Source organism: Megascapheus bottae, chromosome 26 (genome assembly GCF_031878675.1).
Source record: "Megascapheus bottae isolate mThoBot1 chromosome 26, mThoBot2.hap1, whole genome shotgun sequence".
In the NCBI taxonomy this organism is placed as follows: Eukaryota; Metazoa; Chordata; class Mammalia; order Rodentia; family Geomyidae; genus Megascapheus; species Megascapheus bottae.
In genome coordinates, this window is record NC_143534.1 from 18648721 (window position 1) to 18937078 (window position 288358).

Consider the following 288358-nt stretch of genomic DNA (forward strand, 5'->3'; position numbering starts at 1 on the left):
TGATTTTCGCTTTTCTATTTCAAAGTTGTTTTTAAGTTTGTACCTACATTTGGAAAAAAATTTCATGTTCCTACCTTCTACCATGGTATGAAATGAATATTGATTATACAGATATTTTCTATTCATATACTTTTTTATTGTATTTTATTATCGGGATAATGTATAGAGGGGTTACAGTTACATTTGTCAGTAGTGGGTACATTACTTCTTGAACATTGATACCCCTTCTCATGTTTTTATCCCCCATTCCCTCCCTCCCACGCCCTCTATTCATATTCTTTAAGCCTGGGCCTAAATGTTGAGATGAAATGGGATATAGGCTAATTGAAAGTATGGCTCCGGGAGGCAGAGAGGCTTCTACTGGTATCATCAGTATGTACACTAGCATGAACACACACATAGCCTCTCTATTTTTATTTTTGTGAGAAAATAATTCTGATAAAGGGATCAAAACACCTCTGAATGGCACATATATAAACAGCATGACATTGGTTCTATAATTATTGATGCTATGTGACTTGAGGGGACAGTGGGAAGGATCCACACTTGTTTTTCATTGTAACCTTCTGATCAGACCTGAATTCCCTTATCAGTCCTTGATCCATGCGTCAAACACTGTCCTCTGAGTTTTAGTGAGTATAGCGTGGATACCTCTGGAGAAGGGTTGCTTATTATTTCCTAGTTTGTTGACTGAATAACTGTCCTAAGTGACAGAAGAAATAAGGCAACTTGTTGAAAATGGGCACCGAAAGTGCACAGGATTGGACCTATCATTCTTATTGGAGGTAGTCAGTCCTGCCAGTCTCCAACGCCTGTGCCATGTACGTGAGGTGAGGCATCGGGAAGACGTCTAGAGAGTGAACTACAGAAAGGAAGAAACAATTTATGTCTATTATATCCAGTGGTTAAAAAAGACACAGCTGATAAAATTATAATATTATTGGAATATATATATATATACACACTGGAATTAGAAGTGGAACAAATAATAAAAAGCACAGCTGAACTCAGTAAACATGCAAACTCTATTTTCATCCAACAAGTATTTGTTGTACCACTAGTGGTAGGAACTCTGTTGGATTGTGGGCACGTGAGTGACTGTGACTGATAAGGTTCCTGCTCCGAAGGGAGAGGAAAACAACAGCCAGTACAAGAGACATGATGAGAAAGGCACAAGGATTGGTGGGAGTACAGAACAAAGGCATCTCAACTCAGACATCCCTGAAGTGACCTGAAGGGTAAGTAACCACGGACCTGGCTGTGTGGGGGAGATAAAGGTTCCAGGAAGAAAGAATGACTCTACAGAGGACTTCAGCTGTCAACTTTGACCTCCTCAGGAACACGAGGCCATGAGAAAATTCCTAATTTAGTGGTGACCATCTGAAACATTCAGCATTACCCAAACGCAACTCAAGATACATCAAGTGCAAGATGGCAATATAGTATTCCATTTCACAGAGTTTTCCAAAGAAAACCTTGATAATGATGAAAAGAATGACAGTAGGTCAGGCTTGTTGATGCATTTTATTGTGAGATGGGGGAGTCTGATAAAAAACTAGAAAATGACCATGGTGTAACAAGGAACTTAAAAATGAAGAGTCGGATTGGTAACTTACATACATGAATACAGGAACAAATTGGCACAAAATGTTAAACATTGTTCCCAACACTGTTTATATAAGGTAATCCTAATTTGGCTTGCTAAAGAAATGAGTTTTATGGTTAGACTAATCTCTTAATAAAACTGCAGAGCATCATGCTATTAGTCACACAGTGAATTTCAAAATTTAAGAGTTTTATATTAAAAACGGGGTAAAGGTAAAATGACTTGATTGTTGTTGTAAAACTAATACATTCCCATTTAAATTCTGTTCTACAGTCCAAGGCAAGTATAAATGTTAACATAACACTGTTAAATCAAATCTCAATGCAAGAGAACCAATTGCATCTCTACTTTAAATCTTATCAACTTTCCAAATTTTCATACTAAAATATATTATTGTATTAATACAAACTACAGTATTATACACTACACTGTGTAATAAATAAAGAAATATAAAAATAAGACACATAAATATAAAAGTTTTCTAAAACTAAAAGTACATATGTCAGTAAGAAGGGTATTAATACTGCCAGGTTTGAAGACATACAGTACAAAAATGTCGCACAGATCTATAAACTAAAAGAAACAAAATAATACTGATAGGTAAAAATCAGCTAATGTTGTTAATAAATTGGGTCCATAATAACTAACATTTGGAAACAGTTATGAGCCAAATAATGATGGATGTCCATGTCTGAAGTGCAAGTACATGGATAAAGCAGATGAGATCATTTCCCTTTAGTTTCTGTAGAGAAATTCTGAATGTCAATTAACAGAAAACGAATACTGTGGAACTAAAGGATGAAATATCCCAGTGTTTCAGTTTCTCTGACAGAGTCAGTGGTTTTTAAGTTTTACTTGGGAATTTGATACAATGAATAAATCAACAAATGCTAGTTATTGTAGGCCACACACTGAATGAAGGCGGGTTAAAGCCTTGAAAATACTGAGAAATGGCACTTACAGCACATGAGTCTTGCTTAAGGCCAAAGGAGATACAAACCTTCATATCACATCCTTCATATTTGCTACCACATACTCAAATACAATCATGAACACTGATTCTGACACCTCTGTTTGTCTTTGCCAGTATCAACACTGTTAGACCCTGCAGTCAGAACTCAATGACCATCTTCTGAACTCCATTAAAATCGCATGAGTAAAAGGAACTTCAGTTCTTCTATCGGCTGCTTTCTTAAGGCTGACAATATGCTCCACTATGAAATGACTACCTTCTAAACTGAATTTATAAAAGGTAGTTCTCATGGTTTGGAACTGCATTATAGATCTCTGTGAAGGGAATTTTGTACTGCAGAAGTCCTCACATTTTAGAAACATAATAAAATACTGAAGCGGATTGAGCATATGTTTACCAATGAAATTATAAAATTTCTCCCAATTGTACAGCTTAAGAATGAACCAACATAAGAGAAATAATACTGATAAAATGAAACAATGCTAGATGCTTATCTAGTAATCATTTTCCTTTAACCTGTTCCATCTTTGCTTTCTGAGTCATCAAAGTTTCTAATCTGCTTCATATTACAAACTTCTTCCTAACTTTGAAAACTGCATGAAAAATTACTAGGTCTGAGGTTCAGGCACACCCGGATTTTTTTTTTTTGTATTTTGTGTTTTTTTCAGTTCTGACTTTACACAGTAGTGATAGGAATCACAGCATAGGGCACTGTGCTTCCATAAAAAGCATGGATAATATAGAAGAGACTTCATTACCAAGTAGAATTTATTTTCCTCCTAGAAAACTATTAGGCTTCATTTGTCTTCTCTTCAGACACCTGCTCAGTACTCGCGCTCACTTTCTGTTCTAAGCTGCCGGCCTGGCTGACAGCCCCACCATCCTTCATTGGCCCTTGAGTGTTCGCTTCTTTTCTTTCATCCTCTGCCTCTTCTACTTCTTCTTCTTCCATGTCTTCCTCCTCCTCCTCCTCCTCTTCCTCATCTCCTTGTGGTTTTCCACGTTCCTTTTCTTCCTGCAATTCTTCTATTTCTTTCTCCTCCTCCTCTTCTTCCTCCTTTTCACTGTCTTCGTCCTCTTCTCTTGTCAAGCTTTCTCTCTCATCGGAGTCACCCTGTGAGGGAGATGCCCTGGCAGCGGCATGCTCATTCATCAGGACTTCCGGCCCAGCCTCTTCCTGCTCTGTGCTGTCGCGTTCTTCTGCTTCTCTCTTGCAATAGGAGTAGCGGTGATTCATATGCTGAGAATAAGATCCCGAGTGTGAGAAGCGCTTTCCACACTTGTCACATTGATAGGGCTTTTCTCCTGAATGTAATCGCATGTGTTCAATCAAGTGATGCTTGTGTTTAAATGCCTTTTTACAGATTCCACACTCATGAGGTCTTTTACCTGAAACGTAAGAACAGCTATGAAGCAAAAGTGCTGCTAGGCAAATACAGTCCTTCTATGTGTCAGGAATAATTTAGGTTGGGGAAAGGGTGGAGTTACAATTCCATGTTTAAAATACTTCCAGATCTTCAATTCTGTTTTGTTAATGTAATAATATGATCTCTTGTTTATATAAAAAATTCAGTGTTACATACTTTGTAGATGAAAAAGCCAGTGGGAATTACATAAGATAGGAATGTTAAAAATAGTAGCATCATGACTCTGATGAGAGCTGACAGTGGGTTCAGAGACAGCAAGAAGGGATAGAGGTGTTTCTCAACTTAAAACACATTTCAGGATCCTTTAAAGTCCAAAGTTACCATCAATGTACTGAGGTTCTTAAGAAATTGTAATATCTAAAGGTTTACAAAATGTTTTACTCAAAAGCCAACGAACAAGCTTTCCTCTTGAAGAAAATCTTGCCCCACTGAGAATGCATAAGCTTGAGAACTGCAGCTTCTCTTCAGCACTGACAACAGTGGGGTCATCATCAGGGGCAGTTTTAATTTCAATGTGACCAAACAGCTAACACTGAAGACACAGCAATGTTTTTTTGAAAAGCTTTCTTTGAAAGACAGGATGTTTATGTATGTATTTTTAATTCTGGTATTTGCTAACATTTAATTCTTGTGAGAAAAACAAATTTTTGGTGAAAACAACTAGAGAAATATGTTTGGAGAGACATGACCCTCTCTCACGAATATGTCCTTTGGAAGGTGGTACTAGCATTTGAACTCTGGCCTTATGCTTGCAAGGCCAAGTGCTCTACCACTTGGGCTGTGTTGCCAGATATTTTTGCTTTAGCTATTTTAGAACAGGCTCTTGTGTTTTTACCCAGACAGGTAGCAATTCTCCTACTGATGCCTCCTACATTACTAGGCATGAAACACTAGTGCCAAGCTTGCTGTGTTTTTGCAGTGGAGGGGGGGGTCCCCTAGGTTGACCTCAAATCACAATTCTCCCAACAACCACCTCTTAAAGTAGCTGAAATTGCATGCATGACCACCAATCCTGGTCTATAATACCACCAGTCCTGGCCTTGAGCTCAGGGCCTGAGCACTGTCCTTGGGCTTTCTCAAGGCTAGAGCTCTACCACTTGAGCCTCAGCACCACTTCTGGCTTTTTTCTATGTATGTGGTACCCAGGAATTGAACCTCTTCGTGTATGCTAGGCAAGCACCCTACCACTAGGCCAAACTGCTGGCCCCTATAATACCACTTTTTAACTATAAGAACTACTCATGTGTTAGTGTGAAGTATCTCTGAACCTGTAGATCATAAAAGGGGAAACATTTCTCTATGCTATGTCTCTTCTCATACGAGTAAATGTTTTAAGATAGATGATAAGGATGTAAAATATATATGAATATTGTGGCCAAAATTCTGGTAAAAGTGATGGAAGAAGGGGTAAGAGGTTGAAGAGCTTATGATAAAATCAGACATTTGTACAGCAAACCTGTGTTAGAGAGACAAGGTACATGGCAGCCTGTTTTCATTAGCTAGAAGGAGTCTACTGTTCAATTATCAGAAATTCTGTGGGGTGAATGGAAGCTGACTCAACTTTGAAATAAACCATGCTGGAAGTATTTAGGCCACAGAAATCTGCAAATACTACTTTTGTATCAGGGCTTCCCCACTCTTCAGAGAACCAGTTATTAAAATTTACTAGCACTCTGCTGGGTAGTTGGAATCTGCCCAGGAGTTGTCACATGTTTTCAGTAAAAGCCAGTAGTAAATATTTTAGGCTTTACTGGCCAAATGGTCCCTGGCTGTAGACACTCCAATCTTTCATTTTAGCAGGAAAGTAGCTATGGATGATAGACAAACAAATAGATGCAGCTGTGACCCACTGAACCTTTATAGGGATTTGGAAATTTGATTCTTAAATAATTTTACATCATAATTACTCTTTATATCTTTTTTCCATTATTAAAAATCCAAAAAATTCTTAAATTGGGGATTTGGTGGCTCATACCTGTCATCCTAATTATTCAGAAAGCTGAGATCTAGAGGATTGAAGTTCAAAGCCAGCCAGGTTGTAGGCATGGTTCAAATGGCAGAGTGCCAGCCAAGCAAGCCAAGCAAGCAGAAAGCCATAAGTTCAAAGCCAGGTACCAGCAAAAACAGAAACAAAAAACCCCAACAAAACAAAAATAACTCCAGCCATTCTTAGCTCATAATCCATATCAAAACAGGTCTAGCCCCATATTTGGCCCGTGAGCCAAACTCTTCCAATTCCTTAAGGAGTGTATATTTTGTTGAAGATTATACAGAGCTACCTTAGAATCATTCAGTTTAACCTCGAAGGCAGAAATTCTTTACAAAACATAAAATACCTTTCTGAGACCGTTGAGTGACAAGGATCCAAGGCTTGCCAGTAAAACAAGCAAATCTTGCATGCCTATGCATCCTCAGATGCAGACGTTTTCCTCTCCCTCTAACTTTATCTTTTTGGGCTCCTATTTTATAGATGTGTACTATGTGTGATCATTATAGCATAAACTTGCATTCAATGAATGTGGACAGAATAAATGCCATGTCAGCCATTACTGGAATAAATCAAAACAAAACAAAAACAAAAACAAAAAAGGAACACAGTTTAAATACTAGGTCCACAAAGAGGACTGGTAAGAGCATCAGGATTTGAGATGTGGAAAACAATATCAGTGATAATCTGGCATTTTTTCAGTATGTCATATAATAAGCAATTTTATAGGCAACATTGTGTTTACTGACATACCTGTGTGTTCATATTTGTGTCTCAATAATGAGCTACTCTTTTGGAATATTTTATCACACAAGTCACATGCATACATTCCATTTTCTGTCTTCCTCATTTTCTTTTTGGGAGGTGTAGAATCAGAGTCATTTTGATCTTCCACATTTGATACTCCTTCTGAGCTAGTGTCTTGCCTTTCATCCTAAGAGGAAAAACAGATGATTTAATTTCAAATTAAAAGATAAACCAGAGAGGCAAATAAGGCATGGGTTTCCACACTATGTCGATGTGAGCTCTGGAACAGTCAGCAAGCCTGTGCTCAGCTTTGCGGAGGGGCATGCCTGAGACACCCTCTGGTTCTAGAACTCTGGATTCTGAAGCACTCTCTGGTCCCCAGGACAAGAAAGAGGTGGTCTAACACTTTCTAATGAGGAATCTTGGAAGAGCACAAAAGGATTGGTATTTTTAAGGAATAGAAGTTGGTGGCTCACATCTGTAATTCTAGCTACTCAGGAGGCTGAGATCTGAGGATCAAGGTTCAAAGTCAGCCTGGGCACAAAGGACCGGAGAGTCTTATCTCCAATTAACCTCTAGAAAATGGGAAGTGGGGCTTGGCTCATTGGCTCAAGGGTAGGGTGGTAGCCTTGTGCTGAAGAGCTCAGGGACAGCGCCCAGGCCGAGTTCAAGCCCCATGACCCATGCCCCATCAAAAAAAAAAAAAAAAAAGGAATCTTTAGAATTGTAGTAGAATAAAAATATTCAAGCAGTCTGAGGAAGAAAATATGGGCAGAGTAGAAGACCCTCTTGGAGTAGAATACTCTTGGAGAGAGACTGTTACAAAGTGAGATCAGGTAAGATTGTTCTAGTCTGACATAAGAAGGGATATCAATATATGAGCAGTAATGCACTCACTATGTTCTGGGGAATGTAACTATAACCCCTCTATACATTACCTTGATAATTAAAAATAAAATGAAAAAAAAAACTGTTCTAGTCTGTTGCCTGTACCTATATACTTCCTGAAAGTACAAAGCTTTCCACATTGCTTGTGCCTTCTTAAGGTAAAAGAAACACAGGAATTTGTCTGGATCACTGTCAGCTACTCATAAATACCAAAATAACCACTGCTATTTGATCTAGTTATAGGGCTATGTGAAAATTTAAAAGCAGCCCATTTTTGTATTCAAAGGTGTACAAGCTGTTTCATATACAAAAAATATAGCTACTCAGTAGGTTGAAATCTGAGGATAGACATTCAAAGCCAAATGGGCATGAGAGTCCATGAGACTCTTATCTCCATTTAGCCACAAGAAAACTGGAAGTGGTGCTGTGGCTCAAAGTGGTAAAGCGCTGTCCGTGAGCTGAAGAGCTTAGGGACAGTGCCAGGCCCAGAATTCAAGCCCCATGACTGGCAAAAAATAAATAAAAAATAAAAATAAATAAATTCACTAGACCTGTGAAATATTTTTCAAGAGTGATTACAATTTCAGGAAACTCAGTAACAATAACAATATTTAAGGGAAACATCGAAGCAGCAAATACATATTTAATGATATTAAATTTATTAGACTACCAACTTACAGCTGATATTTGAATTAAAGATCAAATAGTCATCTCTGGTATCCACTTGATTTAAAAAATAGGAATTTTAGGGACATGTAAAAATCTTGAACAAGGATGTAAACAACAGTCACATAACACAGCTGTATTCAAAATTGTCATGGAGTTTTTTTTTTTTTTTGCCAGACTTGGGGCTTGAACTCAGGGTCTGAGCATTGTCCTTGGGCTTTCTCAAGGCTAGAACTCTACCACTTGAGGCACAGCACCACTTCCAGCTTTTTCTCTGTATGTGGTACCAAGGAATTGAACCCAGGTCTTCATGCATGCTAGGCAAGCAGTCTACCACTAGGCCAAACTCCTGGACCCTGTATAGCAAGAGAAAATGCATAGAGATTCATGATCACAATTCCTCATATATAATCATCTGCCTTCTTATAATCACTGCTCATAAACTATTAGGCAATTTACTAGATGATTTACCTGTATACTTCCTGTTTAATTATAATGAAAGATGTTGTTAAAAGGTATAGATAAATATGTCTAATGTGAACTTGTGAACATAATTACTGATAATGACAATGAAGGAGAAATTATTAATCATTTTGGGGGTTTATATAAAGAAAATTAGGAGTATTAAAAATTTTCTGTTTATAACTTTAAGTAGGTTTCCAGCTGAGACACAGATGTCATTTCTCATATAGAGTAATACTTTAAATTTAATTGAGATGATTACTTTGGATTAGTAAGAAAGTGAAGACATGCCACAAAAGTTGAAGCAAACATTGATCAATTTTTATGTGTGCTAGCACTGGGCCTTGCTCTCTCAATCAGCATTTTATGATGGAGCTTTAACACCTGAATCATATCTCTAGCCCCAGCTTTTTACTAGTTAAGTGGAGAGAAAGAGACCCATGGATTTGTCTGCCCAAGCTGGCTTCAAAGTGGATCCTTAGATCTCAGCCTCCCAAGTAGCTAGAATTATGAAGGTATGAGATGCTAATTCCTGGCCCGATCCATTCATTCTTTGTTAGTATCACGCTAGGCATATGCCCTTTGTCCTTTGGTCATCTTTGAGATGAGTCTCTCTTTTTGTCTGGGCTGGGTTGGACTATGATCTTTTTAGTCTCAGCTTCCAGAACAGGGAGGACTCCAGATACAACTGAAGCCCAGCTCTTTGTTTTAATTTTTATTTGCCAGTTCTAGTGCTTGAACTTAAGATGCAGGTGATGTCCCTGAACCTCTTTTTGTTCTATCACTTGAGCCACAGTACCACTACTGGCTTTTCCTGAGTAGTTTATTGGAGATAAACATGGCTGTTTTTGAACTGCAATCCTTAGATCTCAGCCTTCTGAGTAGCTATGATTACAAGTGTAAGCCACTTGCACCGATATCATATATATATATATATATATATATATATATATGTTTGGAACAACCAAATTGACACTGCAGTGAATGTACATTTTTTAAACCTAGCACTGAACTAACCAGGTTTTCGGGGGTGTGTGTATTTTACCTGATTTCCATTTGGCTGGATCACTTTTAGGGGTGGTTCCTGGATCGCAGGGCTGACTGTAGTTGAGTATGTGTACGCAACCTGTGGAATCAGAATAGTCTGCTTATTGGCAGCAAGTGCTCGTAAGCATGGAACACTGTTCTGGTCAGTAATGGCCACAATTGTGGGTAACTGGGCAGTGACTGTAGGTATAGCAATATTTATGGGGTTGGCACTTGGGATTACATTTACAACTGGTTCTGAGTCTGTAACACAATTGTCCTTTTGTGGCTCCTTTTTTGCACAAGACAAGTTCAAGGGTTCTTCTTGGACAGAATAAACACTGTTCTGGTAAACACTAGTGATAGTTGACCTTTCCAATAACTCTCCCTGCTGCTTTGGTAGTGAAAGATCAAGAGGTTCTACTTGTGGCTCTTCCTGTGCACCATCTGCTGGGTACGAGTAACCCTGTGTGTTTCTGGCTGAGGAGAGGTTTAAAGGTGATGGGGATGGTGTACTACTTCTGGAACCATTGACTGTTGATCCTACTGGTAAACCCGGAGAATCTGACATCTTCAGAGGACTTTGCAGACTTGAGCTATCCTGGGGTTCATCTGCATTTGTAGATTGGGGCTGTTCATCATTTTTTGCAGGTACATTTACTTTGCCTGGTTCAGGAGAAGATGGTTCAGAAGATTGTACTGAGATCTGTCCAGCTTGCATCTTTTCAAACCACTTTTTTACTGCGTCCAGTGGTAGGTTTACAGAATCGGCGATTTTTGAGAGCTCCTCTGCACTGGGTTGCGCATTCAGGGCATAGTAGGCCTTTAGGAGAGACAAGAGATTCTTTAAAGGAGGCTGACCGGGAGACAAATTGCCATCTCCAGTAACTGCTGAAACAGAGGACTCGGGCTTCTCAACTTCTGGGGCTGGGAGTGGAGGAGGCTGAGCAGCAGGCTGCTTTAGGTCATAGTGCTTTAATTCTGGAAGTGCATTAAGGTCACCTGGACAATCGTCACATAGAAGGCAAGTGCTATCATTTACTCCCCCGTCAAAGCTTTTGTCTTTCTCAGTTTTAACAGTAAGATCTTCTGGTAACTTTTCACTTTTGCAGCTGTTTGTAGGAACTGGATTTTCTTTTTTTAAGTTTTGGGGAACAACTTGAAGTTGGCTAGGCTGCTCAAGACTGTAGTTGATGATAATTTTGGTTGTTCCATCTTGATCAACTAAAGGAAGACTGATGGCTGAAATAACAGAATGGCCACCTGGTTGTATGGATGAAGTATTGATTGTGTCTTGTTCTTTGGATGCAAGATTGGCTTGATTATTCTCCAAAACTTGCCTTATTACATTACCATCTACTGCCACTTTCAATACATTCTGGATATCACTTAAATTGATACTTATGGGAGATACCAAGCCAACTGTTGGCAGAACAACAGCTTGCACCACACCCTGAGGAGAGCTGGTTGCCTGCAATGGGCCACCACCACTAAAAACCCCATTTTGTATAGGGGTTGAACAGTTGATTCCTGAAGCAACCACGATGGGTTTGAATTCATAATCCACAGGCTCAGTTTTAATTTGGTTTACAGAGAGTTGTTCTTGAAGGGGTTTATTCTCTATCTTTTGCCGTATCTGTGGTCGTGTGGGACTGCCTGGTGATGCCGAGAGAGATGGCGAGGAACACTGGGATGTCTTGAGTCCTGTTCTTGGTCGCCCATTCACAGGCATCAAGCTGATACATTTTTTACTGCTTATATGTGAACTATAAGAACCAGAATGGGAAAAACGTTTCTTGCAGTTTGGGCATTCATATGGCTTCTCTCCTAAATAAAAAAAATTACAGTCACTAAATTATTAGGCATAAACTTTTATGCATCCACATTTTCTCCAAATATAAACAGTATCAATTTTAAAAAGCAAGATTAACAAATATACTGTGACAAATCTTTATTTGTAATCTTTTTTTTTACCAGTTGTGGGGCTTAAACTCAGGGCCTGAGCACTATCCTTGGACTTTTCTCAAGGCTGGAGCTTTACCACTTGAGTCACAGCACCACTTCCGGCTTTTTTCTATGTATGTCTTCATGCATGCTAGGCAAGCACTCTATCATCTACCACTAGGCCAAACTCCTGGCCCTATCTTTTTTTTTTAAGTTAAAAAGCCACATACATTTTATGAAAATCTTAGCCTGAACTAATCAATCAGCATGCTGATCAATCAGGGAATCTTCTCAGGATATGTGAAAATCTTATCTGCTAATCTTTGTAACATTAGCTAATTTTTCTCAAATACAAAAATAATCCAACTCTTTCAATTAGTTTTTCTTACCCTGTTTTACAGATCTATATCATTTACATATTTTCTCTATTCAATCTACTTCAGAAAAAAAAGCTATCTAAGAAGAAAGGAATAAAAGATCTCTCTTAATGGAAGGCAATCCTTAATATAAGGCATTGCTGTAATCACTGATTTATTAATTTGGAATGTATATTATTCCTAAGGATATAAGTTCTCTTAGGTTTGCAAATCATCTTGAAGATTTTATTTTTATATTAAAACAGATTATCTTCTTGATACAGTATTTGTGTGAACTGGCAGGAGATACACGTAAGGGATTATGGAAGCCTCCTTTAAGTTGTTTTTCTAAACTTCCTGAGGAACACAAAGCTTTTATTCCCATCAGCCATGGAGAGACATTGATAGAAAAAAACTGGAGAAGAATGAAGCTGAATGGAATATTGTCTAATTTTTGGTTCTAATTTATAGCTAGATTTCCTGACTTTATACTCAATAGGTTATAAACCATTAGCTCCAGTAAGGTGTGAACCCCAGGGTCCTGTTGGTCATTTAGCTCATGTATTGGTCACACCGCAGGTTTTAAAGATATCTTTGAACTTTTATTAGATGAATGATGGCTAATCATGAAATATGATAATACTGATCTGTTTACTCAGCAGTACAATAAATCTCTTTTTTTGCCTTTATTTTCTGTAAACAAAAATGAAAGCAGTGAGAAAGTCAGTGTAGGTTTTGCTAATAATACAAGATCAATACTGCAAAGTTAAAAAAAACTTGAATAATTTCTTCTTTGAGATACAGTTACAGATTATATTTTATCTTTATAAACAAGTAGATTATAAAGACCAGTGGCTATGAAGTCAAGATGATACCAGAAACAGTTTAGTGACTTTGGACAAGTGAGCCTCCATATTCTACCTTTGCTGAGGTCTCTAAAAGTAAAGTAAATGTATATTAAAACTAGTAAGTGTTTATATATAGTCAAGTTTTCAATGCATACTAATTAGTTTACACTTCTTGCTCAAAATCATCTTGATATTTGTCACTCTGAGAAAGAAAGTCTACAGAATAATTACTATATTGGAATCCTGTAGTTTCTGACATCATAGCTTTATGGTGCATTTCTTAATTAAGCACATCATTGCATTTACCTCTGCTAAGGTTATTACTAGTTACGCTGGTAAGCTTCACTACTCAGTTAAATGTACTATGAATACTGGATTTTTTCCCCTAACAGTAGAAGTGAATATTTGCTTAATGTGAAAATTTTCAGGCTAAAACCACTAAAGCCACGATTTACATGACATTATTCTCTGGGGAAGGGCTGTGCAGGTGTTCTGTACAAGTGTTTTGTCCTATCCCTAGAGCAGATTTGGGGGCATAACTCACCTTACCATAGCTTAGCTTCTATACAGAGTAAAAATGCCTGTTAATGAACACAATTCTGCATAGGGTTCATCATTAAAATTTATATCTTAGTAACATACAATTATTTTTATATTATAAAAGCATAATAGAGAAACAATTCAGTCAATTTTAGGAAACAAAATTCTGGTTCCTGATTTTCAAATCCTTTTAAAAATCCATCTGAGAAAAAAACTATAGAAGTTGACAGAAGGATATATAGTTCATTCCTTTCCTAGTGTGAAAAGCACGAGCCAGATATTAGATAACATTGCAGGAAAATTTGCAATTACATTTAAAATTCTTGTTTCTAGACCCATCTAGTCTGCTTTCCAACTTTCTCATAAAACAGATAAATCTTCCCATACAACTATGTCGATCCTCCTCTAAGCATTCCTTCCCTTTTTCCTATACTAATTTAAAAACCTGTTGAATTTGAATCATATTCAGTATGAAAGTACATTATTTCCAGGATTGGTGATACATGCCTGTAATCCCAGCTACCTAGGGATTAGAGTCAGGAGGACTGAAAGGTCCAGGCCAGTCAAAGCAAAGGTAGTTGGGAGACACTGTCTCAAGACAGAAGGCCTGGGAATACAGCTCAAGAGGTAAAGTGACTGCATGGAGTTGTCCCTAGCCCTGCCTTCCCCTCAAAAGCAGGTCACTGAAACTATGCTATTATTGATGTACATTGCTCCACAGTAAGCAAGGTAGGAAACAGTGTGCTATGGGAAGCTGTAAAAGCTAATCTCTGCTTTTCAGAAACATTGATCAAAAGTGTGAATATAAATATGGTTTTCCAAAAGAATCTTGGTGCAAACATCTGCAAATGACAATGAGAGTGATATTGAACCCAGAGATGTAACTTCAGTGATCAATACAGCAAAACTCCACACTATGTCACAAATATCACCAATAATCACCCTCACGGACACTCAACTGTAGTTTTCTATAGGAAGATGTTTGTGAAATGTAAATGTTAATGCATATCTTTCACAAAGCACACGATGTGAAACATCCATGTTTTCCCACTAGTGGCTAACAGATTTTTCATTTAAATTATTTAAATAAAAGTAACATATCAAAATACGAAGAGATTTCATAGTGTAATGGGGAATGCCAAAATTTCTTGTAGTTTATTGCTTTTGTTTAGGTAGAATCTGAAAAGACATGAAAATACAAGCTCTCGGTGTAAATCGTGAATACCTTTTTTAAATCAAATATGATTCACTATGTAAGTAATGGTGTAGGTGGAGGAAAAGGTGAGGATGATGGGGAATACTCTTCTGCACAGTTCTTGCTCCTCTGGTGCCCTCATTAATGGCTACATAGTACCTCTCTGTGACTTTTTCACTGAGGTTCTGTTTCCACTTTCTCATGTAAAGGCTATATCCATCTTCTTATCTCCTTTTGCAAATTCCATCTCCACCCAAAGAAATTAACATTCAGCAGAATGCTTAAGTGGTTTTGGGACATATTTGTTAAAACAGGCTTTATTATCTTCTGGTTAAGAAATGTGGAGTCTGTTATTATATAAATTCATATACTTTAAAGGTAAAGATGTTATTACAATATCATTTATAGACTCCATAGTAGTCTTTATTCTCAAAGTAAAGCAAGTAATTATTAATCATATTTATGCCTCATGTTATGACAAATTTATTAACTCAGATGCTATGACATGCAGGATGCAGAAACAAGGCAAATATTTACCACTGTGAATTCTTAAGTGCTCTTTTAGGTGGTGTTTGTATTTGAAAGCTTTTCCACATTCAGTGCACTTGAATTTACGATTACCCCCAGACTGCGTCACATGTCTCTGTAAGAAAGAATTGGTGTTTTATTTGTAAAGTAAAAGAACTTTAGATATACAGAACATCCAATGTGCTAACAATACTGCTTTGGTAAGTTTGATAATTATTTCATTTCTTAAAGACCTGAAATTGTAGCAGTTATAAAAATACAACTCTTAAAATTACCAAATAGGATGTTGATTGTGGAAATAGAATTTTGACTTAAAAGAAAAAAATCCCAACTTTATTTCAGGTATTAGAGCTATGCTTTATTGATCATTTATTAAGCAATACAGTATTTACTAAGTATTAAAATAATACAGAATTTGCTAGGCATTAACTAGAGATTCTTATTTCTGGTCTCTAATTTACAGACAGTCCAAGAATATTTAATGATCTTTCTAAAGCCCAGTAACTCAATTGAATAATAAGGTCATAAAAAGAGAAAAGGACCACTGCTTTTCCATTGTTGTCTCTTTTGATCTATTCTCTACCCAATAATTCTCTCAAAAATAATTTTAAAGCCCACTGTTCTTGTTTTTTTCATCACAAACTACAGAATACAGAATACAGTCTTTATCTTGCCCTACATCATCTGACCCTCCAGTACTGCAGTCATCCATCTCCCTCCCATTTGTTCTAGCTGGCCGTTTTCCTGTTTCTTGGACAGCATCCATAAGTCCATCCCTCCAAGCTTTCCATCAGAGATAAGGGAAGCCTCGATATTCCAAGACTGGCTCTTTCATGTTATTTAGGGCTCAGTACAGAGGTATCATTCTCACTTCTTCCTACCCTATGTTAGCAGCCTCCATCACTTCTCTTCTTACCTTGCTATATTTTAATTTATACTAAGCTCTGTTTGCTTTATGTGTGTAACCTTCTACTAGGATTTTTCTTGTCTTTTTCACTTTTATCTCCTTACCTAGAATAAGACCTGGTATGTAACAGAAACCCAAATGTTTATCAAATCAATCCAATGGCAAGACAAAGAAATGCTATCTTTTAGTCATAGCATACTCTCCAACAGTATAAAGAGGGAATAGTGGCAGCAGTGGTGGGATGGGGTTACTGTGAAATGTCTTATTAACAGACTCTTCCCCCAAGTCTTATCCACTCTGTGGCTACATCAGAAAAGCATTATACGGTACTACCTATGGTACCACACTCAACAGAACAACAAGTAGGTAGTATTTGCCCCAACAGTACCTTCTCTGTATCCATTTCCTCCTTCTCTTCTCTTCATACTCCTTTCCATTTCATAAGTTCCTTCAGGGACTTTATCATTAGTTCACTATTGGAAATTCTGGTACTATTCTCCAGAATACTTTACTACTACTCTCACTTCTGTATTCTTGTTATTTCCTAAGTCTTGTTTGCTGAAGTCCTGAAGAAACAAAGTTGACTTTTCTCCTTTTTTTTTTGTTATGCTACTTCTATTTGGTTAGCCATAGTGCTAGCAGCATCTAACTTAACTTATTCTCTGTAGGATCTACATTGGGTGTACTGACAAGGGTTCCCCAAAATTTAGAATGTAGATATTCAGAATCCTCTGGTAAGCTGTCAAGATTACTTGCACTTAAGGGTCTTTCATCTTTCTACATAAAGTTTAGGATTAGTTTTCTATTTTTGGAAAGAAAGACATTTCGGCGGGCTTTTAGTGAAGCTATAGATTGGATTTGGTATTATAGCCATTTGCATAGCATAATTTAGCCAGTCCAAGAACATGGCAGCTTTTTCCATATTTTTATATCTTCTTTAATTTCTTCCTTTGAGGTTTTGTAGCTTTCAGTGTACAGATCTTTAGCATCCTTTATTTAAAATAATTCCTAGGATTTTTTTGGGGGGGAGGGGACTAAAGTGTATGGAGTTGTACTTTTGTTCATGGACTTGTTTCTCTGATTTCACTGTGTAATACAGAAATAAGTTACTGTTGGTTTAAAAACCCTTCCATGATACTGAAAATGCTTTCAAACCCTGGGTTTTTTTTTTCTCTTGTCTTATTGCTCTGGCAAGGAATTCCAGTACTACAATAAGTAGAGAGAGGGGTCACAGTTGACTAACTTTTCATTTTAGAGAACATAACAGTTGATTAACTTTTCATTTTAGAGAACATAATCTCAAACATCATTTCATGGATGAAAAGGTGGTTTAAGCCAGGTGTGGTGGCTCACGCCTGTAAATCTTAGCTACTCAGAAAGCTGAGATCTGAGGATCAAGGTTCAAAGCCAGCCCGGGCACAAAAGGACCTGAGACTCTTATCTCCAATTAACCTCTAGAAAATGAGAAGTGGGGCTTGGCTCAAGAGCAGGGTGGTAGCCTTGAGCTGAGGAGCTCAGGGACAGTGCCCAGGCTAAGTTCAAGCCCCATGACCCACAAAAAAAAAGAAAAGAGAAGAAAAGAAAAGAAAGGAAAAGGTGGTTCAATATTTGTAAATCAATGAATGTAATACAGCTCATAAACATTCATGAACAAAAATTGTATGATTATCTCAATTAACATAGTAGCATTTGACAAAATTCTGCAACCTTCAATGATAAAATCTCTAAAGAACAAATGTGTTGCCTATCAAAGGGACTAGAATTCTTATGTAATACTGTAGGGAATTAAGAAAAAAGTATTTGTTGTATGGCAATTAATGTTTGGGGGTGAAATAAAGAGGGTATAAGAAAAAAATAAGGATATTAGAAGATTCAGTCAGGAGGGTGAAGTATGTGGGATGAAGGTAAAATACCTGCGTGTAGGAACGCAGGCAGTTCAATGGTTATGGGTGGGAGGCTATAGTCACAAACTGAAGTAGGATAGAGGAATTAAGAGTAATAAACACAGGTTGATAAACCATCAGTAGATTAATTTGTAAAAGTGAAATTAACACAATGATAAAAATTTAAAAATGGAAGATGAAACATAACAAAAGTTTTAATTTTCATTGAGAAGTTTGGATACTGGCTGAATTCTGTCCAACTGTCCAATATTTTCCTCCAGTGTTCTGTCTGCCGATGTCCATTCATGCCTAATTAAATGTGGTTATTTCTGAGTGGTAACTTGAAATAATTTGTCTCATGCAGCAGCTCACAGGGTGGGTTGCAGCGGGAGCAGTTAGTAGCAGGTGACAGGGCAACAGCTTCAGAGAGGTATCATTTCTAAGGGGCAGAAGGTCCTAGCTTTCCTGTTGGGAGAGGTACTTTGGCTATTCTATTGTAACAAGTTTGCCAGGCTGGTTCTCTTAACAAAGCAGCTTTTCCAACAGGTGGAGGTTCCTGTGGACAGGCAGGGCCGTTTTGAGATCCCGCAGACTCAGCAGAGAGGAACAGGCAAGACTTCCTATTGGGAAATCTAGAGATCTGAGCCAGTGGACTGCTTTTTCCATGAGTGGAACTGCCTTAGCAAGGGACACCTCCTGTCACATAGGTAACACCCTTTGCCTATTTCCTGCTGTGAGAAATTTATCCTCTTTCCAAGTTTGTTAAATGAGTCTTTTAGTCATGCACAGCATATAACTCTTATCCTTCAATCATGTAATTCAGTATCAATGAAGAATCTAAACACTTGTTGCTATTGCCCCAGTGGGTCTTAATTTATCTCTGTCTCATCAACACCCCATGCTGGACTTGAGGCTAGCAGGAGGTATGGGCCTACTCTGCAACTAGTAAGGCAGACTTGTCTCCAGGGCCCTGTGCCTCTGTGGTCATGACTTCATTCCTCCTCCCTCTCCTGAGGGGTATCAGGCAAGGGCTTGGAGCTCAGTACTTTTCTTTTTTCTCTGATGCCTATGATTCTCCTTGTTTTCTGCTGTCTAGATGCTTCCTTCTGAATCCCATGGTCTCTCTCCCTTTCTCTCTTCAAATAGTGATTTTGCTTAGTTCCATGATTTTTTTTTTCATCCAAGGAATCAAAGTGGTATATACTTTTAGTCCTCCATCTGGCTCTAAATTGAGAATCTTTTGATATTTAAAGTTAGAGTTTAATGTTTATTATTTTAAGTGCTGATAGATGATGGTCATTAAGACCTTGTACCAAAAAGGACAACTGGTAAAGCTCCTTGATTTTAAAGCTAGATAAAAGGGCTAATAGTTTAAACTTACAAACTTATTAATGGTGTATAGTTACAGAGCACCATTTCTGGCTTGTACTTCTAGAAAGATGAGGCACAGTATATTTTTTGAGTGGAAATTTAAAACTTTAGATACTTAAAAGTATGCAGCTTTCTTTCACAGGAAAAAAACTCCAGATTTTTAATCCTGAGAATAAATAATCATTGGTTTCAAGAAATATTTAAAATTTTTCAATTTAAGTCATGTAGTAGCCAGTATTTACTTTCTTACATTTTGGTGGACTATACTATGAAATATTTCAAATTTGGAGGAATATTTGTTATGGGATTTACAAAATAATTAAGAATATAAAGAATCACAATCTGAAAATTAAAAAAATTCTTTACAGCTAACTACTTCCAATTTTAGAAGACTGCAGATCAAACAGTGATATGACAAAATGTTTGCCTTTCACTCAAGGTTGAGGTCACAAAGTTTGGCGAGGCAGTGAAATGTCATTTCGCTTACCTGATCTCTTCCTGACTTATGTGATGTCATGTGACGTTCAAGTTGGGTTCTGTATGCAAAGGTGTAACTGCACAGGGAGCAACTGAAGTTATCTTCATTCTTTTCATGGCGATATTTAATGTGTTCTTTCAAAGAGGTAAAGCGTTTATAACCTCTATCACAATATGGGCAGGTGAGTAATTGGGAAAATGCATCTGGTGTTCCTATAAGAGAGAGTTTATATTTTAAACTTACAAAATTCAGAAAATATTACCAAAGATACCACAGAGTCCTGATGCTATGTGCCAGATATTGTACTACTTACTTCATAGTTCATCCTCAAAACAACACAAAACATAGCCATCTTTTGTTTGTATATGTATCTTTTCAGTTTGAACTCAGGGCATAATAGTTTTTTTAGGAAGGAGCTCTATCTGATGAACCATGCTCCAACACCACATCTTTGTTTTATAAAGGAGAAGATATGATGTTCAGATGCAGAAAACTGAAGCATCACATAAGCCAGTAAATAAGCCAGTATTCAAGAGTAGGATTTGTCAGTCCCGCTATGTTTCTCATTAACACACAATTCTTCTTTTCTATGTTAACTACACAAAACAAAAATGAAGACATAGGCTTCTGGATGTATATATGTACTAAAGGGGAACCTCTTTCCAGTGATAACAATTGTTACCCTTTATTTAATGTTTATTCTTTTGGATTTGAAAATGACACTACAAGGTTGTCTTAAAGAGTAGTGAACAAAATACATTTCCAAGAACTTTTTGTGGTTATGTGTCTCCACATGATGGAATTCAGACCAAGAAGAATGTGCATGTGAAAGAGGAGTGATGGGGACAGATGCAGATCGGGACTTCCTACGTGTGACCCTTAATGTTCATTATACTGAAATCCAAGGACAAGTTAATTAAGAGTCGCATTCCACATTTATTTATTCAAAGAAATCAGATAAGTGGTATCATTTAAAAATACCATTATCTATTTTCTTCGAAATTCCTTATGGGAAAACACAACAAAAAGTAATTTTGTAACTATCTCCAAATACTTCATAATTTCATATATTCACTAGAGTTCAAGTCAGCAAATTACATATTAAGGATGTGAACTCAAAGTATCTAGTCAAACATGTTAAACTAGATATCAAACTTATTAAAATATCAAATAGCCAGAGCACCAAGCTTTAAGATGGTTTACTTTTGATACTAACTTGCAAAGCAACTTGAGTAACATAATATTTTATTGGGAATAATTCTAATATGATCCTCTTCTTTGTGGAGGAAATCATGTTATATTTGTTCTAGTACAAACTTCCTATTTGTACAGGCCAGCAAGAAACCTATACTTGCAACCTTCTTGTCAGAATGCATAGGCGGTTATGAAGGCAAGAGTCAAAGTCTATCATCCTGGGTATTTCTTTTTTTTTGATATTTTTTAATTGTAATTAATAAAAGGGTTATATGATGTTTGCCAGATACGAAGGTGCCTTAATTCACATACACTGATTGGGTATTTCATTTCTACAAGTATAATGTCATGTAATTCCACTAATCAAGCTGCCCTACTTGAGGATCATGGACTTGTCTACTTTCTAGTCTTAGGGACTTTCCTGCTCTGGCTGGCTTCAAACTGTGATCTTCAAATCACAACCTCTTGAGCAGTTATGGATTTCAGGCATGAGCCACTAGCACCCAACAATCTGACCATTTTTGAAATGTAAAATTCGTTTATCTATCTGTGACCTTGCATGTATTTATTTTTCAAAACAAAATTCTTTAATTTTAATGTTTTACGTTTTCTTTGATAGATACCATAGCATTTTGGTTGGCAGTGATATATAAAACCTTTCAAACATCCCCTGAATTTTTTCCCACTGACTCAAAATGTGTAACTATTAATTACTGGGGTAAATTTAACCATTCATAACTTTCAAGGAAGGAGCAGAAAGCATGTTTAATCTACTGGAATAAAAAAAGTTTCTGAGGATAATAATGTTTTCAATGTAAATAAATAGATGGTGCTGGCATGACAATTATATGCTCTGGAATATTTTATGAGCACTTAATTAAATAATAAACATGAAAACATTATAAACATGAAACTAGTGAACAGAAAACTAAAACATTCTATAATTCATGTGTTTTTACTAATTTATAACAGTTGGCTCTCTAGTGTTCAGTGGATTTTATTGGATTAATTTACAATGACATGTTTGTAACGTTTACTGGTTCTAGGTAATAAGAAATATTTTTTGCTTTCATTTACCAAAGCTTTTGGAAAGTTTTTTTAATCACATAAAGGTTTTACATATATACATATACTAAAATTTTTTGATATCCTTTTTATTGTTTATAATTTGATGCTTCTTAGATGAAATGGTACCATGTTTTACCAGGATAGTAAAAAACCCCAACTATCAAGAAATGAAAGAAGAAATGGTAGAGCATCATAATGGTGGTAACGATAAACTGTGACCTCTGCAAACGTGTAACTAGCTGAACAGAATAGTAATGACTTAGTTGAGATGGGGTGATCCCATAACCAGTAGCCTTCATTCTTCACAAGTACATCTGTTTGGTACACCGGTGGAAACAGCTCTACAGTGCTCTCCTATTTTTCTTTGTTACAGATATGGTTACCTAAAATTTGACCTGTTACTGAATAACACATTTTAACTTTTTCTTTTTTTAAAAAATCATCTGGCTAGAGTATTTTCTTTATTTTATTTTATTGTATTTTTCTTTTTCCTTTTTTTTTTTAAGATAGGGTTTCATTATGTAATGCGGGTTCACCACACATGTGTAATCATCTTGCCTCAGCTTTCCAAGGGCTGAGATTAGAACCATGCTCCACCACATCGGGCTTCAGTTTTTGTTCTTTTTTTATAGTTGATTCCCTATTTAAGAAAGATGGATCCTGTGCCATGGGATCTATTTTCATTTTTCACACCAGCTTTCCCAGTTTCCTGGAGAAATTCAAAGTTGATTACTAGAATACTGAGGTAAACTTATTCCTCTGATGGGAACTCTGGAAAGTTGAACTTAAAGCCCAATTTAGGATTCTTTTCTCTATACCACACTCTCTATTACCTTTCTGTTTCATTTGTTTTTCAGGTAGGATCTCACTTTGCTAGGGCTGTCATGGGATCAGACTTCATCTAGATCCGATACTTCTTGAGTAGATGGTATTAAAGTAGGCTATGGTGACCCTCCTTGCTTTTTGAGACTGAGCCTTGCTAAGTTTTGCCTGAGGTAACGTCCAACCGTGGTCCTCCTGTGTCGACCTCCCAAGTAGCTGGGGTTGTTGGACCAGAGGACTACCCCTAGTTTCAAATTGACACTATTAATATTTCAACAATCCTTACACATTTTTAAGCATTTTCTTACTCTTGCTACAGTTATTGCATGAAACTTTTTTCGAAGGGTTGGTCAGTCCTGGGGCTTAAAATCAGGGCCTGAGCACTTTATCAAGGCTAGAACTCTACCCCTTGAGCCCAGCACCACTTGCTTTTTCTATGTTTGTAGTACCTAGGAATTGAACGCTGGTCTTAGTGCCTGCTAGGCAAGCACTACATAAAACTTTTTTTTTTTTTTGCCTTGAGCCTGTAGTTGCTGCAGGAAAAGTGTTCTGGTGCTGCAGTAGTCAGGATTATGGCAAAGGTTCACAAGTGTTTTCAGGAGTGTTTCCAAACTGACTTTAGGATGTTCCTTGTGTAAATCAGAGGAAATGGAGGAGGAGAGCATGAGGATCCACTGCTCCCAAACATTAACTCAAAAGTTACTTTGCAATAAAAGTTAGACTAAGGATTTCTTTTGGATAGTGGCTGTAATGAAAGAGAATGGAGATGGCAAGGCAGAAGGACCAAAAACCCGCAACTGCCCCCACTGACCTGTGGCACAACATGCCAGCCCTATCTGCAGGGCTGGAGTTCAGAAGAGGCACATCCCAGAGGAGGACTTCTGCAAGGTGCCTTTCTCTCCTAGTATTTTTTAATATAATTATTTTTATTGTGATTAATAGAAGGGTTACATTATATTCACCAGCTAGAAGGTGCATAACTTCACAAACATTGATACCCTTTTCTCATGACATGGTCCCCATTTCCCTCCCACCCTCCCCCCGCTTATCTTGATTTCCCCCCTTCCCTATTCAATTTCAAATAACCAATTAAGCACATATAAAATATATCAGAAAACAAGGTGAAATATTGTAACAATATGAGATAACCAAGGGATAGCAGAAGAGATGAGAGATAACATAGTACGTTAAGGACAACAGTCACTCAGTATATGGCTTTTGTTTCCTTATCCTGGAGGTCCTTACATTTAGTGTCATACTATTTGGCCTAATGTCTCTAGATTTTGTTCTATTGTAAATCTCTGCTAGGAGAGCCCAAGGTATCTACTGATTACGACAAATGAGGGAGACTATTGGGCCCATGTTCCTTTGAATGTGGCTTACTTCACTTAATATGATTTTTTTTCTAAGTCTTTCCATTTCCTTACAAATGGGGCAATGTCGTTCTTTCTGACAGCAGCATAGAATTTCATTGTGTATAAATACCACATCTTGTTGATCCACTCATCAACTGAGGGACATCTGGGTTGGTTCCATATCTTTGCTATGGTAAATAGTGCTGCAATGAACATCATTGTTTCTGGACAATTGGGTAAATGCTAAGTAGTGGAATTGCTGGGTCATAGGGGAGCTCTATGTTTAGTCTTTTGAGGAACTGCCATACTGCTTTCCATAATGGTTGAATGAGTTTGCACTCCCACCAAAAGTGTACTAGTGATCCCTCCTGGCTACATCCCCTCCAGCATCTGTTGTTATTGGTTTTCTTGATCCTGGTCATTCTAACTGGAGTGAGGTGGAATCTTAGAGTTGTTTTGATTTGCATTTCTTTTATGACCAGAGATGTTGAGCATTTCTTCATGTGTCTATAGGCCATTTTTGTTTCTTCTTCAGAGAAGACTCTCTTTAAGTCTTTGGCCCATCTTTTAATAGGATGGTTGTTACTTTGGAGATTAGTTTTGGGGTGATTCAATTTTTTGAGCTGTTGATTACATGAAACTTCTTATGGAAGCATTTGCATATGGTTTCATCTCTAGTGTTTGCAAGAGTAGGACAGCTTATTCCTTTTCAGTCATGCTTAGCAACTTTTTAATGCATTTTGATTATTCTTTGTAAACTGAGGGTTCATATCAGAACAGACTAAAGCAAATACAGAAAGGGTTATCACTCATTTAGTATGCTTCGAACTGGACTACTATGCTTTGCTTGCTGAAAAATAATGATCCACTAGCCAAATTAGTTTTTCTACTGCCTGCTTCTATTTGAATAAATGGAAACTGATGACTAGATACTACTGTTCTAAGCATTTTACATGCAATAGTGTTAACTACATACATGAGCTACCAATTTAATATAATGCTATGATCATGGACAAGGTCCCATTAACTGCTAGACTACTCTCTCGAGGAGCACCCATAATACATAAACATGTTCCCTTTAGTAGACTAGGTTCCCACAGTAGAGTAATAGAAACAGTGGTCCTTTAAAGTAAGAAGGAACATGAGTGTTTGCCTTCACTTACCATTTTCATCATGACCACTGGCTTCTGGCGTTCCCTGCCGCTGGTCGTCTTCAGGTGCCTCCGGGTAAATTACAGCAGTGTCTTGTTGTTGCAGAAACTCTTCAACATTAGGATCATGATTTTGTTCATTTTCTGCATCTGAGTCACACTCATCATCTTTTACTAAAAGAAATACATTTTTTAAATGAAAGGCAATTTTACTTCTAAGTTGTTACAAAGTATTTTTTTTTAAATAAAAATTCTAAGCCGGGTGCCAGGGGCTCATGCCTGTAATCCTAGCTACCTCAGGATGCTGAGCTCTGAGGATCATGGTTCAAAGCCATCCAGGGCATAAATGTCCGTGAGATTCTAATGTCCAGTTGACCACCACAAAACTCAATTTTTTAAAGTTTTTCTTTCCTTCTTTTTTATACGGGGACTCAAATCAAGGCCTTTATTTAGCTTGCTATTTAGGTGTTCTACCACTCGAGCCTTGTCCCATAGCCTTTGGTGTTTTTGTCTTCCTTTGTGTGTGTTGTTTTGCTTTAATTTTGGGAGGGAAGCATAGTGTGTCACATTTTTTTGGTTTTTAATTTTATTTTCGGGTGATGTATAGAGTGGTTACAGTTACATCATTACTTCTTGAACACTGTTAATTCCCTAACCCCATCCTCCAAGTTGTAAAGTTCATTTCAACATACTGGACGACTGTTTTTGAAATTGTAGGAGATGCTTAGTAAGAATTACACACGAATTCTATTTTTTGTAATGTATTGAAAAGTTTTCTCATTTTACACATAAACTGGCTCAGTAGCCTACAGATATAATCTCAGTATTTAAGAGGAGTTGTCAGAAGGATCGCAACTTGAGGCTAGCCTGGGCTAGACAATAGGTTCTAGGCTAGTATAGGCTACATAAACTCTATAATGTCATAAATATCCAAAAGTCTCACCATATCTACTTTTAAGCTTTAGTCATACTTCTAATTCATCTTAATAAACAAAACTCAGAGAAAACAATATAGAAGACTTAACAATAAAACAAAGAAAAATTTTTCTCAAAGGCCACTTTCTTTGCTCACAACTATCATAATACTTAAAATTATACACTGAATATGAATCCTTCCCATATAAAGCATTCTTTTGGTGATCTGGCTTTTTAATAAATAGCCTTACTACTTATCTGTAGTCAGATTGGATTAGATTGGTATACTATGGGGTCATTGAAAGCGTATCATATAAATAGAGATTGCTTTTCATCTCCTTTAGGATTCCTATGTAAACAAAGCTATTCTTTCTCTGTTTCTGCCAGAGTGCTATGGCAGAAACATATTTTATTTATTCCTTTTTCTTTTAAGCTAAGAAAGCTGAAGAGAGTAGAAGGAGTTCGCATTGAGAAGGCAGCTCAGGGTGTTGCCTTGCTGGGCCGTGGTTCTCCACCTTCTCCTGCACTGGCTCCAGGGGGCCCTTGAGTAATGAGGGTGTGGGTGCTGACAAGATTCCCAAGTACCTCACAGATGATGCTTTTATAGATGCCAGACGAAACTGTCGATCGAAATTTGGAAAAAGGGCACTTCCTGGTGTACTGAAATGGGGACAAACTAAAATGGCAGTGTACAGGTATCTTCACTCGGCTTCTAGCATCTTGAAGATTTTTACCTTCCACCCTTGCCCAAATCCTTCATTCTTACTTTCTTAATAGAAAAAAAAATGAGAAAAGGGCAATTCCTCCTTTCCTTCATTATATTAATACAGTAGGTTGTTTTGTAGTCAATGGCGCCTGGGGACACCTCCACTAAAGAGGCTGACAGAAGTAACAGAAACCAAGAAGACCTGTAAATCTTCCACTCTTTCCTCTGAAATTTACTTCTGTTAGCATGGGTATTGAATAGGGGTGGTTGCGGAATCAATATATAATCATACAATCAGAGAAGAGAAGAAAATTTTCCTTTAATGATTTCATATGTCACACCCCTATTATTAAATAATAGGTCATTGTGCTTCAGAAAACGGATGAAAGCAAATCAAAGTGCATTCTCAAATACTATTTCTACAACCTGTCCTTAGCTAGAAAAATGAGCACTGACATCAAGTCCTTTAAATGCAACTTAAAAACTTCAAATTAAACTTAATTAACATTCATGAAGTTCATATTTTATGTGATTTCTTACAAATTCTATATAAATTTGACATGCTAGTTAATAAGCATTTTTTAAATCAAATTTGTTATGAACCTGGGTATAGTAACACAAGTCTGTAATCTCAGCTACTTGGGAGGTGAGAGGCAGGAGAACTTCCAAGTCACAGCCATTCTAGCAAAGTTAGCAAGATCTTATCTCAAAAACAAATGAAGGGAGGCTGGCAGGGCAAAGCCAAGTGGTGGAACAACCCACAGCCAGCGATGGTGAGGGCTTGGCTTCAATCCCCAGTGTTACCAAAAACCTGTTAGGATACTTTTATTCAATTTAGGAGCATTACTTGACACATAACATGTTGATATTTTCTATATCCTTTATTCAATTTAGAATTATTTGTCATATAAAATGTTAATGTTTTCTATATCCTTACAACAAAACCATACACACACAAACTAACTATTGGAATTGTGAGTTTTTAAATAGCATATACTTTCAGAATTTCAATCTATTTTATATATGCAACTTTGTCAGTAAGATATATAAGCTTATCTGTACTTGTTTTAATTTGGAGGAAAAGATTATATAAATTATAAAAATTAGATTAGACTTATGCCATCTTAATCTTGGCTCCAATATTGGGTATTATAAAAACAGATTACACAGGCAGGCTATGCAATTATTGATACATAATCTAATTCATAAGATGCATTTGTTCACATATACATATTCTTATTTATTTAAAATTTCTATATTCCTCATATATTTTCTTGCTGAATAAGTTAAAAAATTTTTTACAATATATTGACAACTTATTTTAATTTTAATTGTGATAATGAAGGTATATATGTTTTTCTTCTTATAAAAGTTAGAAAAGGATTTAACTGACTTGAATTCTAGTACTGTCTTTGCTAAATTAGGTTATTAAGTAAAACTATCCAGAAAAATTGGATTAAGTAAGTTATTGGTTAGTAGTGCATGTAACAAGACAGATTTTTTTTTACAAATTTAAAAACATATTAACAAAAAGTCCTGAAATAAAATTGTGAATAATTCTAATGGCTAGAAACCAAATTATGTGAATATTAAATAGCTTTGAATTTTTGGTTTCAACAAAACTAAATAAGTACTTAACTGAATTGTTACTTACAGGATACTAAAAATATTTTACTGACCAACAAACACAACTTTTGACACACAAGTATGAAGATGTAAAAGGAATTAAATAGCTTAGTTATATTAAATTTTTATAATTTCCTTTTCTTATTTGAGAATAAGGGTTATCTCAGGGCTAACTGAAACAAAACAACAAAACCCAAGATAACCTTAATGTCAAACACTTTTTGCTTTAAAAATAAGTAACATTGTGCCAGGTGAAGTGGTGCATGCGAAGGCAAGGAGAGCTTGAGTTTAAGGCCAACACAAAAAAGTAACATTGAGCTATTACATGGATCAAGTGAAGAATATCTTATTCTCAATATCATTCTTCAACAATTATTTATTAAAATGTGTCATGCATTTATGTGTGACTGACTTCAAATACTAATAATGTAATAAGACATTATTTAATTTTATATGTTAAGAAGCTTGAAATCCCTAGAAATTAAAGAAAAAATTTAATTTCAATTTATGTATCTATTTTTTCTTATAAATAACAGTTGATCAAATATATACTCAAAAAGGAAATCTGTATTGTTAACATAACATTTTACTGACTTCCCAAACACAGTTGTTCAATCCTGTTATCCTAGCTACTTGGTAGGAGATTGGGATATTGTGTCTCAAGGCATGCCTGGGCATAAAATTCAGGAAACTTAATCAATGGTTGGACCTCATGACATGTACCTGGTACCCCAGCACCAGGGGAAGCACAGTGGCTAGGTGCAGTGCCATGTTGGTTATTGCAGCTATAGGGAAAGTCCAGTGCCTAGGTGTAGGCATGCTCTTGTCATCCTAGCTACAGGGTAAGCCTGATGACTGGGTGAATGGTATGCGCTTGTTATACCTATAGATTTATGGAAGCACTAGAGGGGAAACTGATTAGCTAGGGCAAAAAATGAAACTCTATCTTGAAAATAATGCAAAAAGTATCTGGAGGTGTGGGTTTAAATGGTAAAGTGCCTAGCAAGAGAAGCCCTCAGTTTTAATTCCCAGTATTGCCACCAAAATACACACACACACACACACACACACACACACACACACACACACACACATACAATAAGTCTATATGGCATATAGAAGGCAAATATAAGAAAGGAGAAAACATGAAAAAATTTCTGACTTGTAAGGAGTTTACTGATAATTTTACAAAATTGAGTGACAGTAGTATTAAATTGCATATTACATGTAATAATGATGTCAATTTTTAAATATGCTACAAGTTGTTTCCATTTACTACAAAATGTAGAAAAATGCACATCAATACATTTGCAAGACAATATTTAATCAGCTTACATACTATAAAATTTGGATAATGCAGTAACTCTAAGGATTGTTAGGAGGATTAAATTAACTTACAGTGCTCACTGTATGCTGTATCTGGCTTGCAGTAAGTGCTATCTAATGGTTTTCTTCCAAGCATTTCTGCCAGGTGAGCATCATGATTTCACAATTAAAATGCTCGTTGATAAAAATTGGGAATAGAAAAGTTTTCACACTTTTTCTAAGCTCATGTAGAAAAAAATATATCACAATTAGAGAGACAACTCGGATATCTGATACTCCAATTCTAGGTCCTTTCCATTAAACTACATTGTGTTCATTAACCAAATCTAATTTCAAGCTGAATCCAGAAGTTTTATTACATATAAAATTTAAAAACAACTTGAAAATAACATAAAAATACATAAACTTTGAGAAGTACACATCATGTAAAGGTCATTGAGCTTCCTTAAAAACGATAAAATTATATATTTAAGTATTAGAATGGGTAAACACATGGATAGACATAATGATAATTTAGTGTTAAGAATAAAACTCAGAGTTCTGTCAAAGAACAAAAATCTCCCATCACAAATTAAAGAGTGTAAATATGTAACAGAAAGACTAAATTTCTTTTTTTTAGTTGTGGGGCTCAAACTTTGAGCTTGGGCATTGTCCTTGAGCTTGATGATGGTAAGAACTTAAAAAACTGTATCACGCCTTTGTTTGGTTACTTCCTTGGCTTCTAATATTGTACAAAGTCACTCTCCTTAGTTCACAGCTCTGCCAGATCTTGCCTATAGCTGACTTCCTTCTGCAGTTCATGCAATTAAGGGAACTTTAGGCTGAGTATATTATACTGTTCAGGGAGTGAAATATTCACTGAAACCATCCTTTTGAGCATTCCTTTTTTATGTAGGTAGTAGTTTTATAGACTTTTTGTTTTCTAGTTCTGAGGCTTGAACTCAGGGCCTGGATGCTGTCCCCTCAGCTTTTTTTGTTGTTTGTTTTTTTGGCTCAAGGCAAGCATTCTACCATTTGAGCCACAGCTCCGTTTTTGGCTTCTTTGCTGCATAATTGACTAGCCTCCAACTGCTATTCTCTGATCTCAACCTCTTGAGTAGCTAGGGTTACAGATGTGAGCTACCAGCACTCGGAAATTTTATAGACTTTTAAGGATTAGAAAAAGCCCAGGATACCTTTCGATCCATGAGAAAAACTATATAGTAAGAGCTAAATAAAAACTGTAGTCTTGCTGAGCGCTGGTAGCTCACACCTGTAATCCTAGCTACTCAGGAGGCTGAGATCTGAGGATCACAGTTCAAAGCCAGCCTGGGCATGAAAGTCCATAAGACTGTTATCTCCAATTAACCACCTGAAAACCAGAAGTGACGCTGTGGTTCAAGTGGTAGAGCTCTAGCCTTGAGCGTAGGTAGTATTGTCATTGAAGTTTAACATTAGGTAAAAGAATATTAAGCATTATCCCTTTGTATTTTCTACCATTACTCTTTTACTAATAACAAATACCTCGTTAAAATATTTATATAACACTGTATTACTAAAAACCTCTTATATGACAAATATTTGATACTTCTCACAGGTGAACAGATTATTCATGTTAGTTACACATGATCAAGACAAAGGAAGAATATAAAGTTTAGGCTATAGATGCCATAGATAATCAGGTACTCTATTATTGATTAATCATTCTGAAATTTACCTTTACTTAATAACACAAAGAGTTATCCTTGTTTTATGTAACTGACAAGTATGGGAGTGCTAATGCTTTTGTCATAGATGAATACCTCTTCTGACACTAATCATGAACCACACACATGGTGGAAGATAGTTAAAAGGGACTAGAGAATATCTCCAAATGCATTTCACAGTAAAAGAATCCTTATGAAACCATAAAAGAGAAAGAAAAAAAGTTAAGAACTATATAAAAGAAATAATATGTAGTGGAGTAAATAAAATACAATTATATTTTTACAAGTATGTAATTTAAGGAAATATTTTTAATAATTTGGAATTCATTTTCCAAATTTACATTATAATATATGGACTTGGTTTACATTTTTTATTTAACTCTTTTGATTCTTAAATCTGATCTCAATCAATCACAGAGGAATAACCTAAAGTCTCAGGTATTATGTACTTTCAGTCACTTGGAAGCAAGTTTTCTTCCTTACTAAAATTTGAATTCATTTGAGCCATTTCAGTCACAGAAACTACAAGACAAAAAATGATTCTTGTATTTGCTGTAACATCTTCCCTCAACTTATTGGTATTCATGATTCACCTCTGGTTTATAGATAACTCATGATATTTTCTCTCTTCTGCTTTCGGTCTGATGGGTAATTCAAAGCAGATTCCATTAACTAATAGTGAAACTATTATGACTATTATGACTATAAAAAACTGATATACATTTAAATTTTCAATGACTTATTTTTATATTGCCTATAAATTATAATTCTTCTATTGTAAAATAGAAAAATGTTATATTAATTCTATAGGTCTGTATTTAAATATTAAACTTTCATTTTTAATAGTGAATATGCCTACGGGTTTAAACATTTAAGTAGGTATGATGAAGGAAGAGATGGACTAAACTTAGGGCTTACTAATGCAAATAGGCAGTGTCCCAAATGGCTTCCTTCAAATGTTGTGGAAGAAAATGGCAAGAGTACCTGTGCATCCTGCGTCACCTGCCTGAGCTTCAGGCCCCAGGATTCCTTGCCCTTCCTTTCCTGGTGAAATGGAAGAACAGGGATTAAATAGATACAGGTGTCACAAACATTTTAATTTCTAGATATGTGAAAAGGAAACTCATAGTTAAGATTATATTTCATCTGGATTTTTAAACTTTTATAATATGATAATGTACCCTTGAAAAGTAAAAGTTTTAAAACTATTTTAAGCTGATAGTTTTATTAAAATTACAAAGACATCTTAAGGAAACCACAATCAGTACAAATTTAAATGTAAATCTATAATTATATGTACTTTTGAATTATAGGGTGACTATCCTTTATTTGTATTGTCTGGGATTTTGGACTACTAGCCTGTATAAATGTATTATAGGACAGATTCAAGTCCAGATGTGAAATTTATTAATGTTACATATAAATATAGTCCAAATACAATTGGATATAGTATTTTTAGAGTCCCTAGGTTTGCATGTGAGCTGCTATAGGAAGCTGAGTATGCAATTTTCTACTAGTTGTGTCTTGTTTTACTCAACAAGTCTCAAATTTTGGATATACAGATTTTCAACCTGTATAAGCATACTGGATATTGTTAGTATATTAGGAGAAGAACCTTACTTACCTGGAATTGGGTCTCTTTCTCCATATGACTGTAATACACAAATTTCCATGTTCTAGGTACTATGCTATGTATGGTAGAAACGTAATCCTTAATAACAATCCATCTTATAAGTTAATGGAGCAAAACATAACTTGAGCTTTGAAGAAACTAAATAACTTTCCCATAGACACACAGGTATTAGGTGTGAAAAGTGGAATCTGAGTTTGAATCAGAATGAATATCAAGTCCACTTTTTGCTACACCGTTGTTTTTTTTTAACTTCAGAATCAGGAAATAAGAAAAACAAGCCCATTGTCACAGTGCCCAGAGCAAACACTCAAAGCATTATGATATGTACACTATCTATTATTTATCTATTGATCTACATATCTGGGGTTTGAATCCAGAGCCTTTTGCTAGCTAGCTGGGTGCTCTATTACATGATACATGTCCTAGTCCTACCCTGCTTTAGTTATTTTTCAGATAGGATCTGACATTTCACCTACTGCTGGCTTCAGATAGGAGTTTTCCTACCTTTACCTACAGTATCGCTGGTATTAAAAAAAAAAGATACCACCACTTCTGGCTTATTTGTTGAGCTGGAATCTCATTAACGTTTTGCTGTGGCTGGCCCTCAATCACAATCATTTTGGTCTTGGCCTCCCAAGTAGCTGTGATTACAGCTGGAGCCACAACACTAGCCATTATAGAGGTACTAAGGGATATTTTTAGGTGCTTGTTTGTCATTTGATGTTGCCATCTAAATCTATAGCGAAATAATTATGTGGAATAGATTCAAAGTAAATACGTTATAAATAAATACATAGTTTTTGGCAAGCAAAAATTACATTTATATCTTCATATACATTCTATCTATTCACCTATCTATCCATCCATCTTTCTATTTTTTTACCTTTTTCTCATTTTATTTCTCTGTAGTTGCTCTTATATCTCCTCCTGATTTCCATCGTCTGAGTCTTTGTCATTCTAACCATAGGTTTGGTTTTGTTAGTCTAAACTTCAAATGTTGGAAGTGGCATTGCGGCTCAGAATGGTAGAATAGTAACTTGAGTGAAAAAGTCCTGGGACAGTGCCCAGGTCCTGCGTAGTGAAAAAGTCCTGGGACAGTGCCCAGATCCTGAGTTTAAGACCCCATGATGGACCAAAAAAAAAAAAAAAGTAAACATCAACTATTGACTTTGGTTATTTTGTTGCTTCTCCATGCTGCTCTCATCTGTAATAGTTCTTCCATGCAGCTGGCTTTGGACTGTTCTTTAAGGTATGAATGTAAATTGATGAGATCTTTGACTGTGTTTACAGCAACTCCCTTTGACCATTGCTTTCAATACATTCCCTTATGTTTTCAGTTATCACTAGATTCTTTTTGGTTTCCCTTGTGACCACTTCTCTAAGCCACTGGCCAGGAGTGTATTAATTTCCAAAAAATTAGGAATTTTTCACTTTCTACTATTTATTTCAATCCATTGTGACCAAAAATTTCATTATTTCAGTCTTCTGAAATGTATTAAGACTCTTTTGTGGGTCATAGGGCTTGAACTTTGTTTGGGTGCTGTCCCTGAGCTCTTTATCTCAAGGCTACCACCTACTCCTGGGCCTGGGCATTGTCCCTGAGCTCTTCAGCTCAAGGCTACACTACCACCCTACTCTTGACCCAAGCCCCACTTCCCATTTTTTCTAGAGGTTAGTTGGAGGTAAGAGTCTCAGGTCCTTTTGTGCCTGTGCTAGCTGTGAACCTTGATCCTTAGATCTCAGCCTCCTGAGTAGCTAGGATTACAGGCGTGTGAGCCACCACATCCGGCTTTTAAAAATCTATACATTTTTAAATATGCACATGTATAAAAACATGAATGAGTTCAAACTGCATTTTAATTATCATAGAATGCATAATTATGTTCAGAGAATTTATAGTCATTCTAAAACAATATATTTGTACACTCCTATTAAGAGCCACTGAAACGTCAGTTAAAACCCCAAGTCAGATCTTTCCTAAATTTGACTGCTGAAATAAAGTAGGATTTTAGCATGCTATTAAATCATATATTTAAGTGCCTTGAATTATCCGTAGTTTTATTCAGAAGGCTTTGTTTACTTATTAACTTTTATATAAAAATGGTTACTAAGCAGGATGAAATGGTTCATGCCTTTAATCCTAGCTACTCAAGAAGCTGAGATCTGAGGATCGTGGTTCAAAGTCAGCCTGGGCACTAAAAAGTCTGTGAGACTGCGGATGAGTTCCCTGCCTGGCTTGTATCTGCAATAAACTTTGCTTTTGCATTTTGAAAAAAAAAAAAAAGTCTGTGAGACTCTTATCTCCAATTAACCACCAGAAAACTGGAAGTGGTGCTATGGCCCAAGGGGTAGGGTGGTAGTCTTGAGCTAAAGAGCTCAGGGACAGCATCCAGGCCCCATGACCTACCAAAAACAACAACAACAAAAAAGTTACTATATGAGAAAGTTTAAGTACATACACAACTTTTCAGTTTAATATAAAAACATGGAAGTAGGTAATAATGATGGTATTAGCTGCTTTTCTTTTTTTATTGGTATTGCAAAAGTGATATACAAAGGAGGTTATTGTTACTTAAGTCAGGTAATGAGTATATTTCTTTTTGAACAGTGAATGTCACCTGCTTCCCCTTGTTCTTTCAGTTTTTCTCTCTTGCCCCCGTCCTCACAATTTGAATAGGCATTTTCAACAATGTCTACTATCACTCTTGTATTTGTACCCCTTTCTCTGACCATTTCTGTATTCCCATTGCCCTTCTTCAAACAGATAAAGACAAAAGGTATAGAAATTAAAAAGTGACAAAGGAGAGAAAATTAACATAAAATCTGGTTTCCATTTCATAGAGCTCATTTTGATAAACTTTACTTCATATGATCATATGCCCCTAGCTACTGAACGTTTGTGATCCCCAATAAGATTAGCTCTTGAGGAATTCTCTTTCATACTTCCCACATGACAATGACAAAAAATTCATGCAAAGTGTTACTAAAGGACAGCATAAACCCAGAGCTGGAAAAGTTTTAGAAATCTCTAACACTTTCCCCTACTCTTTCTCTTCTCCAAGGCTTCTACTTAAACCGAAATAAATAACATGCTAATTGAGAAAAATCATAGGATGGCAATACAGTTACTTATTATTGTATTTTCATCAAATGAAAATCAAGAGTTATTACTTGTTCAGATAGATAAAAAACAAAGTCATTTTGAATATTGCTAAAACTTCAAACAGTACTTGTTAAAGCTACTTTAAGATATATCTGAAATTCAATTAAATGATTTCTTTCTCTCTACTTGGGATTAAAAATCTAGCTTCTTTAGTATTTAACAATTCTTCCTCCTCTGCATCCTCTTCTCCTTCTTTTTCTAGAATCTACAAGTCTGCACTCTTTCCTTTAATGATTAGCACTGGAGTTTGGTTGGAGGGTGAACCCTGTCACTTGCACAGCAGGGCATGCCCCAATGTGAGCTTGTGGCACAAACATGCTCCTCTCACTGCAGAAAGTGCTGCCCAAGACAGCCTCCCTCACAAGGGCAAGCATGAAGCTGCTAGAAGAAGACGCTCTATGCCTTTTTATGCATAACTGGTCCTCCTCTGCTCTTATCTTACTTTTAGTTCAGGAAATGTGAGAGAAAAGTAATTGACTCTATTTTTATTTCTATGAGAAAGTATGTCAACATCTGATGATTGGATGACTTAAGTGCAGCTTACAAGAAACATAAAGTGTTCTAATTTAATCTAATTGAAAGCAAATAAAAAATGAGAAAAACTTCTGAGTAACAGGACTATGTTTCTTCACATAATGATGAAATGAAGCCTGAAAAATAGTGGTCCATTATTACTCAGTAATTAAAAAGAATGATCTATCGATACATGCAGCAATTCACAGATTGAAAAAGCCGATACAAGATTAAACTGTACGTGAGTTCACTTATATGACCTTCTTTTTTTTTTTTTTTGCCAGTCCTGGGCTTGAGCTCAGGGCCTGAGCCCTGTCCTTGGACTTTCTCAAGGCTAGAGCTCTACCACTTGAGCCTCAGCACCACTTCCGGCTTTTTTCTATGTATGTGGTACCAAGGAATCGAACCCCGGTCTTCCTGCATGCTAGGCAAGCACTCTACCACTAGGCCAAACTCCCGGCCCTTATATGACCTTCTTGATGTCATGATTGTCAGGGATTATCAAGAGGTGTGTGTGTGTGTGTGTGTGTGTGTGTGTGTTATAATTGCAATTCTAATTTTGTAAAATGTTAGCAGTGTGAAAAACTGGTAAAGAATTTAGAGGGTCACTCTGTATTACTTGTGAATTAATAACTCCATGAATTGTCTCTATAATTACAATCTGTCATTAATTATAAAATTTAATTAAAATAAGTTTAAAGGAAAATGGCAGACATTTAGATGGAAGAGATAGTCCTTGCTTTATTCTAGTAATTAGATAAAATACCTAGTTAAAAACAAAGACAGAAAATGCAATTCATTTTAATTAAAAATGCAGAAGATATAGGGCTGGGAGTTTTGCCTAGTAGTAGAGTGCTTGCCTAGCATGCACAAAGACCCAGATTTAATTCATTGGTACCACAAACATAGAAAATGCTGGAAGTGGTCCTGTGGCTCAAGTGGTAGAGCTCTAGCCTTGAGAAAGCCCAAGGACAGTGCTCAGGCCCTAAGTTAAAGCCCCAGGTCTGGCCAAAAAAGTACAGATTTACTATCAATTTAAGCGTAGAATCATTCAAAGGAATGGACTGAGTATTACTATATGCTAAAAATTTAAGAGCTCCATTTTTTACATCTGGTAGCCAAAAATCCTGGTTTAGATTTCTCCTCAGTTTGAGGAGAAACAGAATATCAGTTAACAACTTTGTAACAATAAATGTGTTCATGGGAATTTTTGTGTCACCTTAGAAGCGCAGTGTCAGGCTAGGTGAATAAGCTTCCCCATTCTGAAGTCTTCTGAGCCTCCCCTATCATTCCACGCTACTGTCCCTATGAAGGGACACCTGCTGATAAAAGCCAGTAGACTCCTCTATTCTAACTTGGAAATGCAGAAATTTTAATCAGGAGTGATATATTTCACTGTGTGCTTTTGAGAAAGTATGTTCTCTATCTCATTTTTCAGTTTCCAATGATATGTAAATATGTAGTAGCCCAAATCAGAAAATTCAAATTTAAATTTTAGATTTTAAACATTTGGAATTTCAGAATTTTCAATCAAAGCTGTTCAGCCACTCAAGCCTATGTAAATCTTTAAGACTTTTTTTTTTTTTTTTTTTTTTTTTTTGCCAGTCTTGGGCTCAGGGCCTGAGCGCTGTCCTTGGACGTTCTCAAGGCTAGAGCTCTACCACTTGAGCCTCAGCACCACTTCCAGCTTTTTTCTATGTATGTGGTACTGAGGAATCAAACCTGGGTCTTCGTGCATGCTAGGCAAGCACTCTACCACTAGGCCAAACTCCCGGCCCCTTTAAGAAGTTTTTCAGTGTTTAACTCCAAAATCTGAACTTCTTCTAATCTCCAGGATTTCAGGTAAATGGATATTCAGCCTATTAATCATTCAGGAAAATCACAGTAAGTCTGAGCTGGGTGTTCACGCCTGTAATCCTAGCCACTCAGGAGGCTGAGATCTGAACATCGAGATTCAAAGACAGCCTGGGCACTAAAGTCCATGGGAGTCTTATCTCCAACTAACCACCAGAAAACCAGAAGTGGTGGTGTGGCTCAAGGGTAGGGCAGTAGCCTTGAGCTGAAAAGCTCAGACAGAACCCAGGCCCAGAATTTCAAGCCCCATGACCACCACCACCAACAACATAAAAATCATAGTAAGTGTGGTTCACAATATCCACAAAGACATGTTAAGGCAGGTAAAGACAGAAGAATATACCCAGAGAAAGCAAAAATCGCCAGGTTGACACACAGAAGTCATGCTGCTATCTATCAGCAACAAACAGCTGTAAACTACAGTACCTCCAGCCATCCAGAACAGAAATGGGTGTGTTCAATCGAAACCTTTTTGTACAGCTATATAAAGATAATAAAAAAGGGAAAGAACTCCTACTTCTATTGTCACAGAAACATAAAGAGAAATATATATTTGTAAATGTCACAAAATATGTACACAATTTATATTCTGAAATTATTAGACACTGGTATTAGAAATCAAAGACCTATATAAACAAAGACAAACCAGGTTCATGAATTTTAAGAGTCTTCAACATAAAAAAGTGAGTTTTCCAAGCTGATCTACAGAGTTAACACAGCTGAAATCAAAATTCCAGAATGAGTAAATTTATTTTTAGGGCTATTATTCTCAAATTTACAAGGAAGGTCAACACAATCATTGTAAAAATGATTTTGGAAAAAATTAAGCTAGAGAGATCACATTTCCAAAATTCAAGATTTCCTCTAAAGCTCTAGTAATAAACAACTCAGAGAGCACACAGAAAATATTAATAGATGCTTCACTGAAGAGAATATATAGATGGCAAGTAAATACTTCAAATTACATTCAGCTTCCCTAGGCACTAAGGAAATGCAAATTAACACAGCAGCCATTATACCTAACAGGAACCTAATAGGTTAGCTAAAGAAAAATGTTGATTCAGTCAAATGCTTGTGAGGATGTAGAGAAACTGGATATATAAGAGTTGCAATGTTTCAAACACTGCGGTAAACAGTTTGCCAGTTTCTTGAAACAATAAATAAATATCTATGACATACCCTAGAAGAGTGAAAACTTATATTCACAAATCCTCTTAAAAATCTGCATACTGTTGACATACAAGAAGGAAACACAATTATATAGACATAAAAATTTATGACTCTATAAGCATATTTTATTACATAATTGATATGTATATATGACATATAAACCCTCAGCCTAATTTTAATTATGTTCTAAAATCTAAGTGCCAGTGATTGTATATAGAGATTCCCTTCTTGAATACTTGTTTGTTAAACACGTCATTTGAAATATGATGTAAAAATCAATGTTAATAAATTCATTAAATAAAAAAACCAAAAAACTGCATACGAATATTTATACTGTCTTCGTTCATTTTCTCTATAAACTGGAAACAATCCAAACATACTTTAATAGATGAATGGATAAATTTTGGCCCATCCACATACTGAACTGGCACTCATCAATACGAAATATTCAAGTATTGATAATACTGATGCATGCAATGGTTTGAATGACTTTTTAGGGGCATGCTGAGTAGAATAAATGGCTACAAAGTGTTTTGCACTAGTTGACAATCCCAAAAAGAAAATAACTACAGTATCAGACTCGATCACCAATGCCAGAGTTTGCAGTAGAAGGAAGAAGTGACTAGAACGGGAGTCACACTTGAGGTTTTGGCAGATTCAACTATTTCCCCCAAGTGTGATGGCTGCCATAAGAAAGTAGGTGTGTGTTTATGTGTGTGGATGTATGTGCACACTGAAGCTGAAAAAATTACACAGTAACAAAAATGAGTTCCCTATTGTATGTTAATTTCAAAAGAGATTACCAGGTTCTTAACATTTAGAAAAAGAAAAAAAATTCTAGTAAAGAAGCCATACCTTCCATCAGCTCTTCCACTCAAAAACTGAACTGGAAATAATAAGTTGTTTTTGTGATACTATATGGACCATGTGTGCAGTGGAAGACTTTAAGGGAGCAGTGGAGAAAAGGTGCATAGTAGTAAAATCTGTCTCAACACCTTTTATCTCCAAGTTCCTGAAATATTCAGAGAACATGAAAGGACACACATTTGGGCTACATTTTCTTTGTGTATGAGTACAAGTCTTGAACTTGGAGAGTGGGCACTGTCCTTAAGTACTTCGGCTCAAGGCTAAAAGCTCTACCACTTGAGCCAGAGCTCCACTTCTGGTTTCTTTCCTGAGTAAATAAAGACCAGAGTCCTAAGCATTTGGTTTGGGATGAGTAATCCCCAAATGACTTCAGTGCTCACTTTATATTTAATTAATCACTGGTGATGAGTCACTTGTGATTCACTCATAGCCCATTCTGTTGTTACGCTGAGTGAGTTATAATGAAACATCAGTATGCACGAAAAATAAAGAAAAGGAAAAAAATCCTATTTCTAACATCAGGCACTATCTAATGCTGTAAAAGAATCTAAGAGGATGAGTGTATTTGTAGATTTTTAGAACTGTTTGACACTTTACTTTCAGTGACTAGAGAATCCAGTTGGTAACAATATCCAGTAGTGGATTTTTATTCAACCAGTCCATAAAGTAAGGGGAAGTTAAACCTCAACATTTTGCTTGTCCTTTTAGGAAACTAGGAGATAGTAGATAAGAACAAAGACTTTAGAGTCCGCATAACCCAGGTCCTGGGTCTGTGGTCCTGAGTTAGGAGACTTTATAAAATTAAGAAATCACCTAGTACCACTGTTGTGAAGATTGAATGAAAATTCATATAACAATAATAGTTTGATGCCTAGCACTGCAGTAAATGTTCGGTAAGCTCTCTCTCCCTCCCTCCCCCCCCCCTCTCTCTCTGTCTCTCTCTCTCTCTTTCTCTCTCTCTCCCTCTACCTACCTACCTACCTACCTACCTACCTACCTACCTACCTACCTACCTACCTATCATTATAATAGGCTACATACCACATGCTCTGGTAAAGGGCTAAAGAACTTGACAAAGGTCACAGATTTGAAAAAGACTCTCCAAATAGACATTTTTGTAAGTTGAATTATGATGTTTCACTATTTTCCTTCTATTGCTGTTCATGAAAAATACTTTTTATATTCTAAAATTTTTTCAGATATAGCAACAGAATATATAATAGAATATGGGAAGAGAGGTTTATATTTCCTTTCGATAAGGACTTTAGAAGGCTTTTAATTTGAAAAACTTAGATTTATAAATAAATTATAGTAATTTTTAGGGGCTGGGAGTTTGGCAGGGTGGCAGAGTGCTTGCACAAAGACCTGGGTTCGATTCCTTGGTACCACATATATAGAAAAGCCAGAAGTGGTGCTATGGCTCAAGTGGTGGATCTCTAGCCCTGAGAAGCCCAAGGGCAGTGCTCAGACCCTGAGTTCAAACCCTAGGACCGGCAAAAAAAATATATAATACATAATATTATTATCGTATGTAATACATAATATTATAATGCATAATAACCAATTATTATGTATTATCATTATCTAATGCTATCGTTATTTTATTTTCTACAAATATTGCTCTAGATTCTGTTGTTGGGAGCTCATTTACATTGGATTTCATGTTCTTTGATATTACTTCCATAATTTATCATTTCATTTCACTCTTTCATTCATTTATCCACACACAATATCTAACACTCATTTTGTATTTTTTCACATCCAGTTCCAGAATAATTTCTGAGTAGCCTTGGTGCCTTTTTTTGGAGAATGATCATTAAATCCCAGATCTGGGCAGTAGACTACTAGTTTCTAGTCAGTGCAACGCTCCAAGTCTTCTTAGAAGACAGAAGCTGGGCGTGGTGGCTCATGCCTGGAATCCTAGCTACTCAGGAGGCTGAGATCTGAGGATTGAGGTTCAAAGACAGCACTATCAAGCTGTGAGGCTCTTATCTCCAATTCATCTCTAGAAAATGGGAAGTGGGGATGTGGCTCAAGGGCCAGAGTGGCAGCCTTGAGCTGAAGAGATCAGGGACAGCACCCAGGCCCAGAGTTCAATCTCCACTGGAAAATATATAGAGTATGTATAATAAAATTTGAAAATATATACAGAGTAAGTATAGTAACATACATCTGATCTGTTTTCCTGCATGCACTTTAATATAAAGAAGTATGAATTCATATTGATATTCCCAATTTCAACTAAACACCACAGTTTTGTTTTTTCTTCACTTGATTTATAACTGCTGAGAAATGTGGGTCACATTATCCTTCATTAAGGATCTATGCTACTATTATTTTCTAAGGGTATATTTAGTTATGTTCAATTCCACTATACAAAAAATAGTTTCAGAAGAACCCAAGTCTCTATCATTTGAAATGCATTCACTAACTACAGGGAAAATAAGAATGAATGAGGTAGGGCACTGGAGGAGCACTAATATTTTTGAGTATATCTTTGTGTTTACCTATATAAGCATGAAAATATTCATATCCACAAAAATTTAACTTACACAGCAATAAAGAACAATGAAATACCAGCAGTAATAAATGTATCTCTTATGAATAAGATATGCAAAAAGAAACACTCTGTGTAACAATATTTTGTCTATATACTCTAATGGCCAAAGAGAGTACAGTGTAAAACTGGGGTTTAGCCTTGTGGGGAGCTCAGATTTCTTGATCAATGTCACCTTCAAACACTGAAATATTCAGAAGTTTGTAACCATTAGTATTGCATATGATTACAAATGGCACTTTTATAATCAGAGTTGAAAAAAACTCTTGGTGTTATCAAATCTTGTCTTTTCATTTTACAGATGGAAAAGCGGATTTGAGGACAGTAATTCAGTGAACTAGAAAATGTGTTAAGATTTTTTTTTCCTGTAGCACACCCCATCTACGGCTGAAAGAATTCTAAAGAGTAAGTTGAACATATCTTTCAGAATAAGTACAACCTTGCCCAAAGCTTACTTAAATGGTGACTTACATATTTGCATTCTTTAAAAATTTTTTTATTGTTGGGGTAATGTACAGAGGGGTTACAGTAATATTCATCAGGTAGTGGGTACATTACTTCTTGAACACTGTTATCCCTTCCCATGTTTTCTCTCACTTTCCCCCTCACTCCCTTCCACTCATCTTGTCATATTTGCATTCTTATCATAACTTGTGGCTAAGAAATCTTTACTATTATGGACTATAAGACCAGTCTTAAATATTTTTCATGGGATAAATAAGTTTTCACCACATTGGAATTTTAGTGAACATTTCTACAGAGTTTTAATTTTCTCTTATTACAAAATGTCCTTGTCACTTTTGGAGGTGTTTTTTTTTTTTTTTTTGCCAGTCCTGGGCTTAAGCTCAGGGCCTGAGCACTGTCCTTGGATTTTTCTCAAGGCTAGAACTCTACCACTTGAGCCTCAGCATTACTTCTGGCTTTTTCTAAGTATGTGGTACCAAGGAATCAAACCCGGGTCTTCGTGCATGCTAGGCAAGCACTCTAACACTAGGCCAAACTCCCGGCCCCAACTTGTGGAGTTTTTTAAATTCAATAATACAAAAAAACTATTTCGTAATAGCTAACATATTATACATTTCTAATAATCAGGTTGGTTTTATATATATGATCTTAAACTGAAGGTATGAGGAATCCTTAAAACAAGTGCCTCAAAAGCTCAAGGTATAAATAGTTGAAATAGTTAAACTGAAATGATACAAATTTAGGCTCAACCGCAGCATCTCTTTTTTAGTGTGTGCCAGTCCTGGGGTTTGAACTTAGGACCTGGGCACTGTCCTTGAGCTTTCTTGCTAAAGGCTAGTGCTCTGCCACTTGGGCTACACCTCCACACCTATACTTACAGCCTTTTTTTTTGGTAATTAATTGGAGATAAGAATCTCAGGGACTTTTCTGTGCTGGCTATTTGTCAACTACAATACTCAGATCTTCGCCTCCTTAATAGCTAGGATTATAGGGCTGAACCACTGGCTACCAGATAAGCCACAATATGTTATAAAATTAATATTGCCAAATCATACCCCATCTTTCACAAAGTAAATTAAAAGTTGATAGTATTTTAAGATAATAATACTTCATTATGGAAACAGGAGGTTTCTCTTTGTAACTGTTGTTCTTAATGTGAAGGTATTTCTTTTCTCCTTTTTTCCATTTATGGTTTATTTCATGTGGTTACTATATCTGACTTTGTTATCTAGTATATTGTACATACATTTATTTGTTTATTTGAAATAGGGAAGGGAAAGGGGAAAACAAGATGATTGAGTGAGGGTGGGAGGAGGGGAATGGGGACAAAAACATGAGAGGGGTTATCAAGGTTCGAGAAGTAATGTACCCATTACTGGGCAAATGTAACTGTAACCCCTTTATCATTATCCTGCCAATAAAATACAATGAAAAAATAATACCTCATGATCCCAGAATTTTTTTGTCTTTGGTAAAGAATATGCCCTAATTTGCTATTACAAAAATAATGTTTCTTCCTGGTAATCCTTTTGAGGACTTTGTAATTTGAGATTTTAGTAAAATAAGAACAGATTTTCCAGGATATTTATTATATACTTAAAATTATAGTAGAATGTGATATTTTCCAATGAACTTTAGACCCCTGATCTGTATTATGCTATCAATATGTGAACATTGTTTCATGTGCAAGTGTCTAATGCAGAATACCATTCACCACTCTATGCTTCCCCTTTTGCTTATAAATCTGGTTGTTTTCTTTGAACTAGAGTACTGGAATTTTGACAAGACTTCAGGGCTCACACCTTAGAGGAAGTTTTGTGTGTGACTACAAAAATGAATGCTCTGTCAGAGAACCAGAGGTAGAAGGTAATATTTGGCCATTTTGTTCATATTACTCTCTCCTATTTACTCCTCCTGAGATTTATGGGATTTCTTGAGATAATAATCTTGTGTGTCATTTCTTTTAATCTGTTTTTCTTATTTTTATCTGAGCTCCACTTTGTGTAATTTTTTTATCTTTTAATTTATTAATTCTTTAACTGTTTAATATTCATCTAAATTTTGAATTCCTATTATTCCACATAATATTAGGTACTTTTTATTGGTTATAGTTTGTTCTATCATGGCAGCTAATATCAACATTTTTTTCTTTAAACGTAACTTTAATAGTTAAAAGTTTCTATGGCAGAATTTCTGCTTCTTTTTTACATTCAAGTTGCCTACTAAATTATTTTATTGCAATGATTGTATTTAGTTCTTCTTAGTGCCTGTGAGTGTGTTAGCAGTTCTAAACTCAAGTACAAATGGAGATTCATCATGCTATGCAGAATGTGAACTGGGAGTTAAAATCAGTGCAAGACAGCTTGTGGTTGTTACTTCTCAGAAAGATAATTTTCCACTTTCCCAACATGTAGCTGAGGTGACTTTGCTTGCTGCCTTCTGAAGATGAAAGGACGAAAGGACAGTAGGCGGTTTGCCTTTGGTTCATTCATTTTTTTTTTTTTTGCCTTTAGTTCATTCTTACAGTCAAGATGGAATCAATACTACAGAAAGATCTACTACTAAACTCTTTGGTGATTCTAGGCTTTATGTTCTGTCAGAGACCTGAAAAAACATCATCTATAATCCTGACTAAGTTAAGTCTTTGGAGGCAAATAGTCTTCTATGAATTTACTCTTGTTAGGTTTTGACATTTTAATGCTTCATTATCTACTTATCACTTTTAAACTGTGATGAATTTTTTTTCTTACAATTACATCTAGCACATTAGTTGTTTTCATGGGAGGTGTGGTACAAAAAATGTATCCCAACATACTTTCAAATCAGAACCACTTCATTGAGTTTTAATCTTTCTCCTTTCAAGCGAGTCAATTTCTTTTTCTCTCACTCTTCCAGACAGATACTTCCCTCTTAAGATTTTGTCAATTTGGGCCACAGATAGAAAATATAGGAAGGATCATTCTTCTAAAATGGTTTGCACTGAATATTAAAATTTAACAGGTGAACAGCTCCAGCATTCCAGAAGCCTAGGAGTTATTCCAGTGTCCCTCTGTTACCATCTTATAGAATCAACTGATTCTTACAGTCTACCTTTTTTTCACACACACACACACAAACAAAATTGTTCAATTCTCAACCCAAGATTAATTGCTTTGGTTAAACACTCAAAAACACGGCCCAAACTACTGTAGCATCTTCACTGAAGCCCTCTAAAATGCTTTCTCTGTATTGTTGCAGATTTATTATTATGTTTCATATCAGTTGAGTTATCCTTGTAGCTCTTAGGATATAAAGTTTAAATTCCTTAACTTAGTAAACAAATTACTTTATAGTTTTCCCTTGTTTACTTCCCTGATTGTCTCTTCTATGACTATTGTTTTGACTCCTCCATGGTTTCAAGCATGATGCTCATTTAACTCTATGGCTTCTTTAGATATCCTTGTGGTACCGAGGAATCGAACCTGGGTCTTCATGCATGCTAGGCAAGCACTCTACCACTAGGCCAAACTCCCAGCCTGCATATATAATCTTATATAAGAAAGTTTTATTTATGTTGAGCCTATATATGAATGAACAAATGTATACTATGAAAGTGTTGATTATATTATTTCAAAATTATTAAATTTTAAGATCTAGCATATTACAGATATTTTAACTTCTATTCTGTGCTTATCATTCAGACTTTTACTGAATTTCCATTTATTATTATCCAGATTCTCTGATCTGTCTATTTTAATTTATTTCTCCATGTTTTATAACATTAATTTGATACGTTGTATAGATGTCTTTCTTGAACTTGACTTGCTGGAATAGCTTTATTGTGACTAATTTTGGATTTGGTCTCTCACATGTTTTTATTTTGCTGATACCTTTGTCAGAGATCTACAACTTCTGTAGTTCATAGTATCTGCCACTTTCTTATCTCTTCCCTCACCCCACACCGTTTTAAACTCCATTGGTGCTTGAATCTTGGTAAGATAAACTAAAAAATCTGTATGAATGAAAGTAAAAATTCTTTAATAAAAAGGAAAGCTGGTAAAAATACCATATTACACGCAGAAGACTGTCATGCAGAAAGGCTTACAGACACTAAATCACTAACGGTTTTCTGTGTTTAAGATTATGGCACACTGAATTAATCTTTCACTATGCCTAAAATACTATTATAGTTTATCGAGAGGGTCACAATGTAAAATTAAAGGTAGATTTGGTTACACTAACAACATATGGAAAGCTTAAAGCTTGATTACAGTCAGAAATATCAAATATAATTTAATATATTGTGGGCACTACACAAATTATCGAAGCAACTTTATTATTCTGCTTCATAACCTACTTTTCATAAGTTAAATAGGACTCCAAATATTGATAAATATACAAGTAATATACATTACAAACCTTTCATCAAATTTATCCTTGCAGTTAAAACATTTTAAAGGAGAATTATGAGCATAGAATTATGTAAAAATTAAACTTACCATCATTTTCCCAGCAATTCTTGGCACTCCCTTCTTGCTCACTGCTTCCTGGTAACACTGTCTGGTCTGTGGGCAGGTCATCTTCGGGCACCCCTCCTTCACAATCACCTGCATCAGTAACACTTTCTTCTTCCACAATATGGAGTTTGTCTTCATCATCTGAGTCTGAATTTGTTTCTACCACAGTATTATAATTTGTAACTGTAATAAAAACAAGAAATAGTCAACCTAGTATAAAATCAATTTTTGTGTTTTAGTAAATAAAAATGACAAGTAACATTGAAAACTGTCATGTAATCTTTAGTTTCCTTTTAAATCAATAACATGATTAACTTATTTGACAATACAAATGTTATTACTTACTAGATACTAGGTAACCAAAATAATGCTAGCCATATTTATTAAACACTAATTATATGCACAAATACTTTATAAATACTAAATTGCTTATTTCTAGCAACTTTAAAATAACCTTAAAAGCATAGTCATACTACCTATTACGTGTACTTGTATTTTACATGGATGTGAATGAACAGCAATTTATCCAAAATGATATAGCTAGGAAGTCCCTGACCCAACAGGTTCCTTTCTCTTACTCCAAAACTATAGTATATATCTTCTCCAACAATACTCAACTTAATCTATTCCATACTTGTTTGTACAATTGAGGCTTCATATACGTAAAGCATTATAACTTATGAAAAATGATCACCTTTCCTAATAAGATGAAATTACACCAAAATTATAATTAGCCCCACATATTACATATAAATCTCACAATGATTTCAGAATCAACCAAGATAGTCAAATTTCTATGTTACAGTCTATAGTGCAGAAAAAGAAACATTCTGAAGTTTTCAAACAAGCAACTTTCCATAATTTTAAAGCAATTTAACACATGTATCATAAAGATGTAATTATCCAAATGATTTTTATAATTTACAAAACACATGAAAGTATTTGAGAATGAAAAATTTTAAACATATACACTAGCATAAGCAATGCTTTCCTTAAGAATCCTCAAAATCATTCTACTAGGATATTTCTCAGTTAAAGAAGTATGGTCATGGGAATGTTTCAATTATTTCATTAGTGATTCTTTTCGCTAAGATCAAGAGAAAGACAAAAGGAAGCTTTGCCTTCTCTGGGTAATTAAGCAATAATTACTTCCAGTTATTCTTTGCCTTGCTTCCTTAAACTGTCCAATAATTCTTGAAAGAAAATAACTGCTAAATGATTGATATGCACATGTATCCTTTACACACACACACACACACCCCACACTCCCCCACACACCCTAAGACATGAAAGAAACAATATAATTTAAAAGCAAGTATACATGTAAATGTGACAAGTAGTGAAAACCTTCAAAATTTTGCTTTTATCTATTGTAGGAAGTCCCTCCCCTGACAATGTCAAAAAGATTATGTGACTGCTCAGTACACATTAGGAATTCTTCAGTTTCTTAGGTAAAGAAAAATATTTTATAGCATGAATGTACATCTTTTCCTGAGAGGGAATGGCTCTCTCTTTTATTTGTGATAATACCAAACATGGAAAATAAGTAAAAGCTTTCATAATTTTCCTCCTCAACTACTGTATCAAGTTAAAAATAACAAAACATCTTGCTCAATATATTAGGCAGACATGATACTAATCACAACCACATCACATACTATTTACTTGTAATACAAACTTCACACCTTATATAAATCCTGCTCATAGCTTAGTGTGCATACTCAAAAATGCATGTAGCATCACATTATGCCTTTATAATCATTCTGCTTTTGCCACTATAAAACATATCTTGGGAATATTCTTTTTATCAATATATAAGAAATTTTCTTTTCTTCTGGAGGATGGATTGTACATCATTCCCTGTACAGTTATTATTTTTTGCCAGTCCTGGGTCTTGAACTCAGGGCCTGGGCATTGTCATTGGACACTTTTTGTTCAAGGGTAGTACCCTGCCACTTGAGCCAGAGCACCACTTCTGGCTTTTTCTGAGTATGTGGTACCAAGGAATGGAACCTACAGCTTTGTGCATGCTAGGTGGACACTCTACCACTAGGCTATGCTCCTGGCCTCTGTACAGATATTATTTGACCAATCATCTGTTCATAGAATTTAGTTTGGTTTTTATTAGTAGGTGTTAGCAATTATGTAATAATATTCATTTTTGCAACTATGTCTATCATTGTCCTTTAAATATGTTAATTAAACAAGTAAGTAGTGGTGGAATTGTCACCTCAATGGGAAAATTTCAACTTTTCTCTCCCACAACTAAAAAATGTTTTTAGACATTACTTGAGAAAGTATGTTCAGTATCTCCATATAATAAAGAAAAATGTTCCCTTTAATAAAGAATGAGATAGGGCCGGGAGTTTGGCCTAGTGGTTAAAGTGCTTGCCTAGCATGCATGAAGACCCGGGTTCGATTCCTCAGTACCACATGCATAGAAAAAAGCCAGAAGTGGTGCTGAGGCTCAAGTGGTAGAGCTCTAGCCTTGAGAAAGTCCAAGGACAGTGCTCAGGCCCTGAGCCCAAGCCCAGGACTGGCAAAAAAAAAAAAAAAAATGAGATAGAAAAATGGAAGAATTTCTTAAAGTCCAAGGAAACAATGGCTGAGCCAAGTGAATTGTGTATGAGCATACGGAAAGTAATTCTCAAAAGTTAGTGCACAGCCTGACTCCTGGGGTTTCCTGACAGGCCTTTAACAGATGCAGTGTACCATGTGTGCATGCACACAGACTTAGAATGAGGACTCATACTGGCAAATGATATTCAGTGCTATTCACTTTCATTTTTAGTTAAGGATTCCTTACTGGTAACCTACTAGATGGCATGTGAAACTGCCATTTACATACTGTAAACTAAAATAAAAATGTGGCTAGTTTTGACGAAAGGTCAATGCTCAACTCCAGTAAGCTCTGGCTTTCATGTAGAAGTCTGGCTCACTGAAAAGTTCTACTTGTTGCCTGAAGATGATAAGACAACATACACGCACACTTGAAATTCCTATTTTATGATGGGAAGCACCAGTACAAATTTGGTATTGTGAATTGACCATAGCTTATATTTAACAAATTCACATCCAGAGCAATTTAAAGTTGAAAAATTTCCCTCAGACAGGCTTTAGGGCATATATACTTTGTACTTAAAATTCTTGTTTGCATGTTTTTTTACTTTTTTCACTGGGTTCTTTTTAACCTTGCTTCAGGGTAATTATTCTGACTGAGTCACTACAGTTCAGAGTGCTCTTAAAGACCACCTATCACTTTCTAGGCCCAGTATCTGCTGCCACTGTGAAGTGGGAGCATGGCTGATCATCAAAAATACAGAAACTGGCCGGGAGTTTTGCCTAGTGGTTAAAGTGCTTGCCTAGCATGCACGAAGACCCGGGTTCGATTCCTTGGTACCACATACATAGAAAAAAGCCAGAAGTGGTGCTGAGGCTCAAGTGGTAGAGCTCTAGCCTTGAGAAAGTCCAAGGACAGTGCTCAAGCCCTGAGCTCAAGCCCAGGACTGGCAAAAAAATACAGAAACTACCAACATTTTACTTATCCCAGAGCATGTTTTGACATATGGCACACAAAAGGCATGATTTTTAAAAAGCAATACATTTATCTACAAAAAACAAGAAGACCAGTAAATATTCCCAAAGGTCTCATTGTCTTTCATTTTGGTCACTTAACTAAGAAAAACGTAAAAATTGTTCATATTGATTATTGTTACTGAGACAGCAAGCAGCTTCTCTGTGCTTCTGGATCCATCCTTTTGCTTGTCTATCTTTGGAGCTGATTTTAAAAAGCACCACCATCAAAAGCATAGAGTAATAGAAATCCTGTGTGAATTCTAGTAGCCAATGAATGTGTCAGTTACCTCAATTTTCTATTTAACCTTCCTCCATACTTCTATTTTGTTTTCCTATGACTAAAAATATACTTTGTCTGGAGCTATGCTATATTATTAATGGGAAAATATTCATATTTACAGGGTACAGTACTATAATAATTCAATATATATGCAAAGAATAAGAATATATGTACAAGATTAGTAATGATTCCATCATAAGTAGTATTTACATATTCTCACATCGCTTCTGTGTAGCATTTTCTGTGTTGAAAGCCTTTTAACTCTTCCCATATAGATATTTTAGTGGTATTTAAATATTTAGAGAGTGTTTATATTAGATAGTATTATATTAGATATTTATATTAGTGATATAAAACAACAAAACACTAGATTTATCCCCCCCAAAATATTTGGTACCCATTTTTCAAACTAAAGGTGGTACATCTGTAACCAGCACAGATGATCATACTAATCCTGAGTTTCAGTTAAAACAGCAAATATCATGAAAGCAAAGATAAAAGTAAACCATTAAGGAAAACAAAGTTTTCAAATCTTTAAATGTAACTTACAATATATAGCATGACATCAAAGAGAATATGGTAAAATTTTCTTATTGTCACCAGATGTTGCAGTGACACATAGATTTCTTTTTTGTCATTCTTATTATTAGCCAGTACTTAGTGTCAGATGGAATAGCACCAACTACATAAAAGTTAGTAAAGATACAATGATTTCAAAACACAGTGTGTTTATCTAAGTGTCTGGTATGTGATAAAGATTATAGAAGTGTGTACTATTGCTGCTGCCACCACCATCATCACCATCATCACCATCACCATCATCATCATCAACATCAACAACCTTATCATCCCATCACCTCACCACAGCTTTAGAGCAAGTCCCCAAAAGTATGTACTACATTGTATTTCTTTTTCTCCATAAAGAAGTAAAATGGTGTAATTCCTTAGAAAAACCAACTCACAGTCCCACAAAATAGACACTAGGAAATGAGTGCTTGAAAGCAGTGGTGGAGATCAACAGCAGAGAACAGAGTGGGGGAAGAATGCAGTCATACAATTCAATGCATTTTCTATAAAATTAAAAAAAATGAGGGAAGAGGTGAGTTTGCGAGGATGGGGGCAAATGACAAAATGAGTGGTATTGATGAAGATGCACTGGATTCATAAACAGCATTTTTGAGTGGCAACTCCTTTGTACAATTACTTAAAAATAAACAACAATCCCACCAGCAGTGCAGTAGGGTTCCTTTTTCTCCACAACCCGCCAGCATCTGTCATTGTCTGAGTTCAAAGTCTTGGCCATTCTAATTGGGGTAAGGTGGTATCTTAGGGTTGTTTCTATTTGCATTTCCTTTATGACCATGGATGATGAACATTTTCTCATATGCTTTTCTACCATTTTAACCTTTTCTTTTTGATAAGTCTCTCTGTAGTTCCCTTGCCCATTTAGTGATTGGTTTGTTGGGTTTGGGGCAGGGGTTGTTTCTTGAGTTCCCTGTAGATACTGGATATTAAGCATTTGTCTGATGTATTATTGGTAAATACCTTTTCCCAGTTGGTTGGTTGTCTTTCTACTTTAGTAGCTATGCTTTTATCTGTGCAGAAACTTTTCATTTTTAGGTAGTTCCACTTATCGAGTCTCTCTCCAATCTGTTGTGACCCTGGGATTCTGTTCAGGAAGTAGCCTGTGCCTATGAGTTCCAGTGTCTCTCTAACTCTGTTGTGTAGCAGTTTCAAGGTTTACAGTCTGATACTGAGTCTTGGATCCATTTTGAGTTAATGCTTGTGCATGGTGAAAGGTTAGGGTCAATTTTTTAGTTTTTGCATGTGGCTGCCCAGTTAAGTTCAGGCACTCTGGGAAGCAGTGTGGAGGTTTCTTAAAGAACTGAAAATAGACCTTCCCCTATGATCCCGCCATGTCACTCCTGGGCATCTATCCTGAATATCATAACCCAGGATATGATAAGGACACCTGCTCAGCTATGTTCATCTATGCACTATTCACAATAGCCAAGTGATGGAAACAACCCAGATGCCCTAACTGCAGATGAATGGATACAAAAAATGTGATATATATATATATATATATATACATACAATGGAATTCTACATAGTCAACAGACAAGATAAAATTATGGCATTTGCTGGGAAGTAAATGAATCTAGAGCGAATCCTGTTGAGTGAGATAAGTCAAGACCAAAGGAACAAAAGGCACAAGTATTCTTAATATGTGGATATTAGATCCAAACAGTAGAAGAGTGAGGACTCAATATTTGCATATCCAATGCTATGGACATGGCAAATATAAACATGGACATTGGAAATATAAACACAACTATATAGACACAAAAATGTATGACTCTATAGACATAATGTTTTATTATACAGATTAATATGTATCTATGACATACGAACCCTTAGCCTAATTTTAATTATGTTGTAAAATCTAAGTGCCAGTGATTGTATATAGAGATTTCCTTCTTGAATACTTGTTTGTTAAACACGTCATTTGAAATATGATATAAAATCAATGTTAATAAATTCTTTAATAAAGAAGAAAAAAATAGGGCCGGGAGTTTGGCTAGTGGTAGAGTGCTTGCCTAGCATGCACGAAGACCCGTGTTCGATTCCTTGGTACCACATACTTAGAAAAAGCCAGAGTGGTGCTGAGGCTCAAGTGGTAGAGCTCTAGCCTTGAGAAAAATCCAAGGACAGTTCTCAGGCCCTCAGCTCAAGCTCAGGACTGGCAAAAAAAAAAAAAAAAAGAAAAAAGAAAAAAAAGGAAAAAAATAAGCCACAAAAAAGAAATAAGCACTGTTGTACTGATAATTTAGGAAAACAAAATTGCACTCCACTAGACAAGATAAATAAACAGAAGGAAAGGAGGGGTCATCTGATAATTCACAGGGTTAGAATAAATCTCTGCATATAGCATTATTGCTGGAAAGAGCAGCTCATGTCCATAAACACTGCACTCAAACCAAACTGTAAATATTTGTAAATATCTTATAGATAGCATTATTTTACAGTATAATGCAGCGCATGTTATAGTAACATATATTAATTTTATTTAACAAATCAGTGATAAAACAATATATATCTCCTAAGGCCTTGAAAACAGACATCTGAAAGAATTTAGAATGCTCTAAGAATTAATGGAAAAAAAATACAGTGGTATTAGGGATTGAATTCAAGGCTTACAGTGCTTTACCATTTGAGACACAGCTTTAATCCTCCTTGATTTTTAGTTTGTTTCTCAAACAGGGTATTGTACTGAGGCTGCCCAGGCTACTTTCAGAGTTGCAACCGTCCTACCTCTGTTTCCAAAGCAGCAAGGATTAAAGGCATGTACAACCAACCTTAGCTTTGTTTTCAGGTCGAGTTTTACTAAATTTTTTTGTCTTGCCTATTTTAATTAAGCTGTGATCTTCTTGATTTCTGTCCCTTAGTAGCTGGGATCACAGATGTATGCCCCACCATTCCCAGCTCACACAAGGTTTTTAGTAAATAGTAATGGTCCAGCAAGTTTTTAGAGAAGTTGATTTTAAAACAATATCTATCTCGATAACATCTTTCTCACTCAAGTAAAGTCATAGAATATTTTATTTTCAAAATTCCATTAAACATTTAAGTTCAATAAAGGTAATCATGAACTTTATTGCTGCAAAATTTTAGTGATTTTTTACTATTGCCATATATAAATGATTAACAGAATGAAAAGATGTTAGGCAAAGGTAGGAAAAGGGTTGTCATCGCAGAATACTAGCTCTCATACTAGTACTACATAAAAATTGATACAAATTCACAAGATTTGATTTTAGTATTTTCTTTGTGGGTTTTTTGTTTGTTTGGTGTTGGGGCTTGAAATTAGAGCTTGGATGTTGTCCCTGAGCTTTTTCACGCAAGGCTAGAGCTCTACAACTTTGAGTAACAGCACTACTTTGGTTTTCTGGTAGTTAATTGAAGATAAAAGTCTCCCAAACTTTCCTGCTGGGCTGGCTTCAAACTGTATCCCTCAGATCTCATTTTCCTGAGTAGCAGGAAAATTACAGGTTGTGAGCCATTGGTTCCTGGCTATCTCTCTATTCTTATTCTACCTTTCTCCCATCTTCCACAGGTCTTCTATCTATTTACCTCTAACAAGAGATAACCCAAGGCCACCATTACTTCTTTTTCTGCCTTCCCCAAACTTCTACTCAGTAAGCTAATTTCAGTTAATATAAGTTCAACTCACAAACAGATAGATGAAACAGAGAGCCCAGTCTTCAATAGAGTAAACAAAATTCAGTCCCAGTCAAAAGGACTATTTTTATGCAAGGAAAGTATTTGTACTAACTAGTTAATAACCAGTATTTCCATCACAGGTAGATATACCTTTAAAAATAATCTTTTAATTTTATGAAATTTTAATTATCTAATATATATACTATGACAAGAACCAAGAACCAAGTAAGAAAATGTGAAGACAATAAAAAATAAAGATGAAATCATTATTTAATCAAAACATAGAGGCCATACAATGGATAAGTCAGTTTAACAGCCCAGTCTTAAACACACACACACACACACACACACACACACACACACACACACACACACACACACGCACATGCACTAAACTAGATGAACCATAAACATACTAGATTGTAAAGGAAAACTCAGAAGTACAACTGTTAAGTATTAAAATGAAAATGAGTCTGAATGCCAGAACACTTGCCTAGCATGAATGAGGCCTTGGGCTTCAGCTACAGTACTACACACAAAAACAAACAAATGAAATAGACAAGCAACAAAGAAAATAGAGTTAAAGTAGCTATGAATATAAAGGAATTTAAGACATTTTGTATATGAATTTTTCACAAATATAAGTAGACTTGAAAATGCAAATGATAATTATTTCTAATATGTTATAAATTATTATAGTTATTTTAGAACTTATAAAATCATGAGAGATAGCACAGGTAGACAGATATAAAGAAAAAAACTCAGGAAAGTTATCAAATAGTTAACTAGCAAGATATTTTTCTAGTGACTTTCTTCAGATCTTGCAACAACTGACAATTTTGCTTCTTTCTAAAGAGAAAAAATAGCAATTACATACACTATAAACAAATGCTAGCATGAATGTGGCCAAAGGGAATTTTATTAAACTGCAAGTAGGAATGTAAGCTCGTTCAACCACTCTGAAACACAGTATGGAGGCTCCTCAAAACACTAAACACAGAGCTTCCCCTATGACCCAGCAATTCCACTACTGGGCATTTATCCAAGAGAGCACAAACAAGGTTACACTAAAGCTACCAGCCCAACCATGTGCATTGTAGCATTATTTATCATAGCCAAGACATGGAATCAGCCAAGATGTCCCTCAATGGATGAATGGATCAGGAAACTGGTATATATACAAAATGGAATTTTACTCATCCATCATTTGTAAGGAAATGTAAAGACCTGGGAAAAATTATATTAAGCAAAGTAAGCCAGGCCCAGAGAAACATAGATTGTGTGGTTTCCCTCATTGTGGTAGATAAATGTTCCTAGAAAACTACAAATAAACATACTGAGTGGTAAGCAAAGGGTTACAGATGAATTAATTGAAGAGTAATAGATTCTGTGGAGAGCCCATATGGTAAAATTCTTAAAAAAGGCTAAGTCAAACCCCCAGGAAATGGGACTTTCAAGAGGGGAGGGCGGGGCCAAGGGGAGGTGGGTAGAAGAATGGATGGGGAGAACAGGGGAGTATGCAGGCAAGAATTCATTGTTATGTGTACATACCACAAAATTGAGAAATATCAGTGAAGGCATGGGTCAAAGGGGGTGTGAAGATTTTGAAATGATGACAAAGATGATGCATTATATACATAAACTGTTTTTTAAGTGGCAAAACATGCAATATGTAACCTAAAATTAAGATAATTAAGGGAGTGGCTGGTAGTGTGGCCTAGTGATACAGTGTTTGCCTAGCATGCACGAAGTCCTGGGTTTGAATTTTTAGTACCACATATACAGAAAAAGCCAGGAGTGGTGCTGTGGCTCAAGTGGAGAGGGCTAGCCTTGAGCAAAAGTGAGTTTAAGCTCCAGGACTGGTAAACAACAACAACAACAAAACCAAGTAATTAAGGGAAGGAGTGGGTTAGGCGAGGTGGATGAGAATGAGGGCATATCAAGATGCACTGTATTCATAAACTGCTTTGGAGAATGGCAACTCCTTGTACAACTACTTAAATATAATAAAAGAAAGCGTTTAAGTTCTTTTTTTCTATAGAGTCAGTATGATAGTAAACTAAACTCAGAAAGGTATTTACACATACACTCACATGTACAAACACACATGGAACTCAGTCTTTCTTGTAATGAGTGATGCAAAATTGCTAATCAAAGACAAATCAATTTACAAAAAACTAATAAAACATTTAGCCTTAGAAAACATATTTACTGTATTAATGTAATTCAAGAAGAGACAATAACTTCTGTAGGCACCAAAAGATAGTTGAACAATGTTACCATCTGTTGCTGAAAAACACATTTTCTTTTTTTTTCCTCTTAGGAAAAAATATATTTCAATTGTATAAGTACATTTCATTTTCTTACAGTTAATGATTTCTAGAAATGTTTCAGTCACTACATTAGAAATTCTCCTCCTTCTACGTATATGAATATTGAGTTAGTGAATCAACTTACTGAAAACATTACATAAGGAAAAACACATTTTCATAAAACAAAATTGAAACCAGAATCACAACAAATATTTATGTATTAAAGGCACTAACAGTATAAAATGTGTATCCTAATTATTATTTCGAATGTTCTAGAAGAACAAGGTAATTTTTAAAAGAACAATAGAGGAAGTATATTAGGAAAGGGAAATCAAAATTATTTGAAGATGGCATGATAACAATTTTAGCAAACTGAAAAATAACTAGTAGCAGTCAGAAAATGTGGTAAATGAGTATGAATTTAACAGAAAAAAAATATAGACCGAGAGTTTGTCCTACTGGTAGAGTGCTTGCCTAGCATGCACGAAGACCCGGGTTTGATTCCTTGGTACCACGTACATAGAAAAAACGGGAAGTGGTGCTGTGGCTCAAGTGGCAGAGTGCTAGCCTTGAGAAAAGCCCAAGGACAGTGCTCAGGCCCTGAGTTCAAGCCCCAAGACTAGCAAAAAAAAAAAAAAAAAAAAAAAAAAACCCTAAAAATAAAATGTAAGACAAATTCTATTAATAAAGGCCACAAAAGTTAACATACCAATCTGACTTTGGTACCTGGTATATTGTATATATGTTAATTTGTTTATTTGGAATAGGGAAGGAAGAGAAAAAACAAGATAAATGGAAGTGGTGGGGAGAGGAAAAGTGGGAGAAAAACATGGGAAGGGGTATCAATGTTCAAGAAGTAATGTACCCACTATCTGACGAATATTAACTGTAACCCCTTCTACCATCACCCTTACAATAAAATAGGATAAAAAGTTCACATATGAAGGAAAAACTTTAAAGAAAACATGAAGTTTCTATATGAATAAGCCCTTAGCACTTTAGCAAAGGTCTTTAATCACAACAATCTCTTCTCTTGACTCATTTTCCTCTTATCTCACTGACAACTTGGTTTCCATTGCTTTCTTCCATGTCCTGAGTCTATTTTATAACCTCTATCTAGTACCATTTGTTTACTCCTAGCTTTATTTCCAAGCCCAAACTTCTATAAATCTCCAACTCATTCCAAATGTCTACTTAACACTTCCATGTAGATGTCCAACAGAAAACTTGAGACCTAAAGTCCAACTTATGATCATTTACAGTCTTGTCCATTTTATTAAGAGGATTCAAAACTGGCATCAATTTTCCTGATGTGAATAGCTTTTAGCTTTTCCATTCATGGCTACATCCAGCTTGAAGTTCCATAAAACAGAAGGAGGGTAACACTTGCAAAAAAGACCAGAGCCATTGACTTCTTCCTGCTGTGCTGTCCTGTACCACACTGTTGCCTGGGAGAAATAAATACAGGAGAGAAGATGCTTTCTAGTGTGAAAGGCAATTAATATCCCACATATAGGTAACAGCAAGAATCACATTACCCCCAGACACGAACAATGGTTAAAGCAGACTCTTCCATAGGCGTTGGCATGATTCGACTTTTCTCATAAAAAAGGAAGACAAACATTTTCTGTCACCAATCCTCAGAGAGTGAATTTTCTCCAATCAGTTTAAAGACTCACGGTAAGTAGCTGAACAGGGTGTAAAAAATAAGAAAAAGAACAAAGTTCTACTATAATTAATTAATTTCATTGGTTCTTTCATGTTTCTTTAAACTATCAACACACTTCATGTGATTTAAAGTTTTTGAAGGAAAAGGGAAAAGGTCATGAACTCCAAGGATGTACTCTGAACATTGATCATTTCCTGTTTCCAACAGCAAATTCTATTCTCAGACTTAATGATCCCAAACTAGAGAGCCTTCTTTTCAGAATCTCTCTCAAGGACCAAAGGAAGAAGGGAAAGGAGAGAGAGAGGGAGAGAGGGAGGGAGATAGGGAGAGAGAGAGGGAAGGAGGGCGGGAGAGAAAGAAGGAAAGGATGGAAAGGAGGGAGGGAAGAAAAGATCAATAGAAGAAAAAGAATCAATAGAATCAAAGGAATTAAAGAATCAAATGAAAAGAATCAATACATTTTAAAGTAAAACATACATAAAAATGATCTGGGCACCGGTGGCTCACACCTATAATCCTAGCTACTCAGGAGACTGAGATCAAAGGACCCAGATTCAAAGCCTGTCTGAGCAGGAAACTGATTCTTTTCTCCAATTAACAACCAAAAAGTCAAAGTGGAGCTGCGGCTTAAGTGGTAGAGCTCTTACCTTGAGCAGAAAAAGCTTAGGAATAGCACCTAGGCTTTGTGTTCAAGCTTCAGGACCAGCACACAAAAAATAAATGTCTTTATGATTTAATAATTGTTTTATAGCTTCCTAGTAAAATGAAGAGTGTTTTTGATAATTTGTCCACTTAAGAGTACCATATGTAAAGTATGTTAAAATAATGAATTTTAAAAATTGAAGGGATGTGAAGGTGTCTTAAATTTTACATTTGAAAAAAAAGTGTAAATAGTTAATGTGTCCTGCTGCACAAACAACTGGGAGCTTCACACAAAATCCAGTAGGCTTTCTACAGAATCTACTTGCTCAGATTGCCATGAGGATGAAGTTGGTGCATTTAAAAGCACATAAACACAATGCTCTACATACATCAAGTGCTGTATGCTGAGGGCTATAGATGCTCTGATTGCTATGATCATCCTAAGTGTTCTACACAAGAGTATATTGTATATAGTGTATATAATATATTGTAGACTATGATAGCAGAGAATCCCACTCCTCTACAAGAAAAAACAACTCATGCAACGTATATACCAAAAACTGTTGAATCATGAATAATTTCAAAAGTAACATGGTTAAATAAATTTGACCATGAGAATTGCTTTTCTACCTATTTTCCTTCTTACAGGAAAAAAAGGTAATGGAACCTCCCCTAACTAAAACTAATTTTGTTTCTCTTTACTGTCGGTACTATGAAGGTGAAAACGATTTTTTATAACAAGAAAATATTGTTTTTGCTTTTTACTCATGACACTTGCACTAACAATACAAAGGCACTGGTGGCTAAAACTGCTGATGATTTAGCATGGATTAAATCACTAGCAGTCAGCCATGTTCTGGCTAACCTCATTACCACTCACTGTCAGAAAGAAATTATATATATCCAACTGTTTAAAGAATGTGCTTGATGAAGTAGTAAAATAAGTTTATGAAAGAGAAAATTCCCTTTGAACCCATTAGGCAAGAGAAAGGGAGGTAACATACAAGATATTTTTACTAGATATCAGAATGTGACAGTTGCCTTATGCAAAAACCCCCTCAATTATTCAAGCCACCAAAGGAATTTTTTATATATTGCACCAATTTAACTTGAAAATACAACCAACTGACAAAGTATAGTTATTCAAACTAAAGCATTTGGCAGATATTTTTCTTAAGATTTACCAAGAAATATGGTCACCCTCAGAAAAAAATGGTTAAATTTGTTGATCATGCTAAAAATTGAGCTTTCAGATGCAAATTTTAATTTTGGAAATCTGTTAAATGCCATCATGAAGGCCATTCTGAAGTGACCGAGGCTACTCTTAAATCTGGTGAAATGAAATGCGCCAACATTTGGAAGATATGCACGATTTAGTAATCTGTTTGTTGGCAATGCATAGCAAATGCAGAAGTTTACAAAGCAATTAATAAAATGTTAAAGCAAAGTTCAAGGTGAACCAATAGACTTTAATACACTACATACTACCAAAGCCCACTGATAAGGTTATACTGTTACATTCTAAATTTTAAGAACCTACTACCTCATGAGTTTTGATGTAGTAATCAAAGAATAGCCAAATATATCCAAAAGGCTATCTTCAGCTACATGCCTATTGAGACTAGGTCTTAATATGTTTTCAACCATAACAGCACATAGATGGTCTTCGTTTTACTTTTCATAGTTTCAGCTACCCACAGTCAATCTTGATCCAAGTTAAAAAACTGAAAATTATAGAATACATAATTTATAAATTTTAAACTTACTTGCCTTTCTGAGTAGCATGATGAAATATTATGCACAATTCCAGTCAGTCTCACCTGGAATGTCAATCATCCCTTCATCCTGTCTGTGCTACATGCCCATGAGTCACTGATTGTTGCCCTATCTTATCTGGGTGCTCTTATTCAGCTCTTCATAATGGCCTCAAAGCACAATAGTGAGGCTGGCAATTTTGTAACATGAAAGAGAAGCTAAAGAGTACTTCCTTTGAGTGAAATGTTAAAGGTATTAATAAATAAGGAAAGTTGAAAGAGGAGATCTACAGTAAGTATGAACAAGGAAAACAAGTGTTTACAGGATTTGGTTCTTTCTGAGGCTTTAAACTGGTAAGACTTTTCATCACATTAGCAAGTTTCTGAGAAAGAGGGAGGAAAGACTTATGTTGGCTTAAAGTTTCAGAGGTTTCAGTGCATTGTGGTGGGGAAGGTATGGCAGAATGGAGGAGTTAAGGGAAGGCAGAAAGCAGAGAGAGTTTACCTATGTGAGTGGGATTCTTCCAGCTTCCCTCCCTAACTCCCTGTCCCCCGCTTTTATTTTCTATTTGAGACCCCAGCCAGCGATGGAATGGTGCTAACTACAACCAGGATAGGTCCTCTCCCTTTAGGTAATTTTCTCTGGAAATGTTCTCATAGATACAAATAAGAGGTATACTTTACTAATCTCCCAAGTACTTCTCAATCCAATCAAAGTGACACTCAAGACTATCATGCATCCTTCTACTGGAAGACAAGGAACACACTGCTCACAGGTAATGTAACAACTATTGTGCTACAATAGACTGAATGCATTGTTTTTATTATGCCATGAATTACGATGAATTTTTGAAAAAGTTATTTCTAATGAAATATTAATATGGAGTGACTTTAATATTAATCAATAAATACTGAAAAGTTTTCTCAGTTTTAATTTGAATATAGTTAATATCAATAAATATAACCAACATAATGAAAATTACTCTGGGCTATAAATCATTTTAAAACAAAAAGATTTTTAGAAAAATAATTTCTGGGGACTGTACCATTTAAGGGGGAAGCTACTAGTTTTTACATATCTATTTAAAGTTAATTCAAAATATAAATAAAACACAAAATGAAGTTATTTACTCCTATCAGATACATTTCAAGTATTTAATTGAATGTAACTAGCAGCTTATTATGTGTCTAGTACTTAATCTTATTTAATTGATACAAAACATTTCTATCATCACAGAAAGTTCTAAGAGACAGAACTGTTGAGTATTTATTTTAGGGGCAGCTAATTAGCATCTTGCTAAAGATCGTTATAATTCTTTCAGTACTTTATAACTGTGATAGTATCTTTAAAAGGATATATTTCTTTTTTTTTTTTTGCCAGTCCTGGGCTTGAGCTCAGGGCCTGAGCACTGTCCTTCGACTTTCTCAAGGCTACAGCTCTACCACTTGAACCTCAGCACCAATTCTGGCTTTTTTCTATGTACGTGGTACCAAGGAATCGAACCTGGGTCTTTGTGCATGCTAGGCAAGCACTCTACTACTAGGCCAAACTCCCAGCCCAAAAGGATGTATGTCTTTTGAGAACAGATTAAAATAGTGAAATGTATATGTCATTATTGTGATTTTACATTATTATACATATGATCCTGTATCTCGTAGATATCTTGTATTTATATTCTCTCAGTATGAATATTTGGATAAGACACCTGTAGAGCTCAATATTTTACTCCATAAATATTTATTGAGTTTTATATAAACTATGCACTATCTGCATTTCAAAATTATTGTCTAAACTTACATACACTGGTTCTCTGCTTTTTCTTTTTATATTTATAGTAAACTTCGTCAGCGATTTAGTGTTATTTTGTTTCAGTTCATATTTCCATAATTAAGTATATAAGTCTTACAGCTTATAATTATAGAATATTAACTATGACTCTCATGCTTTCAAAGCAATTCTGTTGAAAGTGATGTTCCAGACTAGCATTATTGTGAATGCCTATAATTTCAGCTACCTTTGAGGCAGAGGCAGGAGGCTTGTGAGTTTGAGACCAGCAGTTAGCAAAGCCCTATCTCAAAAGTAAAGTAAGAACATGAGAGGTATGGGTATTATGAGCATATAAAGTAATATTTATTGAAAGGAACTCCAAGAAATGAAAACAAGAGTTTTTAAAAAAAATTTGTTGCTGTTTCCTTTCTTTTTTTTTAAATTGTATTTTATTGTCAGAATGATGTATAGAGGGGTCATAGTTACATTCATCAGGTAGTAGGTACATTACTTCTTGAATATTTGATACCCTTTCTCATGATTTTCTCCCACTTCTCCCCTTCTCCCTCCCAATCATCTTGTTTTTCTCCTTTCCTTCCCTATTTCAAATAAACAGATAAATGTACATACAATATACCAGGTATCAAAGTCAAATACAGCAACAATGGGATAAACCATAAGGGGGAAAAAAGAGAAAATAAATAACTTCACCTAGTACATTGTCCTTTGTCTTGTTTGAATGTTTGTCTTTGGGAGGATGGGAAGGCACAGAGGAGTGGGACAAAGGATGAACAAATGCAGCAGTAATACTTGCTAGACGCTGTGTTGAAAATGAACTGTACAACTTTGTAACTTGTGGATGAGGATGTGAGGGGAAAACTGACAGAGATCGAGGGAAAGGGTGATACTGTTCAAAAAGAAATGGACTCATTACCTGGACTTAAGTTATGGTAACTCCTCTGTGCATCATTTTTACAATAACAATTATATGTATAACTATATATATATTTAAAAAGAGGTATGGGTGTGACTCAAAGGGTACAATACTTAATTAACCTGTGAGAAACCCTGGCTTTAATCCCTAATACACACAAAAAGACAAACTGATGTTGTTAATAAATCACTGCATTAATTTCATGATTAAGTTTGCTTTGATTAAATCCTCACTACAGTTCATTTAATTTATTGTGTAGTTTTAGTATCTTTCAGACAATACTTATTCACAAAAAGTAGTGAGTAGAATTCCTAAAAGTTTATAAAAACTGAAGTTTAAAATGAATTTAGTTGAAGTACACTTGTGAGATTTTTCTATACCAAGATCATTACAAAGTATTCTGGGTGCCAGAATATTAAGGTGGGCTGCAGGAATCTATCACTTTAGTGGTCTTCTATTACTCATATTAGTTCAGTGATTTACAGTGCAATCAATACTGCTCTTTACTACCAGTCTCATCCAGGCAAGAACACATTCATTAGGAGGAAGAGTAATAGGTGAAATATAGGGTTTTCTGGCCAGTTGCATTTTCCTGGCTAACAACTAAGATATGTATTTGGAACTAGGTTAGGAATCAGCTGCCTCAATACACACATACTTTTAGCAAAAAGGTTGTATATCTAAGTTGAATTCGGAAGTTATTTCTCCAATAAAAGCAAATAAAAATAATTTATATTTAAATACAGTGATTTTATAAACTAAAAAAACGTTGCAGCATATTAATTTCTAAAGCCTGCTTTCATTTTTCTCTTGCCATGTAAGTTCAAGGTGGAATAGTATTAAAGAGTGACTCTGGAGACAAAATTAGGGATCTAACTTATTACATAAACTTGTCTTTTGGAGTGGAGACTCACATATGAGACCTATCTGTTTAGATGGGAAGTAAATCAAGGCCAACTTCAGATTTCTGTTGTAGAAGGTACTATACAATCTGGTACTAAAATATCTAGGCCACCATCCAATTACTCACAAACAGGATATGGGTGGGATTAGTCTGTGCACTAGGAACAGTTAGCTCACAGGATGTCCCCAATTGGAAAACTTAAACAAGAGAGATCTGTGCACTACTGTAGGGTTATAAAGTTAGACTAACTGTATAGCCAGAATGTCCTACGAATCTACAGACACACATAAATCTGTCTTCTCGAAAAGTGTCTTTACAAAGCCAAAATGAGCCAGAAGTCAATGAATCCACAGGGAGCCCCTCAAACTGTTCTGTTTTCCCCAAGTATCTCTTAACTAAGTACAGCTGCCAACTTAAGCCACAGGGATGGAGGGAGGTTGGGGTAAAGGCATGCTTTTTTAGGCCATATATTTTGGGTTCAATTTGCAACTTGAATCTTCAGGTTAACAATGAGTACAACATCACTGAATCATTCAACTGCTTTGTCATTTACAAGCTGAATGTTCTCTGAACACTATAAAATTGGTGAAATGATTGTTCTTTGTAAAGAAAAAGACACAGGAGGTTAAACAAATTATTCAAATTAACAAAGAGATTCTTTAGAAAGAAAAGATTAAATACATGTCCATAGAGTTCTCACTATAGTACATAGGTATAAATAAAATACTCTTGGCTAGATTTAACATCACATTTTCACAAAATCTTTTAACTGCTTATATGTATGCATATGAATTCTATTTTTCTACCTCCAAAAATCCTACTTTGATAAATATTTGTATTCCAATTTCTCAAATGGAGAGGGCTGGTATAGACAAATAGGTCTTAAACATACTATCAAAATAAAGACTGTTGACATTTTTTCAGGCTTAATAAAAATAAAATGAGGAAAAATAAGTGAAAATAGGCTTCAAGTCAGATAGTTTATTTAAAATCTTAAAATAAAAACACCTATATAATTCAAAACTTGTTGCTAGATGTGTGGGAGATGCCTCCTGCCTGCTTATTAGCAAGTCTGATTTCAAATCCAAGTTCTCCAAAACAAAAAAGCTGCAATGACTAATGCTACAGATTACAGCCAAGCAAAGTGGGTTGAGTGAGGAGTTACATAGACAGGACTTTGCCATGCCAAGATATGTAGCCTATATTGCATTTCTCTAAACATTAAGAATTTTCTCATATTTATTGTAGAATATTTCCATAGCAATTCTCTATCATTATTTCTGTAAGCTTTATCTTTCCTGAAGGTTAACTTTCTCAGGAATAGTTTTGTGTCACATTCTTTTTAGAAACACATCTTCTTGGCTGAGTTGTAATTATAAAATGAATTTTAGTCAACTCTGAGCATACTTGAGTATTACTAAATGACAAAATACTTTGAATCTTGAAAACGAATGATGAAAAATCATTATGTTAGCTTACTTAAAATTTATAGAATCAATATGCATCACATCCCTAAACTGACATGTTAATTTGAAACGCCTTTGTGTAAGTATTGAAATAAAAATATTATTCAAAATTTTAAAATGCTCCCCCAGAGTTTCTTTCATAATAAAAGCATTATCTAATTCAAATTTATGTTTTTCATGTCTTTCTATTGAAAATACACAAGAATTTATTGAAAAATCAAGTGAATATCTCTTTTTATATATAATGGTATCCAAAATTTCCTCAGTGGTATTAACAGTCTTCACGAAATAACAACTGCTTTCAAATTTTGTGTAAGAAAAGGAGCCTTTTTCCATTAAAAACATGAAATGTCAATGGCATTTATCTCAGAAAAGCTTTAGACAGAAAGTTATCCTCCACTTAAGAACAAATATTCTATATTGTTTGAATGCTTGAAAATCTATAATAACCACAGTTACTAAATACAATCTGTCAATTAATTTGCCTGAAGGCTTAAATCTCTTATATCTTAAATCACAAAATAAAACAATAAAACACTAAGATGGGTAAACCATTTTAATGAAGACAAATGCACTGTATCATACCCAAATCCACGTCAAAATAGAAATTCCCATATTACAAAAATAAGATACATCTGAACATCATAAATGTTCTAATACAAGTTTTAGCCAACGAGGATCTCTCTGGTTCTAATCACCTATTAGTCACACCTCTTTAATCACTGCCAGAGTCTATTATAAATAGCCTCATACATTTTTAAGTAAGGTCGTTCTGAAATCAAAAAAAGAAGGAAGTACTCTTACAGGGATTCAAATCCTAATATGCAATATATTGCTTAAATGCCTAATATAAATAAAGCTAACAAAAATATTTTTTAACTATGTCAAGCATGCACTCTTTGTGAAACTAAATTGTAGTAACACTTAAACACAGAGGCTTGGAAGAAATACAATCCCCTCAAAATTTCACTCCTATTTCTGAGCCCTTAGGCATTGTTTATGATCTAGTAAGATGTAATAATAAATTTGTTGATCTAACTGAATCAATTGCTATACAATGTCATGTTGAAAAGAATGGACTATGAGAAAAATTTAGTCTTGACACTGATGTCTTCGTTATGAATAACTAGACTGCTGATAATATAAATGTATTTCTTAAACACATTATATAAACACATGATACAGAAGAAAATGAAAAATGTCTTAATACCATGGTTAATATGTTTCTGGGAAAAACTGATTTATTAAAATTGAGTAAAAGGGGTCAAAGTATCACATGGTAGGCAAAGATCTAATACAATGAGCTGCAATCAACCAAGCAAAAGAAAAGAAAAAGTACAGGGATAGCAAAAGGATAGTGCTTTACTACTTTGAGCCACAGCTCTCCTTCCATTTTCTCTTTTTTTTTTTGGCGGTAAATTGGAGATAAGTGGGAAGGGGAAAAGGGGAGGGAAAGCGGGAGAAAAACATGGGAAGGGGTAACAACATTCAAGAAGTAATGCACCCACTACCTGATGAATGTAACTGCAATCCCTCTGTACATCACTCCAACAATAAAATACAATATGTTTTTAAAGTCTTGTAGACTTTCCTACCTGGACTGACTTGAAATGTGATCCTCAGATCTCAGTAGCCAGGATTACAGACAGGAGCCACCAGCCCCAGTTCATACATGGTACTTTACTTTTTATTTTTTTTAAATTTTTTATTGTAATTAATAAAAGGGTTACATGATATTTGCCAGATAGAAGGTGCATTAATTCACATACATTGATACCCTTTCACATGTCTTGGTACCCATTACCTTCCCCCTCACCCCCCTGGTTTTCCCCCCTTCCCTATCAAATTTCAAATATCCAAATACAAATAAATTCAATATATCAGATAACAAAGTGAGATACTGTAACAATATGAGATACCCAAGGGACAGCAAAGGAGATGAGAGACAACATAGTACATTAAGGACAACAATCATTCATTATATGGCTTTTGTTTCAATATCCTGGAGGTCCTTTCAATTAGCTTCATACTATATGGCCTTATTTTGCTCTATTGCAGATCTCTGCTAGTAGAGCCCAAGGTTTCTACTGATTATGACAAATGAGGGAAACCATTAAGCCTAAGTTCCTTTGAGTCTGGCTTACTTCACTTAATATGATTTTTTCTAAGTCTTTCCATTTCCTATCAAATGGGGCGATGTCATTCTTTCTGACAGCAGCATAGAATTCTATTGTGTACAAATACCACAACTTGTTGATCCACTCATCAACTGAGGGACATCTAGGTTGGTTCCATATCTTTGCTATGGTGAATAGTGCTGCAATGAACATTGTTGTGCTAGTGGATTTAGTATGCCCTTGTTTCTGGATGGTTGGGTAAATGCCAAGTAGTGGAATTGCTGGGTCACAGGGGAGCTCTATGTTTAGCCTTTTGAGGCACTGCCACACTGCTTTCCATAGTGGTTGAATGAGTTTGCACTCCCACCAACAGTGTAGTAGTGATCCCTCCTGATCACATCCCCTCCAGCTTTTTATTTTTATGGTAAAGGTGCTATACAGAGGAGTGACAGTTATTTAAGTCAGGTAATGAGTACATTTCTTTTTTTTTTTTGCATTTTTAAATTGTAATTAGTAAAAGGGTTACATGATATTTGCCAGATAGAAGGTGCATTAATTCACGTACATTGATACCCTTTCACATGTCTTGGTACCCATTTCCCTCCCCCCCCACCCCACCCGTCTTGGCTTTCCCCCCTTCCCTATCAAATTTCAAATAACCAAATACAAATAAATTCAATATATCAGATAACAAAGTGAGATACTATAACAATATGAGATAACCAAGGGACAGCAAAGGAGATGAGAGACAACATAGTACCTTAAGGACAACAATCATTCATTATATGGCTTTTGTTTCGATATCCTAGAGGTCCTTTCAATTAGCTTCATACTATATGGCCTTATGTATCAAGAGCCAGACTCTTAGGCTCAATGGTTTCCCTCATTCGTCATAATCAGTAGAAACCTTGGGCTCTACTAGCAGAGATCTGCAATAGAGTACATTTCTTTTTGAACAAGGTCCCTTCTTCCCTCATTTTCTCTCAGTTTTTCCCTTTTGACCTGCCACCCACAAGTTGCGCAATTCTTTTAAATTATAGTGTCTAGTGAGTGTCACTGCTGCATTTGTTCACCATGTCTACACTCCCTCTTCCCCGCCCCCAACAGATAAATTTACATACAAGACTAAAGGTCAATATCTATGTGCACATAATCATATGAAATGATAAATTCCAAGAAATGGAAACAAGGTTTTTGTTGTTTTGCATTTTGGGATTTTTGTTTGTCCTTTGTTGGTTTTCATTTCTGTACCTTTTGTCTTGTATGTAATTGGTACTTTTAAAACAAAAACGAATTATAGTAACACATCATCTTTAATGCTCTTCAAAAGTAAAAATTTAAAAGGATCTTCAGTAGAGATGAAAATCTCAAGATACTATGTCTGACTTAGCTCTGTACATATAAAAATAAACCCATTTTCTTTACTAGCTCAAATATCAATAACCTTAAAATTATTGTGTACATTCCTTAAACATAAACTGTATATTTAAAAAATGTGAGAATCGTTTTTGGTCTCCTTCTGCAAATTAAAGTTTCTGATATCACGGTTCCTAACTTTTCTAGTTCTTAGATTTACGACGTCATCTAAATGTGCACAAGTACAATTAAGCCCCTGTGTGATTGCTGTTCCTAGTGTCAAGCACTTAGCTTTTCCCATACTCCCTGGAGTGACTTGCAGGGCTTCAAAATAAAAAGGCTTTGTCTCTGCTATAACATCTGTTTGGAAGAGGGGTCTTATGACTAAAATGTGCTGGTCAGTAGGAAGAAATAAAAGCAGAGAATTCTAGACCTAATTAACTACCTAAATAACCACTTTACCAAGTAAATATAGGTTTTGATAGGGTCAACGTCTGTTTCTAAAGGAATCAGTTCTGTTTTACTTGAAGTCAGATAAGTGGAAATACAGTGAGTTCGGTTGGTGGAATGATTAATTCATTGATCTAAGTCATTCACAGAGGATTTATCATTATGGAAGTCACTAATAGTTAGAAAAATGAGTAAGCCTGTTTCTATCCCCAAGGATTTCAATAGTAAGGGAGACAGATGTAAAAACAAAATTCTAATATATTGTGGTGGGTAACTGACAGAAATACCTACAGCTTCAGGTAGAGAACAAAGAGAGAAAAAAAAGGATTAAGGATGAACACTGGGGAAGGCTTCTAGAAATGGAAAGGCTTTAGGGAGGGTAATATCTAAGCCTATTTACCTAAGCTAGGTTAATGGATAAAACAATCATATAAAAAAGAGTGATGGTCACTATAAATGAAGGAAAAATTTCCCTTCAAACAAATGCCGTCAATCTATCCTTAAATGATACTTGAAATTGTATGCAGGATACTGAATTTTGTTAGAAAGTAGAAGGTTGAATTCAGGTAGAAATGCTTTAATCTATAAAAAAAAGCATTTATTTTCAGATTTGAAATCATTGGCGTATTCATACCACAGGGCTCTCTCAACTTACTAGTCACAACTACATTTTTATTCCTAACACAATAGGACAGTACTCCCTCCTGCCACTGAAGCTCCACCTCCTAGACCTCTGTGGCCTAGTGCCTGTTCTCAACTCTGGTAAGATTTTCCAACACCTCTTAGAGGTTCTCCACCCTTCAAGCATAGTACACTTACTTTGAACACAGGTGCTATGGTAAGATTTGGCCTGCCAGGCTTCTCCCAAATGTATCAGAGCCCTACAACATAGCCTTAAGGGCCATTTTCATTATCTAATAAGTATGTGCTCTTCTGCAATTAGTTGAGGGAAAACATACCTTCTCTTACTTTTAGACAAGTAAATTTGCCCTTATCCAGTAGAAAACAATCACCACAGACATAAGAAATAGACTAAACCGTTGTGGATGATTTTGGGAAGCCACAACATCTATGAAATGAAGGAAGAGAATGGTGAAGAGTCATCAGAGTCCCTTCATAGAGACTAAGGTGAGCATGATTTCAGAGACAGTGGTAATTTCAACAGAAGCAGGCAACATTCTGAGAAGGCTGACCCCCAGTGATGCATGGCCTTACAGTCACTTCGAGTTGAGTGTGAATAGGACCTGAAAATAAAAAGTACACCACCGCACTAAGTTACCAAAAAAATGCGACAGTATTGAGGTAATATGCAGTTAAGGCACATAACCAGTTGACTGTGCTTATCAAAGTAGACTATCCTGGGTGGGCCTGGGCTTTTCCATTCCACTGCTCTTGCAAAAGCAAGAGCATACAGAAAGAACCTCCATTTTTTTTTCTTTTTTGGGCAGTACTGAAGTTTTGAACTCAAGAGTTTTGCGTAGTTCTTAGTTGGTGCTCTGCCACTTGAAACATACCTTCGTCTCTGTTTTTTAAAATTGGTTATTATTATTATTTTTCTTTTGAGTCGCAGTCTCCTGGTGTTAGGTCTAGCTTTGAACAGAGAGCCTCTGAATCTGTCTCCTGAATATCTAGAATTATAGGTGTGAGCCACTAGGACCCATTCAGCAAGGAACATCCTTCTAAGAAAGTGAATTCTTTCAGTAACCTAGATGAGCTTACAAGCAGGCGCTGAGCTACAACTCAACTTGGTTGACATCCTCACTGTCATGCTGAGCAGAAGACCCAGCCGAATTTCCAACTCATAGAAACTGAAATAAGAAGTATATCTAGGTCTTACCATTAGATTTATGGTAATGCTTTATGAAGTAATAGAATGTTAATCCATGACATCAGTACCCAAATTTCCTAAGAATTAAGGTAAACTGGGATTCAATCTTTGAAGTTGCCAGGTTGTGTCACATGTGTTTGGACTCTTGTGTGTGTGCGTGGGGCGGGAGGGATTTATTTCAGCTAAGATCTCAAACAGAAATATGATAGGCTAAGTTAAACCAAGAAGATGTAGGTAAAAGATGTGTTTAAATTGGTAAGACGGTATAAATCGGATATGGTTGGGTGTGTTCATGTGTTGGAAGCTGAGTCCATAGTGTGATAGAATTGAGGTGACAGAACTTTAAAGAGGTACTGTCTAGTGCAAGGTAATTAGGACTTGCAGGCACAACCCTTGGAAATAATTAAGGTTTTTCTTATGTGGTAAGTTAGTCCCTATGATATAGGCTTTATAAACTAAGTCCATCCCACACATTTGGCTCCCTTTTGTACATCGCCAGGGCTCATTCTTCTGTCATGTTGTTATGTAGCCATTGGGGCACTCAGAGGCTGAGCAGATGGGCCTACTTTATGTTGGACTTTATGTTTTGATTCCTGCAAAACCATGAGCTAAAAAATATCTTTTATTTCTAAAATATCTAGCATCAGATATTCTGTCCTAACAACAAAAACAGACTAAAGCAGGTTCTCTCATGTATCTAGGACAACTCAAATACCAAGGTTAAGATGCAGTCTAGATTCCATCATAGACCAATACACTGTATGCTTTATTCTATCCTGGAAAACCATGTTACAAGTTTATTGATGGCTGATACAGTGGCTATCTTATAAATCCTTTATCCTCATCTTTTAGCCAATATATAACACATGAATGACATCACCCCATTTGTAATAATTAGTACACATCTAGGATTCTCCTAGAAGAGGATCTTAATAGCTCAAAAACTATATACATAAGGTCATATAGGATGAGGCTAAGCAAAATGAACTCCAGGATATGGAAACAAGAAGGTTATCTTTGCGATTGTTGTTTTTAATGAACTATGTGAAATTATTTCTTTTCTCTCTTTTTCCCTTATCGTTCATCTCATGTTGTTACTGTATCTGACTTTGGTACCTGGCATATTATATATACATTTATTTGTTTATTTGAAATAAGGAAGGAAAGGGAAAAAAACACGATGTCTAGGAGGGGATGAGGGGAAGGAAATTTGGAGAAAGACATGGGAAGGGGTATCAATGTTCAAGCAATGTACCCACTACCTGACAAATGTCACTGTAACCCCACTATACATCACCCTGACAATAAAAAAATTCTGCTAAAGCAAATGTCTTAATTTCATACTAGGTAAGATGAATAAAAAGTTAATAAGTATCTGAAACTTTACAAGAAAATAATAGAATTAGCACCCTTTTAAAAAAATTCCTTGAAAATATTTAATATATTTTACTCATGGTTAATTTGAGATATTACGAGAGAAAGATGATGAAACAGTCATTATTTAGCTTGTACAAAAATCTCTTCTGAGTGTCTACTGTGTCAGGTGCTACAATACTTTTATTAGCCTATTTAGTAATGTTCCTGTATTAATTCCAGCTGTTTTCTTAGCCAATCTCCAATTAGCCAGTGTAACCTCTTAGTAAGAAGAATTATCTTATATTTCAACCTCGCTAAAAAGTTTTAATGGTTTTTGCTGAACCAAGGATTAATTCCAAAGTCTTTTACTTAGCTAGCTTGCAGTTTGTATCCTATTTCTTCTGCATACATTATTAAATGTATTTACACAATGTACCATAGGATTCTGCCAGTTTTGCTCAGAAATGTATTATTGGTACACATACAACATATAGATTTGTTTTTCGGTGTTGGTACTGAAGCTTAATTCACAGCCTCACACATTTTTTTCACTCGAGGTTGGTGCTTTATCACTTGAGTCACAACTTCAAGTTTGGATTTTTACCGAAGGAGTCTCAGGAATTTTTTCTGCCCTCGTATATTTTGCAGCGTGATCATCAGATCTCAGTTCCCTGAGTGTCAGGGATTATAGGGATGAGCCATTGTTTCCAGGCCAATATATAGATGTTCATCACATAAAAGTAAAGGCCCAGGGCCAAGAGCCTGGTCTAGTGGTAGAGTGCTCACCTAGCATGCACAAAGTCCTGGGTTTGATTACCCGGAACATACACAGAAAAGGCTGGAAGTGGAACTATGGCTCAAGTGGCAGAGTGCTAGCCTTGGCCAAAAAGTGTCCAAGGACAGTGCTCAGGCCCTGATTTCAAGACCCAGGGCTGGCAAAAAGTAAATATATAAAGGCATATAACACTATCCAAACACAAATGATAAAAGCTGTTCTTACTACCAGTTAGAACCACAGAGTCCTATTTAGTATTATAATGCATCTGCCCTGCTACAAACATAATTCCTAACATCAGTGGAGCAGAGAAACCAATGAAGGCATCTTATCTAGATAGACAAATATATACAGTTTGCATGCTGAAGACTTCTACTGCTAGAACCACTAGAAATTTTTTATTGCCTAGCATTCTTACAATTTAAGTTTCTAAGAACTATCAATAAGCATTGAATACACTGCAATATATTCTCTTATCATGAAAATATTACTGAATAAAGAGTGCTAGTAACATGGTTAAGAATAATGTATGATAATGTGAGATAAACCACAAATTAACTAGGATATTCAATTTCCTGATAGTGCTTTTAAGATACAGACTAAAAGAATGACTCAGGTCAGATGAATAAGCAAATCAAAACCTCAAACTTCACAAATGCATATCGTGAACAGTTTAAGTGAAGAGTTAGATCTTAGAGAGGAAAGACAATATGCTAAGACAAAATATGGGAAGACAGACATACTATGATAAGAGAAATGTTACTGAGAGGATAATGTGTTGAAGAGTTAAGAATAACAGACTGATGTGCCAGTGACTGCATATAGAGATTCCCTTCTTGAATTCTTGTTTGTTAAACATGACGTTTGTTAAACATGACATTTGAAATATGATGTAAAAATCAGTTAATAAAATTTTTCAAAAAAAGAATAACAGACAGCTGGAAAGTTAAATTCTAGGCTGAGTTTCGTTTTGGTAGCAAACAGAGGAGAATAATTCTTAACTTGGAAAATATAGAAATATTGCTGAAACATGATGTGTCCTCAATTATATACATAAATACAAATTCATGATTAAATGTATTTACACAATGCAAAACTGGGATATGTCCTGAGACAGATGTAGAAAATGAGAACCTAGACTACAGTAAAAGCTCATGGGAATTAATGACTTTGTAAATATTCTAAAAGCCAAGGTGTTTACACTGCAATGGACTTCATTAATCAGAATAATGTCACAAGTACAGACTTTTGTTATGGTACATTCAAGTGCAAGTATGTTTGCTAGAAGTTCACCTGTTAAATGTATCTATGCTAATGAGATACTTGATGAAATATATATATATATATATGTGCAACTTCATTCTTCTTGTTCTATTGCTTTCTCTGGTGTTCTAAAAACAAGACTTGTGTACACATGAAACATCTCCTCACTTATAAATAGCTTAGAAATCTTTGGAGAAATACTCATTTTTTTTGCCAGTCCTGGGGCTTGAACTCAGGGCCTGGGCACTGTCCGTGGACATGTTTTGCTCAAGGCTAGTACTCTGCCACTTGAGCCATGGCACCATTTTCGATTTTTTCTGAGTATGTGATACCAAGGCATTGAACCCAGGGCTTTGTGCATGCTAAGTGAGAACTCTACGAGGAGTCTACACCCCTAGCTTGAGATATGCTTCAATGGTTTATAAGGAAAATTTGAGCAGGTCAAGACCATTACACTGAACACTTATCAACACACCATCAACAAAGAGTAAGAATGAATTTAATGTTTTATTTGACTTTGCAGTACATTAGAATATAAAATGAATATGCTGAACAATTATACCAACTTTGGCTTAGAAGTCTATAGTAAAAAAAGATAAGTTATAATTGGATAGGGAAGGGGGGGAAACAAGATAAGTGGTTGGGGGGAGGGAAATGGGGATCAAGACATGTGAAAGGGTATCAATGTATGTGAATTAATCCACCTTCTATCTGGCAAATATCATGTAACCCTTTTATTATTTACAATAAAATATATGAAAAAAGTTTACAACTAAATGTGAGATAATAAATACTAAATAATAACAGAATATTTCAGCCAAGACATTATTTATGACTAATGTTAATAGCAAACAGTACTTCACATTTAAAAATCTGACAGTGATCATTTTTCAGACAGGCACAATTCTGCACAGGGCATACACTATAACTCACGAACTAATTGTAAGGAGTTTAACGAATTTTATGCACAGAGATAAGAAACAGATGGGAAACAAGATCTTACCATTTACATCTAAGATCATCACAAATAGTTGCAGCCCCATTTAATAATTATATATCTCATATCCCCTCTTAAATTTCTGGGTAATGCTCTGCTTTGGGCGGCTCTAAAAGAACAGAGGATATTCTGAGTAACAATTTTGTTACTGTTAACATTGGAAGATAAAATTTATTGCTAAGAATCATCTATAAAGGATGTCAAACAATCAGTATTCGTGCCTTTCAATTCGTCTTTACAAGGAAAAATGCAGCAAAATATAGGTTTATATTAAAATAAAATTTTGGTATGACATATTTAGAACAAACCCCGTAAGTTGTATATATAAAACAGATAATAGTATGTTAAAATACTGAGCATATAGCAATATTTATCAATCTTAGAATTAATTAAATGAAAAAATCTGGGGGCTGGAAATGTAGCTAAATGATAGAGGCTTACCTACCATGCATGAAACCCTGGGTTCCATTCCTCAGTACCACATACACAGAAAAGGCTGGAAATGGCACTGTGGCTAAAGTGGTAGAGTGCTAGCTTTGAGCAAAATGAATCTCAGGACACTGCCCAGTCCCTGAGTTCATCAAGCCTCAGGATTGGCAATTAAAACAAAACAAAAACAATGAAAAAATCTGACAATTCACTTTTATATTGCAAATTTTAAAAACAGCAGATGATAATTTTTCATTTGAAAAAAATTACAAAATAAAAGCAAGAGGCTTTATAAGAGAAGTAATTCCATCATTTGTATGTAATGTCTTATGTAACAGTAGTAATAAGCCATAGTAGCATTTCATGGGGAGGGGGTTGTGAGGGATGGACTTCAGCATATGACATTTCACCATCAGCAATGACAAAATCAAAATTTTTATAATGCAAGGATGAAGAAGGATAGGAGGCAAAGAAGACAGTAAAATGATTTCAAATAAGAAACAATGTACAAATAATAAAACTAGATTAAACTAAATCTACTATTTTTCGTTCTCAATAACCATGTCTGGATGCAGCTAATTCTTTTATGACGTTTCAGTTATAATCTGTTCTTAGTGGTTAAGCCTCACAAGTATGATGATGCTTTTATCATTTTTGAGATCTGTGCGTCTTAATATATCAAAGAATCTACTTAACAATGATGTTATTTATAACCAAGTGAGGGCTGAATTTTACTTTGTGTGTGATCTTGAATGACAGTAGAGGGACAGTCAATGATAGGTAAAGACTTTCACAGAAATATTAATATCCAATATGACACAACATGAACCAGAGTGATGGATTATAGGAAGAAAAGTGAATGTATTAAAATACTAATTAATGACCTTTTCTAAAAGCATTGCCATTGATGGTGATACAGAGAATGAAGGAGGTTTTTGTTTTTAATCATGATACTGGGATAGAACTAGGCAAGCTCTATCACCGAATTACATCTTCAGCCCCAGAATTTGATGCAATTAGATGAGATGCAAATACTTTCATAACTAAAAGTCAGCACTAAGTATAATCAAATCTAACTTTAACTTTAAGGTATTTATGCTATGATAATTCCATGGAGGACGGTAATACTATAGTTTATAATATATCGAACAAATTATTACAATAAGCGAACAACTGGGGAAAAGAGAAAACATGTCAAATGGACAAATGTAAACTAAAATTTTGGCAACCATCATGATTTTCTACATTATTACATGAGAAGAGAGGAGAAACAAAATCACAGTGTCAAAGTATAGTTTAACTATGTACTATATGCTATATTATGTGCTTCCAAATAACAGTTCAGTTCTGAAAATGGCAATATTAGCTTTCAATGACCTCATGTTACATATGAAAAAATTGAGATTAAGCAATTTGTAAATGCCCATATATTTAACTAGAAAGGTAGAAGAAAGAAAATTTACCTATTTTTTGAAGAGAAAAGAAAAGTGGAAGAAAATGGAACTTTGTACAGCTGCAGAGAAAAGTGTGGCAGGTAATACCAGACAACTGAGTTGATTAGGCTCACTTGAAAACAGATGGTGAACAAGACATTTTTATGTTTATTAATCCCAAGTTTTAAAAATCTATAAAAAGCCAGTCCTGGGCTTGAGTCCAGGGCCTGAGCACTGTCCTTGGGCTTTCTCAAGGCTAGAGCTCTACCACTTGAGCCTCAACACCACTTGCAGCTTTTTTCTATGTATGTGGTACCAAGGAATTGAACCTGGGTCTTCATGAATGCTAGGCAAGCATTCTACCACTACGTCAAACTCCTGGCTCCAATAATGTCTATATTTTAGTGCTAGGAACTGAACCCAAAATCTCATCCAGAATAAAAATGTGGATACTTACCTTGAGTTATACCACAGCTATAATTAATAAACTGTAGAAAGGTAACTGGCTTTCTTGTTTCTTACAAAAAAATCTACATTAAAAATTTGCATTTAGTGTCCAAGCTCCCTAAAAGTATACTTGTAGTGTATTCTGACTGTGGTATAAATCTAGCATAAGTATGTGTAAGTGCAGCAGAAGCTACCATTTATGTTGTAGAAACATCCCATTAAAAAGAATCATTATTCCACCTCAGATGTAACTCTGTAGAAACTTTACGGCAAATGATTTAAAAAGAATTCCTTAATCAAATCATTGAAAGTATTAAAATATTGACTATTATAAATCTCATAGTCACAGTACAAAAATGTATGCATTATAGGAAAGGAATGTAGAATAAGAGTTTCATAGGGTAATATTTTAAAAGTATTCATTAGTACAATTTTAAACGTATTTGTTTGTACTACAAAAACAACTCTTACCTGATAGGTGATAAATGCTACTGTTTAGTGACTATTAGGGTTACGTACTTAGTTCTTTTAAAATAATTTATTATAAGGGTGATATACAGAGGAGCAAGGTAATGAGTACATTTCTTCTTGAACAGTGTTACTCCCTCCCTCTTTTTCTCCTGTTCCCCCCCACAACCCTCCCCCTCCGAGTTGTAAAGTTCATTTCCAACGAGTGTTTAGTGAGTATCACTGTTGCACTGGTTCACTCTTTGTCTCTCCATTTCTGTTATTTCCCCTACTCTTCCCTCAATCAGATAAACTTACATATGACAAAGGGTACAGAAATAAAAACCAGTGACAACAGATAATATACCAAAGGGGGAGGGAGGAGAAAGAAAAAGAAATAAATACAAACACTACAGGGAAAAGACCTCATTTCCATTTCTTGCAGTTCATTTCAATTATATGTAGTTAGTTCTTTACATTCTCTCTGAGATTCTCACAACAATATTCCAATGTATTACTTTCCAAAAGACAGGCTATTCAGCAAATGGAGTAATAAAACTAATACTTAGAACTCAGGCTATCTAATTCTAATGTCTGCACTTTTCTTTCTAGTGTCTCTCTTAGATAACATTATGTATGTGTGTACATGTATCTTATATAACATTTTACTTTTTACTACATTACTTAAACATCTAATTTTCCTTGGTCGAAATTTTGATATGTTTCTCTAGCTCAGACAATGAAGAGAACTGGCAGATCTGGCATTTTCTGTGAAAAGTTAAGCATTTCAGAAAGTTTAATTTCCACTAGATTCAGTCTAGTACATTTTACTATAAGCCAGTCTTTATAAAAGGAAGGGGGGAAAACAAGATGAGGGAAATGGGGACCAAAACATGAGAAAGGGTATCAATGTTTGTGAAGTAATGCACCTTCTATTTGGTGAATATAATGTAACCCTTCTATTAATTACAATAAAAATATATGGGAAAAAAGAAATAGGAAAGGGAAGGAGGAAAACAAGATGACCGGGAAGGGTTCGGGGAGTGAAATGGGGATATTAACGTGGGAGAAGTAAGGCATCCACTACCTGGTGAATGTAACTGTAACCCCTCCCTACATCACCTCAATAATAAAAAATAAATGAAAAAAGAGTCTCCAGAAAACAAGTCATGAACAGGAGTAGTGAAGCAAAGAGCCATTGTTCCAAAGCTAGAATAAACTGTACAATTATCTACCAGCTCAATACTTTTACAGATGAGAAAACTGACAGCTAGAGAAGTAGATGGCTTTTCAGGGTTGCACATTGGCTAATCAAAAGTTTCCTAACGCTTACCCTGGGGCACTGTTTATTCTATAAGGCTTCCTTTCATTTCAAGAATATTCTCCCCTCCAGCTCCTTTTCATATTTTTACTATTTAGCTATTTAAGGAAATGTTTTGGAACAATGTTGAATACTAATTTTACACTTTTTTCTTCCTGCATATTACTAGAATGCAAATCCAGTTGCTCATAAAACTTTTCTTACAAAACTTTCTCTTGTGTTATTATTGTATCCACACAGGATGGCAATTTTGCCATGTCTGACACACTTTTTCTATATCAAAACCTTGACTTATGATTATCTCCTGAAAGCTTAAACTCTAATCTGATTTCAAGGAGCTTTCCAATTTGGGGAAGAGTGTAAAGTTTCTTTTACTATTACCTCTAACTTCAATTTTGGCTACAGTTTTCTCATGTATAATAACTTTGTGACTGTTTTAGGACAGCATCCTGAATGCCTATTATCATTACAGTTAAGTCTTCATAAAGGCCACCAACCTAAAGACATCAGATTCAAAATATTTTAGAAAAAAATCACTTCCAGGAGGCCTTACAAAGGAAGCACAGTATTAAAAATGAGTTGAAATTGGTGTGATACCAAATTATTGTTTGTTTTGCAACAGTACTTAACAATGCAAAATTTTGTTTTAGTGCAACTGAAAGCAATGTGGATTTCATGTTTGTTTATACATGAAAACACACCCAGCTAAGCCAAGTCACTTAAGAGTGTACACATGAACAAATCTCCAAAGTTACCAGATACCTTAGTGCATTGTGCCTGTGTCAGGAGGCAGCCACATCCATGCACACCCAACATTTCAACTTTCTCTAACTTCAAATATTCTTTCTTCTACCAGTTCACAATAATATATATGGTACAACCCATACTCACTTCCATAGGCAAACTTCAGAGCCATATTATTAGCATTAGGCACTTAACCATTTCCCCTTGATTCAACATTTGTAAATTGTACTATCAGTTGATATAGTTGGTTTTAGGTTTCTATATTATTTCAACTTGTCACTGGCGAATTTTATTGGATGTGTGCCCCAAGTTCATTCCCTGTTAGTCCATGTGACTTTTGTTGCCCAATTTTATATAGTGACTTTAAAGATGTACCTATCATTACTTATATAATCCTTAAGCAGGAATGTTGTATCTCTTGACCCATAAATATATTCCCCTATTATTAGTCACAATGAAACAAAAGAAGTAACTTTCAGACTTACCAAAAGAAGAGAATAGTTTATCAACAATGATAGCATCAAGATGGTCTATTATCAATAATTTAAAAACTTATGATTGAGGACTATGATGAAACATGGAGAAAAACATGCCACAGTTTAGAAATAAATACAATCTGTTGTTGGGGGCCGAGTAACGCCATGTCTAATAACTTTCTGCTGAGGCTTGTAGTAGGGATAAAACACGTGAATCTCTTTGTCCTGTCCATCTTGTATACCGATAGGCTCCCTCACCCAATGTAAGGAGGAGGGATTTAGGGAATACAGAGAGAGAGAGATCTTCCTGCCTTGATGAAGCTGCATGGCGTCTCTATTCGTGCTCCAGGGTAAGAAGGTCGGGTGCGGGAGGACATTGGGCCCCTTCCTCTCGCGGCTTGGCCTGGTCGGGGTGTGTTTTTCCCCATCCCCCTATTAGTAGAGAGGGACCGGGGACGAAGGACCCCGACAATCTGTTATGACTATAATTACTTGAAATAGTCTGCATAAGCAGTCAAGACAAAAATAGTGAACATTTAAAATTAAAATTATTGGTTTCATGTGGACATTTAAATATTATTTTAAGAAGTAATCACCTTAACAGAACTATGTCCAGATACTGAAAAGTATCTGAAGCACAGGGTTACACTGCCTGTTCCAGGAACAGTAATGAAGATAGTATGCGAATATACAACATACTAGATCACAATAACAGGAGAAGTCCAGGATTAATAGGCCTGAACGAAGTCCAGGCTTTAGAGACTGTTTTAAGGACTATGGTTTTTAACTCTGGTTGAGATGAGAATCAATGGAGATTTTCATTCAATGAGTGAAATAATATGGCATACCTTTTAAAATAGTTACTTTACCAGTCACATACCACTCAATAACATTTTAATCAACAATGTACTTAACTGATAATAGTCCCATAAGATTGTATTTTCCAGTGATGCTATTGACAACTTTGTTTGTGAAAGTACACTTTTGTTTCTACAAACAGAACTATGAACTCTTTTAATGACATCTTTTTTAGAATATATCCCCACGGAAAAGTGACACAACTAAATAAAAAATGGGATGAATTAAACGAAGATCAGAGATAGGAAGGCCAATTGTAGGAAGCTTTTGGAGGAATATGAAGATGATTATAGAGGGTATAGATAGTGAATAATGAATGAATATTAGATATATTTTAAGGGTGGAAACGAGAATATTTGTTTACAGAGACATTAAAAAAACTATATATGGACTAACAAAAAAAGACTGGCATCAAGAATTACATCAGAGCTGATCAGAGCTGAGAAAGGAAAACGTAGTCAGATTAGGTTTTGGTTGGAGAAGGTAAATAATTCAGTTTGCTAAATTCCATTCTAAAAAGATTTTCAGGGGCAGGAAGTTTGGCCTAGTGGTAGAGTGCTTGCCCAGCATGCACAAAGACTCAGGCTGGATTCCTTGGTACCACATATATAGAAAAAGCTTGAAGTGGTGCTGTGACTCAAATGGTAGAGCTCTAGCCTTAAGAAAGCCCAAGAATAGTGCTCAAGCCCTGAGTTCAAGCCCTAGGACTGGCAAAAAAAATTAAAAGAAAAAGATTTTTATTAGCAAGTGGGCACTTATCTAAAGCCACATTACTAGATGAGATCATTAAATGCTACAGTTTAGATGTGAACCATCGATGCAAAAACTAATGGTGGGGACTTCCTCAATGGCTGAGCATCAGAAAGTGGGCCCCTGGAGGTTATTAGGTAACAGGGGTACTGTTGTTGTTGTTTTAAATAAAATAAAATGTATTTCCCCTGAGACTGCATTAGGTCTCTGGAGATACGGGAATGAGTTGGTTCTCTGAAACGCTCTTTTAACCCTTATAATGTACCCAACCTTCGATTATTTTTACAGGAACGCAAAAAGGGATGAGACACTAATTCACTAAATATGAACTAAAAATAGTCCAAATCCAAATATTGGAGCATCTTACCAATAGAAAGGTAGAAAAGACAGAAGGAATCGTTAACAGAATGAAAAATTTGCAACTAGAAAAATGGAGGGAAAAGTCAGGAGACTAAACAAAGTATTAAATGCTGCTGTCATGATAACAGGAAGATTGAAAAACACTGACTTACTACCATGTAAGTCTCTAACAAGAACAGTCTGATTAGAGTGGCAGTAGTTATAGAAACTGAATTCAGAAAATACAATTATTTCAAAGAGACAGCTGGAGATGGAAAGAAATACATAGGGAGGTAACTGTAAGGAGAACTGGCCATGGACTTTTTTTTTAAAGATGGGAGAAAAATAGCTATATGTGTATGTTGGTACAAAGAGATCCAGTAGCAAAGAAAATACAATAATACATAAAAGGATAAGACTAGATTCGTTGATACTCACTATAATGACTCCACTAAAATTCATTCTTATAATTTATCCAAAACTTATAGTATTTCATGTAACAATAATTGAAAATTATAATATATACATCATACTCCTAGAAATAAATGAAAAATATCGAATAAACCAATGAATAACATACTTTTTAGCAACTTCCCTGTGCAGCACCATTATCAGTTTCATATACGTATTATTTGAATTTGCCTTTTTATAATCAGATTCTATTTTTCAATTGATCAGAACTATGGCTGTTGTAGAATACATTCACAGTGTTGAGAATTTATGCTCATATTCACAGTTTTCAAAGGAGATCACCTTTGCACCTAAACTTTCAACTCTAAGCTTTAGGACCTGAATTATGAGTAGAATATTCAATAGAGAAAACAAACAAATTACCTTATGTAACCTTGCTAGCATCACACAATATATACCTAAGATCAAAAATACTGACTACCCACAATTAATGTGTTTACTTATAGAATGGCAGGTGTGTTAGGGAGAGCTTCAAGACTGAACTCTGGGAAGGTGAGGTGATACCCAGGGAAAGGGCCTTGTATACTTGCTCAGCTTTTTGCTTATGGATGGCATTCTGTCACTTGAGCCATGTATCAGTCTGGATTTTGCTGGTAAATTGGAGCTGGAATCTTGAGGACTTTTTTGATCAGGCTAGCTTCAAGCCTTGATCCTTCAGATCTTGGCATCCTGACTGAGTAGCCAAGATTTTAGGATGAGCCATCAATGCTCATACAGACTGAACTATTTTAAACCAATGATTGACACAAAAACTAAAGCAAAAAATCAGTAAACCAATTCACAAGCAAAACAGTAAATATACTGGGCTTTGAAGACAATACGTCTTTTTTTGGTTCTTTAAAAATAATGCTATTGCCTTGTAATCCTTCTTTTTAGAAACCATTTTAAAATGTAAATACAAAGACAGGCTGAGAGATTTGGCTGGCATGGACTAAAGTTCATTGGATCTTGCTTCAAATGGTTATACAAAAGATTAAACATGATGTAAATGAGTCAGATTTTTGGATAAAAGCTAGACCATTTGGGCCAGGAGTTGGGCCTAGTGGTAGAGCACTTGCCTAGCATGCACAAAGCCCTGGGTTCGATTCCTCAGTACCACATACACAGTGGTGCTGTGGCTTAAGGCCAGGACTAGAAAAAAAAAAGTTACACAATTTAAATGATATATATGTTGTAAAAAAATGATGGATAAAAGTTTATTTTACTCACAAATGTTTAATGGAAATCCCTTTGTGCCACTACTTAAAGATCCTGAAAATAAACAAAAAGAAACAGATCTACAATATGTATGATCAAAAACAGAAAATTTCTACTTGGAATAGCATATTTAATAGGTCTGTATCTGGCTACTAATGTGGCTCAGTTGTACTTGTCTAGTATTTGCAAGGTCCTAGGTTCAATCTCCAGCACAGAGAGAAAGAAAACATACATATCTTAAAAAACAAGACCTAAGGAACAAAGGGCGCATGGTATCCTTAATATGTGGCTACTAGATCCAAAGAGTACAGGAGCGAGGACTCAATATTTGCATACCCAATGCTATGGACATGGTAATAGAAATATAAACATAACTATATAGACATAAAAACTATGACTCTATAGACATAATGTTTTATTTCATAAATTAATATGTATCTATGACATACAAACCCTTAGCCCAATTTTGATTAAGTTCTAAAAACTAAGTGTCAGTGATTATATATAGAGATTCCCTTCTTGAACACTTGTTTGTTAAACTTGTCATTTGAAATATGATGTAAAAATCAATGTTAATAAATTCTTTAATAAAAAATAAAAATATATAAAAATAAATAAAAAACAAACTAATTTTCCTTTTACTGATAGAATTGATGAAATAAGTCACTATTTCTAGTTGCAAAATCAACTAGATTATATCTTAACTTTTATACCAATAAATAAAGGAAAAAACTAATGAAAGTAAATATTTCTTTTACTGTCCATATAATAATTCTCTGCATTAAACACCCTACGGGAGTTTGTAAAATAGATTTTTTACAAACTTCCTTTTGATTGTTAGATCCTTTGTGACTTCGCCAGAAAAAGATACCTACCAAATTAAAAATATACCCATACAAGCCATTTTAGACAGATTTTCTAATGAATAATCATGGTTATTTCACTCCAGGTAATTTCACATAGAGTTTCTAAAAACCTCAAAATCTATGTTATTATCAGTATGCATGAGCCGCAAAGTTCAACACCCAGCACCAAAACATAAAATTAAATGTAACAATTTGTCAATTTCTAAATAATTCTAGGCTTCTTAGAACTTGAGTGAACCTCAATAGCATTTCTCTCCTCAAATTAGCTTGTGATTTATTAAATCAGTTGGCCGGTTGATTACTTTGCATAAAATATGTCATGATTTTTTCTGTGCTTATTTTCATAAGATTTTGCATTGGCTTTTGTGTCTCATATTACCTATCCATGAAGATCAAAATTAAATTCAATCATTTTTATTATTCCTATTGTTAGTATTACAGTCCAGAATGTATTTCACTGGAAGTTATTAGTTTTTAGCACTGTTTTCAAACACTTAACTATGTAATATTTTATACTATCATATTGTTTTTAAGGCCTAATCTTAGATCTCAAGTCATAGCAGTATTCTAAATATGATGTGCATTAAAGAAGTAATTGTTAAGTGTATTTACTTCAGTAGCCCCTGAAAACAATGGTTTGGCTGTTTAATTGAAATCTAAATTACAGGCATAGATTTTAAAGCAAATCCAACTCGTTCAAATTGAACTGAGAAATTAATTTTAGAAAATGCACCTTTTAAGAAGTGAGGGAATTCCACTACTTGGCATTTACCCAATCATCCAGAAACAAGGACATACTAAATCCACTAGCAAAACAGTGCTCATTGCAGCACTATTTACCATAGCAAAGATATGGAACCAACCTAGATGTCCCGCAGTTGATGAATGGATCAACAAGATGTGGTATTTGTAGCACAATCACCTATTTACATTAGCACTAGTTCACTCCAAGGAGAAAGTATTTTAAAAGAGAAAAAAAGTTAAATTGCTATAAACTACTCACTTTCTCTTTAACTCATCTTTAAGTTGAGTCATATTATTTTGTAAATAACTAAGAAAAATTCCAATTAAAGGGCAATACAGAAAAACTATTTGCAAATTTACTGCTTCCATTTATACTCATGTATTCAGGCTTTATTAATTTGAAGTTTTTCTTAATGATATAGCTTTTAAAGATACACACTTTAATTTTCACAAGTACTAAATAGCAAAGAGATGAGGCAAGTTACTCAAAATCTTTGAATCTCATTTTCCTTTTGAGGAAAACAATGCTGTTAGAATACATCATTAGTGACTGAAATGGGCAAATCCTAGCTACTCAGGAGACTGAAAGATTAGGATCATGGTTCAAAGCTAGCCGGGGCAGGAAAGTCTGTGAGACTCTTATCTCCAATTAGGCCTCCCCCTCCCCGAAAAAATACCTTGTTGTGGAGCTGTGGTAATAGTGTAACCTTGAGCACCAAACCTCAGAGACAGTGCTCAAAGCCTGAGTTCAAGCCCCACTCTGCCCCCCAGGACTGGAACTGAAAAAAAATATTCCAAGATTTGATAAAAGCATATTTCATCAAATATGACTATAATATGATTATAATACAGTATGAAGACCCTTATAAAGTTCATTCAAGGAACCCTGGGTAAAAAGGGAACTACATGAAATTCAGTAATTTTTGTAATTAAAGTATAGTTTTCATGAGTAAAGTTAAACATTTAAACAAAGGGAAGCCAGTCTTTAGAATAAAATGGAAAATCCAAACACAACTTTGAAATTTACTCGCTGTTTTTTTTAAGACATTAACTAGGAAAGACTGAACACTTTATTTATAAATAGATTTAGGTGTTAATCTGACAAAATAAGCATGCCTTAGATATTAGAAGTTAGGCCAAGTAAGGTTCTTGTAGAAGCTAGGGCATTCTTGGACAGAGAATGTAGACACTTGTAGCTTTAGAGTGAAACAAGCAGCCCAATCCCAGGCTCTCTACCACCATTAACACTGCCAGCTTCAACCCCTTCTCAAGAGGAGGAAGAAAACATTATATAATGCAACAATCATCCAGGTCTTTTAGGTTTGTGGGGAAATGAAATACTTTTAGATCCAGACATTTCTTATTTTTTTAATAATTGCTTACCCTCCCAAACCTCACTTACCTCCCATTCTTGTTCTCTGAAGGAAATGCAGTACTTATAAATGCACCCACACTCTTAGGTGCATTCTCCTAAATATGAATGGGTTTGGAATGCACCATAGCTTGAGCTCTGAACTGCTAAACTGTTGTACTCACTGGCAGCTAGAGAACTTCTTGCCAGTCTGGGAATGATGAGAGTTGACACCTAGAGTCTTTCACTTTGTGAAGGTGTTTCCCCTTGAGAAGAAATACCAGGACAACTGTCCTTAGAAAACATGAATGGTCTTTCTGTAGATCCTAATGAGCACAGATCCATAAGGAGTACTAGAGAGGTTGCTAAACACTTGGAACATGATACTGATACCAATGCATTAACAAAAATGTAAAAAGTAGGGCTGGGAGTTTGGCCTAGGGACAGAGTGCTTGCCTAGCATGCACAAAGATCTGGGTTCGATTCCTAGATAACACATACATAGAAAAAAGCTAGAAGTGGTGCTGTGGCTCAAGTGGTAGAGCTCTAGCCTTAAGAAAACTCCAGGGACAGTGCTCAAGCCCTGACTTCAAGCCCCACAACTGGCAAAAAATGTAATTGGATAGGGAACGGGGAAAAACAAGATGAGGGGTGGGGGTGGGCGGGAGGGAAATGGGGACTAAGACATGTGAAAGGGTATCAATGTATGGGAATTAATGTACCATCTATCTGGAAAATATCATGTAATCCTATTAATTACAATAAAAATATATGAAAAAATAAAAATAGTTAAACTGTCAAAAAATAAAAAAAATGTAAAAAGTAAAACTGAAAAAGAACTGATTGTTGTTGTCTGGGTCAAGATCCAATGGCGCTTTGGTTAATCTCATACTGTTACTGTATCTGTGTTACGTGATATATTGTATACATATTTGATTATTTAAAATAGGAAAGGGAAGAGGGAAACCAAGATGATTGGGAGGGGGTGGGAGGAGGGAAAGGGAAAAAAACATGAGAAGGGGTATCAATGTGTGAGAAGTAATGCACCTACTATCTGGCGAATGTAAAGATCCAATGGTCAATACCAGAGTAAAGAATGACAGGTAGTTAAACACTTGTGATAAATCATACTCAATATTTTTGGTTAATACTTGCTGACTTAAGAGTCAAGCGACAGCTGTAACAGTAAACAATGCTGGGAAAATACCCTGAAAACTAACGAGATTTTTGTAAAGGGTTAATGTTTTCCATAGATAAAGTCCTAGCAATGCTCTATTAGACAATTTACATTTTATAAACTCAAGTAAGCAATCATATAATTTATAAAATTTCACAAGCCACATGCCTTAACCACTTAGTTTTAAATGTTTAAACATGTAAAAACTTAAGTCCCTGGTAAAAAAGCCTTTCTTTTTGTCTTAAAACATCCTTGGCAGTCAAAAAAAAGCTACAAATACTCAATAGCTTTCCTATTGTTTTTAAAAGATTATCGAAATCTTCTGTGGAGACTCACTATTCTCCAGTTCTTCAAGTTTCTAGACAGTGTGATAATGCATTTCTATTTCACTAAGGCTAAATGATAGAATTACTAGGTTTAGTACAGAAGGCTCAGTTAAATTTAGATAAATGTAGCATATGATAAAGCATTAGATAATAATTATTTGTTTATCTGAAATTCAAATTAGACTGAGTACAATGTGTTTTTTTTTCCTTTTGCTTTCTGTTAAATTTAAAAGCCCTAAAACAGGTGACCTCAAAATACTATCCAAGGGCTGGAGCTAAGTAAAATGGAAGCTCCAGTGTTTTTTGTATTTTTTTATTAAAGAATTTATTAACATTGATTTTTACATCATATTTCAATTGACATATTTAACAAACAAATATTCAAGAAGGGAATCTCTATATACAATCACTGGAAGCTCCATTCTTGATCGAGGGTTATACTTTCAAGTATGGTAGTTCCTAGCTGCATTTAACTTACAGAACACTTTAATTTTGGTTACTGTAACATAAAATGTTCTATGAATATTAAAGACATACCGAGTTTTGAATATTTAGTATAAAAGTATAAAGTATCTAAGAATTTTATACTGTTTAGCTATTGGAATATTATTTTGCATATGCTGGGTGAAATAAAAGATAATTAAAGTTAATTTTGCCTTTAAAATTTTTTAATGTGGTAACTTGAAAACTTAATTACATATATCTTTATATTTGTGGCTTCAATTATTTTCTTTTTGTTGTTTCTTACCAGACAGTGGTAGTTCTAGATGCCTCCAAAGAGAGAGTAACTTAGGTTTGTCCTTGTCTTATTTCCAAAGTATGATTGGTAAACTTTGAGAGCTATCTTTTTCATTTCTAGTTATGACAGTAGGTAAAGGAATAAGATCATACTTAGGAAACTAAATTCCTACTTAGGATTGTTTACATGGATTGGTATAATCATTTAAAAAATAATGGAAATGGCACTATGGCACAAGTGGTAGAGCGATAGCCCTGAGATGAAGATCTCAGGGACAGCGCCCAGGCCCAGAGTTAAAATCCCACAACCAACCCCCCCCCCAGAAAAGTTAAAAAATAACGTAGCATTTATGAAAAATATGAGAAACAATTTTCTTAAGGTGTTAAAGACTGAAACCAGGGCCTTGCACATGCTATATAAGCATTCTACCACTAAACTACATCCCATCCTAGAAATTCATACATAATTCAAAAAAAAGTGCTTGGATGTATAAGTATGTGTACATAAAAATGTTACACACAGCATACAATATACCGGTTTCTGTACCTATAGGTTGGGTTTTCATTTTTACATATTAATGATCAAACTTATAGAACAATAGTTTATGTGTTTCCTATTTATGTGGCATAAGTTCTAATTGTAAATTACTGAAACAAGATGTTAATTTTGCTATTCTAGATAGTAAAGTCAAATTCTTAATGGTTCCATTTAATATATACATGCTATATAACTGATCTGAAATTAGAAGTTTATAATTATGAAATAAATTTTTCATTTAAAAATACACTGCCAATATAATATTCGCATTGGAAATCCCAATATTAAATATATAGCTCAAATGAAATATAGCTCAATTTATTAAAAGTATGCATGTGGGATATTGTTTAGATTAAAATAATTTTGGTTATAACGAAGCTTTAGTTTAGGGAAAAAAATAATTGTATTTTATCTGACCTTACAATTTCAGACTTTACGTTTGAGTGAGTTTGTGTGTGTGTATGCGTGCGTGCGTGCACGCCAGTCCTAAGGTTTGAATTCAGGCCTGGGCACTGTCCCGGTCAATGCTAGTGCTCTGTAGAGTCTTGAGCCAGAGCTGTACTTCATGCTTTTTGGCAGTTAATTGGAGAATTTCCTGCACAGGATGGCTGCAAACCATGATCCTCAGATCTTAGCCTTCTAAGTAGGAAGAGTTACAGATGTGATCCACCAGAATCCAGCCAGGTCTAGGTTTTAATTACAAGGTGTTTTTTGTTTTTTTTTTGGTCAAACAGGTAAGAGTAAAATACATGTAACAAGTTCTCACAAAAAATAAACCATGTATGTTTATAAGTAGTGTCTAAATTCTCAATAATATATATATTTTTCTAATACAGCCTGTATTGTATCCACTTCGAAGATTTAAATATTTTGTTACAGTAAGACTAATTGTAACTATTTACATACAAAAAGTAAGTTGGTTTCCAATGTATTTCCAAAATATTTTCCTAATATCTATGTTTTTTTCTTCTGGCACCCAAAACAAAGTACTATTTACAGCTTGATGTCTTTAATTAAGTAGGTATCTGAAGAATGGTATTTTATTGAAAGGTAATACAAAGTATCATATAGTTGAGGTAGGGCTGCCAGTTAAAATCAAATTTCTCTACAGATTTGATAGTCCATAAGAAAGGCTCACTTCTTATACAAATAGTTTTCACTTTAAGTAACGATAAATAAAACGAACTGAATAGATTTAATTTCTGTCTGTATTTAACTCCTCACAATCAAAAGTATTGTGGGAATAGCAATCATATACACTTCGTTAGAAATTTAGTTTCTTGTTGGCAGCTCTTCGTGATCTACTTCTAATACAGATGTTTTTCTGAATGCTGTCTTTCTATTTTATCCAGGCTAATAAGGGACACCCCAGTGTCATCCTATTTAGGATTGATCATTTTAATAGGTGTCAATAAATGAATGAGAATGAAGAGGTTTTTTGATGTTCAGCATTATGAAGTAATGTCAAGATATTTTCTGTTATATAAGGTTTCCCTGTTAGAATCAATGTACTTACTATTTATTTTCTGAAGATGAGAAAAAGTTGTAAGATGGGAAAAAAACTATTGACTTTAACTTTTACAAACCTAGGATTTTAGCCAGACTTCAGTGGCTCATGCCTATAACCCTTGAAAATTAGGATGCTAAGATATGAGGATTAGGTTCAAAGTCAGCCTGGGCAGGAAAGTCCAGGAAGACACTTATCTCCAGTTAATCACTAAAAGCTGGAAGTGGAGCTGTGGCTCAAGTGGCAGCACACTAGACTTGAGCAAAAATGCTCAGGAACATGTCCTGAGTTCAAGCCCCAAGACCAGCTACACACACACACACACACACACACACACTCTCTCTCTCTCTCTCTCTCTCTCTCTCTCTCTCTCTCTCTCTCTCTCTCTCTCTCTCTCTCTCTCCTCTCTCTCTCTCTCTCTCTCTCCCTCTCTCTCTCTCTCTCTCTCCCTCTCTCTTTCTCTCTCTCTCTCTCAAATTAACAATTTAATCTTATGATGATGTTTTTTGGGGGTTTTTTTTTGCTAGTCTTGGGCCTGAGCTCAGGGCCTGAGCACTGTCGTTGGATTTTCTCAAGGCTAGAGCTCTTGAGCCTCAGCACCACTTCCGGCTTTTTGCTACGTATGTGGGGTACTGAGGATTGAACCCGGGTCTTTGTGCATGCGAGGCAAGTACTCTACCAGTAGGCCAAACTCCTGGCCCCCATGATGATGTATTTAAAAAAAATAACAAAAGCCTGGTTTCTATCCTTTCTGATGTTTACTCTAGCTTACTGCAATGCAAAAATGATTTGAGGGACTTTTTTTCCTGAAGTGAAAGCAATACATAGCTTCAAAAAAATCACGTGATGTCATCAAACTGCTTAAATGCTATTTCAAAATTCTATTTTTTGGTGGGGAGGGGAAGTACTAGAATTTGAATGCCTGATAGAGAGGTACTCTACTATTTAAGCCATGCCCCAATCTTTTTTGTGTAACTTAATTTTATGGATGGAGTTTGTGTTTTCTACCACATTTCTTATGAATTTTATGATGATAAGTGAGCCCATTCCCAGCTTCTTATGGTTAGTATGGGGTCTTGTGCACTTCTTGCTAGGGCTGGCATTGAATTGTCACCTCCCAATCCTCCTCTCTTTACTAGCTAGGAAACAGGTGTGACCCTCTACACCTAATTTGGTTCAAAAGTCTTGAATACAAAACTCAAACTCAAGACATTCAACAAAGTTCTTGAATAATTAAACTCAGAAGTTATTAGTGGATTTAGATGTAGACTGAACTGAAAAATAAACTTTACCATAGCTGCATTTAAAAATAATGGGGCTGGTGTTTGGCCTAGTGATAAAGTGCTTGCCTAGCATGCATGAAGCCCTGGATTCAATTCCTTTGTGCCACATACACAGAAAAAGAGGTCCTTGGTTCACGTGGTAGAGTGCTAGCCTTGAGGAAAGCCTAAAGTCAGTGCCCAGGCCCTGAGTTCAAGCCCTAGGACTGGCAAAAAAATAATAAAAACCTCCATAATTGCTAGGGTTTCATTCATTTCTAAACAATGAAAACTATCTCCTGACTACATGATCTCCTGCACATAAGTGGCTACCAATCTATGAGGAAATTTGATGGTTCAAACCCTAAATGGAGCATTCCAAAACCAGTCCTTCATTAGGAGATTGGGCCCACAACTGTGCACTCATTACCCAGTGCTTACCTTTAGAGAACAAGGTGGCTGACACAAACTGATCAAGCTCTCACCCCACCTCCAAAAACACTGAAAAAGATCAGCAGATCTTTCTTGGTGCAGGGGGGACCGTTTTATAATCTTCTGTGGTAGAAGTTTAAGATTTTCCTAAAGAAGAGAAGGGTTAAAAAAATTGAGATCATACCATTTGGATCAAGTTTATCTTTCTATATTACAAAATGAGGCCTTAAAAATTAGATAAAACCATAACTATTTGAAAATTTACACTCTTTAAAAAGTTATCTACCATAAATATTGAATGGTTCCAATATTACTCCTTAAAAAAACTTTGAGTAATTTAACTTACATTCTCCCTGGGAAATTTGAAAAGTTGAAAAATTTCTATGCCATGAAATGATCACAGAAATATATTGCATTAAAAGTTAATCAATGCTGTAAGTCACTGAAAAGCAATGAATTAAACACAGCTGGAAGGAGTTGTGTTCTGCCTCTATAATATGAGATATATTCCATGACAACAGAAAAGTAGCACTCTGATTTGTGTTAAATGACACAGAATCACATAGGAATCTATTAAAATATAAAACTGTATAAGGAAAAGTAATTTTGGCTTTCTGTTTTTTAACAGAATAATCTTTAGACTCTTAAATAACTCTTGGCATGTTTTGTATTTTCATATGTATGAAGCATATTAACCCATTAGTCAATGTTCTCAAAGGAAAAATTCAATAAAATGAAATAATCAGATGCCTATAAATGTTCTGAGGAGTTAGAAAATGTGTTCTCAGAAATAATATTAATATTATATCCAGGTAATTATACATAAATGTTCAGAACTTTTTAAAATTTTATCATAAGATGTTCATGAAAAAATACTATTAAATGTATTATTACAACCTAAACTCCTGAAAAGAAATGGAATACTTTAAGGTCAGGAGATCATACTATATGGTTTAAAATAGACTGCTACATATCAAACATATAAGTTTTAATACAGATGAAATACTATATTCTTTTTTAATAATGCAAAATAACTTTTCACTTTATGGAGGATATATTAGTATAAACCCTGTGACAAATGGTTATTTTATAGTTATAATTCTATCTAAATACTGACTTAATATTTACATAAATTAAATTGAATTTAGAGGATGCCATATTGTCAGTATGATTTTCTTATACATTTTAAGTATGTATGTACATTTTGTTCAAGTTTTAAAGTTACAAAATTTAAGAAATACTGACTCCTATTTACTTAAGTTTCAGTAAACTACAGGAGATGGTTAAAAACAAAGAGAATTACTTCCTTGAAATGTTTTGCAATTCTTCCCAAATCAGATGAAGGAAAAAAAGAAGGTAAACTACTGGTGTTGATAAAAAAAATTAAAAGTACATACTCTGTGTGTGTGTGTGTGTGTGTGTGTGTGTGTGTGTGTATGCTACCACTGGGGTTTCAACTCGGGAACTTGGTGTCTGTGCACTGTCTTTGAGCCACAGCTCCACTTCCAGCTTTTTGTTTCTTTTGCTAGTTTATTGAAGATACATGTCTCACAGAATTTCCTGTTCAAGTTGGCTACAAATTGTGGTCCTTTTAGCCTCCAGAGTAGCTAGGATTACAGGTGTATGCCATTGGTGCCCCATAAAAGTAAATTCATTTTAAAGTCTGATATTCAAGGACAGTAAAGTTAGAAGAAATAAGTATTTGAAAAGTACTGCAGTTCATTTGAATCCAAATTCTAAAAATGCAGGATCAATTCTGAAAACAAATTTGACGGTGTTATTTACGGTGCATTTCACTTCAGGGGAGAACCTATTTTTGTATAGCCAAAAACCACAGTTAAGTAAATAGATAAGAAATTTGCATTTTATTCTTACTCTGACTCATTAAAATAATGCCTTATCTGTCAAGTTATACTTTTGATTAGTCATAAAAAGATTCCCATATGTCAAAAGTAATTAAATTTAATATCTGGTATCTGGAAGTCATGTTTGAACTTAAAAAATTTTTGGCTAAAAGTTTTAGCATGTACAAAATTAATATAATTAATATAACACTTAATATAATTTTCCTATTTTGGACAGCTTGCATACCTTTTAACTAATTTTGAGGATAAGTATGCTAAAGAATTAAGTACAGTAGTAATAACATGAAAAAGAACTTTAAAAGGGAAAAGAACAATAATACTAAGTTGGAAATTTACTAAAATGAACATATTCTACAAATTGGCAGAATCTCCTAGGCTAAGGAGGAAGCAGTCTCCTAATACAGAACTGACTGCGAACTACTTTGTAGGCCTTATTCATATTGGTAAACAATGGAGCTTTTGCTCTAGCCCCACAAACAGGAGGGATCATTTCTAAGTTTACTATATTCGGATATTTAGTGTTCGTTTTTTAATTTCACTTGTAACTATAGATTACTAATAACCTCATTTCTTATAAAACTCTCCTGAGCCACCTCATCTTTCTTTTTCATCCTGTTTCTCAAATGATTCTGAGTGAAAGACTTGTCTTTCCTTCTTAGTGGACCTGTGTTTTAGGGAATATTGCTTATAAATCACAACAGGTAAAATTCTTCAATAGTTTTGTTAAGAAGACTAGTCTAACCTTCACCCAGATGACATGGATGATGTGCTTGGATGACACAAAAATATGACATCAATGTATATTAATTTTGAGAAAAACACAAAAGATCAGAGGAAGCATATAGTCATGGACGGGTCTGCAAGACTTAGAACAGCCCCGATCTAAGAGAGGCAAGTTTAAGTAGGGGAATGTGAACTGTATGCTCTGCTCAAAGATAAGCAAATAAATTGTTTATAACCTACCTGAATTTCCAAAGTCCTAATGTGCTACATTTTTTTTGTTGTTGTTGTTGCTGTTGTTGGTCGTGGAGCTTGAACTCTGGGCCTGGGTGCTGTCCTTGAGCTCTTTAGCTCAATGTGAGGGCTCTACCCCTTGAGCCACAGCGCCACTTTTGGTTTTCTGGTGGTTAACTGGAGCTAAGAGTCTCATGGACTTTTATGCCTGGGCTACCTTTGAACTACGATCCTCAGATCTCAGCCTCCGAAGTAGCTAAGATGATAGGCATGAGCCATGGGCATCTGGCCTACATTTTTTTCATATATTTATTGTAATTAATAGAAGGGTTACATTATATTCATCAGAAAGAAGGTACATTACTTCACAAATATTGATACCCTTTCTCATGTCATGGTCCCCATTTCCCTTCCCCCTCCTTCCGGCCTACATTTTTAAAGCAAGAAAAGGGACTGATTTCACATCTGTCTTAGTACTGGCACAAACCTGCGAGCAATGCAGCTCAGGCAGAGAAACATACAGTTGTAGGCCAGATACAAGATGTAGTTTAAGTTAGAGACTGAGGCCATGCATCTTAATTCTTACTGATGATAAAGCCAGAGGTCCAGGGATATTTTATAGCTCATTCTCCAGTTGCAGAGAGGTCTCTCCTGGTATCAGAAGTACACATCTATTTCTGCATCAGTACTACTGTTTTAGTCCACAATTGTTAATACCTTCACTAAGGTAAGACTTCCTTTCATTGCAAAATCCCTGAAAAATAATCATGAGGTATTTTGGAAACTTTAAGGAAACCTAAAACTTCAGAAATTATTTTTGATCAAATAATTAGTCAATATTCTCAATTCAAAAATGAGAGTCTATTTATTTGATTTTTAAAGTTTTGTCAAATAGAAAAATTTTTCCTAAAAACCTAATATCACCCATAGAATTATTTTGTTTAAATTTATTTTATTTTTTAGTCGGTTGTGGCACTTGAACTCTGGGACTGGGCACTGTTCATGAGTTCTTCAGCTCAAGGCTACTACCCTACCCCTTGAGGCGCAGTGCTACTTCCAGTTTTCTAGAGGTTAATTGGAGATAAGATTCTCAGGTCCTTTTGTGTCTGGGCTGGTTTTGAACCTTGATCCTCAGCTCTCAGCCTCCTGAGTTGCTAGGATTACAGGTGTGAGCTACCACACCAAGCTTTGTCTTAAATTTTCTAGGTAGTCAATCATGATCTCTATTTTTTTTTTTGGTAGTAGTACTAGGACTTGAAATCTGGATCCCAGTGTTTTAACCAACTGAGACATGCTTCTATTCCTGGCTTTTCAGGAACTAATTGGGGTATTAACAGTCTCTCAGATTTGTCTTCCTTGAGTTGTTCTGAACTCTGTCTCCAGTCTTGTAAAATATCAAATCTCAGTTCCTTGAGTAACCTCAAATCTCATTCTTGAGGTTTTGTTAATTAATATTAAGTAAATTATGATGAATAAAATAATAATAATATGGCGACTATTTCATTCCTGAATTAAAGTTTCACCACTTTAGCAATTGTTAAAGTGATACTACTCAGCTTGCTGATTTCACAAAGTATCCTATTTCATGAAGCTCAACTTTTTACCTATAACTTGCCTGTCACCACAGCACAGTACAACTGGCCACGCAGAACTGGGGAAAGTATTTCCTATATGACCAACATACATGTTGCCTCTATAAGGTTACCCCAAATAGTGTTTGTGAATATCTAACACATAACTATTTTACAGAATTCCTCATAACCACATATAAAATTAATATTCAATATCTTATGTGTTCTTAACTCTAGATCTTATACTAGGTATTAAAAAAAAACACACATTTTAAGCTTCCGGGATTGACTACTACAGATCAAAAAGCCCAAGTTTTTAAGGAAAAAAATCTTTTTATGGGAAAATTTCTACTAATGAATGTGAGGGGTAACAGATTTAAAAAATTGTTATCAGAAACCAGAACTGATCCAGAGAATAATAAACATGATGAAATCATGAGAAGGTCAAGAGACTGAGCTGTCACCATTGTCTAATTTTAGTATGGCTAAGATATGTGAAAAGCATTGAATGCTCCCTCATTTGACACAGTTCTGAGGAATAGCTCACATAGAAAATGCTCCTATCTTTCTCTCACCTCCTTTAATAGCAAAAATGAAGTTGAACCAGAATCTAATTAAGTGTTTGGTGGCTAACTACAAATTTACAGAAAAACAGAAAGCTAGAGAACAACTTAATTTGGAAAATAAAACAAAAAATCTAAAGCAGAAAATATTCTGTGGTATAGTTTACCAGGTTTCTTTAATAAGTTATGAACAAGAAGTAAGAGAGGCAGTGAGGGAGAGGAAAAGGAAAGAACAGAATAAGTGAGGTAGAAAAAAAATGACTCAAAAAGACATTATACTTATTCATTTTACCAATAATAAAATGCTATACAGATCTTGTTTGAATTATGAACTAACAACTGAAATGCAGTGTGACATTCGTCAGTCTAAAGTTTTAACTGAATATAGTTAAACATGAAACAGTAAATTATTACTATTAATTTTGCTGGATATCATAAAGAGTTATATAAGAGAAATACAGTGAAGAATTTAAGATTGAAGACTTGAGGTATGGGCTCTTCTATTAAAATAGTCCAGGAAAAGGAGAAAATCTGTGAAACAAATTCAGCAAAGCTTTGCAACTTGTGGACCATGGAATATGGGATTTATTGCACTAATCTCCCTTCTTTTGTGTGTGCTTGAAATCTACCTGAATAATCACCTTTTTATCCAGTATTCTGGCATTATTATCTATGTTGTCAAATATACTCTAGCATAAGAAAACATGGATCTCTAAGTACCTAGCTACATAACAATCACACAGGACTTTGTAAAGCAAGAATACCGTCCTAATGTGACTGGCATAGATTTGCCTTTTAAATGATTCATTCTAAAATTAAATTTTGCTTCAATGTACTGTATTGTGCATATGTATATTTGCACAGAAAAACATTTAGTGACTTCGAGTACTTTAAGTAAACAAATTTTAGAAAAATAATTTGCACCCACTATACAAATAAATTAAAGCTGTAACAGTGTGCTGGTGCCAGTGGCTCACACCTGTAATCCTAGTTACTTGCAAGGCTGAGATCTGAGGGTCGTAGTTTGAAGCCAGCCCAGACAGAAAAGTCTGTGAGGCTCTTATCTCCAGTAAATTACAAAAATAACAAAAAAAAATGGGAAGTAGAGCTGTGGCTCAAGTGGCAGAGGGATAGACTTGAGCAAAAGAATCTTAGGACCAGAGCCCAAATACTAAGTTCAAGCCCTGTGACTAGTGCAAAGAAAAAGTTCTAAGCGTTTGAAGAATGTGCTTAATCATAATGCAGATTATTTAATTAGTATGTTCCCCTTCTTTATATTTCAGTAAAATCATAGTATAATTTTATTGCTACAAATTATACTTGGTCTGCATTTTCAAAAAATATCTTACATTCAAATGATCCTTTCTTGAATCTATGTGATATTCCCTTCTCTGAATGACACTGTTAGACTCAGCTAAGTGTTAAGAACATTGTAGCTTTACCATATTAAACGTAATGTTACACAGTTTGTATATGTACATGAGTATTTAAGTGACTAATAAGTCACATTTTCCCAGAAACATTTACAGTTATATGTTCCTTTAAAAATTAGAAAAAAAATTAATGGCTAAAGCATAAGGCAGAAATGCGTTTTAAAAAGACTTTCTTATGCCCTTTGTGCAATCCACTATTTACATCTCCACTGCAGAGCAGGGGCTACCCCTGATCCACCTTCTTACAAAAAGTCAGGTGCTAGTAGTTCATATCTACAATTGTATCCAGGAGTGTGACATATGGAAAACTGCAAGTCAAAGCTAGTGCAGGAAAGAAATCCAAGAGACCCATTTCCAAGAGACACCATGTCCAAACTGACCAGTAAAAAGCTAGAGGCTCAAATAGTAAAGTATCAGCTGAAGCAGCAAGGTAAGCAAGTTTGAGGAAAACTCTATATTTCCCATGATGTTCTGAAACAGTATACCTAAATTTAGCCAAAAGATCAGAAGTAAGAAATGCTAGATAGTTTAAGAAGTTAAGAAGCAGTAGATAATTTATGTAGGAATGTTTGGGAAGTTCTGAAATAATCTGTATGCAATCACTAAAATATTTTCACTTAAAAGCATTGCATATGACATTTTTCAAATAGAATTCTTTGCTTGGTTAACCTGGAAATTAAAAAAATATTGGTGACTTCCAATTTCTTCATTTCACTTGGGAGAACTTGAGATATCTATGTCCCTATATCTGTGCATGTGTGTGTGTGTGTGTGTGTGTGTATAGGAGATATGCATGACATGAAGCTAAGATGCTAAGAGTCTTACAATTTTTGTAGATTCACATATGTGACTTGTTTATTTTAAAATCTTTAGTAGTCTGTTATAAAATGAGTCTGTATAAAATTAGTTTCATTATGAAACTTACATAATATATATAGACATAGATCATAATACCCTACTATAACTGTGTTTTAAATATCTTCACATAGTTAAATACCTAAATTTTCACATGACATCATGGACTAATCAAAAGTAATTAATGGGAGCAAAAGTAGCTATCAAGAGAAACTTGTTACATGCAAAGCAGGGTGTACAGAAAGGATTTTTATTTTCTCAAGTCCTCCTTGAGTGGAACTGCCTAGATCTCTGAACTGAAATCTTCAACTCAGAATGCCCAAAAGTTTGGTTGGTGTGGCTATTAGATCCAAACAGTACAAGAGCAAGGACTCAATATTTGTGTACCCAATGCTATGGACATGGTATTGGAAATATAAACACAACTACATAGACATAAAAACCTATGACTCTATAGATATAATGTTTTATTATATAGATTAATATGTATCTATGACATATAAACTCAGCCTAATTTTAATTATGTTCTAAAATCTAAGTGCCAGTGGTTGTATATAAAGATTCCCTTCTTGAATACTTGTTTGTTAAATAAGTCACTTGAAATATGAAGCAAAAATCAATGTTAATAAATTCTTTAATAAAAAAAGTTTGGTTGGTTATTTTCTGAGAGTATATGCAGGCAAAAATAAGCTTAGGAATCACTACAGAAACAAAATTCAACATGAATTTTGATGATGAAGCTAATAAGGTACTTAATTTGGATTTTTACCATTTGAAAACAACTTATATTTATCTATTATTTTAATAGGTTACATATTTCAGTAATAAATTAGGGAAAATTTTATTTAAAAGGTAAGCATTCCCTATTTTAGTTTAATTATGTAATTAAATTTGTTCATACTAAAAAATCTAGTGCAGTAAGACTATAGTTCATATGACTTTTTACATGTTTTATAAAGAAACAGAAGAGTTCAAAGGTTCCAAGCATAAGAAAATGATGAGAGGAAAGTTATAATTACTTTAAATACCTTCCCCTGATCAGTGCACATTGTATACATGTAAAAAATAATACAGGGAACCAATTAATATGTAAATGTTCAATGAAAAATAAAATCTAATTCTGAGTGTTCAAGAATGTTCACAGATTTATCATATGAAAACAACTAACTTGATTTTTTAAAATATAATTACTGTCAGGGTTATGGAACTTTATTATTATTATTATTATTATTATTATTATTATTATTATTATTATGTTTTTGTTAGTCATGGGACTTGAACTCTCCACCTGGATGCTGTTCCTGAGCTCTTCAGCTCAAGGCTAGTGCTCTGCCACTTGAGACATAGCACCACTTCCTTGATTATTTTTTTTTTTGCCAGTTGTGGGTATTGAACTCAGGGCCTGAGCACTGCTCTTGGACTTCTCTCAAGGCTAGAGCTCTACCCTTGAGGCACAGCACCATTTCCGGCTTTTTTTCTATGTATGTGGTGCTGAGGAATCAAATCCGGGTCTTCGTGCATGCTAGGCAAGCACCCTACCACTAGGCCAAACTCCCAGCTCCTTGATTATTTTTTTAAAAATATTCTTTAGATGTGGTCTACTGTGTCCTAATAGAAAATTATAAATAGAAAGTATAGATTTTACTAGCCATCTAAATATTTTTCAAGTAATAAATTTAACAATATGCACAGTTCATGTGTAAAAACATACATGTTACATTCCTAAAGGATAAATTACAGTATTGTTAAAGTCTGTCTATATTGTAATTCTAGAAGGAAAACTTTGGAATAACAGCTTTGGGCAAAAAGTATGAGATTTTGCTTGAAAAATAAAACTTTCAGGATTGATGACAAATACCTCATGTGGAAGAATGCCTGTCTAACAAGCATGGGCCCTGGATGCAAATGGGTGACACATATAATAACAACTTTCCATTAGTTGAAGAAGTCAGCTTCCTCCTTTAGGGTATCTATCACAGAATCCTGTGAGAACTTCTCTCCCCTAAACTTAATTTTTTATAAGAGAGCTTTGCTTTAAGCTTTTGTTGTGAATCTAAGAAAATGTATCAGCAGTATTTCTCTATAGTTACAGATCCTCCCCTTAGAAGATATTCAGTTAAATGAATTAAAAACATTAACAGTTCATAAATAAAGCACTTCACTGTCAAGGAACAAATGTTTTATATATCATTCATATTGCATCTATTCTTATGGCAACTCATGTCTTTTTCATGGTATTGGCTACAGTTGCAATTTACATTTGTCAATGTAATTATTTCAACACTATAATTACCACCTACACTGGATATTCAAGAGCAGTTAGGGAATACTGTTTTTAATTGCACCATTTTATCCTTAGCACCTACCTGAATAGATGGCATATACTATACAGTACATATTATTTAAATTACTAGATAGATTGAGGATGGGTGTTATCTAGGGTACTTTGTTTATTGTCAGCATCAGGATGATTATAACTGGGCTAGGTCTTTGTTACAAGGGCAAATTCTAGATATGTTCATTATTAAGGTCTACAAAACAACTAAAACCATGGCACAATTCAATTAATATCATTTGACATCTCTAAGGTAGAAAAAAACAATCCATGTTAGTCTCAAAACTTTTAAGTTTTGTAACAAAATGTAACAGCTATAATCTAGCACTAATATATCAATCTTCCTCAGCCATTATTGAATCACTAAAAGCTAGCATGTCCATAGAGATTGTGAAATAAGCTTTGATAACCCTCAATTTTCATTTCAATCTCTACTCCTGTCTACAGTTAATATAGGTAATCAAGAGTTCGAGTGGCCAAAGATTTCCAGATAAAGAGGTGTATAGAAGCCAAACACATTCAGGAGGAAAATTTAAATTTAAGGTCATTTGAATTTAGGAAATATACTTTCAGTGTAAATAAATGTTAGGCAGAGGAGAGATATATGATTTCATCATCAAAATTTTATGCTATGCTACATAATATTATATAATATTTAATACTGTGCCATAATATAATGTTTAGGACTTTATTTTAGGCATATAAACATTCTGTTTTGCAAATTTAACATTTCCCACAACAGAATATTTTAAAATTTCAATGTATTACAGTATACAATTTGATATAGGGTCTCATTTATATAGCCCAGGTTGGGCTCAAACTTGTGACCTTCCTACCTCAGCCTCCAGACTACTGGGGTTTCAGATATGTGAGATCATACTCAGCTCCCCTGTCAGCATTTTAGAAGGTGTAATGTTAAACTAAATGGATTTTATTATGTGTTATAATATGTCTTTCCCCCTTTTATTTTACAATAGATGTAAAAAACAAAACAGACTTGTAAAACTTGTGAGCTTTGGAGAAGTACCATAAGACCTAAATACATATCAATTTGGTATTAAAATTATAGTGTTATTTAATGAAGATAATTCACTGCAGAAGTGTAACAAACCACATTTTTTCAGCTGTACATGAACTGAACTGTTAATTTTTCACATTTTATTATTATTTTCTAAACAGTACATAATCTTTTCTTTACAAAATCATTCTTTGTATTTATTTTACTAAAAGTGTGAGGTACAGACATAAAACTTTACACATAAACCATTAATTAAGTCCTGGAGTTAAAATAATGCTGAATTTTAATTTAAATGTACTAAATATACACATTTATGCATAGTTTAAATGAAAACTCTTACCATTGATTTCCTTTTGATAGTTATTCATTCACTCCATTAGTCTTTCTTGATAGTCAAGCAGACAGTAGTCAAATCACAAAATGACATTTGGATGCTCACATCTTCAGAAAGGAGTGTTCGGCCAATTGCCAGTTGAGAATTTAAACTGAAAACTAAATTACCCAAACTTTATTAAGTTGTTCCCAAACCCACCCACTGATAATGAGCAATAACTGGAAAATAAAGTGACTGACACCTTGTAAGCAAGTTGTAATATTGTTTAATAACAAATGCTAGAACAAAAAATAACATTCTCCATAAATATCTTCAGGGAACAGTTTTAAGTAAATTTAAATCCATTTCCAATGGTTTTCTTAATTATATTATAACCCAAATTATATATGATCAAGATGGTAATTGAATAAATTATGAATTCATAAATTTAAATAATTTCAAACATCGCCTTCACCTGAAGTTACTTATAATGTTCGGAAACAGTTTTACACTATCATATATATTTATAAAATGTTTATTAAGTTAGCAACTACTTTTGGTAATTACGTGTTATAATAGAAATTAAAGGTTACTTTACAGAAAAGGGCCCTACCTGAAGCCATTTTTTAATGAGAAGAAAAATTTAGTTACCATACTCTCCTTTTCTGCACCAACTTAGACTTTTTTACTATTGATTATCATATCTACTATGTCTATAACCTGCCAATCATATCTGATTACTGTCCATTAGACTTCATGATTATTCAGTTGTACAATCTGCTGTTTGATACTAGTAATGTTAAATTATCTCCAAATACTGCTAAAATATTCCTCAGAGCCCTACCACTGTTTATGCCCAACTGTAAGATGTTTAATTTCAATGGTTATTAAATAATTTTTGAAAATTTGTCTTAAGCAAAAATATAGTGAAGAAACTAAAACGAGACAAAGAAAGAAAGAAAGATATGCCCCCATTTTACTAAAACCGCATGGTTACCTTTGAGTAAAAACTAGCTCTGACATGAGAAGGGATATCATTGTTGGAGAAGTAATGCACCTACTACATGATGAATGTAACAGTAATCCCTCTTTATATTATCCCTACAATAACAAAACTAGCTGTGAAAGTTTATAGGAAGTCCAAAATTATGTACATATAACTAGATAGTTAAAAGATTCAAAGTTTCATGTCCTAAACATTATCCATATCCACACTCTACATGCTGTATGAACAATCCTTACTTTCTCAAGACACTTGCAGAATTCAGATCTACTGCTACATGTAACAAAAGTTGAGCTCATTCTCAGAGAATTTATAACCTAAAACTGTACAATATATATTTATATATAATCGAAAACTGGAGAGAGGCTCATGAAGAGAAATAAAGGACTAGATTTTGAAAACAGAAGCAAGCATATTTTGGCAATAGATTTTACAACATAGCAAAGTAATCTGAGAAGATTTTATATCATTAAACATATTTAATAATATAAAGCAGAAAATACCAAGTACTTGTTTTTATTTAGTCTAATAAAACTCTCAAAGCAAACTGGTTATAGAATATGGCCACAGAAGCTCATGTCCTCACTGTCAAAGATCAAAGAGATTCCTTAGTCAAATGAAATTACATAATATGAAGGTATCCCCCAACTCAGGCTTCAATGTAAGAGCATCAATTCTAAAGATATTTAGTTTGCTCTAATGGCTACAATCATGAAAATAACTTTTAATAGGAGACATAATACTGTAAAAGATACTATGGGATTAATAAAATCAGGAGTCAAGAAAGGACAGACTGATTTTCTTGGTGTGAGTAGCATTTACAGATAACTCGCCTACAAAAGAAAGCTAGTTTCACATTTTAGAAGGTGATAAGTATAAGTGATTCGTCAATGCATGTACGTGCTTTTAAAATAAAATCTCAATCTATTCTACCTATTCATTTGTAAGTGTTTTAGAATTGAACAGTACCTCTTTATTTTATAATGAATAAACCAGTCTGGAAAAATGTCCTTATTTATCCAAAGTCATAGAGTAAACAATAAAACCAACATTCCTTAAGAAAAATTCGTTTCTTTTACTACAATCAATGAAAGAAGCAATCTCATCTCAGAGAAAGACAATTAATAATATTATGATGATCACCTTATACCTGATATTTCATTGCTTATACCATCAGCCTTAAGACAGGCACTCAGTTTTATAAGTATCTATTCTGGACTAAGTATGTGTTTGAAAATTATGCAAAATTTTATTAAAACTCTCTTTAAAAGTAAGTATACAGATTTTCCCACAGCATCTATTATTCATTCGTTCATTTCTTTTTTCCCTTGTCGATTAATTTTTTATTGTAATGCATAGTGGGGTTACAGTTATATTTGCCAGATAGTAGGTGAATTACTTCCCACACATTGAGACTCCTTCTCATGTTTTTGTCCCCAATGCCCTCCTCTTACCCCCCCAATCATCTTGTTTCCCCCTTCCATTTCCTGTTTCAAATAAACAAGTAAACGTATATACAATATGCCAGGCAACGAAGTCAGATACAGTAACAATATGAGATTAACCAAAGGGCAACCAAAGAGAAAAAAAATAGCATAGTATATTAAGAACAACAATCACACACAATAAAGCTCTTGTTTCTATATCTTGGAGATTATTTCATTTAGCATCATCCTATATGACCTTACTTATCTAGGTTTTACACTACTGTAATCCTCTGCTACATAGCAGAGATGCAAAGTCAGTTTAATATACACAAGTCAATAATACAATTCATATCAACAGGAGCAAGGAAAAGAATCACATGACTACCTCAATAGATGCAGAAAAGGCATTTGACAAGATCCAATACTTCTTATGAAAAAACTCTGGAGAAACTAGGAATCCATGGATCATTCCTCAGTATAATAAAGGCTTTGTATGAGAAACCCACAGCTAGTATTATACTTAATGGCGAAAACCTAAAGCTATTTCCTATAAAATCAGGAACCAGACAAAGATGCCCACTCTCTCCACTCCTCTTTAATACAGTATAAGAATTTCTAGCCAGAGCAATAAGGCAAGAAGCAAAAATAAAGGGGATCCAAATAGGGAAAGAGGAAGTGAAACGTTTCCTCTTTGCAGATGACATGATTCTGTATTTAAATAACCCTATAGACTCCACTCCCAAGTTGCTTGAGCTGATTCGAAACTTGGCAAGGTAGCAGGGTATAAAATTAACCCTCGAAAACCAACTGCCTTCCTATAGGCTAACAACGAGAGGATCGAAGCAGAAATCAGGAAAGCAACTCCTTTTGCAATATCCTTAAAGAAAATTAAGTACTTAGGAACCAACTTAAGAATGTAAAGGACCTTTATGATGAAAACTCTTTTATTTCTTAGATTCTATCTTGTCCAGTTTTCATTAACAATTTAAGGATGCCATCTGGACAGCAATGGAAATAAGTCTCATTTAGACTCTTTCATATGATACAATCCATCCCAAGTTTGTGTGCTTGTGTATAAACAGCAAGAAAAGCTAAAAAAAATTGAAACTCTATTTAGATTTAATTGTAAGAATAAAACTTGTCAACTAGTGGTAGATTCTAGTAAAGCACACATACTTTTGGCTCAGTTCATGTCAAAAGTCAGAGAAGTCATTAAGTTATATCTAAACTTATTCACCAAAACTCTTGTGAACAGGGAGTGAAGTTAAATAAATTCCATCCTCACCTCCACTACATACACACCAACACTGTCATTATTACCCTCTATTCTACTGCTCTGAGTCCAGGGACCCAAAGGGCATAAAGTAATTTTTATTGCTATCACTTAAAAGCCAGTACTTTAGCTTATAAAGAACAAAAAATATGTTCTGGAAGTCTCACTTAAATTCCACTTTGTTACAAAATAACCTCTCAGTAGTTCATATATAGCTCTATGTGTATCTTACATATCACTGGTATATGTATATGCATATATATGCATATACATACACACATATACACATATAATCTTCCTAAAGTTGTGAGATTATTCTAAAGTGCTAATTTTAAATAATGTGCTCAGTGTGCTAACTTTGTGTGTATACCTATACTTTTCAGCTAGAATTGCAGTTTCTTAAAAACACACACACAAAAGAATCCACATTTAAGCCTAACAACTGCAATTCTCTAATAGTTAGAATACTAAAGTATCAATTTATTTAAGAACAACTTTATCTAGTGTGACTGTTGTTCTTAATGTATTATGTTATTTCTCTTCTCTATTTTTGCCCTTATGGTTAATCTCATGCAGTTACTGTATCTGACTTTGTTAACTGGTATATTGTATATATGTTTATTTGTTTATTTAAATAGGGAAGGGAAGGGGGGAATCAATATGATTGGGAAGGGGTGGGACAGAAATATGGGGACAAAAACATGAGAGGGGGATTCAATGTGTGAGAAATAATGCACCTACTACCTGACAAATGTAACTGTAACCCCTCTATTCATTATCCCGACAATAAAAAAAAGAAACAAATGAATCCACATTTAACCCTAGTGGTTGTAGTACTCTAATAGAATACAAAATTACCAATTTATTTAAGAACAAATTTATGCTAATTACCCACATCATTCACAGAAATCCTTAAAAAAGTGAGACTTTAGAAAAACCAAAGAATTTTGCCCCATAATTTTTAAGGATTTCTACTATGTTGATAAGAAACCTAGTTTTCTACCTCGATTTCCTTTTTAGAAAGTAAGGACTAACAAAAACATCTTGCCATAGGTTTGTAGTGAATATTAGATAAGAAGTAAAAGTAAATTACCAAGGAAACTAACCAAATATATTCAAAGCCTTCAAAAATAGTGTTATTATGGGCCGGGAGTTTGGCCTGGTGGTAGAGTGCTTGCCTGGCATGCACGAAGGCCTGGATTTGATTCCTTAGTACCACATACATAGAAAAACCTGGAAGTGGTGCTGTGGCTCAAGTGGTAGAACTCTAGCCTTGAGAAAAATCCAAGGACAGTGCTCAGGCCCTGAGTTCAAGCCCCATGACTGGAAAAAAATAATGTTATTACAATCATCACCATTGTCACCATCATTTCCTTAGGTAGTTCAACAAGTAAAATCTCAGTCTCATTAAATATTACACCAACATTGGAAAACAATGCATTAAAGAGAAAAGACATACATAAATAAGCAAGACACTGTTTACAGCAGAAACACCTATGACTGAAGTAACAAGATAAAACTTGAAGGCAAAAACCCTTTAGTTTTAAAAGTTCAGTAATCAGAGTATTGCATAGGCATGTATGAAAAACAGAACAGTGAAGCCTGTCTAAAGCTGTTTTAAAGAAGCCGGGTGTGGTGGCTCATGTCTATAATCCTTACTCAAGGAGGCTGAGATCTGAGGATCGCAGTTCAAAACAGTAAGAAACACAATCATAAAAGGATGCATTTTCTTCTTTCTTTTATGTATATACTCAGTTTTTCTGCAGTTATCACACACATATACATACACATGTTTATATATATTCCAGTTATATGCATGTACATATATATTCTGTTTACCAATTTAAAATATTTGATTTATTCCATGTGTCAATAAAATATATTTATATCAATGTAAAACTAATACATTGTTAAGGCATAATGTACCAAAATGATTTTTTGGTAGGTTTTGGGGCTTGAACTCTGGGTCTGGGTGCTGTCCCTGAGCTCTTCAGGTAAAGGCTCTACCACTTTGAGCCACAGAGCCACATCCAGTTTTGTGGTGGTTAATTGGAGAGAAGTCTCATGGACTTTTATACTCAGAACGGGGATCCTCAGATAGCTTCCTGAGTAGCTAGGATTACAGGTGTGAGCCACCACACCCAGTTTAGCTACTCAGGAGCCTGATTTATATTTTAAGCTCAATTTTTTTTCTAGAAACTTTCTATTTTGTCCTAGTACACTTAGAGTAAAGCAAATAGTCAAGAGCAGAAGCTGTCTGAAGTGGACTGAAAGGGGGTCATAGAGAGCTCAGAGTGGGGAAAATGACAAACATGTGGCACAGAGGTAACTCTGGAAGTGGGAGAGTGCAAATACTACCCTCAGATTTTGCTACATAGAGCAAACAACTCACAACTACTGCTGTAGTTTATACACCCACAAGCATTAAGTATGATGCTGAAGAAAGAAAACGCAAGAACAGTTTAATATACAGAATACTTACAAGTAGTCTAGAGTAAAAAGACTAAGTTATTTGCCCTATATTCAATAAGGCATACAGAATTATTTCTATATTTAAAATATGAAATATACATATATCCATATTACACATATAGATCATGTAGTTTATTTTACAATAGTATAGCTCAGTAAAGTTTGAGACTATATTTTGTTTCTTATTCCTCTGTAGTACTATCAAAATGCCATGACACTAAATATATCAATAAAATCTATTATATTGTCTGTCCTGAACACTGTGGCCACATCTGTTGTTCTGACTACTTGGGAAGTGACAAACATATTTCCAGTTGGAGGCTGGCCAAACTTAATGAGAGACACCCTACCAGAAAACCAGAGTAATAGCACAAAGATCTGGGTACATGGTTCAAGGGGCAGACTGCCTACAAGCAAAAGGTTCTGAGCTCAATTACATGACAGATATGTGACTTACTAAAATTCATTGTAAGAGAGAACACCACTACAATACCCCTAGAAAATGCAAAATAGTCTCTAGAACTCTGTGGGTTTCTTATTTAAGCCAAGTTTCAGTACCTATGGAGCTTTGAGTATTTATGCATTTGGTACCTTATAGACACTGGAATCACTGTCTTTAGATGCCACTACACTTCATTTCTATGTTATCATTTATTCTTGCATAAAAAATAGCCCCTACTAGCTTATTGATGCTTTAGGAATAGAAATAAAATATATCAACATTAGACTTTTATTTCAACATTAGACACATTTTCTTCAATGTGTTTTCTGCACTGTTTTTGAATTTGAATTTGTATTTTCAGCCTTTAAAAATATTCCAGCACAGAGCCAGGAGTTTGGCCTAGTGATAGAGTGCTTGCTTAGCATGCATGAAGACTCGGTTTTGATTCCTCATTACCACATACATAGAAAAAAGCCACAAGTGGTGCTGAGGCTCAAGTGTTAGAGCTCTAGCCTTGAGAAAGTCCAACAATAGTGTTCAGACCCTGAGCACAAGCACAGGACTGGCAAAAAAAATTTCCAGCACAGCCAGGCATCTGTGGCTCACACCTGTAATCCTAGCTACTCAGGAGGCTGAGATCTGAGCATTGTCAGCCCAGGCACAAAAGTCCATGAGACTTTTATCTCTAATTATTAGAAAACCGGAAGTGGTGCTGTGGCTCAGGTTGTGGAGCACTAGCTTTGAGCTGAAGAGCTCAGAGACAGTGCCGAGGCCCAGAGTTCAAGGCCCATGGCTGATAAAAATAATAAATAAATAAATAAATATTCCAGTACATTTATATAATCACCAAATTGATTAATATTCATTGCAAATATTTCTCCATAATTAAGAGATATAAAAACACTTCTACATCTCAGCAATATTTAATTAATCTTTGCAGAATAATACTATACTGCACAATGACATTTCCAAAATACACAAGTCAATTATCTTAAAGTATAAGGGAACAAATATTTTCAAACACCTCACATATTAGATTTAAAAGCCATTATTTTTTACCCTTACGGATAGTCCTTAGGGATAGGTATACCATACTTGTAATTTCCATCATGGCTTGTCTACCTCCAAAGTTTAAACTTGTACTTCTTCCATTAACTTTGTGGAATACTGCCAGAAGAGGCTAAGGGCAGAGGGCACATAAAAGAGTAAGAGGGGGGCCAGGAGTTTGGCATAGTGGTAGAGTGCTTGCCTAGCATGCATGAAGACCAGGTGCAATTCCTTGGTAGCACATACATAGAAAAAAGCTGGAAGTGGTGCTGAAGCTCAAGTGGTGGAGCTCTAGCCTTGAGAAAGTCCAAGGACAGTGCTCAGGGCCTGAGCTCACGCCCAGGACTGGCCAAAAAAAAAAAAGAGTAGGAGGGGATAGCTGAGCTAAGCATAGGCAGGCATCATACAAATCCAACCCCTTCCTCATGGAGAACTTGCCAAGATTTAATTATTAAGAACCTGCTTTATCTTACTTTTTTTCATGGACACCCTTCTCTGCACATTAGTCCCTCTATGGATGATAATATCCGATTTTATTAAAAACAAAAAAATCAAGTCTTACAGAAACTCAAAGCAACAGTAGCTGAGAACTTTTTGCAACAAGACATATTTCAGTAGCCATTGAAGACAATGTATTGAGACAAATATTTATCAACTAGCCCGAACCGTTAAACTACGTAGGTTTTCTAGGTTTTTCATATTTAAGAATGGTTGAGATGAAATATTCTAGCCATCAAAGATGATGAGTATTTATCTGGAAAGTATCAGCTGAATACCCAATAAAGCTAAGTGAATAAGATATTAATTCATCTAGTAATTTTTGGCAACTGTCTTTTCTATCAGTTCATACTTTTCAAACTAGACGCAGTGTATGAGACAAAGGTCAAAGGATGACAAGTATAACAGCGATACTCACAAGACAATATCTTGGAAATGAACTTTACAACTTTGGAGGGGGTGGAAAGATAGAAAGGGGGGAAAAAAGATGGGAAGGAGTAACAATGTCCAATAAGTAATGTACTCACTATCTTACAAATGCAACTGTAACCCTGCTATACATCACCCTAATAATAAAACTTCAATTAAAAAAAAATTCCCCATTCAAAAAAATTAAGGCATTATAAATTGAATAAACAATATAAACTATTCTAAAAGGTATATGTTTCTTTAAGAAAAGGAAAACTATGATTAATTATCATCAGCGGATGAGCAATTATAGCCCCTTAAAAATTAAAAAAATAATACAAAGTGGAATTTTAGATACTATAGCATCTTATACATGAAGATAAAATTTTATTTCTATAATTTACCCTCCTTTTTCTTACCTTTCCGTTGCCTTTACATAGCATTTTACTTAAAAATACTGTGACAGGGCCAGGAGTTTGGCCTAGTGGTAGAGTGCTTACCTAGCACGTACGAAGACCTGGGTTCGATTCCTTGGTACCACATACATTGTAAAAAAAAAAAAAAAAAGGTGGAAGTGGTGCTGAGGCTCAAGTGGTAGAACTCTAACCTTGAGAAAGTCCAAGGATAGTGCTCAGGCACTGAGCTCAAGCTCAAGACTGGACAAAAAAAAATGCTGTGACATATAGTATGAAAGGAAAGAACTATCCTATATGTTAAATTCATGCACAGTGTTAGGGAATTCTGAGGCTCTCAATACCAAACTGCATATTGGTTCAACTAGAGTTCAGGGAAGGCCTCGGTTCAGTCTTCAATACTGAAAACCTACAGAAGAGAAGAAATGTCTCAAGTATTAAAAATATTTCATAACAATTAGCACTGCAGTAGAGAACTTAACATGTCTGACTCTTTGGAAAGCAACCATTGAAAATAATAGCCTAGAACCTAGTCATTTATTTGCTTTGCATTCTTAGTTTACAGGACAAAACACATAGGACCAATTCTTCACAAAGAATTAACATAATATTGTGCAAATATAAGCACATAGATTTGGTTGAAAGAAAGTAATATGATGAAGAGGTGGTATATGATGAAAATACTAAGCTGGCAAATGATAAGCTTAAATCATTTGGCCTAGATTTATTTGTAATGACTGCATGACCTAAATTCTAAAACATTTGACTGCTATCCCCAAATCTAGAAACTGAAAGAATTTAAATATAGGGTAAATTTGCTAAATATTTAGTCAAAATGACAAGTACTTCATGACAAGTAAATTATTAACATTACAGAGAGCTTTTTAATTTCTAAAAATAAAATATCTTTTTCAGTTATAAGTAATTCCATAAGCTAAGTTTACCTTTATAATTAAAGTACTATATTAAACTTTGTAAGTTTGTATTACATAAATTATTCAGAAAAGCAGCAAAAGAGTAAACATTTTCAGGTTTTAAAAATTCTTTTGTGTGTATGTGTGTTGTGTGTGCTGCTGCTATGGATTAAACTGAGACTACCACTTACTAAGCAGTTATTCCAGCACTGAATTGTACTCCTCACCCAAAAACACACACTTTTTTTTTTCAATCCTGAGGCTTGAACTCAGGGACTGACCACTTTCCTTGGACTTTCCTCAAGGCTATTGCTCTACCACTTGAGCCACAACACCAGTTCCAGCTTTTTTCTCTGCATGTGGTACTGAGGAATGGAACCGGGGTCTTCTGCATGGTAGGCAAGCACTCTACCACTAGGCCAAACTCCAGGCCCAACAAAAACACACTTTTTTAAGCACTGTATTTCATTACTGAACAACCTTTGTTTCAATTAGGGTGCATGTCTATTAAATAACAGGAGAATTTTTGGCAGAAATATCTTCATTTTAGTATGTAGAGAAGCTTTACTAAAGGTGCTTAAATGTAACAGATATTCCCCAGGGATTCATTTCATACTCATAGGCTTGAGAATAAAGGCTGGTGATTTAGATAAGCATAAATTTCAGGTACCACAGAATGCTTTATCTAATTGTTGATCATGTTGAGTTCCTGTGCAATGCTTTCCTTCTGTCTAAAGATCCAAGATTTTGTTTTATAACTACTCTCCTGTAGTCAATGTGTCTGACTGGAACTGCAAAGGTAGACCACAATTAGTCTAATCCAAGATGATTAAGCCCATCCTCTTGCCAATTAGTTTAGGTATTTTCTGAACAATTTCAGGCCAACTGGAAAGGGAACTAAGAACGGAATGGGAGGCACAAAGGTCCAAAATATATTACAATTTGTGTGTGTGTGTGTGTAACCCACAAGAGAAGAGCTTTAAGGGAATATAATGATATAATGGAGGGATTTAACTTGATCAGAGTACATTGCAAGGCATCTATGAAAAATCTCAAATTCCTTTAAATTATTAGTTATTCCTAAAATTAAAAAGAAAAGAAAAGAAACAAGCCATGATTATGGAGAGGAAATATTTGAGAAAATTAAGCTATATTGTTCATGAGGAACCTAAAAACATTCAATTCTCCCTTTGGATTTGACAGAAGACATTATGCAATCCTAATAGTAATCCTAATCCAGAAAAATTCTGTAACTACAATGTTGGAAGACTAGCAATATGGGGTAGAAAGTGAAGAAAAATCAAACTGAGTCTTAGAGAAAATCCAGACTCAGAAATCCAGACTACATGTTTTGATCTGTAGAATTTACATGGGGAGAAATGATATGAAAGTAAAAGAATGAAGAGGAAAAGCAGACAGGAATGAAAGTAGTCATTATAATAAAATATTTTATGTATAGATATGAAAATATTAAAATGTCATATTATTTTATACAATTAAAATATATTCATAATTAAAAACGTTGAGAAATTAGAATAAGTATCCCTAATGTATGTCTTACTGTTGATATATTTAGAATTGCTTGTGATATGTGGCTGAAGGTACATCAATCATGGACCTTATAACCTGATAATCCTAATCAGGTATCAATATCTTCTATTAAAATTTTCTGAATAACTTTCAAGAGAAGTAATTTAGCTTTTATCTAATATAATTAGAAAAGGCTAATTCAATAAAATAGCAAGTGAATATTGTGCCTCAGCATTGTGCCATCACTCCTAAAAATGATCAAGACCAGCATGCGGCTACAATGAAAATAGCCAAAAAGTAATTCAGAAGAATCCTGTGATCAAGTGTTTCTCTACTCCAAGAAGGTGTTCGGTATCTCCAAAAGGAGAAAGATAAGTTAAATTAAAGGATATGCTGGGACAGGAGCATGGTCCAGTGGTTAAGAGTGCATTCTAGCATGTACAAAGCCCTGGGTTTGATTCCTCAGAAGTGGTGCTGTGGCTCAAGTGGTAGAGCTCTAGCCTTGAGAAAGACTAAGGGCAGTGCCCAGGCTGAGTTCAAGCCCCAGTACTGGCAAAAAAAGAATTTATTTTCTAATTTACTATGTAATCCAATCTGGCCTCAAACTCACTATGCATTACATTAGATCTGTGAGTTCTAGAATTACAGGTGTGTACCACCACATCCAGCCTAATTAGATAGTGTGAACAGTATCCAATGTATACAGGGTACACAAAGGAATACCTTACACAAAACATAAAAACTGTCCTCCCATTACTTATGTAATCAACATTTGAAAATGAAACAAAATTAAATTCTATTAATGATTTTTATGAACCATTAAGATTGAATCCAGGAAACAATTTAGCTTCTCAGACCTACAATGCAGTTTTCAAATGGAGTGCTAAAATAGATACCAAAATATTTTTATGAGTTGAATAATTTTCTTTCTTTTCCCCCAGAGCTGAGGACCAAACTCAGGGCCTTGCACTTGCCAGGCAAGGGCTCTTCCGCTGAGCTAAATCCCCAACCTCAATAATCTTCATTTTTTAAATGAAAAACATTCTCTTTAGCTTTTTTACTAGACAGTGCTTTGTCCCCACTTTCAGCACACCTCACACACTCCATAACAATTCCAAGTGTTGATAAATTCTTTAAAAATATTCTCATAGGATTTAATACGTCCTTGTTTCTGGATGAGTGGGTAAATGTCAAGTAGTGGAATTGCTGGGTCATAGGGGAGCTCTATGTTTAGTCTTTTGAGGCACTGCCATACTGCTTTCCATAGTGGGTGAGCACAACAATGTTCATTGCAGCTCTATTTACCATAGCAAAGATATAGAACCAACGTAGATGTCCCTCAGTTGATGAATGGATTCAACAAGATTTGGTATTTGTACACAATGGAATTCTATGCTGCTGTCAGAAAGAACGACATTGCCCCATTTGTTAGGAAATGGAAAGACTTAGAAAAAAATCGTATTAAGTGAAGTAAGCCAGACTCAAAGGAACTTAGGCTCAATGGTTTCCTTCATTTGTCATAATCAGTAGAAACCTTGGGCTCTACTAGCAGAGATTTGCAACAGAGCAAAACTTTGATACATAAGGCCATATCATATAGTATGACGCTAAATGAAAGGACCTCTAGGATATAGAAACAAAAGCCATATAATGAGCGATTGTTGTCCTTAAGGTGCTATGTTATCTCTGAGCTCTTTTGCTGTCCCTTGGTTATCTCATATTGTTACAGTAAGTCACTTTGTTATCTGATATATTGGATATATTTGTATTTTGTTATTTGAAATTGGATAGGGAAGGGGGGAAAACAAGATGCGCGGTGGGGGTGGGGGGAAGGGAAATGAGGACCAAGACATGTGAAAGGGTATCAATGTATGTGAATTAATGCACCTTCTATCTGGCAAATATCATGTAACCCTTCTATTAATTACAATAAAAAATAAAGAAGAAAAAATATTATATCCCTAAATGAATAAAAACAAATAATCCTGAATAATAAAAAAACATTCTCATAGGAGTTATGGGGCCCATTTAAGTGGCAGAATGTATGACTGTGAAGCTTTGGGTAGAATTCCTAGCACTTGAATACGTATGTACAGTCTTATATTTTCTTTTTTTTTCTTTTTCTTTTTTTTTTTTTGCCAGTCCTGGGCTTGAGCTCAGGGCCTGAGCCCTGTCCTTGGACTTTCTCAAGGCTAGCACTCTACCACTTGAGCCTCAGCACCATTTCCAGCTTTTGTCTATGTATGTGGTACCAAGGAATCGAACCTGGGTCTTCGTGCATGCTAGGCAAGCACTTTAGCCACTAGGCCAAACTCCCGGCCCCAGTCTTATATTTTCTATCTTATATGTATCTCCTTTTTTAATTATCTGCTATATAAATATAGCATTTTAGTTTTGTCTATCATGGATATTGCTTAAAACATTCCTTACTATTTTCTTCAGAAACAAACCAGGGTATTTATTTTTCTTATTTTTTTCCTTTAAATAGTATCATTTTCTAAGACTCTCTTCTTTGATGGACAAAACTCTGTAATAACAATATTATAGCTTGGTTTTATTTACTATCACTGAGGTAAAACAAGTAACAGTTGACCCATAAAGAATCAAACTGTTGACTATTTAGTACCAAAAAAACCATGTTAGTTTATCTTCTTTAGAAACTAAATTGAAGAAAATCTCATTAGTAAAATTTCTATACTTAGAAAGGCAGCAAAATACAAATTCATAAATGTTTCCAGTTGATGAGAATATGGATTACAGTCCATTGCTTTTAAATTTGTTAATAAACTCATGTATTTTTATACCATGAAAGGTACTAGACACTTCTTCATAATTTTTTTTTTTTTTTGCCAGTCCTAGGCTTGAGCTCAGAGCCTGAGCACTGTCCTTGGGCTTTCTCAAGGCTAGAGCTCTACCACTTGATAAGCTACAGAACCATTTCCGGCTTTTTTCTATGTATGTGGTACTGAGGAATCAAACCTGGGACTTCGTGCATGCTAGGTAAGCACTCTACCAGTAGGCCAAGGTCCTTTATAAAATTTATTTTATAGACAAAAATTTCATTACTTCTTAAGGCCATCACTATACTCATTACAAAAATACACAGTTTCTTTATAAACGAGTAACATCATTTCCAATAGTGTGATAATCAAATATTACTGGGCTAGGGGCTGCGAGTTTGGCCTAGTGGTAGAGTGCTTGCCTAGCATGCATGAAGACCCGGGTTCCATTCCTTGGTACCACATACATAGAAAAAAGCTGGAAGTGGTACTGAAACTCAAGTGGTAGAGCTCTAGCCTTGAGAAAGCCCAAGGACAGTGCTCAGGCCCTGAACTCAAGCCCAGGACTGGCAAAAAAAAAAAAATATATATATATATATATATATAGTACTGGGCTAGAGAAAAAACTTCTCTGATCCCATAAAATGTACCACTGGAGGTATATCTCAAGTGGTAGAGTATCTACCCAGCAAGTACAAGACCCTGAGTTCAAATACCAGCATCACAAAAATAAACAAAATACTGAGCCTATTGTAACTTAAATAGCAGTTTAAAAAATCTGGCAGTTAATATCAGAACCACAATAAAAGGAAGAAAAGGCATAAACACATTTAAATATCAAGCTTAAAATTCTTAGAAAATAATTTCCAAAAAAAGAAAATAAGTTCCAAACATATATAAAATTATAAAAAATGAATGCAGATATTACTATGTTATATAGTAAAAAGTTTCTTACAAAGTAGAGGAAATTCAATGACTTCCTCAAATTTGAAGTTCAATTTTGAGACACTATAAATCATTCTGTATCCAAAAGTAAAAATGTGCTTTATTAAGACAAACTTTTAGAGCAATTCTGTCATAGAGTAAGACCTAGAAAATTTTATCTACTACTTAGTGTTTCAAGTTACTATTACAGAAGACACATTCAGGACAGATTGTTCATTCTCTTACGTGACCTCAAATTTCAGCTAACACCGAGGTTGAAACTTTGCCCAAGCCCTTGCACATTCACACAAAGTTGCTCTTTGGTTGTAAAGGAGCCTTTTGAAAAAGGAGAAAGGGAATATAATGGAAAAGAAAAGGACTGTGGAGAAAAAAAGCCTCTTTTGTGCCATATGAATTATTTATTCAGTCAAGCAAAGAACTCGCTATTTCTAACTCTAACAATTAATCAAAGAATTCTAAATAGTGAACTCCAAGGCAAAGAATTTTAAAATTATCACAATTCAGCTATACTGTGATCTTTTTTTCACTTGAAAGTGAAATATTGTAACAATATTTTAATATTGTAACAAATTGCATTTTATCCAAACATTTTGATTTCTTACAAATTTTATGAATAAGATCAAAAGTGTAAATATTTAAAACTGACCTCAAAAGTCAGCTAATAATTTCTATCACATACAATTAGGAGTGAAACTATTTCTTTGGCATTTCTAATATGGAAATCTAATTACAGAGCCATTTATAAGCTTTATTATTTATATCTGACTTTATAACCAAATATTTTAAATTGTTTCAAGCACATCTTTCTCCATTGATGAGTGTTGTTGAAATTTATTCACTACTCCAGAAGATAGTCTGCTCTTGATCGGTAGAGACAGGATAGAGTCAGATTTCTTCCACAAGCATTAATGATGCTTGCTTATCTAAATTATTAATGAAGAATAAGTTTCCTTTGAATAATAGCAGAGATAAGGCCTGTTCCTTGAAAAAAATAATATCCAAGCTGAACCTAACTAACCTTGTCCTTCATATCTGAGAATACAGAATTTTCACATTACAAAATAATTATTTTAAAAAGATAAACAACAGCCCTAAAATAAACCTATGCATATATAGCAAAATTATTTTCAAAACAGGTCCTGATAGCACACATGATGAAAGAATCTCCTCAGTAAGAGGTACTGGAAAAGTTGGATGGACACCTATATGCAGAAGAATGCAATTAGACCTTTATCATATGCTCAAAACAGATCAAACACAAGATCTGAAACTGTAAAACATCATGAGAAAACAGAGGGGGAGGTTCTACAACAGCAGCCTGAGTAGCAATTGTTTTGGTATGACCCTAAGGACAAGCAACAAAAGTAAAACTAGGCAAACTATATCAAACTGAAAAGCACCCTACATCAAAGGAAACAATCAAAGTAAAGAGACAACTTACAGCATGAGAAAAAAAATTGGAAACCACACATCTGAAAATATCAAGAATATGTAAGAATGTTACTCAAGAAAACAGTTTAAAACAAGTGGAAAAGGCATTGCTCAAACACTGACAAACACATTGCCTGTAAAAGGCAGGTGAACAAATGCCCCTCATCATTAATCAGCAGCAGCATATAGATTAAAAGCACAATGTGATAACACCTTACAGCTCTTAAGAGTATTACCAAACAGATTAAAAACAAATATAAAAATGTAGAAAAAGAGAAACATTTTATACTGTTGTGGGAATATAAATTAGTAGCAGTCATTACAGAAAAAGTACTTATGTACCTAATCAAAAAGCCTAAAACTTACCACATGATACAACAATCTCTCATTGGGTATACACTCACAGGAAATGGAATGGTATGCTGAAGATAACTACACTTCTATATTATTTATAATTTAGGTGTACATCAAATAAAAGGATGGATAAAGAAAATATGCTATCTACAAACAGGGATTCAGATTCAAGCTTTTAAAAGAAGAAAATCTTGTCATTTGCAATAATAAGGATAAACTTCTAAAACATTGCATAAATTGAAGTAAGCCAGGACAAGACCATGTGATCTCAACTATCTGAAGAATATAAAACAGTCAAATTTATAAGACAGAGGGCAGAATGGGATTTTAAGAGACTTAAGGTTGGAGGACTTGGGGAAACACTGGTCAAATTATACAAAATTTTAGTTAGGAGAAATTTGTTCAAACTATCTACTGTACACCTAGGTGACTATAGTTTATAAAAAGTATACGAGAATACTTAAAAATTACTGAAAGTGGATTTTCAGTTTTCTCAACACAAAAAAATAAGTCTGTGATGTAATACATACATTACTGAAACCTCAACACTAGCTTTTTTAAAGTTATATACCTGCTTCCTTATGTTTTCATTCTCTATTTGAAATTGCTTTAAAAAATCCTGTCTCAGTCTGAGTTTCATTACTCTTGTCAAAATAACAAAACGAAATTATCAGTTATTTTCCTCCTCCAGGAACATTTGATTCTCTTGGTTTCTATTTCTTGCAAGAGAAACTATCCAGTAGGATACCAACAATGTTTTCCTTATCAAAGTCAATTTTATAGATTAAGAAGTACTACTAGTTAATAGGTATCAAGTAAATGTTACAGTGAGAAATTCTGAGGCCCACATTATCATTAGTCGTTATCATACCATAAGTATGTGACATAGCAAAGATTAGAAGCCATGTTTTTTGGATGCTATCTGGTGTTCATTTATTGTTAAAAATAAGACTGAATATAAACTTGAGCAATCTGAAAAAGTTTACAGAAGTTTTATGTCAGATGCAAGTGGTGCATGCCTGTAATTCTAGCAACTTAGGAGGCTGAGACTTAAGGAACAAGGAACAAAGCTAGGCCAGGCAGGAAAAGTACATGAGACTCAATTCAATATCAAAAGAGCCATAAGTGTAGCCATGGCTTACAGGGCAAAGTGCTAGCCTTGAGCACAAACGGTGAGAGGCTGTGCCCAGGCCCTGAGTTCAAGACCAAGGACTGGAACAATAACAACAATGAAAGAGTTTTATACTAATGACTAACGAAGTATTTTCCTAAGTCATATAGTGTCTGTGAAGTTTCACAAATTATGCGAGATTTTTTTTCAAGTTTAGTTGCCCAGAGGCAAAAAAAAAAAAAACCAACAACAACCCAGCCCCCTTGTGAAGGTCTAACAGATAAACTCTTCAAGTTTAGTATCTGAAGACAAATATTTTCTTTTTTTACAATAAAGTATTTTAATTTTTTATGTATAGAGGGGTTAGTTACATTCGCCAAATAGTAAGTGCATTACTTCTCACACATTGATACTCATGTTTTTGTCCCAATTTTCCTCACCCCATCCCCTTCCAATCATCTTATTTTAAACCTCAAGGAAAAGGCTGAGTCATAAGTACAGCTGCAGAGCATGGTAGCATACACCTATAATTCCTGAGAAGTTAAAGTAAAAGAATCTTGAAAACAAAGCCGTCCTGAGTTATTCACAACGACCTGTCTAAAAAAAAGTATAACTTGAGGGTGATAACTTATTAAAAAGTTCTGATCATATTTTTTAAGGACAGAAATGGGACTAATGATACATGGTAAACTAACAAGTTATATACATTCCTTTTATACAACGAAGAACAACCAGAGGAAAAGGCAGTACATAAAGGCTGATTTTTTTCCTAACAGGTTTTTTTTTCCTTCTATTTTCTTCTATTGTCTTCTTCAATAATTGATCTGTTCATGACTTATCAGGACACAATAGAGAAAAATGTCAGAATGCTTTAAAGATTTCTTTTTGCTAGAGGAAATATTATAATCCCTAAAGTCATCTAAGTTAATATTACTAATCATCAAAAGGAAGTACTAAAACATCTCAAAGAGTACTATTTCATTCAAGTCTGCAAGTACTAAACTCCCAGTTGTACTCTGGTTTTGTGTCTAAGGTTTTCATATATAAACTCTCATAACCATGACTATTCATAGTTCTTAGCCAAGAAAACCCAATTAGGAAGCGGTAGTTTCTGCTTCTCACTAGGTCTCTGATCCAAACCTAATTATATAATGTTTGTAGTTCTCAGCTCTATCTATAAATGAATTGGTCTTGATGAATTCTATGGTTCTTTTCCACTTTTAAGAATCTATATTTCACTTTCTCTCAGTCCCTCAATTTTTTTCCAATGGTAGCAAAGTATTCAGACTTAAAAAAAAATGTTTTCACCTGTCAGCGCAGAATAGAATACTTTTCTAACTTTCCTAGCATTTTCAATAACCCCTGAGAATCTAAAAACGCTGATTGTCCTTTTAGCAAAATCATCCTTATAAATGAATGAGCTTGTCTCTGGTAATCGGTTCTTTCTAATCATTTTCATTTTAGCTTACAAGCTACTAATGCTAAATGGCCAGGTTCCCATCTTCTTCTTAGAAAAGATGATACTCATAAACCACAACAGAATTTCTTTCTCCTATTAAAATGGTTAGTAGTTGGAGTTGGTTTGTTCTAGTCTTTGGGGAAATCTGCTTCTGGAAAGTTGTATCATGTGTATAATACAGAGGATCTGTGTCCTCCATACTAGTTAACAAAGGTATCATATCCAGAGAGAAAAAGTAAGTTTGAATCAACAATCCTATCACTCAGACAATGTGAAAAACAAAATTCATGTTTCAAAGAGTAAAACTGAAGCTAATTTAAATAGCTTTACAGGGATTTATTAAATGATTCAAATCCTCACAAAAATCTGTTATCATCTCTCAAAATGTTTACTTCAATCTTCATCTGAATGGAGTTATTAACAGATGAAGTAAATTAAAAGCCCTGAAAATGAAAATGATATTCACCATTTTTAGTTTAGTGAAGTGACTATGAATATAGATTTCCAACATGCTAATTAAAGCTAACCACATCTTCAACTCCCTCTTCCTCTGAATTCTTGAATCAAAATCCTCTGGTAAAATGTAATTTTTTCATGAATTCAAAGTTCACATAATATTTATTGAAATTTATTAAAAGAAAGTAATTTTTTTCACTTAATAACTATTGACTCAGCCAAACCAGACTAAATGTGATTCTTGAGTACTCTCAACCCCTTAAACACCAGATAATTACATTCAGAATAGCCCTAAACAAGGTGAAATGGTCAAGTTAGCAAGAATTTCCCACAACCCACATCTAAAAAGGAAAGAAGGCCAAGGGTCCTTTTAGCCAAAGCTCTGAATAGAGCTTTTCTTCTATAACAAAGTGTGAGAGGTACAGCGAGCACTGTGTAAAGGTAACTAGTCCTTTGTCATATAGTTCCCTATAACCTTATAGTTTAACAGTTAATAACTACAGCTTCTACCAACTACAGCCAATAAGAAATAATAATTTCTTTTGCATGGGTCAATGATTCCAAGAATATTCCTAATTTTCCACCAACAGTTATGAGAACCTAAATCACAAAGTTTAAAAGAAACTAACAAGAATTTTTACCAATATTAAGTGAAGGTACTTATTAAATGTTAATATTTATTTAAATATATTTAGATATTAAGTATTTAATACTTGAGCTGATAAATCATCAACATTACTAGAAATAAAAATTTATACAGGCCAGGCACTGTGGCTCACACCTGTAATCCTGAAGCTACTCAGGAAGCTGAGATTTGAGAATTAAAGCCAACCTGGGCACTAAAGAATGTGAGAATCTTATCACCAATTAATCACTAGAAAATGGGAAGTGGGGCTGTGGATTCAGGGGTAGGACAGTAGACTTGAGCTGAAGAGCCTCAGAGACAATGTCCTGAGTTCAAGTCCCACGACTGAAAAAAAATAATACAGAATAGAGAATCATTCTAATATGTACTACATACATATATAAACATGAAAAGTGTTTTAAGGAAGATGATAATCTAATGTAATTTATTGGTCAAGGAACATAGGGACAATTATCCAATAGTGCACTTGGCTACATACTTCTGTAACTTACATAATTTGTCAGTTAATGTTTATTATATAATAGTTACTTAGATCAAATGAGAACCACAAATACTAACCAGCACACCATCTAGTCTGCTTTATATCAGTGCATTAGAATCACCAGACTTCTCAGTAGGGATGATGAAAAAACTGATGAGGAAAAGACAATTCTAGTTATACTTGGTCTGTACTTCCTTCTCAGAAAGCACTGTCTCCCTATCATACAACAAACTTCTACACAACAGGAAAAATATAAACATAAGGATTATGCCAAGTTTACCCTATGTTTTGTTCTCCTTAAGAAAAATAGTCTAAATACACATTTGACTTGTCCAATATTTGATTTTACAAAGAACCTGCTTCAGGAAGCAGAATATTTAAAGTATTCGCAGGTTTTTGTGTCATTGGTCAATCATCTGTATTTTAGCTATTGTCTACAAAGTAAACAGAGCATACACAAACACAAAATCATGTACATCTGCTCTGAAAGGCACTTTAGAAAATCATCTCCAACCTTTACATTATACAAATATTTTATAACATATTCAATTATGACTTGAATTTCCTAAAAGCTATTCATAGTTAATTGGCATTAACTATACCAATTAAAAAATCCTATAATCCGGGCTGGGATTGTGGCTTAGTGGTAGGGTACTTGCCTACTACACATGAAGCCCTGGGTTCGATTCCTCAGTACCACATACACAGAGTAGCCAGAAGTGGCACTGTAGCTCAAGTGGTAGAATGCTAGCCCGGGGTAAAAGAAGCTCAGAAATAGTGGCCAGACCCTGAGTTCAATCCCTTGCACAACTAAACAATAAAATAAAAAAGAAACAAAAGAAAAAATTCTATAAACCAAATACTGTGCTTTAAATTTACATGGTAAAGGGCCGGGAGTTTGGCCTAATGTTAAAGTGCTTGCCTAGCACGCACAAAGACCTGGGTTCGATTCCTCAGTACCACATACATAGAAAAAGCCAGAAGTAGTACTGTGGCACAAGTGTGCTCTTGCCTTGAGAAAGACAGGGTTCAGGCCTTGAGTTCAAGACTGAGAACTGGCAAAAAAAAATTACATGGTAAATTAAAAAAGCCTAGATTCAACAGAATCTTATAATAAAGTACTGAATTTTTTTACTTCTCTACAGAGAAAAATCCATGATATGAATTATGATAGTAATGAAATAGATAAAAAGAAATGAAAGCTTTTTAAATCATGAAATATCAGATTGAATAAACTTTTTAAATGAACCAGTATTGATTACTTAAGGTTACTGAACATTCTGAAAATAATCAAATATGTTAACTATAGTATAAAAATAAAATGAATTCACATCTTCCTACATTAGCATAAAGGAGAAAGTAAGCTCTCAAGAGACAAAAGAATCCAAAAAGAAATGTGGGGAGGTAGAAGGTACTAGGGTCAGCAAGGAAAGTTAGGATCCTGGTAACCTACTGGGCAGTAGTTGGGAAGCTTTAGAAGTGCAAATATATTTTTCATAATCTTGGGATATGTACCAAACAAAAAGGGATGAGTCCCATTGTTAAAATTTTAACTTTTCTTATAGTTTTATTGTCAGGGTGATGTATAGAGGGGCTAGAGTTACCTATGTAAGATAGTGAGTACATTTCTTTTCGGACATTGTTATCCCTCCCATGTTTTTCTCCCACTTTCCATCCCCTGGCAAGTTGTAGAGGTTGTGTTTTGTTGTTGTTGTTGTTTTGTATGTATTGTTACATTGGTTCACCGTTTGTCCTTTGTCTCACCATTTTGTTGTTCCCATTCCTTTTGTTCTATAAGTGAACAACTATACTTGATATATATGTAATACTGGTTTCCCTAAAACATATTCTAAGGAATAATGGGTGTCACAGTATATGTGCACTTCCGATTTTAATAATATCAAATTATACTAGCATCAACATTGTTTAGGTTTCACATCTATAACAATATCCACATCATTTGGCTTTGAATTTTCATCTCTGGTAACTAGGGGGGTTGAGTACCTTATATGGATTGAGTATGCTTCAACCAAAAAGTAAGAAATTAGAAGTGTTGCAGGGTCTTGTGCATGCTAGATAAGCGTACTACCACTAAACTCCATCCCAGCCAAGAAATTCATACACAATTCAAAAAAAAGAAGTGTGTGTATGTGTAAGTACGTGTACATAAAAATAGCACACATGTATAACAACATACCAGTTTCTGTACCAATCGGTTGGGTTTTATTTTTTACACATTAATGATCAAGCTTACAGAACAAGAGTTTACATGTTTCCTAGCTATGTGGTATAAGTTCTAATTACTGTCTATATCCGCTCATATTTCTTGGGCTCTTAATCCATGTTATAAAATAACCTATTAGAAAGTCACCTTTCATTAGCAACCACTTTCCTTATCTGTGAGAACGAGGAGATTAGAATCCTTGAGCATGCCATGGTAAACGTATGAATCACCACTTTAACAGCACTGAGGACTTTCAGTAAAGACAGATGTGTGGGCTGAGGTGTAACTCAGTTGGGTTTGCATTTTCTTAAGTAGTACAAGATTCTTAAGATCAAAGCTCAGACAAAAGGAAGAAGAAAGGGGAGAAAGAGAAATAGAGTAGTAACAGCAGGTGGGGGATAAGGAAGAGAAGTTGACATGTAATTTCTAGGCTTTGTACAACTCAGATAAAAATCCAGATGATGAAGAGAAATATTACAACGAAATCCTGTAACAAGTTGCTTGCCAAGAACTACTCATTACAGCCATAGTTTTTTTCAACTGAATAAATGGCATTTACTGGCAGGTCATTTTAAAAGTCAAATTAGGTTAAATCACAACTTTTATTCCTACAACACCAACAAGTGTTAACCAATCAAGAACACAAACCTAGGCTTGTCTGCCTAGGCCAAAAACAGTCTGAAATATTGATTGGATACGTGTGTGTGTGTGTGTGTGTGTGTGTGTGTGTGTGTGTGTGTGTCTGTCTGTCTGTCTGTCTGTTTTGTATAGCTGAAAGCGTAACTTGTTCCTTTTCATTTAATTATTCCTAAAAATGAGTTTTTCTGGAAAATAATTCTGTGTAATAAATACTGCTCGTTTTTATGCTCACCAGTACCTATTTAAACATGATTAAAGTATTTCGTAGTTAAGCAGATTTCAAATGTCTATACTAAGAAAATGATATTAACTTTACTACTGCTTAATATTTAATGTGGGTTCATATTTGTATGATTCTTACTAGCATATATTAGTTTTACAAATGGTGTTCATTGTGACAGCCTTATACATGAATACACGCACCTTCCCTTCTCCTTCATATAGCAGGTTCTACTTTTCTATTTTCATGCTTATGTTTAAGCACTTCAATCATGGGTGTCCTCACTGAGCCTCCCCATTGGTCATACCCACCCTGATGATGCCCATATCCCAATCACAGCTTGTCCTTTCATTCATCTTTTCCCTTGTCTTAGTGTATATTCATTGCACAAAGAGGTCTCACCATGGTAACTCATACATGCATACATAATTACGGACTCAGATTAACCTCATCAACTTCTCTTTCCTCAACATTCAACCTTCTTTTATCCAATAGCTTTCAGTAGGTTTCCTTAGGCTCTCTTCATATAGACATTATGTATTTCGATATCATTCATCCTGCATGATTTCCCCTTCTTTGTTCCCCATCCCAGTTATATCTATGTTTTGTGTGTATGCACATATGTGATATGTGTAGATACATATGCATGTATGTGTACGAATGTCTATCTTTTACGTCTAGATCCCACAGACGAGCAAAAGCTTATGATTATTTGGCCTTTTTTATTTATTTTAGTATTGGGATCTGAACTCAAGCATATCTCATTTATGCTAATCTAAGTCATACACAATTGCAACCCTGTTTTAAAGCAGCTCTGTTGAGATAAGGTCGCACTTCCTGCTGTAGCATACCTTGAGCTGTGATTTTCCTATTTAGGCTTCCAGTCATTGCTGAGATTGCAGGCGCATAACACTCTGTGGGACTGTAGCCTCAATTAAACTTTTCTGCTTGGTCTGGTGGGGAATTGCCATCCTCCAAATCTTACTTTTCCATATAGCTTGAGGTAACAGACGTGTCCCTACCACTGAGCTCAGCAATGAGTTGTGAAGGGGTCTCAAACCACAGCTCTACAGACATCAAGCAATTAGGATTATACATATGAGCCATTAGTGCCCAATTTTTAAAGTACATAATATAAAATTCCATATTCATCTATTTTTTTAAAAGAATACAATACTGCCCACTGAAGAGTCAGCCTGGTTTGATAGAAATTTAAATCACAAACATTTTATATTCTTTCATTATTGCCATACGTAAGACTAAGTGCATAAGTAGTGCACATAAAGGAAGAAATGAGTAATAGTAAAATGAGGTTACTTAATTTTTAAGGTTTTTATGAAGGTATAAAATATGTAGTAACATACAGAATACAATGCTCTTTAAATAACAATGTAAAGCACACAAGAAGTATAGCAAGGTCAACATAAACAAGACATCCATTTTATTTAGGAATTATTAAACTTCATATGTCAATGTATGATCACTCTATAATCTTGTGGTCTTCAGTTCATATCACAGCATACAATGTAACTTCCAAACAAAGCTTGAGATCAGGGGGACTGGCTCAAAACAAACCCAGGCAAACAGTTCACAAGACCCCTTTTCACCAATACCTAGGCAGTAGGCAAATGCCTACCATCTGTCATGGGAAGCTGAGATCCCAAGAATCATGGATACTAGCCAGCCCAAGCAAAACTGAAGTTCTGAGTTCCTATCTCAGTGGAAGAAGCTGGGCATTATGGTACACATGTGCCAACCCAGCAAAGGCAAGAAACATAAACTAGCAACAAAGTAAGCCTCTGTCTCAAAAGAGATAGTGCAAAATAAAAAGTCTGGAAGCATGTCTTAACAGTGTAGTAACTTCTTGGACAGCACAAAGTCCTAAGTTCAAACCCCAATACCGAGGAAAAAAAGAATGGCAAAAACCATATCACACATGTACACACTTATAATCCCCACATTTGGGAAGCTGAAACAAAAAGATCCTGAGTCGAAGGCCAGTCTGGAATACACAATGAGCATAGGCTAGCCTATGCTATATAGTAACACCTACCCCTCCCTACAACTAAAGGACAGCAAGTAACATTTAATTGTATTTATTAAATATCTATGGTAGAGAACTTATACTAAAAATAATAACAAGCTCATAAGTAGAGGTCTATTCAGACCCATTAATAAATGCCAAAACATTTAAACATTACTAATTATAAATGCAGAGTGTTTTACATCTTCAGAGAACCATAATTAATGGCAGTAAAACTATTTTATTCACTGTTTATAAGGTCACAACACATTTGTTTAGGCTGTGGTTTACTGATTTAAAAGAAGGAAAAAGAAAAATGCTTTTCCCCATAAGAGTGCAGGGCATAGGAATACATGGCCACCTTGGTATACAGATCTCAGCCACCAACTCTAATCTGTGTATGCTTCTGGTGAAGTAGGCCCTTAGTGATTGGAAGGGGCAGAAGTGGTGAAGAGAGTAAGGATAGAACTCCACTGTAAAGGAATGATCCAATGAGTCCACTGGCAATATTAAGCTCAGGGGAGCAGCACGAATTTGCTTTTACATTTATATTTTTTCTTCTTATAAAGCATACGTGTTCTTGAATTTTAAAGCATTTCAACAAAATATACAATAAACTATAAAACGTTATATTACACAAATAGTGTATTATCTTCTGCTTCAAGATTTTCCACATTATTTGATAACATTTAACTCATTATAGTAATGTGAAGCCTTTTCATTGCTTCCTATCCAGTTTTTGAGCCTCATCCCTACTGTGTTCCACTCACCCCACACAGTTCAGCAAAATCTGGTTTGCAAGTTACACAGTGTATGTGTATGTATGAGAGAGAGGGGAGGAGGGAGGAGAGAGAGAAAGGGACTGATCTTTGCACATACTCTTTCTCCTGTATGGAACACTTGTTTTTTATACCTTTATGGGGGTAACTAATACATGTCTTATAAGACAGCACTGTATCCTCTGCACATAGGATCAAATATCACAGGAGTTACCAAACAATTTCCTTAATGCTCATCTTTCATTTCCTACTACATTATAAGCTGTTAAGGCAAGGTACTCATATCATTGGTTGCAGTGCTCTACTTTATCCAATTCACAGAAGAATAAACTCAGGCCCAGAAAAATCACAATATTTTTCGCAATTTCATAGACAAGTTCCCAAATTCACTGGCAACTTAATAGTACAATCAAAGGGTTTGGGGCCAGGAATGTGGCTTAGTGGTACAGAGTGCTTGCCTAGCATGCACAAAGCACTGGGTTTGATTTCTTTGGTACCAGAAAAAGCTGAAAGTGGTGCTGTGCATCAAGTGGTAGGGGGTTAGCCAAGGCCTTGAGTTTAAGTCACAGGACTGGCAAAAAAAAATATCAAGAGTTTTATTTCTCAGTTCAATGTTCTAATACATATATAGATACCAGATCAAAAGTAATTGACATTAATGTAGATTATTCAATTCAAATATAAAGTTCAAAGGAGTAATATAAAGTAAGACTCTAAAGATATATGTGAACTATAATGATTCCCTTCTTGAACACTAGTTTGTTAAACATGTCATTTGAAATTTGATGTAAAAATCAATGTTAATAAATTCTTTAATAAAAAATAGAAAAAGCAGAAAATATATAAACCATATAAAGATGTAAAAAATGGCAAAAGAAATACAAATGAGCGAACTATCTGAACAAACAGTTCTCAGGAGAAGAAATACAAATAGCTAGCAAATAGCTAACAAATATATGAAGAAATGTTCAACATCCTTAGCCATGAATTAAATGCAAACCAAAACTATGGAGTGAGTTTCTATCTCACCCTCGTCAGAATGTCAGTCACCAATAAAACATACAATAATGTTTTTGGAACATGTGGGGAAAAAAGGAAACTTTATACACTGTTGATGGGAATGTCTATATTGGCATAACCATTGTGGGAATCAGAATAGTCCTCAAAAATCTGGAAACAAATCCAGTTTATGGTGCTATCACATGACTTTAAGGTAAATATTCAAAGGTGTATAAACCAATATTAAGAACAAGTTTTTGTTGGTAGGGGTTGATTTTTTTAAGCTGTAAGTATATATTAGATATAAGACCCTTGCTTCATGCATAGCTAGTAAAGCTCTTCTCCCATTCTGGGGGCTATTTATCTTGTTGGCTATATTATTTGCCATGCAGGCTTTCTTTGATTTGCTGTGATTCTGGATCCTCACTTAGGAAGATTTGACCCATGCCTGGGAGCCTTAGTGTTTTCCCTATTCCTCCCTGTAATAACAATATCAGATACTGGCCAGGATGTGCCCAAAGGGAACGTTACTACACTGTTGGTGAAAATATAAACCTGTTCAAGCCCAGTGGAAAGCAGTATGAAGGTTCCTTAAGCAACAACATAGAGCTTTTTCATGAGACCCAGCAATTCTACTCTTGGGCATTTATCCAACTGATCAGGAACAAGGCCATACAAAAGCTACAAGCACAACCATGTTTCACTGTGGCAGTCTTTACCATAGCCAAGATATGGAATCAACTCAGATTTCTCTCAGTTGATGAATGGATAAAGAAAATGTCACACACACACAACACACACACACACACACACACACACACAAATACTATGCTTCCATCAGAAAGAATGATTTTGCCCCATTTGTAAGGAAATGGAAAGAGTTGCGAAAAATTATAAGCCAGACTTGCAAAAATTATATTAAGTAAACCAGACCCAAAGAAACATAAGCTGCATGTTTTTTCCTCATTTGAGACTGCCTCTGTATAAAGACAAAAAAATACACTTGGACATGATAAATTAAACGGTACTCTAAAAAATTCACAGGGAGACCAAAGGAAGATAGTCTTAAGAGAGGATCAGGAAGGCTCGGTAGCTATTTGCATATCATCATATAACATGATGTTTATCAAAATGAACTCCAAGAAATGGAAACAAGACATTTCTTATTTTACTTTTTGTGATTTGTTGTCTTTTGTTTTTCCCTTTTTGTGCCTATTTTTGAGTTCCGTACTTTTTATTATGCATGTAAGTTTACCTCTTTGGGGGAAGGTAAGGGGAAGCACAGACATAGAGGGATAAAGGGCAAACTTATTCAGCAGTGATACTAGACACTATGTTGAAAATAAACTATGCAACTTGGGAGGAGGGAGAGGGTACAGGAGGGAAAAATTGGGAGAAAAACATGGGAATAAGTGATATTATTGCAAAGAATGTACTCATTACCTGGCCTATCTAACTTTAACCTCCTTGCACATCACATTTACAAGTTTTTTATCTTTTGCATATTACAGAAGGCTGTCAAAGGTAGGTTAGTAAAGGAAGATTAAAACAGAATAAGAGCGAGGTACCAGTGGTCCATACCTATATCTATAAACTACCCTTGAGGTTGAGTGGAGGATCACAGTTCAAAGCCAGCCCAGGAAGAAAACTCTCCAATTAACAAGAAAAAAAATTGCTAGAATGATGGCATGCCTCAAGTGGTAGAGGGCCAGCTGTGAGCAAGAAGGCTAAGTAAAGAATTCTAACAGGAGTACACAAATCTTATTGAAAACCTAATGAGTTATATGTAGAACTTTTCATTTAATACTTTTGGACCATGGCTGACAAATAACAACAGAAATTATGGAAGGTGAAACTACAGATAAGATATGCTGCATTACATTTTAGCTCTATTAAAGGAGGCATGAGTCACTGAACCCAGTTTGTTTTGTTATAATTGCTGTAAATGTCTCATACTGCTAATTTGTAAAACAAATTTTGTCATAGGTATGGATAGAAAAGACAAAGTATCGGGTACAGAGTTCATTACTTGCCAAAATTTCAAGCACTGGAGAAACACACACCCTCCCCACAGGATGGAGAGTCGTGGGCAGCAAGAAGATGTTTGTTTAATATTAACCATATTTTCTTTAGCAATGCCCACATGAAGATCAGATTTTACTTGTATAAAAATTCAAAGGCATCCTCAAAAACATCTACAGCAGCAAAAATAACAAAGTTGCTTTATGCCAACTGAGTGATAGTCCAGCCGAAATACACATTTTAAGAAGGATTTTAAAGGAATTCTTTTTATTGCATATATATCAGTCCACAAAACTTCTAATTTGACATGATTATTTAGCTAGTGGCATGCACATTTATCCCTTTAACAGGTAGTGAAGAACCATTTTACCATATGATCTAATCAAGATACCTTTGTAGCTTAAATCTTCTGAATTTTCTTTGAAAAAGGCCCACTTACATTAGTTTATATCTATTAGAAATGAACAACATAAATTTCCCTATAAATCAATGGTTATACTGCAAAGATTCAGAAATCTTTTTCAGTCTTAAGTAGTTCTATAATTAGTTCTGTAATTTCATCACACCCTCTAATCACTCATTGCACACTAATGTATATCTTCCAATGTGGGCACAATTTTTCTCACCTTTTATTTCAGTCTTAATACAGGTAATTAAGAGTAGCTGGCCAGGAAATGACACACACTTGTAATCCCAGCTACTCTGCACACAGTGATCAAGGTGATGGTGGTTCAAGATCAGCCAGGATAAGACACTGGTGAGACCAAGTCAAAAAAGTCAGCCATGCTGATCACAATTGTAATTCCAGTGGTGTAAGACATGAGTAGGAAGATCTCGGTCTGAAGCTTGAGCAAAAAAGCATAAAATCTTATTTGAAAAATGACCTGAAATCTAAACAGAGCTGGAAGTGTGGCCCCAATGGACTTACCTAATGATGATAAGGTAAGGTATTTGTGTAGTCAGTTTAAACCCCAGTAACATAAAAAGTAGATAAAATATATTTGTACATGATATTGCATCTGTGTTGATATCTGGTTCTAAAGCATGTGTTTAAAGAAAAAAGGCACTGAAAAGTTTAAACACAGCTATGAAAAATAATCACACTATTATTATAAAAATCCAATTCCCAACTCAATACAAGTTTCTACTAAATACAGAAGTGCATGGAACTTCAGAAAATACTGCATACTGAAAAAAAATTTTTTTAGGTATTAAGTAAGTATTCCTGGGCTTTTATTTCAGGGTCATTTTAAGCAACTGATGTTGCTTCAATTTATAACATACATAAGTTTTCCTTCAAGGATTCATTAAAGGCTCACATATGATCACATGACAGTTAATTCAACTATGAACAGTGCTAACTGTTACATTATGGTACTGGCATTACAGTATTTACAGAAACACCATTTAAAATTAGGTAAATAAGTTATTTTCAACATTTGAGCTAATGCAAAGTTCAAAGACTAGCACTGGTAGCTCATGCCTATAACCCTAACTACTTAGGAGACTGACACTTGAGGATCATGATTTGAAGGAAGCCTGAGCAGGAAAGTCCATGAGACTCTTTATCTCCAACAAATCACCAAACAATCAGAAGTGGAGCTGCAGCTCAAATGGTAGTGTTCTAGCCTTGAACACAAAAGGTCAGGAATAGTGGTCCGGCCCTGAGTTCAAGCCCAGGACAGATCAACACACACACACACACACACACACACACACACACACACACACACACACACACGTTTTAATCTGGATGTTTATGGTTTGCTGAGCAGCACAAGCATACAATCAATAAGCATAGACTCTTAATTTAAAGCCATGACATACATTTACAAGTCTAACTTAATAGATTTAAATGTATATACTGATACTTAACTAGAATATGGAATGGAGAAAGAGCACCAGTAGAAAAGAAACTTGAAAGAAAAGATAAAATCTAAAAACCACTAACATCTGAGTGACTGCTGGCTAACAAATATATTGGCAACTGTTTGCAGACCCCTATAGTTCAAATCTATATAAGCTATGGAAAACTTCTTATATCGTATTACCAATTGCAACTCCCTTACTATACTTAGCCATCTTATCTTTTGACAAGAGAAACGATATATTTGCAGGAATCTTACTCTGAACAAAAAGTGGAAATTCAGATATACAAAATGAATATAAGCAGTTATGGCATTTTCTTCTCCAAGCCTAGGAACATAAACTTCTTTTAAAAGAAAAGTCTGATTTAAAGCAGACTGGATGAATATCAAAATTTAAAAAGCTCAAATTCATAAAAACTGCTCAAGTTAAAAACAGTTCTTACTTCTTTCTAATGACAGTAAACTAGAAAACATTAATGTCTAATTTATTAGGTGCCAGTTTTAAGTGACAGTAAGACTCAGAATTATACAGGTTTTAATCAGCACAGAAGATAGACATAGCTTATGATACTACTGCATAATAATAATTTTTGTTAGCATCCTCTACTGGTAGTTTCCTAAGACAGCATGAAAAAAAATGGTGCTAATGACAGAAAGGTACCAGCCTGCTGTTCTAAGGTAAATTAATCACCATGTGGTCCTCAGTCACTTGAGTACATTTGTTAAGAAAAACAAGAAGGAAGAAAAAAAAGAGAGGAGAAAGCCAGATATAATGCAGGAAATAAGACAAAAAATTACAACCAAGCATTAAATTATAGCAGTAAAAAAAATCAATGTTAGCAATTCTAATGTCACTCCTTCACAGGTGACCAAGCTCATTACACAGTCATCATACAAGATTTGAGGCCAAATATTGCTATAATGGTTTACCTCTGTTTAGATGCATTCTCTGATACTGCCATTAATATCCTACACCTTGCAGATATATTCTAGAAAGAAAATGTTTTACTCAAGGCTTTGCTGCACAAATCTGCATACCACATTTCAAAATGAATAAAAATATCATTCACAACAAAAATAGTTCTATGATTACCTCCCAGGGTATACATCATTCTTTCATTAAAAGATTTAAGAGTTAATACTTCCCAGAGCATTATCTCCAAAATATCTGCAGCTTAAATATGACTGCGTTGCTAAGAAATATTAACCGGTACCTATTCCTGAGGTTTCACAACACAATGGCTCATAACTTCATTTTTCATATGCAAAATATGAAGCTAAATCAGGTTGGCTATAATGATCAGCAATGGATGAAATGCATTTGAGAACAAAAAGAAATACAAGGACCTAGCCAAAAGTGATGAAAATGGAAGATACCTGTGGTGGTACGGTGCTGTCTCAAACACCTTTTGTTTTCTGAGAGCAACGCATACCGCAGACAAGACGTTTCTGCTAAACAGCCCCAAATCTGCTTTTTCTAATATCAAACACAAAGGTAAAACACTGACAGCACGCCTGGTAAATCCATCCTCCCCTGAGACGGAAACCAGCAGACAGGAGGGGGCTGACATACATGCGGGAGAAAACTAAACACCATCTTTTTCTACCTGCACAAGTTGCCATTTGCTGCAGCGATCAAGAATCTCTTTCCTGTTGATTTCAAGTACCTTTCAGGATAGCTTTTTTTTCCCCTTTAAGTCATCTGTTGATATGCCTTACGAGTATAATATTCCTATCACAAGATCTCTAGGAGAAGAATCCATTCTTTCCTGTCCAGGTAAACATGTTTACAGCAGCTGCACGGACGCTGGGTGGTTCAGACTCACATGTCACACACATGTCGTCAGCAACAAGAAAAGCCCCCTTTCCTGGCGATCCACATTTTAAATAAGGTAAAAGCGAACAGCCCTTTCGGAACCAACTTACCTTTCATAAAGCCACATCAGCAACAGCGGCCAGCGGCTCAGTACACAACACACGCTATGTGACGCTAAGACAGGAAATTAAAATAGCAATCGCCTGTGCTCCGCTTCTGGCAGTAACAAGTCATCTCTCCCCCGCGAGGAGACCAGTACACCTTTCGGCCTTAACCATGCCTTCGAAAGGCAAACATTTATTCGAAAAAAAGTAAAATCATTCATAAGCCAGTGACTGCAATGTCAGCTCCATTATATCAACGACACGGATTATGATTGAAAGGAAGCCTCTCGGAACAGCCTAAAAATCTTCCCATCCGATTCTACGCAGGAAACCCCACACAAAATCCAGAATTGCCAGGAAAGGTTACAAAACCTCGCCTTTCTCGCCCCGGAGGGGAGGGAGGGGGGAGCCGGGCGCGGGGGAGTGGGGCGGGGGGGGGCGCCAGAGTTGTGACTTGAACACGTATTTCCCCGCGTTCTTTCTCCGCGATCGCATGGGGGCTCGGTGATTCTTCCACTCCCCCAAAGTCCTCGGGGGGGGGGAAGGAAAAAAAAAAACCACCGAGCCCCTCCGTCCCCAAGGCACGCGCAATTCCTTATATAGCCGCGGCCGCGGCCGGCGCAGGGCCGTTGCCGCCCATTATTATACAAACAGGTACCCGCGCCCGCGCGGGGCGGGGGCCGCCCGCCGCCCTCCGCCCGCCGCCCTCCGCGCGCCCGCCCGCCCGGCCGGCCAGTCTCGCCCCGCTCGCCACAGGAACTGTCCAGACAATAACAATCAGCAGACATTTCGCCGCTCCGCTAGACACAGGGAAGGCACCGGATCGCCGCCCCCTCCCACCTCCACAGACACACAACGGCCAGCAACTTACACCGGCGGTCCCGACTGCAAACGGCGACCGTGCCGCCGCCGCCACCGCCACCACATGCTCGCTCTCCTCGTCGGCCTGCCTGCTCCCCTCTCCTTCTTCTCCTTTATTATTATTGTTTAAACAACTCTCACGCCGAGGCGAAGGGGGTGTGTGTTTCCCTGGCACATCAGCACCAATCAATACTACACTGCAGCTGCGTGCGGCGGCGCGAGCCGCCGCCGGGTGCGTCCGTCGGTCCGTCCTCCCCCTCCCCCACCCCGTCTTCTCCCCCCCCCCCCCCCGCCCTCCTCCATCTCCTCCTCCTCCTCCTCCTCCACTCGAGACCCGGAGCGCCAGCCCAGTCCCATTATCCGGCTTCAGCGCTCCGTCCGGTCCAGGTAACAACTCCCCGCACCCCCCCCCCGCACCCCAAAACCGAAAGAGCCCGGAGCGCGGCCGCGCTGGCGCAGCCCCGTCCCGACGCGGGCGGAGGATCTGTCTGTGGTGCTTCCCGGGTGCGAGGATCAGGTACTAACTCCACGAAACACCCCCGCCGCCATCCACGCAGCTCCCCGCGGCAGCAAGTAGACGCCTCGTCCGGATGCGCACCCCCCACCCTCCACACACACACACACACCCTTCCCGGCCAGCCCTCCACCCGTGACGCCCCACCGGAGCTTCACCACACAGGGACCGCACTCGCGGGCCTGAGCCCGAGGCGCGCGGAGGAGGGGGCGCCGGGGGGACCCACGGCACCGCGAGCGCGCGGGTCACAACTTTACCGCCGCCGTCCGAGCCCGGTCCGCCCGCCGCGCCGTGGCGCGCACCGCCGGCGCCCGCGCACACGCGCGCACCCACACACACAACACACACACCGATCCACACACACACGCGCGCGCGCGCGCCGACGACACGCAGCCCGTGGCGCCCGCAGCCCGGCCGGGCCCCCGAGCCCCGAGCGCCGGCGCCCGCCGTGGCCGTGGCGCGCAGAAGCCACTTTGCACGGGCGGCGCGGGGCGCAAGTTTGTGCCTCAGCTCTCCGGGGTGGGGGGGGGGGCCGGGGCCGGGGCGCCGCCGAGGGCGAGGAACGCGGGGACGGCCGCGGAGGAGGGGAGCGGGAGGCGCCGGGGGGCGAAAAGAGTGGGGAAAAGTGCGGAAAGAAGCAACAGCCGCTCCACCCGGGACCAGAAAAGTGGCCGGCCGCGTCCGGCCGCCCGCCCTGCGCCGGGGATGCGGCGGCGGCGGCGGCGGCGGCTAACGGTCCAGGCTGGCGGCGGCGGCCGGAGCCGCTAGGCGGAGAGAGCCCAGGTAAGAGACATAACGGTTCGGGGAGAGCGGGCGGCCGCGGGCGCCTCGGCACGGCGGCGGCGGAGGGGGGCAGAGCACTACTTTCTACTTTCCCACTCCACTTTGCCCGTCCCTGCCCCGGCCGCCCCCAGCCCGGCTCGCCCCCCTCACCCCCGGGGCGCCCCAGCTGCCCGGCTCCCCCTGACTCCGCCGCTCCCGGGTCCCCCTCCGCCACTCACCGTTATTGCGCCGCGGGTTCGCCTGCTTTCTGCGCTTACACCTGGGGCCATCCGCCATGATCCTCTCGCCTGTGTCTAAATGCTCGAGTCACCTCCTCCCCCTCCCGCCCTCCCTCCCTCCCTCCCCCTGCTCCCCCCTCACCCCTCCGCCTCCACCCCTCCCCCTCCCCACCGCACCTGGTTTACGACACTCGCGGCTTTACGACATCACCTTCCTTACACCTAGAGGCGCTCGCTCTACGGCCGGAACCTTGTTGCTAGGGACGGGGATGGTTTGCGGCAACCGTGGAGGCTGCGGAGTTTGAACTGAGTGGAGAGGAAAAAGTTTTGCGTTGGGTTTCCCCCTCAGGTGTGGTTGCGGTGTGGGGGTGAGGGCCTGGGGGCGCCGGGGAAGCGGAGGGCACCGGCTCAGCCGGGCGACCGGCCGGCGCGGCGGGAAAGGTACAAAGTTGGGGGGCTCCGCAGCGGGCGGCTTCTGGACTCGGCCACACCCGCCGCGCTGTGCGGGGCGCCGGCGGCGGGCTGGCTCCGGGCTCCGGGCTCCCGGCGGCGCCCTGCCTCCCTCCGGGGCGCCCGCGCGTGCGGGTGCGCCCGGGGCTGCCCCGGGGAGAGGCCGCTGCGGGGAGCCCGGCGCGGGCTGGCGGGGACTACCTGACCCGCTCCGCGCCGATCCCCGCCCCCGCCAGCGACCGGGCCATGGGAAGTGACTTCAGCTGGACCGAGAGAGAGAGAGAGAGGCGAGAAGTTCCGCCCGCGGGAAAGCGGAACGAGCACTGCCCACGCTGCGCCCGTCTCACTTCCTCACGGGCACCGGGCTCTCACCTGCTGTCACCTCCCCGGGGGGCCCGGGCGGCGGAGCCCGGAGGCCGCAGAGCAGCCGCCGCGCACAGGGTGTGGGGTGTGTGGGATTAGGGGATTGTTTTTGTTTGTTTGTTTGGATTGTGTGTGTGTGTGAAGTCCGCAAGCCCTTGGTTGTGCAAGTGTGGGGATTTCTGAGAAAGACTGGACGGACGGCGCCCACGGCACCGAGAAAGCCGTCCACAGCGTTGAGTGGGATTTCAGATCGGTGTCCTTGCTCCCCCTCTCCACTCCCTGCTCCCGATGAAGAGCTGTTGGCGAGTGTGCTTACGGACTAAGTGAGCTAAGCCATATCTCCAGTGTCGTGGTGCATAAATGTGCGCGGTAGCAGGTATTGAACACGGTGTGGAAAAGCCAGAGGATTAACGGAGAAAATCGGCGAGCACATTGTGGGCACCAAATACCTGTTCTGTAAGTTTTGCTGCTGCATCCATGGTAGGATTTTTTTTCATGATACTGTAATTGTGCTTTTTACATCTTTACCCCCCCCCCAATTTTTAGATGTATCATGAGTAATGCTCTCAATCCTTCCAACTGAAATCATATTAACTAGTGATTTTTCTTAAAGTTTGATCTTGAGTAAAGGTGAAAAAGATTTTGTCACGTATCTGTTTTGGCGCATTATCTATGCCTGCCACGGGCTCGTATACATTATGTAGCTGCATCCCCCCAGTGCCAAATCTAGAGTCAGAGTCCTTAATGATTACTTTAAATATAGGTAGTCATTTTCTTCAGTGCCACACTGAGACTCATGCAAGACTGAGTAATATTCTTGCTTCAATTGGTTCCATGATCATTTTTTTTTTCCTCTTAAGGGTTGATTGATAATCTTCATTTACCTTCTGAATCAGGTCATAAATTGTCTTTTGTCAAAAATTACCCCTTCTAACATTTTTTACAATCAGGAAAAAATTATAACTAGCACATATTTTACTTACTTTTAAACTTAGGAAGTATTATATGTACCACTTTCCGGTACATCCTTACCAAACTTCTGTGTTCATCCTCACCTTAACGTTTGTCACATAGAGTAAATGAGACATTGTCCCTTACTTCAGTGGTTAATGGCTCAGTTACCTTGAGCTAATTAAGCATTTTGGAGTGAGGGAGGGTGGTTGTGGGGCTTGAACTCGGGGCCTGGGCACTCTCTGAGCAATTTTGTTCAAGGCTAGCACTCTACCACTGAGCTAAAGCTCCACTTCTTGCCTTTTAGGTGGTTAATTGGTGGTAAAAGTCTCAGGCTTTTCTACCCAGACTGGCTTTGAAACACAGTTTTCAGATCTCAGCCTCCTGAGTAACCAGGATTACAGGCATGAGCTACCAGGGCTTAGCTCCAAGAATTCTTAACGATGTGAACAGATATCTTTTTGGATGGCCTCTTTTTTTTGTGACATTCATTAATGCATTCTAGCCACGTACTAGAGGTTTAATTTAATAAATATTGTTCATCTACTTTATAATACCTTATGACAGGTAGACTGAAGACAACAAAAGTAAATCTCAGAATAAAGTGCTCCTCTAAACCTGATGTGTGTGTGATTCATTGCTTTTTATGTCTGTAGCTTATAATGGGGGAAGAAACCTTTCAAATCCATTTATAGACAAAATAAAACTTTTGAAATTTAGATTGAAATCAGTAGAGAATACTGATAGGCATTTAACATGGAATTTTTTGTACTTACGATTCGCTTTTAATAAGTAGATTAATGTTTTTGTGTGTGTCGATACTGGTGCGTGAACTCAGAGCCCCATGCTCTTGGACTACCTTTTCCTCTCTGTGCTGGCTCTACCACTCGAGCCACACGTCCACTTCCTACTTTTTTTCTTCACTAATTGGAAATAACACTTATTTGTCTGCCCAGGCAGACAGTTCTCAGTTCCCAGCTCTCAGTTCTCAGATCTCAGCTTCCTATCTATGATAATAGGCTTGAGCCACTGGTGGCCTGTGAACTTTTATTTTTTTGAAGACATGGTTTGACTGTGTAGCTCAGGCTAGCCTGGAACTCACCACACCCCTGCCAAGTGCTGCTGGAATACGGGCATACACCACACTGAGCTCAGGGTAGACAAAATTTGACATGAAATCATTTTTTGAACTTAAACTTATGTATTTCATAGTTTTCAACATGTGGACACTTGTATTTCATTTTTCAAACCAAGGAGAACAATAATTCTCTGATCATAAAAATGAAAAGATAACTCCATTGAAGGATAGAATATTGGTACTGCACTTCCACTCAATATATTTTCAGTCATAAAGCTTTGAAATAAAAGGAATACACCTGACAGATGTTATTCCTGAAAGTAAGTGCTAGGAATGGTGGTGCCTATCTGTAATCCCAATAGAAGGCAGAATTGGAATGATTGAGATTAGAGGCTGGCTTGGGCAAAAAGTATGTCAGACTACCTGAAAACTTAAAACAGTGTCTGGAATATGAATGGTAGAGCACTTGCCTATAGATCCTGAGTTTAATCCTCAGTACCACAAGATCCAAACAATAACGAGAAAAACAACTAGGTTCATTGTTTACAGTGAAGAAAAAAAAGGCAATGATCATTTCATTGCTGCAAGTTCACCAAATTGTGCAAATCCAAGGTCAGGAAGGAAACATGACTATAGACTAATGCATGAGCGTGGTCCATAGGCCTGTGTCAGCCTTTCCAGTCCATCTTCCCGAGGGGTGATAAACTGGAAAATGCCCCCCATAGCTCTATGTGATTTTTAAAATTAATACTGTGCACATAAAGTTCCCCTCTGGAGAATAAAGTACATTTACTATAAATTAGTGAATGCTAGTAGGTAGAACTTAATATTGGGAGCAGTATCTAAGTGTAACCATACATGAGGATAGGTTTGAAGAATGCCAGAAAATAAACTATACATCCCAAAGGTACAATGAATGTTATTTTCCATAAAGGCACAGTAATTAAAATTTATTAAAAACTTCCTAAAGGGGTTATAGTGACCATTGTACTCATGATCCAGCTTTTTGGATTGAAACCCCTTTGCACAATTTAAGAAATTAATAAAACTATTTCAGTAGAGGGTATCATTGACCTTTTGAACACAAATGTTACTTGCCTCAGGTAATTTTCACAAAAGCAGGAGCAAAGTGGATATTGTTTGAATTTTAAGTATTTAACAGCTGGTTGGTTCTGTCACAGGTATGGCTGTTTCTGTAAAGTGTAAATTCTTGGTTACAGTCACTACTCCTATTCAATCCTTGGAGTGTTTATATTTAGGTCTCTGCAGTAACAGATATTAGACCTTCCATCATGATTATGATAAAAGTGATGATATTCAAGTGTATGCACAACTAACTTTAAGACCTATTGTCAGACTACTCATTCTTCTCCCTCAGGCCTCTATTTCTTTGCTCACTTTCTTCATTCTACTTATATAACTAGAGCAGACACTGTACCTCTTCCCACTATTTTATTTTTTTAATCATATTTCTTTGTCGCTGATCTGACACAGTCCTGTTTGGATCATTTCCCTTTCTCTTTTAGGTCAGGATTTTAAAAAATTATTCTAATTCTGTAAAGTATTTTGCTTTTTCGCGTGAGGCTTGTTATTCTCTGGCTTTAAAAAAAAAATCCATCCTCTTTCTTTCCCAAGCTCGGAGAGGCTTGTTTCTATGGGCCACATCACTCAGGTTCCTTTGCCCTCTGGCTTTTATTTGATTTCAGCCAATTTGGAAAGCAATGGCAAAGGATCAGAGCAGCAGAGAGAATTGAGGATATTTATTCCACCCTCCTGCCTGGCTGTGGCTACAGCCTCATTCTTCTCTGAAGGCCTGTGGCTCCTGTCAGACACCTCTGCCCTGAAGCTGTAATCCTTGCCAAGTTCCAAAATCTTCCCTGTACCTTCTGTCCTAGGGGTGGTAATGGCTGCATGCTTAATTACTCCTTCCCTAAAACCTGCCTATATGTTTGTAGGTAGTTTCCCTAAGCTGTCTTCAGTTACACTTTGAGTATGGTACCTACTTCCTGCCAGGACCCTGAGTAATACAGAAATTGAAATTAAAATTATTTTAAACTTATCAACAGAAAACTATTCCCATTAATTACATGAAACTACTATGAAAATACCTTACTCATTGAACAAGTATATGCTCACATTCTAATCTGTGAACATATAAAATGTGGCAAATGCAGTGACATAGTAATTATTCAATAACTTTGTGGAATGAAGGCTCCTACCACAATATAAAATCCAAGCAACCTATACTCTTAAAATGACGGAAAAAGACATTATAATATTAACAATATTTAGCATAACTAGTTAGTTGTACCTGATAATGTTTCATACTGTTCTTATTACATAGAATCATTTATACTTATCAAATGGCCCCTTGAAATAATGACTTTATTTTTCTTACTGTATGGACCCCTAGGGTGGTTAACTAATTCTGGCCAGTGAGATATAGGAGGATGTGGTATGTACAACTTGTTGAAAGACAAGTTCTTCAACAGGAGGGGTTCTATTCTTTCTTTCTCTTTGCTGGCTCAAGCTTTATAAAGGGTGCAGAAATCTGGGAGCTGGTGGCTCACACCTGTTGTTCTAGTTACTCAGGAGGCTGAGATCTGAGGTTCATGGTTTGAAGCCAGCCTGCACAGGAAATTCTGTGATGCTCTTTCAACTCCAGCACACTATCCAAAAGGCAGAAGTGTAGTATAGTTCAAGTGATAGAGCACTAGCTTTGAGCAAAAACAGCTCAGAGACTGCACTAGGGCCCTAACTTAAAGCCCCAGGAGGCCACAAAGAAAAGGGGAGGGATAACAGGGAGAGGGAAAAAAGATTGAAGCAGAAAACAGGAAAACAAAAAAAGCCAAGTCCTTGACAATAGAATACTATATCCAGTCCCAGCCCTGGTGTTCTTTTTGAAACACATATGTTATGTAAGGCACAGTTATCTCAGGTTGTCTGACATCTGCAGCCGGTTATGCCTGTTAGTGTGTAACTGTATTCACTCCCTATTGCTGCAGGGAAAAAATGTTGTAAACTTAGTGGATTAAAACTACTAATTTAATATCTTATGATTCTGGTAGCCAGAAATCAAAAATAGTTCTTGTGGGACTAAAATCAAGGTTTTGGCAGAATTGGGCACCTTCAGAAAACTCTAAGGGAGAATCTGTTTCTTTGCCGTTTCCATTTTCTAGATGCTGCTCACATTCCTTGGCTCTTCCTCTTTCTTCAAAGCCAGTGACATCTGGCAGAGTCTTTCACACTTTACCAACTTACTGGTTCTCTCTATTCAACTTCCCTCTTCCACTCATAAGGCCTTTGCGATTAGCTTAAGCCCACTTAGATAATTCAAACTCTCCCCATTTCAAAATCATCTGATTAGCAAGCTTAATTCCACACGAAATCTTGATTTCCATTTGCTATGTTATTGACATTCATAAAATTTCGACATTGCCATCTTTGAGGAACACTGTTCTACCTACCTACTACACTATTTAAGTTTTACATTTTGTAATTGGGAAGCTGTTATCAATTTTTTCATCTAATTTTATATGCTTTCGTAGAACACTTAGCTTTGTGCTACAAACTATTTGTTTGCCATTCCCATTGCTTGGGAACTGTCCTTGGGCATTTTTTCTTCAAGGCTAGTACTCTACCACTTGAACCACAGCACCACTTCCAGATTTTCCTGTGTATGTGGTACTGAGGAATCTAATCTAGGACTTAATGCATGCTAGGCAATCACTCTACCCCTAGGCCACACTCTTGGCCCAAACTAACATACTTTTTTGGTAAGCATATTATATAAATTTCAAGGAAGTGTGGTGTCCATGAGCGAGATAGCTAAAAGAAGGCTTTCTCAAAGAAGTAATAGAATGTGTCAGGAATATGGAGGGAAAGAGTCCATTAAAGATGGAATCACGTATGCAAAAACCTCAGGATGAAAGCATATTTCCTTGGGGTACACATCCAGTAGATTTAAGGAATTGAATAAAGTGGGGCTGCAGAAGTGGTTTCCAGATGAGGCTGCACTGTAGGGTTTGACACATTGTATTGAAAGCAGTGGTAGGCCATTTTTTTTTTTAACTTTAACATATATACATTGTATGAGAAGAGAAGTTAATTAGTGTTCCCTGAAAGAGAAACAGAACTGAGTAGGAGAACAGTGTTAAGACTATTAAAGGTGTTCTTTTCCTTCTTTTGAATAATCATTTAAGAAAAATAATTCAGCAAGTGAATGTAAGACAAATATACCCCATGACTGTGCAAATAAATCACAGATGAAGTAAAACATTTGAAGATTATATTAGTAAGTAATATCATACTGCTGTTAAAAGCTAGGTACTAATAAAGCATAAATAATATTTCCCTTGCTCTAGATTAAATGATTTTGTGGTACTTTTGACCTTCTAATACTGCCATAGAAACACATCAGGCCCTCAAAATGTATGATCCATGAATAAATATTTTAAAGAGTCCCATATATATATATTTCATTAATATTTGCAATTTTCCATTGTTCAACACTAACCCAAAAGCTAAATTTGTCCCCACTTCATTTCTACCATCTTCTAGATTACCTTACATATTTCTGAGAAGGCAGAGTTGTTGTCTCAGAACTTCTCCAGGTGTCAGAATTCTGGGACTTAGACAAAGAGCTCCATATAATCCCTTCATTTCAGAGCACATTGTATAGACCATTGGTATACCATTTATTACTTTCACTATAGTTTTCTATTTATCTTTTCTAATGTGAACTATTCATCTTTGCATTTCTGATACCCAAAGCAATGCATATCTTAAGGGAAGTATAATCAATTATTGTGGAAATAATGTGAAGTTCTTACTGTGGATGAATCTTTCCAGAATATTAGATTGTATTTGAATTGTTTTATCTTGTCCAAGGTAAGCAGTAAAAGTAACAATAAAAATGAAGTTCACAGACAAATTTAAAGTCATATGTTTAAGGGAAGATTCCACTGGCTCTCATACACAGTGCCATCCTGTTCAAGGCTGAAAGATCATTTTGATGCATGTAAATGCCATTTCAAGTACAGGTGGAATGATTCTGACTAAAGAACAAAAGGAAGAAATGGTAGTTGTATTTTTATATTAGTTGAAATATTATCTATAAATATAGTTGATCTATATTACATTATTTCAGGAACTGTCTCCACGTTAAGCAAATTTCCTATTATAAAAAAGATGGCACAATGCAATTAGATGGCATGTGGCACCTAGAGTATTTCTTTAAGAAATACAAGTTAAAGGCCAGGGGTTTGGCCTAGTGGTAGAGTGCTTGACTAGCATGCAGGAAGACCCAGGTTCGATTCCTCAGTACCACATACATAGAAAAAAAGCTGGAAATGGTGCTGAGGCTCAAGTGGTAGTGCTCTAGCCTTGGGAAATTCCAACGACAGTGCTCAGGCCCTGAGCTCAAGCCCAAGACTTGCAAAAAAAACACAAGTTAAAGACTATGAAAGAAATTTGAAATTTGTCTTAGTTTTGTTTCTTAGTTGATGCATCGCAGACCCCAATTTTAACTAAAGTGAAAAGATAGGAACTTTAAATATATCTGTTTTCTTCTTTTAAAAAAAATAGAATCTAAAAGTAGGAGTGAAGCCATGTCTCACCAGTGAAGAAATTAGAACACCTCTAAATATAAAGGCAGGCCACTCCATTTCTTGCCTCTGTTTTGATTTTATTTTGTTTCTGGGCCACCTGCTGTGTATGGAGTGATATGGCTTCTGAAGAGGAGATGAGATGCATCTACCATAACGTCATTGCATGATATTTAAAAGCTCCAGTTGTGTCATTCAATAAAGATTTTTTTTATTGTATTTTGATGTAGGGGTGATGTATACAGGGGTTACAGTTGCATTCATCAGGTAGTAGGTGCATTACTTCTTGAACATTGATACCCCTTCCCATGTTTTTATCCCACTGTCCCTCCCCATCATCTAATTTTTCCCCTTCCCTTCCCTATTTTAAATAAACAAATTAATGCATATACAATATACCAGGTACCAAAGTCAAATATAGTAACAACACGAGATAAATCATAAAGGGGGGGGAGAGAAAGGAAGTACTGTGTGAAGTTATTTCTTTTCTCAATAAATATTTTGAGAAAATGGATAGTGTACTTATAATGATGTCTTAATTTTGTCATATATATATGAAAATTAGTGTTCTGCTGTTTTCACTCACCAGATGGCATTTTCCAGTATAGTTATATAAACTTCATGATTTTTCTTTTATACTTTATTGTAATATTCCTCAAGTTGGTAAATGTGCTACGATTTGCTAAGCCAGTAAATCAGTAAGTCACATTTAAAAAAAATAAATGATAAACACACATGTGTAGTTTTCTAATCATTTTCTGGGAAAATATTCTCAAAATAGGGATTACTTAGCAAATTCCAGTAAATATTGTTGTGTCTTATTAACTATATTATCAATTTTCTTTTTTTCTTACTGTATTTTATTGTTGGGGTAATTGCAACCTGCAATTTGTTACTTAATATTGTAATATTTGTGCCATTTATTTTCTTGACATTGAATAAAAAATAAAAAAGTCTTCTCTTTAGTAACTCAACGTTTTTCCTAGACTGTTTATGCTTTTTTATGCTTGCTAAAATTACCAGAAAATACATATCATATCACTTTCTAAAGATCGAAAATTTTCTGGTGGATGTTATTAGTCAATCCACAGAGTAATATGTTTACATATTAATAAATATCAAGTTAGTTGATAGATGAAATTATCCGGATAATTTATGAAAAGGAAGGATTAAAATACTGTGTGATAGAAATGTAATTAATCTCTTGAGCTGATCAGGTGAATTTATTATAATTTATTTCCTGTTCTGATTTTATGTCTATGGAAGACAATAAATACTTTAAAAAGTGAAACTGAAGTCTTATTTCTTTTTTTCTCCTCGTTTTTGTCCTCCTTTGAAATCACTTTTTTCCCAAAGTGGATATGTTATAGACGTAAATCAAAGCACTAAGATCTGTTTTGTAAAGTTGTTAACAGTTTTCAGGTTTGTCTTTATTCCATCTGCTCTTCTGCTACTACAGAGCTGACTAAAAGACTGCCAATCAAACAAAAATATTTGATACAAAGAATTTTCCACCCTATTAGGTAGGTACTTATTCCATGAATAACTCAATAGTGATTGAATCTTTCTTTTTCATATATAAAATTGTTCTGTTCTCTTCATGTGTACATTCCTCTTCTATATATTCTTGGAAGACACAAATCAGGTATGGCGCAGCAAAAGCCATCATAATGCCTTATAGGAAACCCAGACTGGGATGATACTGTGGATGCCTCTTAATTTCCAGGCCACTTGATAGCAGATACAGTTCATTACACCAGAAAATGGCTTGATCTTGGGAAAAGAGGGTCCTGGAGGTGAGGGAAAGCCTTAAATACAGTTCAACTTGCAACTCAGTCATTTAGATCTAACTAGAGAATGATTGATTTCGGCTATGTTCCAGATACAGAATGAGAACTTTTCTGTAGTAAGTTGGTGAGTTATATATGTCCTGTGTTTAGGAAGAAAAGTAAGGAAAACAAGGGAAAAAATCCTTTTCCATCCCTCTTCTCCTTCCCCATCTGCGAACAAGTCCCATCTTTATTTGTTGTTCTCCACAGGTCAAGGACAGGAAAGGACAAAGCCAGGACAAGATTCTAAAGCATAAGTAATATAAATATTCAGAAAAAAATTGAGGAGCAGAAGTATTTTAGTGAATATTTTGTTGCATGTACAATAATTCAATAAACAAAATACAAATTCTGGGCTGGGGCATTGCTAAATGGTTGCACACCTGCCTATCATACTCAAGGCTCAGTTCCAAATACCACCAACATAATCTTTGAAAGACTTATGATTCTTTTTGTATTTATTTTTCCCTTTTATATCAGTACCTGGGCTTGGACTAAAGGCCTCAAACTTAATAGTTGTGATTTGTGCTCTACCACTTGATCCATTCATCTAACATTTTTCTGGCTAATAGAAGATGGAGTATTGAAGACTTTTCTGCACAAGCTGTTCTAGTCTTGATCCTCCAGGACTCAGCCACTTGAGTAGCTAGGATTACAAGTATGAGCCACTAACACCTGGCTTATGCTCACTATTTGGGTACCCTCATGAACACAAAAACTTTCCTGTGCTCTGATGAGCTACCTGCCCACTCACTCCCATCTTCCCATTACCTATCAGCTCTGATCTCTCACCACTCACCCCCAAATTTTATATTTCCTACTCAGTTGTTCCATATCTTAACTCTTACACACACTTACCAAAACTGTGAATTTAAAAAAACCCTGTAGCTGAGCTACAGGGTACGCTGATGGCTCACACTTGTAATCTTAGCTACTCAGGAGGTGAGATCTGAGGTTCACAGTTTAAAGCCAGACTAAGCAAGGAAGTCTCTGAGGCTCTTATCTTCAATGTATCACCCAAAAGCCAAAAGTGAGCTGTGGCTCAAGTAATAGAGCCCTAGCTTTGAGCTAAAACTGCTGAGGCCCTGGGTTCAAACCTCAGGACCAGTGCTCATTCTTTTTTTTTTTTTTGGTCTCCCTCTCTTCCTCTCTTATACACAACTCCTGTAATCATTAACGTAGCCGAATAATATTTGTTTCCAGTCCTGGGGCTTAAACTTAGGGCCTGGGCACTGTCCTTGAGCACTTTTGCTCAAGGCTAGCGCTTTGCCACTTGAGCCACAGCACCACTTCCAGCTTTTTCTATGTATGTGGTACCAAGGAATAGAACCCAGGGCTTCATTCATGCTAGGCAAGCACTCTACCACTACACTACACTCACAGCCCTAAATAATGTTTTTGATATAAAGATAAACCATAGGGATCCCATTTATGACATGTGTGGAAGATGATCCAGGTGGTCACAGTTCATTTTTAGAGCACTCAGTGACTTGAGCCTTTAGAGTTTTTGCATGTCTAAATTCTATGAGCCAAAGAAGAAGTTTCAATTATAGAGAAAACAGCTTTAACAAGAGTAGGCAACCTCCCACAGTGGCAGTCCGATGTTTGCTTCCATTGTCAAAAACTACTTAAATTTAGAATTAGAATTTAGTATCCTTGGAATATGAAGGAATTTAGATTATCTATGGATGTGAATGCACATGACAACACATCTTTGGAATTCTGGAGACAGAAAATGTCAAGAACATGTGTTTTAGAGTGAATGCCTCTAATGGGAAGGACTCAAAACTAGAGTGAAAGCCAGCGTTACATTGCTGGTGGCATAGCCCGCAAACATAATAAACAGATTCTTGTCAAAAATTAAAATCATTCTTAGCTTGGCATGCTAGTGTAATCCAGCAGATGGGAATCTATGACAGGAAAATTAGTAGTTCAAGGCCAGTCCAGTCTATATAGAAAACCCTGCTGTAAGTAAATAATAGGCTTATTTTTTCCAGTCTTTCATGTATACATATATCAATGCATCATGTAGAATAACATTAATATGTACAATTTTTACATAACAGTTTAAGCAAAACTCTTCTGAGTCACTAGCTAAGATTTTACAACAAAAGAAATGATAATGAAATCAGTCTCTTCAGGGATTCAGGATGGAGCTATTACTGGCTTCATGAACAGGAATTCTTATATTTTCAATAGCAGAGAAGGTCAATGTGGTATTTCATTATAGAAAATAGTACTCATTGTTTTTAGAAACAACCATGTCCTAAGTAAGAAAAAAAAACTGAGGCCAAATGTCAAGCCAAAGATGTTAAAACATACCATTAACCACACAAACCTAATTTGGATCCACAGGAGAATTCTTAACCTTTTAAAAGAGAAATACTTAAGAGGAATTTATATAAATTCTTATCGATTTGTTGTTAATGTGCCTATGTTCTTGGGATATTACAAAGAACTAGGTAAACAATAAATCCTGCCTAGAAGAACTTATATGCTGACAGAAAAAGACAAGTAGCAAATGATAAGTAGATGAATTATACAATACAGTAGAAGATTAAATGCAGCACATACAGTAAGGGAGATTGGGAGTGGTGGCAGGATTTCATAATTTTCTCTTTAACTTACAGAGCATCAAAAGTCTAGTGCTGTGTAACACTGTACATGCTTATACAGTGAAGAGATTGTCATTGGAGCCAGGCAAAAGCTATCCAGTAAGTTATTGTCTGATGTTTAACTCAATAAATCACATTTGTTTCAGAGCAGGTGTCAAGTTGTAGAACTAGCAAGGTTTATTCTATGTTTGGAGAAATACATTTTTTCATGAATGCAATGATAAACAAAATCTGTGATGCTTCCCATTAGTTGAATCCCAAGCACCTGTTTCTTTTTCATTTACCTTACTTTTGTTGTTTCTTTTAGTGAATACTGTTTCCCTGCTCTTTGGAAAACAAAATAATTGAACATATGTACAGTTTCAGTTATGAAACATTTACATTTTTCCATCAGTGTTAATGAAGACATCATTGTGTTTGTATGCTTTAGAAAATAGGGAATCCTTTATGCCACTACCACAGATGTATATGGGTAGTTGGTATGTTCAAGTGGAAGGTGAAGAATATGTGGGATGTACTACTTAGGGACATACAGCGACCATTAGCTTCATTAGTCTTTTATTCAGCTCTTTTAACTTTATCCTAATTTGTTACTGAGGTAATAGTCTCACTAGGTGTCATTGTCAGTGACATTGGAGTTCGAGATCATATAGAGATAGGAACTTCTTCCCTTTTATCTCAATTCTAGAAAGATCATTACGATTAGGAAACTAATGTATTACTATTAAACTACAATAATATTTGCTTAAGAAATTTGTGCTTTTGAACACCTGACATCTCACTTGATCCTCATAACAGCATTTATGGTGCAAGGAATATTCATTTGAAATTAATGTTCACAGAGGTTATTGAATCAAGGTCTCTAGCCTAGTAAGGTCAGAGGAGTAAGTGTTGAGCTAAAATGAATAAATTCTTTACTGTCCTGGAAAAATAAGCACCTGAATGATTTCTGCTACAGTGATATGGTTTTGTGGTGAACGCTGGAAAAATATGCAAATAGGGCTGTCCATATCTAGATACAGGATTGTCTGGGCCAGTGTTCATCACTGTGGACTTGTTTCCCAGCTCCAGAAAGCACCTCAGCGTGCATGCCCTCACCTTTCCCGGTCAGCTCAGGAACAGCAATCTCCCATCAAGGAAGCAATCACAAGGCACAGGATTTGAACTGGCTGATTTTAAACTATCTCCTTCATTTGTTCTCCAGGTGAAACACTATTTCTTGTTTAGGAATTCTTAATAACATAATTTTTTTAAGATTGAAAGAAAAAACTCAAAAATACTGGATATTATCAATATTAACATTTCAGGAGACATTTTTGTTTCTTTGTGTATAATTTATGAATTAAGCAAAAAATTAAACTTCCAATTTGCAAAATATTCTATTCTCAGTACTGACCATTGCAGAAGTAAGATTACTAAATATTGGATCGTTTTGGTCTTTTACTACAAATTGATGAGTGTCTGGAGCATTAACTGTCATAGGCTTTGCCTTGAGTTTCTTTCTAACTTGGTCATTAAACTTGCAAAAGAATAATCTACTGCACTTCTTTTATGAAACACAATAAAAACTTGCTAGAGATCTAAAGGGTTTATTCCTTCCTGTTCAAAAGTCTTCGTGACCTTTTTAAATCTTGCACTCTAGTAAGAGATTGAAAAACAGGTATTTTTTTTAAATTGTTGCCATTTTATTTAATTGAAAAACAGGTTTAATGGTATATTGCATGAAAAGATGAAATTTATCTAACAGAAGCAGCCCATCATTTTCACCTTTTCTTAAGCAAAAGCATAGTATTTATGGTTTATCTGTAAATATTGAAATAATTCATAGATAAGACAGGGTGTCATTTTAGATCTTTACAGGTTAATTAGTATAATCTTACTTGTTCAAATGGCTTATTAATTTTGAGTTTGAAGTTATTCTTTCTAACTTGCTTTTCAAGTGCAGATAAGGCACCACTTCATATGCTCAGGAAGGATCAACTAGAAGAGCCGAGAGTCCGTACAAGAAAGCTGAGCAGAGTGCCCTTCTGAATTGCTGGTAACAATGGTAATTGGTACGCATAGCTATTTTATATCATCCACTAACGCATAACAGACTCATACTTATGACCCTGTAATTCAGTTACTTAGTGGAAATGCATTCAGTGTGCACATGTACCCAAAGATATATCAAGTTCCAAAATAGACAAATTTTAATCCATGGTGACAAAAATCAGATTATTGATTGTCTTTCAGAAGAGAGAGAGGAGAGGAACAGAGAGAGAAAATAGAGGGGATTGGGGATTGTTAATAATACTCTGTTTCTTGAAGCTGATGGTAGTTGTATAGGTTTCCCTTTTGTAATAATTCATTGAAATATACACTTACAACTTACATAGTGTTAAAGTATATGTGTAATATATTTACAGTTTATACAGTTTTAAAACATATGTGCTATATTTCAATAAAGTTTTCTTTAAATCCTTATTGCAACATGGAAGCTGTTTTGGCACGTGCTTTTATTGCCTATTGTGACAACTGGCTTATTTCTGATACAGCTGTTGGGGAAGGAAATATATATAGTAGTAAATGTAATAGAAACTCAGAAAATCATGCTTTCAGCATGCAAACAAAGTTTTCGTAGGTCCTTTACCAAGTAAATACTTTTTAAAGTAATAGTTTAATTCTAACTGATTGCACTCTTCTATGGGTCTGGACATTAGTTTATGCCTGTATTTTTCTTTAAAAAATTTAAAAATCATTATTATAAAGATGATATACAGAAGGGTTTCAGTTACTTAAGTAAGGTAAAGAGCACAGGGCTTTTGGGACAATGTCACCTTCTTCCTTGTTTTCTCCCAGTTTTTCCCTTCCACCCCCATCCAGAAGTTGTAGAGTTCATTTTCAACATAGTGTCTAGTTAGTACCACTGCTGCATTTGTTCACCCCTTGTCCCTCAATTTCTGTGCCACCCCTTAAATGAACAAACAAGACAAAAAGTAAAGAAAATAAAAACAACAACAAAACACTCTTGTTTTCATTTTGATAAACACTATTTTCTATGCTCAGAGGCCCAGAGACACTGCACCTTTGTGTTCCTCCCCTAAGACTGTCCTCCTCCTCTGGTATCACGACGTGAATGCTTGGAGAGTCCTGTGTCATTTATCAGGTCCTGGTCTATTTCAGATCTCACTTCTACGTATGAGAGAAAACACGTGCCATTTGTCTCTCTGATATGCCTGCATTTTTCAATGTGTTAAAAATACAGTTTTTAAAAAGCAAAATGAAATCATACCATACATATTACTGTGTGATTTGCTTTTAAATATATGATTCATATTTGAAATAAAAACATGGAGAACCAAGTATTTATCTAATTTTTATAAAGCAAGTGATAAGACACTCGAACTCAAACAGTTTTGGGCTACGAAGTCATGTACTCCTACACTTCTCTCTAGTTCCTATGATTAAGCATATTAGCATATATTTTCACTATTCCATAAATTCTTTATGTGTGTGCCAGTGTGGGATTTTCTTTGTAGTTTTGTTGTTTTGTTTTTGTTTCTAACAATTCCAGGTCATGCTTTCTTTCACGATGTTATCTCTCATCTATACAGTTTCAGTATACTTCCATTTTAGTCAGCGCTGACATATCTAAGCAGTTCTTTTAAATCTAAATAATGTGTACAGTATTCTTTTTAAAGATATGGTATTCCAACTCTGGGAAATTTCATAATTTACTTAGCTTCTTTTCTAAGAATAGATATTTAGATTGTTTCCAGATATTTTGCATTTAAATGTTACAACAAATATTCATTTCTATTTATGGGCATATCATTATGCATTTGAGAGAATATATGTCAGAGATTATAAATATTTTTGTATTAAAATATCTTTTTTATTGTTAGGGTAATATATAGAGGGCTTACAGTTACATTCATCAGGTAGTGGGTACATTATTTCTTGAACATTGATATTCCTCGTGTTTTTGTCTCCAATTACCTCCTCCACCTCCTTCCAGTCATCTTGTTTTCCCCCTTCCCTTCCCTATTTCAAACGAACAAATGTCTATACAATACACCAGGTAACCAAGTACTACATTTCTGTAAGCAGTTACTAAAAATTAGATATATCATTATATCAAGAAAAATAATTTTATTAGAATTTAAAATAAGTCACTACAGTAAAAATCAGCCAAATCTTTTAAGGCAGATTAAATGTCAATGGTGTGAAAATTTAGTAGAATGGAATACATATGGGAGATAATGTAACCCTGTCCTGAACTTATTTTCCATTTAATTATTTATTAAAGCTTAATGTCAAATATAGGATGAAAAAAACTTAAAAGTAAAGCCAGAATTCACAAATGTAAATTGTAATGCAACAAAATTTAGTCAACATTTTACAATGTTAGTGATCGAGTGAAATGTTTCACTTGAAATCAGAAAATTTCACCTCAAGATTAGACCTCATTTACTTTGAAAAGTCATCATTGTTGAGTCATGCTGTTCTATGAATTGAGTTTTCCTTCTAATGGAGAATTGTTGATCATTTAATTCTGTACCTACTGCTGATAGTAGTGTTTAGCTGAACACCAGGACACAAAGTTTTGCAGCAGAAACTCTCAGAAATGAAGCAATGGGCATTGTATGTATTAATGTGCCCTAAAGATAGTTTAATTTAGACAGGAACAAGTAAAATCAGCAAGTTGGTATTCTGGCCGCTAGTCATTTACCTACTTTGAATAAAATCTTTCCTTGTCATAATAGGAGCATACTAGTAGTAAAAGGACAAGGATAAGGTAGAAATTTTGTGTTCAAATGACTTCTAGCCTTTGTGGATAATACCAGCTAATACCTGAATGCTATTATGTGCCTGGTGTCCTTCTAACAGCCCTGTGAGGTGGATAGGCAGTCAGCAGCATTTCAGTAATTAGAATAGAAGGTGCAGAGAGAGTTAGTCATATCTAAAATTGGTTAGTAGCGCAGCCAGTATTCATACTAGATGACCCGGCGACACAGCCCCTATCCTACCCATTTTATTAGTAACTTGTCAGTCAGCTGGATAGGAACTTCTCGGGCAAGCCCCTGTGCTTGTGGGAGAAGAAGCTGCTGTTTTCCGTGATGCCTAACGTCTCCTCAGGTTGTTTGTTTCAGATGAGAACCTCAAGAGAAGACCATGATGAAGTAGCTTAAATCAAGGCAAAAGTGCCTAGCCTTTGCCACACATGATCTACCATAAGCTATGCTGATTTCAAGATCATAGTAATGATAAATTCTCCACTCCAGAGGCAGTCCAGTCTTCCATTTTTAAAGATCCAGCATATAAAGAAGCATGTTCTTTAACACAGGAAGACCTTTACATACAACAGTGTTTCTCCATCTGATTAGAAGTACTTTGCTTTCTTTGTTCAGAAAGAGACACTGCTTTGGGAAATATCCCAGTGCTCTCCTAATTACTGCAAGAAATAAACTTTTCTCTACTCCCACTCCTTTCTCATGGTACAGGACCTACTGGTTCTGTAGTCACCTAGGGAGCAAACTTACTGTATCTGGTTTACAGCTTCCTTTGGTTCTAAGTCCATGAAACCTCATATTTTCCCATCTTCCCCAACTGAGTCTCAGCCATAAGATCTTCATCTCTTCCCCCTCCCCCAAAGTCACTAGGGCTTCATATGATAGTAAGGATTAAGGAAATTGGACTCTTAATGTATCATGATTTTACCTGTTTTAGTTTTCTACTTTCTCCTTGTTGTCTTTGGCTTTCCTTAAGATCTCCTTTCTTCAGTAGTTTATCTTGCAACTCTCTTTTGTAATCCTGTTAATTGGATAGAAAGGAATTGGGGAGGAGGTGTGTTATATAGTCTTGTGATTAAATCTTAGGATGCTTGGTAGGCTCAGGTCTTTGGCCTGTGACTTCCAGAAACATTTCTTAGCAGTATGGCTTTCTTCAACTGCTGCGAGAAAGTGAAGGGGCTTAGGTTGTCTAACTGCCCATCTAAAGATCAGTTAAGGTTCTGGCAAAGCAGCTTCCCTTGAAAACAGAACACTCTACCAAATGCCAAAGTGATTATTTCTCTCCTGGGTCTACTCCAAAATATCCTTACAACCACCACCCTGCCTAAAAGCAGGAACAAACTCTTCTCTAGCCTCTACCCTAAAAGCTTTGTAAAGCCCAAACTTGAAGGTAAAACTCAGGAAGATGTGGAGAAACTGCACTGATGTCGGGATCCCCTGGAGTTAGAACTCCAGCAAGCCCATATTCCACCCCTAACAATCTGTTATCATTTTAGCTTTATCATATACATGCTCTTGAACCTGCCATGCAGTTACCTTCTGACAAACCCACTGAAAATATCTAAGTAGAGAAATACATCCAACTTATTGAGCATCATAGCATAGCTTAGCCTACCTTAAAGATACTGGGAACACTTCCACTAGCCTATGGTTGGGCATCAAAAGGTCAGGAGTTTGGCCTATTGGTAAAGTGCTTGCCTAGCATACACGACCTGGGTTTGATTCCTCGGTACCACATACAAGTGATAGGGTTCTAGTTTTGAGAAAAAGAAACACAAGGACAGTGTTCAGGTCCTGAGTTCAAGCCCAGGACTGGCAAAAAAGAGTACCCCACTGCATATTGCTAGTCTTGGTAAATACTTAAATTCAAAATTACAATTGTAGCTTCCACTGAATTCATATCACTTCCATGCCATTTTAAATTTTTAAAAAATATGTAAATAGAGCCATTTTAAATCATGGACTATCTATAACTGTTCCTCCCTGTTGCTCCAATAAGCTGTAATTACTGCTATAAAACTCTCTCTCTTCCTCCCCCACTTCTAGTTTTCAGGAATTTGGCTGTATGACTTCAGTTTTCTGATGAGTCCAACAGGAGTTGTTCATTTCAGTTTGTTCAGCATTTCTTTATGAGTACAGTATATCTTTCCATCATTCTTGTTTAGATTTTCCTGGGAGGGATAGTGACAATATTCAAGCTTATCTTTATTTTTTGGTGGTGGTGGTGGTGGTGGTGATGTGTGTGTGTGTTATGGGAGTTTAAATTCAGGTCCTTGTGCTTATTAGGTAGGCGCTGTACCACCTGAACCATGCCCCAGCCTATTTGCTTTAATCATATTTCAACTAGAGCCTCATATTTTGTCTGGTCAGCGTGGAGCTCAACTTCCTGCATAGCTGGGATAGTAAGTGCATGCCACCACACCCACTTTGAAAAATTTTGGTTGTGGGGCTGGGAGTTTGGCCTAGTGGGAGAGTGCTTGTCTAGCATGCTCGAAGACCCGGGTTCGATTCCTCGGTACCACATACATAGCAAAAAGCCAGAAGTGGTGCTGTGGCTCAAGGGGTAGAGCCCTAGCCTTGAGAAAATCCAGGTTGTGATGGGAGCCTGCAATCTGTTGGCTAACACTGGTCTTAAACCATATCCTGATAATCTCAGTCTTCTGAGTACCTGAGATTACAGGTGCCAGATACTACATCTGGAAAACTTCCAAACTTCTTATATTTTGCAAATAGAGAAGAACACAAATCTAAAATGACAGTGCTTAGTTCACGCAAGCCTCTCTAGCAAAATTTTAAGTCCCTTAGAAATGATTGACATTTATTTCCCACAGTGTTTAGTGACTGGCAAGTCCAAGATCAAGGTACTAACACCTTCCATGGCTGCTGCCTCCATGGCAGTCTTGCTTCCTATATCACCTCCCAAGATGTCCTCACAGGGTAGAAGGGTCTGGGAGCTCCCATCAGCTGGTTTCATAAGAACATTTTGTTCCCATCAAAATGACAAGTTTTGCCACAGGCCATTGGATCATGCCTATAATATTGCTGTTCTGTAGGTGATGATTAAAAGGATTGCTATCCAAGGCCATATGGAGCAAAAAAGTTGTTGGTATGCCTGTTATCCCAGTTACAATGAGAAATGCACATAGGAGGACTGTGGTCCAGGCTGGCCTGGGCAATAAAAGCAAAACACTGTCTCAAAAATAACCAGAACAAAAAGGACTGGGGACATGATTCAAGTGGCAGAGTATTTTCCAAGCAAATGTAAACCTTTGAGTTCTACTTCTAGTACTGGCAAATAAAATAGTTCTTCATTTTGACTGTGTAGAGGTTTGATTTTCAGTACTGGCAGTGAATCTAAACTAAGCTGGAATTTCTCTAGAGGTTAGATCTGAGTGTGTGACCCTCCACCTGTCTTCCCATGTGCAGTCAGAGGTAAGAACCAAGACTTAGTACTCTAACTTGAGAGCACATCTCAGAATTCAGATTTTCTGGATCCCATTTCCAGGTTTTCTGACTCAGTGGAGTTGCTATGAAGGCCAGAAATTTGCATTTCTAACAATTACCAGATGGAGCTGATGCTTCTGGCATGGGACTATGCATTTTAAACCACTGCTGTGGGAAATCCTAAAAAGTGATCACAAGATGACAATTATGGTCTGCATGTTCCTCTTAGAGAATGAGACAGTGCAGCTTCCTGTTTACCCTGCTAATTAATTAGTTCAGAATGCTCACTCTGGGCTCTTATTTCTGTGTATTAAAATTGCCCATCTTTTAGGATTTTGTCTATGGCTGACTTCTCTTTGCATACAGTCAGACTTTATTTTCCCTGTGGATGTTCTTACGTGTTGATTCTTTCTAAAGGTTAATTACTCGCAAATTTATTATATTTGTTGGACATATCTCCTGAGTCTCATATCTATATATTCAACTGGCATCTCCAGTAAGATGTTCCCCTAAGATCCTACAAACTGTGATGCATTAATGCTCTGGTGCTCTCTTTGTAGGTGACACCAACATGTAGCCTACTTCTCATGCCAGAAACCTGCATGCTAGCCTTGATTTCTCTTCCTTACCCCTGTTTCCAATTAATTTCCTAGCCCATGAATGCCAGAACTAGGACACTATTAGCAAGTGTCAGAAAGATCTGAAATCAGATTACCATAATTATCTATATATACGCTTTTAATTTCAGTATTAAAAGTCATGGACTTTTAAAATAGGTGCTGTTAAATATCATCTTGATTTTTGTCTCTGTATTTTTGCCACCTGAGTAGTTATTTTGACATGAATCCAGCTCTTTCATTTGATGACAAATCCACACAGGGGTTTAATTATCCGCGTTTGAAGCTCTGATCTGCATAGAAGTTAGTGTAGAGGAGACTTCGGGTTCCAGTGCAAGCCAAGAATTCTCATAGCAGTCTTCTCCTGAAATAGTGTAGAGTAGGTTGGGTTAAATGTTTAGCTTCCCCCCCATCTCCACCCCAACAATGCTATAGTCTTCATAGGAAATAGATGTTAAAAACAAAATGTTGAAAAGGCATCTGCAAACTTTACAACTTGGGAAGGAGTGGGGGGAGGGAAGAGGGAGAAAAACATGGGAAGGGGTAATAATGTTCAAGAAGTAATGTACTCAGTACCTTAAGAATGTAACTATAACTTCTGTGTACATCACTCTAACAATAATACAAAATTTTTTTAAAGAAAAGGTATCTACAACTCTGCTTCTTTATACCCTTTGCCACTTTGTACCCTTTGTTTCTGAAAAAAAAATGCTTTGATTTTTTTCATAATTATTTCCTTAGGAAGTCAGTGTATTCTTGTGATTGCTTCCCCATCAGATGTTACCCCACATTCCTGTGCATTGTGGTGCTCTGCTACACCATGGAAGCACTGTGGGATGTATGACATTTTCATGTTAAATGTACTGTGACATGTTTCTCTTATACGTTCATGTGAGACACTACTTAACTACTAATATGAATTGATCCAGGCATACCAGGAACATATCATTGAGGCATTATGGGTAGTGCAGTCATAGGAAGTTGGGGAAGTCCTGCAGCATTTCCCCAATAATTCACATTTTCTAGGGGGTATATGCAGGTGTTGGACTGAATTTACCATGGGTTCAAGGAATGATCCAGAATTAAGAAGTAAATAATTAGGAGAAACTTTTTAAGATGTGCAAATGGGATTCAATAAAACAGTCTTAACTAATCTATCTTCCTTTCATCTTTCCTTCCTTCCTTCCTTCCTTCCTTCCTTCCTTCCTTCCTTCCTTCCTTCCTTCCTTCCTTCCTTCCTTCCTTCCTCCCTTCTTGAGTTAAAAAATGGGAGCAGCTGAAGTTGTTGAGCTATTGACAAAACATCTTTTGTCCAAGCAAGATCCAGTCTTTGGATGAAGCTCACATCAAGAAGGTAGAGATGTGAAAGAAATGAGAGCCACTTCATCATCAAGTCCTGCCTGAGGGTTAAGAACTTTTTTCACTTAGGCGGTATCCCCTAAATATTATTTCTACAATAATTTTTCATCAGTTGCCTCTGTTTTTTGATTCAAAGGGGTTCTCCTTATGTTTTTAAGTTCCATGTAATATTGAAAATGTCTTTACTTTTCTCTTGCCTTACCATACTAAGATCTCCAGTGCAGGATGAATAGAAGCGGTGATGCAGAACATCTCAGCCCCATTCCTAATGGCGGGAAGAAAGCCTTCACGATTATATGATGCTTGCTTTTGCTGTGATTAATTGGAGATAAGAGTGTCATGGACTTTCCTGCCCAGGCTGACTTCAAACCGCGATCCTCAGATCTTGATGTCTTGAGTGGCTACAATTAACAGGTGTGAGCTTCTGGTGCCTGGCTCAAAGATTTTTTTTTTTTAGTAAAGATGTATTCTGATATTCCAAGAGTATTTATCCTTTTTAATTTTTCTTCTTGGGGTTTAATAGAGCTTCATGATCTATCTCAACACCTCTTCTTTTGAAATAGTCATTTTAATTTTATTTTTGTTTTTAATTTATTGTCAGGGTGATGTACAGAGGGGTTGCAGTTACATTCTATGTTACCCCTTCCTATGTTTTTCTCCCACTTTCCATCTCCCCACTTGCTCCCAAGTTAATTAATTTTAATCTTTCTAAATGTGGATTCTCTCCCCCCCCCTCCTGCGAATCCAATAACATATTGTGTGAGCACTTTCACCTCCCCACATGAACTTCATGGTCTTTTCTATCCAGTCCATTCTTCTCTTGCCTACTGTGCTCTTCAGTATTGATGCTCAAATTGATCTGTTGTGAGGTTTCTTTATGCTGTTAATCTTTCATACACAATTATTAAGTTTATATGTTGCATTCTTAATTCCAAATCTTATCCCCATTTTAGTATTTTGGCATAGTCTTCCTCCTTTAATTTCATTGAACCAATTAGTCATAATTATTTTAAAGTCCTTATCTACTAAGTGCAATCAATAAATTGTATAGGCTTCTTTTTAATCTCTTGATTTCTAGTCGTATGATTGTGTTTGTCTTCCCTAAATAACTTTTTTATTGAATTTTTGACATAATGCATTCAAATCAAATTATCTTTCTCCAGATAAATTTCCCTTTTCTTCTCTGGGCAGATAGAGTGAGGACTGGTCACATATGTATAATCAAGGCTAGGTTTTTTTCACTCTGGATGAGTCACCTACAGTGTTCAGTGATGTTTCTTCTTGCTAGTCCTTAGCTTTATTGTTCCTATTTTCTTCTCAATCTCAAACACAAGTTTTTCTCTTTGGGAGCTTTGTTCTTAGGAGTGTGTGTGTGTGTGTGTGTGTGTGTGTGTGTGTGTGTTTAATTTTCCATTTGATACTTCTTCAGAACTCAGTTCCTGGGTGGGAATTTACCATGTGTCAACTCTAGTGTTTCACTCCTGGTTTCAATCAAGTACTAACTCTTCAACTCTCTAGCTTTCTATTCCTCATACTACAAGACCACCCAAATTTTGCTTGTGTTATTCATCCATATTACCCTCAGTCCAGGCAGTTCTCAGATTTTAAGACTCAGAAATAACAGATTCTCAACCATTCCCTCTATGTATGTCTTTTCTCCAGGATCCTTGGAATCCCAGTTTCCCTTCTTGGTTGCTTGAGTAGGTAGGTAGATCACTGCTGCTTTTCATTAGATCTTATGTTTTATGTCTTATGTTTTCTCAGTGGCTGCATCAATGGACTAAGCTCTATATGGACTCATATTCCCAAATGGAAGTCAATTGTTCATATTATGTAATGTCATTTACAACAGGGTAAATTTCTTAAATGTTACTGAGTGAGGTCACTTAATAATATTAAATACTAATCAACTTATGTAGAGTGAGAAGTAATGCTTACTAATCCATTCTTAATATACTTTCAAACATGCCTTTAAATATTTGTTTTGAACTTTTAAATAATGTGAAAATCTCTACACAGGAAACAGATCCTGCTCCATATTTATAGAACATGTTATCTCTTTTCCTCCAGCTGGGGTCTCCTAGGCTTAGCCGCAGGGAAACACCTGACCCGTCATAGAGAGATAAAGAGGTCTGCTGACTCATGGGCACAGACATATTTCTAATGACCAGTAAAGGAAATGCAGTATTAGATTTTGCTGTCCTTATTAAGGGAAAGCCAAGGAAATAAAAATATGTCTAAATGAATACCAAATTGGCAATGAAGATAAGCTACTGGAACACAGATGCCAAGTTAGATTTAATGGTAATAAAACCTAGTACACATAGACAGATAGAGAAACTTACTGGAGATTTCCAATTTGCCAAGAAGGTTATCTTTCTCAGTATAATGGAATCACTCTTAATCTTAATATTCTCAAACACAGATTTTTATTGATTGATGGATTGCAGGACAACAGATCAAATTGAAGTACACAAAGAAGCAAACCTGTGTCAGTGAGTTACAACCCCAGCTCTCCAGCATTTGTATTTAAAGTCAAGAGAGTATAAAGCTTTGGAACGATTCTGGACTTGTTAGCAGGAAAAAAATTGTTGTTACATCCTTACGCTAGTGTTCAGTCAGTCCCACTACACAGCTTCATTCACTTCATTTTTTTTTGCCAGTTCTGGGCTTGAACTCAGGGCCTGAGCACTGTCCTTGGACTTTCTCAAGGCTAGAACTCTACTACTTGAGCCACAGCACCACTTGTGGCTTTTTTCTATGTATGTGGTACAGAGGAATCGAACCCGGGTCTTTATGCATGTTAGGCAAACACTCTACCACTAGGCCAAACTCTCAGCCTCCCTTCTTTTTTCAAACAAAAAACCAAAACCTTTGGAAGCTTTTACAAGTTGATCTTCAGACTTTATCCTTCCCCTATCTATTTTTGGGACTTGGATCCTAGTGACATTGGATTCAGGTGGCTCCGCTGTCTTTATGTTTTCATCCACAGAGTCAAGCACAGATCTAAAAGGTAATCTTTGTTTACTTTTTGTTGTAGTTTATTGTCAGAGTAATGTATAGAGGGGTAACAGTTACATTTGTCAGATGGACTCACTACTTCTTGAACATTGGTACCCTTTCTCATGTTTTTGTTCCTCTTTCCCTACTCCAACCCCTCCCAATCATCTTGTTTTCCCCTTTCCCTTCCCTATTTCAAATAAACAAAGAAACATATACACAATATACCAGGTAACAAAGTCAGAGGGAAACAAGAAGTTTATCTTTGTGATTGTTGTTCTTAATGTACTATGTGAAGTTTTTTTTTTCCCCTTATGGTTATTCTCATGTGGTTACTCTATCTGACTTTGTTACTTAAAATGCATTTTTAATTCTTGCATCTGTATTAAACATGACTTGGCTTTAAAAATGGACATTATTCCCTAAGCATGTAGTGTAACATTTACATTTATATTAGGCATTACAGATAGTCTAGAGGTGATTTGGTTTTGAAACAGGGTCTCACTATGTAGCTCAGGCTGGCACCAAACTTGCAATTCTTTTGCTTCTATCTTCCAAGTGCTACAAGAGTATGCCCCCACACCAAGGACTAGAGGTAAAAGTATTCAAGGGGAGGACTGAGCATAGACATATGATCATACTACCAGTTACATTGGAAGATGATTAAGAGAATCATATTAGAGGCCAGCCTCGGGTAAAACTGAGACCCTACCTGGAATGTAAGTTGAAACTAAAGGCCGAAGATGAGGTGGCTCATGGATTATGATAGTTCTGGAGAGTCCTGGAACAAATCCCCTATAGCTGCTGAGAAAGCACTATCCTTGCAATTCTATAAATATGTCTGTGTCTTTTAATGCCTCCAAGCCTTGGTTTATTTGGTGCCTCTTTCCCCAAATATATTCTATTTTATCCAACTCTTTTGCTCTTCTTTTTCCTATTTCTGTTATGGTAATCTTATTTATTTTTAGTACTCTCCTTCTCCCATGTCTCTTTCTCTGTTAAAAATTTCCAATCCCATCCAGATGTGACCCGTTCTTCCTTTCAACTGAGCAGCAGTTGGCTATGTCTCTCAGAGGACTTTCAGTATAATCATCTCTGAAGAAAAATTGTCTGTGTTCTTATATTATCCCTCTTACTAGGCAGTTACCTCTTAGAGGATAGAACTGTGACTTTTTTTTTAAACCACAGCTGGGCCTACCAGTCTTCCAAATGCTAGTCAGCTAATAAATACTCCATTAAATACAAATGACATGTGGCCCCCATAGGCAGTTTGTAGATGGCTATCTGCTTTCTTCCATGTCATCTGGAGTATGACACTCTGTCTCTTTAAATAAAGCACATCTTAAGAAAATACATAGGTATCTTATAGAAGATTAATGTCCAGAGTAGATAAGGAATTCAAACAAAATAATAGAAAAACTAATTTTAAAGCAGACAATAGACTAGGTGGATATTTCTCAAAAGACTAACAAATAACTATCTGGTATATGAAATAATACTCAACACTACCAATAATCAGGAAAATGCACATTTAAATCGCAATGAGATATTGCTTGACTCTAGTTAGAAAGGCTGTTATCAAAAGACAAAGTGCTGATAATGATATGGAGAAGAGGAAAGCCTTATATACTATTATTTAGAATGTAAGCTAGTATTATTAGAATGTAAACTCATACAACCATTATGGAAAGCAGAGTGGAGTTTTCTAAAAAATTAAATATATAAACTATAAACATAGAGCAATCCAGCAGTCCCACTACTGGGTGTATAGCCAAAGGAAATGGAGTCAGTGTGTGAAAGAGCCATCTGCACTCCCATGTTTTAGAGCAGCACTATTCACAGTAGTTAAAAACAGCAACAATTTAATGTACATCAACTGATGAATGTGTAAAGCAGATGTTGTTCATTCATGCCTTTGGAATATTGTTCGGCCATAACAATAATAAAGTCCTGTTGTTAGCAAAAACACAGATGGAACTGGAGGTCAATTCATTAAGTAAAATAAGCCAGACACAAAAGATAAATACAACATGGTCTCAGTGATATGGAGAATCTAAAGGAGTTGCTCTTGGTAAAATGGAAAGTGTACTTATGGCTGGGAAAGTAGAGTAAGAGATTGGGGGAAGAGTAAGGTAGTAAGTTATAGTGAGGTAGGAGGAAGTTCTGGTGTGCATTGGCCCACAAGAGTTATTATAGACAACACAATGTACAATATATAACTAATAACAAAGAAGGAAGGATTTTGAACATTATCACCACAATATGATAAATGTCACTGATTTTGATTTATCTATACTTCCTTACACACTATGTAATACACATACATGCTATATAATATACAAATTATGTTATATATGAAATACAAATATATTCAATAAATAAATATATGTATATTTTATACATATATAATCTATCATATATATACCATTATACCATATAATCTATCATATACATTATAATGTATTATACATATGTGAATACATATACATTTACTGAAACATCCTGTGGTATCCTATAAATATATATTGTTCTAATGTACCAAAGATAATCTTTCTTTTATTTATACCAAGTAAGCCTAAACATAGTAGTGACATCCCGTCATATTCACATATATATCTATATCTCTATCTATCTATCTATCTATCTATCTATCTATCTATCTATCTATCTATCTATCTATCTATCCTGTACTGAAGATAAAGGCCTAAAGAAAATGGGGCCATACTAGAATTTGGTCCATTATAGCCTCCTCCTCTTTCAGCATCTGTGTTATCTGTCCCACCAAAATTATTGTCAAGATTGTAACCTCTGATCTCTCAGCCTCAGCATCATCTGAAAATCGCTACATACAATTCTTGGGCCCTGGTCCAGATATATGACATTGGGAAGTCTGGCCCAGAACTCTCTGCTTTAACAAGACCTGTAGGTGATTTTGAAGCACACCAAATTTATTTGTTTATACCAAACTTAGTGATTTGTCTCACCCATCAATATTTTGGGTTAGTACTGCATCATAAATAATTCCTCTATTTTCTGCCTAGATTAAAAACAACAAAGCAAATCTGTACTACTAACTCTTTTAATCCTCAATTAATGAGAACTTGTATTTTCACATTTGCCAAGGACTCTCCGATATCAACTGACTGTGTCACATCTTATCCTTTTAAACCCTTATCCTTGCTGTTTGCCTTGAAGAGGGAAGTGCAGTAAAAGTTGTGGGCATAATAAACCAACTAGATTCATTTGCCCAACACTCCTAGCTCTACCCCCTTTAAAAAACTGAATGACTAGTCCAAGTCTGGGGTTCTTGTCCTTCCTGTTGCTATTCTTAATGTTGGTGCCATCTGGGAATCAGTAGAGAGTTTCATGTACTAAATTGGGTTCCCCTAAGTCGGATAGTAGTTGGCTAATCTTAGACATTAGCACTGAAATAATATTAAAAAAACTTCATGGAAAGAGATCTAGTTACATCTGAAAAGAATCATCCTATAATATAGGAATTGGTTTAAGGTACCAGTTTATTTGTAGACTATCTGTAATAAAGGACAGTAAGATCCAGAGTGAACTATATAGCTGAGTTGATGAATAACTATAACTGATTTTTTACTACACTTTCATGAAATCTTAACCACAAAAAGTAATTAATCTTCAACTTGATGTTTTCTAAGTCCATGAATATTTTACTTAGCGTAGTTCAGTATAAACTTCCTCTATTCTATGAAAAAATCTAAATCTTTTTAAAACATCTTTACACCACATTTCTTCAGAATAATAAATCTACTTTTCAGTACTTCCCTGTCCAAGATGGGTTTCATAAAGATAGGGCTTTGTATCGATTCTGGCCTACTACTGAATCATGAACTCTAAAAGACAGTGCTCAACAATTTCAACAATATTTGTTTCATCAGTATACATTTTTTTCCTGTGCTGCTCATGAGGCTAGAACACAGGTTCTGGATGTTGTACTGTCAGCTTTTTTGCTCAAGGCTAGCACTCTACTACTTGAGCCACAGCTCTATGAAACTCGATTCTCAGATCTAGACGCATGAGACACCAGCATGGCCTGGCTTTCAATACACTTTTTTTCTATCCTCTTATTAGTGTAGAAGGAAAACAAAATGATTAAATCACCTGAGCATCTTCTCTAACAAACAAGGCTGTTAGCCAGTTTGTAAGAACTAACTCCCAGCAAAAACATCGACTGGGTGTTAGTCATAACACAACCATGCAGATTATGTATTAGATGAAATCTACAAACTCTAAGATTCTCAACTTGAAAATGAAAATCTTCTAATGCAAAGGTGTATTCTATGCCATAGAATCTGTATTTGTGCCTACAAAATATACATTTTGTGTACTTTCCATGTATATTCTATTAAAATTTTCTCTCTTTTTTTGGCAGTGCTACGTTCTGAGCTCAGGGCCTTGTAATTGTTTAGACAGTACAACTATCCAATCTCCACCTCCCAATATTATAGGCATAAGCCATAACATCCTACTCATGTTTATTTTTAAATCATATGGAATTAAATAAATTCATGTGCTACCTTTTGCAATAATGAATCCCCACCAAAATGTTGGCAGGGATGAGTTATATTAGCTACTTGGCAAAAAGCAATGGTAAGAAAAAAGTCGAGTGAGAAAAGCCAGTAGGAACCCTGCAAATGCCTTCCACCTTTCTCTTCCTCTTTGAAGACAGAAACTGTAAACCAGGTGCTGAACTCAGAGGAAAACAAAGCCCATGGTCTCATGAATATAACTGTAACCTCTCTATACATCATCCTGACAATAAAATAAAATTTTAAAAAGAACATTTGAAGCTATATGTAGCAGAAGTACAAACTAGTGAGTTTCATTATGATATTTCCACACATGCATATAGATGTACTTTGATTATACTCAACCCTTTCATTGACCTTTGTCTCCCCCCCGACATTCCTGTCCCTCTTTTCCTCTTCCACATCCTTTTACTTTCATGATCTTTCTTTCCTACAAATTCCACATATGAGAGGAAATCTGTGTTACTTGTCCTCATGAGACTGGTTCATTTCACCTGTGAAGATGGAGTCCCATGCCACCCATTTTTCTGCAATCAGCATATTTTTTATTCTTGTTTATGGTTAAATAATATTCCACGGTGTAGATGTACCGCATTTTCTTTATTCATGCATCCAATAATGTGTACCTAGGCTGATTTTATAGTGCCGATGTTGTGAATCTTGCTGTGACGTGAGTGAGCGTGAAGGAATCTTTATAGAATAGATACTTAGGAGCAGTGGCTGGATCAACTGGTAGTTCTGAAAAGGCCTATCAGTTTAGACTCAAAATGTGTTTCCCATTAGGAAAAAAAACGCGTTACGTTTCTGAGTAGCCCTTTTCCAGTTCTTCTAATTGCCTTACAGCCTCCTCTCTCCCAAAGAAGCAAGCAAGCAGCTGCCCAGTGTGTGAATTCCTGTTACGCTCATACAGAGGAAGAGCTCTCAGCCTCTTTGGACATGTTCTTTTCCCACATCAAAGTGTACATACTTCTGTTCTCTTTTAGGTATGTACTTTCATAGCTTTCATTTCCAAAGCTCAAAAGTGAAAGCATAAATCTTTTAAAGTAGCCAGCTGTAAATCACTTACCCAGTAACTTCTAAAAATGATTGCTTTATGTCTTTCCCATCCCCACCGCTGCTGGTTTGTGTATGTGCATGGTTAACAAGCACTCTGAGTCGACTCCCTCCTTACTCCCAGAATTCCTCAGTTCCCAAGGTTTCCTTGTTTCTCCAGGAAGATCTAACTTATTTGGCTTTTCTTTCACTCTCTACTTTTTTTTTTTTTTTTTTTTTTACCAGTTGTGGGGACTGAACTCAGGACCTGAGCACTGTCCTTGGGCTTTCTCAAGGCTAGAACTCACTTGAGCCACAGCACCACTTCCAGAGTTTTTCTATGTATGTGCTACCAAGGAATTGAACCTGGGTCTTTGTGCATGCTGGGCAAGCACTTTAACCACTAGGCCAAATTCCCATTCCCACTCTGTACTTTTTTCTTTCCTCTTTCTTTCTGCCTTTATATTTATGAAGTCTCTCACCTTTGCTTTTTCTTAGTTTCTGTAAGTTTGGTTCATTTAAATTAACATCCAAAATTAATGCTATTTTCTTTTTTTTTAAGAGCAAATTTTAATCTAGCAATCACCTTGGAATCAATATGGTTATAGACACAGTTTATTTAGTAGCATCTCTAAAGAAGTTGCCTACTGAAGATGAACCTTTAGTGTATTTATTTTACTTTTCACTGTATGAAATAACTTGTGATCTCTTTTAGACATTTTACAATTAAGAAACCCGAAAATGTTCACACCGAAAACAATCTTCTCTCTATTCCTTCAAGGCCTCTTTGCCCCCTTAGCCGCCCTCCCCCCCCCCACCAGAACCAGCCAATTTAAGCTCTACTTGGTAATGTGTGTTTATGGCTGTGACTATTAGACTTTCAACTAGAAAGCATGATAGCAAGGTATTGATGTCTTAGCCACATCTCCTACTCTCCATTCCTTCTGCCAATAGAATCAATGTTCAATTTTGGGCTATATTATCAGTCATTATTTATTTTAATAAAACTCCATGCATCTTTCATTGTTCATTCAGATAGTATACTTCAATTATTTCCTTTTTTTGGAAAATTCTTTACTCTTCTTAGGATTAGAATCACCCTGTTAATATTTTTATTTGCTCAGTCTCTGGGTCTCTATCAGTAGATGACTTTTCTAGTGTTGTAATGTGTCTGTCAAACAACTTCCACTTCCACAGGAAATATCACCTCTACTTCCTGTTGTGGCATTCCTCTTTTTCCGTGCCCTTTTGTTCAGTCACAATGATGTGTAATGTCACTTCACTCCCCAAAGCTACACCCAGCAAGTTATCAGTTCCATTTTCCCCATCTTTGAGGATTTCTCTCCTATGACCTTCAACGCTCTTGCTCATGCATAGACTTGCTATCCATGAATGCCACTCTAGCTGTCATTCTGGAACATTCTTGCTTTAATTCCTGAAAACTTCCTCCTCTGTTGCCTACATTTTTTTTAATCTCAAGATTTCTTTTAAGAAACTTCCTTTTTTGTGATGCATAGTCTCCATGACTTTTCTGAGAAAGAGCATACATAGGAGGTAAAATTTCAGAGCCTTTCCATACAGGCCATAGTATATCAATTGTTTGATCAATTGTTTGTTTGCCTCAATTTTTCTCTTCTTTGTCTTCTAATTTCCTGAATTGATTTTGGAAATTTTAATCCTCTTTATATGCTAGTAGCTTCCTTTTGTTTTTACCCTTTTGGGAAGGCTTCCAGACCTTCTTTCTTTTTGATGTCCTCAAGTTTCACTGGTGATGTGACTTGGTGTCTTGCCTTGTTTGTTATGTCAGCTTCTTCAATCTGGAAACTCTTGTTTTGGAGTCTTTGGGAAAAATTATTTCCTTTGTCCATTTTGTCTCTTTTCTCTAGGACTCAGTAAATAATTTGTTTCTAATTCTATCTTCTTTATAGAACTGTTTAGACCCAGAGGCTTGTTGCCAGTAAAAGGTTTTCTTAACTACTTATTAGGTAGGAAGAAAATACTGATTATGGGAAGAAATCAATTTAAAGGATGATTTTCCTTACTCCATGTACTGTTTTTTTTCCCTATAAATCTTGCTTCATAGTAATTCCTGTTGGTTTTACTTCCTTTCCTTGCTCACTGTTGATGCTTTTACACTGTCATATTAATGGTATCATGATTATTAATAGTAATGGCTTCCACTATAGCCAGTGTGTGTCAGGGTCTCCATGGTGAAATCAGGACCACCGAAGAACCTGTCTCTTGTGTTGTGCTTACTAATAACCTATAACACATAAAGTGGTATTAGTAAACACTACATATCCTAAGTAGTCAATATATGACAGTTAACTATGTTATCATTTTAATGCAGTTATTTGAGGCTCTTATTAACCTCATTTGAGAGATGAAAAGACTGACGCACCAAGCTAAATTCTTTACACAAGAACACCAACTAGAGAGTATGTGACTGAGCCGAAACCAGGTTTTCTCACCATAAAGAACAGGAGTCTTCTCATCTACTGCACTCTTGGCCATTGAGGAATTCCTGTTTCTCTTTCCACTCTTGTCTCTCTTTCTAGGACCTTTTGTTTAGCCACAATAAGGTGTAGGGTCATTGTTGGCTTTCTAAATACTAGACGATTGTGAACTTCCCTAAAGACACTAAAGAAGCACATAGGAACTACTCTGCCCTAAGTAAGCTTAATACTTGTTGTTTAGAGGCCGGAACCAGAATAAAGCATTTCTGACATCTGTAGCCCTAGAGAAGGTTATGGGTTTATTGAAAATTAGGACTATGATGACTTGCCATGAGTGGCACATTGAAAGCATTGCTAATTAGTATATTCGACTTGCATTAAAAGAGGAAAGACATGTTTTCCTTCCCAGAAAAAGTAAATAGATTGTTGTCCACGTTCTTCAGAATACTTTCCCAGCGTTGTGGCTGTATAGCCACACAAAGCTTAGTACCCTGGCAGCAATCCTGAAATGTCCCTGCATGGTGGCCAAGAACTTCAAGGTTGAATGAAACCCCTTCCAGATCCTCAGCGCTGGCCCTGACAGAGCCAGCTCTCTTCTGTACCGAGGGATGGGTGATATTCTGCAGAGCTGGAGACAATAAATGACTCTCATTTTGAAACTGAAAAATATATATATTCTTTTTACAATAGTGAATATACTTTGGACAGGTTCATTGCATTAGGACATTCTTGAACTAAAAAATGTAACATGAATTAGCTTGAGTACAAAAGAATAGTGGCATTTCTCACCATTTAAATGTCTTAAAATTCTTGATAAGTGGAAAAGAGCTTTCTTTTTAAGTCCCTGCAGGAGATGTAATATTCTTGTGGCCCTGAACATTTATCATAGAAAAGAAACCACTCAGGATGAATAGTTTAAGATTCTAAGATTATAGATGTCCAGTGAAACAAAACTATATAACAAATTTTTAAATTCTGGTCATGTTTTCTGACCCTACATCATCTATTTCTTACTGAAAATCCAATTCCTCAGGACTGCTTTTGTGGTTTTGATACCAATAAAGAGCCAAGTCTAGAAACCAAAGAAATAGCCTCAAAAAAGTATAGCTTTTCCATGGCATATTCCAACTCTTCTTGTCCCGTAAGATTTATGTGACTGAGAATGAACTTAGCAGATCAGCCAGAATAAATGATTAGTTCAGAATCAGAGAGAAGCTCAGATTGGACATCTCCCATGAATTATGTACACTCCTTTTCTTTCCATACATGTCCTTTTAAGTCCGACAACTCAGTGAAATAGCTATTTCTGTCCTCATTTTATTAGTAAAGAAACAAAGTCACTTAAAACATGTTCAAGACTAGAGGTGAGCTTGACTTAAACTCAGTCCTGGGTTGACTTTAAAAATCTGTGAGTTTCATATTGTTACAGTATCTGACTTTGTTACCTGGTCTATTATATATACATTTATTTGTTTATTTGAAATAGGAAAGGAAAGGGGGGAAAACAAGATGATTGGGAGAGGGTGGGAGGAGGGAAATGGGGACAAAAACATGGGTAGGACTATCAATGTGTGAGAACTAATGCAACTTCTATCTGGCAAATATAACTGTAACCCCTCTATACATTACATTCAAAAAGTAATAAGAAAAGTCTGCGAGTTTAAGGCAAGAGAATCATGCATTTAAAACCAGACTAGGTTATATTCATGAAGCTCTATCTCAATCAATGACAACTACAAAATAAAAAAATAAAAATATGCTTTCTTCATTATTCACTTGTATGCACACATGTACATACACACTACTGGAGACAAATTAATTTTGTGAAAGGTAACATAACATAACTAATAAGAAGCTGGCATGGATCCAAGGTGTCCCTATTCAGATTCTCACTCTGCTAGTTACTAGTTGTGTGGCAGAGAACAAATAATCATACTGAACGTCTGTAACTCGTTTCCTCCCTTGGTAAGATGGGATAATATCAGAACTTACTCTGTAAAGTTATGGAAAGTATATATTAATTTTAGATACAAAGTATCTGACATACTGCTTGAACTCAAGAAACATTGAATATACAAATTCATTTCTACAAATCCTCCTTGAGAGAAAGGTACTGTAGTTGATTCATGTAAAGTGATCACTGAAATGTTGCTGTGAGACAATCTCATGCTTGGTTACCATGTAGAAAACATTGCAAATACTTCTCAAACTGATGAACATGGCAGATCTCAGGATAGTTAACCCAGGGCAGGTCCCAAAGACATTGTAATGGGAGTTGTGGGATTAGAAAAGACCTGTGGGGTACCATAAGGATAGATGTGGTAGTAGCGTGGAAATTCAGCTTTCTAACAAGAAGATTCTTCAGAAATGATAACTGGATTTGTTTATTTCAATACTGGTTATAGCATACTGGGGTGAATAATTCCAAAATTGTTTATGCCCAATCTCTATCAATCCCCTCTTTAGGGACATGGAGTTTTCTTTTCCCGCTCCCTTGCTGGCCAGGTGAGAGACAACAAAGAGGAAAGAAACTGGAGATTTGGGAATTGAGACAGTGGTCACAAGTCCGGAACAAGCTGTCAAAGAAGGCCTTAGCCTTTAGCCTTCATTTGCATCTGTTGTTGGCCTGGCTGCCCTCGACCTGACACCACAGTGAGACAAAGGCCTGAGGACTGGAACCCTGTTATAAGGATTGTGTCTTGCACGTGGATATGGATTGGGGTCATGAGACTTGGATTCCCAGCTCAGCCACTTGCTCTTTGCAAGATCCAGGCAAATCATGTGAACAATTTGAGTGTCCAAATATTAGGGCTGTAACATCCACAGTTCTTTTCATTTCTCACATCTTGCATCTCTGTTCCATGATTCTTTTGCTCCTTGGACCTGGAATTCATCTGGTGAATCCAAGAAAGCATCTGGTTCTACAAAGATATACAGATGACAGTGTGAGAGCCAACAGCCACCCATCATTGCTCCTAATCCCTTTTGTCAGTTCCAGGTGGCGTGGACTCCCCCCACCCCACCCTCCAACCCCGGGATGATCTGTCCCTCCCAGCCAGCTCAAAACCAACACAGCTTTGGGAGACACGGGAGATGGATGTTTTCACCTTGACCTTGTTGCTCTCTTCCAGCATATCTTCATTATTTCCATCCCTTCCACAGTGCTCCTCTTCCTCTTCCTCAGCCAAGGGGCTAGCAGAATCAAAGGCAAATAAAGGAAGACCCCCAGGCAAATCCTTTTCACGGTGATTTATTATGTTACACAATAGTTTTCCAAGTCCCTGTGACCCAAGTCAGGAAAGCTGGCTGAGTCTCTCACAGGAAAATAAAATATGAAGAAAAATGCAATTCCAAAAGGTGGGCAGAGGGAGTAAAAAGAATTTTCCATTTCCAATTCTAAATGTCAAACAGCTATTCTGGTTTTTATTCTAGGGTGAACAAGCATTATTTGTTGAAACACTATTTCAAATAATAGTATGTTAAGGCTCTTTTTTTTAATAAGAGGAGAAATTATGTAGGGGGATGTGATTTAACACACTCCACTTAAAATTCACACTAGGATAACTATTTTAATACAATGGAATGCAATTTTAATAATTCCATACAACGTTGTAGTGATGGGTGGCTACATTCAATTTACATGCCAGCTAGGTAAATGGCCATAAGTGATTTTTCATTAACCTAAATTCTGAGTAGTTTTGAGATATTGATGTAAGTGCAATACGGGCATAACATTTAGAGTTTATTAAACTGAAAGGATGCTAATCAATTATGATATTTAAAATAACACCTACCGAGGGAAGAAATTGATTTGCTAAGATAAAAATATTATTAGACTTAGAAAATCAGTAAATTAATCAGGAGTACACACAGTGTAGTTGCTGAAGATTAGTTTGATCTCAAGAAATAGTAACTGTCTTCTTACTACCAAGTGTTCAGGGGTCTGGTGAGAACTCTCTGTAGAGGGTGATTTGGGGCCCACAACTTTAGAGGGTCCAGTATATTACAGATTGGGCCCCTTGACTGCGACAAGGCGGCACATGGTGGTAGGAATGCATGGTGGATCAACACTACATACTTTATGAACCAAGAAACAAAAGATAGAAAGAGGAAGAGACTTTGGACCTACCATCCCCATGTGAGATCATACCTAATGACCTAAGGCTGTCTCACTAGGCTTCATCTCTCCAAGTTCCATCACCTCCCAATAGTGTCACTGTGAGGACCAAGTGTGGAATGAATGGGCGTTTGGGGGACATTTAAAACATGGACTTGAGCTGCCCTAGCGCTCCAAAAGTTATATATTGACATCTAGGCTCTATTATAGTCCTTCAGGTTTTCTCTTTTTAAGGAACAACAATAACAACAAAACTAGTCTTTTCTCCAAAGCTTTCACATCAGAGGAAATAAGATCAAAGCAGAAGTAGTTTATCTAAGGGCATTGATACAACATTTGAAACTATATCTGTAAAAAAATATATAATCCTATTAATTTTATTCTGCTGGAAAAAAATACCTGGCCTAGCTCAAAATGTTAATTGCAGTGGCTAAATGCTTATATAAAAATTTAAAAGTAAATTATAATTTTTTACCCAGCTAATTTTCCCAAGGAATTCAGAGTAGACTTATGAATTGCTTTGATCCAATTTTGTCAGCACAGAATTTAATTTGTTTCGGTGATATATTGTATATAATATATACCAACAAACATATAGTTTCATATATATACATTTATCTAATAATTGTTACCCATATATGGGTAACTACTGCATGAACTGCAAAGATGCATTATATTCAACTAAAGAAGTATGTTGAACAAAAGAAGTCAGTCAAAAAAGATGCAGGCTGTGTGATTCTTCTGGAGAACTAAAACCATATTAGAATGAGTCAGTGGTCACCTGTGGCCAGAGACCTGAAGACTTGAGGGTGATAGGAATATTCTAGATCTTGACTGTGGTTATAGATTCTACTCAAACATGAAAATTCATCAAGTTCAAGTTAGTAGATAATATTACTATTACCATTATTGTTTTTGCCTTGTGTGGGGCTCATAAGGAAATTTAAAAACTATGTAAATGTTTGAAGTTGGAACTCTTGAACTCTAACATTAACTTCGTTGTTTCCATTTAGTTTTAAATAAGATAACAGTCACATATAGAAAGGACATGGATTAATTTAAAGCTTTACAATGTAACTTACAAAATAATCTTGGCTTAGATTCTTCTAGGCCTGGCCAAGCATCTGCTGGTTTCTTGGTAGTCAGCCGCCATGATGTACTCAATCTCCCATTAGATTTAAGGGGCTAGGCCTAGAAGTTTAGAAATTTGCCACTAAATATTACTTTACTTTTTCTTTTATGAAAAAGTTCAAATCCCTTTTTGTTTCTAGGCTTCAGGTTTGCTTATTTTTAATTTATAAAATAATGACAGGAATGATACCTGCTCTTGTATGGCTTTTTATGAAGATTAGAGATTAGTCAGGAAAACTAAATACTATAAGCCCTACCTTTGTAAGCACATGAATTTTCTGCCAAGTTTCTCTTTGAATGAAAGTGAGATTTCATTGTTACATTTTTAAATGTTTTAATATGTAGAAGAGTCTTTATCAGTTTCAAGACTATTTTTAGAGTAATTGTAGTTTCAAAGAAGAAAGATTGCCAGGTAGAGAGATCTTTCCATATATATCCTTTGCTCCCACATAGGCCCAGCTTCCTTCACTAACAACCTCTCCCCCACAGGGATACATTTGTTACCACTAGTGATTTCAATTCTCCACTATTTGTGATGGCTTGTTTTCTTTCAGATGACCAACAACATATTTTTCCCCTCCCCAGGGAAACTATGTCTTCCAGAAAGAAGAGACAAAGGGTATAAACTTGTTGAATTGCAGAATCCCAGGTGGCATGGTGATTTAAAGCAGGAAAGGAATGAGAGCCAATTGAACTTGTCTTTGTTGACTAATTGGTTCATATTCTACATGACTCCTCAGATGGGAGGAGATAAGTATGAGCCCAGGGTCACAATGGGATATTTTTACCCAGTGGCTCTCACATCCCACCAGTTTACTCCAAAGGGGGTCCACACCACACAGGGGAAGTTGAACACAGGGGAAGGGGAACTAGTGGGTTCCATGTTGTGTGGTGTCCGAATGAGACAGGGTTTGGCAAGTGTCAGCCAGAACCAATGCTGGACCATCAGTAGAGTTCACACTGGAGTCAGACAGATGGGACTGGAAATATCCAACAAGATCCAGAGAGAATGCACACTTGGAATCCGTGCATGTCTTGCTATTGTGTACTTTTACCATTCTAGAACCTAGCAGCGATGTTTACAAGAGAGTTCTTCCATGTGTTTCTTTTTAAAGGAATTCTCTTTGATTGGCTTCCTCCTTAGGCTAATGTAACAAAAGAACTGTGTATTGTTAAGAGGGGAACCATCTCCTATCTCCTGACAGAATCACTAGTGTTTGGTAGCCTAATTTAAAGACTAAATAAACAAGGGCACTTTGATACAATTTTAAAACTCTGAGGTGTTTGTTACTGCCTTTGGAGAAAGAGAGTCCATTCATTCCTTGGTTAAAAAATCCTGAGGATTGGAGGGTCAGTTAGCATCCTCTAGGCTCTCTTAAGTCCCTCTGATCTGTCTCAGTGCAAGTTCTGTTCTTAGATCCCCTTTAAAGTCCTTTAAGGGCTCCCTCTTTATCAATAATTTATTGTGGTTCAAAAAGTGGATTGAGAATGGCTACTCTCCCCACTCCCTAAAACTCAAACTTCCTGGACCAGACAAAATACTAAAAAAAAATACTAAAAACAACAGCATAAAAAACCCCTCATATACACCTGCTCTTTCAGAGAGAGAGAAGGGGGGAAAGGAGAGAGAGGGACCCTAGAGAAGGAGGGGGGAAAAGAACTTGGTCCACCATTTGACATTGTATTACTGAAAATGAATACAGCAGATCATTTTGCAGTCAAGAAAATGTTCTCACTGGATCCTAGTTTTCCTCTCCAATTCAAAGAACTTTTAGTAGGAGCCAAGTGATAGCTTTCTGGGTCTATGATACCAAGCCATATGCAAAGGGTCTAGTATGTGTAACCAACTGTACCAACAACGTGTTACAGCAATTCTCTTGGGATTCCGTAAACTCCTGGTTTGCTTTTGTGTAAATGGGAATTCCTGTAAGAGCTGTATCTTACTATGCACGTGCATATCTAGATATTCTCATGTCATTATACAGCATCCAATTTCTCCATGAAATGTCATTGTAATAGATGATTCATTTTGACATCCAACTTTATTATTTACTGCAGTTAGTCTGTTTTGTAGTTTTTGGTGACCTTCACCAGGAGTTTAGTATTTTTGGCAGAACTTTTCCCTATGGCCACAGAGGAACTTGTATTTCTTTGGGTCCTTCCAAGAGATGGGAATTCAACAAGAGCAGCTGGGGATATGAAAATTAGTAGGAACAAAACAGACATCAAATTCAGAAAAATACTGACAAAGACTTTCCACAGAAGTTATTCTCTTTGGACACCAACCATATTGGAGCGTTTGTGATAAGTTTGCTAACATATGGCTATTTTGAATGGGGAGGAAAAAATAGAGGTAGATGTTCATGTAATTTTATATTTTAAACACATATGGTAGAGTTCTGATTCTCCATTTTGCTCTTAGATCTATATGGGTGATTTAATATTACACTGATATACATGAATACATTGAGAATAGAACAGACTTCCAATACAGTTCCCTTCACTGTGAGAGACATACAAAAAAAGAGTTGTGTGGGTGGATGAGTTCAGCAATACAGCTCTGCTAATAATTTTAGAGTATGCTTTTTCATATTTAAGAGAAAAGTTTCACTGATTAGAAAGCCAAGGCTCATTGAAACATACAATACCTTTGAGTGAGCATTAAAAAAATGATATCTCCTCTGACATGAATTGCTCTCACATTATTGCCTGTTGATACATCCACAGATTGTCAGTCATATGTCCTACCAACCAGGAGAAGCCAAGGAAGTCCTATCCAGAAGCACGATATTGCTACATTACTATAAAAGGGGACCCGACCAGCACTATTATAAAAATGAAACAAATACATTGTGTCAGAATGAATACCAGCCCTCTGAATTGAAGAAAAGGTACATCTAACTGGCTGGAGTTCAGGTCCTGCAGAAAAATTGTTGACTTCCAAAGTGAAGAAAGCTTCACATTGTGTACAAAGACTTCCAGAATCTTTCTTTGTACTTAAATTCTTATATAAAATATCAACTCTAAAACTGTTTCTGAGATCAGGGAGAAATATTTAAACATTTATACATTCAGTTCATGATTCAGAGATTTATTTATAAGACTGTTGATTTTGGGACACCCAACTCTTGCATTTAAGCTGCCGAGGTGAGTCATGTTTGTGGGAGGTAATTACTACCAGAAAGTACAACTAACTTGTAAGCTTCTCTTTAAAAATGTCCACTCATAATCTACAATTACTGCAAATAACAGGCTACCAGGACGTTTGCTATGTTTTATGGCTGTATATATTTATTATGAGTACATTAGGCAATACCCAAACATACTTTTGTCACAATGGGGTTCTTGTAGGAGAAATGAGTACCTTTATTGGCATCTGTATAGATGTCTGAGGATGTAGGACTGAAAAGATATAATCTCTAGGTATTCCTTCCATTACAAAGGACAAAGCCCTGGAGAATAGCTGGCTTGAAAGAGTAATGATGGCTTCCAGTTGCTGGAGACTATATATGTATTTGATGATTTGTACAGCATTAAAGATTGGCCCTTACTGAATTATAACAGCCTCTTAACACCTCATTGCCTCTCGGGCTGATTTTTACCTCTTCCTGGGAGGTTTTCTGATACTCCAGATAAAGCTCAGACTAGTAGAACAGAATCTCAGCACATCCTGCAGTTCAAATGACTTCTGCATTAATTGGGGCCTAAAATCCCCCCAAATAGGAAGCCCAGAAAGCGGGCGTTTTGTAATAAGAAAGAGGAGGAGGGGTGCAGGCATTTGGAGCAATTAGTTGGGACATTGATGAAGGGATAGGGGAGAGTGCAGGGAAGGAACAACTGGAATTTCTAAACACAGCCTCTGGATGCTTGATGGTTTTATCCTGCCTTTGCCTCGCCCTTAACACGCCTCTGTTGTGATAGCAAAACCTCCCAGACTTCCTGAGCCTGTCTTGCCAGTGGAGACAAACATGTCCCCTTCTTCAATGGAGTTGAGACTCAATCAATTGTATAATTATGCTTCCATAAGGCTGTTGTGATCCAACTTTCTTCTTGGATCTGTCACCTTCATTCATTCATTTCATTCATTCATTTATTCCGAAGTTGTTTGCATATCACGTATCAATGACTATACTGAGAATAACCATAGTGTTAGGTTTACTACATGCTGGACCACATCAGTAAACATATAGAAACATTTTCCAGTAGTGTCCGTGTTTAAGTTGAAGGAGAAGTAGTAGGTAGTATTAAAGGGAAGGTAGAATATTCTACAAAGAAGAAAAGGAATAGGCTAAATCTTGGAGAAATATATAAATATATTTAAGAAATATACTTTAGGGTATATAGTTTAGGAAAGTATTAGTCTACATTAGCTGGAGCAGGCTGTAGACTGTTACAGTGGTAAGAGAGGAGGCTGAAAGGCTAGACCTGTACAGACCAGAAGGTGAAAGACTGGCTACCAAGGTAAGGAGCCCAAAGTAGTCGGGATGTTACATACTGGCAACCTACCACATGCTTTATGTGTTTGTATCTAAGAAGCCAGGCCTAGTCTAATAGTGGTTAGTTTACTGTCAGGCATTTGGCTATCTTTGCTCTCTGATCTTTCCACAATTTCCTATAATGTGGGCAAATAAATCCTCCAACTTGTGGCATTGCCCACTTTGTTCTCTTGTCTTTAATGACAAGCGCAATCCTCAATGCCTATGGTCCCTTTAGGCCAAAATATACTTGGAACTGTATGTATATCTCTCTTATTCAATTTTAAATTGATCTGCATTTTGAAATAAAATATATGAGCTTACCATTCACTCAACACGCATTTAGGATACTACATGTTGGGGATACTACATGTTGGGAAATATTCCTCAAAATACCTAAAAGACTAAGAACATAAAGTTTTTACCCTAACAAAGGCAACAATGCAGAAGAAGAGGACAAGTAAAGAATATATTAGAAGATAATAATGGTTACCTAGAGAATGGTTTATGGTTATGTAGAAAACTTTCTGGAAGGTATTTTTTGTATGCTTTCTTATTTGTTTAGCAAATTGTGAAATTGGAGTGCATCAAGAATAAGAGAGGGCCGGGAGTTTGGCCTAGTGGTAGAGTGTTTGTCTAGCATGCACGAAGACCCGGGTTCGACTCCTTGGTACCACATACTTAGGAAAAGCCAGAAGTGGTGCTAAGGCTCAAGTGGTAGAGTTCTAGCCTTGAGAAAAATCCAAGGACAATGCTCAGGCCCTGAGCTTAAGCTCAGGACTGGCAAAAAAAAAGAATAAGAGAAAAACTTCAATAATATAATATAATAATATTACAATAATATATAATGCAATATTATAAATAAGTGGCAGTACCCATACTCTTGGGTACCCAATAGACTACCCAACTCATGATTATTTCAAGAGATGGAAGAAAACAGTAATGTGTAATTGAAATTAACCTTCAGTCTAGAATTTTGTACTCTACAAACTACTAAAATACATAGACATTTTCATAAATACAAAGAGTTCTACTGCTAAGCTATTACAGATTCTCATTACAGGATATACTTTAACAAAAAAACCAGGAAATTATGAAATCCAAGATAACAGTGAATCCAGACATTGATACAAATACAAGATCTATCTTGTATCAAATAATTTTTGATGTGATAAAAATTGAAGCACTAAAGAACAATTTGAAATGTTCAGTACGAAGAGATTGAAATGCCTAAGAGCATGATAGACTTTGCTTTAAAAAAGCCAGCTACTGGCAGCACACACTTGCAATCCTAGTTTCTCAGGAGACTGAGACTAGGAGATTGCACATTAAAGCTGGGCTTGGCAGAAAGGTCTGCTATACTTCCTCACCAGTTAACCAGCAAAAATCTGGACAGGAGGACTGGCTCAAATGGTACAGCACCAGGTCCTGATTTAAAGCCCAGATGTCAGCAAAGAAAAAAGTCACACACACACACACACACACACACACACACACACACACACACACACACACACCATGTAGGACTATGGTTCAACATTTTAATGATAATCACCAAAGAACAGACTTAGTAGATTCCAAATAAATGAAGAAGGGAAAAAGGTTAAAAAATGATCAAATTTGGGTGGGGGTAGGGGGAGGGAAATGGGGACCAAGACATGTGAAAGGGTATCAATGTATGGGAATTAATGCAACATCTATCTGGCAAATATCATGTAACCCTTCTATTAATTACAATAAAAATATATGAAAAAAAATGATCAAATTCATAGAAGGCAACAAAGAAGAAAATGAAAGGTAACTGTTAGCAATGTCAGCAATCATAACAAATATAAGTAGATTAAGCCAGGAGTTGGCAAAGGAGCGAGTTTTCTATATTTGTTGGATATAAATATTTTAGGCATTTTAGATTACATACATATAGTTTCTGCAAACCTTTAAATCTGTAAAACTCTTTTTAGCATGCAAGCCGTACAAAGCTAGATTTCAGGCTAGGTTTGACGTATGGGAATAGAAACTTCGAAATTAAAATTTCAACAGACAAAACTTTTCAGATCAGATTTTTTTTTAACAAGCCATCTCTGTACATCTCATGAGAGTAGAGCCTAACAACCCTACATAAAAATTATAATAAGCAATGAGGAACAACAGTACATAAACATATCAGCCAAAAGAAAGCCAACTGTCAACTAAATGTAGGGATACATGTATAATCAGGGTACATTGTATGTATGGAGTTGTCACAATACGCTAATAAAAATCTTACATAGAAAAGCTAATTGTCTTGCTTTCTTGTTCCCAAAGCGAATTTGGGTATAAGAATTCAAGGGCAGGTAGTTTTTTATTTGAAATGTGATGCCAGGAAACACCAGTAGGGAAGTGGAAACATGATAAAGGGAAGGGAAGGAAGCCAATTAAAAGTGTGTTATCAAGTTAGTCACCACTCAGTTCCATAGGGTACACTGGGGACAGAGCAGAGCAAGCCTCAAAAATTCCAGGAGGAAGAGGAGGAGTCATACTTGAAGAATGACACTTCGGCAATATTGTAGAAAGGATTGTGTACAAGGAATGTACACCAGCGTCTTGAACCCTTAAACTCTTACACAGATGTTTTCCCCTTGGCTGGCACTCTATCACCTTGCCTCCAGTTCATGGAGTCTCACAGACTTTAGTGCCTGGACTCACTTTGAACCTCAACCTCCAGGGCTCATAACCAGAATTAAGTTGTGAGCCACTGGCACCTGGCCAGATAGGAAAATTTAAAAATTGAAAAAATTACTATGAATGAGTTTATGCCCTCAATTTAAAATTTCATAGAAAATAATTTTCTTTATTAGCTTAATGTAAAATTGGGCTATATAAATAGTCTCGTTGTTAAAAAAAAGTTAGTCAAACTAAAAAAGACACCAGGTATTGGCGAATTTACAGTTAGATTTGCTATTTACAAAGTATAGATAGTCTCTGACTTGCAGTTATTATTTCAAGGTACTAGAACAGAGGAAAAGCTACCCAGTTCATTTTCAAATCCAGGATAATCTTTAGGTCTAAGAGGAAAAACTGTAAAGAGAACTGTAAATTCACTTTCTCTGTGAGTTCAGAAGTAAACCATTGTTAAGCAAAATAGTAAGTTAAATACAGTGGTGTGTATGTTCAAATTGGGTCTTTGTAAAATATCAAGAGATGATTTCAAAATCTTTTGATATAATATGCTACATTAAAAGATTAAGGAATGCATGTGATACTTTAAAATTGGCATTCCTCATGATTTTTAAAAGTAATTTTCATAAACTAAGGATAGAAGAGAATCTTCTTCCCCAAATACTTACAATTTACAGTAATTCTGCTTACTGATGAAACTACCATTGAAGTCGGGGACAAGATAATGCTATTTCATGTTACCACTTCTGTCCTACAGTGTTCTAGAAGGTCTACCCTCAATGTACAAGTTAGTAAGATTGATTAAAAAAAACCCAGAAGACATATAGGCAAGGCTCAAGGCTATCACTTTACCCTTTGAGCCACAGCGCCACTTCTGGTTTTCCAGTGGTCAGTTGGAGATAAGAGTCTCACAGTCTTCAGTGTCTGGGCTGGCTTGGAACCACGATCCTCAGATCTCAGTCTCCTAAGCAGATAGAATTACTGGTGTGAGCCACTGGGCTGGCTTGTTTTTTCATTTTTTTTTTTTAAATAACAAGCCTTACTAAGGCAAACATGGCACCTTCTCCATCTTCAAAGTTAATAGTTGTCCATTTATAGATTCAATACAGTTCTGTTTGAAATTCCATCCGAGTTTTAAAGAGAATTTTATACTTAGCTTTAATATTTCTATGCTAGAGAAAAAGAAAAAAACTCAAACTTGTTTTTGAGGATCAGGTGGATAAGAAAATAATTTTTATAAAATGGTGATGGTAAATTTGTGAGACTTTGGCACTGATACAGCAAGATGATAAGTGAAACTGAAGCTTTTTATCCAAGGTAGAGAAGGAAACTCCCCACCTTTCAGAAGGTATGTTATAGAGCAATAAATGACATGACGCTTACTGGTGGAGGCAATTGGTTACCAACAGAAAAAAGATGAAAAATAAAAATTTAAGTTTTATTTCATTCACCTAGAAGGGTTAAAAATCAAGTATGTACAGCTACACTTTAAATATCTATAACATCACATCAGACATAAAGGCCTTAAAGGTAGACAGAATTTTTAAACAATATATGGAAGTAATTATAGAAATAATGGGTAGATCTAACTTCATGTAAATAATTTTTTTTGTTATTTGTGCCAGTCTTGGGCTTGAGTTCAGGGCCTGAGCACTGTTCTTGGACTTTCTCAAGGCTAGAGCTCTACCACTTGAGCCCCAGCACCACTTCTGGCTTTTTTCTGTGTATGTGGTACCGAGGAATCGAACCCGGGTCTTCGTGCATGCTAGGTAAAGCACTCTACCACTAGGCCAAACTCCCGGCCTATAAATAAATTTTTAAAAGATTAATATAAAGAGCATTCAGATAAAATATAGACTGAAAGAATATACTTACAATACATAAACCTAACCAAACAAAGGTTTATATGAGTATGCCAGCATATATGAGTCTTCCCTACAAAATTAAGAAAGAAGGGGCTCAATAAAATAGACCAAGTTATAGTAGATAGCAAGTTATGGAACATATAGTTTATATGGCAATTTCATTTGGCCAAGAGCCATATGAAAAATTTTCTAGCTTTTCTAGTCATCAGACAAATGCAAACTAAAAATAAGTTGTCATTTTATATCCCAAGATTAGCAAAATATTTGAAGTATGACAATACCAACTGGTGTCTTGATGTCGAGTTAAAAGAACTCTCTAGTATTTCTGCTGAAATTATTTTTCCAAGGTATTTAGAGAGTAAAATTTGACAATATCTAGTAAAGATGAAACATATCTACCCTGTATATCTACATGCCAGTCCTGATATTGGTTGTTGTGCAAAAATGTTTCTGTAAGAATGGAATGATTATTGCAGTGCTCATAATGGGTAAAGTCTAGAAACGATTTAAATATCAATCAAGAGAAGAGTGAATAAATAAATTGCAATGCATGCAAACAAAACTGAATATTATATAATTTAAAGATTAAGATTAATCCAAAAATATCATAAAATAGAAGAAAAACTGTTAAACGTTGTACAGCAAATGGTCTCATTTGCACAAGGTGATTTAACTCTCAAAACAATTCTATATATTAGCACCGAAATCCAAAAACATGCAAACTACTACCATAACAAAATACCCAAGGCTAGGTAACATAAAGTAAAAAGGTTTATTTGCCTGCTGATTCTGGTGGCAAAAGTGTTCAAACAGCATCCTGGTGAGGTCGTATCCTTGCTGTGTGGCAATATGTGCAGGTAAAACAAACATGTAGGGCAGTTTCATTTTATAACAATCTGCTCTACAACAAACAACAACAAAACCCAAACCTAATTCATTTCTGTCGTGATCCAACTCACTCTGAGAGAGCAGAATTAATTGATTCATGAAAGTGGCATTCCTAAGATTTCACTGCTTTCCACTAAGTGCCACTTCCTAAAGGTTCCATCAGCTCAACCCTTGCCACACTGGGGACCAAGTTCAGCACATGAGCCCTTGAGGACAAAGGACATCTAAACTACAGGAACTCAGTACAGAACAAAAGCTTACATGACAAAGACAAACACAAAATGACCAGCAGCAAGCACCACTGGGGATAGAGAGAATGCCTTTGTATTGTATTTCATCATGACCACTTTTATGTGTACATTTTGTCCCAGTAGTGAACACTGTGGGGGGAAAAAGTGAAAGTACAAGACCCAAAGGAACATACAGGATTTCTCCAGAGAATTATTTAAATAGTTGAAATAATGTACTTTGGAATCTAGCCTGGGTAGGAGCTAAATGGCAACTGGTAGAAGGACAGTGGAGGGTTGCAGAGAGCTGGGCAAGTGAGCAGATGACTGGCAAGCAAGAATGATTACATTGGTTGGAGGGGTTTAAACCGGTGGTGATTTTTCAATGGGATGTTATTATCCTGTAAGTGAGCATGATGCTTTTCCTCCACAAACAATGTAGTTTCATTTTATGCATCTTAACATAACATTTCATGGCCTATCATCACTAAATCAATCTCTGACTGTAATTATTATTTTCAGTCAGACTAAGAAGATGTTAGGATTCTTTAAAGTAATAAACAATGACTCTTATAGACTCCTCACCAAGAACTCTCTGATGATGAGATACATGGAAGAAACTGAAGATGAATGAGTAAAGCAGGTAGAAGCATACTTGTTATTGATTCAGGTGGACTACCTGGAATTTCTCTGCACACATAAGCATGTGGGGTAAAGATAAAGCTTTTCTGCTTGACCATTAATATATATGGTTTCCTTAGTTAATGCAACAGAAATTACATAGTAACTTCTATGTGGGAACTCTATCAGGAAGTAGAAATGTAAAAATGCTCTTGAATATATCTATGGCACAATTAGCTGAATACATAAATCTTATAATAGAGAGTTAAAAGCAGAGGCAAACTTTCCATAAAATGAACAAACTTCAAGTATCAGTGGGCTGCACTTAACATGAGCTCTTTCCAATATTCTGGGAGAACCCTATAGATGTTTTTATATGGTTTTACATTTGGAAACATTTGCAAAAACCAGAATGTAGTAAAAATATAATTAGTAACTGTGACTATTGAAATGTTAGTTTTTTTAGATGGTGACTTTTTTCTATTTGTTCATCTTTTTGGGGGGGGTCATTATTAGGTTTCAAATTTAGGGCTTCATGCTTCCTGGGCAGACACTCTACCACTTGAACCTTAGCCCTTGTTTATTTTTCGTATAGGGTCCTGCTCTTCTGCCCAGGGAAAGCCTCAGACAATGACCCGTCTTCCTTTGACCTCCCACATAGCTGGCTTCACAGATGTGTACTATGACTCCAGGCTTATTTGAGGAGTTGTTGGGTTTTTTTTGCCTGCCTTTACCTCAAACCATAATCATTTCAATCTCTGTCTTTTGAGTAGCTGAGGTTATAGACATGGACTGACTTGATTTTTTTGTATTTTATATTTTATTTATTTTTTTCTCCTTCAGTTTTTATTGTTTTTATAAAGGTTATGTACAGAGGGGTTACAGTTACATAATTGAGGAAATAAGCCCATTTCTTTTGGGACAATGTCTCTCTCTCTCAGTTTTTCCCTCCCTTACTCATCCACATTTTCAAGATAATGTCTAATGAGTATCACTTCGCAGTGGTTCAGTGGTATTTTATATTTTAAGTAGATTTCTATCTTCATATGTAATGTGTGTGTGTGTGTGTGTGTGAGAGAGAGAGAGAGAGAGAGAGAGAGAGACATGATTTTTTTAAGTCAAAGACAGAACTCTACCACTTGAGCCACACTTCCTGCTTCATTTCATATCCAGTTTTGTATTAGCCACTTTTAATTTTTCCTAAAGAGACTTCCCCCAATTGTTTATTGTAGGCTTTACAGCAGCTAGATGTACCCCTATGCAACATGAGTGGCTAGGAGAGAAACAGGGGAGCAGTAGGAGTTTGGAGGAGTCACTGAAAATGGTGGCTGTGAAGAGGCTTTGGCCAAGCCAGCATCACGTGAAAGCACTGACTTCAGAGATATGGCAAATGATGTTCAAACTGAAGAAGGGAATTCTTCATCATTTTGCATTCCTGTCCTACATATACCTGCTCAAATAGTCTTGATTGCTTATTAGCACCCACCTTATTAGCACCCACCTTATTAGCACCAGACCTTATATCTAACAGCTTTTCTGCTGAGTAACAAGTTCATGCAAACATGGAAGATTCCAGAAAGCCAAATTCCAGGATAAATCCAAAGGAGGGATTTAAACCACAAGAAATATGACAATAATATAGTGTAATCCAGGCCCTATTACATTGATTACATGGAGACTACACAAACTTCTGCTCCTCCACTTCCATTATGGTACCTTTGATGAGCAGGATTCAGCTCTTTATAGGACTCACCTTCACTTATGAAAAGGAAGCAACTATTAATATTCAAGAGCTAAGGAGAGTTCTCCTGTGGAACAGCATTACTTTATCGCCAGAATGTCATATTCCCTATCTGAGAAAGACGTGCACGCGCGCACACACACACGTGTGTGTGTGTGTGTGTGTGTGTGTGTGTGTGTGTGTGTGTAAAAGGGAGAAAAAGAGAAGAAAGACACAGATGTAGACAGTGACAAGCACATGAAGAACTGAGACAGAGACAGAGACAAAGACAAAAACAGAGAGCACTGAGGGTCAGTTCTGGAGACCTGAGAAACAAGACGAGATGGCTGAAGACTTCCCATCTCTAACTCCTAGTGATGGGACTATGGGAACAATAAACTATGAAAAGGACTCTACTCTGCATACACTCCCAGTGGATGCAATAGGACCTATTTAATATCAGTAATGCTCTTATCATCTGACCACTGCTTCCTTAACCTCAGGTTGAGTGACTCACCTGCATTCTTCCCACTCCTGGGTTTCCAGTGTACTCTTGATTTCTGAGTTCTATATTCTGAGACTAGCATGTCCCATGCTGGTACTTTTCCAGTCAGGAATTGCTGTTGCACTGGGTTCTGCATCCTCTTTAGGCATCTTCCACCTTTACAACCTCTAATGGGAATGTAGGAGACACACAACACCTTTTGTCATATATCAAACTCTGAGTAGGGGATAGTCATAATGATGATTAAATTCAATTTTCTCCTCACAGCTCTCTTCTAAGATAGGCATGATGATTGGTTTTGCAGACTAAGTCAACAGACTCAGAGCTTGCTCCTTGTATAGGCCATCCAGATGCCTGTTTCCTCTGATTTTATCTTTCCTATCTTACATCCATGAAAGATGGTTTTCTTGCTATTCTTCATGCCAAGGGATAATGATACAGAAGATTGTTAAGAAAATTACATTCAATCCATAATATAAAAAGGACTCACAAGGTAGATAGTTCAAAACATTTGTTATTGCACCCTATTCTGAACTTTGCTTAGAGACAGAATTAACTTTCCAGCAGTGTGTATGTGTCCTATGTCTAGGACAGTCCCATGTCCATGGTAGGCTGGATGGAAGAATGAATGGTCAATGAAAGTATTGAAATTCCACTTAGGGTTTGTGAGAAATCTGGACTTTTCTTCTCATGCTATGCTACTTCTGACTGCCTTTTTCTTTATGCCTGTAACTTGAACACTGGAATTCTCCTTTATTTCATTCCTCTTCATCTGTAGCTGAGCCTCTTCAATTATCATCCCCTTCTGCCCACAAGAACATGTTCACTGTGGCATGTGTCTAGTCTATGTGTCTCAGGAGTTTCTAGCATACTGGTATTTTTTTTTCCAGTGAAGCCACAAGCCTAGACGAAGGAGGAGAGTAAGATGGCCATATTCAGCTGAGTGTGGGAGCCTAAAGGAACAAGTCTATGCTTAGGTGGGTGTGCTCAGCTCTGGGCTAAAGCTACCTGCTGGCTCAGCACATTTCTAAATAATTAAGCAATCTACCAAGAGCTTGGAGTTTGGAATCATAGAAAAAAAATTTGGATAGAAGCACAAGTCAGAAGTCTATAGATGCCTTTCCCCTAGCCAGCAGTTCCATTAAGGAAATTTCATTTCAGTATTTTGGATGGATGAAGATTTAGTTCAGCCATGGGCACATCCAACTATTACTAAGTCAGCATACTCAAAGGAAAAATTACCAAGAAAACTCTCAGGCCCCTGGGCCATGTGTATGCCCTAGGCACAATTGAAGACATACTAGGAAGAGGACTTATGAGCTACTATTTCAGTATGATTGGGTTATAAGAATGACACATGATATTCAAGACAAAATCTAGATCTTGATCAGTCTCAAAATTAAAATGTTTAGGAAAAATGGTATACAAATCCACAGAAGATGGCCCCTAAAGTGAAAACGTGTGATTAGAAATTCTTTGCTCCTAAAGCTCTCTTGTCCCTTAGGGGGACCAGTTCCTGACCCCCTGGGGACTCAGCTCTGCCCCAGGCTCTATGATCAGTTCCATGTGTGGCCAGGAAGCATGTAGAAAGGTTTGGGGTGCAAGCATTAGGTCAGCTCTTTTCTACCCCATGCTCTGACAGGGAATCTTAAGTATGTGCTCACCTCTGCAGTCCCACATCTCCATCCTTCCTGCGTCTTGCACCCCAGAGCTCCTCCTTGCCTCTTCATTTTCCAGACTACATACAATCTTGCTATCAAGAGAACTTGTATGGAGGGGGGGCAGAAGCATAATCTAGTGGTAGAGTGCTCACCTAGCATGCACGAAGCCCTGGGTTCGATTCCTTAGCTCCACATACTCAGAAAAAAAGCTGGAAGTGACTCTGTGGCTCAAGTGGCAGAACACTAGCTTTGAGCAAATAGTATCCAAGGACAGTGCCCAGGCCCTGAGTTCAAGCCTCAGGACTGGCAAAAAATAAATAAATTAATTAAAAAAACACATTTATTAAATTAAAAATTTAAAAACTTCTTTCTTGATGGTCAGGTCTGCAATATAACTTGTCCAGTGATAAAGAGTTCCAGGACAAACTGTTTTAACACATTGCCTTAGCCAGGTATTGTGTCAATCTCTCCAGATCTGATGTTTGCACCTCGAAGATGAAAGAGTGAAGTTGGGTGGATTAAAGCATCCAAGGTTAATATTTCCATGTGTGGTTGTAGTCATGAGATGGGTAAAATCTGAGAAAGAAGCAAGGTAGCCACACGTCCCAGGAGTATCACAGAGCACGAAAGAGCCTTCTGCTTCGAAACAGAGACCCATCACCCATTCCAAGAACCCTGACTTCCACTGCCATTCATACCAGCCTTTGAGAAACTTGGCACTGCACTATTTGCCTCCATGACAAGGAGCAGACCATTAAGAGTCTCCATCCAACTGCTGTGAAGCCATACGTATTTCCCTAAATAATAACCATGAAAAGGATTACTTTCAAGACTAAGATTTTGTTATTTCATTTCAGGCATTCTAAATTAAGCCCTGGAGAAACATTTTATTGCTAATAAATAATTGCTTGTGTAATATGCATTTTTACTGAGATAATAGGCTATATCAATATCTATTCATGTTATTATAACTGGGAAATAAGACCTGAGAGAACTACTCTTTGTCCCAGTACTGAGGAAAAAATGTTAATTTTCATACTGCCATGTTCAGTTTAAATGATCTATTCTAAAATACAGACATGTATTCACTTTCGATATAATGAATTCATTTGTTACTCAGACACACTTGAGTTTGATCAAATTTTTTTCCTAAAACAATTTTATATGACAGGGCACAGATGAACAAAATAGACCATGACTTAACCATTGATAAATAACACATTGACATACACTAAAAGAATGTTGGTGAATTATTTTTTAAAAGGAGTTTTATAATAAACTTGAATTTTTTGTATCTTCTTTTTCCATGAGATGCCTTTTTTTTACTTCCATGTGTAACTGGTACAATGGCTGTGCAGACCTAAGTTCTGGTCTTTTCTCATCTCCTCAGGCAAATGCAGTTGTGTGTTCCACATGGAAGCTAAGTCTCAGCGGTTAGGACTGGCTTGTGAGATTTTGTAGCGTGATTTTTTTCTCTTTTCAGTTGTAGCTTAGAGTCTTACTGTGTTTCTTCCACAATGAGCTACATCTCAAAGATATTGGTTTTTTAAAAAATATCTCAAGTCTTAGAGACATACAACTATTTTCACAAATATTCTCAAGTCTAGAATTGGAAACTCTCAATCTTACGATTGACTTCAGGGTTTGAATTGAATTTTTAATTCAGACAAAGAGATTGCTGAGAAAAGTGGTGATTGTAAAGGTTAATTTTTTAAAAGCCTTTCTTCTAAATTAAGTTTAAGAAGCATGAGAATCATGAAATAGTGGGGTTGGGAGACACTAAAACCACTCTAAGCTTTTTGTTTCCATCTTTACAATCATGCATCACTAAAATGGTGTAACTGAATGGGAAGTAATAGGAAGTAAATTTATCATAAAACATCCATAAACAGAAATAATTCAGTAAAATGGTTTTAAATCCAAGCAACACTTAGCTTGACAATAGCCAGTTTAATGAGATTCACTGTTGCTAAGAAAACTAAGAAGGAAGCACAGTGATATTAAGAAAAAGATTTGATTTTTGATAAACTTTATAAGTATGGATCTGGAAAAACATTAATAAGTAGGAAAAATCAGCTTACAAATGTTGGGGTGCCTTTTTAAAATTTAGGGTAAAAGTTATCCTCAGTAGCTGAGCAATGCTTGCATAGAAGCCAGCACTCAAAGGACCATTATTCCAGAGAAATCAAAACATTCAAGAAACTTCAATTTGTTTTGTATCAGCATTCTTCTTTGTGGATAAAGCCTTCACAGAGAAATTCAGAGATAAATTTACTAACATGAACCTAAACCTGTGAAGGGGAAAAGCTAGGAAAGTAAGCAGAAATAAGTAAAGTACACAGTGGAATTGATGACTAGCTCATAGTACCAGGAAGAAAACTGGTGAATTTTAGAAGCCTCCAAAGAAGAAAGGGAAATCCCCAGGTTTTCCATGGGATTTCTGGAACCACATTCCCCTACTTAGTCTTCCTGACTAGGTCAAGAAGGAGGAAAGGTCAGTTAAACAAAATAAACCTTGGGAAGTAGGGACCTGAAAGGGGCAGGGTGGAAGAGGGAAAATGCAGTTAAAAACTCAATATAAAAATCCTAAAAAATTAAGAAGAGTGAGAAGGTGTGGGTACAGAGGGTTGGTAAATATGTTGGAAGGGGTAATATTAAGATGCATTTTTCATAAACTGCTTTGTTAAATGACAACTCCTTTGTAAAACTACTTAAAGATAATTTTTAAAGAAAAAAATAATAAAACACAAAAGAAAAGAAGAAAGCTAGGCACCAGTGGCTCATGCCTGTAATCCTAGCTACCCAGGAAGTTGAGATCTGAAAACTGGAGTTCAAAGCCAGCCTGGGCAGAAAAGTCCATGAGACTTTTATCTCCAAAATACTACTCTGGGGAAAAAAAAAACAATGCCAGAAGTAGCACTGAGGTTCAAGTGGTAGATCTCTATCCTTGAGCACAAAAATGTTCAGGGACAGCACCCAGATCCTGAGTTCAAGCCCCAGGATCAGTTAAAATAAAATGAGATTAAGATGGGGAACATTTTCAGTATTTAATGTGATGGTAGAGGTCCAGTACAATAAGATAAAAAAGTAATGATTAAAAAGGGAACATTAAAACTGGCATTATTTTAAAAAAAACCAAAATAATGGGCAAAAATATTACTGTTTGTGTGTGCATTTAGTAAAAATACTCAGTAAGAGCTCAGTACAAGTATCTGTGGAGCTGAAGGTAGAGCTTGGTGCCAAAGTCTGTACTAACATATGTGAGGCTTTGGTTTGATCCTGATAACTCACCCAGAAAAATGTTTGTATTTCTATATATTAGCAAGAAAGGATTTTAAAAGGAAAAGTTAAATATGCTACATAACATTTATAATATCATCAAAATGATCAGATATGTAGCACTGCACCTCACAGAATTCCACAAGACTTCGATGCAGAAAATCTTTACAAAACGTGGAAATAGTGCAATAGTTTTTCTAGAAATGGAAATGTTTAAAATGGGAAAAAGATGACTAGTATCCCAGTCATATCTATAATCTTTGCCTCTAAAGTATCTGGGGTTCTGGGGTGTGACCCATGACATTCAACTAGACTTCAAACTTGTAACGGTGGAATCCTTGGCAGAACTCGATAGTGCTTGCTGATACTCACTTGGTTTCCAACTTGCTTACTGTGAGCATGGACTACATTAGTGATGAGGAAAAGGAGCATTCATATATGTGTATATACATATATATACACACACACATATGTATTATTGTCACCAGGGTTAAATGAAATAAAGTTTAAGTGCTTGGCCAAGAATAGGTTTTCAGGCGTGTCCCTTTCACGTTTTACTTTCTTGGGATCTTGGGATTGATTTCTGTCCGTTGTTCTCTATCTTCCCTGTAGCTCGTTTGGTCTATTACCATCAGAATTTTTTTTTGCATTTCTTTGTATCAGTTACATTTTAGCTGTTAATCAAAATTATCATGCTTGTCATGAAGTGGGTTGCCTAGAATTTTTTTTAAAAAATTCCCTATTGGGTTAAATAGTTCAGCTCTATAGCAAAGAGATTTGTAGGCAGAAGTTCTTACAACACAATTCAAATCATACTATGAAAGGAATAAATTTCTTCCTTCCTTTCTTCTTCCTGTCTTCTTTTTTTGCTGGTCATGGGACTTAAACTCAGGTCCTCAGCACTGTCCCTGCTCTCTTTTACTCAAGACTAGTGCTCTACCAGTCTGATCCACAGCACCATTTCAATCAGACCCGGATTCAATTCCTTGGTACCACATACATAGAAAAAAGCCAGAAGTGGTGCTGAGGCTCAAGTGGTAGAGCTCTAGCCTTGAGAAAGTCCAAGGACAGAGCTCAAGCCCAGGACTGGCAAAAAAAAAAAAAAAAGACTAGTGAGTGCTCTACCACTTGAACCACAGCTTCACTTTCAGCTTTTAGGTGGTTAATTGGAGATAAGAAACTTAAGGACTTGTCTGCCTGGGTTGGCTTTGAACCACAATACTCAGATCTCAGCCTCCCTAGTCTCTAGGTTTATAGGAAGGAACTATTTGTGCTGGGTTGCCTGTGAGAATTCTTTGAGTTGATGTTGAGTTCCTCCAGAGAAATTGGTCCATGCTTCATTGTCATCTTCTAGCATCCACTTCAAATTAAATTTTCAGTCTGAGTTTTCTATACCATCCAGGTAGGATATATTTAGACTTGACACATGCATTTTCTTAGGCAGAGGAGAGGGATTTGTTGTTTACACTCTGATTCAACGGGAAGACAAGCAAATTTTCTTTCTGTTCCCTTCTGAATATCAGGGCTTCCTTCTCATACATCTTTACCTTAGGACTGTGGCCTGTAAGGTCCAGATAATTAGAGGTTCTTTTAGATTTGACTCTCCAGGAAAGACCTACCTCTATCTTGTGCTCGGAATGTGATGCATGTCTTAGAGAAAAGACTTCACATTTTCAGGCTTCAGCTACAGCTTCCAGGTGTATTTTGGTTTTCATCCACCTCCCAGGGCTTTGTGTTCACACTTTCTAGGGGATTCTGCATATGCTTTAACTTAGTGCCAATTCAGTAATGAGTTGAAATTAGTGAGGACATTTTGCAGTAATAACCTGGCATCTTCATGTTTAACCAAGAGGATCATTCTGTCATACTTCTTTGGAAATGATATGTCATCACACATATCACATAGAAGTCAGTGGTTTCCTGTTAACACAAGAGTCTCTGTAGCACAATTGAATGACTGCAGTATTTGAAGTTACTTTTTAGTACTTAGAAGGCAAGATCCTTTCTCATCTAACGTCAGAGCTCATTTGGGTAGGTGACTGGGATTTCTCTGAGAGATGTTTGAGTGGTGGAAGGCTTTCATGACATTGGAATTACCTCTTCACATTTTAAATCAGTCCAAGCATTCTTCCGTGTTTTCCATTGTTGGAATAGTGGGAAGCTTGGAATGGGTTCTACAATGCAATCATTCTTCCAAATGCATGGCGTGGCACAAGTCCGAGCACTTGTCACCATCTACAAAATGAACAGAATGAGGCCAGATTCTCCTGTAGCAGCTTGACCTGTGGGAAAATGATTTGTTGATTTATAGGGATGGATGGAGACCATTAAAGTTATTGCTTGAGTTTGTTCTGTAAATTATCTTTCCTTCCCCTCCCTCCCACTCCTTGTTTCCCCCTCCTTTCCACAGCATATCACATTTTTATAAAAGTCACTGACTTGGAAATTCCATTTAGAGATCAATAACAACATTGAAAAGTGAATCAAGATAAAGTAACATGGCTAGTTATTGTTCAGAATTAGAATTTTCATTTTTAAAAAATAAGGAATCTGTTTCTAGACAAGTTATCCTATCATTAGAAGAAGGGCAGCAAATCAGGCTAAAATATTTTACTTTGTAGTACATTTTTATAAGTGAAAATCATATAGGACATGTTAAAAGTTTTCTTTTAAATATATATATATATTTTTTTTTTCTTGCTTAGCATGGTGACACACATCTGTAGTCCCAGCACTCAGGAAGCAGAAGCAGAAGGATCATGACTTTGATGCCAGTCTGGGCTATATAGTCAGACCCTATTGCCAAAACTACAAGTGAGAATATACCTTTGGAGCCAGGAGTATGGCCTAGTGGTAGAGTGCACAAAGCTTTGGGTTCAATTCCTTGGTATCTCATACACAGAAAAAGTTGAAAGTGATGCTCTGGCTCCAGTGGTAGAGCACTAGCCTTTAGAAAGCTCAAGGACAGTATCCAAGCTCTAAGTTCAAGCCCCAGGGCTGGCCAAAAAGAAGAAAACACATTTATTAAATGTTTATTCACCTCTCATCATAAATATTTTTGTATGCTGGTTCTTGGGCTGGAACCCAGGGCCTGGGCACTATTCCTCAGCTTCTTTTGCTTAAGACTGTTCTACACTTAAGCCAGATCTCTACTTCTAGCTGTGGGGGTAGGGAGAGCTAATTGGAGCCTTATGGATTACCCTGGCTGGCTTCAAATTGTGATCCTCAGGTCTCAAGCCTCCTGAGTAGCTAGAATTACATGTGTGAGCCACCAGAACCCAGCTCAGTACTTATTCTTTTTATAATGGATACCTATGAACTCACTACCAACCCATACCTTGCAATGTAGCTCACCCATGAAGTTCTACTAACTTCAGTGTTCCATAGATAGTGTTAGAAGGAAGTAAATGGTATTAAAAAAACCCTCAACTATTAGATAACTCTAGTCCCTGCCGGCCCACTCTCAGCCTGTTCCCTCCTACTAGACCAGGGTTGGGCTTTGTTGTTTTCCAACTGTCTGCTCAATGCCTACAGGTATTGAAATGGGCACTTAAATGTGGGCTAAGTGATGCTGTGTACATCCTGAACAGGACTGTGCTTTATGCTTGAGTTCTTTTTCAGCTGTGGTGACCCAGCCCCTCTCAAGCAAGCTGTGTCTTCAGGGCTGAAGCACTGAGCAGATTTGCCACAGGCAATAATTACATAGAAGAAAATGAAAATATCCTTGGTTAAAAGCACTAAAGAACTCTCCATATTCATTCTTTTTTTAGGAGTTTTTTAGGAGTTGCTAAAAGACTACACTGACTATGATTTCTTGCAGCCATCATCACAAAGCCAGGGGCTTTGCTTAGACTGGGTTTACCTTAAAAGATGGAGCATTTTGAATAAGTAAATTTGACTGTGATTGGCATACATTGCTGGTTTTGTCTGGAATGTAAACCGGAAGCAGTGGCTCTAATTTTTTTTTTAACCTCTGAGCAAGACTGCAGCTGTTACACCTAACAGGCAGGGCTTTTACAGGATCATCTCTTGATTTGCTAGGATCAGTTGTCAAGGACTTGTGTTCATGAGTCAGGTGCTCTACCACTTGAGCCCTGTTTACTAAGTTTTGTCTGCCTTTGATCCTATTCTAGATGACAGTTCTACTTTCTATCTACAAAAATTACCATGATATTTCTTTGGAGATGACATAATATATAAACTAGTTACCAAAGCTAACCACACAAGGGTTTGCTAATAAATAATCGTTGACAGAAATGTCTTAGCTGAAAATTCTGGAAAATAAGTTTTACATCATCATTTAAACCAACTTTCAAAGAATGGGAACCCCAGACATTAAATTTTTTTGCCAAAATATCAAGCAATCATCTGTGGATGGAAACAGGATTTATTTGTAGAGCTTCCTATACCATGCAGGTTTTTTTTGCACACTAATGTGCTCACAGAAGTGGGTTTAATACCATGAGGTAGATGATTGCTCAGAACTTACTAGTAAACACCAAGAAATAATTATTTGATGAAGAAGAGAGAACATTTGGTAGGTTGGAGAAAGATGATCTGTCAGATTTTATAATAGTCATGAGCAGGATGTGGTATGCAAAGGAATAAGCTGCTATATATCTTTGTTCTAGAATATTTTCACATGGTCTAGCTTAGGCAGTTTGGAGGAGGTGGGGCATATCCTCAGAGGGAATTGTGGGATCTCACCTTTTCCTGTTTTCTCTCCTTTGGCTCCCAGGCATGAAGGAAGCAGCTTTGCTCTACCCTGTGCTTCTCATGATTGGCTGTCTCAGCACTGGCCCCAAAGCAACAAGGTCAACGGATCGAGGTTGTCTTTGATGAAGCCAAGGAACCAAGTACAGAGGTCCTGGGCATAAACATATTCTGAAAAAGTTGCTGAGTGGCAACAGGCTCACTAGTAACCATTATTTTTTGGACTGGGGAGTCAGATTGACTCTATGCAGAGTGACTTTTACTAAGTTATGCTTTTGCTTCAACTGCTTCTCAGCAGGGCTGCCATTTTGGAGCCATGCCGCTTCCATTGCTGAAATGGGCCAACTGAAGGAGCCCCATATCAAGCAAATATTATAAGAGAAAGAATATTGGAAAGAAGGCAGCTGGTAGGATAAATCATGAGCTCAGATGGCTGCAGATCAGAGAAAATGCACAAAATAGGAAGATGTATATAATAATAGGAAGTATATAATATATAATGTATATAATAATATAATAGTGGTTCATCAATGAGCTCTTATTTGCAACAGAATGCAGGCAAGAATGCATTATAAAAATATCATAGAAGCGAGAAATATAAGGAAGGAGCACATCAAAGTGGGCACAAAGATGTTGAATGGATCACACAGCTCAAGATGCATTGTGTATATAAACCACTTTGTTAAATGGCAAACAATTCAATGCATAGCCTAAAGTTAAGATAATTAAGGGAAGGAGATGGGTTGGGAGGGATGGGTGAGAATGTTGAACAGGATGATATTGATCAATATGTACTATATTCCTGAACTGCCCTGGTGAATGGCAAGCTCTTTGTATAACTACTTAAAAATAATAAATGGGGACCATGTCAGGAGAAAGGGTATCAATGTATGTGAAGTAATGCATCTTCTATCTGGCAAATATAATGTAACCCTTCTATTAATTACAATAAAATATATGAAAAAAATATATATTTCTAAAAAGTCTTTCCAGATTGAAAAGAGATAGGCTTTCAAAGCTGTTAGAGTAAGAAGAAAAAAGAACAAAGGGACAGCAAATGGAAGCAGCAAAGCTCCATTTTCCTTCCTTCTCTATATTTAGCTGATCCATTTAGCTGGTCCATTTCATACCTGGCATGTGGAATGAAAATCCCACGTTGTCAAGCAGGACAGAATAGGTAAGAACTTAACACGATTCCACTAAACAACCTCGTGTTTTCAAGGAGCACCAGAGTGGAGCTGAGTGACACCTCTCCCTTGTCTCCTAAGCTTTGTTCTAACCAGCCACCTGGACTTTGTCTATGAGGGAGTGAAGCTGATGAGAAGGCTCCCTCACACAGGCCCAAGCCACAACCAATTCCCAGAACCCTTTCTGTGCTTCTCCAGCCTTGGAGCCAATTCATCCCTGCCCAGCTGTGGCCTCATCCTCATCACTCCTTTGGTTCCATAGTTCCCAAGCTCAAGGTATTGCATTTGTCACCGTGACCTGGGATGGGATCTTTCAAAAGCCGGCCACACCCACCTCCATCCATACAGGCAGAATTGCTGGAGGTGAAGCTTGAATCTTTGGTTTTTTAATTTTTTAAAAAAATTTTTAATGTTAAATTAGGATTGAAAATACTGAAGAAAGCAAATGAGATATTAATCAGACAAAGAAAAAATATCTCAGACCATACTTGTTGGTTTTGCAACTTTAGGAAAGTCATTTCATCTCTCTGCCATTTTCTCCATTTGTAAAATAACTCAGACCAATGACCCTGCTTAGTTGAAAAGGTTTCACCATGAGGTCAGTTGAAATGGTGTATGTGAAAGTCACCTGTGAATTATGAATAGTGCTGTCATGAACCTGGGGATTCAGCTACCTCTTCAATGTACTGGACCCTTCAGGCATGTGTGCAGAAGCAAGAAGGCTGGAGCCTGTGGTAGATCTAGTTCTAATTTTTTGAGGAACCTCCATATTATTCTTCACAATAACTGTACCATTTTGTATTCCCACTAACAGCATATAAGGGCTCTTTACATCCTTGCCAATAGTTATTATATATCTTATGAAGAAATTGTAGCACACATATCACATAATGAAATATTGTACACCTGGGACAAGGAGTTGAGGATGGAGATAAAATAGGGATTAATCGCAATCTACATTGGGAGGTGGAAAGTGGGACCAGAAGGGGAGGAAGCTAGGCCTGCACCCAGTGGACAGGGGATCTCAGCAGGCCTTGGCTAATCCTGGTGTGAGCCAAGTCTCAACTTGGCTTCTTCAAAGGAGCCAGGAGAAGCAGGAGCCAGGAAGATAGTCTTGCATTCTTGCTCTTCCTTTGCAGAGTGCTTGGGGGGTTGGGGAGGGGCATCAAGTCACCAGTACCTCTCATCTGCTCTATGCAGGGAGGGGGAAGGGCGGCCCCAGAGACAGTTGTGGGGTAAAAAGCAGCAGGCTGAAGAGGAGGAAGTGAGGACATGGCTAGGAGTGGCAAGACCTCGAGACCGCAGGCAGGCAGACACCTGTACACCTGCACTTTCACACTGCACAGTAGAAAAGTGTGTTGTAGAAACTGTAAACATGACTTTTTAAAAATAGAGGGTGAGAATTTTCTCTGTCTCACCACTGTGCTTACTCCAATGTGAACCTTCTATGAAACTTAATTTTTGAGACTATTTGTTTTGTGCTAGAAATGGAGCTTGAAGAGAGGGCTTTGCATGCTCACTTGGCTTGGCTTTGCACAAGGCTGGCACTCTATCATTTAAATCTCATCTCCACTTCTGGCATTTTGCTGCTTAATTGGAGATAAAAATCTCGCAGATAAAAGAGTCACGTTTTTCTTCCTAGGCCGGATTTGAATCTCCATACCCAGATGTCAGGCTCCTGACCGGCAATTTATAATAATTCAGACAAGTTGGCTTGTCTAATAAAGCAAACTGGTGGTTGTCATTGTAACTTAGTTACTATGCTTTGGCTCCTGCTAATGATTCTGTAAATCTGTATCAATATCAGTCATCCTGTTATAACACACTTCCCCAGAAAATGAAGAGAGAATATGGATGAGAAACTTAAAGCAAAAGCTATACCCCACAACAGGTAGGTGAGAGATGAGAGGGGAAAAATGGGAGAGCAAGGGAGGGGATGATATTGCTCAAAAAGAAAATCTATCTCTAATCCCTTTGTATATCACCTTTGTAATAACAATATATTTTTTCAAGTTCATAAAGCCAAGTGTCATTTGTAGTTTGCTATTTATATTTGCTTCTTTCATTTTGGGGCACAAAAGCAAGGCCATCCAAAGTGTCTCCAGGGTGACTGGATATTTTTGAGATGATGTGGGCAGGCTTAGAAGGCCTGGGGCATGTGACTGGGGAGGGAAATGTATTCAAATGTGGGCTTCTCTTTGGCAATCCAGCAAAGACAAAGGAAAAGGAAAGGGAGAGGGAGACACTGCTCTATTGTCGTGGCAGGCAAAGTCCTAGAAAGCCAGAAGAAGCTGCCTGCATCTCCTAGACCTAAACTTGGGTTTCTTGTACCAAGGCCACAGAGCTGTACCTACAGAGAGAGGAACACCCTTGAACTCTGCAGGTCTGTCCAAGCTATTTCCATCAGAAGCAGCCCCACCTTGCACCTGCTGGTAACTGGAGAACACCAAGCCATGTCTGATTCTGGTAGATTTTTTTTTTCTCAGCAGGACTCTTGGATCTGCCAGGAATGCGACTTTGGAGGGCAACCAGCCAGAGCCCTGTGTGGGAGGCTGAAGCATGTCAACAGCTGTGTGGGGGTGGGGGTGACAGCACATTGCAATTGGCTGATGGCAATTTCCATAGAGTTCACGGTCTCATTTCCAGGCAGTCAAGAAGGCAGGGCTGAAAGGGCTCCGTGGCCCTGTTTGGGAGCTCAAAGACTGAGCTGGTCATGAGGATCATTTAGTTAATCCAGGAGGAGGGCCAGGCTGAGGGGAAGCGTGAGACTATGCGGGCCTACCCAAGGATTTCCCACCTGTCTGCAGAATTCTACATCTAGAACTGCCCAGAAGACACCAGACATGTTACCAGCTTCTTCTGGAACAAAATGAGATTTCCTGAAAGGAATGGAGGAAATGGCTCAGGGATGCCATGTGCATCTTTTGCACATCCGTGTGCACCTAGTGTACATCAGGACAGGCCCTCAGCATGCTTCTGCCCCACGTCTCAGAGTTTCAAAAGTCATACAAGGCCACATGGGCCTCCCCATATCTCCACTGGCAGCCGGGGCCTTCTGGACCCCTCAGAGAACTCACCCTGCCCTTTCTTTCTTGTTCACTCAGATAGCCATCACTTTGTTAGGTACACATTAAGGAAATCCTGGGATTCATTTGGGGAAAGGGCAAGAAGGCAGAGAGAGGTTGTAAAATACTCAGAGGTATATAGCTGGCACATGTAAGGCCAAGACTCAAAGTCATACCTTTTGTCTCTGACTCTAGTTTGACTATTAGACTCCTTCTCCTGGCCTTCCAACAGCAATAACAATTTTAAGGTACAAACCTATTCATGCACACACAAAAAGAAAGGAATATGTATGCCTTCCCCCAGCAAAGATTTCCTTCCCTAAGTCTAATGTGAGAGGGAAAGATGGGGAGGAGATGGTGGGAAAGATGTTAATATTAAACAATGGCCTCTATTCACTGAGATACACACCAAGTAACATTTGTAAGCACATTTTCAAATGGATTTCTTAAAACAAACCTAAGGTTAGGCTGGGAATTTGGCCTAGTGGTAGAGTGCTTGCCTAGCATGCACAAAGACCCGAATTCGATTCCTTGGTACCACATACATAGAAAAAAGCTGGAAGTGGTGCTGGGGCTCAAGTGGTAGAGCTCTAGCCTTGAGAAAAGTCCAAAGACAGTGCTCAGGCCCTGAGCTCAAGCCCAGGACTGGCAAAAAAAATTAAAGATTGATATATTCATCCTCACAGATGACAAAGCTGAAGCTTTGTTAAATATCCATACTCTGCTCTGGAGAGTCAACCCCATCAAGTGCTCTTGTGAACTCATTTAGCCCTCAGTGATCTAGGAACTGTTTTCATTTCTCCCCATTACACAGGCTTGGCCTTAGATATCCGTGGAGGCTGATTGAGTTACCCCTGTATGTAAGCCACAGGGCAAGGACGGCTCAGAGTTGGTGATCTCACCATTGCTATAGACTTGGCAGCTAACAGCCACCCCTTCACACTCCAGCTCAAAGTGTGTTGATCCCATTCATTCCATACCTGATCAGAAACAAGGCAACACTTGAGAATCCAGTTCATTCTAACAGTGAAGTCGACGTGAATCTGCCTCATGTAGCCTCCAGAGCCACTGGGAAAGCATGTTGCTTATGAAACTAGGTAAGAGGGCAGTATAGGATTTTCTTTTTTTTTTTTTTATCCAAGTGCTGTGATTGGCATTGGGCTCTATGTACACTGTCGCAGGCACATCTTCTGCTATACTGTGGGGGTTACAAAGTCCCCAGGATGGGTAACGACTTCATGCTAGGATAGGGAGTCATGAAATGATTTTAAGGTTGTGGTTTACAACTGATCTGTTCCTTAGACACAATACAAACTTTTTCCTCTTTGACAGGAAGTTCCAACAAAGAGAAAGAATCCAGAGCTGTTCCTGGTGTGTAGTGTCGGAGGCCTTGAACCTGAACAGTGACTCATACATCATAGGAGGCATTAGGTGTTTCTCCATACACATAACAGACAGAATCCTGGAATGCCATGTCCCCCACCCCTGCCCCTTCCCCCAGAGCCAACCTGCCTCTGAGCATACCTTCCTGCTTCTTCAGCACTGGCGGGAAACCATTTCCTCCCCTGGGAGAGGGGAGAACCCTCCCGTCCCCACCCCCCATCCACTCCACCACATTTGCTGAGTGTCTCTCATGGGCCGTGAAATGCTTCCCACGTACCTCACACACTGTCGCACTTAACCCGTGCAGAAATTCTTTGCCCCAAGAGTTATTATCTACTGTTTAGTTCTAAAGGAGTAAACCATATATCCCAGGTCATGCAGCTAAAAATGAACCAGGGTTCCAATTCATGTCTTTTCCATCAGAGTTTTTTTTTTGTATCTCTATCCCAGGAAATAATCTTGCCACATACACAAAGAAAAAGCAGTCTAGAACTCTCACATACACACAGATTCACAGATACACAGACGCAGACACAGATGCACAGACAGACACATCCTGCTGTTACACATCAAACCCAAGACAGACCTTAGTTAAAATTTGTTGAGTACGTGGACAAATGACTCAATGAAACATGGTTTATTTAACATTCATTTTCTGGAAATTCCCCTGATAACCCACTCATCCATTCCCCAACTCTTAGTACCTCTCTCAAGTAGTTACCCACTGGGAGGGGGTGGGGGGGAGGGAAATGGGGACCAAGACATGAGAAAGAGTATCAATGTATGTGAAGTAATGCACCTTCTATCTACTGAATATAATGTAACCCTTCTATCAATTACAATTACAATAAAAATGTATGGAAAAATAGTTACCCATACTGCACAATTACACTCATGTACGACACCAACAGACATAAACTTAATTTTATTCTTTACCACCCTCTTGTCCTACAGTTGAATATTTTAGGTTGGCATATATGTTTGCCATTTTCTGTTGCTGTGATGACACCCAAGCAAAACAACCTCAAAGAGGAAAGATTTATCTTAGCTCAACAGTTTCATGGGTTTCAGTCCAAGGTCTCTTAATTCTGCATTTCTCGACCTGTGATGAGGCTGAGCAGCTTTACGGAAGGGTGTGGCAAACTGAAAGCTGCTCACCTCATGGCAGCCAGAAAGCAGAACAAAAGAGACCTTTCAAGTCAGACTTGTCTAGCTAGGTCTTACCTCTTAATTGTCTACTGAGCATGAAATCATTAGTAGATGTAATACCCACATGATCCGCTGGGGACTAAGACATTAATACATGAGCCTTTGGGGAATTATTTCATATCCAAACCTGTTTTGCTCCCATTATCCAAGTCGATATTAACAGGATTGTAGGTCTGACAAATCTCCAAATCTGTTGGTCTAGAAATAGATTCTAAAATCAGCAAGGGTATTAGACAGTAATAATTCTGGTGCCATTAATACTCATTGAATGGAATTCCTCATACATACTATTCCGGGCAAATGTCATACAGTAATGTGTGTGTGTGTGTGTGTGTGTGTGTGTGTGTGTGTGTGTGTGCATTCGTCCTCGCGCTTTAACTCAAGGACTGGGTGCTGTCTCTTAGCTCTTATGCTGAAGGCTAGCATTCTACTATTTGGGCCACAACTTCACTTCTGTATTTTGGGGTAGTTAATTGGAAGTAAGAGTTTTATGGACTTCCTTGCCTACGCTAACTTTGAACCACTGTCTTCAGATCTCAACCTCCTGAGTAGGATTACAAGTCTGAGCCACTGAAGCCCAGCTCATTCATATCCTTTGCAGTTACAGAAACTTCTTTTATAATGAACCCACTCCTGCTGGCAGTGCCAATAACACACTGCCTGTGGCCAAAGCCACAATATAGCCATTTCCCACTGTTCCACAGGCACCATCTTCTTTTTTATGGGGTCACTGAAGGAAGTAATGCATTGTGTGGTCTGCTCAAAACTCCAGTTTTCCACTCCAAAGTCTAATACCTCCACAACTCAGTTCTCTGCAGAAATTGCTCTTTCCTTCAAAATAACAGAAGAGAAAAGGAAATAATCCTTTCTGCTCATGGTCCAGATCAGCCATGATTGCTACCATTTCCTTGTAGAAGGATGAAAATGTGGAAAATGTGGAAAAAAATAGCTGTAAAAGCCCATCTGTGAATACTGGATATATCGTTGGGTTGTTAAGGCTTAAAGTTGAAAATAAAAGAAACTTATTATCTGCCTCAATTTTCCTAGAGCGGTGTATTTACACATATAGATTAGAAAATGTGAGAATGGTCTGGAGACATTTCAGTCATTGTATTGCTTATTGAGCAAGGGTGATATTTTAGAAGGGAGTTTTGACTGAAATTCCTGCTATCTCCTGCAGTGCAATACAGTTTTACTTGAGTAAGCTGCTCCTGAAAAATAAATACAATGATTTTTCACAGATATCAAAGAAAGCATTCACTAAGGACATCAATAATTAACATCATGCCATCCCCCAGGAAGGGTGCATTTAAGGGAAGATTATCAAAAGACAACAAAGAAATGTAAGTAATGGTGACATCATAAGACTCTGGGCTTTCCCTAGAGAAGCTGCCTCTTGAGATTGAAATTCATTAGATTAAGTCTCAGCGTTAAACTTATCAATATTGGCTAAGTGCTAATGCTGACCCGAGAAACTCAGAAAAGCTCATCTTCCTGTCTCTCTGCCACTCCAGCTATAGAAAATATAAGCTGTGTTCAGTTTCACTGAGATTTATTCAGTTATTCCTTATGTAAAAGTATTAGATCTCCTATCTGAGAGGGAGCTTCCATGTGGGGACCAGTAAGTACACATACTATGGGAGAGGGAGGGAATTAAAGAGGTCCTCATCTTACTATCCATTTTCTGAATGGTAAGGGAGATGGTCACATGCACATTAAATCAACAGAGGGAAGAGGGAGAAAGAACCCAGATGTTTCTAGAGAGAAGGAAAAGCATGTATAAATCTCCTAGGGCCATCATGGAATCCTAGTGGAGATTTCCAGGCAGAGTCAGATTCCACTTGATATTATTATTGCCATGAACTTGCTGTAAGGTGAATCGGATTGGCTGTATGTTTTTCTCCACCCACATTCAGATTGATGAAGGAGGGCTGGATTTACTGGAGTTAACATGTTTTTTTCTTTTTTTCTGGAGTATATAAGGGAGAAGGGGAAAGATATGGGAGTTAAGAGCAAATGGTTGAGAACTATCAGTGATTTTAATATTACATCACGGAATCTGGATGCTTTGAATGAAAGAACAGGCATGAATGGATAATGGACAGTAAAAAGCAGAAGTTAGAGAAGTGGCGAATTGCAGGTCTTGGTCAATTTTTAAAAATTATTGGAGCTGGATAGGAGAGGAAGTGATTGTACACACAGGAGACTGAGTTCCATGGAGGCTTACCCAGACCTTCCTGCTCAGGGGAGAAAAGTAAATTGGTTTCTTATATTTGTAAACAGATTATCATTATTTATTGGTTTAGAACAACAGAGGTGTATTATTTTTCAGTTCTAGGCATACTGTGCATTGAATTGTTATTCTAATGGTTTGGCGGGGGTGTCTGAGTGTGTGCTAACCATTCCTGCAAGGTTTTCCTTAAGAGAATATATGAAAGGTAGCTTTCTTTGTCTTCTGCATAATTTTTCACAAGATACCAGTTACTTGAAAGCTACGTTATATGTAATTTTAATGACTTTTTTAAGCATTCAAAGCTCACCTGAAAAATGAATTCATGGAGATAAAACAAAGGCTTTTATTAAAAGTAGGATAAGTATGCTTCTCTTATCTCAAGAGTTGATGTAAGCTCCCAGCTTTTCCTTTGATTCTCTCCCAACCTTCCTTCACTTTCTTCAAAACAAGAACTGCTGAGTGGAAGAGAGTAAAGAAAATGTCAATACATTGTGGCTGCTTTGATAGAAGTTAAACGAAGAGTCAAATGTTTTCAGAATGCGGACTATTAAATGCAAAGCAGATGGATGAGGATAAATAATTCTATCTATAGCATACTGAGTGGCCACACTGGAATCTAACTCTGAGACATTACAGGAAAAATCCTGTGCAGGACTCATCAAAGGACTGAATTACAACAAAATGAGATCCAGTTTAGCAAAGTGGGGATTGTGGAGAAATCCCTCGAAGCAGATTTTTCTGGGCCAAATTCCCCCCTGGCAGTATATCCATTCTGAATATAGATGAGTATCTCAGAATCACTGCATCTTTGGACTGGAAAGGATTCAAATGTTCTTGAGTCTGACTATTAAAATATTTGAATTTCCTTCCAATATGCCTTTCCCTTCTCTGAACATACGTATGTCGAGATGAGCAAAACTAGTCAGGTACTGGTGATTCACCTCTGCAATTCTAGCTATTAAGGAGGCTGTTTTTTGAAGGTAGAGATTTGAAGCTAGTCAGAGCAGAAAAGCCCGTGACTCATCTCCATAAACCTGGAAGTGGGAATGTGGCTCAAGTGGTAGAGCACTATCCTTGAGCACAAAAGCCAGTTGAGAATACAAGGCCCTCAGTTCCAGGCCAGGTATGAACACACCATTGTACGCACACACAAAAGAGAGAATAATTAGTGTGTTGGTAAATGCTTGGCAGTGGACTCTCCAAAGGCAAAGAAATATTCTAACTTGTAGCATTTTCCAGGGTCCTTGGTATAAACATTCCCATGGTGGCCAAATCAAGCTACCAATGCAAGATTGCCAGTATGTAGTGATTGCACATTGGAGATAACCACAGGAGTACAGGTAATAGCCTACCAAAATAATGTGAAAGTAGCAAATAGTGTTACCTTTCCAAAAATGCAATTTAATTACAACACTTCAGCATTTAACTCACATAATATTGGACCAGGAGAGGAAGGATGGGCCTAGAAAGAAAATGAGAAGAAAGAAGAATTAGCAAGGGAGGTGTAGAATGATGGGGGCATGGAGCTGGATTCAATAGGTTTTGCTTTTGTGGTGTATAAAACATAGGGTGGAGCAGTGGGGGCGAGAGGCTGGTGAGGTTTTCCTTCACCCTAGTAGATAGAGGAAGATCAAGTGAATGACTTTGGCCGTGAACTTGGAAATAGAGGAGACTTAGGCAATGGTGGAAAGAGTTAGAAGATGAAACCAGCAGAGACTGGTAAGTAATGGGTTGTGAAGTGGGAAGGAAAGAGCAAGGTCCAGAAGTGGCTGAAACAAAAATCACTGGAGAGCACAGCCAGGAGGAAGTCTTGATACAAAGGTCTATCCTGAATGGAAACTGGTCTCTTTCCTGGCTGTCAGTCCTTCCACTTGTCACACACCTAGTGTGTCAGTTGTGCTATCACTCAAGATCCTCAGTGGTCTCAATGTATTGGTGTATTGGTCCACGGGAATTATGGGACCCTTCCCTCTCCCTCATATTTTGGCCCTAAATTGAATAACTTCACTATATCACATGTTCCCCACTATAACTTGCTGCTTCTCCATAGGTCTGAAAGCCATGGGACCAGCTGACTTGAGACTGAAGCCAGAATCAACTTTGTTCTCTCTCTCCCTTCCTTCCCTCCCTCCCTCCCTCCATCTCCTTCCTCCCCATTTTCCTTCCTTCCTTCCCTTTTCTTTTTTTCTTCCTTTCTTTCTCCTTCTCTTTTTCTTCTCCCCCCCCTTTTTGTTTTTGGTGATCATCCTGTTATCTGAACTCAGGATATGGGTGTTATCTCTGAGCAATTTTACTCACGGCTATATATCTCTCTACTACTGAGCCATACTTCCACTTCTAGTTTTCTGCTGTTTAATTGGAGATAGGCATCTCATGAACTTTCATACCAGGGATAACTTCAAAACATGATTCTCAGATCTCAGTCTCTTAAGTAGCTGGGATTACAGGTGTGAGCCACCGCCACCCAGCCAAACCATCTTTCTTTATCAATTGATTATCTTAAATATTTTGATATAGTGGTGTATATCTGATCAACACTCTACTTTTGTCCTTTTTGCCCTCAGAACTCCTCTTTATCCTTCAAAACCCATTTCAAGTACCACTTCCTGTGAGTAGCCTGGCGCTCAAGTCAATGAAAGACTCTTTTGTATCACTCTCACATTCACCCCAGTCATGTGCAACTTCCCTTCCAATTGCAAGAGCACCTGAAGAACTGCAAATGAGTTGTAGTTGTGCCTCAGATCCCCCACAATGGGGTCAGCCACATGTAGACAGAGAAAACACATAGACTTGCTCTAGAGCACCTTATAAATATTGTCATTTTCTATGCTAAACCCTGAAAAAAAGAAATGAATAAGAAGTGTAAGGGGGAGGTACGAGGGCACTGTTTGAGGGGTCAAGTCATTAGCATACTTTAGTCTTTCTTTCAAGAAAGGTTCCAAAGCAATAGATAACCATTATTTGGAGATTAGACAAAGGCTGCAGATGAAAGAAAAAAATAGTGCAATAATGCACAGTTCACACGTATGGAACCTCTGGAACAAGGAACTTTGTTTAGTCTGGTGGACATCTCACTTTTAAATTGCTAAAATAATCATGCATGGAAACCATGGTGCCTGAAGCTTTCAGCTCTGTGCATGAAAGTTCTGAATTTCATAGATTGTTGGTAAGGGGGCAGGTAATATCAATGAAGTCACATCATCTTTGTTACGTGTGGAGGGGAATGAGAAACTCCTTTCCTCGGAGTACATTTAATACATTCTGTCTATATAAATTGGCCCTCTTGTATTCTTTTAATTTCTGCTTCTCTATTGGGGTCTATTGCCTCCAGAAGCAGGTAGAAGATGACATCTGCGGAGAGGGCTCAGAGGGCTGGGACAGGGTCCTTGGGTTGCCTCAGAAGCTTCCAATAAGATTTTCAAGACCCAGCTCTGAAACTGCCCAAAGTAATTCAGCAAACAGTTCTGCTGGGGGTCTGTCTTCTTAAAACAATTTAGGCCTCAAAGCTCCTCTTCATCCTCCTCCTCCTCCTCCTCCTCCTCCTCCTCCTCCTCCTCCTCCTCCTCCTCCTCCCACTCCTCTGGTCTCCTCATCTTCCTCTCCTGTCTTTCTCCTACTTCTGATCGTCTTCCTTTTCTTCCCCCTCTTCTCTTTTTCTTCTCTCTGCTCCTTTTCTGCCTGAACTCTTTTCCTCTCCTTTCTTCTCCTCTTCTGTTCCCTTCCTTTCCCTTGTTTTTCTTCTCATCTCCCTTTTCTTCTTCCTCCTCATTTTCCTTGCTTTCTCCCCCCTCCTATACATTTTTCAGCTGCTTATTTTCTTTTTTCCTCCTCTTTCTCCTCTTCCTCGTGTTCCTTTTCCATTTTTCTTTTCCTCTTTCTTCCTTCTCTTTTCTCCTCTTTTCTTTTCCTCCTCTTCCTCTTTTTTCTAATCCTCTCTTTATCCTCCTCCTCCTCTTCTGTTTCCATCTCCTCATCTCTTCCTCCTCCTTGTCTTCTTTCTCCTCCTCCTTTCATTCCTGTTCTTCACTGCTTCAGCTTTCCCACAGTAGGAAATCACAAACAAAATCCAATAACAGGATGGATACCCGGCCAAAGGCTTTGTTCCTTCATTAGAGATAGTGCTATGCTGTCCACCAGAGTTTCTCCATTCCTGCACAAACTGAGTTAACAGGAGCATCAACAAATTGATACCCACGTCCCAGGGAAGTCTCCTCCACCCATGAGCTGCAGTCCCAGAGACCATGCAAACAAGCACTACCATTTCTTGTGATGCTCTAGCCAGGAGAATTGTGGATATAAGCTGATCCTCTTGGTGAGGGAATTGGGATAAAGGACAGGGCCCAGTTCTGTGGTATTCATTCTCTAGATACCCTTAGCTTTTCAACCCTAGCCCATGCTCACCCCATGCAACAAGAGGGGCAACAGCTCAGGGTTAGTTCTGAGGGACTAGAATATACAGGAAGTCGATCTCCTTGCAATTCTAACTGTGGAATCCTTCCTGGTGGCTTGTTTTCCCATCTTTACTCAAGGGTAGGTGTGTTTCTGCATACCTCATGCACCTCTCCTCTTCTAGCCTTCTGCTCAGAATGCAGAAGCAGGTGCACGATCCACTCGGTACCCTGAGGTCTACGGTGGTAAGAGGAGCCGCTTCTCATTGGTCTGCAGTGGAAAGTCCAGTATGCCAACCTTAGCAGCTTTGATAACGTCTGATCTGTTTGCCTGCCTGTATGACTCTCCCCACCCCATTCTGTCTCTGTCTCGCTCTCTCTTACACATACATTTAAATACATGACTACTTTAAAATTAAAATAGAGTTACCCAACAGCAGTTTTTGAACACCTTGAGACTGTTAAATAATAAGTCACCTTTGCCTTTATTACCACTGTTCTGTCTCCGTCTGAAAGTCTATGGGTGTTGTATACACATCTGCCCACTGGAGGAGGACATACAAAGGAAAGTGTTGGTGTTGGGAATTCTGGCTCTCAGAAGAGGTGGTTGTATGCTTCCCTTCAGCAAACAATCGACTCCATTGTTACTCACCCTACACATGGGCACACAGGCTATTTATTCATCTGTGACCCCTGCCACCTGCCCCCCACAGCCTGATTTTGCTGATTTGATCAACTCAATCTGTGGACAAATAGCCCGCCCTCTCACCATGCTTCCCATCCATGCTTAGAGCTTTCGCAGGGCCAGCAAACCAAACTTAGGGCGAAGTCACTGCCTATTTTCAACAAGATATTCTCATATACATCTCGGGTCCACCTTTCATACTATTTGATTATGGCCCATGTCCTATAGAAATGAGTCTTTGAAGGGAGAAGAGGACACAAAAATAAAACTGATCTGCTTTCATTGGGTAGTGGTGGCTCACACCTGTAATCCTAGCAACTCATAGTTCAAAGCCTAGGAAGGAAAGTGAGACACTTGAGAAAAACAAAACAAAAACACAAAAAGGGTCAAGGACAACACCCAAGCCTTGAGTTCAAGCCCCAGGACTAGCAAAATAATAAAATGAAGCAAAATCGGAGTAACATTTGAAATGTTCTCATATGCTCATTTCTTAAAATGTTGAAAGCCCTGTTACAAATTCAGGATTTGGTGCTGGTCTTCAGTTCCACAAAGTCCAATAGAACAGCTTCTCTTCCCCTGGGAGCTCTGGGGTTAGCCTTGGCCTGCATGATCTCACTCCCCTTACACACGGACAGTCCCTTGCACATGCAGGGTCCAGCTGGAGAGGGAAGCCTGAATTAAATGGAAATTCCACTGCCGACATTCTCCTAGCAACCCAGAAACAGTCGCAAACTCACAGCAACCTTTTCTCCTTAGCTCTAGAAAGTGATGTGGCCATTAGTCTCACCAGAATCTTCAAAGGATATCCTGCAAGTGAAGAATGATTTCTAGCCAAAGCATTGCAATCAGAGCCTATTGGTGACTCTGATTCAGTCTTCCAAACACATCAGGTTTTTCTCTCAGTTGTAAGACATAAGAGAGTACTGGGGAGGAGAAACATGGGGTTGGAAAGTTTTTAGTCTAACTTCTGATTAGTGAGCTTCCTCTATTGCCATGGCCAAGTCACTTTGACTCACTAGATCTCTTTGACTTAACTAGAGCCCTTGTTAAACATCCGTATTTTCAGGTCTCCTTGTGTCCTGATGAATTAAAGGCTTGGGCTGGGCTCCAGAAATATGGTGTTAACCAGAGGCAAAAGGACATTACCACTGAGCAGCTCTAAGAAACAGCTTATGCCAGTAGCTTTCTGAGGTTGCTTTCTTGGCATCCTTGGCAGGATCCAGGCACACCCCAGGATTGGTATGCTATATATACTGTGAAGAACATTCTCTTTCCCATGGGGTATTTTATAACGGAGTAAACTTGGTTGTTTTCAATTAGCTGCTATCCATAGATGACTTCATGGTGTGTTCCTCTCCATTCAGAAAAAAATATAAAACTTTGAGGATGGATCTCCAATACATTTACTTTAAAAATACTTAACATATGTATATTTATATTCTCTACTATGCTTTAACACGTTGTGCTAAATATTAACATATTGTGAATACTCTAAAATATGATCAGTGTGTGTGTGTGTGTGTGTGTGTGTGTGTGTGTGTGTGTGTGTGTGTGTTTGTGTGCTGGTCCTGGGGATTGAACTCAGGGCCTGGGGCATTGTCCCTGAGATTTTTCTCTCAAAGCTAGCAGACTAACATTTGAAACTCCACTTCCAGAATTCTGGTGGTTACCTAAAGAGAAGAATCTCTAGAACCTTCCTCCTTGAACTGGCTTCCACCTGCGTTCTTTACACTTCAGCCTGGAAGGATAATTGTGTGAGCTGTAGAGCCCAGCACAATATATTTTTAAAGAAAAATTTGAAATGAGATTTAAACAGTTTAATTCACAAAAATCTTGGTTTAACACTGTGTGGCATAGCAAAATCAAATGAAAGTTTTATATTGATTTGGAGTTCACTATAATGTAACCCTCAGGTATAGTAGTGACATTATATTTCAGGCAGATATGTAGATTCAAGTAGAAGCTGTTTTTTAAAAATTGCATTGATAAATTTACGTACTGAGTTATAAGTATTATCTAATAATACCAAAGTGTTTTATGATCTAGCATTTTTCATCCTTCTGAATGTCAAATTATTATTTTTATAAAGGCTCATTATTTCTTAAAAAGGTAGAACTGTCTTCGTTATTTCTAAAATAAGCATTCAAAACAAGAGAAAAAATTTCTTTATTTGAAAGAAAAAAATGGAGCAAGCTAAAAAAAGTATTTTCCCAGGATTTTTAAAAATATAGGCAAATAAGAATTTTTGTTTTCAAAAATGAAAATTATAATTTGAAATATTTCCAAGCATCCATTTTCAAATGTTCTTTCCATACTATGAATTTCTGTTTAAAGTGATTACTTTCTCTTCACTTTCATTTCAAATGGACAGATTAAAAATGTTTGCCACAGAAAAAGAGAGAAAAATCTGGAATTTATAAAACAATAAACTGGATACCCATGGATCATGCCTGTAATCCTAGCTACTCAGGAGGCTGACATCTGAAGATCATGGTTCCAAGCCAGCTCAGGAAGGAAAATCTGTGAGACTCTTATCCCTAATCAAGCAACATAAAAGCTGAAAGTTGAGCTGTGGCTCAAGTGTTAGGGTTCTAGACTTAAGCAAAAATGCTCAAGGTCAGTGTCCAGGCAACCAGAGTTGCCCCAGGACACACACACACATACACACACACACACACACACACACACACACACACACACACACACACACAGCAAGTATATGAAGTATAATGATGCTGGTAAGTGACTTGTTATGGGATAATATATAATTTATAAACCCTGAGGACACAAAAGATTATATTGTCATCTTCCTCCTCATAAGAATTCTACCTTCCTCCCTTTCTCCCTCCCTCCCTCCCTTCCTTCCTTCTTTACTTTCTTCCTCCCTTCCATCCTTTCTTCTTTCCTTCCTGCCTGCCTACTTTTCTGCCTTTCTCTCTCCCCCACCTCTCTCTTTCTCTCTCTCTTTCTCTTTCTCCCTCCCACCCTCCCCCTTCCTCCTTCTCTTTCCTTCTTTCTTCTTCCTTTTTGGTGATATTGGGATTTGAAGTCAAGGCAGGTGATTCACCACTTGAGCTAAATCCCTAGTCCTTTTTTTTTTGTTTGAACTCTGGGCCTGGCCGCTGTCACTGAGCTCTTCAGCTCCAGGCTAGCATTCTACCTTGTGGAGCCATAGCACTACTTCTGTTTTTTTTGGTGGTTAATTGGAGATAAGAGTCTCACAGACTTTCATGCCTAGGCTGGCTTTGAACCATGATCCTCAGATCTCAGCCTCCTGAATAGCTAGGATTACAAGTATGAGCCACCAGCACCTGCTGTTTTAGCTTTGAACTTTCATCCTCCTACATTCCTTTGTTTCTCCTCTAGTGGGTATTACAGAAGTAATCTTGGCTTTCTCAAGAAATAGTTTTTATTTGCATATATTACTTGTACAAATAGGTTCTATTGTGTTTTCTTCATACATGCGTATAGTGTACCATTCTACTACTACACTTGCTCAGTACCATCCTTCCATTTAAAGAACATTTTGAGTGTCATCCACCTTTAACCCTCTCCTTGTACCTTCCCCTGTGCACCATGTTCCACTCTGAAGAGTGCACCTATTTTACATTAATGCAATGTAGATGTGCAGTTTTCACATATGAGAGAGAACCCTGCCTCCCGTGTGCCTGAGCCTCCTGACCAGCTAGGAGCATGATCACGGCATGAGCACCAGCATCAACTTCAGGTTCAACCTGAGGTCATGTGATACTCACATGACGGATGCTAGGAAAAGGTGTCAGAAGAGGGGACAGAAGTCCGTGCCCTTGTTGAATCCAGTTTGAATCCATTCTGTCAAGGTTGTCACTGTTGGATTGTTTATGCTCCTGTGGCTAGTTCTTCACTGCAATTTATTTTCAATTTTGAAGAAGTCATTATGTCTCCACATATTTGACTATTGAAAAAAAAACACCCCAACTTTCATTTACTCAGCTACAATGCATAAAGCAATTATTCCATAGTTTATAATTCTTGCTACAACGTAGTGTTGTCTGAATGATTTTCTAACTAAAGGGAGGGCTTCAATTTTTTACTAACATCTTCTGAAAACAAATTCCCAATTTTTACTTCAGTGCCTTCTCCAATATTAAAGTTGCTAAACAATAGGAAAAGAATGACTTCAGAATATGTATGAGTCATTCATAAGATGATTTAAAATGCTGGGGGTAGAATCCCACAATTTTACACTTCAAACAAAACATGAAGCTTGCTTTTTTATTCTGGATTTTTAAAATTGTTTTTAAACTTAATTGAATTTTATTGTACATATGCTATACAGAGGGGTTACAATTATATAAGTAAGGTAATGAATAGATTTCTTGTCGAACAGTATTACTCCTCCCTCTTTTTCTCCCACTTTCCCTCCCTACCCAGCTCTTCTCTCCCCAAACTTGTAAAGTTTATTTCCAACATAATGTCTTCAGTATCACTGTCACATCAGTTCACACTTTGTCCTTAGTCTCATCATTTCATTGATTCCCTTTCCTTTCCCAAATCAGATAATCATATATATACAAGCCCAGAATATATGTTCAAATTATATTCTATCATCATGAAGGAACATCAAATCAGCATTCACTGGCAACAATAATGACTGTAAAATATTGCAGTTAAAAGAAATTTCAAAGTACTTCTTAGTTTGAAAGAACTAGAAGCGAACAGAAGGACTGTAAACCAAATAGGTAACTTCTATGACTTCTTTACCCATAGTGGATCTTATATAACCATAGTATTTTTAAAATAAAAACTAAGAAATTACATACTTAACTATAAACTTCCTATTTTTTCTAGTTCTTCTATTACATTTGCTGTTCCAGGAAATGTAACTGAAGATAGCATGTTATCATATAGCTAAAAGCCAACCCATGGTATAAGTCCCAAGAAGATTCCTCTAGTTAAAACTATGTGAAGAATCAGCCAACTTTTAAGATCTCTCCAAGTGAGATTGTTTTCATCACCCTCTTTTGGGTTTTGGAATTTGTGCTCTTCCTCTCTCCTGCTGTACTTGAAATGAGGCAGTCTGGCTTATGGACTAAATAACAGGACAAATTACAACATGTCTCTGACCTACTGGAGAGAATACTTATAACTTATATTGTCTTTTATTAAAGATAGCAATATCCATACATATAAGTATTTCAATTCCCTTCCTAAAGAAAATGCTTGTGCCCTGGGAAGAAGAATCAGTAGACTGGTTGCTACTCTGTGATATTCATGCTCATCTTCCATTGATATTAATAAAGCTTAAATTAGGAAATATGAACTATTTCAAGATCCTGTTCTCTGCTGGTAAATTCTATCTCCCTCAAATTATTACTACACAATAAACAATTATTACTAGGCAATAACAAGACAGTCTATATGTACAAATGTATTTTCTCAGGATGTGCTGCCTAGGTCTTCCTCCATTGAATGATTAACACTTGGTGTGCTGTGGGCAGGGACGTGCAGAGGTTAGGAAATATCCCTGACCTCTCAAGTCCTGTCAGAAATGCCTGCTCTAATGACGGGGCTAAGTGTATCTTTTCATCATTGAGGCAGAACTTTCAATTCTTGAGAGCTTTGCTATCTACTTATTGAAAGATGAGATGATGTAGCTGGTGTTGTAATATGTCATCTTGCTTTAGGAAGGAGGAACTTATCTCCAAGTTACTAAGAATGTAGCTAGTAGAATGTCTCAGGCATTTCTTAGCTGATGAAATCTACGTTGTTCAAGGTCTGTCTCCTGCCAGGGACAGCCGGCATCTGAAGACTGAGTAACTCCAAGTATGAAGGCCTGGTCCCTGGGGCCATCTTGGATTAACACTGAGGGCCCAATCTCATTTCAGAGTTCCCCAAGGAGTTGACTGAGGCTTTTAAAAATGCATTGCAGATCAGCTTCTCCCTTTGCCCAGTTCTTCATCTGGCAACCAGGACTCCACTTGCACACCTCCCATCCTGCCACTTATTTCATTGGTTCCTTCTTGATTGAACAGTCAAGCTGCCTGCCCTTGGTGGCTATAATCTACAATGCAACGGTGAACGTGTTTTCTCATTTATTCTTGTGTGTTGCCTGCCCAATTTTCAAAAGGATTGAGAAAGGGGACCAAGTAAGCTCATTATTTTACAAGATACTTGTTAGCAGTCCTGGGTCATTATCCAGAGCATTTAAAAAGTGTCTTTCTTCAGAATTAGGGCCTAAAGGAATCAAAAGATACGGCATTCCACTCTTAATAGGAAAATCTTAGGTTAAGCTTTTGAAATACTTGGCTGCAGGCTCTGTGTGTTGGATGCATATTTACAGATAGAGTAATACCTGGATTACCATTGCCAGAGCCTCTGGTGAGAAGTGGAATGTTTTTATTGAAATTGTTCTTGTTTGTATTTCAGAAAGAAAAATGAAAGCAGGTCTACAATCTGAGTCTGGTTTGAATCATAGCAGAATCTTTATGAGACAATGTAAGACTGAGAATTTTTTTCATCTGATGTTTCCAAAGAAAAATACATGTTCAAAAAGAAATGATACAAACCAATAAGGCTTAGAAGAAGGATGGAGAAAGGGGGAGGATGTCTTACATGAAAGACAAGTCGGAAATTCCAGAGGAGGTTCACAGAGAGTAGGGAAAACCAGGCAGCATCACAATTTCTTAGGCCATTTCTTGGTATGGTGTAACTTCTGGCTTTATTGGAAAGCCAAAATTGAATTTTGAAAAAAAAAATCAGATAACTCATGCTCAGTAAAGTGGTGCTATGGTGCTTCACTGAATATAATTAGAAGCTCACTGTGTCCTGTGACCAATCAGTCCTTTTTTTAAGAGATATTAATTGACTTTATTATTATAAAGGTAATGTACAGAGGACATATCAGTCACGTAATGACTCTATTTCCTTTTTTTTGCATTTTTTATTGTAATTAGTAAAAGGGTTACATGATATTTGCCAGATAGAAGGTGCATTAATTCACGTACATTGATACCCATTGGTACCCATTTCCCTCCCCCCCCCCACCTCCCCCACCCGTCTTGGTTTTCCCCCCTTCCCTATCAAATTTCAAATAACCAAATACAAATAAATTCAATATATCAGATAACAAAGTGAGATACTATAACAATATGAGATAACCAAGAGACAGCAAAGGAGATGAGAGACAACATAGTACATTAAGGACAACAATCATTCGTTATATTGTACAGTGTCTTCTGTTCCTTCCTTCCATCTCCATTCATGAGTTATATAGTTTACTTTCATCAGTGTCCAGTGAGCCCCACTGTGTACTTTCTCATCATTTTTTTCCCTTGAGCTGGGTACCAAATCAGTCCTTTAATAGGTACATGTCCTCTTCAGAGAACTTTCTGTTTGGGTCACACAGGTATTTAAAAGTAAATGATGAAATATATGATGTTTGCAGGTATTTTTGAAATTTTCATTTAAGAGAATATTCAATTAGTGGAGGAATAGAAGCAATTTGGTCTTACTTTAGGGTTAAAGCCATTTTCATAAAAATCTTTGTTGTAATGGGAATCATAAAAATCTTAATCTTCTATAAGCTGCACAACTGTTGGTGCATTTCTAGGGGATGTTTAATGTTAATACTCAGTGGAATATTCTTTTCATTGAAGTAGTCCAAGTCTGTTTTACATCAGGTAGGAGAATTTACTGCTTCCTGGAGCATCCATAATTTGTTTTTCTGTGAGTCATGGATCTTGAACTTGGCCTGGATGCTGTCCCTGAGCTCTTCAGATCAAGGCTACCACCTTATCCTTGAGCCTAGCCCTACTTCCCATTTTCTAGTGGTTAATTGGAAATAAGAGTCTCAGGTCCTTTTGTGCCCGGGCATGCTTTGAACCTTGATCCTCAAATCTCAGCCTCCTGAGTAGCTAAGATTACAGGTGTGAGCCACTGCGCCGGGCACAGCTCCATAATTTTAAAAGTAGTTGTACAACAGAATTGCCATTTAACAAAGCAGTTTATGAATATGCTATGTCTTGATTGATGTTATTTCTTCATTCTCACCCATTCCTTCTTCATTCTTAACGTTGTAAGATATGTTTGCATGGATTTTGGTTTTCTTTTCAAAAATGGTATTTATTCAAGTATGGATAGTAAAAACTGTCAAGAAAAAGATAATATAATGCTAAAGAAAGTAAAAAATTTTAGGGAGATGAGATTTATGCATACTATTAAATTTGCTCGAGGATGCTTTGTTTTGTGTTTGTTTGTGTCATTTCATAACACAAACTGAGTACATTGTGGTAGGTTAGATGAGAAAATCATGTACCATTTTAAAATTCATCCTTGGGTTTTAAGTGTTTATTTTGTTATTCCCATGGTCCCATTCCAAAGCAAGAAATTTAAATTTTCTTGTGACTAAAATAGTTACATGTCATAATTTCACAGGATTGAAAACTTTGACAGTTTTGTTTTATACATTTTAAATTCCTCAACCCATTGTGAAAAGAAAAATTAACACTGAATTAATTAAAATATCATTTTTCTCATAACCATTCTCTATTTTTCCCTTCACTATAAATTATACACGTTTAGTAGAATCAATACAATTGCCTTTCTCCTGTTGCTCAAATTCTTATGTCTACACAAAATAATGTCAGAGCTCATTCATTATTTAAGTTACTATTTCTATAACTGAATTAATACACATACATCTTTTCCAGCAGAGGTTGATGGAATGATGGCCTGTGTGAATTTTCTAGGCAATGCTTCATAGCAAAATCTGAAATACTAGGGTGTTATGTGGATAGTATAAATGTTGTTATAAGGAAAAGAAGTCAGGTATCATGGCTAAAGGCTGTAATCCTAGCTACTTTGGAGAAGAAGACTGGGAGCTCAAGGCCAGCCTAGGCATAAAAATTTCTGAGACTTCATTTCACCTGACCATTGTGGGATATGTCCCACTCCCAACTACAGGGGAAGCACAATCACTGAGTGCAGTGGCTCATGTCTGTCAACCAGTGACACCAGCAAATGCAAGTAGGAATATCAGGGCTCAGGTTGGAACAGGCATAAAACAGGACCCTAACTTGAAAACAAAAACCAAGATAGAGCCAGGAGCCAGTGGCTTCTGCCTGTAATCCTAGCTGCTCAGGAAGTTGAGATCTGAGCATTGTAGTTAAAGACAGGTAAATAAAGACAGGTAGAGTACCCACCTTGCAAGTAAGTGTAAGACAGGAAGGAAGGAAGCAAGGAAGGAAGCAAGGAAGGAAGGAAGGAAGGAAGCAAGGAAGGAAGGAAGGAAGGAAGGAAGGAAGGAAGGAAGGAAGGAAGGAAGGAAGGAAAAAGACTAATGCCATCAAAAGGATGTAAGGATGCTCTGGTTGAAAAGGCAGAGCTTTTTATATAAACCCTGCTTTGCACTGACACGTGTATTTCAGTTTGTTGTAAATAGATGGCCTTGGATTTGCAGTGAAAAACAGGGAGTTTGGTCTTTACTTCCTTCTTAAGCCAATCTCATGGTGCTAGTGCCTTGAATTCCCCTGGATTCATTTCCCTGGCTCTGACCTCTCAGAGCTGCTTGGCTTACAAGAGGGAGCATAGTGGAAGGGAATTTAGGGACAGTCCTTTTCAGAACTGCATGCCCAGACCTGAAGTTAGGAAAATAACATCTGTCACTTACCCGCAGTGGCCAGCAGGACAAAACCGCACATAGTATGTGTTTCATATACAAGCTGGCATACTTCAAGAGAAGATTTAGTTCAGTTTAAAAGCCTAGCATACATGATAGCTTATAGGCCCTAACCTAGTTTTACCATGGAGATTATGAGGTGAGATTATGAAGTAAATTTGTGCACAGATAAATTATTTTATTGTATATTTGCATATTTAGTATTATACAACAGGGAGAATGTAAGGAAGAGACAGAGAGAAGCAAAGAATTCCCCTATCCATTTCTTCTCATCTAACTTGTCCATGTTTCTGGGAAACATTCAGTTGTTAATTGGAAGATGAGAGCCTATGGCATCATTCACTGTTATTAGTGTTTCCAAAAGATATTTATCGAAAGACCAGGCATAGTGGCACATGACTGCAATCCCAGCTACTCTGAAGGAAGTGTAGTATAATTAAGGTCTGAGGCAAGCTGAGACCAAAAAGTGAGATCCTGTCTGAAAAACAAAAGGCTTGGAAACATGGCTCAAGTGATAGAACATTTATCTAATAAGTGAGAGGTCATAAGTTTAAAAATTCAGTACTGCCAAGAAAATACATATTTATATGTAATGTAAAAAGAGAGAGATGGAGGAACTATTGGTAAGTGAGGTACTGATTCGGTAAAGGGAGAGAAGGCTAAATAGAATGAACATGGTACTTTTCCTCAGGGAGTTTCACAAGCTTATTTAGGATTAACTGCTGACATGGTTGTAAGAATTCTTTCTTGAAGAATAATGACAGCTGAGCTCCAGTGGCTCACGTTTATAATCCTAGCTACTCAGCAGGCTGAGATCTGAAGATCACAACATCTACGTGCAAAAGCATTAACTCTGCTGAAATCCAAGAATTGTATATAAAACAATTAAGCCAAAGTGCATCAGAGATCTAAATGTGAAGACTAAAACTTTAAACATTTTAAAGAATCTAAGGGAGAAACACAATATCCATAAGCAAAATACAGCTTAAAGAGGTCTTGCATAAAACACATACACACACACACGCACACACACACACACACTCCCCCTTTCACAAAACAAAAATAAATCACAACTCTAAACACCAAATAAGCAAAAAATGGTAAATTATATTTGTATGCAATCTCAGTATAGGAAAGAGAGGAATAAAATATGGATTCTCTTTATATTTTTCATTTTCTTCTTAAGTAACTAATACTGATCTAAGGCTACTGTCAACTTTGGGATAATTGTTTCAGATAATGCCAATGCCTGGAGTTCAAGTTAGGAGTTCCAGTGATTTAGCTTAATATTCTTGCTAATGGCCTAGCAGAGGAAGTGAATTACAGTGCAGAAAAATTCGCTGATGACACAGAAAGTGTTGAGATTGGTTAGAGTTAAGGGGGACTATGAGGAATTTGAGATGGATTTAATAAAACTAGCTCACTGAACAAACAAGAAGAGTGTTCACATTTTATAGAGAAGGGCAAAAGGTAATAGACACGAAGAGGAATCATTTAGACTCTATATAATTTAAGGAGGACATACTGATGGATTTTGGATTTATGTTAGGCTCACAGGAGAAAAAAAGCCTTACCATAGGAATTAAATGAATAAAAATCATTTAACAAAACCATCTAATCAGCAGTGATCCCCAAAAGAAAGCCAGGAGTCTGGCTATGTACTCAGAAAGTAGAAGGAAAACTACAGAAAAACATATTGAGGATGGGGTTGGATGTTTACCCAACTGTCTCTCTTCCACTGGCTTTATTTTAATGTTTTCTCCAGTTGTCTTAATCTTGAGTCTGCATTTTGGGAAGGCAACCGATTTTCCAGCATCAGAAACTGACTCAAGATCCATTCAACAATGAGGGAAGCATAACTTATGACCAGAGAGTAAAAAGATTATATTTTTGGCACCACAAAATTAATCAACCCCCCACCGTACATGTAGGAATCCAACTATGGGAGGAGGTAAATCCATTTCAGGTGAGATGTACTGTTGGTTATCGCTAAAAGCATATCCTCAGTGCAACTCCCTTCCTTTTCCCCTATGATGTGGTTGAAATGTGAATGGATGAATTTTCAGATATACTGTACTAGAGGCAGGCACAAGAGCTATAGTCCCTAATATTAATGCAACCATATTCCAGCGCTTCATTGCCTTTATGTTACATTAATATAATACATGTCTCCTTTTCTTGCAGTTATTTGTGAGTCATATTTAATACTGGGATATGTACGAATACAAAGAACATTTCTTAGGGTCAACACATAATCCGAGTCAGGACTCGGAGCCCTTCAGAAACAAAGCTCAATGGTGACTACCATTGATACATCAGCTCATTTGCATTTCTTATTATGAATGAAGCAACCATAGGTAGAGTACAATGTCATGTCCTGAGTCATTTCCACAAAAAAAATAGAATGCCAATTCAGTAGAATGGACAGATTACTTCAGAGAAGAAGGGAAGAGGCATGCCCTGTTTGGATAAAATGCCACCTGCATTGGTTGGTCAAGAAAGAGGGCAGGAAGTAGAATGATGGGCCAAATAAATTTCTTTTTTTTCTATGCACTGTCTCAACAACTTCAGACAGACATTGTATAATGAAGCCCCTCAAATGAGTAACTGCTAAAAGCAGATGGGTCTGTCTTTCCATCCCGGGGGTCAGGAAATGTAGGCTTTGCAGGAGTGACAGCAGAAGGTGTTCCAAAATCAACTGTCCTCCGCTAAGGAGTCCTCATCAACTGTCAAAAAAGACGGCGTCCATTGAATCCAGCTCTCAAAGAGTGCACAAGGGGAGAGAAGATCTCTTACAGACAAAAAGCAGAGCTTGCAGGATTCTGGGGATTAAAACCAATACCTTCCATTGATCTCACTGCCCTCACAGAAGCTGGAAGCATATGGATCCCAGATGCTCTCAGTGGATCACCCTCTGGGAAGAGGCTGTCCTGCTCTGCCCTAGAGCTCAGAGCAGGTCACAAGAGGAGCCCCTCAGTGAAACCAGCCAGCAGGTTGGAGATGCTTTTGCTAGGCAGAGGCAAGAGGCCAGGTTTCTCTATCTAGGCTTGTGCACTCAAGTTTTCTGTCATTATATTTCCTCCCCTTGGAAAGTGAGACTGGTTCCTGCCTTACGATGACAGAGTAAGGATAAAACAACATAGGAAGGAGGAACAGGGAAAGGCAATGGATCATGGGACTTTTAATGTCTCTGTGCCAGAGATACTTTATATATGAATGAATCCTATTTTCCAGAATCCTTAGCAGCTAGTTTGGATCATATGACTGTGCTCTGTCCAGTGGGATGCAGACATGAATGATGCATCATTTACTTCCTAGAAGTGAAGTCATCCCTTAGTACAATCCCTCTCCCCTGTCTGTTGGTCTTATACATAGTATCTAGCATGAACTTTCAAGGCCATCGTTAAAGGCTGAACCACAAGATGGCAGATATTCAGACTTCTGAGTGACTATACAGAAGCCACTTGCTAGTAGAAATTACCATGTTGGATTTGTCATTTATATAAGATGAAGATGTTACTGTACTAACCTACTCTGCAGTCTATTTCTGTAACAAACATTACTTTCCCCTACCCAATTTAGGATATGGATGGACTGTAGATAAAATAATTGAGAAAATAACTGGAGCTGGGGAGGGTAAAGGAAAGGGATTCAGTAATGGCAAATCTATTTAGAAGGGTGGCTCAAATATGCAGGTAGCGTATTCATTTGCTGGCCTCCCCCTTCATCAAGGTTTGTATGTTTGGGATGAAACCTCTGAGTCTTGATGTGAGAAGTTGGGTGGATTTCTGCACCCCTCCAGCTGATGACAGTGTGAGACAGAATAATGGCATATCAAACAGGATTTGGGGATCTTGTTGTCTATAAGAAATGAGTCCAGATGAATCACCACCAAGTTGGTCATTCTTGTTTAGAAAAAGACAACACAATAAATAAAACTGATTCAACCTCTCCTAATGAGATATTCACTGGTGCTTAATTCATACCTAGATGGTTATTGACAGGTGTAGAAAGGACTGAAGGATGGATACCACATTAATAATAGTTTCTATTGGCTGAGGAATTGACCTGAGAGATTTAAAAAAAACATGTTTAGTGTGGCATATAGTTCACAGAATTCTTGTGGAGATTATGATCATTTTTAGATGAATATTTTCATCTAAAAATTTCTGTCCAGGTGGGCTAGTGTGTGTGTCAGGGAGAAATTTGGAGAAAGCAAAAGAAGGGGTAACACTATCCAAAATCAAATGTTCTCATTACTTGATTTATGTAACTGTAATCCTTCTATATATCACCTTTTTTTTGGAATCATTAGCTTTATTTGTCACTCTTCATACATGTAGGTCCATTTACACATAAAAAGTACAAATCATTCATTTTCACTTAATATTTCATAGAATGCAGTTGTACCACAAACCACAGAAACTTCACACAGGGAAAGTGACTGAAATCATAATATTTTGTATTCATGCTTCAAGATATTCCTTAAAAATCTGGTTTAATATAGTCTCATTAAAAACATCCATCCTCTATTTGAAATTTGATAGGGAAGGGGGGAAAACCAAGATGGGTGGGGGGTTTGGGGGGGGAGGGAAACGGGTACCAAGACATGTGAAAGGGTATCAATGTATGTGAATTAATGCACCTTCTATCTGGCAAATATCATGTAACCCTTTTACTAATTACAATAAAAAAATAAATAAAGAAAGAAAGAAAGAAAGAAAGAAAGAAAGAAAGAAAGAAAGAAAACATCCATCCTCCATAAAGCTGGTCTCCTCAATCATCATAGTACATACTTTTACTTTTCTTTTTGTGACAGACTGGGGCTTGATTCAGGGTCTTGCAATCGTACTTAGCTTTTTAGCTCAAAACTAGTGCTCTACCACTTGAGCCAGAGCTCCACTTTTCACATTTTTGCTGGCTCATTAGAGATTAAAGTCTAACATGGCTCAGCATAGTACTTTTAATACCTTTATTGGACTATACAATTCACGAAACTTGCAGAAATGGCTTTGATAAAACCATTCTCTCAGTCAGTTCTAAAATCCAATGATTGTAGGAACACGTCCAGTATTTTAGCCCTGCTCTAAATTTAAAAGCTTTTCTCTTGTCTCACAGATATTTACATCAAATTAAGACATTTACAAATAGTTCATATGACAGTGAAATATAATTTTCATCTAGCCTAAGTAAGAAAATTAAGCATTCCTAAGGTCTCTAATAAACTCAGTGCATTTCCCAACATAAATAACACAAGCTATTCTTTCAGTGCATTTTCCACAGTTATGAAATGGAATGACATTACATTAGTATATGGCTATATCATAAAATTCGAGCATAATATAGAATCTATATTGCAGAATTCAGCTCACAGCAATACCATAATTCATTCTAAAAGAAAACAGCCCCCACAGGCACACACAAATAGAGAACAAAAATTTGGTGTTTTTTTCATTTTGAGATTTAAGATACATTATCTATACTATAAACGACACTACAAGATGTACTTGAAGAAAATGACCCATTTCCAAACTCCTTGTATATGTATGACACATGGAAAGATCAGTCCATTCGAATTTTCTGGTTTGTCATCTGATATATGATGCTGTCGTATCCGAGGCCCATGGTTCCAAATACTGTAGAAATTTATAAGGACCGCCAGAGCCAAGATAATCACCAACCAAAGCACCAGGTTGAAAATCACCGAATACTCAGAATTATATTTATATGCCAGGTTACAGGGAACACCTTGCTTCTCTGCTTTTGCCTCAAGGATAGCCCTCGTCTTCCTTACCAGGGACGTGTCAAACGACTTGACTGTCACTAACTCTACCACTGCGTTCCCTCCATAAAGACTGTACATGTCATCTGCAAACTTTTGTAGAGCATCCACAAGGATCTTGGAAGCTTCTCTGAATTGTTCTGAGTCTTCTCCATAATGTTTCCCAATCTCATCCAGACCTGCTAGCTCCAGTGAATACAAGTCAGAAGAATGATCTTTGGCTAGGTGCTTGTGACGAGATAACAAACTTGAAGTTCAGAAAGAGAGAGCAAGTCAACTTCAATGTTCCTACTCAGAGAATTGAGAGGAAGCGAATTGAGAATCGAGTTTTCTTGAAACAGCTGATTCCGGAGTTGTCGTAAAGTGACTGAAAGATCTTCAAAAACGGAGTTAGCCTTCCCCACCATATACACTCTTTCCTCACTGGGAGCCAACTGCAAGACTACAGCACCTACAGCACCTGCCACCCACAGGGTCAGGAGCAGGCGGAGCACAGCCATCATAGTGCCCAGGCCGCTTGCAAGTAGTTGCAAAGTGACACACACAGCCGGCAGGACACCAGCGAGCACTGCAGTGGGAGGAGGTGACGCGCCCCAGCTGGTTTCTATTCCCAGAGTTCGTCTACCACATCACCTTTTTTGATTTTTGTTTTTTGCCAGTCCTGGGGACTGAACTTGGGACCTGAGCACTGTCCTTGGGCTTTCCTCAAGGCTAGTGCTCTACCACTGGAGGCACTGTGGAACTTTCTGCTCTTTCTATGTTGTACATAACCTTTAGAATAACAAAAATAATGTTTACGAAAGGAAAACTTTTTGCTACATATTTTACACAGTTGTTCTCTCCCCCCCCCCCATCTAATGCACTGCTGAGGTTTGGACTCAGGGTCTCAACCTTGCTAGCTTCTCTTCGAGCGTCACTTTCCATCTGCTCTGGACTGGCATTGCCACAAGGAATACTGTTGGCCATGGAATCCTCCAGGGTGGGGAGAGAGAGAGAGAGAGAGGCCTCACCAGCTTTGCTACTGAGCATGCCAGCAGTCCAAGAAACTACTGCAGAGGCCTTCTGCAGATGTTGTTGCTGCAGCCACCAGCTGCCAGGGTTTCTCAGAACCACCACTGCCACCATCTCTCAGAGCAAGACCACCAAGAACTAGTCCTTTTTCATGTGGTATCAGAGCTTCCATACACTGTCAACCCCATCCCAGGTGACATGAAATGGGCCCAAGCCTGAGAACCTGTGCCCACCACATCATCCATTGTTTACCCAGTCCTAGTCTCTGCCTGTGCTATTGCACATGCACGGTATTAGGTGCCCACTGTGGCCACACATCTACCACCATGGTATCGGGTGACAGCTAACACTGGCCGTGGCTGCTTGCTCTGGCTCCTGTGTGCTCTCCACTTCTGTAGGTCACACACTTGCACACTCATGTTTGGGTTTGCACATACCTTCAAACCCATGTTAGCTCCCATGTCCAGAAGAACTGATTGCCGAGTGTTATCCTGTAATGAGTGGTTCAACTGTAGGCCCAGATGTGGAGAGAGTGTCCATCTCTTGTCGTCAGTGTGCTTGTGTCTACCCTATGAAGAAAATATTTCCTTACATAGGAGAGTCTTGGAAATAGGGAGATTGCTTTCTGAAAAGCACAAATACTTCAAGGATATAAGGAACATGGGAAAACTCTGAAATATCACACACACACACACACACACACACACACACACACACACACAGTAACTCAGTATTCACACAAAGTGAAATAGATATTTATGAAATAACTGCTAGAGAAAGATTTCAAAAGAATTGTTTCACAGAATTTTAAAAAATCTGCAACAGAGGACAGATAAATATCTCAATTAGGGAAACAACATGTGAACAAAGAAATCACAAAACAATTAAACACATTCTGAAGCTGCTGAACACAATGGCTTAAAGAGGTGCATGAACAGAATGAATCAAGCAGAAGTCAGTACCCTTGTACACAGACCACTGAAAGTTATGCAGGGGAGAAAAAGGAATAGAGAAGAGCAATCAAGCCTTATACAATTGAAAAGACACCACCAGTGACTAATATGCTCATATAGTTTTCAGAAGTAGGAGGAAAAAAAGACACAAAGTTTATTTACAGAAATAGGTTGAAGCTGAGCACTGGTGACTTCATATCTGTAATATTAGCCACTTGGAAGCTGAGGATTGCTGTTTGAAGCCAACCTGGGCAGGAAAGACTATGAGAATCTTACTTCCAATTAGCTGGCAAAAACTGAGAGTGGAGCTGTGGCTCAAGTAGTAGAGGGCCTGGCTTGAGTGAAAAAGCTAATGGATAGTATCCAGGTACTGAATTTAAGTCCCAGTAATCGGCACAGCACGAGAGAGAGAGAGAGAGAGAGAGAGAGAGAGAGAGAGAGAGAGAGAGAGAGAGAGAGAGAGAGAGAGAGAGAGAGAGAGAGAGAGAGAGCAGACAGAGACAGAGACCGATAGACAGAGACAGATAGACAGAGAGAGACAAAGAGGCAGAGAGAGAGAAAGAGAGAGAGAGAGAAACTTGAATTGGAAATTGACATCTAGAACTATGCAGATCAGAAATTATCAAAAAGTATTTTCCAATATATGCAAAATATGACTACATTAAGATGTAATTTTCATTGTAAATGTGAACAGTAAGTTAATGAATACATTTCTGTGAGTGCGTGTTTGTGTGTGTTTGCCAGTCCTGGGCTTGAACTCAGGCCTGGGCACTGTCCTTGAGCTTTCTCAAGGCTAGCACTCTACCACTTGCAAGTCAGGAAAGAATAAGAAAATATATCCAATGTTCTGAAAGAAAAAGAACTGTCAATCAAAACTTGATACTGAAGAATATTATCTTTTATAAATGAAAGATGAATTCTTCCCAACAAAAACAGGATGTCAAACACTATTGCATCTGCCTTACAAGAAAGCCTTGAAAGAGTTTTTCAGGTAGCAATGAAGCATGTTAAACAGCAGTATGAGAGCTTAGGCAAGATGGATTTCATAAGTAAGTATAAACATATGATAATAATGATGTAGAATACTATAAATAAAATGGTGTATAAAATAATGAGGTAATTTTAATCTCAAGAGTTTATTAAATCTGCACAGTATGAAAAGAAGTGAACTCTATATACAAGGAAACAAAGTTCAGGGAGAGAAAGATAACAAATGTAGAAGATTATAGGAGATTGAACTCACAAGTTAATCAACTTTCAACAGATGATTAAAACAAGATTTTTAAATGTATACCTCAAGGTAGTAACAAAGAAAACAAGTAAAAGATGCTAAAAATATAAAAAGAAATTAATAAAAGCAAATTGTAACAAAAATAACCAGGTAACAAAGGAAGATAACAATAGAGAAAGAATGAAAGAAAACAAGAGCAAAAGACACAAGGCCAGGATTAACAAAGCTGCAGTAGTAAGTCCTTACTCATCAAGAATAACTTGGAATATATATGGGATAAACTCCCCAATCATATGGCTTAGAGTAGTGAAAGGTGTTAAGAAAATAAGATCTAGTGATTTTCTTTCTGTAAGAGACTAATTTTAGATTCAAGAACACACACAGACCTTTGTGTGGTAGAAAATGCCTATAATCCCACAAAAACCTGTTGAAAAGCATCATAAGGTAGGCTAACTCTGGTTATAAACATGGAATCCTAATTGAAAAGTAACTCAAGCAAGAAAAAGATTAGGGATGTGGCCCAAGTGGTTAAATACCTGCCTAGGAAGTGTTAAGCCAGGAGTGAGAATAATAAAAGTCAAGCTACAAGGCACCATAGCTTAGTGTCATGCCATAAGAGGAAGGCGAGATGATATTGAAATGGGAGTTATTTCAATTTATCCAACAGAACACAACAAGACCACACTAAAGCCACCAGGACAACCATGATCCTTGCAACACTGTCTACCATAGCCAAGATATGGAATTAGCCTAGATGCCCTCAATGGACAAATGGCTCAAGAAAATGTGGTTTATATGCAAAATGGACTTCTACTCATCCATCAAAAAGAATAATAGTGCACAATTTATAAGGAAATGGACAGACTTGGAAAAGTTACATTAAGTGAATTAAGCCAGACCCAAAGAAATACAGGTTACATGGTTTCCCTCATTTGCACTAACTAGAATGTGCCTATAAATCTACAACTAAACAGACTAAATGATTTTTTAAAAAAAACCTTGGGACATGAGAAATTATACAGATTTCTAGACATTTACACAGAGTAAGACCAAAGGAAGATATTCTTAGGAGAAGAACACAAAGGTGTAATATCTATGTGCATCTAATCATATAAAATCATATTTATCGAAATGAACTCTAGGAAATGGAAATGAGTTCTTTTTTTGTTCCTGTTTTTGTTTTCTTTTCCTTTCATCTTTTTTGTTCACTTATCTATCTCTGGGAGGGTAAGGAGGGTACAGAAATCGAGGGACAAGGGGTGAAAAATGCAGCAGCGTTACTCACTAGATACTATGTTGAAAATGAATATACAACTTGTAGAAGGAATAACTGGGATAGAGGGAGGGAAGGAATGACATTGTCCAAAAAGAAATATGCTCTTTATCTGGTTTATTGTAACCCCACTGTGTATCACCTCTATAATAAACATTGTAAAAATCCATGAAAGGGAGAAATAAAAAAGAAATGGGAAGCAGGACAGCTTCCATGAAGATGGTCCTTTGAAATGGGTCTAGAGGGCTCATTCCCTGAGTACTCTCTTCTGTAAGCCAACAGTTTAAGAACATCAACTTGGACATTTAGAACTAAATTTTAGAGAAGTCAGCAAATGTCTTCCATATAGGACCAGAGAGTACATGTTTTCGTCTTTGTAAGCTGTTGCGCTTACTCCATCTAGCCACAAAACAGCCATAATTCATCAACAAATAAATATGTCTATGTTCCAATAAGACTTTATTTATAAGAACAAACAGTGGGCCAGAACAGCAGCAAAGAAAATGCTGGGCCACGAAAAACCATTGGATATTTGTGAGCAGGAAGATGGTGCTGTAAATTTACCAATGCTGTGTATTTGGAAAAGTGATCTGGACAGAGGGGAATTCAAGAATTGGAGGAAATGGAATGGAGTGTAGAAATAACAGCTGGGAGACTGTTATAGTGCTTTGGAAAGAGGCTTGATTTAAGTACTGAAAATAAAAATGGGAACGCCAAATGTATAGAATAAAGCCAATTATAGGATTTCAAGAAAGAGGGAGATAGCTGAATTAAGGATGGCTTCTACATTGGGGCTTTAGAGACTGGGATTTTGGGAATGAGGAGGAATTTGTGAGCAATGTAAGGAGGGAGGGAGGTTGTTAGATTTGTCTTTGAATGTTTCCTGTACTCTAGACATTCAGTTAATAATGTCACAGAAAGCAGACAAAGAGCATGGCCACACAGCTTATCAGGCCCCTGAGTGTGTTTCATACAGGGCTGTCCCAGAGTATGTCCTGAGGTCTCATCGGGACACAGGACTAAGACAGGGAGGGTTCCAGTGCAACCTGCAAGACATCCATGCAGACAGAACTTGACACTGAGTCTGGCCAAGCCTAGACTGTGAGCAAGAGAGAACAAGGATCCCTGAGCTGCTAGACATCTCGGAGCACAGCCAGAGCAGAACAAAATCAGCCCCGTCAGAAACAGGTTGAGGCTGAGCCAAGTGACCATGGAAGCTGCATGTGTGGGCCAAATTGCTTTCTAATTACACTGCTCTCCAGACAGGACAAAATCTGTCTCTCCAGCAGCATGTATGTGGACTGAGGGTAAATCCAGAGGAGGTCCTGGAAATCCAGAGTGAGGAATCATGTTTCAGAATTCAACATCCCTTCAGTCTAGGGTGCCAGAAGTCAGAGAGGAGGGTGTGATTCCCAGATATGTTCTAAAGAATTGAACTTGTTTATGGACAGAGATGTTGAACATGTGTGTCTATTCACCATTTTTGCTTCTTCTTTTAGGAATTATGTATATCTCCTTTGCCCATTTATTATTGAGGGTTTATTTTTTGAAGTGTGTGTGTGTGTGTGTGTGTGTGTGTGTGTGTGTGTGTGTGTGTGTCTCCTGGGGCTTGAACTCAGGGCCTGGGTGCTATCCTTGGGCTTTTGCATTTCAAGGGTAGCATTCTATCTCACTTGAAGCACAGTTTCACTTCATGATGTTTTTGGACATAAGATTCTCACAGGATTACCTACCTGGGCTGGCTTTGAACCACAATCCTCAGATCTCAGCCTTCTAAAGGAGCTAGGATTACAGGCATGAACCAACCTGTGCCTCACAATGTTCCTGGGCTCTTTGTATGTTCTAGATGTTAGATCCTTGTCAGACATATAGCTTGCAGAAACCTTCTATTTTATAGGTTTCCATAGCTTAGTAGCAATGTTCTTCACCATGCAGAAATATTTTGGCTTGATGTAGTTCCATTTCTCTCTTCGACTTTCTAGGTCTCTGAAAGATCCTGCCTATGTCCAAAAGTTCTACTATATCTCCTAGTCATATACATATATGCAAACATTTTAACTAAAGTATGCTATATGCAGATAAGGATTCCAATGCACAACTCCTTTAAACAATGAACTTATTGTTTAGCAAAATGAATACCAGGGAGTTGAAACATGTGTTGTTGGAGGAGATGGGGGACAGATGCCTAGAGCGGTAGGGTGAATGAATGTAGGAATAATAAATGTACATATGGGAAAATGAAGCCACATAAGTTGAGAGGATGGGGGAGGGACCGGGGAGAGCGATGAAAGGTATGAGTTTGATCAAGATGAATTGTTCCCCTAAATGGACATGTTGATTTAAAACCCTTTTGTATAACTATTCAATGATAATAAAAAAAATCCCTAAAAAGTAAAATTTTAAAAATCTACTTGTTTAAGCTGAATGTTAAAATTTTTTTAAAGGAATAAAACACGCTTAAATAGAGCATACGATTCTGAAGAAAATGAGCTATTTCTCTCATGAATATCTCATCATTTCCTCTTTGGAACTTAATATAATATCCTCCTTGAAAAATAATATAAAGATTGCGGTTTTTGTCTAGGTCCTTTAGCAAACAGTTCCCCTGCTGCTCTACATGCTGAGACAATTTTCCTGAAGAGGAGCCACCTAAGAATTTACCACATTTATGTTTGACGAAGAGGCAGTTTACTCAGTAGTTACATTCTTTCTTGCTGAGATGCAAGCCTTCAGGTTTGGCAGATATTGAAAATGTTATTTTGATATTTTTTACACTTTTTGGATTCTATTTCAGAAGCAGAGCACTAGGAGAAATATTCCTGATGCAGAAATATAAATACAATGCTATTATTTGGGATTACTTATTTCTTAGGCAATCCATCAGGAAACATGGGGTAATATATTCAGAGTCATTTCAAACATGATTCCAGTCAAGCAAGTAATCTTTCCACTTTATTTTTCATAAGGTTAACTAATTATGTTCTTTTAACAAAGATGAAATTATGGAATTAAATGTACTCAAATTCCGATCATAAGCGTGAATATGACTGTTTACTTTTTTAAGCAAGGAAATGACTTTAATTGTGCTGAAACAAATGCTGATAATGAAAGCAAAGACTGCTCACAACCACTCGTGTGTGTGATGGTGATTTCTGGGTGTTTCCAAGGCTTTCTGACAACTCTTTTAATTTTATAGATGAAGGTCATCCAGCTGGTGTCCAGTTTATTCAACCTGGCCCCCACAAATCTAGACCAAGTGTAGCCTTATCTTTTCAAGTTACCACTAAACTTACACACTGCAGGCCCTGTTTGGAGAAATTGTTAGGAAGTCAGCAAAAGCAAAGCTAGAGGTGTGTCCTTCTGGTTTTCTTCCTGTTGAGGAAAGGAAATGTCTGGGGGAAGAACTTAGCTGGTTTGGTCATTAGAGTGAAAAAGAGGTAGGGAAAGGAGGAAATGTATCTGGCTTTCTTAATTGCATTTTTCCCACAAAGGGTTTCTTCCTAGACTCCCTTAAAAGTTAGCCAGGATGGGTGGTTCTTGTCTGTAATCCTAGTTATTCATAATGTTGAGATCTGAAGATCACATTCTGAAGTCAGGCCATGTAGGAAAATCTTATCTCTAATTAACCACCAAAAGAAAGCCAGAAGTAGAGCTCTGGCTCAACTGGTAGAACACCAGCCTTTGAGAAAAGGCAAACAAACAAACAAACAAAAACTAAAGGAAAATGCCCAGGCCCCAAGTCTTAGCCCAAGTACTAGAAAAAAAGAAAGAAAAAGAGAGAGGGAGAGAGACAGAGATAGAAACAGAGACAGAGAGAGACAGAGAGACAGAAAAAAAGACAGAGACAGAGGAAACGGAAGGGAAGAAAAGAAAACAAAATAAGCTCTTACAGGCCCCAATGGGAAGAATAGTTGGGCCAAGAAGAGACTTTTCCTTGATACCTGTTCTCATTGGGAAACTGACATTAGCCATGGACTTAGAGATTCCTGCTCTTACATGAGCACTATGAGCTAAAGATTGGAAAGTCCTGCCTGAGTCACTGCAGCTCCTTGGGGAAAATAACTGACCCCCACAAGCAAGCTAGCTGCTCCTGGATCTGCTCAGAGTGGGTCAGTATAGCTTAGGGCAAATAGAACATGAATCTAGCTTTGTATACTGCTAGCCTTGATACCACAGAAACATTGTTAGCATCATCTGAAAAATGAAAGGGCAGCTTTCTTCTCCCCAGGAGCCCAGCCTACAGGCTGCTTAACTGATGACCAAATCATCAATCCATCAAACAGGCAAGAAGCAGTGTTTTCCCCATGTTATTTGTTCTTCCTATGTTATTCTGTTCCTGCACGCTCAGATCAAATTGTTCATTTCAGCAGTCCAAGGATCTGTGGGACTCGGGAACATCTTGGAAAATGGTTAGTGAACAACTTCCTTAGTGTATTGGCATAGCATCCTTATATCAGATGGTGGAATGAAAGACTTCCTTTCTTGCTTCAGGATTTCAGAAGCAAACTGGCAGAGGAGGGGATATGAAGAGTGCCTCTTCACACAGATGGCACTCCGGGCTAGCTCCACAACCCGGGCACACAAAACCAGCAATATTCGGTGATATAAAACAAGCACAATGACCGTAAGCAGAGACTTGTATGTAGAAAGCTAGTTCACCAGGGCTACTTTGGGTGTATTGTGTCGTTTGAATTGCCGTGTGTCTTTCAGAAATAGAAGGGACATTATTCTAAAGTCTTCCTCAACAGAGACAAGTGATCCATCTCGCTGTGGTTCACAGACACCTCTAAATAAACTATGCCTGATTTCCTTCTCCAGTAAGTTCTACATTGGCCTACTTTCCCCTCATCCGGGTCTGGGTTGACCCAGCCTGGGGGCTGTAGCCTGAGAAAGGAAGTGACCTGCTGCAATGAGAGGTTTTCCCTGGTGATATGGATCCAGCTGGTCACAGCTGGGGAGCATCTGGGGCCCAGGCATGCAGGATGTTAGAATGTGCCAAGATCAGCAAAGATAAGATCTTGGCATAGAATTCTTCCATCCTGAGGGGCAAGGAGGTGGGACGGGGTGATAGGTCCAAGGCCAACACTTGCTTCTAAGATCTTCAGACAGTGGAACCACGCTGCACTTTGAGAGTGGCCTGGTTGCACAGATGAGAAGGGACAAGTCGAGGTCACCGCTGAAAAACTCTGAAGGAATTCTTTCAGCTGCTCAGAGGTTAAAGCATACTATGGACAAGTTCCAAGAGATTTGGATTCCAGAGTATCATTTCTCTGGGAGTGCTCTACTGTAATCTACATGGGATTTTATCACATGTAGAACAGATTCCCAGATTTTACTCTCTTCTAACGGGTGTTGGTGCCAAGTTTAACTGTGTGTGTGTGTAAAATCACACACACATACATATTAAACACACACATACATATGTGGGTATATACATATCGATATATACATTAAAACAATTCTGAAAGAAAAGAAGAAAACCAACTGTTAGGCTGGCATTCGATGAAAATACCTGTCCTAATTGGATACAGAGCTCTCAAGCTGCTGCTGCCTGCTCTTCCCACAGGCACCATGCAGCTGTGAGGTGGGGTTTGTCATGTGATACCACACAGGCTTCCATAACAGAGATTGAAGGCTGAATCTCGTGACGTTCCACTTCTCATTTCCAAATGACCTCTATCCTGCTCAGTTCCAGCGCATACGTGGTCTTCCCACCTTTGCCAAGAGAGACATGTTAGCCTGGCTGGGAAAGTCTGAGCTGTTCCTGCTCATTTAAAGACTCTCTGTGTGTGCTCGTGTGTTTACTGCCGAGCACAGGACAATGGCTGCCTCTGGTTAGAGGTTGACCCTGAGCCACTCAGTGTGACTGTCGTCACTTTTCAGTAAGTTCTCTCTCATCAGAGGGACCCTCCAGTGTCTTGTTCTACAATCTTCCTGGCCTGCTTTTTTCCCTCCATACTCTCCACCCCTGCTGCGGTATCTTGGATTGCAAGTTGAGTATTGGACACGATAATATCTTCTCCTTTAGCTGAGCACTGGTAACTCACATCTCTAATTCTAGCTGCTCAGGAGGCTGAGATCTGGGATTCACAGTTCAAAGCCGGCCAAGACAGGAATGACTATGAGATACTTATCTCCAATTAACTACCAAAAACTAGAAGTAGAGCTATGACTCAAGTGGTACAGTGCTAGCTACGTGTGAAGAAGCTCAGGGATAGTGCCTAGGTCCCAAGTTCAAGTCCCAGGACCAGCACTAAAACTAAAACCTTCGGCTCTGCCTTCTGGCAGTGCTGTCATATACAAAACAAGGATTGTGAAAATTGAAAGAACTCAAGATCATACCTTAACTTTCACAGCAGATATTTCCACGTTATCCCCCTCTCAGGAGAACTAAACATGTAAATTGTCCATCTGAACAATTCTGATCATTTGTGGAAAGGCCATTGTCTCTTAACATCTTGCTCTGAGATATGCTCAGTAATTTAACCAAATTTCATAGGATGGTTGGGAAAGGAGGGCATCTGTTTTGCATACTGCAAAGTAGAGGCATGCTTTAATAAATGTAGCATCAGAGATTCAAGTAACACCCAAGTAATAAGGGCCTACCTCCTTTAGGGAAGAACTTCCATGGGGTTTAATAGTACCGACACCTGATAGAGATAAACAATAGAACAGTGTTTATAAAAAGCATATAAATCACAAGAAAATGCTTTAACATTTTCATGCATCTATGCTAAGGATCAGTTTGAAAGCACCCACCTATACCCATTCCAACTCAGGCAGACTTCTTATTTTCAGATATGAGAGGGATTCTAACTAGGTTTCCCTTTCCTAGCTTTCAACTGTTTTCCTCAGCTAAATTACTTGCTGGAACCCATTTTTTTCCACAAGTCCAGTTTCCTTGGAACTCCTAGGCAAGCAGAAAACTTTGGCAACAGAAACCATAGAAACTATCCAGTTCCCGGAGGACACAAGACCACCCGGAACCTTCCTCAAACCAGCGATAACTGACAAAATTACAAGTCAGGAAAATGAGCTTTGGTGAGTAAGCATTTCTGAGGCCTCAGAATATTTTCATGTGACTGAAGACATTTGGACTCAAGGTTTTGGTATTTTACATGTGGATTGGGGGAATTAAAACTCAACAATGTGGTCTCATTTCCTCCCACCGCCGATGACACAAAAAGATAGTGGCTATCCTGGGAGCTTCAGAGACTTCTGTGGCACAACCAGAGCCTGCCCCTTGCTCTTCTCATAGCTGTTTAGGGGTTCCCTAGCGATTCCTAGGAGGGAGTCACTCTCTAACACTAACCACAATCACAACCACGTCACACATGTTTACTCCTCGGTTGGCTGTCCAGAAGCTCAGTCGCACAGACTTTTAGTGACAGCGATTTTTAACCGAACTAGCAAAGTTTCATTGTTTTTCTCAGCAGATTCAAAGGTCCTGACAACCTCTGCTTCTAATTAAAGACATCTGGGCAGAAGTTGGCCAGTACCTTCATTTTACCTCTATGGTAAAGCGTGTGGCCCCGTGGCATCTGAGTGTGCCTGACCCTAGCTTGCTGGCAGTTTTAAACAGGCCACCTAATCTCTCTGCAACTTGAGAGGAACATGTACCTTGCGAGTAGGTGACCTGTGTTAGAGCACTGTTTGGTGCTCCGGAGTGTTAAAAAACAAACAAACACAAAAACCACTTTTGAAAAGGCAAAAGGTTTATTTATTTGAAATAGGAGGAGAAAAAAAGATGAGGGGAGGGCGTGGAGGGAGGGAAGTGGGGACAAACACATGGGGTATCTATGTGTGAGAAGTAATACACCTTCTATCTGGTGAATATAACTATAACCCTTCTATACATGACAATAAAAATAAAAAAGAATTCTTTATAAAAAAAACACGTTTGAAGCACAGCTCAAAAGTGCCCATCTATCACCATAAATAAATTTATTCCATAACACTTCAGGTCTTTAGAGCTAAATAGAATAACTGCAAAAAGGCTCCTTGAAATAGAAATGGAAGGGATCACATCAAATGATAGCTTGATTCAAGCAGTGAGTTAGCTCCTGGGGGTGGGGGATTAGGATTTGTTTCTTTCTTGAATGAGGAAGCTGTAGTGGTCAGTTGGAATATATAGTCTTCTATAAATGTGTTTCTATACTCCCAAAAGACAATCAACTTGTTTGGTATATGGGCCATACTCTGTGCCTTTCCCTACAAAATAATCATCACAAAAAGTCACAGTTTATACTGTGCATGGTGGCATATACCTCTACTTTCAGCTACTCTGAAGGTGCAGGTAGAAGGATCTCAGACTGAGGCTGAGCTGAGTGAAAGCATGAGACACTATCTGAAAACAAACCAAACCAAACAGAGCTATGGGGTAGGCTTCACTGGGAGAACATTGCCTGGCAAGAGCAAAGCCCTGAGTTCAATCCTTAGAACTGTCAAAAAAGACAGGGAAGTGGGCCCGGGGGTTTGGCCTAGTGGTAGAGTGCTTGCCTAGCATGCATGAAGACCCAGGTTCAATTCCTTGGTACCACATACTTAGAAAAAGCCGGAAGTGGTGCTGAGGCTCAAGTGGTAGAACTCTAGCCTTGAGAAAAATCCAAGGACAATGCTCAGGCCCTGAGCTTAAGCCCAGGACTAGTTAAAGAGAGAGAGAGAGAGAGAGAGAGAGAGAGAGAGAGAGAGAGAGAGAGAGAGAGAGAGAGAGAGGGAAAAAAAGGAGGTAACAGTTCATATAACATTTCAATACTGGATCCATTTTTCCAAATAAATGTAAGCATTTGATTAATATACAGTGTTCTCTGATCTATTTGGCTGTAAGTCAGTAGAAAAAATAGGAGAGGCAGCTAGCATTTACTGAGCACTTATTCTAAACCAGGTATGAAGTCTGATGCCTTCATTAAATCCATTCAAACATGCGGTGTAGAAACTTTAGCACAATCCACCCTCTATTTTAGAGAATAAACTTTTGCAGCATTATTTACCATAGCTAAGACATGAAATCAACCCAGATGCCCCTCAGTGGATGAATGGATCAAGAAAATGTGGTATATATACACAATCAAATTCTATGCTTCCATCAGAAAGAATGACATTGCACCATTTGTAAGGAAATGGAAAGACTTAGAAAAAAATCATATTATATAAAGTAAGCCAGCCCCCCAAAAAAACACAGGCTATCTGGTTTCCCTCATTTGTAACAATTAGTATATGTTTAGGATAGTTCTAACAAAAGATCACTATAGCTCAATAGCTATGTACATATGGCCTTATAAAATGATGCCAATTGAAATGAACTACAAGATAAGGAAACAAAAATTTCTTTTGTTTTTTTGTTGTTTTCCCTTAGTGTACAATAAGCAGTTATTTCTTTTTTCTTTCAACCCCTACCCCCTTTGGTTTGCCCTGTTATCACTGACAAAGGGTAAACCAATATAACAGTGACATTCACATGACACTATGTTGAAACTGAACTTTACAACGTAGTGGAGGAGGGGAGCTGGGAGGGAGAGAAAGTGGGGGAACATGAGGAAGGGAGCAAAATTGTTTGAGAAGACTTTAAATAATTTTCCCAACGTCATGTTGCTTGTGAGTAAAAGAGCAGCCTATGATTCTGAGCAGTGTAACTTCAAGCTAGTTTTAACCACCTGTCATCCTGGATCTAAGCTAGTGAGATGGAGAATCTCTGCCCAGCTTAGCATTCTACTTGACTGGTTGTTCTTGCTCTGGCATCCAGTGTCACTCAGCAAATAATTCCATCAACCATCCTTTTTTATCAATCCTATCTTCCAGATGTAAAAGGAGAATTTAATTTAAAGATAGACTCATTATGGATCAGGAAAGAGTTATAAGAATAACCTGTTTGACAACCATTTTATTTGATATGTTGCCCTCTCACTTTTTTTGTTAGAGATTTTAGCATATAAATCATAGATATTTATTTGAAGTACTTATATCATGAAAGTGGATTATAGTAGATTATGGTTCTGATGATAATTTGGGGGAATTTTATTTTCCTTCTACATGCCTTGTAATGTTTTTTATAGAATGCTATATGAATCTTCATAGTAAATCAGAAACTAGGTAATCAATTTTGGTCCTGAAAATTAAAAAAAAGAACAACCTGTTTGAGTTGCATGAAGATTTCAAATGGAAGGGCATTTCAGTATTTCTCGATGTATAAGTATCCACATGTTGATGAAGTCACATTTGGTATTTTCAGTTATGATCTTTTTCAGCTCAAAATACTAGCAGAGTCCTACCTCTCAGTGACTCACCAGAATGTACTCAAAGCTTCTTACATTTACCACCTGGGAAAACAGGCATCCATGCTGCTAATGAAAGCTGTCCTCTGGGGATTCTGAGGTGACTATTGTCACATCTTCCTGGTGTTGCCTTTAATTATTCCTTTAAGGCTTTTTTTTTCCCTGGGACAAGGTCAGAAACAAAGAGGAAGTCTCATTTCTTGTCTTTGAACCAATGAATCATTCCTGGAACCTATCAAAATTCCAATTCCTTGATCTTTGAAATAAAACATTTCTAACTTTCAGGAGATCGGCTAAGCTGTTGGAAAGGAAAGGGAGAGAATATTGGCAGAGGAGGGTTAGAAAATGGACGGGCATAATAGTATACACCCTGAATGATAGGATTACTTATAAATCAACTCTGAGAGGTTATTGCTCTGAGATTTCTCTGATTGTTCATGATCAAACATTTACGATTATTATGATCAGAAAAAGCCTAGAGCTGGAGCTCATGTGGCTTTGTCCAAGTAAATATGGTGTTTCTTGTGGTCTTAGCAATAGATGGATATTCAGAAAATACTGGAAACTAAGTCCAGAGTGGCTGGTCATTACCTATAAGAATTAGCCTTATCCTAGGAAGATTAAAGCAAAGGGTTTAGAATCTCTCTTTCTCTGTCTCTCTATGTGTATCTTTGTGTATGTCTCTCTCTGTGTTTGTGTCTGTTTCTTTTTCTGTCCTATGTGTCTGTCTTTATCTCTTCTGTGTGCCTCTGTGTATCTCTTCCCCTGTTTCTCTGAGTGCCGCACGCGCGTGCGTGCGTGTGTGTGTGTGTGTGTGTGTGTGTGTGTGTGTGTGTGTGTGTGTTGATTCGCTTCAGCATGAGTATTGAACTGGCTAGCATAGTTCACCAGGATTTTTGCTCTGACTCTGGCAGCACACAGTTTGTCTACCACATCCTGCCTCTCTACTTCCTCCTCTCTTTTCCCAGCTCAAGAAGCCAAGCTGGGAAGTCTCTCACGACCCTGTGGCTTGGCGGGGAGGAAGCCTGAACTTGATACAGCTGGCCTTCCTTGGGGCCTGGTAAGAGCATTTATCCCTGAGTTTGTGCTTCTTGGCTTACCTAATTTTAGACTTGGTACTTCAGAACTCTCAGAGGGCTCAGATAAACGTCTCCAGAGAGGTTGGTCCAAACCAAGGATGAGATGAGACCAATCTGCCGCTAGGTCTGCTGCACACCTGAGCAGTCGTTAAATGTGGTTTGCTTTAATGTCAAAAAGAAGAGAAATAAACTTTGATAACTCCCTCTCCATCTTCTACCTTAGCAGTCAGCCATGGATGGTGGCTGAGGACCTGGGACCTGGGAATTTAGGAACTGTAACAAGAATGTCATACTCAGTAACCAGAACCCACACCAGCCAAGCAGAGCACTAATCCAGGGCAGAGGACTGTCTCTCCCTCTGTCCTCCCACCAAGGGCTCTGGCTAGGAGCTTGCACTGCTCTGGCTACCTGGCTACCTGGATTCCAGGCTTCGTACTTGATTCTGTAAGACTGTCCTCAAATACACTGTACCCTTCAAAATCCAGATCAGTTGCCACTATAGGCTTCACCTCCCTGAAATAATTGTTAATTGGCTGCCACCCTCATCTAACTGGTATGCTCTGCAGGGATTCTGTCTCAATTCTTTCTCCACTGCAGGTATGTCATGGAGTGTTGTATGTGAGATGAGTGTGTGGAACATGAGAAGGCTGAGGCTGGAGGCCTCGTTGGGGTCAGTTGGGAACATAGCGAATAATGACACAAAACATGGGTTCAATAGAAGCTAAATAAGTAACAACAGAAAAGGAACATACAATAAAACGCTATAGTTCAAAATCTAAGAGTAGTAAATAACACATAGATAGGAATAAAACTACCTAATTCTGAGTTATATTTGTGTCTTTATTTTTATTTACCTTTTTAAAAATTGAACTCAAGGTCTTGAGCTTGCTCGGCTTGCTTGTTCGTGGATGGCGCTTAACCACTTGAGTGATAATTGGAAACAGAATTAATTGGAGATGGAATCTTGCAGACTTTCATTCCCAGCCTGGCTTTAAATCACAATCCTCCAGATGTCAGCTTCCTGGGTAACTAAGATTACAGACATGAGCCACCAGTACTCAGTTGATTTGTTCTTCTAAAGCTTCTTAGTTTCCATAAGGCCCTATAAGTTGACTCTGCTTATCAACCGAAGAGACTTACAGTACCTAAACCTGGGCCAAATGCGGTCTATGTGAAATTAAAATATAATTAAAAACCTTGAAAATATTTTCGCTGGCTTGTCATCTGTATCAATCATATTCAGGAAGAATATCATATGTGAAACAATGAGTCTTCACATTCAAGCTTTAAAAAGAAGAACTAGAATTCACAAGCTGGCAAGGAGTTTTTGCACGTAGCAAACTATTGTCAGCTACTCAAAAAATGGTATTTTGGAGATGTCTATAGATAACCACACAGCTTCACAAAGCGTTGTCATAGTCACTCCAGGACAAGATTGAGGTGGAGGAGGAAAGCAATGGAAGAAGCAGGTTAAATGAAGCAAAAGCTGAAAAAAGGAAGTGGCAGACCCAGTCAGGTTCTTTCTGAGGTTGGTTTTATATGGTCAGGCCATTTAAAAATGCCCTCTTATGCCCCTTCTATACTTGTTGGCACTTGTTTAAAAGGGCTTGTCCCATCTCTCACCCTCTAACAGAAACTTTTGATAACAGGAAAGATTCTTTTTCTCTGGAGGCAAATGTGTTAAGTCCCATCCCCTTCTTTTCTCTTTTTCCAGTTCTGGGGCTTGAACTCAGGATTTGAGCACTGTCATTAGGCTTTCTCAAGGCTAGACCTTTACCACTTAAGCCACAGTACCACTTCTGGCTTTTTCTATGTATATGGTAGCAAGGAATTGAACCCAGGTTTTCATGCATGCTAGCCAAGTACTCTACCACAAGGCCAAACTCACGGCCCCAAACTTCCCCTTTTCTGTCTAGTATTTATGGGTCAAAAACTACCCAACATTTTCCCCCTTTGGATTAAACACTTCCCTATGGGTTACATGATTATTATTATTATTATTATTATTATTATTATTATTATTATTATTCCTTTTTCAATTTCACATACACCACTCCTCAGGAAAGATGTACGCTCTAACCAGATGTTCAGGGATTCACCCTCTAACACCTGGGTGTCCTGGGTCTCCTCCCTTATTAGAATCACACAGATGTGAGATGTAACTGCAGAGCCAACACCAGGAAGGAGGGTTTAGAGATCACACTAAAGAATGAGACGAGGTTAAAAATTGGGTAACCAGATAAATTTAATCTTGAAGAGGGATATCAAGATATCCCAGAATAAAAGGCAGTAAAGGTGAACCTGTTCAGAGTGGAGGTAGGAGTAGGCGTCAAAGGTAGGCTTTTGAACAACACCTTAGAAATGAGCAGGTTGGCTGGGTGTCTGCAGCTCACATCTGTAATCTTAGCTATTCAAGAGGCTGAGATCTGAGGACCAACGTTGTGAGGCAATCTCGGCAGTAGAGTCTGAGAGACTCTAGTTCTAGTTAACCAGCACTGAAGGCATGACTTTAGCATGCTTTGAGCAAAAAAGCTGAGGGGAAAGCATGGGAAGTCCTGAATTCAAGACCCAGTATAGGCATGAAAAAAATAAAAGGAAGGGAGAAAGAAGCTAGTAAGGAAGAAAAGAAGGCAGGGAGGAATAAAGTGTGAAAAAGAAAGAGAAAAGAGAGAAATGAGAAATCAACAACAGGTCACATTCAGCTATCCACTGCACCCCATCTGCATGTAGTCATTATTTAGATGATACCATTTTGAGGCCAGAGAATATGCTTTCTATTTTACTCTGAGCACCATTCCTCATATATGACAAGCTAAAATAAGGCTTCGTTGGTTGAGATGATTGATTAATTAATGAACAAACAAATGAAGGTTCACGACTGAAAGAATTATGGACTATGTCAATAAATACAGGGGAAAATTGTATTTTCCATTATAATGGCTTTTAAATCTAGACATACACAAGCCTTTTAAATACTCATTGAAAATAATACCTAAATGCTTTATCAATTAGTGTGGCTCATCAATATTTGAGATTACTGAAAAAAAAACCCAAACACTTGTATTGAGCTGAAGTGTAGCTTAGGGGTAAACTTCTTGCCTAGTAAGTGCAATGCCCTGGGTTCAATCCTCATACCATGGGGGAAAGGGGAGAAAATCCAAGGACTTGTATTAACTGCAAAGGTGAGTATTTGAAATGAAAGAAGCTTCTCTACCGAACTCAATTAATTATACAATCTGAGGCTTAATTCTGGCTTTGAAAACAATGGGCCCCATAATTACATGTCCAAACCCCAAAATGGGATCCTGCAAGTATCTGACAAAAAGGACATAAGGATGATGGAGTGGTTTATCCATAGCCTGACCACAGGGCGATCCCAGCGAGTCAGGATTTCAGGTCATGAGAGGATTTTTCATTATCCTCCTTTCTCCTACAGTGAGTATATTGAGCTATGGGGCATGTGATGGATGGGAGTAGGTTTGTGAATTCAGGCTGGCCTGCTGTCTTCCTGGCTCTGACCTGTATATAGAATAGCCATGCAAATGAGCATGGGCTGCTGGCCAGACAAAATTAATCCAAGTCTAAAAGCAATCAACTAAAAGGTGTCAAAGGGCAAAAAGAAGAAGAGACTATGACAAGGAGAAACGATGCTTTATTTTTTCCAGTTGCTGGAACTTACTGCCTTGTGATTTTTTTTCTCTTGTCACTACAAAACCGGCAAATATGGGAAGACCTGGTGGAAACTGTTGCACGTATTCATGAGAAGAAAACCAAATTCATGGTGGGAATTGAGCTAAAGGTCCAGAGCGGTGGTTCTTGCCATGATCAAAGCTTTTGTCTTAGTCTGTTGTGGATGCTACTTGCCCTGGGGGGTGGGGGGAGTCATTGTACACATTTGTGTTATGGTATTTATCATTTCTTTCTATTGGATTCTAATTTCTTGGGATTATAAGTCATGGCTGATTCCCAACATGTAGCACCCACATTCAGTGACTCAGAGGCTATTGCAAGATGATCTGGAAGCAGCTGTTCATAGAAAAGCACTTTGCAGAGTGTCTGTTCTTCATAGAGCTTCCTGGCCTTATGCTCTGACCTCACTCCTCTTCTATTTTCCTCTAAAATTTTAGCTGCAATTGATAGGATGGATCAGGAGCTAATATCATCACTACATATATCTTACAACTCAATAAATAGTAAATAGCCCAATTAAATTGAGAGCGCATAAATACAGGCTGTTCATGGAAGAAATACCAAACACATGAAAAGATGGTCAACTTCAGTAAATATAGTTCTGCAAATGAAGCAATAATCACAGTAATTGTGTGTGTGCGTCAAATACAAAGAATAAATTGATTTGAGAGAATCGCATGTTGATCATGGTCATTCTTGAGGCACAGATGAGAGACTTGCTGTTCGAGGTCAGCCCAGGCAAAAGTTAATGTGAGAACTCACCTTAAAAGTCCAACCCAGGCACAAATGTCCGTGAGAATCTTATCTCCAAATAACCACCAGAAAACCAAAAGTGGTGCTGTGGCTCAAAGTGGTTCATGAGAACCAGAGGGGGGAAAAGAAAGCTGGGCTGGATGAATGGTTCAAGGGATGGAAAGCAAGCCAACCAAGCAACCCAAGCAAATGTGAAGCCCTGAGTTCAAATCCTAATACCATGAAAAACAAAACAAATCAAATTTGGCATGGTATTACATGCCTATAATCCAAGTTAGAAAGATAAAGAGCATTGTAGTCCACAGATCCCTGCTAAAAAGCAGGATAAACTGCCTGTAAAATAAACACAAGTGAAAAGAGCTGGAAGCATAACTGAAGTAGTAGAGTGCTTGTCTAGTATGCACAAGGCCATGAGTTCAAATTCCAATACCATACACACACATAAAATAGCAAAAAATATAGAACACACACCTCATAGATGGGAAATAAGTTGAGATTTAAAACTTCTCCCGAGACTTAGCAACATGGGACAACATTTAACATTACAAGAATTTTAGCCCATGAATTCCAGTTTAAGGAATTCCTTTCTCTATTTTTTAATCACTGTTAAAAGTTTTAATTTTACTATAAAAGTGATCGTTTTAACCACTTTTACGGATATAAATAACACCCTTTTATTCTCACTTAAAAGTGACTTTAAAAATACATACATGCATATACAACATCTCAGATAAGTATGTTTCTTCAAAAGTTAACCCAACTTCAACCCTCCATGTCTAATACATGGAACACTGGGACACCAGAAGTCCAGTCATGACATGGGACTATTAACATATTTTTCATTTCTACAGCTGCAGTTCAATGGCATCAAGAAGATTTATATTGGTGAACAACCACCACCACTGTCCATCTCTGGAACTTTCTTTATTTTCCCCAACTCACACCATCTCCACAGCAACCCCTTCTTCATTCCTGCCAACCACCTTTCTATTTTCTGTCTTGATGAATTTGTCTATATCAACAGAGATTTAATTTAAGGATGTATGAGTACAGAAGTGAAGTAGAGATGCACAAGAGATTCATGCACTCATTAAAACAACTTCCCTGAAGACCCACTATGTGCTAGATCATTAACAAGACAGAGATTTCTCATGAATAAGTGCTAGTCTAGAGGCTATAGGCGATAAAACATTAGCCTGAGGTAAGTTTTATGCAGAAAATAGGCTTGTGCCTGTAATGCTAGTTACTCAGGAAGCTGAGATTTGAGACAGCGCAAAGCCAGCTGGAGAAGGAAAGTCTGTAAGACTCCAATTAATCACAGAAAAAGTGGGAAGTGGGAAGTGGTGGTGTGGCTCAAGTGGTAGAGTGCTAGCCTGCTCAAGGAGCTCAGGAACAGTGTCAAGCCCAGAGTTCAAGTCCCAGTACTAGCAACCAAACCCTTCCCCTAAACAAATAAACTGTCAGGCACTATTTGTCACAGCCAACATTTAAAAACAGAACAAAACAAAACTACAAGTCAAACCATGCTATGGTGGAGTCCATCTGGCCAGATGTCAGCTCATAACAGTATAATATAGCTTCTCAGAACCAACTCCAGGAATTTGGTGTATCTTTTGAGGAGTATTTTTCTGGAGAGAAAGTCTTTCCAATATTTGGAAATAGAAAAGAATTCAACAAGGGTGTACACCAAAGCTCTTTTACCCTGAGAAGGAATGCTAGATGACAGTTGTATGTGTTTGATGTCTAGCCCACCTAAAACTGGAAACTAGCAGCCGGATAATCAAGAAGATCTAAATCTTCTCTCTCTCTCTCTCTCTCTCTCTCTCTCTCTCTCTCTCTCTCTCTCTCTCTCTCTCTCTCTCTCTCTCTCTCTCTCTCTCTGTGTGTGTGTGTGTGTGTGTGTGTGTGTGGTTTTGCTTTTGTTCTGGCAGGCTTAGAAACACTGGAAAAACTTAGAGCTTGTGCAGGCTCCAATATGGGCTGTGGCATTGCTTGTGATATGGCTGGAATACATGGAAATATTGAAACAGTATCAAGGGCCTGCCCTACTCTTAGCCTAGGCAGGAAATTCAAGAGTATTAGAAGACTTTGCTGTTAAGTAATGCCATTGGAATAAATGCATGTTTAGGATAATTTGAGGCTTTAACTGAAAATTTGTTTCATTTGCTTCCAAAAAGAACTTTTTTTTCCACCTTAAAGTTCTCAACTTGTATTTCAAAAGTTCTTGTAGCTGTATAAACATAATATACATAACTTGATCTTGAATAAAATTGTATGTTGTAGGATATGCTGAAAAGCACATTCAAGACCTGTTTTTAGCCCTGGGACTCTGTAGCCGAAGCTTTGGTTAATGCAATGAGCATGAAACAGAATTGGGATCAATGAGGTTCAGAACTTGTCAAAGGAAATAGTAACAGATATACAGAGGGTTTTTTGCTGAGGATAAAATTCAAGAACATGAAAAGTTAGCACATAATAGGGCTTTCTCTTTCTTTGTTTGAGTTCATAACTAGGTCTTTGATTCATGACTCAGAGTAGAAAAAGACTAAGATGGAAAACCAAAATTCATTGTCTGAATAACTTGAACATAATCTGACTTATTCCTCCCTTTTGGTTTTAAACGATCTTCCTTCTGTGCTGCCTGGAAAGCTAGGTTCTAGTATTAATTTAATCACCATCTTTGGTTTCAGAGGGATTTCTGTTATATTACCTGGAGCATCTCTAGCTAACTCAGGAGTGTTGTGGAGGCTTCAGACCCACAAAAGAGACTGCTAAAGGGTCTGCAGATGTTTTACTGGGAGAAGACACGGTGGAGACATGAAAACTGTCTCCAAATATTTGAAGGGTAGTGTCATATGGAAGAGAAATTAGATTTATTCTGCATGCCTCCGTAAGTGGAGACAGATTCCAGTTTTATATATAGAACATTTTTATTAAAAAACAAGATGGTCATAGAATGATACTATCTCCCAAGGCAGGGAGGGTCCTATCTCTAGAGGCATTTTACTGGAGAACAGCTGTCCACTCCCCTGGAGCTGTCCAGATGAATGTAGGGACTTTTGAGATTGTGTGTGGGGGGGGGAGGAGTTGCAGGTCAGAGTCTGTAGTCAGTAGTAGTAATAATAAAAAGAAACATTTTGTTTTTATTGTGTTGGTATGGGAGCTTGAACTCAGAGCTGGGAGTTTGCCCTTGTTTTTATTGTTCAAGACTGGTACCCTACCACTTGAGTCACACCTGTTTCCAGCTTTTTGATGGTTTAATTGGAAATAAGAGTCTCGCAGACTTTACTGCCCAAGCAGGCTTTGAATTATGATCCTCAGATCTCAGCCTCCTGAGTAGCTAAGGTTACAGACGTGAACCACTATTGCCTGGTTCAAAAATGCAATGCTTTGCAGTAGGAACATAAAGAAAATTAGCCATGAAGAAATGGAAGGCACACACATGGGAGTACACAGGTTGTGCAAATGCATGAACCTTAAGCTCCTGTAACAAAAGAATGTCATGCCACATTTACAGGGGGAGGGGAGGGAGGAGGCTTAACTGCTAGAAATGAAAACTCTCCTACCTTGTATTTTATGGGTTCAAGCAGACACTGGGGCCAAATGAAACTGAACCAAGATCTTAGGCATTATGTTACATTTTAATTTTTACCTTCTCCTCCCCTGTGATTTTTGACATAAGTGATTAAAAATGAAGCTGGACCTCTGACCTGTCTATAGGGGCTCCCCCCCCCATACCCCCTACTATGACTACCTTTTTTCCCTCCTCCTATTTACCTGGAGACCCTTGCTGATTGTTTCATAGTCTTGATCACTGGCTTTTTAACAGCTAAACATTAAAGCCACCGAGTGCATAAACAGGAAGCTGGTATTTAGGTGGGAGTTCCCAGGAATTTTATACCACTGACCACAGAGGCCAAGACAGAAAGGAAATAGGAAAAACAGCACAAATACCTGGGTGACTAAGGGGCTGTGTGCAGCCCAGCTGGGTTTTTTTTTTCGCTTACATTTCACGGGAAGCCTCTTGCCCAGGGAAACACCCTGAAAAACATTTCAGGAGCCCCGGAGCCCCGGAGAGGGCCCGGCGAGGCCGGAGCCGGCCTGGCTTTCCTCCTCCACCGCATTTGCATGCCCGGTGCAGACACCTTCCCCGGAGTGGCGGGGTTCCCAGGCCTCGCCGGCCTGCCCCCCGCCCCCGATGGCAGGGATTATAAACCCCCCCCCCCGTTCACACGGAGAGCGCCTAAGCGGATTTAGAATCAAGTGGGCACGTTTGCAGGGCCCGGCGGTGGAGAGGCAGCTGGAGCGCGGGCGGCGGCCGGGCGCGGTCCCCGAGGGCGGCTTTGTCCTCCGCGGGGAGGGGGGGGTCCTTTGTGCCCCGGGGCCGGCCTTTCTCTCCAGCCCTCCGCCTCCACCCCCCACTCCCGTTCCCAGGGCCGAGCGCGGCCCGGGCTCCGGGCCCCGCCATCTGCACACGCGGAGATTGACAGCCGCCCCGGAGGTCAGCGCCTCCTCCCCGATGGCCGTCTGCACGGCGGGGACATCTGCTCCCCTCAATTTACAACACTGGCTCCGATTTCACCAGAGCACCCCCCACCCCTTGCCCAACGCCCCCTCGGGCTGCAGAGGAGAGGGGGGCGACCGCGGGGAGGGGGCCCTGAGCAGCTGAAGGGAGGGGAGGGGAGGGGGGCAGGTGGACGGGGTGGGTGGGCGCGCCCCTCCCCCGGGAGCCTGGATGCATCTGAGCGTCCTGGGCCTGCAGGGACAGCGAGCGTCACGCTGGGCCGGGGATGGCAGACGGGGCTGGTGGGGACAGGGGGGGACAGAGGGGGACAGAGGACGCGCTGCTCAGCAGACAGAAGGTGCACTCTCCCAGCGAAATGGGCAGATCTCCCTGGAGTGAGTGGCACAGGATCGGCCTCAGCCCTGTGGACGCCGGGCCTGGTGATGTTAAGGATAATCAAGATGGGCAAAGGCAACACTGCCCCAAGGGTTCACAGCGCCAGGACGGGAGGAGGCCCAGCTCGAGGACGGGAGGAGGCCCAGCTCGAGGACGGGAGGAGGCCCAGCTCGAGGACGGGAGGAGGCCCAGCTCGAGGACGGGAGGAGGCCCAGCTCGAGGCTGGGAGGAGGCCCAGCTCGAGGACGGGAGGAGACCCAGCTCGAGGACCGGAGGAGGCCCAGCTCGAGGACCGGAGGAGGCCCAGCTCGAGGACGGGAGGAGGCCCAGCTCGAGGACGGGAGGAGGCCCAGCTCGAGGACGGGAGGAGGCCCAGCTCGAGGACGGGAGGAGGCCCAGCTCGAGGACGGGGAGGAGGCCCAGCTCGAGGACGGGAAGAGGCCCAGCTCGAGGACCGGAGGAGGCCCAGCTCGAGGACGGGAGGAGACCCAGCTCGAGGACCGGAGGAGGCCCAGCTCGAGGACCGGAGGAGGCCCAGCTCGAGGACCGGAGGAGGCCCAGCTCGAGGACGGGAGGAGGCCCAGCTCGAGGACGGGAGGAGGCCCAGCTCGAGGACGGGAGGAGGCCCAGCTCGAGGACGGGAGGAGGCCCAGCTCGAGGACGGGGAGGAGGCCCAGCTCGAGGACGGGAAGAGGCCCAGCTCGAGGACCGGAGGAGGCCCAGCTCGAGGACGGGAGGAGGCCCAGCTCGAGGATCGGAGGAGGCCCAGCTCGAGGACGGGAGGAGGCCCAGCTCGAGGACGGGAGGAGGCCCAGCTCGAGGATCGGAGGAGGCCCAGCTCGAGGACGGGAGGAGGCCCAGCTCGAGGACCGGAGGAGGCTTAGCTCAAGCACTTGCTTACCGTGGGTTCCGGAAAGTAAAAGAAAGAGGGAAGGAGGAAGAAAGGAGGGAATGAGAAAGGAAGGAAGGGAAGGAGGGAGAGAGGGAGGAAGGGAGGATGGGGAAAGGAAGGAAAGGAGGAAGGGAGGAAGAAAAGAGGGGGAGGAAGAAGGAAAAGAAGGAGGGAGGAAGGAAGAAAGGAAGGGAGGGAGGAAGGAGTGGAGGGAGGGTAATGAGCAGAGGGGAGAGGAGGGCAGTGAGGACAAAAGTGGAGGGTTGGGGATCAATCCATTCTGGTTCATATTTGGGCCAAAGGGTGAAAGAATTCCACTTCTCTAGAATTCCCAGTTCTAAAATGCTCTTGCTTAACAACAGGCACATATTAAGTCCTTCTGTGTCTCCAGTGCCTCACGCAAATTTTTAGGTTGGACACAAAAGGTCTGTGAAACTCTTCAATTAACCACCAGAAAACCAGAAGTAGCACTGTGGCTCAGGGGTAGAGCGCTAGCCTTGAGCTGAAGAGTTCAGAGACAATGTCCAAGCCCAGAGTTCAAACCCCACAATCAACAAAACAAAACAAAATGTTTGATGTTACAGGGATTCAAGCTCAGGGCCTCATGCCAGCTAAGTTGGTGTTCTACCATTTGAACTACATCTCTAGCAAAGTACGAGGGGTATGAAGAGGAGATTTTCCACTGACAACCAGCTGTGCTGTGGAGACAGCAACAGCTCATCAAAACCAGTGGTGGTCCAAGAGCGCTGTTGTTGACAGAGAACTTGTCTGAACCTAGCTGCTCAGGAGGGAGGGATGGCTGCGTGGAGGCTGGAATGGTGGGGAGAAGCTTTCTGGAAGGGTACACAGGTCTTGCTGTGTGGACTCAGTCTCCACTTATCATCTACATCCACCACTGCCCACTTATTTCCCTTCAGCTCCTGTCCATTTCCAGGCCCCTAGTTAATTTAAGGTTCCCCCGCCCCACCCATGAAACCATCATTAGCTTGTTTGGACTTCACACACACAGTGGAGACAAGCTCATTGTCCTAGTTCCGTTGCAAACCATCTTGAATTGGAAATCTACCCCTGTGCTCCTGGATGGAGTCCTACACCCACCATGTGCCTTATTATTTATTGAACTGATGGATGATCAGATGTTTCTCTAGTTAGTAGAAACCCAGCCATACACTTTCCATTGGCAAGATGAGGCCACACTGTGATTGCTCCACTCCAGGTATTAGCAAGAACTACCTAGAAGAAAGTGGTTATGGGTTAGAAGTTCTTATTTTTGTGATGTTCTGCAGGGTGGTAGAAACTGTGTTCTGCAGAATGAACGTGACTCTACTGCTCACGAAAAGGGAACATCTTGGCACACAAGTTCTTAGCTGCAGATTTCACAGAGTCCCAATACACTCAGGTCACACATAGTGTGTGAACATGGGATATGTGTAGGCCAAATAGTCATCTTGCTTTGCTTCCTCTGTTTCTCTCAATTCCTCCCAGACTCTGGATGGAGCTTGTAGGAAAGAACTCAGCAAAACCTATTGGCCAGAAAATTGTCTCTGTCCTGCTTGGTTTCTTTGATATATTGTATGACACTACTTTTTTTTACAATAAGAGTGAACCCAAGATATAAGTTGAGGAGGTATTGTTGACAACAATAGTCCCCCTCTTCTTCATAGGAAATCCATTCTAAGCCCCCCCCCAGCCCTCCCCTGCTTAAAGTCTCAAACAGTACCAAACCTTGTATGTGCTAAGTCTTTTCCTATGCCCACATACCTCTGATGGCATTTAAGATTCAGCAAGACATTGATAGGAACTCAGACTAGAACAAATTATAAGGCTGTACTATAATTTTCAAAACATATGGATTGTTTATTTCTGGAACTTCCCATTTAATTATGTAGCCAGACTGGAGGTAACTGAAAGGGAAGGCCTGGATAAGGGATTATGATTCTGTCTGAGTTTGATTCCAACTCTACCAGTTCTTACCTTAATGATTTGGAAGGAGTTCCTTCACCTCTCTGGACTTTAGGTACTTGGTGTATACAGATTATTAAATCTTGAGACAGGGATGTGGCTCAGTGGTATAGTACTTGTCTAGTATGGATGCAACTCTAGGTTGAATCCCAGCATAACAAATAGGTGAGTAGGAGGGAGGGAAGTAATAGGATCAAACTTATGGTGCTAAAAAATTTTAAGCTCTTGTATCTATTTAGAATTTGCATGATAATTATAAATGTTATTTAAATGCTAATAATTGGTTAATTAAAATTAATTACCCAGCCCTTAATAGATTCACTTATCTAATTAAGTCTGGCAGTCATGAAGAGGCATTGCAGGGGACTATGGCTGGAGGATTTGTTTTTCTTTGCTTGCTGCCTTGGGTTCCAGAGAAGCATTCTGTATCATCTCATTGCTTTTCCGGCTAGCAAGATTGCAATTCTTTAACAGCATTTCTAAACTCTTCCTCTAAGTTAGGTTGTGAGTTTTCATTCTACATGATTCTCCAATAAAGGAATGAAGCAGCTGTATATCAAGATATAAAGAAGGAAAGAAAGAAAAAAGGAAAGAAAGAAAGAAAGAAAGAAAGAAAGAAAGAAAGAAAGAAAGAAAGAAAGAAAGACAGTGGGAGGGGAGCGGTGGGGGGGAGGAAGGGAGGAAGGAATGAAGCAAGGAAGGAAGGAAGGAAGGAAGGAAAGAAGGAAGGAAAAGGAAGACACCTCCTTTCAATCATTTTCCCAAGTACTAGTTTAGTAGCAAGGGTGTAGCCTCAGCAACAGGTTTATGATCCAGAGGGCAATATTATTTTAAACAATTAGAAACCCACTTTCAAGGCACTACCACTTCTTTTAAATATAAAAGACTATATAGTGGTACAACTACTTAAAGATAATGAAATCGAATTTTAAAAGGAAGCATTAGTAGACTCTCAGAAAAGAAAATTTTCAGGACCTTCATGTTAGAGCACAGTGTGAAAAATTCACATTGTTTTAAAACGCCATGTAAACCAGTCTATCTAAAAGTAAGCAGTTGGCAATGAGTGTAGAAATAGTTTCTTACGAATGGCATAGAATAGACAGTTTTATTTATTTTCCACCTAAGGCTTCAACATGGACAGAGTTTGTAAGACTATATACTTACACTAAATCTGTTTTCAGACATAATCTCTGGCCATACATTGACAAAAAAGGCAAATAAAATACTTTTCTAATGTCAGCTGCCTTCGTGTATAGATTTAATATCCAGGACAATGCTTGGCACAAGTATTCTGATATCACTGAACTCTTGCAGGCATTGGTATTTAGAGATCAGCCATTCAGCAAAGATGCTTTTACAGCAACGACTAGTTTTCCACCTGCTTATGCGCCAGGCACCTCTTGGGTACTAGCTGGGTGTCTTTGGCATCCTTTCTCACCTCACATATCTGAAACAGGCTCTCAAGTAGCTTTCTATATATCCAACCTGTCAAGGCCTTGCCTTGTACCCATGTCTCACACCTTTGCTGGAGATTCAACAGTCTTTGCTGGAGTTTCTCCGAACCCTCTGGAATCTGTGTTGTTCACTCTAGACATGTGGAGCATATGTCCAGAGGTAGACTTCTGACTGATAATGAATAAATGAATAAATACTCATGGATAAATGGATTTGCAGTCCGCCCAGGAAGACAGTCCTGAAACCATATAATACTTCCGAACAGGCTGGAAGACACGGGCCATTTGCCAGAGGTTATAGCCAATTTTAAAACTCATTCTCATATTGGTTTTCCATCCTTCTGTGCTTCATTCTTTTTTTTTCTATTCATCCTGCTTGCTGGATCACACTTCCCAGTAAATATTTGTACTCCAGCTTTTGTCTCAACATCTGCTGTCTGAGATGGGAAATGGGAGTTAGGCTAAGTCCAAGTCATTTTGAGTGTTTAAAAAAAAACATCAAAGAACACCCAAAGGGAATTAGAGTGTCTAAGCTGTCTTCACACCCCCTCCTCTAAGTCAGTTTTATAAATGTGAAAGAATTCACCCTTCCTTTCCTTGTGTATCTCCATCCATTTATCTATAGGAAACCACTTATGGGGTATGTTACTCAGTTTCTGATTACTGTAATGAAGTAACTGAAGTCGTTAGCTTATATGGGGAAAAGGATTGTTTTGTTTTGTTTTGTTGACTCTTGAGTTTTGGAGGTTGCAGTCCATATCAGAAGAGATTACTTTTAGGACTGTGGAGAGGAAGCAGAACAAAGCTATTCACCTCATGGCTAGGAATTAAATGAGAGGAAGAGATAAAGGACTGGGATCCCGTATTCCCATTTGAGGACATGTTCCACCACTAATGACCTAAAGACCTTCCTTTAGGCCCCACCTCAAAAAGGTTCCAGCATCTTCTAGAGTACCACTCTAGAAGTCTTTAAACACAGGCTTTAGGGGATCTTTAAGACCCAAACTGTAGCATCGGACTTCTTATCTCTTTGTAGACCTTAGTGAGAGTAATGAATCACGAAGTCTTTGTTTCAGTTACAGAGAGACTTTCCAGTGTGCAATGCAGATCTGGCAACTGGTTAAAACTTTAGCCCTGAGCATTTGTCTGTTGACTTTGATTTGGTTTTCTTTTTCCAAGCCATATTTTTAGGTTCTTAAGTTTTCATTTGCTCATTTTGTCCTGCTCTGTTTATGGATTTGAAGGGTATAAAAAAAGCAAAGATTTGTGTGAGTAGGCCTTTCAAAAACCATATTTAATGACACATAAGTGAGTATTTCTTTTAAATAAATCATAAAGCTTAAATCATTAATCCCCAGTCACATACAATACTTTTGCCATGTGACAAAGCCATAAAAAATAATTATACCATTATGAGTTTTAAAAACAAGAATATAAAACCTTTATTATCTTCATTTGGAGACCATTGATTAAATTTCTGAATTCAATAATGAATTTATGACTTCAGAGGCTCTCTCAATGTGTCTGTGACTTTATTAATATTTTCCTGATATTAAAGTTGTACTCAAGAAATGGAAAAGATAAAAATCATAACAAAACATGTAGCCTACCATAAATCAACAGTTTGAGTGTGGGCTGGTAATTTCACCTTTTTATCTCTCTCTCTTTTTTCAACTGAAACATAAGGTTGTGGTTAGAGATGTAGTTCAGTGATAGAGCACTTACCTAGCATGAGCAAGGCTTTAGGTTCCATCCCCAGCACCACATAAAAAAATAAACAAATAAATAAGTAAATAAATAGGTAAATGTGGAGGTTGGTTTGGACTCAGATCCATAATAGGCTACCTAATCTGCATTTGGCATGTGTGAGGCACATATGAATCTCTCAAGGATAATCACATAGATCTATGATTAATCATAGTGAAAAATTATAATGTACTAATAGAAGATCAGTCCAGAACAAATGGAAGATCACAGCAAGATCTTCACTGCTTGCCAACTGGTAGAACTGGGGAATGAACTGGTAGGCAGCCACAGAATCCAAGAGGAACTGAGAATGTAGGCACTGGGGGACTGAGAGGGCTGATTTTCAGAAGGGCTCTGAGAGCAGATAAAAGGAAGATGGTGTCACTATGCAAGTGTAACTGGCTGGAGAATAGCATAAAATCTACAGTAGGCTTTGGCCAAGGGCCCCTCCCTGGAGGGATCATCAAGGATATAATCTGTGAAGCTAGTTGGGCACCAGGCTGAGTAGGGTCTGCTCTAGGGCTGGGTGAGGGCTCGCTCATACAGGGAACTAAGCTGCACCACCTGTTTAGTCTCCTCCATCTTCCAGTAGTCTAACTGCCAGAGAGTAACAATGGGGAATGCAATTCACACTTAAAAAAATAGCCTAGAGCTCCATCATGCCATCCTTTGGGGTGTCTATAGATAGTTGATAGGAGAGACAAGATTTCCTAGGAGGAGAGAGCTACACTGAAAAAGTAGAATCAAGAGCCAATTTATTGGACTATCTAAATCTCCCATCAGGAGAGAACTTATTCTAGCTTCCAAGAATGATTTCAACTATCAAGACTCTGACAATTTCCTCAACAGAGGGAAGGTTTCCTCCTCAAGGCTAAGGACCAGCCACAGCCTATCAAATCACAGTGCAGTTATTATGGGCACCATGGTTGGAGGCATGCGAGGACCTCACATCCAAAGTTGGCAAATGTTGGTATCCCGTACTCTCAGCACAAAATGGAAACTCAAAATCTCACAGAAACATTAGGGTTCTGGAAGCATCATATTCTACGCCTGGAAACACTACTTGAATCTGGATGTCATTTACAGGTCAGTAGCTTTAAGGACAGACCAAGAAAAGAAAGGTTCAGGACTTTGTAACAGGTCCAGGCTGTGGTAAAAGTGACCGGGTGACCATGCTACTTATACTCTGAGCCTACACACATTCCAGCATTGGATATATCAGCAGTAGGAAAAGATGCCACGAGGAACTCCTGCCAAACCACAATGGGGAAAAAAATCACAATAGACGCAAATCCTGAAGACTCTGAAACAAGACTATAATCTTAGTAGAGAAGTCTACAATTTTGAGCACCAGCTCTGTTACACCATGGGAACCTAACAGAGACAGAATACCTTGTCCTAGGACACCAAAAAAACCACATGGCCAAGAGCAACCCACCATAAACTAGGCCCTATCGGAATCCACTATGTCATATTATTGGATAGATACCAGAGCAAGATTTACCTGGAGCAGCTGAGACTGTTCCTAAACCAGACCAAGGAAAGAGATCAAGCTGCACAAAGATTAAGCCTGGCTCTTGAATACGGGTGTCAGCTGAAAAATGCATAGTCACTGAACTACATCTACATTCAATGGTGGCCTACCAGAGTGGACAGTGGCCTACAAGGAGCAAGACTGGCAGATGAGACTAAGGGACTCTGTAGTACAGACATGTGTATTGATTTCAGAGAGTAGGCATTAAGTGTGTGTGTGTGTGTGTGTGTGTGTGTGTGTGTGTGTGTGTGTGTGTGTGTTGGTCATGGGGCTTGAACTCAGGACTACTGAGCACTGTCCCCAAGCTGTTTTATTTTTATCCTCAAAGCTAGTGCTCTATCACTTGAGTGAGAGCTCCACTTTTGACTTTTGGGGCAGTTTATTAGAAATAAAAATCTCATAGACTTTTCTGCCTGAACTGGCTTCAAACTGTGATTCTCAGATCTTAGCCTACAGAGTAGGTAGGATTATAGGCATGAGCCAATGGTACCTGGCAAGTGCGAACATCTTTTTATTACAAGAGTGATACACTAAAGATGTAGATAGATAAGACTAATGGCATCCAGCCTCTGTCATCAGTAACATTAGAATTGGCGTAACAGCCACGGGAAGGGCCCATTATCACAGCTTTTCAACTCCCAACCCTTTTTTTCTTTTTAACCTGCTGCCACTGCCAGATGTTTCATGTTCCAGCCATAGAGAGTGCCAGCATATACAACCCAGTATTGAATTCTTCCTTAAAAATTCACTTTATGGGGCATTTTCCAGTTAATTTTAACCTAAATGGATATACATTCTAGGTATCCATTTATATTTCTTGCTTGGCCACAATCTAAGGGCTCTCTAGTATTAGGTCCACTTTTATGGGGTCTACATGCCTTCACCTCAGGGCAAGAAACAGGCAGACAGATGGCCATCAACTCTACTGGTTCCGTCATGTGCTTTACACCCAGCAGCTGTCAGTCTGAGAGAGAGATGGCATAGGTAGACCTCTTAAAGGTCTTGGCTGGTAAGCCAGCTCCAGGCGATTTGTTCTAGGAATGACACACCTTTACCAGGAGGCAGCATGTACCTTAAATCAAAGACGTTTCTTTATAGGCTGGGTAGAATATCTGAGTCTAGGAACCAAGAAGTAGAAACAGGAGTTGTTCTGCTGTTCTCTAAAATGTTCTCTAAAATACTGAGCTCTTCTGTGGATTCTGGGGTCTTGAATCCCTATAGGATCAAGGAGGAGCTATCACTATATCCCTATGGAATAATACAGGAGACTGATCCATGGATGTTTCTTGCAATAGGAGCCAATGGGAAAACAAAAAGACATCTTTACTGAGATGCTTATTAAGAGTGAAAGAAATCAACAGGCAGTGGGAAGGAGATGAATATCAGTTGTCCCCCCGAATCCAGGTAGAACCTCAAGGAGGTTTTTCTCCTACTAGGAGAAAAAGCTCACTGGTGTCTTAGGAAAATAATCTTACAACCTACAAGGAGAGGAGGATTCAGGTGCTGCAAGAGGTAGAGGAATGCTTTCCTACACTGTTCAGATTCTTACTCAAGACAATTCTAAAATTCCTGTTCTGATTCCTGTTATTTCCCAGATGTTTGGACTGCTGTCGGAAGATGGCCTTCTGCTGTAAGCAGAGGCCAGGGGGTTGGTGTCATCTAGAGTACATGAGAAATGGAAAGGTCACATCTCCCACCAGGAACCACGTGTGTCGAATGGCTGATTGATATAGAAGTGGGAAGCTGACATTCTTGTAATTTGTAATGGCTCTGAAAGGTTCCATGTGGATTGGTTGGTGTTTTTTCTGGGACTGCATTATGTCTTAATTTCCCCCTGTTTCATCCTGCCTGTCCCTTTTCCTTCCACATGTATTGATTGTCAAGAGCATTCTTTCACAAACTGCTTCCCAGGAAGATGGCCTGTAAAATCCAGTGAAACTCTGATCCATACCAAACGAGATAATTTGTGTTCACAGGTTGGTGAGGCCTAGAAACAACAACAACAACAAAAACCCAGCTTTGGTTATAAAAATGCCAAATACTACCATTAGAAGGATGTTACTAGTTGTTGATTGATTTTGATCACAGTATACATATAATATAAGCAAAGTACAAATTCCTGAATGTGTTCCATCTGGGCATATCTCACATCAGATGACTGATTTCCATTTTCAGTTTGGATCTTGGCCATTTCATGAAAGAAAATGTGCTTTTGCAAAGCTGAGGAGACACAGACGTGCCTTGGAGTTTTGACACATGGTCGGAAACTTTATGAAAGCTTGTGGATTCAATATATTTGTTTCTAGACTCTTAAATGTTTTGTGCCTCCTTGTGCATGCCTGGCTTGCTTTGCAGCTCAATAAGTTCTTGAACCTGAACCACACTGATACAGCAAATATTTAATAGTAAGATACATGCTGAGATTTTCATTCTATAGGCAATTGCAAATCTTCAATGCATAATTCAATTTTATCTAACCCTATGAATCTTTTCTTGAATGATAGACTCCATATATACCCAATAGCATCTCTTTAAACTGGGGAGGTTCAGGGAGTCCCAGAGAAGTCAGAATGAACATGTTCTGTGGACATATACTTGCTCACATGTTCACTTGCATTGGGTCTTAACACCACTAACTCACTTATACCAGTCTTTCTGAGGTAAAACCAGCCTCATCAATATGAAAGCACCTTTCTAATAACCATTGCCAGGGAGCGGAAACAAATGGCTTGAATTCTGGGCCTGGGCACTGTCCCTGAGCCAAGGCTACCTCCCTAGCACTTGAGCCACAGCGCCCCTTCCGATTTTCTAGTGGTTAATTGGAGATAAGAGTCTCATAGATTTTCATTCCAGAGGCTGGCTTTGAACCACCATCCTGATAGCTAGGATTATAGGTGTGAGCTACTGGTGCCCCCCTTCCTCTGGGTTCTTTCAGGAGCCACATTTACTGACCTTATCTGAAGAAGTAGTTCAGGAGACTTCTCCAAGGAATGCGTACAAATTCTCCAGATAACAATGCGGTAGGGGTTAGCCAGGTTCAATTTGACTTGGGTAAATAAGAGATATTGTTTTTTTACCTCCATTTTCATATGATCCTTCTAATGCCTGCAAACGATCTTTACATATAGATCAAACCCATCAACTTTCACTAGATAGACTACTTCATTCTAGGATGTATTGTCATGGCACATGGTCCCAGGAAGGCCACAACTCAAGTAAGGCTGTTTCTCCTTCCTCGAGCTCTGCCTTTCTTTGTTTGGATGGTCCTGTCTGCTTTAGTAGCCCTTATTTTAAATATTTATGGTAACACATCCCTTTATTTCTCCAGATACTGAAAGTAGGAGATAGAATGCCATGCTTCTTTCTACCTTAATGGTGGAAGGTGGCAGAGGCTGAGAACATGTGGCTATGTGGAATAGAGAGTAGAGGGGAAACTGGCAGCTGGAGTAAGAAATTGAACCATGGTCTTATTAGACTTGAAGTCAGAATTCAGTCTCCTGGGCACATGCGTTTTCTTAATTAGGCTAGGTAGTCTTCCCTCAGCCTGCCATCACAATTGATTTAGCCAGCACCAGGGGACTTTGTCTCTGGGGATATTTAGCCCAGTTCTGTGTGGCCCATCAATATACATTTGGATGTCAAAAATATTTGTGGACGTACTAAAATACTTTCCCTTGGACTTCTCCATTGGAAAGGTTACTGCTTTAAAAGAAAAATCAAAGTAATTTTTCAAGTCTTGGCAACTGTTTTGTTCCATTTTCTTTGAACCTATACAGAATACCTGAGGCTGAGTATTTGTAAGGAACAGAGATACATCTCTTAGGGTTCTTGGGAGAGGGAAACCCAAGGGTGTTGGCAGCTGGTGAAGATCATCTTACTATATTATAGCAAGAAGAAAAGCTGGGTTCCACTCATCATTTATCAGCAGCCCTCTTCTGAATATTAACCTACTACATCAACAACAGCCTTTGTCTACTCTTGAGGTCTGTACTTTCATGGTCTACCTAGCTTAAAGGACCATTTCTTAATAATGTTACAATGGCAAATACTTTCAGTATTGGTTTTGAAGAGGACTTTTAATCCATAGCAGCAACTTTGCCATTTTCAGCTCGAATTAGTCATTTCAAGCTCAATGTCCTGGGCTTCTTTCTCTTTTGTCATGCCAGATTTAACAATGCACGTGTTCACAGATGGAATTAGGTGGTAAGCTGGGGCAGAAGGCTCTGACTTCAATTACAAGCTCTTCCCTTTGCTCTGATCAAAAGATTCTTCCTCCAATGAGTTCTCATCCAGAGAACTGCAATTCAGAGCCAACCTAGTTGGAAAAGACTGGGAGACTCCATTCCCCAAATGATACGAGAGCTGGAGGCATGGCTCAAGCGGTAGAGCACACCCAAGCAAATAAGATGGGTGCCTATGAGGCCCTGAGTTCAAACTTCAGTGCTGCCTAAAAAGAACTTCCTTATTTCTATGATGTAGGTGTTGCAGAAGAATCTAAAGGGGGCCTGGGTACTTAGACTAGTGGTGGAGGGCTCACCTAGCATGCATGAAGGTCTGGGTTTGATTCCTTGGTACCACACACACACACACAAAAGCCAGAATTGGTGCTGTGGCTCAAGTGGCAGAGCGCTAGCCTTGAGCAAAGTGTCCAAGGACAGTGCCCAGGCCCTGAGTTCAAGCCCCGGGACTGGCAAAAAAATAGAAACAAAAAGAAAAATAAAGAATGGAAAGTGGGGCTCATTCTAGTGTCATCTTTACATGCTCAGGATTAGGATCTTGTATCAGAGCTGCTAGGACACTGCTGATGTAAGGCTAACCCTCAGATTCTATTGACCAAGTCAAAGAATGCTGTGCTAGGCTCCTAAGTACCTCAGTCAGGTTCAGATACTGTGCTAGGCTCTGAGCATTGACTAGAAATGTCAGAATGCTGTGCTAGGCATAGGTGCTTGCCTTACAGATCAGAATCAAGGGCAGGGATTGGTATTGGATCAGACCATTGTCATAAAACATGGTAAGGGTTCCCAGGGGTGGGGAATCTAGGCAGGGTGTTCAAATCAGGAAAAAATGATCCAGAGGTGACGCTTTTGTGGAGTCATGGGGACAGAAAGACTTCACTGGTCCATCTCTAGTTCACAAGCTAATGGCAGGGCCATTTGCCATCTGCTCCCCTTCCTGCTCTTTTCTTTTAAATCTAAGTTCTCCTTCTTCCTCAGCCAGCTAGGCCTTCTGTTCCAGAGACACTAATCCGCTTTTTATAACCCCTAAGGATTGGCTGGATTCTGTCTGACCACTTTTGTCCATGCTAAGCCATCTCTGTGAATATATGTTCATGACATCTCAAAAGGTCTGGCTCAGACCCATGCAGTCCAGCCAGCTTTCCATAATGAATTCTCTTCTGGTGCTTTTATTTTCCTCCTACTTAGAACTTACCCTTTTAGCTCATACTGTGTGATTCTAAAGGCCCAGATAAATCACACTGACACAGAATTATTTGGAGGTCTGTAGAGAAAAAATAATACAAAGGAAGATGTCAGGATTCTTCTCATGTACTTTTATAAAGACAGGAAATGGAGTGCTCCTTGTATTGCATGTTGATGGGGAAATCTACCCAGCAGGAAGTACCCACCTGCTTTGTCCTTACAGGGACCTACTGTCCTCACAATCACAATGTCATTGTGGCACATCACAACTATGTCAAGGCATGCTCCTTTATGTAGATGCAGTGCTTTTTAGACATATCATTTGGAGAGCTGCAGGGGGATTAAAATGTCATTGCAACCATGGTCAGATTTTTTTCTACTTGATCAAAAACTGACTTGGAAATACTTTGGGAATGTATCTGTACTCCAATAGAAGAATTGAAGAACGAAAATAGTATTTTTTATAATTATGTATCATGCTTTGAAATTCACATCTAAAATACACATGACTTCCTCTGATTCATCTTCCCAAATCCCTTATTAGAGTCCTTGTCATCTTGCTTGTCAATGCATGAAGTTGGCTTAAAACATCTTTTCTTTTATGCCAGTACCGGGGCTTGAACTCAGGACACAGCATTGTCCCTTAGCTTTTTCACTCAAGACTATCACTTGACTCGTAGCTCAACTTCTGACTTTTTGGTGGTTAATTACCCAAGCTGGCTTTAAATAGTGATCATCAGATCTTCGCTTCCTGAGTAGTTAGTATTGAGGGCATGAACTACCAGAACCTAGCTAAAAACACTTAATATACTTAATAAACAAACGAATGCTATTTCTATAGGAAGTATTTGATGAAAGCTTGTTACATCACTTTCATCATGATCAAGAAAAATAAGAACAGATATGCCTTGCTAATAACTGGAAAAATATTTGCATACATTAAGTTTAAACTTGTAGATGAAATTAACTTTCTAAACTTGCCTAAAATGTCTTTTATTCCTAGAATAGATAATAATGTCAGTTGTATGAATTTGGGCCAGCACTTCTGCAGTGCTGTGAAATTGATTGATGGAACCCTGGCCTTCCCCTATGAGTTTGAAAAGTACAGTGTTCCAAGACTTAGAAAATTATACAGCAAATAGTTACCATGTAAATTATGAAGCATTAGGTAATCCCGAGTATATCCTTCATGCTTAAAAGTTCCATCTCTGGGTTATGTGCTGTAATAATAGATCCAACTGAAAATAATGTTTCTGGCGCTAATGTATAAAATATGTGCATGCAATTTGAAGACTGAAAAATAGATCATTCTTTGAGGAGAAAAGAATGGTGTGAAAGTTACTGCCACTCTCAGGAACTAGAACTTGATTATCTACAAGCTTAACTGATTTTTAATACCGATTGCCAAACTGCTCGATAAAATATGAATACTTAGTGTGGAAGCCCATATCACATATTACATATCCTATTTCAGGGGCAATAGGTACTGTCTTAAAGAAACACACTAAGTAGGTAATGTCAAAAGTTATAAAGTGAATGGAAATTGAAACTGAAGGGCTGATTTCCTATTGGTTGCTAAGCCAGACTTTAACCTCTAGGAAAAGACTAAAAAAGGATAAACAAAATTTGGTGTCCATGGTAACATGCATAAGAAGGTGATTATTTTTTTCTTTACATTTTCAAATTTCAGAGTTTAATAGTGAATTATATGCATTGCCTAAGGCCCACCATTCCTCCGGTTGGTCATTAAGTATCAGGAAATATCCTCTCTACCCATCATTATTTCTAAAATAAAATGTCACTTACAAGCCCTGAGAACAAAAGAGCCTCAGAGCTAGTGAAGACAGCAAGGTACACCTTTGACTACTGTAACTTGGCCCAGGAGCACCTAGCCCAGAAGGTTCCTGAAGTAGCCTTCTCCCATATAGTTAATTAGCCCCAAGAAACAGCTGTGCTCTTCAGATGACTGGACCAGAAGACTGTAAAGCCTGTGGCCGCAGATGAACAACCCAACTTCCATGAGAATTTTGCAGGATGAAGCATTGTAGAGAACCCAACACTCATGAATTCCACCGTAGTATAGAGGATAACTGCCTGCTGCACCCATTTGGACATCAGGATGTGTAATATTAGTGTTTTCAAGTAAGACACATTCACAATTAAGTGAAGGATTGAGAAAGTGTAGAGGGAGATTTACTTCTGAGAACTGTCTAATGTTCTTTCTATATGGGAAAAGTGATGATAGCATTTTAATAGCAATGCAGAAAATTGTGCCCAGTTGAAACCCAAACTCTTCTGACAGAGCTTCCTTGACTGACCGTGGTACACACCTGAAAGGCTTCTACCAGACGGAGTTTGGCCTCATGGCTTTGCCTTAACTGCCTCAGTAAAGCTGTCCCCAGATGACTTGTGCAAATGAAAGGAAAAATATGTGATGAAAACTAGAGCTAATCTAGGAAGTTCTAAATTTAGATTGGCGGGTTTTTTTTTCTTCCAAGAGTTTATTTGTAAATCAGTTTCTGGAATCTGGGATAAACATTTTTTTCCCATAGAAACATCATAATAAAGATGACTGAACGAATCCAGATTCTAATGATGAAATAGTATACGTTAGTAAAAACAGTTTTATTTGGGTATACCTGTTCACTATTTTTCAGCTACGTTATAGATTAAATGAACCTTCATGTGCTGGTCTGGGAACTAAATCACCATGTGCAATGATTTCTGGGAAATTAGGTCCACTCTAGAATTGTCAAAGTGGCTAATGGAAAGGAAAGAATTCCCTCGACAGTTCTGATGATGCCACCCAGAAGTAGAAAGGGCTAGCCTCTCTTTGTAAGGGACATTCATAAATCTGGTGTTCATTGGCTTTTTTTTTTTGGTGTACTGGCAGCACTCTGAGGCTAAAGGTGAATTCTACAGAGCTTAGAGCAGGAAGTTGAATAAGAAAAACATAAACAGTAAAGCAAAATTAGAACCAAGATTTGTACAAGAGATAGAGACTGGAACTAAGAACTTCATAGCAGGGCTATGAGCAAGTCCAGCATTTTAGTCCCAAACAAGGCAATGCAAACATTTCTTTACTAGAAAAAGTAAAGTAAGTCAAGGGAAGAGAAGCAGAGGACTGTGATGCCAATCATGTGAAAGAAATATGAGCCATACTCACATATATACACACTCACAACACACACACACACACACACACACACACACACACACACACACACACACACACACACCAAGCTTATGAGCAAGCAATAGCTCTCCTTTTAGGCAATCCCTCTAGCTCTTTTTATCCCCAAAGGCCAAGAGAGAGAGAGAGAAAATTGTTTTTCGTCCGGGACAAGGGTTAAGGTGGGGAATAGATGTACTCATGAGCCATGAGAAAAAGCAGAGATCGTTTTAAGAGGCTGGTGGGGGCAAGTCCTTTGGGAAGAGAGAGAGCATAAGGTATGATTCCTGTAGAAAGGAATAATATACAAGGCAGGGAGAAAGGCAGAGAAATGCTGTGAACTGATACTTGGAACCTTCCAGAAAAACTCAAAGCAAAAAAGCAAACAACAAAAGCCATCAGAAAATGAACATGTAAGTATGTAAAGGGGTCAGAGCTCTTGTTTCTAGACAGAAGTAGCAGCTAAGTTTTTACGCAGGAACAATAATTATAGTGCTGTCCAAAGAGTTGCACATATTGCCCAGATTGAAAGTCCATGCCTAGTTTTTCTAATTTCCAAGGCACAGGAAAGTCTCCACAGCTCTTTGGACTACTCAGGCATCATCTGACATTTTATTTTCCTTGCCTTTCAATGTAGGCATCTCCAGAGGGTCCTAAGTTTACATTCCAAACTCCATACTAGAGACTGATAATCTCCCTATATCAAAAACACCAAAGTGGCAAGGTGCAGAGATGTTTCTGGAAAAGAAATAGTAATTTGATGATTGGAGTAGATTGAAAGCGAGAAGTAAAATTATATCAACAAGAAGAGATTGAGCATTGCTGGACTATTTCTATCTCATTTTTCAGCACTTAATTTAGAGCTTAGCTCATTGAAATATATTAATTTCAAAAGGAAAATCTGCATGCTTCTTAGGTCTAATTACTCCTTGGACTAACTAAGTAAATAGGAATAAGAAAGATTTTTTTTAAAAAAAAGATACATTCCAGTCTAATGAGATTGTTTGATGTCTGACTAGCTGGGAAATCCTAGTATGTCTGCCACTTAAGCTAGGCCCTTGTGACATAGTGACCTCTCAGCTTATCATATTTGGAAAGTATGGTTTGAGCAACCTGGTTCATAAAAGTATATCATTTTCAGGAAGGCTCAGCCCAGAACGTTCATGCTCAAACAAACCTTCCCTTTGACATCTATACCAACATTGGTTTCTCCTAGCTCATTTCAAAACAGAATTTGAGATGGTAAAAGGGAATTATATACTATCTTGTAGTTCCCTAAACTTCATTGTATTGATTCATGTATATTACTAGGCTGGTTTTATTTTATTTGTTTAGGAATACATCACTGAGACTTAATAAACCTCACAGGGGTTGAACATATTATAAAGAACATGCTTTAAAGCAACCATGATTTCTGATTGTTTTCAAGTAGTTCCCTCAAAAGAAAATCTGTATTTTCTTTCAAGAGAGTAGCTTCAACAAAGTAATGCAGTATCATGTCTTGGCTCAGCTATCATTTGCTTCTAAGCCTTGAAATTGATCTAGGAAACATTCCCTTTGCCTCTGAGAAAAAAGTGGAAAGATAGGGAGGTTATGTTGAGCAAAGTAACCTGACAAACTTTTCTGAAAAGGACAAAAAAAAAACAATATTTCAGCCCCTTCGATCTACTTGGTCTCACTACTCAACTTCCATGGGAACAAGGAAATAACCATAGTTAATACAGGAACAAGTAAACATGGCTGAGCTCCATTAAAACTTTGCTTACAAAACTGGGCTATCAACTGGATTTGGGAATCAGGTTGCAGTGTGTTCATCTGGCCTTTGATCTAGTACAAGTTCTTCGTTTTTCAATAAGGAAAAGAGAAGTTCTAGATGAATGGGAATTTCCCAGAGATGGCTACCAGTAAAACCACCTGAATTTACTTATAGTGAGGCAGGAGAAGAGAGAGCTCTTAAATTCAAATCCCAGGGAGACTGGCATTTAGTAAGTGTCCTGAAAACTCTACCCAATAGTTCCAACCAATAATAAGGAAACTTTCAGGATTCTGGGTAGGACAAATTGGTCCCTATTTTCCGACTTGCTTCTTCCAGGTTTGTTGCCCCCTCTGTGGCCTCAGCTTTACCATCACCTCCACCCCTAGCCCTGGCCTGGCCATACTCTAGAGACTTCTTTTTCAAACAAAAGGTAAGTTGCTCCTCTTCAGGTGACTGTTCTTCAAGATTTTTTGAGAACCCCTTGGTGAGTAAAAGAGCATTAGGAGAAGCATACTTGCTAGAGGAGTCCTGAAACAATGTGATTTGGAGGATAAAGGTAAACTTTTTCACAAACCCACAACTCAGAGAACCTCAGAAAATCAAAGTTATTGCAGAGACTTGGGCAGTGCATACTAATAGTGAAAGCAAGTAATACCATGAACTCTACATTGGTGCAGTAACTCATTTGTAGGTAAGGCAGGGCATGTCTTGACTTCAGAATGACTGGGCTATTGGGTGACCTTGAAATGTCTTTTACTTCCCATGCTTGTCCAGCACATCCCCTGACTCAGCTGACTCAGCAGAGCAAACTGGGACAGAATGAAGATCTTTGTTACCTTAAATTACTTGTACCATCCAACTCCTTACATAAAGTAGCCTTGATTAATAAAATAGCCTTGATTTCCATAAGTATGCCATATATCATCACAATAATGATTTTTATTAAGCCACTGGGAGGTCCCCTTAGAGACTGTTGAAAGGTTGACACCAATGATGTCAATTTAGTAGGGAAAGCTGAGTGTCTTCTTTCCAACCAGAAAGTACAATCTTGACTCTACAGGTTTAAATGGACCTTTGTATTAATTGACATCTCAAGGCCAAATTTGGTGTCAAACTATTCTATGTGTGTGGGGAAGGGGTGCATGGGTGGATACATGTGCACATGCTCACTATTAGAGATTGAAGCCAGGGCCTTGTGCTTCATATGTGTTAGGTCACCACTTAAATTATGCCCTTGGCCACATACTCCTGGTTTTTGATAGGCTCTACCCACTGCATCCAGTGCAAGGTCAGATTTTAGGTAGTATCATGGTTTTTCCCTGCCTCTGTTTCCTCTTAAGAAGTTGGATATCCAGGTGCTAGCAGCTCACATTTGTCATCCTAGCTTTTCAGGAGGCTGAGATCTGAGGATAGGTGGCAAAGTTAGCCCAAGTCCAACAGAAGGTCAGAAATGGAGCTATAGCTCAGCTGGTAAGGTACCACTTTAAGTGAACAAACTAAAGAATAGTGCCTAGGGTCTGAGTTCAAGCCCCTGTATTGGCACAAATACACACACACACACACACACACACACACACACACACACACACAATAAACTCATACTTGAGTGGATTTTGAACCATGTCTGTCTTTACCTCCTAAGTTCCTAGGATTTACAGCTGTGTAAACCATACCTGTGTGCCAATCACATTGGCTAAGCTATACTTTATTATAATCCAAAGCTCCCCCCCCAAATGCTCCTTGCTAAAGAAGCCACTTCTAGCAGAGGATTATGAGGTTAAAAGGTTTCTGTTTGATATTTGCTCCTATGTGAAAAGTCACAAGTAAGACAAAGCCTTATTTCAATTCTTCATAAAGCAGACCTGGTATATTTGGGGGTCTATCTTATAGGGTTTTTTTTTGCCAGTCCCGGGGCTTGAACTCAGGGTCTGAGCACTGTCCTTGGACTTTCTCAAGGCTAGAGCTCTATCACTTAAGCCATTACACCATTTCTGGCTTTTTCTATGTAGATGGTACCGAGGAATCAAACCCCAGTCTTCAAGCATGCTAGGCAAGCACTCTTACTGCTAGGTCAAACTCCCGACCTATCTTGTAGTTTTAACACATGCACACTGCAATGAAATTCAGATCACTCAGAGGCTGGGAGCTGTAAGGGGGGAGATTGTTGTGGAATGAGTGCAAATCCTTTTTTCTGTCAAGCGCTTTCTATGGAGGCCAGAACAAGAACAGCCACAAAAACCTGCATCTCAGTTCTGCCATTAATCAGCTGTGTGACCCCAGGCCCATCATTTAACCTTTCTGTGTGCTGGTTTCTTCTGTGAAATGAAGATAATAATAGGCTCTCTCATAAAGTTCTTTTGAGGATCAGTATAGAAGACCTGTAAAATGCTTACACTGGAATAAGCTAAGTTTCAGCTAACTTTCTAGAGTAAGTATGTAATATTAAATCCCTAAGAAATGAATGCCTCTTAAATTCCTAGTGCATAAAAATCCTTTTATGGTGATGTGGTTGCTGGGGAAGATATAGACCTTCTCAGAAATGCTTGGGCATTCATCACCAAAAGAATATATTTTTATTAATGAAAATATACCTCAGGAGTAGCATATTTGCCTAACATAAGGCTCTGGGTTAGATTTCTAGCAATGAAAGAAGACTTCATGGGCACGGTTTCAGATGGGGAGAATTTAGTCTCTCTTGAAAGCAGGTTTTTCTGACAAGTGAAGATAGGAATTAGCACCTAGCTCATAGAGTTACCAGAGAATTCAGTAAAATAACCCATGTCAAAATGATTTGAGCAGGAGCTGGATCAGGCACTGGCTGCACATGTGCCTAAAGCTCCCATACACAACATTCTGTGTACAGCTCACCTCACCATTGCATGTCTTCAGTCGGAGAAATCAAGATAAATGAAAGATGACCTGAATAGTAAGTGTTGGAGTCTGAATTAGATCCAGGGATGGAAAATGCCATGTCTCACCTGTCTACAATATAACTCTCTGCTTCTCACACCTTGGTATTTTAAGTGCGTCCTAAATTCTTCACAGGACTTGATAACCTCACAAGGAGTGAACCATAAGCAAGGTCCCTGGAATTTAGCTGAGCAACTTTTCCTGCCAGGGCTCCAGTAATGCTATACATCATTAATAATGAACCCCAACAAGAAAATGATTCCATAGATATGCCACAGAACTTTCATCCCAGAAGGCACCTTGTAATCAGTTTGAGCTCAACTCTTTATATAAAAGTTTTATATTAATCATATAAATGGGTTTCTTTATGATATATCCATATATGTATATAATGTGTGCCTATCATACTTTGATCAAAGTCATTCCTTTTACTAGCCTTATTTATCCCCTTTTTTTCTAATTTGTGCATCTGTGTGTATGTGTGTGTGTGTGTGTGTATGTGTGTGGGGGTGTGTGTGTGTGATAGTACTGTGTCTTGACTTTAGAGGCTGGGAAATGTCCTTTAACTTTTTCACTCAAGGATATGTTTTTGTCACTTGAAGCATAGTTCTATTTCTGCCTTTTTCAACTGAAGATAAGAGTCTCATGGGCTTTTTTTGTTGGTTTTATTTTTGTTTGTTTGTTTGTTTCTTTTTTTTTTGCCTTGACTGGCTTTGAACTGTGATTCTAAAATGGCATCATTCTATGTAGCTAGGATTATAGGCCTGAGCCACTGGCAACCAGCTCTTTTTTTTTTCTTTAATTTTTCATTCTGTTTTCATACTTGCATATAAAGTACATCTATCATATTCACCCTCCCCCATAGCTTTCTCCTTTAAAAACAGTATGAAATGTTTTTAAACACACTAATTAGCAGGCAATAAAATCTCACATAGCAGTCATTTTCTATAGCATTGTTTATTCAGGTTTTAACTAGAGCTTTCCCCCTCCTCCTTTTTCTCACTTGCTTCTAATCTATGGAATTCATTAGGTCCTATTCACTATTGCAAATCATACTTGTGACCTGGTGACCTGGGAGAGAGTATTTCTCATTTTAGATTACTGAAATACCTTAATGAGCACAATGAACTTGGCTTTCTTGTGTTTACATACAAATAAATACAAACAGGAAGGGAAGGTAGGGAAGTCCTAAAAACTATGTCTTCAACATTTAATCTGCCCTTGTATCTCAGAATGTCTGGGGAGAAAATGCCAAAAGAGTTTAAGGTTATTGCTCTATTTGCTGATCATACAACTTTCTAAACTGCTCATCAACATTGCATTGTTCTAGTGTAGTTGACTCCGAACTATCGTATCCATATGGCTTAATCACAACGTTGTGATGTAAATAGGATATTCCAAATAGAGAAACTGAGTCTCTGAAAGGATCAATAACTTGCTTTAATCATAGAGCTCAGTAGGTCAGGTGCCTACTCTACATCACTTATGTCACTGGATGACATAAGATGATTAGAATATAGTCATTGAAACCACTTGATGGGATTTAATTGTTTGAAAGGTGTTCTGTACAGCATTGCCAGACTTTGAGGGAGAAAGCTAGAGACTGTTTTCCTAGATACTAATGTTACCTTAATGTTGGGAAGTGTTTTCCCCATTTACAAAGCACTTTCACAATTTTCTTACTTGCTCCTGGACCCAATCTCAGACTGAAATGAATGGTTTCATTTCCATTCCCAGGGATAATACATTGGAAAGGAAAAAAGAAACTGATGGTGCTGAAGAACAAGCCACCTTTCCACCACATTTTTTTTTCCCAGCCTATCACGGACCTGTGGGCCTGGGACATCCCTTGATCTGAGTTTTCTCTGCCCTTTAGGCCTCTTCCATTTGACTTTCTTGCCAAATGAGCTTTCTGACCTCAGAGGAACACCCCTTTTACTGCCTGCAAAGGTGTTTTACTGACTTGAGTTAATGTCTACAGGGACTCATTGCAACAGGAACGTATGGGTGAGCCAAACAGTACAAAAAGCAGCTGCTAAGAGTTGGGCTGGAAAAAGCATTACAGGCCTGGAAGGGGTTTAAGGCACTGTGAGGCTGGAACCCCCCCCCCCAAGTGTGGCGTGAAAGAACCCACAGGTGAAAAATCAAGCCTGTTGTTTATAAAACATCTCTGGCCAAATGGATGCCCTGCCAAGGCTTGATGACCTATTCCCTCATGAGTGGATTTGGCTCCAAACAACTGTGAAGACTGTAACAGATATGTGGGGAGAGACAAGATGAGGATGAGGCCAGAGGGCCCAAATGACAATGTTCAAAGGAACACAGAAACTTGGGGTCACCTTGGAAGTGGAAATTAGCCCTTCACCTCTAGGCTATTGCCTGGGCTTTCTGAATAACCTCTCAGCTTCCCACCCCCTTGCTTTCCTAAGATGCCATGGAGATCCCTGAACAACAGAACTGCCATATATCAGCTCCAAACCACTCTAACGGATGGCTCACGTGTCAACCAATGCAAGCCCAAATCTCTCTTAGACTCTGTGATTCACCATCTCCTGATACCGATTTACGGCCTCATCTCTCACAATCTCCGGTTTTCCCCACCTACCCCTCTTTGGGCTTTGACACTCGCTGAACCCTCTTAGAATACTCTCCCTCGACCCCAGAAATCTTCACATGTGGCATGTCCAGCTTCTTCAGATCGTTCTCCTCCTTAATACAAACAGCCCCTAGTCTCCTTTTTCTAGCCCCTCACCTGTCTAGTTTCCCTTTCCCTGCTTCTGTCTTCCCTATAGCTCTCCTCATTCCCAACCCTCTAATGTATGCATTTATTGCATTCATTGTTTTCTCCCTAGAGGCAGTGACAACTTTATCTTGCTCTCTCCCAGATGTGTCCCCAGGGCCTACAGGATACCTGGCACATGGCTTGTGCTCAGTTCAAGTAAGCTAAGCCAACAGATGACTCAGAAAGGGTTTGCTCGAGCAGGCTGGGCTCAGAAGCGATGGTCTCAAGTTGACTGTGGCTGCTTTGAGGTGTCCAGTCTGTTCATGTTGGAAAAAGATTCCACTGGAGACTACCAATGAAAAAAGCCAGTATCCAGGCTTATGGGAAAGGGGCTGGACATGGCACACAGGGAATCTGGTTTCAGCTAAGAGGGTGCTCATTTCTCAAACCTGAGGAAGAAATCACTCCTGCAGGCTGCTGGCAAGAGATGAGGCACTCCTTCACAGCCATTCCTGGACATGGGCATGCAAATCTTACTATTTCTAGTACAAATTGGCTCAGGCACTCAACACATTTTTCAGTTTAAGGTTATCAGGGCCAGGCAGATCAGTGTAGGCACCATAACGAGCCATGTGATCTGTGAGAGCGAATGAAAAGTCAAAATGTAAGGTCCCTGGTTGGAAAGTTATTAAGATTTTTCAAGATGATCCCTAGTGACTTGGGAGGCAGAAATCGAGGGGACTGAAGTTGAATGCCAACCTGAGCAAAATGTTCTTGAACGCTTATCTCAATCAGTATCTGGGCCTGATGGCTTACACTTGTCATCCTAGTTACAGAGGAGAGTGTAAACAGGAAGACTGTGGCACAGGACAACATGGATTGAAAACTGAGAACCTATCTCTGAAATAACCAGAGAAAATGAACTGGGAGTGTGGCTCAAGTGGTAAGGTTCCTGCCTGGCAAGTAGTTGAGTTCAAACCCCATTAAACACACAGGCAAGAATATACGAAGAATTTCAAGATGGCAAGAGTTGATCTTTAGACCAAGTGCAAGTCCTTTCTGAGCTTGGTGACTGCACAGATGACTGACACAACCGTAAAGGTAAAGATGCCACACCAATGAAACCAGTTCTGGCAAGGACCGATCAGGCTAATGGCATTTCATAGACATTTCTGCTGGAATATTCACCATAACAAATCCAGATCTCTTACGCCCAAACATGTAGCAGATTTATCCCTCAGGAAAGAAGTCCTCAGATGGAGTGAGGGTTCTACCTCAAAGAAAACATAAAGGTGCCCAAAACTATATCCTTGCAGCCAGCAAGGAAATACATGAGATGGTACTCAAAAACAGGTGAAATTCAAGGTCGTGACCGAGTCCATGGAAATGAATAGCCAAGATAATCTTACATTCACCAGTGCGAAAGGTGTCATAATGAAATACGGGGATGTTAGGAATCTCAGCGAGAAGAAATAAGACAGAGTTGAGGCACATGGTTATGGCTTGTTATTCTGGGAGGACCTGTGAATCAGCTATGGGGGTGCTTGCTTAGGTTACTGACTACACTTAGCAGGTATCCGTGGATACCTTGTTGGGAGGTAGATACTACTACTTTTCACTTGTATGATACTTTACAGTTTAAGCACATAATGATTTCAGTTGATCTTCTCAGTAGCCCCAATAGGGTAGCAGAATGTTGTGTGATCTGTAGGCAAGTACACTGACTTGCCCAATGCTTAAGAAAGATCTGGATTCGAACCTAGAAGCATCTGAATTCAAATTTATTTTCTGCCTCCATGATGCCCCTGTTCACAGTAGCTACCATCAACTCAGAGTTCATGTCCAAGCTTAAAAATGCAGGCCAGGAGATCATAGTAAATGGTAACAGGTTGACTTAGTGATCCCCAAATTCTACCATTTTTTCCCACCCAAGCCAGAGGTATATGATATGTAAGTTTCTGGGGATGCAGATAACCAGCTCTATCTCTGGCTTGAGCGTAGCCAGGTATATCTTCCCTTCAGACATGAAATAGTTACTTCAGGGGTCATCAGAGATATATGAACTACAGATGAAATAAAGATGAACAAAGGCCACAATCCTCCATGTAGACACCTTCTGAAATGGCTCTTAATCTTTTATCACAGGATTCCTTTGAAGCCTGGGTGGGGAATACCTTCAAATCTATTCAGACAATTGCCAAATGGCATGATTATGTACAGCTAGCTGCTATGAAAAAAAACTGATGTAGTCCATCTGTTTGAGTTAAATACCTTGGTCATTAACATTTTCTCTAAAAATTAACAAGGACAATTAACACGCATTAATGAAATACTCTCTTGAGAAATTCACTTTTTTTAAAAATTGAAACTCCATTTGAGTCACACACACACACACACACACACACACAAACACACACACATGCATCTTAAAATCATTTCCATATTAGCACTAGCACATGTTAAAAACAGCTGAAATTATTTTTCCCTCTTCAAATTCTGCAAAATCCACTCCCAGATTTCCTTTCTATGCCAAGTTTCAGAGCTGAGCAAATTTTTATGGTCTAGTTATAAACCCTAGAAAAAACAAGGTTTATAGGAAATGTTGACACAATCGTAACTAAAGTGGTGCGAGCTGACACCTCTATATTTTCAATTTGGGGTATTTCTACTGGGAAAATATAATTGCTAATTCAGCAAAGGAAACCAGCTATAATAAAAATGTTGTAGTTTTCCTGTTCACCCCGTGAGATTCTACTTCAAAAGATGCCAGTGTAACATGGAGGTGAATGTGGATGAGAATTCTCAGTATGTAAGGCACCTGCAAACAGCTCAGCCTCTTGGTTACCCATAAATGCTGCCTGGGAATGCATGACCTCATCCTGAGTCATGGCTGCCTGCTGCAGTCCCAGGGGAGAGACAGTGGAAGATTCCAGATCTTGAGTGTCTACCATTGAATTACTAAATACCAAGCCAACCTTACTTAGAAACAAAAGCAGATTTTTCATGGACTGCAAACCAGGAAGCAAACCAGGAAGACACAGAGATGCTAAGAAAATAGCCCACCTTGGAAGGTTCAGTCTGTGGCCTTAGCAGTGTCGATGGGACCCTGGTGTAAGGGCATGCAGGAACATCGAGAGAAAGAGCCAACGACAGTTCTCATTTCCCCAATCCCTCTAAATAACCCAGATGAGAAGCATATGTGTTCCATATTTAGCCTTTGAATTTTTTCTTCTCCTTTTTTCTTCCTCTGAAACAAGAGGAGGTGAGAGAAAGGATAAGGTTTGATTCAGGTCCAGAGATAAAGACTGACATTTGCAAATGGACCATAATGGGTGGCAATGTGAGTTAAGCTGAAGTAAATGTTTTAAATCCTCAGCCAGATAGATAAACAGCATTGGCCTAGGGGTCCAGAGACCAGCTGTCTCTCTAGGCATTCCATTTAGGGGACATATAGGAGGTGAGCTGTTTGGCTTTCTAATACCTTGTCCCTACCTTGTCATTGGTGATTTGGAGGCCAGTTTCGTAATGAGGAGCGTGTAGAGTAGTAGTCAGGTCCCCAGAAAAGCCTTGTGAATTATAAACTACAAAAGAAACTCACCAGAATAAAGGGCATTCAAAATATCCTATATGCATCGAAATGAAAGGAAAGAGATTGAACAAATGCAGCAGTGGACATTAGGTTGAAAATGAGCTATACAATTTGTGGGTAGGAATGGGAGGCAAAAACTGGGAGAGAGCGAAAGAAGGGATGACATTGTCCATAAAGAAATGTACTCATTCGTGACTTATGGAACTGTAACCCTTCCATACATCACCTTTATAATGGAAACATTTTTAAATGCTATATGACATTGCTCTTAGTTTATCCTTAAACTGATTTGGAAGGAAATAAATATATTACTGACAACTCTGCTGTTGTGTTAAGTCTAACAGTCAACCAGAAAGCCATTTGGGATACACCTCAACTGCAGTCAAATCAGTCTGACTTTCTCCAGCTTACAAGGAACTAATAAGTTACCTGTCCTCATAAGCAAAAAGTATTTCAGAGGATCATTTTTTTTCCTCCCAGTTCTCTAAGCCCACTGGCAGTGTTTTTCTCCAATCTTTGCAAACTATTTCACAGATAGATCTCCTCTTATGGCCTGCAAGATAATATATAGATCAAGCATGTTTTAAGGCTCATGTTGTACTCCTGCAAATCCAGAGGGTTTTTTTTTCCAGCTTGAAAAGGAAGATAGTGAGTTTCTGGATGTACCTGTCAAGACTAAATGATTGTTCATTTCCTGTGAATTGGGACTACGTAATAGCATGCAGCTGTAAAGCAAGGCTGTTTCTTGCTTTTTCCTCTTCCAGGAGCTGGGTCTTTTTACCAGCTGGGAAATATTACTGTATAAACGTGCTGAAAAACTTAGAGGAAATGAAAAGAACAGCAACATTCTAGATATCAGCAGTCACTTTGATGGTTCTATCTGTACCAACCTGAGAATATTTTAATTGCAAATGTCACCAAGGCCTGATTAAATTTAAAACAAGTTCTCTTGTGGGGAAGGGAAGAAGAATTGCAGAGCCTCAAAACTATCTTTCTGTAAAACTGAGGTGATTAGAATGAATGCTGCCAGAATTATACATGTTAATGACAGGGTAAGTAAAACAATTTAATATAATAAAGTATTTTCACCTGAGAGAAACAAATCTCTACCAAAGTGTCCAAAATCTTGGCTAATGCCATTATTACCTGGAACAAAAAATGCATAAATTCAATACTGCATTTAAAATTGGAATTCAGCAAAATGCAATCCCAGGCACTTACTTTAAATGCATGCTTATATCTTTTTAGTATAATAAATTTTGTCAATGTTTCATTAGCCATCATACTATATATTGTGATTATATCAGATAGCCAAGGCTGAGAGTTAGAGCCAATTTTTCACTTCGGATAGCTTCTATTCTCAACCATCACAATTAATTAGAGAAAGAAGAGAATGCAGGCAGAAATGATAGGTTGAATATTCAGAACTCTTTCTTCCCCTGGGAAGTAAAGAGGGCCCACAGCAGTGGC

At 37.6% G+C, this 288358-nt stretch overlaps 1 protein-coding gene, 1 long non-coding RNA gene and 1 pseudogene across 7 annotated transcripts; 1 reads left to right on the forward strand and 2 right to left on the reverse strand.

Annotated features, from left to right (window-relative positions):
* Positions 1-1511: 1511 nt before the first annotated feature.
* Zeb1 (zinc finger E-box binding homeobox 1) lies at positions 1512-143056 on the reverse strand. 5 transcript variants are annotated; one of them, XM_090319073.1, is made up of 9 exons: positions 142987-143056; positions 48381-48581; positions 32665-32724; positions 25435-25596; positions 19842-20044; positions 15203-15308; positions 9802-11609; positions 6747-6927; positions 1512-3968 (listed from the first exon to the last, which is right to left on the reverse strand). In XM_090319073.1, the coding sequence occupies exons 1-9, from the start codon at positions 143042-143044 to the stop codon at positions 3370-3372; spliced, it is 3378 nt and encodes a 1125-aa protein (XP_090175199.1). In that variant the 5' UTR covers positions 143045-143056; the 3' UTR covers positions 1512-3369. The 5 variants fall into 5 exon arrangements, with proteins under 5 accessions (XP_090175199.1, XP_090175203.1, XP_090175201.1 ...); XM_090319077.1 differs by lacking the exon at positions 142987-143056 and adding an exon at positions 141482-141521; XM_090319075.1 differs by lacking the exon at positions 142987-143056 and adding an exon at positions 140617-140891.
* Positions 142545-205749, forward strand: LOC150046030 (uncharacterized). Of its 2 annotated transcripts, none has more exons than XR_016532716.1 (4): positions 142545-142768; positions 155894-155977; positions 157819-157932; positions 205006-205749. It is a non-coding gene; the product is annotated as an uncharacterized LOC150046030 (long non-coding RNA). The 2 variants fall into 2 exon arrangements; XR_016532715.1 differs by lacking the exon at positions 205006-205749 and adding an exon at positions 179587-180344.
* A 28503-nt stretch (positions 205750-234252) lies between these two features.
* On the reverse strand, positions 234253-235695 carry LOC150046031 (renin receptor pseudogene; annotated as a pseudogene).
* Between the last annotated feature and the right edge of the window lie 52663 nt (positions 235696-288358).

Excerpts from the sequence above, each read along its gene's own strand:
- Zeb1 (XM_090319073.1), bottom strand. The coding sequence starts at position 143,044 with ATGGCGGATGGCCCCAGGTGTAAGCGCAGAAAGCAGGCGAACCCGCGG. Across the intron at positions 15,309-19,841 it reads ATAAGTCAGGAAGAGATCAG|AGACATGTGACGCAGTCTGG; the intron begins GTAAGCGAAATG and ends TCTTTCTTACAG. Across the intron at positions 3,969-6,746 it reads ACACAAATATGAACACACAG|GTAAAAGACCTCATGAGTGT; the intron begins GTATGTCAGTAA and ends CTTACGTTTCAG.